Source organism: Bos mutus, chromosome 2, assembly GCF_027580195.1.
Source record: "Bos mutus isolate GX-2022 chromosome 2, NWIPB_WYAK_1.1, whole genome shotgun sequence".
In the NCBI taxonomy this organism is placed as follows: Eukaryota; Metazoa; Chordata; class Mammalia; order Artiodactyla; family Bovidae; genus Bos; species Bos mutus.
The window spans coordinates 17,535,868-17,744,436 of NC_091618.1; the positions used below are offsets into that span (position 1 = coordinate 17,535,868).

Below are 208,569 nucleotides of genomic sequence, written 5' to 3' on the forward strand. Positions count from 1 at the left end.
CACACCCAGCACCACACCCACGAGAGCAGTCGGGTGGGGGGTGGGGTCTGAAGCACCCCAAGTCCTCTGTGGAGAAAGCAGTTTCTTTGATCCAGGAAATAATGTCAGACCCACTCAAGTTTGGGAAAGGACAGGTTGCAGGTTGGTCCTATGATAAGCCATAATGGAAAACTATAGAGAATGTGTATATACAACTGCATCACTTTGCTGTAAAGTAGAAATTAACACAACATGGTACCTCACCTATACCTTCAATTAGAAAAGAAGAAGGAGGAGGAGGTTGAACTCCTCGTACAGACCCTGCTGGAGTGATTGAAGGAAATAAAGAGATGCCTGGGGCATGTTCTGTGGCTGTGAGGAGCACTGAAGCGGGAGCCTTTCTGCTATCACAGGAGGAGCCCAGTTATCAGATCTGGAAGCCCACAGAGCAGGAGAGGCCGTTGTTGAGGAGCGACCACGGGGCACAGGATCTGCCAGGGCAACAGGCTTCGCAAGCTTCACCAGGAGCAGCTTCCGTTCAGACTTGAGTAGTGGGGGTGGTCTCCACACTGGGAGAGCCCAGTGGGGACCCGAGGCCTGTCCCTGAGACGAGACAGTGGGATCTGGGATTTGAACCTGCAGGGCAGGAGGAAGCAGCAGCCACTGTGGCCCCTGGGGCCAGAGGATCAAGACCCCTTGCTCCTCCATGAGAGCTGAAGTGAAGAGGGGTGGGTGCCTGGGACCCATGGCTACACTCAGGCTGGCTCCAGGGTCCCCTTCCAGGGCAGCCCCTCAGTCAGCAGGGCTTGCCCGGACCCCCTGCTCCTCCCCACTCCTGGGAGACTCTGGTTGGGGAGGGTGGAAGGGGTGAGTCTGCTCCTTGCTGGGTCTCCCTGGGCTTGTCCTGCCTGCAGAGGCTGGGGCTCTGTCAGCCCCTCCAAGGTCAAGTGCACTGGGTCAGGGGCTGGGGGAGTGGGGTGGGGTGGGGTGTGAGTGCTTGGAGCTGTGTGATGCTGTGTGGATGAGCCCGATTCTGAGGTTCAGTTCAGGGATTTCTTTTTCTGCCACATGCTAAGCCACAGTGCTAAGCCCGATCCAGCTTTTACCATGAAGAAAGCCGATATTTTGATCGCCATCTAGCTCACCTTTTTGCCTGAGAGTCAATTTCGAACACAAGTGGGGAAGGTTTATACTCAGAATTTGGGGTTCTTCTCTATGACTTTCCTGGGATTTTCCCCTCTCTTCCCAGAAAACCTGGTTGCCCTGGGCTTCTTCCCTGGCTCTGCTGACCAGAGACAAGGCGGGCTTCCCACCAGAGTTTCAGCCGCCTCATGCAAAACTGGGGCAGCTCTCAGACCCAAGTAATAATAAACAGGAAACAGTCGTCCTGGCTGCTTCCGGCGAGTTTCAACGTCTCTCCTTCATCAACCTGCTTCTGTACACTTTCTAGAAGCCCTGGCAGCTGTTCTTTGCCTACTCTCCTCACGGGAACGTCCTCCCACCCAGTTTCCATGAGAGAGATGAATTTTGTTCTCTCTTCCAGACAACAGGGTGGGTGCTGATGCCCTGGGGTCCACACTGAGAGGTTCGGGCTGAGGGGTCATGCCCAAGTGACCCAGACCCCAAAAGCACCAGGTCCTCCTGCAGTTTCTGGGGACACAGCCACTCTCCACCCAGGTAAGACCACAGCCAGGCTCCTCTGCAGCCAGCACCCCACATCTGCATGCAGGTTAATGGAACAGACAGAGGTGACAGGCTTAATGGCCATCCTTGCCCTTGGCTGTCCAAGGGAGTGGAGTGGATGCTCTAAGCCTTAATCTCCAAAGCACAGGCGGTGGAATCACAGTCAACCTGCTCTGTTTGATTCCAGGAATGTGCCCCTCACTCCCAGTCTCTGCAGCCTCTCTGACTGGCCTGGACCACCCCATTCTTCTCCTTAGACATCAGACTCCACTAATGGTCCCTGAGTTGAATTCCAAGGGTCAACTGTGTTATCCTTGTTTGTCCAGCCCACTCCACCCCTTTGTAGACAGACCTGGATTCCTTTGGGTCAGGACTTCCCCTCTTTGTATGTAGGCATAGAAGGAATGTTAATTGAGACACTGGCCATTGAGCAAGCTGGGCCAGCCAGACTCCCTTTGGGGAGTTGAGCTCTCAGGTGAGGTTTATTAAGGAGCTCAAATACAGTTGGATAACATTTGTTCAGTGGCAGCTCCTTAACAAGACGGAGGAGATGTTTACTGTGTGTGCATGCGTGCTCCATCTTGTCCGACTCTTTGTGACCCCATGGACTGTAGCCACCAGCCTCCTCTGTCCATAGGATTTTTCAGGCAAGAACACTGGAGTGGGTTTCCATTTCCTCCTCCAGGGGATCTTCCCAACCCAGGGACATCCTGTTAAGTGCCAGACCACTTAACCCCTAAAAACTTGCCTATATGACATGTCTTCAAATCTTAAAAGGTTTATGTCTCATTACTGGGAGTGCGTGTGACTCAACTAGGGTTTTAGAACACTCAACACTTCTTGCTCATCAGGTCCAATTAACATACTGTCATTGTGATAGTTAATGATATGTGTCAACTTTACAGGACCATGAGATGTGCAGATTACCCCTAGACGTCTTTGAAGGTGTTTCTGGATGACATCAGTATTTGAATATGTGGGCTCAGTAAAGTAGATGGCCCTCCTCAAGGTAAGCAGGCAGCATCCAATCTGTTAAGGGCCTAAATAAAAAAAAAGTGAAGGAGGGACATTTATTCTCTTCTTGCCTGCCTAGTTGGGCTGGGACAGGTGTATCCAATGCTATTGGATTGGAAGTTATGCCTTTGGCTCCCCTGGTTCTTGGGCCTTCAGTCTTGGACTGGACTTACCACTGTTACTGGGTCTCTGGCTTGCCAATGGCATCTCATGGGACTTCTCAGCCTCATATTCACATTAACCAATTTCCATTTCATATATATAAACAAACATGTATATGTGTATATGTGTGGTCAATCGTATCCTACTCTTTGTGGCCCCAGGGACTGTAGCCTTCCAGGCTCTTCTGTCCATGGAATTTTCCAGGCAAGAATGCTGGAATGGGTTGCCACTTCATACTCCAGGAGATCTGCCCAACCCAGGCATTGAACCTGCTCTCTTGTGCTTCCTGCATTGGCAGCTGAATTTTTACCACTAGTACCACCTGGGAAGCATATATATATATATATATATATATACACATATACATATATCTTTCAGTGTCATATATTTTTGCCTTTTCATACTGTTCATGGGGTTCTCAAGGCAAGAATACTGAAGTGGTTTGCCATTTCCTTCTTCAGTGGACCACATTTTGTCAGAATTCTCCACCATGACCCATCTGTCTTGGGTGGCCCTACACAGCATGGCTCATAGTTCCAATGAGTTAGACAAGGCTGTGGTTCATGTGATCAGTTTGGTCAGTTTCCTGTCACTGTGGTTTTCATTCTGTCGGCCCTCTGATGAATAAGGATAAGAAGCTTATGGAAGCTTTCTGATGGGAGAGACTGAATATGGATGTGAGAGTTGGACCATAAAAAAAGCTGAGTGCAGAAGAATTGATGCTTTTGAACTGCGGTGTTGGAGAAGACTCTTGAGAGTCCCTTGGACAGCAAAGAGATCAAACCAATTAATTCTAAAGGAAATCAGCCCTGAATATTCATTGGAAGGACTGGTGCTGAAGCTCCAATATTTTGGCTACCTGATGCGAAGAACTGACTCATTTGAAAAGACCCTGATGCTGGGAAAGATTGAGGGCAGGAGGAGAAGGGGATGACAGAGGATGACATGGTTGGATGGCATAACTGACTCAATGGACTTGAGTTTGAGTAAACTCCGGAAGTTGGTGATGGACAGGGAGGCCTGGCATGCAGCAGTCCATGGGGTTGCAAAGAGTCGGACACGACTGAGTGACTGAACTAAACTGATATCGTCATTAGGCAAACATTTATATATGGACTTCCCTGGTGGCTCAGATGGTAAAGAATCTGCCTGCAATGAGGGAGACCTGGGTTTGATCCTGGGGTCAGGAAGATTCTGTGGAGAAGGAAATGGTTTACCCACTCCAATATTCTTGCCTGATGAATCCCAAAGACAGAGGAACCTGGCAGGCTACAGTCCATGGGGTGGGGTGGCAAAGAGTTGGACATGACTGAGCATCAGTTCAGTTCAGTCGCTCAGTTGTGTCCGACTCTTTGTGACCCCATGAACCACAGCATGCCAGGCCTCCCTGTCCATCACCAACTCCTGGAGTTTACTCAAGCTCATGTCCATCGAGTCGGTGATGCCATCTAGCCATCTCCTCTTCTGTCATCCCTTTCTCGTCCAGCCTTCAATCTTTCCCAACATCAGGGTCTTTTCAAATGAGTCAGCTCTTCGCATCAGGTGGCCAAAGTATTGAAGTTTCAGCTTCAACATCAGTCCTTCCAATGAACACCCAGGACTAATCTCCTTTAGGATGGACTGGTTGGATCTCCTTGCAGTCCAAGGGACTCTCAAGAATCTTCTCCAACACCACAGTTCAAAAGCATCAATTTTTCTGAGCTCAGCTTTATAGTCCAACTCACATCCATACATGACCACTGGAAAAACCATAGCCTTGACTAGACAGACCTTTGTTGACAAAGTCATGTCTCTGCTCTTCAATATGCTACCTAGGTTGGTCATAACTTTCCTTCCAAGGAGTAAGCGTGTTTTAATTTCATGGATGCAGTCACCATCTGCAGTGATTTTGGAACCCAGAAAAATAAAGTCAGCCACTGTTTCCACTGTTCCCACATCTATTTGCCATGAAGTGATGGGACAGGCTGCTATGATCTTCGTTTTCTGAATGTTGAGCTTTAAGCCAACTTTTTCACTCTCCTCTTTCACTTTCATCAAGAGACTCTTCAGTTCTTCACTTTCTGCCATAAGGGTGGTGTCATCTGCATATCTGAGGTTATTGATATTTCTCCCGCAATCTTGATTCCAGCTTGTGCCTCCTCCAGCCCAGCATTTCTCATGAAGTACTCTGCTGCTGCTGCTGCTGCTAAGTCACTTCAGTCGTGTCCAACTCTGTGCGACCCCATAGACGACAGCTCACCAGGCTCCCCTGTCCCTGGGATTCTCCAGAAGAGAACGATGGAGTGGGTTGCCATTTCCTTCTCCAATGTATGAGAGTGAAAAGTGAAAGGGAAGTCACTCAGTCATGTCCAACTCTTAGCGACCCCATGGACTGCAGCCCACCAGGCTCCTCCATCCATGGGATTCCCCAGGCAAGAGTACTGGAGTAGGGTGCCACTGCCTTCTGCGCATGATGTACTCTGCATATAAGTTAAATAAGCAGGGTGACAATATACAGCCTTGACGCACTCCTTTTCCTATATATACAAGCATCAATATAGTGGACCAATGTAACATACTGCAGAGTGTCCAGATGGACTTTGCCCCTTCAGCATATACTGTGCCAGAGAGCAAGAGAATTCACATAGCCCTGGGGCCAGACTGTAAACACGTACTATTGTCCAGTCCCTGTGAATGTGAAGTGCCTCTTATCCTACTTCCCACTGGATATTTTTAAAGTACATTTTGCATACTGATAAGTGCATGACACGTACCATAGGCCATGCTGATCTGCTCTAAGATAGCATACCTATTAAAAGCACAACGGTGTAACTGGGGCTGCTCTTGGTTAGTTTCTAGTGGTCATTTAGCAGCTTTTGCAGAAGCCAGATGTTCAAAGAGGTAAAGAGGACTGGAGCCCTGCATCCTTAAATCTTCACCTGTGGCACTCATCCTCGTGATCCCCTCATTCCCCAGGAATACAGTTTTCTTTCTGCTTATTTTCACCAAGGGAAACTTCAATTTCAAGGCCTTCTGACTGGCCTCTCCTAAGACAGTCATTGCCATTTCAGAGGTTAAAGAACCAGCTCAGCTAACTGCTATGTATGTTCTCATCATCCTCACACCGAGGAACTGGGGTGATGATGGCTGGGTGGCTCTGTGGATTGAGTGGACTCTGTTAGACGGACATTACCTTACTGCTATACTCTAACAAGAACTGTGACGGTGCTTTGGGCTCCAGGAACTAGCATCAACTCAAATGCTGTAACAACTGTTAAAAGATCTGTGCATTTTCCTTTGTCTGCCATATGGATACTTGCATAAATGGCCTTAGGGCATTTTGGTGAAGAACTCAGGGAATGACCACATTTGCAGTTTGTTATGAGACCTGCCCTCCTTTCCATGGACAGGTCCTAGATTTGGCTCAGGTCTGGAAACTGGGCAAGGGATCTTTATTTTTGATTGGGGCAGCTGATCTCAGCAATCTGTTCATCCATTTTTAAACTCTTTGCAATATGCTATTGGCTGCCCACCTGTCTATAGGCTTAAGGTGTACAGCATTAATGATTTGATCTATATAATCACAAAGTGATTATCACAATAAGTTTAGCATCCAAGTCCTATTAACTATCTTCATAGACATCTATGAGCCAGGGCCCTCACTGTCATTCTAACCACACTACACGTTACAATTAGAGTTTCATCTTGCTCTGACACTTGCCATCTTGCTGCCGCCTGGCATCTATCATTCTGGAATCCTATCCCTTCCATTGCTACTTGGGAATCCAGTTCTGTAAGACATTCCTCCATTATGGCAACCTACAGAGGACCAGAGGACAGCCTACGCTGAGCATCGCAAGGATGCTGGCGCCCTCAGCTGTGTGCTCCTCCTCCCCTTGTTGGGTTAGTGTCTGTGAGGCCTCTTGAGAAGCATAGGCACCTGGTGGAGGGGTTTTCATGTTGTAGGAAGTAGAGCTGTGCCACCCGCCTAGGCTTTTGGATCTTCTTTTCCTGGTAGGTCTGGTATCCCTGCCTCCACTACACCCAGTGTGTACCGTGGTTTACACAAAGTCTTGTTTTAATTAAAGATTTTTTATTAGATATTTTTCTTCCAGCTTTATTGAGATATAATTGACATACAACACTGTATAAGTTTAAGTGTACAGCATAATAATTTGACTTATATATATATATATATAATGAAATGATGGCTGTGATAAGTTTAGTGAACATCCATTATTTCATAGAAGTACAACATGAAAGGAACAGAAATGCATTCCTCCCTTATGCTAACCTACGGAGGAGAGCCCCAAACAGCAGTGCAAGGATGCTGGTGCCCCTCAGCTGTGTGCTCCTTATTACCTTGTTAAATTAGTGCTTTATATATATCAGATCAGATCAGATCAGATCAGTCGCTCAGTCGTGTCCGACTCTTTGCGACCCCATGAATCGCAGCACGCCAGGCCTCCCTGTCCAGCACCAACTCCCGGAGTTCACTCAGACTCACATCCATCGAGTCAGTGATGCCATCCAGCCATCTCATCCTCTGTCGTCCCCTTCTCCTCCTGCCCCCAATCCCTCCCAGCATCAGAGTCTTTTCCAATGAGTCAACTCTTTGCATGAGGTGGCCAAAGTACTGGAGTTTCAGCTTTAGCATCATTCCTTCCAAAGAAATCCCATATACACATAAATATATATACATATATATACACACACATAATGATTTGACTATATACATAGTAAAGTGATTGCCACAATAAGTTTAATGACCATGTCCTAGTAACTATCTTCATAAACATCTATGGGCCAGGGCTCCAGCTGTTATTCGAACCATGTATGTGTGTGTGTGTGTGTGTGTGTGTGTATATATATATATATATATATATATATATGCCCCTGGTGGTCCTTAAAGGCATACATATATGTCTGTGTGTATATGTGTGTATATATATATACACATACGTGTGTGACACACATATACATATACTTACTTATATGTATGCCTTTAAGAGCTGCTAGGAACATACTTGAATAATCCCTTTTGGCCCTTGCCAGGGTAATTAAACTTCTCGGCACAGAGGAGTGCTTCTGTATTAACAATTTTTCCTTTTCTTGTTTCGTATTCCCCTTCTTCGCCCAGGATTCACCCCTAGACTCCTGGTACCTGCTGTACATGTTGGCCAGTCCTGCAACTCCACTGGGATAAATCCTTGCTGCAGCTGGCAAGAGGACCCAGGACTTTCCCAGTGGGGTCCTGCTGAGAGGACTCTGCAGAGTCTTCATTCAAGCAAGATTAGGGTTGGGGAAGGGTGGGATCTGTCTTCCAACCAGTGGGAAGGGACTCTTCTGCAGGGCCCATGCATTCAGGGAGACCTGAGGTTCAAAGTTCTCACTTGCATCTACCTGGGAAGCCCAACTCTGATTCAAGGGTCACTTCTTTTTCACTAGGGCTCTGCCTTTGGCGCAGGAGCCCATCTTAAGTTTAGGCTTCAATCTTCCCCCATGTTCTCCCATTCTTAAAATTAGAGTCTGTGTCAGGACTTCCTTACTGTCTGCCTTCCAGCTGTAGGTATGAGGGTCTGTTTGCTTCAGGTGGTGATTAAGAGATTTTGTCCTTTTTGTTATAGGGGACTGGAATACAAAAGTAGGAAGTCAAGAAACACCTGGAGTAACAGGCAATTTGGCCTTGGAGTACAAAATGAAGCAGGGTAAAGGCTAATAGAGTTTTGCCAAGATAATACACTGGTCATAGCAAACACAACACAAGAGAAGACTTTACACATGGACACCACCAGATGGCCAATACCAAAATCAGATTGATTATATTCTTTACAGCCAAAGATGGAGAAACTCTATACAGACAGCAAAAACAAGACTGGGAGCTGACTGTGGCTCAGATCATGAACTCCTTATTGCCAAATTCAGACTTAAATTGAAGAAAGTAGGGAAAACCATTCAGGTATGACCTAAATCAAATCCCCTATGATTATACAGTGGAAGTGACAAACAGATTCAAGGTATTAGATCTGATAGAGAGCCTGAAGAACTATAGACAGAGGCTCATGACATTGTACAGGAGGCAGTGATCAAGACCATCCCCAAAAAAATGAAATGCAAAAAAGGCAAAATGGTTGTCTGAGGAGCCCTTACAAATAGCTGTGAAAAGAAGAGAAGATAAAGGCAAAGGAGAAAAGGAAAAATATACCCATTTGAATGCAGAGTTTCAAAGAATAGCAAGGAGAGATAAGAAAGCCGTCCTCAGTGATCAATGCAAAGAAATAGAGGAAAACAACAGAATGGGAAAGACAAGAGATCTCTTCAAGAAAATTACAGATACCAAGGGAACATTTCATTCAAAGATGGGCACAATAAACGACAGAAATGGTATGGACCTAACAGAAGTAGAAAATATTAAGAAAAGGTGGCAAGAATACACAGAACTATGCAAAAAAGATCTTAGTGACCCAGATAACCACGATGGTGTGATCACTCACCTAGAGCCAGACATCCTGGAATGTGAAGTCAAGTGGGCCTTAAGAAGCATCACTACAAAGCTAGTGGGGGTGATGGAATTTCAGTTGAGGTATTTCAAATCCTAAAAGATGATGCTGTGAAAGTGCTGCACTCAATATGTCAGCAAATTTGGAAAACTCAGCAGTGGCAACAGGAATGGAAAAGGTCAGTTTTTATTCTAATCCCAAAGAAAGGTAATGCCAAAGGATGTTCAAACTACTGCACAATTGCACTCATCTCACACACTAGTAAACTCAAAATTCTCCAAGCCAGCCTTCAACAGTACATGAACTGTGAACTTCCAGATGTTAAAGCTGGATTTAGAAAAGGCAGAAGAACAAGAGATCAAATTGCCAACATCAGCTGGAACATCGAAAAAGCAAGAAAGTTCCAGAAAAACATCTATTTCTGCTTTATTGACTATGTCAAAACCTTTGACTGTGTGGATCACAACAAACTGTGGAAAATTCTTAAAGAGATGGGAATATTAGACCACCTGGCCTGCCTCCTGAGAAATCTGTATGCAGGTCAAGAAGCAACGGTTAGAACTGGACATGGAACAACAGACTGGTTCCAAATCGGGAAAGGAGCATGTCAAGGCTATATATTTTCACCCTGCTTATTTAAATTATATGCAAAGTACATCATGCAAAATGCCAGGCTGGAGGAAGCACAAGCTGCAATCAAGATTGTGGGAGAAATACCAATAACCTCAGACATGCAGATGATACCAGCCTTATGGCAGAAAGCTAAAAACTAAAGAGTCTCTTGATGAAAGTGAAAGAGGAAAGTGAAAAGCCTGGCTTAAAACTCAACATTCAGAAAACTAAGATCATGGCCTCTGGTCCCATCACTTCATGGCAAATAGATTGGGAAATAATGGAAACAGTGGCTGACTTTATTTTTCTGGGCTCCAAAATCACTGCAGATGGTGACTGCAGCCATGAAATTAAAAGACACTTGCTCCTTGGAAGAAAAGTCATGACCAACCTAGACAGGATATTAAAAAGCAGAGACATTACTTTGCCAACAAAGGTCCATCTAGTCAAAACTGTGGTTTTTCCAGTATGTATGGATGTGAGAGTTGGAGTATAAAGAAAGCTGAGTGCTGAAGAATTGATGCTTTGAACTGTGGTGTTGGAGAAGACTCTTAGGAATCCTTTGGACTGCAAGGAGATCCAACCAGTTCATCCTAAAGGAAATCAGTCCTGAATATTCATTGGAAGGACTGATGTTGAGGCTGAAACTCCAATACTTTGGCCACCTGATGCGAAGAACTGACTCATTTGAGAAGATCGAGATGCTGGGAAAGATTGAAGGTGGGAGGAGAAGGGGATGATAGAGGATGAGATGGTTGGATGGCATCACTGACTCAATGGACATGAGTTTGAGTAAACTCTGGGAGCTGGTGATGGACAGGGAAGCCTGACATGCTGCAGTCCATGGGGTGGCAAAGAGTTGGACACTACTGAGCAACTGAACTGAACTGAAGAGATTTAAGCCTGCCATTTACTCTTTTCAATATATTAGGGGCACTCAATGATAGCCACCAAAATCTAGTTTTTTAGTCACCATTTATTCTTTTGTAAATGCCAAAGAATTTCACCCACTGTATACCTTCTTGCCTTTATCTCATCCAGTTTCCTACAAGTGAATGTTTAGCAACTGCACAATTAGAGCACGACCATCAATACACTACCTAACAGGCTGTGATCCAGCTTCAGAGCCCATTCTTAGCCTGCTTGCTAGGACCATGATCTTAAGTTGAGTTCCCTAGAAACAGACTCTGCAATAAAGTCTCTTACGTAAGTAATTTATTTTGTATTTCTTTGCTAGAAAGGAATGAGGGAAGCAGGACAGTATTGGGTCAAAAGCTAAGGATGGATATTCAGACAGGCTCCAGCCTGATCCCATGGGATGCACAGAGCATCAAGGTTGGGTCGACTGGAGGCCAGCCCCCAGGCCAAGGACGTGTCGCCTCCAGGTGAAGTTGGCTCCACTTGGCTGAAGGCAGCGCTCTGGGGAGGGGTGGCATCAGCAGCCAACCCTTCATGCAGCTGGGGAATGAGACATTTGGCCAAAAGAGGAATTTCCAGGACACCAACAACATCCATTATTCCATTATTCATTTGTTTCCTGAAGAGCAAACACTTCCTTGAAATTCTTCTCAAATTCTGCCTCCAGTCTAAGCCCCATTTGGCCAAAATCACTGAACTGGAAAAAAATAATAAAATGATAAAAAAAATAATGATCTTTATTATCAATATCACTGGATACCCTGCAACTGAGGACGATCAAGGCTCTTTTATCTTTGACATCCTGAGTTATGTGAACCAGGTTATGCTAAAAAACTCATGCAGCCCAGAGTAACTTATGCTTTCTTAAGAGCGTGATTATTTCATATTAACAGGACAGGAGTGGAAAATTATGACCACACTTGGGAGCTCTTACTTATTTGGCTGGGTTATTGATTTCAGTGAGAATCAGAAAAGTAATCTGTGTTCTTTGTAATAGTGCAAATAGTACAGGGTGGCTGTGTTAGTTCAGTGAACTTCCTTTCCTGTTGCCATGGAGCCACTAACCCTGTGTGCTGAGTACTGAAACCCATGCGCCCAGAGCCTGTGCTCCACAACAACAGAAGCTACCACAATGAGAAGCCCCCATGCTGCAACTAGAGAGTAGCCCCTCACCTGCCTCAACTAGAGAAAGCGCTTACATAGCAACGAAGACCCAGTGCAGCCGAAAACAAATAAAATAAAATAAAATTTTAAGAAAGGAAGAGAAAATGAAATGGAAGCAGAGAGAGCCACTTGCCTTGAAAGATGCCCTGTGGTTCTGAAAGATGAGACGCATGTCCCACACAAACCCTTCCACGTGGGAGTAGCCCTGCTCATTCAGCCTCTTCTTGATCTTGTCCAGCCACATGGGCTCCTTGAGGTTTTTAGAAGCCTCTTTAATCTAGGGAAAAACAAAAGTCACTGGGAGCATTACTGGCAGAGTTCAACGTGTGCCTCTTGTGGATTCCCATCAAATCTGGTAGAAACACAAGGTAACGATAACAGGAGCTCACTCTCTTGCTCCTGTGGGAGTCCGGCCTCGACTATCACAGGTGCCGGTTTCCAGCTGGGGGGACATCATGGCACCTGCGATCACTGTTGGTCGTGATTACTTATGACCGGTGTGCATCTCTGTGTGCTCAGTTGTGTCTGAGTCTCTGTGGCCCCCTAGACTGGAGTCCACCAGGCTCCTCTGTCCTTGGGATTTTCCAGGCAAGAATACTGGATTGGATTGCCCTTTCCTACTCCAGGGGATCTCCTCGAACCCACATCTCCTCTGTGTCCTGCATTGGCAGGTGGGTTCTTTACCACTAGCACAACCTGGGGAGCCCTTGTTGTGGTTACTTACATAATAATAATAGGGAATCCTCGCAAAAAAGGTGCTCTCTGAATGGCAATAGACCTTCAAGAGGAGGAACTCACATTTCTGCAAAAGAAGGAAGCTGTCAACAAAAAGCAGCTTGGAGACATTGAGCCCCATACACATCCCCAGGCCAAACATGACTCATACCAGTCTCTGGAAGTTTCCCCAGATGGGGATGGCTCTTGGACACAGACGTGCAATGGCTGCAAACAAGTCCTGGTGTGACTTGAGTGTGACTGAGTCATGGCTCACCCTGTGGTTGCCTTCCCCCTACCCTGTGCTTGACTTTTCACACTTGGGAAGGCTTGGGTTCCCGTCTGACTTACCAGCTGCTCCTCTGACTGCATCAGCCTCGCCAGGACCTCAGATTCCCCGAGACCCTGCTGGTTTCCTGAAGACTCCTTCATCCTGCAGAAGGTGCAACTCCACGGGTCCCTGCGGGGCCGGGAATAAGTGAGCGAGGACAAGGTCGCCAGAAACACCTGCCACTCCCATGTCTGCCACCGTCCTCCTTTCAGGAACATTGGTGGACACAGCTCTGGGAGGAAGGGGGAGGAAGGAAGACCTCCAGAGTCTCCAAGACTACCATATGGGGTCTGAGTCAATGACCCCCACTACAGTGTGTGGAGCTGGTGTCAGAGTGAGTGGGGGGCTCTCCTTTCTGTGCCCACTTCTGGGAGCACAAGGAATCCTGTCCGCCTGGCCTGCATGTCAAAACTGGGCCTTACCCCTGGGGTCCTCCGGCTTCCCTCAGCCCATTAATAATGTGACAAAATGAGGGAACCAGCCCATGCTTCCTTTGTTTTCTGAATAAGCACAGAACAGCCAACTCATTGGAAAAGACCCTGATGCTGGGAAAGACTAAAGGCAGGAGGAGAAGGGGGCGACAGATGATGAGATGGTTGGATGGCATCACCGACTCAATGGACATGAGTTTGAACAAACTCTGGGAGATGGTGAGGGACAGGGAAGCCTGGGTCGCAAAGAGTCGGATACGACTGAGTGGCTGAACCTCAGCAACACTAAACAAGTGTGTTTCCACCCCTGTGGCCAGGAGTCAGGTTGGAAAACTTCTAGCAAAGGACAGGAGCTTGGTGGACAAAGGACCTGGCTACAAGCCTCAGTGTCCTAGAGGAGACCGAGTGGCAAAAAGCATCCACCTGCCACTGCCTGCATCTTGAAGCGGCTCTCTGCATCCTACCGCTGGACCCTGTACCCATGGGCCCACTCTTTCCCCATCCAGACATAGTAAGAACTAGGCAGGGAGAGTGGGCGTGGCCAGAGGGAAGGGCCCCAATCAGAAGGGAGGGGCAGCATCTCACGCACTTCTCAGTTTCCACCGGCGGGATGTGACAGTCCTCATGAAAAGACCTCGAACAAGTGTCACAGCAGAACAGCTTTCCTCCATCCCGGCAGGTCTCACACACATCTGAGTTTCTCAGCTAGAAGGTAAAGCAACATCTATATCCCCAGTGAGACCCCAGAAGGCCAGCACTCTGGGAGTCAAGAGCCCACTGCCTTTGTATGAACCTGAATGGATGCATGTGGTTCTCCCTGAGACATTAAAGAACAGCATGGTGTGGGCATTTCAGAAGAAGAAAGTGTGCTCTGCAATGAAATTGATGAGGAAGAGCCTATATGTCAGACCAAAAAAGTCTTCCCTGTAAAACCAGAGAATCTAACACTGAAAGACTAGCAGCAAAACAAGGTAATTTTATGGGAATTTATTACCTTGCAGATGAGAGATAAAATAAAGTCCAGAAATAAAGTGCTACATGTGTTTGCCTATACCACAATAATTAAATTGACTTCTGGGAGGGTGATATATTGAGAACTTAATACGGTGGATTAAACTTCTTAGTTTAATTATTACAAGATTATTTTAACAATTATTTTGAGTCTTGTTCTGGGCTTTTGCATGAAGCTACTTGTGTAGGGTGAATTGGGATTCTGGCCATTTCTTTTGTTTTAGAAATGGCCATACATGAGGAAGTGCTAGCCCCAAGGACCATCTTGCCTAAAGCTCCCATTCAGTGTTCTGGGGCATCCTCAAAGACATCCCCAACTGGGGACTGAAACTGCCCTGGCATGGAGCCACGGGACCATGTTTCTTCCCTTCAGTGTAAACACTCACAGATTTCCATCATCATTCCCCAGAAAGTAATGACCCCTCTCCCCAGAGGAACAAGGAATAACAGATATAACCAATGTCTAAGAACCTCGTGCATGCTCAGTTGCTCAGTCATATCCAACTCTTTGTGACCCCATGGACTGTCCACAGAGTTTGCAGGAAAGAAGATTGGACTAGATTGCCATTTTCTTTTCCAGGGGATCTTCCCGACCCAGGAATCGGACATGCATCTACTGCGGGATTCTTTACTACTTTACTACAGATGGATTCTTTACTACTGAGTCACCAGAGAAGTCCCTAAGAACCTCACATTTGTGTATTTTTTAGTAGATTTATCTACCTCTTTGTTTCTAGTCCAGTTCCACATTAGAACCTTCAGGGCAGTGTATATAAAATATTAATGTCCTGGTCCCAATACCAGAAGTCTGAATCAGTTTGTCCAGGTGGGGCAGAGCTATTGGTATTCTTCTTTAATTCATAGAATGGGTAATTTTGTGTATCCGAATCATCTGGGGACTTTTAAACAATCCTGATGTCCAAGTCTTAGCCTAGACTGATAAACAGAATTTCCTGTAAGTTGGAATCCCAACAATACTATTTTCCAAAGGTCTCCAGTTCAGTTCAGTCACTCAGTCATGTCCAACTCTTTGCGACCCCATGAATTGCAGCACGCCAGGCCTCCCTGTCCATCACCAACTCCCGGAGTTCACTCAGACTCATGTCCATTGAGTCAGCGATGCCATCCAGCCATCTCATCCTCTGTCGTCCCCTTCTCCTCCTGCCCCCAATCCCTCCCAGCATCAGAGTCTTTTCCAATGAGTCAACTCTTCACATGAGGTGGCCAAAGTGCTGGAGTTTCAGCTTTAGCATCATTCCCTCCAAAGTAATCCCAGGGCTGATCTCCTTCAGAATGGACTGGTTGGATCTCCTTGCAGTCCAAGGGACTCTCAAGAGTCTTCTCCAACACCACAGTTCAAAAGCATCAATTCTTCGGTCTTAGTTGCAGCCCAAGTTGAGTATTAGTCAGAGGAAAGTCTGTTATTAAGGTATGGGGTTTAGGTCAATGCTGAACTGTCCTGTAACATCAGTCCCAGAGACATCACTTTGCTGAAAAAGGTCCGTCTTATAAAAACTATGGTTTTTCCAGTTGACATGTATGGATGTGAGAGTTGGACTGTAAAGAAGGCTGAGCACTGAAGAACTGATGCTTTTGAACTCTGGTGTTGGAGAATACTCTTGAGAGTCCCTTGGACTGCAAGGAGATCAAACCAGTCAATCCTAAAGGAAATCAACCTTGAATATTCGTCAGAAGGACTGATGCTGAAGCTGAAGCTCCAATACTTTGACCACCTGATGTGAAGAAGTGACTCACTGGAAAAGACCCCGATGCTGGGAAAGATTGAGGGCAGGAGGAGAAGGGGACCACAGATGAGATGATTTGATGGCATCACCAACTCAATGGACATGAGTTTAAGCAAGCTCTGGAAGTTGGTGATGGACAGGGAAGCCTGGTACGCTGCAGTCCATGGTGTCGCAAAGAGCTGGACACAACTGAGTGACTGAATAGCAACACTCAGTCCCAGGAAAACTGAGTAGCAGCAGTGAGGGTACTCTTGCCGAAACAATTGCTTCCTCTTCCCTGTGGACTCTTGGCCATGGGCTGTGAGACCTGACCCTCTGTACCAATGTCCATCCCAAACAAGCCACACAAACACTGGACTCCAGCACTGTTTAGATGACTGAAGAATCCTTCAGTTGGCCAAGGGTCAGAAAGAGTGTGAATAAGATCTAAATCTTGTTGGGGGCATTATTTTGGAGGTAAAGTATATGTAAAGCTATTTGACTATCCCTCCTCTATTGGATGCCATGCATCAGCATTACTGCATACTTTCCCACCTGAGTGCTGCCCCCTGGAGTTGTGCAAAGGTGACTCTGCTGCAAATGTCCATCTTGTTGCAGTGAAAGGAATCAAAAGGGCTTTCCATGTGGCTCAGTGATAAAGAATCCGCCTGCCAGTACAAGAGATGCAGGTTCCATCCCTGGGTTGGGAAGATCCCCTGGAGGAGGGCATGTCAACCCACTCCAGTATTCCTGCCTGGAGAATTCCATGGACAGAGGAACCTGGCAGTCCACAGTCTATAGCGTTGCACAGAGTTGGACATGACTGAGTGACTGAGCACACACGCACACACAAAGCAGCCAATCACATGGTACCAGTTTGAGTTAAAATGCCCTGTGATTTGCTAGATGGTGACCAGCTAAGCACCATGATGGTTCCCTCAAGACTGGATGCAGGGCTTCCATAAAGAACCCGCTAGCCCCAAGTGCATTTCTCTGAAGGATCCATGCTGCTGCTAAGTCGCTTCAGTCGTGTCCGACTTTGTGCAGCTCCATAGATGGAAGCCCACCAGGTTCCCCTGTCCCTGGGATTCTCCAGGCAAGAACACTGAAGTGGGTTGCCATTTCCTTCTCCAATGCATGAAAGAGAAAAGTGAAAGGGAAGTCGCTTAGTTGTGTCCGACTTGTAGCGACCCCATGGACTGCAGCTTACCAGGCTCCTCCATCCATGGGATTTTCCAGGCAGGATCCATGACAGTGTTTAAACCTTAACCTGCCAGCTTCACCTGGCCTGTTCCTTCTGGTTGATGCTTAAAACCATCATGCTCTTCCTGTACCTTGGAATAGAAGTTTGGGATTTTTCTTTCCTTCTCTATTGCCTTCTTTAAAATGCTGCTCTCCCTCTAATTTCCTCCTTACCCCCCATCTGCAGGGCAGCTGTGCCCATTACTACTTCAAGCCCAGGCTCTACAGACCCCAGTGGTCTCAAGCTCTGTCTCCTATTTGCACTTTCAAGGGGAAAAGAGGAAATGGGAAAGTTTCTACTGCACAAATGGAAAGGATGCTTTCAGGTTAAGACACCCAATGCCAGAATCATGTACCTCAGGTGGGCGATGTATTTGCTGTGCTGTGCCCTGCTCATCACACACGGCGACACACTCCACCTGAGTGTGAGCGTGCTTCAGGGAAATGCGGTGATGACTCAGAGAAGGTGCCGAGGGAAAGGCCTGCCTTAGTCTGGCTCACAGGTGGGAGTTAGTACTTACACAAAGGTTATCTAAGGTGTTGTCAGGAGACTTTGGTCCTCTTTTCTGCAGAAAAGAAAGATTAAATGACAATACTGAATGTGATGTATGCATCTGTCACTTATTTAAACACCAGTCACTGGAGGGATTCAAGCCATTGTTCACCCATTACTTTACACCTGTTTTTGTGGATACATGTATCTAAAGGAGATCAGTCCTGGGTGTTCATTGGAAGGACTGATGCTGAAGCTGAAACTCCAGTACTTTGGCCACCTCACATGAAGAATTGACTCATTGGAAAAGACCCTGATCCTGAGGGATTGGGGGCAAGAGGAGAAGGGGACGACAGAGGATGAGATGGCTGGATGGCATCACTGACTCAATGGACATGAGTTTGGGTAAACTCCGGGAGTTGGTGATGGACAGGGAGGCCTGGCATGCTACGATTCATGGGGTCGCAAAGAGTCAAACACGACTGAGGGACTGAACTGAACTGAACTGTATCTACCTGGAAAATAAAAAAGTACCAAAGGACAACTGTTCAGCCCAATGCAAGTTCTATTCCCTGGCTCTTAGATGCAAGGTGGAGCCATATGGGGACTTTAGCCCTGGTTCCCACAGATGGAGTTGGTGGAGCTCTGTTGGTTTTCTTACTTCAAGAGGCCCTTGGGCATTTTTCTCTGCATTATAAAATGCCATCCCACCAAAAGGAGCTGCAGTGAGAGTATCAGGCTGAAGATTCATCATCAACAACTCAGGTGACCACGGGGCCCAGAGTCCTGGAGTTCATGCAAACGTCTCAGAGGAGAATGCCACGGCCTGTCACAGGTCTCCTGGGGCACAGCCTCAATGATAAAATGTACCCAAACTTCCCAGGGCTATAGCTTTTCTTCCAGAAGGTCACCCGTCTCTCCCCTCCCTTCAAATCCCAAGAAGTCAGCTAGCTGACTCTTCAAAGGTAACTGACTACCACCCACTAGCTTTACATTGCTTTCCAATATTCAATAGAATGACCTGGCCTCCATCCCTCTTGGGCAGGGGTTCCCAACCTCTGGGATCTAATGCCTGATGCTCTGAGATAGAGCTGAGGTAATAATAATAGAAATAAAGTGCACAATAAATGTAATGCACTTAAATCCTCTGGAAACCATCCCTCCTCCCCAGTTCATGGAAAAATTGCCTTCCATGAAACCAGTAGCCTCGTACCAAAAAGGTTGGGGACCACTGCTCTAGGACACAGGCAGCCTCAGCTTTGGTCTCCAGCCCAGGGCAGAGTGGTCACGGACAAGTGTAATCCAGCGTCAATGACCTGAGAGGTGGCTATGTCACTGCCCATCTTTCTATTGCCCATTCTAAACTTACTGCTTCCCAAGTGGCTCAGTGGTAAAGAATATCCCTGCCAAGCAGGAGACATGGGTTCAATCCCTGGGTCAAGAAGATCCACTGGAGGAGGAAATGGCAACCCATTTCAGTCTTCTTGCCTAGGAAATCTCATGGACAGAAGAGCCTGGTGGGCCACAGTGCATGGGGTCACAAGAGTGGGACACAACTTAGCAACTAAACAACAATAATCCCATTAGTTATTCTTCCATGTTAGGCAATGAAGTTGAAACAATCCTTGAGGTCAAGGATATTGTTTTAATCTTCTAAAGGCCATTGGGCATTTAGTAAGCATTCAATAATTGCATGTTGGATAAGTGAATAAATGAGTATCATTTCACTTAAGAAATCCCGTGGAGGGGGAAATGGCAACCCACTCCAGTATTTGTGCCTAGAGAATCCCATGGATAGACGAGCCTGGTGAGCTACAGTCCACGGGGTTGCAAAAAGTCAGACACGACTGAGCAATTAATACTTTTTTTTCCACTTAGGAAGAGATTACTTGCTATCTCTTAAGCAAATTTTTTTTTTCTTAAGCAAATATTACCCAACATTAAAAAGATTGTTCTAGAGGAATGTTGTTGTACAGTTGCTAAATCATGTCCAACTCTTCATGATCCCATGGATTGTGGCACGCCAGGCACTTCTGTCCTCCACTATCTCCTGCAATTATTTTACAACACTGCAATTGTCATCAAAAGGTGTTAGTGACCTTTGTCAGGAGCCAGGAAGCCATCATGTAGTGCTGAGAGTGACACTGAAGATTCCCAAAGCCAAGGAAAAAAGAGGTTCTGAGAAACACAGAAGACCCATGGGAGTAGTAATGAGTCCTGAGGTTTGCCACTTGGGGAACATCTGCTGTTGCGCAGAGGGAGATGCAAAATGAAGAGGTAACTGCAGGTTGCTGCCAAAAAGTGCTGTACCCATGACTAAGGGTAGAATCTATTGTTAAGAAGATGCCAGCTTACTCGGGTAAACTGAGTAACTCTTGGCACTTGGGGAATGATACAGATGCTGGTCTTCAAGATACTCACTAAGTAGGGCAAATAATAGTTCCCTGTAGGAAATCCAGCAGGTGAAATGTCCCAAGGACTTAGAGTTTCAACTGTCCAGAACCTCAGATAACGTCAGGTCGTGGATCTCACATTCCCAGTGGAAGATGAAGTCCCATGGGCCAACTACGTGTGACCTGTCTTAGAAGTTCTGTGAATGTCTTGATTGGCCATTTCTTTTTTTCAATTATTTTGTCTGCACCATGCAGCATGTGGGATCTTAGTTTCCCAACCAGGGACTGAACTCATGCGCCCTGCACTGCAAGGGTGCACCTAATCACTGCACTGCCAGGGAAGTCCCTTGAATGGCCATTTCTATGTGTACATAAGAACAGAACTTCTCACCTCCATCTTGTTTTCAAGTTCTCATTCATAGCCAAACTTGGAAAAGCCATCTCCGTGTCCTGAATCTACACTGCACCTTACATATTTGTTGTCTCCATAGAGGAAGGAATCACTTTCACAGACAGAAGGGAGGTCTGCACAGCAAAAGAGTGGCATCAAAGTAACCAGTTTTCTTGGCCAGCCCTTCCTATACAATCCACTGATCTCCCAAGAGCTTCCCACCCTACAGCACCATCTTCATCAAGGGCAAATAATGGCCCCCTGAAAAAGAGTATGTCTGTGTGTAGACTATTAAGGGGTGGAAGGGGATACAAATGATCAGAAAAGAAATACGTTTCTTGTTGCCTATCTTACAAAATGGTATATGGACCAAGATAGACAATCTTAGACTGGGATTTTCTGAATGACTGTGAACATACTTTGATTCCATTAGATTTCATTAAAGTTAGGAAATAGTAATACTGATTTTAAAAATCTGGGTTTGATTTGAAGACGACCTTATCACCCTCTTACAATACACTTCTGCATGTTCCAGAATCATGCTTGCCTTTACAATTTTGACAACATCTGCATCTGTAGCTAAAGCACATCCATGAGGCCTATTTTGATGGCTCCTTATCACTTCTATTTCAAATGGTTTGCCATCAAGAAGACCTTGCCATCCAGAACAACATAATGTTCAAAGGAGCAACACTGAAGGCATATGCCAAAAGTTTTTTAAAGGTGGGAGCAGGGTGTTACACAGTTTAGAAACCACAAAATAACACACTGTGCATGCAAAATCGATTATGTGATGGGAATTTCTAGAAAATTATGTAATAATCACCTTTTTTCTCTTGCCATATTTCCTTGGAGGATTATGGAGAAATCTTCTCTGAAAGATAAAAAGATCCAAGTATATGGTTGGCCTATGAGTCTGGCACTCCCAGCCTCTTCCCAAATATTTCTACCTGGATGCCCCGCTGTCGGCCCAAAGCCATGGTATCTAAATGAGAAACCATCTCCCTCTCTTCACTTGTATTTCTCCTAAATTCAATCAGTGGCACTTTAAAAATCATCTTTAGAACATTCTTCCCTTCTTGTGCTTTTCCCCTTAAGTTTTAAGAGGTTTTCCTTTATAATCTCTTTGACACCTCTCTCCTGCTCTCCATTCCTACCAGTCACTCAAGCTTGAGTCCATATACCAAGGCTTGTCAATCAATATACACTTATCCCATGCCTACTGGGTGTCAGATATTCTCAACAATCTTGGACACACAAAGATGGACACAGAAAAAACAATGCGCGAAAGGATAAGAGTAAAACTATAAGAAGATCTTAGTAATGGGCTGAGAAAGCTCAGGGAAGAAGTGGTCAGGGCCAAGTGGGTCAGGGAATATTCAGGGAAGAAGAGCATTTGAGTTGAACACTGCGTGTTGGGTGTAGGTTTCTTGAGCTGAAAAGATGCTGGAGTCATTTCAGTGTCCCTTGGCCATATAAGACACTATTCTAAACATGTCATTTCATATCTCAGAAGACTTCATTGATTCTGCATTGTCTATGAGTTTAAACACTTTAGCCTGGCATTAAATTCATCTACAAACAATTGCAATTAAATTGATGGATTATGCCTTATTATATACAGTATGTCTATCTCAACCCACTAGGCATGGTTCTGGTTTTCACATCATTCCTTCTCAGGAATACCTTTTTCCTACCTGTTTGATTGTAAACTGTCTTCTTCTTCCAGTGCATAAAGTTGACTACATTCACCTGAGTCAGAACGATCCTTCCCTCCTCCAAACTCCTATTCCATCCTGACAAACGCAGTGGAATTTCCTGCCTCTTTCACAGCAATGATGTGCTATGTTGTACTGAGGTTAGGAATGTGGAACACTCTCCCCAGGTGAGAGGATAAACTCAGAGGCATCTGAGCTTTCGTGATAACTCAACAAATATTTTGTGAGCAAATAGTGACCTTATTCTTGGGGAACAACAAGGAAAGTCACATCTGTCCTGGCCCCCAGAATACCTCCATCAGCCATAGCAGGGGCCTCCCTCCACAGCGAACACTTATCTTCCAATTCTTTGATCTTCCGTGGCCGCCTCTGATTTCAAATTCCCTGGGGGTGAACCAGTCTCCGTTCTCACTCTGTATACACTTCACCCAGGATCCTGTAAGACCAGGGTAAATTCATCTCCAGCCTTCCTTGTTTTCAGAAGGCGGACTCCCACAACACTGGATCCTGGACACACCCAGTTTAGGCTCAAGATCTAAAACAGAAGAGTCTGGCCTCCCCTTTCAGGCTTCAGAATCCCCACATCTAGCCTCCAAATCCCCTCACAGGAGATTCACTGCCTTGTGGCAACATTTCTTTAACGGATGTGCAACAACAACAACAAAAATGATAATTACCATCAAAATCAAGCTTTTAAAAGTATTTCAAAATCACCTAAAAAGGAAAAGCAAGTGACTTTGAAGTGAGAGAGCATTTCAATTTGCCAGGGAGAGGACCTTGAGCCCATGGGAGCAGAAACTCCAGTTGAGACTAAGATCTCCGATGGGTACCTTGTGGCTCAGAATGGCACCATAGCAGCATCTGTGCCCTTTATCACACTTTCTACCCAGTTCAATGGCATTGTTGAGCAGAGATTTCCCATCCCTAAAATCATGGATAGCTGGTATTAAAAGTAACTGTGAAATGCTATACAATGGAAAATTTAGGTTATGTTATAAAAGATAATCATATGTTAGCATCATTAGTCATTACAGAAAAGCACAGCTAAACCATGAGATACCATTTCACATCCACTAAGACGGCTGTCTTAGAAAAAAGAGACAATAACAAGTATTGGCACGGAAACAGAGAGATTGGAACTCTCATACACTGCTGGTGGGAAGATAAAGTATTACAGCCACTGTAGAAAACATTTTGATGTTTCCTCAGTAGGGTTAAACATGGAATTATCACAGGAACCAGCAATTTCACTCCTAGGTATATACTGGAAAGAATTAAAGACTGTTCACACAAAAACTAAAACATGAATGTTCAAAATAGCATTATTCGTAATAGTAAAAGAGTGGAAACAATCCAAATTGATGAATGCTGCTGCTGCTAAGTCGCTTCAGTCGTGTCCGACTCTGTGCGACCCAGTAGACGGCAGCCCACCAGGCTCCTGCGTCCATGGGATTCTCCAGGCAAGAGTACTGGAGTGGGTTGCCATTGCCTTCTCCAATTGATGAATAGCTAAACAAAATATGGTATATCTATACCATGGAATATTATATTATGTGGCAATAAGAAAGAATGAAGTACTAATAATGCCATTACATGGATGAACCTTGAAATTGTCATCATAAGAGAGAGAGCCAGTCACAAAATGGCACATATTACCTGATTCCATTTTACGGGAAATACTGAGAATAGGCCAATTTATGGAGCAGAAAATAGATTAGCCAGTTCAGGGTTGGGTGGTGGGGTGAGTATGAGACTGGGCATTGATTACTAAGAGACATGGAGTTTCCTTTAGTGGGAAAGTATTCTAACAAAAATATTCTATAATTCGATTGTGGTGATAGTTACACCATCTTGTGACTATACAAACAAAATTCAACATTGAATTGTACACCCTGAGTGGTGAATTGTATCTCGGTTAAGTTGTTTACTAATACTTTATATCAATTATGTAAATTAATTCCTGACAGCTATACCATGAAGTAGGTTTTAACGATTTCTTTTTTATTTTTTTTTTCGATTTCTTTTTTAGATGAAGAATTTCAGGCTCAGAAAGGTCCCATTCTCTACTCAGATGAATCAGTTCCTCTTGGCACAGGAGAGGCTGGGACTCACGTTATCTGATTCTGAATTCTTTGCTGGTCCTCATTATATCAAGCACCTGCCCTGGTGATAGTCATCCCGAGGGAGAAAGGACATGAAGGTAGGGACTGAGAGCCTCGTCCCTTGTGGACATGTCCACGTGGGAATGAGCACCTAATGTGTGTGATTTCTTAAAGTATGAAAATATTAACCTAGGTATCCCTTCCTCCTTCTCAAGCGAAATGGTGGCCCCCATTCCTTCAACTATGTGTAATTCACATAGGTAATCCCATGACTTCTCAAGATTCCCTCAGATAGGCATTGCATAGTAGACCTTAAAACTCACCGTGTTTCAATTTCTTCTTGTGTAACTTTCCCTTCACCTTACCACAGGTCACAGGAATTATCTGAGAGTGAAAATCCACACGTTCATATGTGTACTTTCTTTTCCCTGAAAGAGAAGATTCCTTCATGGTCTCATTTTCAGTTGCACCTGTACCACTTCTCCCATGTTGAGTTTGTTCTTATAAAGGTATGAAGGGATGTAGAAAGCTTTATACCACAAATCTCCAGAGTCAAGGGCTTCCCTGGTAGCTCAGTTGGTAAAAAATCCACCTGCAATGCAGGAGACATGGGTTTGATCCCTGGGTCAGAAAGAGCCCCTGGAGAAGAAAACGGCTACTCACTCCAGTATTCTTGCCTGGGAAATCCCATGGATAGGGAAGCCTGGCAGGCCACAGTCCACGGGGTCTCAAGAGTCAGACATAACTTAGTGACTAAACCACTACCACTAGAGTCAAAGCCTTTCTTCCAAGTGACATTTTCGATACATGACTACAGAATATCCACCTCTAACTCATCCCTCAAGTTTCACACAAAACTGAATGTGTTAGTAAAAAAATCAGGCTTCAATAAAACTGTTAGCTCCCAATCCAGTCAGCCTCACTGATTCTCATACAACAATGAAGCATATAGCTGCCTCATGTTCTGAAGGGAGCCATGGGACGTCCCTGGCAGTTTAACTGTTAAGACTCTATGCATGGGACACAGGTCCCATTCCCAGTCCTGGAACCAATATCCCTCATGCCTCAAGGCCAAAAGGAAAAAAAAAAAAGTTCTTTCTTTCGTCATTGAAGGGAATCCTCCAACTATTTCACCACAGTTACGTAGCTGGAGCAAAATGAGAGCCTACTTGCATCTCTCTATGTCAGGTCTGGCTGAGTGAGCAGAGAGGGCAATGATGCGGGAACCTAGTGGAGGAGACGTCTGCCTTCTCTTTGTGTTCTCTGCTTTGTTTCACGCTTCTTTCTCATATCAGCACTCTCCTTAACTAAAAGAGGAGTTCAGGAAGCTCTAGAATAATCTGCAAGTTACATGGGGAGAGGGCTGCTGGAGACTGAGTCCACAGAAGTGGGGGTGAAAGGTCTTTGAATAAACTAGCTCAAGGAGGCTGTGTAACTGATCCTGACCCTGCAAGTCGATGTTTTAGAGCCATGGCGGGAGGAGGGGGAGCTGTCCATGGTCCAGTTTTGAGATAGTAGACTAGAAGACCTGGGATGGGCTGTGAAAGATGGCTGGCCTCATTCACCCTCTTAGTTTACAGATGAAGAAACTGAAGGGAAAGCAGTCAAGTGACAGGCCCAAGCCCACACAATCAGAAGAGGATGACAGACTTCTGACCACCACTCCAGGCTATCCATGGTGTGCAACCTCTGACTTTCTGTGTAGCAAGAGAAGGGCCGGTTAAATAATGTGTGGGTTGTGTATGTGCCCTTTATGTGCAAACAGACTATTTCCGGCTTAAAAGTGATCAGTTCAGTGGGGAGAACATCACTGTGATAGCCCTTGGACCCACGGGGTCTGGTTTAGATCTGTCACCAAGTTTCTTGTTTGTGAAATTATCTTTCTCATCCAGGCACATTTTGAACCAAATCGAAACTTTTCCTGTTAGTAAAGCTGCATAAAGCAATTAGGGAAATGGATTTATCAATAAAAACACAGTGCAAAACAGGAAATTAGCTGCCTAATTATTGAGACAATATTTCCTTTTTCTTCCTTACCTCTTGACTTAGCTCTTCTCTGTGGGATTCTGTCATTATGAGTAAAGCGGGGTCTGCCTCTCCTTTTCCCTGAGGAAATAGAAAAACAGAATCATACAGAATCAACACGCAGCTGCATTGCATCTATTAGTACTTTTCAGAATTTCCACTGAAATGTAATTTCCCAGAAGCCTATCTAATGCACAAAGAAAAATATATTCTTCCTAATCTTTAAGCTACCAAGAATTAGACGGCAAGTTTTAGACTTATATTTTACTTTTCATTGTCACACATTAGTAAAACAAACAAGAAATTGATATCAGCATTTTACTTATATCCCAAGCAACCATGTGTTAACTGTTTAATGCACAATTAAGGGAAATGAGTTCTAGGAAACCCTATGGCAGGCTTTGCAGGTGAGACACATGTTACACACATCACCTGGAATGAAGCTGTTTGTACATTTAGTGTACAAATAGTGTTAGTAATGTAACCAAGAGTTTTGTCCACCTGAGCTTAGACAAAGATATTGGAATCTAAGAAACTAAGAAAGAGAAGAATGCTAACCAAGAGTCCTCCAAAACCTTGATTTCACATAGTAACTAAGAATGGACTCAGTAAATATTGCAGCAGAGACTGTCCTGCCATTTACAAGTTAATTGGCTGTGGATATGTATCTCAAAGTTTGCTATCATTCACATGTGCTTTATTTTCTAAGGTAGGAAGATAAATTCATTTCCTTCTTTCTGAGTTCAGTGCCCACCATCCAATGACTGCCATCTGGTGGGAAGGGTAATTCAGACTCCAAGAAGAAATATTTTCCAGGCTACTCCTTCCTAAGTGCAATAAACTCTAAGCAGATTATGAGCATATATCAGACCAGCAAAGTAAAAAGACTCTTTCCTTCAATCAAACCCAAAGTGGATCCAATGGTTGGCAGAATAATTTTACTTTCTGGTCTTAAGACTAAGCAGTTACTGAAAAGATTTTCAATTCCTCAAGATCAAAATGGCCCTATGGGACAAATCTTGATGATTAGACTTTATCAGAAGGTCTACAACTTACAACAACCTTGCAAGTGGTCACCTGTTATTATTTAACAGGATAATATGAGCTCAAGGAAGAGGCCTACAGAGATTTATAAACTTGTGTAAGAAACTATTGGGTTGCCCGAAAAAGTTCGTCCAGGTTTTAAATGTACAGAAAACCTTGAATGAACTTTTTGGCCAATCCAATGAATAAAAGTAATAGCCATGGGCCAGGGAGAACCACTAAAAAGGTAGAAATGGGGTTCTTAAAGAGGTGGATTAATCTTTTGACTTCCTCTCACTTTCTCCCTCTGGAAGGTGGGTCCACCACACAGCAGAAGGCCATCCAGCCAGGTATGGCTCTCAAGGCTCTCCTCACCTCCTCGCTCACCCAAGGTGCCAAAGAAAGAAAGAAAGAAAGAAAGAAAGTGAAGTCGCTCAGTTGTGTCCAACTCTTTGTGACCTCATGGTCTGTAGCTTGCCAGTCTCCTTCATCTACAGGATTTTCCAGGCAAGAGTACTGGAGTGGGTTGCCATTTCCTCCTCCAGGGCATCTTCCTGATCCAGGATCGAACCTGGATCTCCCGCATTGCAGGTAGACTCTTTACTGTATGAGCCACCAGGGAAGCCCTTAAGATGCCAAAGTGGTAGAATACTCTAGAAAACCAGGATATTTCTGGCCCTCTTTCTCATTCCTCCCTCCTCTTCTAAAGGTCCATGCTCACAGCCCAGTGAGAAGAGATCCAGATATCTCATCCTTGCCTCTTCTGTATTCCAGCTCAGCTTGGCACTAAAGCTCTAATCACAACCTTAGACAGTCCAGCAACTGTAGAGCTCTTTCTTTCTCTCTGTCTGTCGCTCACTGGTTATGCCTTTCCTGGATAATGGGTGTGTTGTAGTCGTGTGTGTGTGTGTGTGTGTGTGTGTAAGTCGTTTCAGTCAAGTCTTATTCTTTGTGACCCTATGGACTGTAGCCCACCAGGCTCCTCTGTCCATGGGATTCTCCAGGCAAGAATACTGGAGTGGGTTGCCAAGCTCTCCTCCAGGGGATCTCCCCCAGCTAGGGATCGAACCCAAGTCTTAGGTCTCCTGCATTGGTAAGCGGATTTTTTACCACTCGCACCACCAGAGAAGCCATCAAATCTGTTAGCCTACTATCTGTAAGGAGAACAATAAAATACACTGCAGTCCATTCTAGTTTTTGGAGCTTCTAGTAAAAGGAAATTTTGAGCTTAAAACCCACTGCTTCATAATATAACACTACTGTATTTTACTTTCAAAACAGATTGGCTCATCAAGGCAGGATTTAACTATTTCTATGTCCCCAGGGTATAGTACCCATTTAATAACACTGAAGCTCTATAACAAGCCCTAATATATATTCTAGCAGTCAGGTTATAATCTAGGTCTATAGCCATACCACTCTGAACACATCTGATCTTACCTAATCTTGGAAGCTAAGCAAGGTCAGGCCTGGTTAGGACTTGGATGGGAGATTATAATCTAAAGTTATTATTATTTTTAATTGTTATGGTTAGTATTGGCTTCCTTGGTGGCTCAGTGGTAAAGAATCTGCTTGCAATGCCTGAGATGTGGGTTCAATGCCTGGGCTGGGAAGATCCCTGGAGAAGGAAATGGCAGCCCACTTCAATGTTGCTGCCTTGGAAATCCCATGGACAGAGGAGCCTGGAAGGCTATGTCCATGTGGTCGCCAAAGAGTTGGACACAATTTAGAGACTAAACGGCAACCAACCAAACGGCTGGTATTAACCCCTAGAAGTAAATGTGACGATTTTTAATCTAATACTGTTTTCTCCAAATCTTAGTAGTACTAAGACCCAAAAGTTGAGAACAAATTACTAAGTGCCGAAAAGTATGACCAAGTGCCCCAGTCTGTTCAGGGCTAAGGGGCACCCAAGATGTGGGACTTAAAGCGGCAGAACTCGGAAGGTCCTCAGCAAACCGGGTTGAGTTGGTCACCCTATTTCTGAGCAGGAAGATCCCCACATCCGAAGGCAATGGACTGAACCAGGTAGGTGACATCCAAAGTTTCAATGGAACAGGTTATGGAGGTACTAAATCTGCCTTCATATACAGACTATATTTCTTTCCCAAAACTTCAGGCTCATGGCCTGACCTCACCTCTTCCCTCACCACCAACTGATGAAAGCATCTCATGGAGAAAAGAGCTAGTGATTGTGGGCTTTTCTCCACAGTGTCAACTCACAGCTGTGCCTGCCGGGTAAGATGCTACCACATCTGATCTCTCCTCTCTCATCCACTTTCCTAATCCTGAATGACTCAGACTAGCAGTTCCTGAGCAGGAATAGAGCCAAGAGAGAGTGAGAAAAGACCGCAATTATGCCGCCTCTTCACCATAGGTATTTCAGACCAAGCTTACTCAGGAGGAAAGAGTGGAGGTGCTTTGAGTTGGAGAAAAAACTAGTCTTAATACAAGGCTAGAAAGGACCTTCAATAACTGGAAAAGACTTTTATTCCTGTTAAAAGGGAACACGAAAGCTCTATGACCTGCTCCCAAATATGAAAAACTTAACTAATAGAAGATTGATTTGAAAGGGCAATGAAAGAATGAACTTGCTTTCTACTTACAATTTATAAAGTCTAACCATTTTAATAAACCAAACATGTGAGATAAAGGAATTTTTGTGAAAACAGATAAAACTGAGAGGAAAAAAAATTTAGATCCTGGGCAGATAAGAGCTATGATATAAATGCAAACAATTTATAAAGCTGGCTTCAAATGGGCTTGCTTTCTAGATTTCATGGTGGTCAAATTGACTGGTAAGCTTGAGTAGGAAAAAAAATGTGCGGGGGAGGATCTGTGTTCCTCAAAAGCATAGCAAAATTTCTATTGATCCTTCAGGGCAAAATAGAAGTGTCACAGTCTTACTCCTGATCTTGGCAGGTTTCTGCAGACTCATTTTCACCTTCTTTCCACGTGCGGCCGGTTGGCCAGCAGCTTTGCTGTTGTCTAGGGCTAGGCAGGGGAAAATACAGAGTTAAACAAAAAACAGCTGACATGTGAGATGAAAAGCAAGTGAGAAATGTTACGAGAGAGAGTATAAGACAGTGGGGAAAATGCCAATTAGGAGCCAGAAACCCATGAAAATCCATTTAACTCTCTCTGTCTCTTCCTGCATAACATAGATCTGCTACTCTTATTCCGTCTCATCACAGAGTTGTTGTGAAGGTCAAGTGTTAAAGTTTTTCAAAAGTGTTCTATAAGTTGTATATTACAAGCTACCATACCTTATGGCTGTCTAATTGTAAAAATACATTAAAACGTATCAATCTACTATTGACCGTGTGTTGAAAACAAAAAGTTCAATTCAGAAGTATCCAAAAAGAAAAGCAACGGGTAATGGTTTTAATTCTGAACCCCCCTGAACTGTGCACTCAGACAAGAAAGAAAGTTATGGCAAGGGATCTCAAGCAGGTGTCCAGAGCATTTTTTATTTATGAGGGATGACTTTTAAATTGTGTACAAGATTTCACTACACTTAGGGGAAAATGTGGTTTAGAATTGATCTGTGGACACAAAGACCTAAGTGAAAATGTTGAAAGGATTAAATACAGATATTTAGTGTTTTGAAAATAAATCATTTTTAAAATGGATGCAACCACTTTTTTTTTTCTTTTTGAACAATATTATACACATTCACTAATAGGGCAGCCATGGAAATTGGCAAGAACATAGATATATAGATTGGTGACAAATAATAAATTTTCACTGGACTCTACATAGACCTACTGACTCAAATATTGGAAATCAGGGACTTCCCTGGCAGTCCAGTAGTTAAGACTTCAAGCTTATAATGCAGTGGGTGTGGGTTTGATCCCTGGTCAGGGGAGCAAGATCCCATATGACACAGGGTGTGGCCAAAAAAAGCCTTGGAAATCACATGGAAAATGAAGTCTAGTCCTCATTGTCTAGAGAAAGAGTGTTCCTTAAACTGCTACTAAGATAAATAAGATTTCATGGGTCTGATGAGAAGTAATACATATACATTACTGAAAACTCAGAAAATAAAAATGGCTTCAAATATCACCATCTGGAGAAAGCCACAGTTACCTTGTTCAAAGATATCCTGTTAGACCTTTATTTTTGCATATTTTGCTGTTTAAATGCACTTCTATTACAATAGTTGAACATGTTTAATATTTTGAATTTATACATATAACTTTAAAAAACATAAAACTAGAAACATCACCTATATTCCAACGACTACTGCATATGTTCTTCTGGATGTACTGACATTAATTTTTCCATGTATCTATATCTGTCTCTCCCTCTATATATAGATTGATAAATATGTATAAATAAGGATTTATAGAGGTATAAAAACACATAATGCTTATACATATATTTAACACACATACACTTGCACACACATACACATATAGTCTGCTTTGTTCATTTAGGCTTCTTTGGAACATCTCTCCAAATTAATAATAATTTCTTGACCTAGGAAAGAAGCCATATATTGAGGACAGCAGTGTCTGTACTATTTAGCTCTGCACTACTGCACACGTGAACTAGAAACTGTTTTGTTGAAGCCAACATATATGGCAGTCTCTTTGTTACAGTGCCCTGGCCTGTATCCTAACTGACACATTAGCTAGAAAACTATTATTGTCCTCAAGAGACTGAAGCCTGCAAGAATACGGGAAGCAGGGCCTTATAAACTAAACAGGTGTGACTACTTCACTTCACTGCTTACCTTTTCGATGTACGTTTCTCCTTGGTCTTCTTGTCCAGGAATGTCCTTTCTTTTTTTCTTAAAAAAATTATAAAGTTAATTACTTAGAGCTGTAAATATAATTTTCAAAAATTTATATATCAGTAATTTTCAAGTATTTTTTGAGACATTAGTTCACAAGACTGGGACAAACTTCTTAACTCCCAGTGTAGCAGTGTGAGGTTGATTCTGAGCTATATTTCACTCTGGGAGACTATAGGAGATGACCCTCTTTTGAAAATTTTTTTAAAAATTAGAAAATAAACTTCCACTGGTGCCTTAGACTGAATGATTATTGCTGTGGTTATATATCAGTTTATTCCCTTTTCAAGTATTTTCATGTAAATTCAAATGTGCACATGGATAATATACTGTGCCCAATTCAGGAGGCATTCTCAACTTTGATGTGGAGAGTTGCCATTAAATAATCTCTGTACTCTTGCAGTTGTAACAAAACCCTCTCACTTATATTTAATATAATGCCTGAGCGACTATAATGCCCAGGTGCCTGATCTGCCTGGTGGTCCAGTGGCTAAGACTCCACGCTCCCAATGCAGGGGACCCGGGTTTGATCCTTGGTCAGGAAACTAGATGCCACAACTAAAGACCCTACACGCTGCAATGAAGATCAGAGATCCTGAGAGCCACAACTAAGACCTAATGCAGCCAAATAAATAAATATTTTTTAAAAATACAGCACCTGAAATTACCAGAGGAAATTAAGGAACCACACGGGGTTTTGTGTTGGGTTTTGCTTTCCCGTGAGAGATGTGAAAATGTGTGAACGTGAGACCATTGGTCTTGGGTAAGTAGTTCAGTCCTGACTTACAAGGCAGGAAGGACCAAAAAGCCTTGCTCTTCAAATGGAAATGGTATATTCAGGAATGCTGGCGTTCAACCCCACTCCTGGGCATATACCCAGAAAAGACGAAAACTCTAATTCAAAAAGACACAGTGTTCATAGCAGCACTATTTACGATAGCCAAGACTTGAAAGCAACCTAAGTGTGCATCAAGAGATGAATGGATTAAGAAGTGATATATATACATATATAGTAACATACATAGATATAATGGAATATTACTTATCCGTAACAAAGAATGAAATAATGACACTTGGCAGCAACATGGATGGACTAGAGATTGTCATACTAAGTGTAGTAAGTCAGAGAAAGACAAATATCATATGCTATCACTTACATGTGGAATCTAAAAACCGGATACAAATGAACTTATTTATAAGACAGAAATATACTCATAGACATAAAAAACAAACTTATGGTTACTTATGGGATTAACAGATACTATTATATACAAAATAGATAAACAGCAAGGATTTACTGTATAGCACAGGGAACTATACTCAACATCTATAACGGAAAAGAATATTCTTGTATTATCTGAAATATATATAACTGAATCACTTTGCTGTATACCTGAAACTAACACAATACTGTAAATCAACTATAATCAAAGGAAAGAATGCAGGGACTTTGCCAGAAGCACCTCGGCTTTGTACTCTACTTCACAGCCTAAAGGAACTCTCAGCCTCGATGGGGTCTTCAGTTCCCCAAGACTCCCCGGAGGCTTGGTGCCCTGGCGTGTGGCTAAGCTGACAACCGAAGTGCACTGGGCTGCTGTCTCAGAGCCAGGCTGGCAGAACCAAAGTGGCTGTGGTCACTCCTCTGGCCGGAGGAAATCAGATGACTCGGTTCCTCCACGTAAGTACACTCTTGGTCTGCCATGTGGAGAACTACAGACTCTGGCAGAGTGGGAACACCAGTCTCCGGGCCAGTGATGGTGGAAATGAACTGTGGCGTGATTGACCTGCCCAGGCCCCTCAGGGAAATTCCCAGATGCCTGATCTCTACCAACAGAGGCTGACACCATGATTTTGATGCCAGCGTTATGGTTGACGGTCAGGCTCATGACTCCTGACCCATTTGTTTCACATGAGGGGAGCCACATTTAAGGGGTTATGCCTCTGCCTGCTCCTGGCCGATTCTGGCCACACCACACACCCTACAAACTCAAGGGTATCTTGAGCCCAGCTCCCTGGACCACTGCGCTCTGATAAAGATGCGCCCTCTATCAAAAAATCTCTTTACACTATATTGACTCTCTGGCCCACATCCCTCATCTCCTCCTGTCCACACACCTCTATAAGGCTCTTTGGTTACTGCTGTCTCAGAGCCAGCCTGGCAGAACCAAAGTGGCTGTGGTCACTCAGAGCCAGGCCCCTCAGGGAAATTCCCAGATGCCTGATCTCTACCAACAGAGGCTGACACCATGATTTTGATGCCAGCATTATGGCAGCTGTCCTCAGAAAGGGCTCAGCTCCTTCCTGGATAATGATCAGGACAAAGGCGCTGACGGATTAATGCGGTTAAACGTGTCAGTTCTGAAAACTCAGGATTCTGTTCCAACACTCTAGAGCACAATGCCTCATTCTTTCCCCAACCAGCCTGGAAGGCACAGCCTACATTGGTTGGATTAATCGGGATGGCTGATGGAGTGTTATCTCCTTGGGGAAATTCGCCAGAATCTGATGGGTAAGATGGGGCTTCCCCAGTGGCTCAGTGGTAAAGAATCTGTTTGCAATGCAGGAGTCACAGGAGTCGCAAGTTCGATCCCTGTGTTGGGAAGATCCCCTGGAGGAGGGCATGGCAACCCACTCTAGCACTCTTGCCTGGAGGACCCCATGGACAGAGAAGCCTGGTGGGCTACAGTCCATGGGGTTGCAAAGAGTCTGACACGACTGAAGCGACTCAGCATGCACAGATGCATGATGTGTGAGGTGAATTTGTTGTGGGGGTGGGGATTCTCTGTGGTATTTCCACACACCTCAGTCTTTCCAAGGATGTTTGAACAAACAGCTTTGCAAGCTAGAGATAATGTAGCCTTCCAGGTCAGAGGGCAGATTTGTTTCCTAACCGATACAAAACAGAGAACGTCCCCCTCCTTAGAAGTATTCCAAGATAGTAAACTTTGCTTCAATTCCAGCTAGTAAGATAATGTCTCCCTCTTGGATAAGTTCTGTGCAGTTTTGCTAGTAGCCCCTTTCTAAGGTTAGACAGCACCACTGATTCAATGGACATGAATCTGAGCAAACTCCAAGAGATAGTGGAGGACAGAGGAGCCTGGCATGCTACAGCCCATGGGGTCGCAAAGAGTCAGACACAGCTTAGCGACTGCACAACAACAAACCCTTCCAAGGCTGGGGGGTATTCTTCAGCTTGGGCACAGCTTGTGTGTGCCATACTACTAACCCCTCAGTGGCTTTAGGGAGATGAAAAAAATTGATGCACCTATTCTGTATCTTAGCAATTTCATTTATAGGAATTTATACGAGTGTTATAAAGACATAGAGCCAAAAAAAAAAAAAAAAAATAAAGACATAGAGCCACTGAAAGATTTCTACAACAGTGTTCATTGCAGCTTTTTCACATTAGCCAAAAACTGGAAACACTAGTGATCTCCATCAGAAGGAGAGAGTATATATACAAAATATGGTATAGTCATACAATGTAACTTACTTTGTCACAAACTGATACAAACTACTTATACATTCAACAATATGGATAAATCTCAAAAACACTCTGCTGAGTGGAATAGACTTCTACCAAAAGAGAATATGCTCCAAAATCACATATCATGTTGATGTATGGCCGCCGCCGCTAAGTCGCTTCAGTCGTGTCCGACTCTGTGCGACCCCACAGACGACAGCCCACCAGGCTCCCCCGTCCCTGGGATTCTCCAGGCAAGAACACTGGAGTGGGTTGCCATTTCCTTCTCCAATGCATGAAAGTGAAAAGTAAAAGTGAGTTGTGTCTGACTCTTAGTGACCCCATGGACTGCAGCCCACCAGGCTCCTCCATCCATGGGATTTTCCAGGCAAGAGTACTGGAGTGGGGTGCCATTGCCTTCTCCGTGATGTATGGCAGAAACCAGCAAAATATTATGAAGCAAATATCTTGCAACAAAAAATTTTCTTTAAAAAGAAGACAAAATAAGATGATGGGTCCTACTGCAAAATATTTCTGCCTTCATGCACACTAATATCTGAAATGCTACCACTGAATTTTAGCCTTTGTGAAAAATATCACACCACCCCTAAAGTCTTTTGTGGGGGGCGGAAACAAAATATCCTGGAAACAATAAAACATTGTAACAAAAAAATAAAGTTTTAAGGCAAGCCAAATTATCATCTTCAAAAAAAGAAGAAGAATGGTTGTCACTGATGAGTAAGGGGTAAGGATATCCCAGAAAGAGCTTAAGGGTTGTTTCCAGGGTGATGGCCATGTTCTGTATCCTGATAAGGATGTGGATAATATGGGAGAACTGAATCTATTAAAACTCATCAATGGTACACTTAGTATTTGTACATTTTATTATACACTTTATTTCAAAAGAAAAAAATTAAAGAACTACAAATAAATATGGAACTCTGGTTAATGATGTACATATTAAAGTATTTGGGGGAAAGAGTACTGACATCTGTATCTTTGAAATGTTTCAGATTTGAAGATGGCTTAGTGGATATAAGGAAATGGATAAATTGAAAGAAATGTGATAAAGCAAGAACAGTACAATGTCAATTGTGAATCTATATTAAAGTATTCTGGTGTATACTATAAAATTCTCCCAAGTTTTCTCTAAATTTAAATTTTCCATGACTCAGTGTTGGAGAAAGAACTTTTAGAGAGAAAGCACAGATTATTTACCAAGAAATGACAATCACAACAAGAGAAATTTTCATTAGTCACAAAACAGATTCTAGAAGACAATGTAGTAAACACTTTATTGTACTGATGAAAAATAAATGTCAACCTAGAATTGTTAACTTCATGAAAAAAATTCTATTAAAATAAAGACAAATTTGCACGTACAACACTTGAAAAATTTACCACTTATAGGGCTTCCCTGAAAGCTCAGTTGGTAAAGAATTCCCCTGCAATGCAGGAGTCCCTGATTCAATTCCTGGGTTGGAAAGTCCCCTGGAGAAGGGAAAGGCTACCCACTCCAGTATTCTGGCCTGGAGAATTCCATGGACTGCATAGTCCATGGGGTCACAAAGAGTCAGACACAACTGAGCAATTTTCACTTTCACAGACCATTCACTAAAAGAACTAAATGATTTATTTCAACTAGACAAAAAGCAAAATCAAAGAAAAGAAACAGTGGTGAGTACGTAAAATGACTTTTAAGTGTTTAAATAGATGTCAACTGCAAAAATCATAATAGTCTCCAAATTATAATTAAAAGAAAATTTAAAATAAAATGTTAAATAATAGCTAAATAGTAGAGATGGATGGTCTGTCTTCAGTGAATCCATGCTAAGATCCTTGTCATCTTTGGGGGATGGGATATGGTCAAAAAGATTACAGAAATTTCATCTCTAATCTCTAAACCAGCAGAGAAAAAAGATGGAATATAGAATTCTATCTCAATCCATTTGAGTGTAGGAAAGAGACACAAAAACACAGAAAAATAAAAATGAACAGTGATATACAAGTCGACGTATATCAGGAATCAGAACAACTGTAAACAAATAAAATTTAACTATTAAACGGTTAGGATTTAAAAAAAGATCAGAGAAGATTAGAAGAAGCTAAGTGTTGTTAAAAGAGGCATAAAACAAAGCTGCAAAAATGGGCTTAACATAAAAGAAGTAAAAAGCACCAAAAAGCATAAAACATTAAAGTTCACATTACACTATCAGCACCCAGAAAAAGAGATTTTAATATTAAAAGCATTAGTAGGGATAAAGAGAAACACTGTATAACAATAAATGGAAAAGATTCATTAAGTCATATAGTCATGAATACCATCAAAATATTTAAAGTAAAACAATAGACTAGTGAGGAGTCAAATACACAGAGTCATGTGGGAGCGTTTACCACACTTAAATACAAACCTGATGGAACAAATACAGCCTAATTTAGGAGATGCAAGAATTAAAAAACAAAGTTGTATTTAATAAAGACTATGTAAATGGGAAGAAACCAGACCCCAACAAATAGTTCAAATACAATTTTTAAGTGTCAGAGAACATTCACAAAGATTGACCATAAATTAGGATGCAAAGGAGCCTTCAACAAATTCTAAAGAATTGATGAGGTCAGTCTGTTAAAACTTACCCAGTCATACCTTAACAGTGATAAATACTATTATATGAAATTATAGGTCAATAAAGCTGTCTAGGAAAGTAAAAATTGGCAAGATCTATTTACAAAAGCTAAAACTTTGTTGAAGAACATACAAGATGACCTGAATAAGTGAAGAGCTCATGCTCCTTGTAAAAACCTCAACTCTACCCAAACTAATCTCCAAATTCAATATATTTTCAAAGTTCCAATGCAGTTGTGGAGGTGTGGGGAGGAAATCTTGACTGATTCTAAAGTTTATGCATAATGAGTGAGCCAGATTAATCAGACTTCTGAAATCCCCTTTTCTGTTGCTCCTCACTATATTTTTTACTTTTTTCTTTGAAAAAAAAATATATATATATATCAAGTAGGAATAGAAAATTTTACTTTAAAATATTATAATTAAACCAACTTGGTACCACATTAAAACTAAATAGACCAGCATCTCAGAGTAGAATCAGACACAGATCCATGAACACAGAAAAGATGCAAAAGGGCATTCAAATCATGAAGGAAATAGTGTTGGCATCCACTGGCACATGAAAAGATGTTCAACATCCCTGATCTTCAGAGAAATGCAAATCAAAACCATCTCGCACCTGTCAGAATGGCTCTCATCAGAAAGAACACAAATAGCAAGGTGAGCAAAAGCATGGAGAAAAGGGAAACTTCACACACTATTATAGGAATGTAAGTTGGTGCAGCCACTGTGGAAAAAACAGTGCTGGGGTTTTTCAGAAAACTAAGCATAGAATTACCATATGACACAGCAGTCCCACTCCTGAATGTATAACCAAAAAACACAAAAACACTAATTTGAAAAGATACATGTACCCTAATATTCATAGCAGCATTTTTATAATTGCCAAGAAATGGAAGCAGTGTAAGTGTCCTTCAAGAGACGAATGGTAAAAGAAGATGTGGTAGATAGATAGATAGATATAGACAGATACATATGGAATATTACTCAGCCATAAAAAAGAATGAAAATTTTTCCATTTGTGTCAACATGGATGGATTTGAAGGGAATTATGCTAGGTGAAATAAGTCAGATAGAGAAAGGCAAATACTGTATGATATAACTTCTATCTGGAACCTTAAAAATACAACAAACTAGCGAATATAACAAAAATGAAGCAGACTCACAGATAAAGAGAATAAACTAATGCTTACCAGTGAGGAGAAGTAAGAGGGGAGGGGCAAATTAGGTGCAGAGAATTAAGAGATATGAACTACTAGGTATACAATAAGCTATAAGAATATATTGTATATCATGGGGAATATAGCAAATATTTTATAATAACCATAAATGGAGTATAACCTTCAAAATTATATACCTATAACATATAATATTGTACATTAGCATATTTCAATTTTTAAAAAAGTTGGTGTTACTCCCTGTAATTACTATTTCACATTACACACAAAGAGGTGAGTCTTTTATGAATAATAAATTTAAACATTTAAAAGTATTAAGTACGTCAAATATTTTAGAAGCATATATAAGTATTTTTAAAATTTCAAGTTGGAAAACATCTTTATATATTGTAAACAAAACCTAGATGCCATAAAGGAAAATCCTGATAGATCTTACTATATAAAATTTCAAATTTCTCTAGGACAAAATATGTTATAAACAAACCTAAGAGAATAACATCAAATGAAATAAAATACTAACAGTATACATAGGCAAAGTTTAATGTATATATAAATATTCCTATGTTTGTTCAGTATGGTTTAAAAAAGATAGCAATACTGGTAAGGCATACACATTATCCATTTTTAGAAGAAGGAAAATAAATAACCAATAACAAATGAAAAATGCTCAACCACAATAAAAATGAGAGCAATGCAAATTAAAGCAGAATAAAAGAAAACTTTTTACAGTTACGTTGGCAAAATGTTAAATGTTTATAATCTCTTGTGCATGACATACTGATTTTAAAGTAAGGGAAATGTAACAGTATAAATAGATTTATGATATAATGTGTTAGTGTATGATGTAAATATCTCAAAACATGCACAGAAAAATCTGGAAAAATACATATCAATCAAAATTTATACGGATCATATATTTTAAAATTTTGAAAACAACAAGGTTTGAAAAACTATAAATTGCTATTTTAAAAAATGTAACTTAATGATATAAAGGTGAAACTCAGGATTTTTGTTTGTTTCTTTCTGTTTTGTCTTATGAAGAGTATTAGTTCTCTATTGTTACTATTATAAATTACCATACACTTCTTGGCTTAAAGCAACACAAATGTTTTATCTTGCAGTTTGGAAGATCAGGAATCTGACACAAGTCTCACTGAGCTAAAATCAAGGCATCTAGAGACTTTGTTTCTTTCTGGAAGCTGTAGGGGATATTTGATTTCTTTACCTTTTCAAGCTTCTGAAGGCTGCCCACATTTCTTGGCTCATTGCTCCCTGCCTTATTCTCCAAAGCCATTCACACTGTATCTCCTTTGACCATTATTCTATAGTCACATATCCCTCTCTCCATAGCAGAAAAGTTTTCTGATTTTAAGGACCCATGTGACTTGATTGGGGCCACCCAGATAATCTAGAAAAATCTCCCCATCTAAAAATCTTTAATTTAATCACACCACCAGTGTCTCTTCTGCCAGGTAAAGTAACAGATTACAGGCTCTAAGGACTAGAACAAGGACATCTCTGTTTCTGTTGGTATAAATGTCTTAAGAATCTTCTATATCTTCCATATATGTCATGAGAATCTCATCCATTAGACGAGCGTCTCCTCCACAAATCTTTCTTGTAGACTCACATATCCATTTTTCACTTCTGCTGCGATGGCTGAGGGTACCTATGGGTCACAAACTTAATCTCTTTGAAGAACAATTTGTGTGACTGAATACTTTGATGTTTCACTGCTTCTGGGACATTCGCAAAAAGTTAAATAGTGACACTCCTGGTTGTTGCTGCAGAGCATGTTTTCCTGACAGTGACTCTCCTAACTTTAGCATTTTTGCAATCTGAATAGGCTAAAAAAATTTTAAATCATCAAGTCCTGATTCCTTTTGTTTAGCAGCTCTTCCCTTGACTTACCTCTTTCCTTTCGCAGTTTACTCTAAGCAGCAACATGAAACCAGCTGCACCTTTTGTAATTAGGAATCTTAGCTATATATCCAAAAAATTCTGCTTTCCACATAACTGCAGGATTTAATTTTGCTGAGCTTTCTGCCACTAAATAGTAAGGATTCCCTTTCCTTTTATTTTCAAAAACACGTTCCTTATTTCCTTCATGACACCTTTAGCCTCCATATTGCTGCTGCTGCTGCTGCTGCTAAGTCACTTCAGTCGTGTCCGACTCTGTGCGACCCCATAGACGTTAGCCCACCAGGCTCCCCCATCCCTGGGATTCTCCAGGCAAGAACACTGGAGTGGGTTGCCATTTCCTTCTCCAACGCATGAAAGTGAAAAGTGAAAGTGAAGTCGCTCAGTCGTGCCCGACTCTTAGCGACCCAACAGCCTTTTCATAATGATTTACATATTCTCCAAAATGACATAGATTTTTCCTACCATGCTCTTCACTTCCAAGTCCTCACAAGCAGTCTTCAGCACCACATTTCTACTAACTGTTCAAAGCAATCTAGACATTTTTTATTGTTCTACTTAAAATTCTTATTACCCAAATTCCCTCTGCCCGTTGCCCAAATTCAAAGCCACTTCCACATTTTTAGGAATGAATTTTGGCTGCATCCCACTTCCAATAACCAAAATCCATATTACTCTTTTATTGGTACCATAGCAAATGACCACAAATTTAGTGGCTTAAAACAGTTCATTATCTTATAGTTATGTTGGTTAGAAGTCTGACAAGGGTCACTCTGGGTTAAAATCAAGGTTTCAGTAGGGCTTCATTCCTGTCTGGAGGCTGTAGAGGGAAATCTCTTTCCTTTCCTTTCTCACTTTCTGTTAACAGAAGCCATCAATATTCCTTATTCTTTCCTTCCATCTGCAAAGCTAGCAATATTGCATCTCTCTGTGACTGTCTTCCATAATCACTTCTTCCTCTCTTCACAGTCAGGAACAGTTCTTCATATTTTAAGGCCCTCTTGATGATACTGAGTGCACCCAGAAAATGCAGGATAATCTCCAATGTCAAGGTCCTGATCTTAACCGTATGTATAAAATCCCTTTTGCCACGTAAGATAACAGATTACAGGTTCCAGAGATTAGGATATAGACACCTTTATGGGGTTTTCATATTATTAACACATTATTATAAATAATAATAATAATGAAACTGGCATTAAAAACTCCTTTTTAGTATCAAAAGCAAATAAAATTGCATGCACTCTTACTTCTTCTCTTCTTGGGTTTTCTCACAGTAGAGTTGTTTCCAAGATCTACCGTATCTAGGAAAAAACACAAGATGTGGAAACAAAAATAAATAAACAAAAGTTACAAATCTTAAGATGATTCATACTGCAGAAGGCTTGAATTTATAAAGACGTTTGGGTTGTGATCTCTCTTTCTCGTAAAGGAATCAAACCTACTGAATCGAGACATGGGAGCCCCGGACCCTGGGTCTTCCATTATTTCTTAATGGGACTTTGAAAACCATTCTTCAATATCTATAAATTTCAGTTTACTCAGGGATATTTGTCTAGTCCTTAAGAATTTTGTTAGGATGAAATAAGACCTTATATGCAAAAGTGAATAGTATCACTATATAAACAAGTGACATGCTGGAGAACATTTATCAAACCTATGTGCTGGGTTAAGAATAGTTGATCTGAAGTCTTTCCTTCTGACAATTAAGTGGCAGGAGTAGCTATCTTTTGAGACCTTTCTAAGATTGTGACAAAATGACAGTGTTACCTATTGATGGACATACACTTGACTTTCTTGGGTGACAGGGATAGAAATCACTGGAAATCACAAAGCTTTGTTAGTAATACACTGATGGACTAAACAATAAACTGCCACTTTAAAGAGTGTATTTCTCTTTGCACCACCATGGACTGTAGCCTGCCAGGCAAGAAAACTAGAGTGGGTTGGCATTCCCTTCTCTGGGGGATCTTCCCAACATAGGGATCAAATCCATGTTGCCTGCATTGCTGGCAGATTCTTACCATTTGAGCCACCAGGGAAGCCCAATTAATATATCAACCATGTATAATCAACACGGGCCATCCCTTAAACACAATTTTATAATGATCTCTTGCTTCCCTGCTAGTCCCAAAAGGATCAGGTCAAGCAAATGCAGAGATCAGGATACTGGGATAGACTGGAAGCCAGCCATATTCCTTATTCCTTCCTTCCATCTGCCACCACCCTACCTAGGTCTGTGTTGCCAGTGGAGCCACCCCCATCTCACCACCCTCAGGTAGCCTTACCTAACATGTCATCAGCTTGCATACTTTCAGTTCTTCCTTCTGGATCTCTGGGCACATCTTTCGAGAAGCACATCACACAGGAGCACTTATTTCCAAACGTTGGTAGCTCTGTACCTGGGTCAAAATCAAGGCTTATGAAGATTTTTTATTTCCCCAATGATCCTCTTTTCTGAACCCCTTTTTGTTGATCCCCCTTTTCTACTTCTTCCTCTGATTTTCCATACATCTAACTCTTTCTTTAAGTCTCCCTGTTTCCCTTTCTTATCTCTTTATCTTTACCAGAACTTTGTTTCTGTTTTTTTTTTTTAATTCATAATTACTTTGGCTATCATAGGATAGTGGGCTAGAACCTAGCTCCTCTGAATCTTCTTCTGTATTCATCTGGAGAGTTTCTAGTCTGCCAGATACTGAAGGGAAACAAGAACATTACAGATCCTAAGACAGTGATTAGGATACAGTTCCTGGTGCTTTCATGCTGCACACTGATATTCTGAGCTAAGATAAACTGCTTTCTGGAAAAAAGTACATCTGCTCCAATAATCACACCTGTGGTCCAATAAAACCATGTTTTTTCCCATCTTTTGTACCTCATTCTGCTTTCTCTTTAGCTAACAAAGGTTTGTCTAGTTAAGGCTGTGGTTTTTCCTGTAGTCATGTATGGATGTGAGAGTTGGACTATAAAGAAAGCTGAGCACCAAAGAACTGATGCTTTTGAACTGTGGTGTTGGAGAAGACTCTTGAGAGTCCCTTGGACTGCAAGGAGATCCAACCAGTCAATCCTAAAGGAATTCAGTCCTGGGTTGAGAGGGTAACAGGCAGGAAGGCCAGGGGTCTCCAAACGGAGGAAATAGCCTGCAAGTGTCAGACATTTTTATCTCTCTTAATCGGCTGCTGCTGCTAAGTCGCTTCAGTCGTGTCTGACTCTGTGCGACCCCAGAGACGGCAGCCCACCAGGCTCCCCCGTCCCTGGGATTCTCCAGGCAAGAACACTGGAGTGGGTTGCCATTTCCTTCTCCAGTGCATGAAAGTGAAAAGTAAAAGTCAAGTCGCTCAGTAGTGTCCGACTCTTAGCAACCCCATGGACTGCAGCCTACCAGGCTCCTCCGTCCATGGGATTTTCCAGGCAAGAGTACTGGAGTGGGGTGCCATTGCCTTTTCCGTCTTAATCGGCAGGAGGAAACAAACTAGCAATATTTTTTTCTTCTCTATATAAATTTAAAAGGAGATTTCTCTTAAAATACTGTGTTGCCATAAGAACACCTGGTTTCACCTGAAGTTAACTATTCTCAAACCTAGAGATAACCAATGCCTTTTTCTTATAAAATATTTGTCTTAAGCTATGCTAATGTGCTATGCATTTACCCCAAACTCTGTCCTCAAGTCCGTTCGCCTCTTGGCTCAGAACGTACTTGACAAACCAGTATGTTATACTCAGATATTGTTCCCCTAATCTATGTAAATGAAACTATTTGTATGGTAGTCCGCCCTTCTTCAAGATTCAAGTTAATCATTTTATGGCCCAGGATAAACCATTTGGTGCCAAGATTATCCCAAAATGCATCTTATGGGTGAGCGGCCTGGTGCCATTCTGAATTTTAAGACATTCCTTTCTTTCATTAACAGACTGCTAGTGACTATATAACAATCCAGCTGAAGACTAGCAGGGGGGTACTCTTTCTGCCCTCTTCTGATGCCTATGTCAGAAGCTTTCTCTATCTCCTTTATACTTTAATAAAACTTTATTACACAAAAGCTCTGAGCGATCAAGCGTCGTCTCTGGCCCCGGATTGAATTCTTCTCCTCCGGGGGCCAAGAATCCCAGTGTCTTTGTGTGATTCAACAACAACCTTTCAGGGTGTTCATTGGAAGGACTGATGCTAAAGCTGAAACTCCAATACTTTGGCCACCTGACGCAAAGGGCTGACTCGTTTGAAAAGACCCTGATGCTGGGAAAGATTGAGGGCAGGAGGAGAAGGGGACGACAGAGGATGAGTTGGTTGGATGGCTCGAGTTTGAGTAAACTCCAGAAGTTGGTGATGGACAGGGAGGCCTGGTGTACTGCAGTCCACGGGGTCACAAAGAGTTGGACACGACTGAGCGACAGAACTGAACTGAATTGCTTTCTCTACTTTTCTTTTTCTACTTTAAGCTTTAAGAATAAGATATAAAGATCTTATTCTTCTGGGAAAAACTGTCTTGAAAATTGCAAACCATAATTACCAGAGCCAGTTTTAAATTTATCCCAATTGGCCAATGACTGTTTACATCACTAGCCACATTTAAATCCAGCCAATTAAGGGTGGCCTTACACTTATGAAAATCAGCCAATCAGCAACAGACACACTTCAGCAAGCCTGAGTGTGGCTAGATGCTAACCTAGTTATAAACACTCCTGTTTCTGAAAATCTGCTGTTCCTGAACTACATGCTTCCTAAAACTGTAAATAAAAACACAACATTGCAAATCTAATATACTGCAATAAAAATTAATTAAAAATAAATAAATAAAATTTAAATAAAAATAAATGAATAAAATAAATAAATAAAATTATTTTTTGAAAGACACTGAGTCCCATAAGCACAGTGCCTCCTCTTGCCATGTGCCTTGCCAGCTTTAGCTTTAGATATTGCATGATGACCTCTGCCTTCAAAAACAGAGCTCCCAGCAAGATCATCACGAAGACTTGTTTAGGGGTGTCTTTTGAGACCCTTGAACCAACAGGTACAAACCTACAGCTTTTTGTGCATGACTCAGATTGTCTTCCTGATCCACTTCCAAGTGAAGCTGTCCCAAGAACAACTTGAGCTCTGACTTGTTTCTTTGAGGTTTTACTGAATTTATTTTAGTATTTAAAGATATGTGTGAAATTAGATACAAAATCATTGGATCTTTTGGTTTGGCAGCACAGCTTTTAACAAATATTCTGTCAATGTACTTATTCTTCCACTTCTTCATTTACTCTCTTTTCTTCTGTCTATTTTTTTAAAAGTCTTATCTCATGTGTTTGTGTATTCCTGAATTTCCCATGCTTTTTAATTATTAGAAGATAGTGATCCAAAGCAAATACATAGAGACACAGACTTGATAAATCCCCAACCCATGCCAGCCCCAAAGACTAATTAATGGGTGGGGCTCCAGTAGACCATAGCCAATTTGTGCAAATATATTTGGTCACATTTGTCTTGAGTCTCTCACCAAAACCTTCATGAGGATATTTGACATTGTATTAATTTGTGAAAGAAAATCACTTTGTTTAGTACATAACTATTATCATGTATTTGATCATATGTCTTCTTTCTCATCTCTGTTTGGTTGATGAGTTCAATGCCTCATTTACGAGAAGGACACTATTCATACTTATGACTGGGTGTAGTGGCCTCTTTGTTTGTCATGGGTTTGTCTCTACCAAAGTCACAAGCTCCCACTGGCAGAATTTCCACTTCCTCTTTGTACTCTCAGTATGAGTCTAAACTCTTGCACTTAAACAGAAAATTTTTACAAAAGATATCTTTGGGTTTCAGTGGGGAATTTTTGGTATGTCAAAAGTAAATGACAAATTTAATAATATTTCCCTCAAAGAAACTCCTAAAAATGTAATAGGTAGGGCTTTATCCTGCAAATGAAACTATATTAAATGTATTAAGAAGTACTAACTTGCACTGGAGAAGGGAATGGTAAACCACTTCAGTATTCTTGCCTTGAGAACCCCATGAACAGTATGAAAAGGCAAAAAGATAGGACACTGAAAGATGAACTCCCCAGGTCATTAGGTGCCCAATATGATACTGGAGATCAGGAAAAATAACTTAAGAAACAATGAAGGGATGGAGCCAAAGCAAAAACGACACCTGGTTGTGGATGTGACTGGTGATAGAAGCAAGGCTTGATGCTGTAAAGAGCAATATTGCATAGGAACCTGGAACGCTAGGTCCATGATTCAAGGCAAATTGGAAGTGGTCAAACAGGAGATGGCAAGAGTGAATGTAGACATTCTTGGAATTAGTGAACTGAAATGGACTGGAATGGGTGAATTTAACTCAGATGATCATTATATCTACTACTGTGGGCAGGAATCCCTTAGAAGAAATGGAGTAGCCATCATGGTGAACAAAAGAGTTCGAAATGCAGTACTTGGATGCAATCTCAAAAACAACAGAATGATCTCTGTCCGTTTCCAAGGCAAACCATTCAATATCACAGTAATCCAAGTCTATGCCCCGACCAGTAATGCTGAAGAAGCTGAAGTTGAATGGTTCTATGAAGACCTACAAGACCTTTTAGAACTGACACTCAAAAAAGATGTCCTTTTCATTATAGGAGACTGGAATGCAAAAGAAAGTCAGGAAACACCTGGAGTAACAAGCAAGTTTAGCCTTGGAGTATAGAATGAAGCAGGGCAAAGGCTACTAGAGTTTTGCCAAGAGACTGCACTGGTCATAGCAAACACCCTGTTCCAACAACACAAGGGAAGACTCTACACATAGACATCACCAGATGGCCAACACACTCAGTTGTGTCCAACTCTTTGTGACCCCATGGACTGCAGCATGCCAGGCCTCCCTGTCCATCACCAACTCCTAGAGCTTGCTCAAATTCATGTCCATCGAGTTGGTGATGCCATCCAACCATCTCATTCTCTGTCATCCCCTTCTCCTCCCGCCTTCAGTCTTTCCCAGCTTCAGGGTCTTTTCCATGGGGCAGTTCTTTGTATCAGGTGGCCAAAGTATTGGAGTTTCAGCTTCAGCATCAGTCCTTCCAATTAATATTCAGGAATGATTTCCTTTAGGATGGACTGGTTGGCTCTTCTTGCAGTCCAAGGGACCCTCAAGAGTCTTCTCCAACACCACAGTTCAAAAGCATCAATTCTTTGGCGCTCAGCTTTCTTTATAGTCCAACTCTCGCATCCATACATGACCACTGGAAAATCCATAGCTAGACAGACCTTCGTTGGCAAAGCAATATCTCTGCTTTTTAATATGCTGTCTAGGCTGGTCATAGCTTTTCTTCCAAGAAGCAAGCATCTTTTAATTTCATGTCAGCAGTCACCACCTGCAGTGATTTTGGAGCCCCCAAAATAAAATTTCTCACTGTTTCCACTCTTTCCCCATCTATTTGCCATGAAGTGATGGGACTAGATGCCATGAGCTTAGTTTTCTGAATGCTGAGTTTTAAGCCAACTTTTTCACTCTCCTCTTTCACTTTCATCAAGAGGCTCTTTAGTTGTTCACTTTCTGCCATAAGGGCAGTGTCATTTGCCTAGCTGAGGTTATTGATATTTCTCCCAGCAATCTTGATTCCAGCTTGTGCTTCCTCCAGCCCAGCATTTCTCATGATGTACTCTGCATATAAGTTAAATAAGCAGGGTGACAATACACAGCCTTGATGTACTCCTTTTCCTATTTGGAATCAGTCTGTTGTTCCATGTCCAGTTCTAACTATTGCTTCTTGACCTGCATACAGATTTCTCAAGAGGCAGGTCAGGTGGTCTGGTGTTCCCACCTCTTTAAGAATTTTCCACAGTTTGTTGTGATCCACACAGTTAAAGGCTTTGACATAGTGAATAAAGCAGAAGTAGATGTTTTTTTGGAACTCTCTTGCTTTTTCAATGCTCCAATGGATATTGGCAATTTGTTCTGTGGTTCCTCTGCCTTTTCTAAATCCAGCTTGAACATCTGGAAGTTCACTTCCATACTAAATCCTGACTTAATATTATTTGATGATAAATATTATCTCTAAAATAAAAATAAAAATTGAGACAAAAGATAATAACGAAAAATAGATCCCAGGCTGGTTATGCAATGACTGCTTCAGATTTCCTTGTAGAGTTCATTCCCTTACAGAAAGCAAAATTATCTCAAGCAACTGAACTTAGAACCTTCTCTGTGGTTGTTGTTGTTAAGTTGATAAGTTGTGTCCAACTCTTTGCGACCCCATGGACTGTAGTCCACCAGGGTCCCCTGTCCATAGGATTTTCCAGGCAAGAATACTGGAGTGCATTTCCAGTTCCTCCTCTAGGGGATCTGCCCAAACCAGGGATTGAACCCATGTCTCCTGCATTCCGCATTGCAGGTGGATTCTTCATCGCTGATCCATTGGGGAAGCCTGGGGCTTTTTCTAGGATATGTCAGGTTGCTAAAACCGAAAGCTATTATGTTTTTGGAGTAGATCATAACATCTGAATACAATGGAAACAGATTTTAAATATCTTCAGGAACCCATAGAAAAATGGATATTAAGTGAATTCCCAAAGATTCCCAGAACATAGAGACAATTCCATAAGGTAGAACTGCTTCCACTCAAGATCATCAAAGTAAGGTTTTCCTGGATGTCTAGCTTGTCACACTGATTGTCACATTCTTCTTTGCATTTTTTATCCTTTATCCTTGCTATTTCAGCTTTTCAATTTACTCATTTAATGTTTGAAGCCTCTGACTTCCTCATAATGTTATCTTTACTGCTAATAATAACATTCCAAGACTGACACACTTATGATCACCACCCTAACTTTTAATTTAATTCTTCTACTGTATTTCTAGTAGAGCCAATTTTAAGAATTTTTGAATACACTGTCATCCCAAACCAACTTCTTAAAAAACATTATGACTTCAGTTGCAATTATGCTTCTAAAATAAATTTTAATCCAGAAAACAGCCTTAAGAAACATCAGTCTGGCAGCTATTGATTGCCATTTAGGGCAAGGATGCTACAAACCATTTATATCAAGACCATGACTTAGTCATGAGAATCAGCTTAAACCCAGTTGTACTTTGTCTTTGAGAGTTATCCATGGAGTAGGAAACCACTAAAACCCCCAAAGAACCTCAAACATTTGAAGTCATGAGTTATTCCCATAGTAAGATCAAAAGTTCAAACATTTAGACAAAGAAACCATTGATGGTGATATAAAACATGTCACACCAACTTAAGCAATAAATTAAGTCTCTATAGACAACAGATAAATGAAAGGTTATGTTCCTGTGCTGAAAGAGGTGAATGTAAATATTCTTCGGGGATACTAAATAGATATAATGTTCTAACAGTTTCACTAAAAATTAATCACATTTTTGTGCAGCTTCTTTGTTCTTTTTCCTGTGTGAGATTGTATCTACTACAAATGGATACATGGATACTTACTATCAAACAGCATGACCTCCTAATTGTGGAGTTGCTCAAGGTTTCTTGTCCCTTGCGTTTTCCCGAAGAGTCAAGGTAAATGAGAAGACGGTATTTGAGAATTAACTGAAACTTTCATTGTGGAGTATTCCTAGAGTACAATACCTCAGGAAACACCATCCTCCTGACACCCTGCAGCCCAGACCATCCTTATCTCCCTCACCTGGTCCATGCTTTGGTGGTGGGGGTTTCCGCAGGTGGCTCAGTGGTAAAGAATCTGCCTGCCAGTGCAGGGGATGAAAGAGACATGGGTTCAATCCCTAGGTGGGGAAGATCCCCTGGAGAAGGAAATGGCAACCCACTCCGGTATGCTTGCCTGGAGAATCCCAAGGACAAAGGAGCCTAGCAGGCTGCAGTCCATGGGGTCACAAAGGGTTGGACACAATGGAGCACAGCACGCACGAAGTCCTGGCATTTTCCCAAAGAATCAAGGTAAACATGAAGACTGTATTTCAGAATTAACTGAAACTTCCATTGTGGGGTATTCCCAGAGTAGCATCCATTAGGAAACACCATCCTCCTGACGTCTTGCAGCTCAGACCATCCTTACCTCCCTCACCTGGTCCACTTTTTGGTGGTGAGCTCAAGGATTCCTGAGTCTCTTCTTCATCACATATTTCTAAACAGGTGCCACTGCCTTCTGATAAATAGAATGAAATCTCTTAGAAACCCAGTGTATGACCAATGGAAACCATAGTAGGAAAGCCCTACCAGAAACAACCAGGAAGACTATGGTGGCTAAAGAATCTCCAAGGTGGGAATGTCCCAACCCATAACCCTCCTGCCTTTGAACTCAGCTGACCTGGAGGTTAACAAGGCTCCTGACACTATCACCAGAGGCTGAACATAATCTCACAACAAACCCATCTCACTCCCTTCTAATACAACTAATTTCCTCCGTCTTTTTGATTCTTTCCACGTGGCACCTTGTATTTCTTCTGTGTGCGCATGTGAAGAGGAGTAGAGTAGATCTTCCTCCCCGTAGACAGAAAAAGATTCAATTAGTTACATAGGAGTTGAAGTCATGAATACCTTCTCCATCCAGTGGTTGACTGGGCAGCTCCTCTTGTTCTTCTTTGTCAGTCATTTGGGAAGCTTCAGGATCACAGGACTCTGAAAAGAAATGAGGAATGGTATAGAGGAATTTATTTCCATGCAGGAATAGAGATACAGATGTACAGAATGGACATGTGGACACAGGGATAGGGAAGGGGGAGGTTGGACTAATTGGGAGATTAGGATTGACCCGAATATACTACCATGTGTAAAACAGATAGTGGGAAGGTGCTGTATAGCTCAGACAGCTCAGCTCTGTGATGACCTAGGCTGGTGGGATGGCGGGAGGCAGACATGGAAGGGATGTCAGAGAGGGGACATATGTATACATATAGCTAATTCAATTTATTGTACAACAGAGACTAACCCAACATTGTAAAGCAATTATACTCCACTTAAAAAAAAAAAAAGAAAGAAGGAAATGAGCTGAGTTAGGAGGTTCAGAGCACAGGTGAGCTGCCCTTTGGGAAAAAGGACATCTGCTCCAAGGACCACACCTGAGATCCAATGAAGCCTGTTCTGCCTCTCTTTCCACTTCATTCACCTCATTCTCCTGCCCTCTGCTTCTCAGTTTCCTATCTATAGACCTGCCTCTAAACATTTCTGCTTCTGCACTAGGAGAATAATTGTGTATAATTATGAAGATGTATCTTTGATTTTGTGTGCTCTCCCCGCCGCCAACATCTCCTATCTTTACATTTTTTCCGCAGTGATGATCTTGAACTCTCATTTTTTTGCTTATTCTCTCCAGCTCTATTCCTCTAGGTCTTTCAAATCCTATTGTTGTTTAGTCACTAAGTCATGTCCAAGTTTTGTGATCCCGTGGGCTATAGCCCACAGTCTCCTCTGTCCATGTGGTTTTCCAGGCAAGAGTACTGAAATGGGCTGCCATTTCCTTCTCCAAGAGATCTTTCCAACTCAGAGACTGAACCTACTTCTCCTGAATTGGCAGGTAAATTCTTTACCACTGAGCCACAGGGGAAGCCCCCAAACCCTGTAGCAGGATTCATTTCTTGCCTCACTCTCTCTCTCTTAATTTCTTCCACTCCCTACCGACAGTCTCTATTTGAGAAGTGGAAGGCTCTCTGGTTTGGGTTCTGTTCTATCGTGATTGAGATGTTGCAGGTCTGCCTTTGGACTCCCATCGTGTGATGACACTGACTTCCTACAAGCCTCACACAGCCACCACCTGTACTGAGATACTCAGGACACTGGTCTTCACCCTTCCTCCTACTTTGATCTCAAGGGAAAAACAAATATTCTTTTTTCTGTGCTTCTGTATTCTAATTGCTAAGGAGGGATAATAACGGTTTCCCTGGCTAAGAACTAAAATTCTGTGAGGAAATCTCAGTTGCCAAAGTACTTTGAAAAAGAATAAAGCACTAAAAGTGTAAGTCAGTCATATCTGACTCTTTGTGACCCCATGGACTATACAGTCCATGGAATTCTCCCAGCCAGAATACTGGAATGGGTAGCCATTCCCTTCTCCAGGGGATCCCAATCCAGGGATCAAACCCAGGTTCCACATTGCAGGCAGATTCTTTACCAGCTGAACCACAAGGGAAGGCCAAGAATACTAGAGTGAGCAGCTTGCCCCTTCTCCAGCAGATCTTCCCAACTCAGGAATTGAACCAGAGTCTCCTGCATTGCAGGTGGGTTCTTTACCAACTGAGTTATCAGAGAAGCCCAATAAAGCACTATATAATCCAATAATCTGATGAAGAATATGTGGCAAAAACTGTTTGTGGGCTTAGGGTCATTGGTCTCTCTTTCTGACAAGTAGATATCAAGGACCAAGTTTCTTTGAAACTCTATCCAAAGTTATAACAATATAATATTACTATTAAACACTAGATAAATACCTACCTTTTATTCTTTATAGGAAATAAGAGGTGCACAGGAGTTAAAATCACAATATTGAGTCTTTAGTGTAAACAAGCATAAAGATTGTGGAGGAAAAACAGACTATTTCTTTAGGACTGATCTACTATAACAGAGGACTAGATGGTTGGATGGCATCGCTGACTCAATGGACATGAGTTTGAGCAAGCTCCGGGAGATGGAGAAGGACAGGGAAGCCCGGCTTGCTGCAGTCCATGAGGTCACACAGAGCTGGAGACAGCTGAGTGACTAAACAACAACTACAACATGAGCAGGGAACCAGGGTCATGCTGTTCAGCTCTGAATTCAGACATCTGACACCTTGCAGCTCAGGGCTGACAATACCCCTTCCTTACCTGGCTCACATCTTGGTGGGGAGCTCGGGGCTTCCTGGGGATCTTCTTTCTTACAGATCACACAACAGGCATTGTTATCCTCTACAGAAAGGAATGAAATCCCTCAGAGGTCTCAGTATACAACCAGGGGAAATCATGGCAAAAAAAAAAAAAAAAAACCTCATGGTGACGACACAGGAGGCCCAGTTCTCCTGGGTGGGGCTGTCCCTGTCCCAGACCATCTTGATCTGCCCTTGGAGTTCCCCTGGCCTGCAGGGTAACTCCCTCCCATCATTACCACCGGAGGCTGAGAACCAGCCACCTTCTCCCGCACTCCCTGTACATCTAATTCTCTTTCTCCTTCTTCCTCTTCCCATTGACTCTGCATATTTTTCTGTCTGTGGCCTTGTTTCCTCTGCCAGTGTCTCTAGATACTTCTCTTTGTTTTGGTGTGTGCTGTCTCCTCTGCTCCTGTCTTTTTTTTTCTTCCTCTTTCAGCCTTGACACTGCTCTTTATTGCCTTTCCCCATCCCATTCTTCCCTCCATTTTTCACATGGACCACAGGGCCCAAAAGCTTCCCCTCATCAGCTTTAGTCTAAGAATCCTACATCACCTTTCTAAATCGCAAGCCTACTCATCATTCACAAAACTTATTTTCATGTTCCTAGGACTTCCAGAAGGAAGGTGAAAATGATTTCCTTGCCTCAGTGGCCATAACCTGCTGACAACTGGATTTTTATATGCACTTAAAGTCACCCAAGTTCAATCCCTGGTCGAGAAGATCCCCTGAAGAAGGAAATTTTCCAGTATTCTTGCCTGGAAAATTCCATAGACAGAGGAGCCTGGTGGGCTTGAGTCCATGGGGTTGCAAAGAGTTGGACATGACTGAGCACACACACACACACACACACACACACACACACACACACACACAGAGTCACCCAGGCACACCTACCTCTGGACCTCAGCCCACCTTTGGCACATCCTGGCCCCCTACCTTCTTCACCCAGGGGTGCTGTCCTCACCCAGCTCCACTCACCTGTATCCTTAGTCTCTCTCACAGTTTGGGGAAAAACAAAAGAGAAAATCAACACAATTTTTTGTGTACATAAGTGAATATGAAGAAGAGAATGGCAAGATGAGAGAAGAGGAGATTTTTTTCCCATTTATTGAGGCAGTTGGGAATTTCAGTCATAATTACCTCCCCCCTCTGCTGGTAGTAGGCTGAGCACCTCCTCGGCTTCTCCTTCAGGAGGCATTTGGGGAGCTTTGGGATCCCAGGTCACTGCAGAGAAACAAGGACACGATGGACGTGGAAGGCGATCAGAAACAGACCTCAGTGGGCTCGTGCCAACACCATGGGACACTGATATGTCTGCTCCAAGCTCTGCTCCTGGGAGCCACGGGCTGGCTGTTTTTTGCCATCTACTCGCACCCCTTCTCCTTTTCTCTCCCTCTCAGTGTCTTATCCACAGTTCCACCTCCACGCAGCTCTAGCTGTGCATCCATTTGATTGTCTGGGTTTCTCTCCTCATGTCTTGTTTTCATGTCTTGGGGTTTCCTGTTTCCTTGTTTTTCAGTGATAGTGTGTCTCTTTTCCTCTATTATCCATTCTAGTTTTCTTACGCTAGATCACTTACAGTCCAAGTGGTTGGTCCATTTCCATGCTCCCTGTTTCTCAGTGATTTCCATTCCCTCCCCACCAGCATTACTTTCTCCTTAACTAAAACCTTCTCCTGGACTCTGGTTCACTCCTTCAAGAACCTGCAGAACTCCTTGGGTTTCCTCTTCCTCTTCTGATCACACGACCCCACCCTGACTGCCAGCTGGCTTCGCACACCGCTGTCCTCGGGGACACACCCAGGATGCTGGTGCCCACCCTTCCTTTTCTACCTTGCCCTTGCAAAAATAACTGCCGTGCCTTTCTGTGCTTTATTTCTGCGGCCATAAAATAGAGGTTATGACAGTTTGCACACCTGTCTTTTGGTTTTGTGAAGCTAAGAGGGGGGCTTGCACAACCCAGTAATCTGATGCAGAAGGTAAGGAAATTTGCATACATGGTTTCCCAATCTCATTCTCTTTTTCATTCTCGCGCTTTTCATGCATCTCTTCTTCCTCTGTTTCTACCTCAGTCAGTGTGTTGCTGTTGGAATGTCTCGCTATTTCCTTTGTCCTGATTTGTTTCTTTTCCCATGTCTGTTCCTACCTACCTTTTCTCCTCCTTCCTTCCCTGATGCTGATCCTTACATCCTCATCCCATCTCTCAAACTGCTGTTTTCTAAAACGAAGGATCCAAAAAGGTATCTCTGAGATGGTATATAACTTCCATGTGAGGGATTCCGTGGTGGTCCAGTGGTTAAGAATCTACCTTCTAATGCAGAGGATGTGGATTTGATCCCTGGCCGAGGAACTAAGATCCTACAAGCCAAGGGGCCACTAAGCTCATGAGCTGCAACTACAGAGCCCAGGTGCTCTGGAGTCCAAAGGCCACAACTAGAAAGAAACCCAAACATTGCAATGAAGATCCCACGTGCCACAAATAAGATCCAATGCACTCAAAAATATATAAATAGATAAGTAAATATAATTGGCATGTGGTTTCACCAATTAGTGAGCAGATTAGACAGTGGAATGGACCAAGAAAACTGTTCCCAGCACAGGGCTAAGTGTGTGCAAAAGGCTCAGATGAGAAAAATTCATCAAAATTAAAATTACTGCAAAGTTTTACATGTACTTTAAAAGTCACTGCAGGAGAGGCACACATGAGGCTGGAGCCATGGAAAGGAAAATAAGGGAAGGATTTACTCCTTATGACAAGAAGAAGTACTGATTTAAGGTGTAGGCACGTGAGATAAGCCAACTTGCCTTTTCAAAGGGTCATCTAGGTGAGTTGGAGAGGATGGATGCAGGGAGAGGGTGATTAGGGGAAGGTATGAGACTAGACAGAGACTGTTGCTCTGGCTCTGGTTCCAGAGAGAAGAGAGATCTGATGAGCGCTTTTGTGTTGAGAGCGGCAAGCAATGGACGAGCAGGAGACATGTTCAAGGTGTAGTTGATTAAACTGGATGATTGATGGGTTGTGTGAATTGAAGGAGGGGGAAGAGACATTGACGATCCCTAGGTGTCTGCCTAAAGAATGGAACAATAGAGTTCCATACTGAAACAAAGAACACCAGGAAAGGAGGCAGATGCGGCATCAAGAAAGATTGTCCATACAACTAAGGAAGTGTCTGCTACTGAAGTTTCCCAAAACCACCCAAATGGGGCAGTCTCACAGATTCCTGTACAAATAAATCCAGACACTTAGATGAATGAGCTTAAAAGACAAGTCTGGGCCAGAGATAGGAATGTGGGGACCATTAAGTTATAGATGGAAGTAGACAAGAATGGCTGAGGAGAGGCCCCTTGCCTCAGAGGCTATTACAGGTGCCACTTTGATCATTGGGGTAATCTGAAATCAGTCCTGAATACTCATTGGAAGGACTGAAGCCGAAACTCCAATACTTTGGCCACCTGATGTGAAGAACTGACTCATGGGAAATGACCCTGATGCTGGGAAAGATTGAAGGCAGGAGGAGAAGGGGATGACACAGGATGAGATGGTTGGATGGCATCACCGACTCGACAGTCATGAGTTTGAGCAAGCTCTGGGAGTTGGTGATGGACAGGGAGGCCTGGCATGCTGCAGTCCATGGGGTCGCAAAGAGCTGGACATGACTGAGTGACTGAACTGAACTGAAGTGAAAACTCATTGTTAACACATTCAGCTCCTGGTTTTAGAAGTTGCCTCCATGCAGCAACCCTTCTTTCAGTTCCTACAACGTCCTCAACGGTCTTCTCCATCCCTTGTACATGGTGTTTCCTGTCTGCAGATGTTTCACTCGTTCTCCTTTATCTTTTCCTCTGTGTATAACTGTCATGCTTTCCTCCACTCTTTCTACTTCTTAGCACTTTCCCTTTTAGGGTCTTTCTCTTCATATCAGTTTCTCTACCTGTTAAACTTTGTACCTTGTTTGATTATTGAGTTTAACTCCTTTCTTCTGGGGAACTCATTTCCTTGCTTCTGTCTCTTCTCTCTAACTGTTAACTTTCTGTTTGCAATGTTTCCACCTAAAATTTAAATCTAAAAGTTAAAATTCCAGCCTTTCTGCTTACTTTGTCCATCTCACTTTGTTCTCACATCTTACTTTGTTCCTTCTCCATATTGTCAAAGTTCTCATCTTCTGCCACTGACAAATGAGCAGGAATCTTTCCTTCCCCTTGGCATGCTAATTTCAAATGTCTTTCACATGAATTTTCTGTATTACGATTATTCTCACTATGTCCATGTTCTTGGGACAATCTTAGCAAAAGCAGGTTGAAAATTATCTCCCTTCCCGGATAGCATATTGCAGCCTGGTTCTATTTAGATTTCGTATCCATTTATTTCTTAATTTTTATTGGAGTATAGCTGATTTAAAACATTGTATTAGTTTATGATACCCAGGAAAGTGAATCAGTTATACATATACATATATCCACTCTTTTTTAAGGTTCTTTTTTCCATATAGGTCATTATAAAGTATTGAGTAGAGTTCCCTGTGCCATACAATAGATTCTTGTTAGTCTATTTTATATCTGGTAGGTGGCTCTAGTGGTAAAGAATCTGTCTGCCATTCAGGAGGTATAAGAGACGAGGGTTAGATCCTTGGGTTGGGAACCCGCTCCTGTAGTCTTGCCTGGAAAATCCCACGGACAGAGGGGCCTAGCGGGCTACAGTCCATGGGGCCACAAAGAGTCGGAAACAAATGAGTGACCGAGCACACACACATATGTCGATCCCAATCTCCCAATTCCCTGTGTGAGGCTGAGCCTCACAGAGCCTCACAGAGCCACTACCTGCAGTGGGATACTCGGGACACAGATGAGTCTTTGTCCTTCCTTCTACTTTGATCTCAGGGAATAACAAGCATCATTTTTCTATGTTTCCATATCCTAATCTTTAAGGAGAAATAATAACTGTTTCCCTGGCTAAGTCCTAAAATTTTGTAAGGAAATCGTGTTTGCCAAAGTACTTAGAAAGGAATAAAGTGCTATATAATCCAATAGATTGATTAAAAAAATATGTGGCAATAACTGTCTTGTGAGATTTTGGGTCATTGATTTTTTCTTTCTGACGAGTGGATCTCAAGGACCATATTCCTTTGAAAGCCTATCCAATGTTATGAAAATATATTATTAATAGTATTATTGTTAAACACTAGATAAATATCTATCTTTATTCTTCATAGGAATAAAGGGTACTCAAGAGTTAAAACCACAATATCAAATCTTTAGTGTAAATAAACATAAAGATTGTGGAGGACAAAAGACTTTCTTTAGGACTGGCCTACTACAACATGAGGACTTCCCTGGTGGCTCAGATGGTAAAGAATCTGCCTCCAATGCAGAAGACCTGGTTCTATCCCCAGGTCAGGAACATCCCCTGGAGAAGGGAATGGCAACCCACTCCAGTGTTCTTGCCTGTGGAATTCCATGGATAGAGGAGCTTGATGGGCTACAGTCTATGGGTTTGCAAAGAGTTGGACAGGATGGAGCGACTAACATTCCACTCTAAGTGGGAACTCATCTGTTATAACCAGGGTCATGCTGTTCAGCTCTGAATTCAGACATCTGACACCCTGAAGTTCAGGGCTGACAATACCCCTTCCTTACCTGGTTCACATCTTGATGGGGAGCTCGGGGCTTCCTGGGGCTCTTCTTCCTCACAGATCACACAACAGGCATTGTTATCCTCTGCAGAAAGGAATGAAATCCCTCAGAGGTCTCAGTATACAACCAGGGGAAATCATGGCAAAAAACAAACAAACAAACTCATGGTGAAGACACAGAAAGCTCAGTTCTCTCCTGGGTGGGGCTGTCCCTGTCCCAGACCATCTTGATCTGCCCTTGGAGATCCCCCAATCTGCAGGGTAACTCCCTCCCATCATTACCACCGGAGGCTGAGAACCAGCCACCTTCTCCCGGCACTCCCTGCACATCTAATTCTCTTTCTCCTTCTTTCTCTTCCCATTGACTGCATATTTTTCTTTCTCTGCCCTTGTTTCCTCTGCCAGTGTCTATAGATGCTTCTCTTTGTTTTGGTGTGTGATGTTTCCTCTGCTTCTGTCTTTTTTTTTTTTTCAGCCTTGACACTGCTCTTTATCACCTTTCCCCACCCCATTCTTCCCTCCATCTTCTCATGGACCACAGGGCCAGAGAGCCTCCCCTTATCAGCTCTATCCTAAGAATACTACACCACCTTTCTACATCACAAGTCTATCCATCATTCACAAAACTTATTTTCGTGTTCCTAGGACTTCCGGAAGGAAGCTGGTGATCTCCTTGCCTCAATGGCCAAACTGGATTTTTTAAATTAATTAATTTATTTTGATTGGAGGATAATTACTTTACAATATCATGGTGGTTTTTGCCATATGTCAATGTGAATTGTATATGCAGCTGAAGTTACCCCGGCACTTCTACTTCCAGATCCCAGTTCACCTTTGACACATCCTGTCTCCCTACCTCCTTCACCCAGGGGCGCTCTCCCCACCCAGCTTAGTTCACCTTTATCCTTAGTCTCTCTCAGTTTGGGGGAAAAAAAGAGAAACTGACAGAGTTCCATGTGTACGTATGTGACTATGAAGAAGAGAATGGCAAGATGAGAAACATGGAGGATTTTTTTTCCCATTTATTGAAGCAGTCAGGAATTTAAATCATAATTACCTTCTCCCTCTGCTGGTAGTAGGCTGAGCACCTCCTTGGGTTCTCCTTCAGGAAGCACTTGGGGAGCTTTGGGATCACTGGTCACTGTGGAGAAACAAGAGCATGATGGACATGGAGGGTGATCAGAGACAGACCTCAGCGCACTCATGCGAACACGATGGGACAGTGACATGTCTGCTCCAAGCACTGGTCTGAGAGCCACCCTGTCTCCTGTTTCTTTGCCATCTGCTTGCGCCTCTTCCCCTTCGGTCTCCCTGTCAGGGTCCTACCCACAGTTCCGCGGCCATGCAGCTGTTTCCTAGCTGTGCATCCATTTGATTGTTTGGGCTTCTCTCCTCATCTCTTGTTTTCAGGTCTTGAGTTTTTTGTTTGTTTGTTTGCTTGTTTTTCAGTGATAGTATATCTCCTTTCCCCTGTTATCCTTTCTACTTCTCTTAAAGCTCAAATGATTGGGTCCATTTCTATACTCCCCATCTCTCTGTGGTTTCCTTTCCCTCCCCACCAATATAAATTTTTCCTTAGCTAAAATTTTCTCCTGGACCTGAGCTCACTTCTTTAAGAACCTGCAGAACTCCTTGGGCTTCCTCTTCCTCTTCTGACCATGTGACCCCACCCTGACTGCCAGCTGGCTTTGCACACCACTGTCCTCAGGGGCACACCCAGGATGCTGGTGGCCACTCTTCCTTTTCTACCTTGTTCTTGCAAAAATAACTGTCATGCCTTTCTGTGCTTTATTTCCCCAGCCATAAGATAGAGGTTAAGACAATTTGCATGCCTGTGTCTTACTGTTTCATGAAGGCGAGAGGAGGGCTTGCACAATCCAATAATCTAATGGAGACTCTAAGGGACCTTGCACATTTTGTCTCCCGATCTTGTTCTCTTTGTCATTCCCAGTCTTTCCGCACATCTCTGCTTCTTCTATTTCTACCTCAGCATCTTGCTGTTGGAACCTCTTGGTACTTCTCTTTGTCCTGATTTGTTTCTTTTCTCATGTCTGTTTCCACCTGCCTTTTCTCCCCCTTCCTTCCTCGCCCCATTTCTCAGACTGTTACTTTCTAGAACTAGGGATCAGAGAAGGTATCTTTGAGATGGTCTATAATTTCCATGTAATTTCACCAGTTAGTGAGCAGAATGGAGAGTGGAATCGACGAAGAAAACTGTTCCCAGAATAAGACTAAGTGTGTACAAAGGCTCAAACAAGAAATATTCATCAAAATTGAAAGTACTGCAAAGTTTTACATGAACTTTAGAATCATTGCCAGAGTGGCACGCATGAGGCTGGAGCCATGGAACAAAAAATAAGGGAAAGATTTAATCCTTATGATGACAGGAATTATTGATTTAAGGTAGGCAAGTGAAATAAGCCAACTTGCCTTTTCAAAGGGTCATCTAGGTGAGTTGAAGAGAATGGATGTGGTGGGAGGATGATTGGGGGAAGGTATGGACTTCCCTGGTGGCTCAGATGGTAAAGAATCTTCCTGCAATGCAGGAGACCTGGGACTGATCCTTGGGTAGAGAAAATTCCCTGGAGAAGGGAAAGGCTACACACTCCAGTATTCTGACCCGGAGAATTTCACGGACTCCATGAAATTCCATGGGGTCTCAAAAAGTCTGACACAACTGAGCAACTTTCACTTGCTCTTCTACATCTGTGACTTTATTTCTGCTGAGTAATTAAGTTCGTGTTTTTAGATTCCACATATAAGTGATGTTGTATGTTATTTGTCTTTCTCCGTCTGACTAACTTCACTCAGCATGACAATCTCTAGGTACACCCATGTTGCTGCAAATGTTTTTACTTTGCTCTTTTCTATGGCTAAGTAATATTCCATTGTATATAAGCACCACATCTTCTTTATCCATTCATCTGTCGATGGACATTTAGGTTACTTCCATGTCCTGGCTATTGAAAATAGTGCTGCTATGAACATTGGTGTGTATGTATGTTTTTGAATTATGTTTTTTTCTGGATATATGCCCAGGAATGGGATCATATAGCAACTTTATTTTTTTTTAATTTTAAAATTTTTTTTAAAGGAACCTCCATACTGTTCTCCATAGTGGCTATACCAATTTATTTTCAATTATTTATTTGGATTTGTTGGGTCTTAGTTGTGGCATGCAGGATCTTTGTTGCATTATGCGGGATATTTTTGTTGAGATGCACAGAACTGATTCTTTGGAAAAGCCCTGATGCTGGGAAAGATTAAAGGCAGAAGAGGAAGGGGATAACAGAGGATGAGATGGTTAGATGGCATCACTGACTCACTGGACATGAGTTTGAGCAAGCTCTGGGAGTTGGTGATGGACAGGGAAGCCTGGTGTGCTGCAGTCCATGGGGTCACAAAGAGATGGACATGACTGAGCGGCTGAACTGACTGACAGGTTCTCTAGTTGTGGCACAAAAGTTCCACAGCACTTGGGCTCAGTAGGTGTAGCACGTAGGCTTATTTGCTCCATGGCATGTGAGATCTTAAGTTCCTCAACCAGGGATCGAATCTGTGTCCCTTATATCACAAGACAGATTTTTAACCAGTGAACCACCAGGGTAGTCCCTCCAAGTGGCTATACCAACTTACATTCCCACCAACACTGTAGGAGGGTTCTCTTCTCTCCACACCCTCTCCAGCATTTATTGTTTGTAGGCTTTTTGATGATGACTATTCTAATCAGTGTGATGTGATACCTCATTGCAGTTTTGATTTGCATTTCTCTAATAATTAGTTATGTTGAGCACCTTTTCATGTTTTGTTTTGGGTTTTTTTTTGGCTATCTGTATGTTTCCTTTGGAGAAGTGTCTATATCTTCTGCCTATTTTATCACTGGGTTGTTTGTGCTTTTGATATTGAGTGCATCAACTGCTTGCATATTTTGAAGATAAATCCTTTGTCATTTGCTTCTTTTGCAAATATGTTCTCCCATTCTGAAGGCTGTCTTTTTGTTTTGTTTATGGTATCCTTTGCTACACAAATACTTTTACATTTACCAAGGGCCCATCTGTTAATTTTTAAAATTAATTTATTTATATTAATTGGAGGATAATTACTATACAATATTGTGATGTTTTTTTGCCATACATCAGCATAAATCAGCCACAGGTATATATGTAGTCCCCACATCCTAACCCCCCTCCCAGCTTCCTCTCCACCTTGTCCCTCTGGGTTGTCTCAGAGTACTGGCTTTGGGTGCCCTGCTTCATGCAACAAACTTACACCAGTCATCTATTTTACATATGGTAATGTACATGTTTACTTTTGTTTTTTATTTTCATTACTCTAGGAGATGGATCAAGAAAGATCTTGCTGGGATTTATGCCACAGAGTGTTCTGCCTATGTTTTCCTCTAAGAGTTTTACAGTATCTGGCCTTACATTTAGGTCTTTAATCCATCCCTGTTTATTCTTTCATTCACTTCCTCTTTGTCTCTGCTATTCTTAGTATTTCATTAATCCTATGCAATCCTGGAAAGCAAGTTTATAATGACTGCTCTCTTCTAAACTCCAATTTGGTAGTATTTAGATGTCATATGTGCATGCGGCATGCATGTGTGCTTAGTTGCTCAGTCACATCTGACTCTTTTCAACCCCTTGGACTGTAGCTTGCCAGACTCCTCTTTCTATGGAATTTTCCAGGCAAGAATATTTGAGCGGGTTGCCATTTCCTCAACCCAGGGATTGAACCCGTGGCTTCTGTGGCTCCTGCATTGGCAGGCGGGTTCTTTACCACTGAACCACCCATGAAGCCTTAGATTCCACATACTTTTAAATAAAATTAGACCTACTTAGGCAACTCCCAAAGAAGGCAATGGCACCCCACTCCAGTACTCTTGCCTGGAAAATCCCATGGACGGAGGAGCCTGGTAGGCTCAGTCCATGGGGTTGCTAGGAATTGGATACCACTGAGCGACTGATCTGATCTGATCTGAGTGACTTCACTTTCACTTTTCACTTTCATGCATTGGAGAAGGAAATGGCAACCCACTCCAGTGTTCTTGCCTGGAGAATGCCAGGGACGGGGGAGCCTGGTGGCTGCTGTCTATGGCATCGCACAGAGTCGGACACGACTGAAGTGACTTAGCAGCAGCAGTAGCAGCAGGCAACTCCACATGGTGCCCTCAATCTACATTTTTATTATTCTGTGCCCTTAAATTCTCTACCCAGAAGCCCTTCCATTAAGGTTGTTAGCCCCTCTTTCCCCCTTGCCTCCCTTACATGGAAGAAAACAATCAGAGGCTGAGTAAATGGGTGTATCTGTGTTTGGAGGGAGGAGGAACATGTTCCTTGCATACAGACATGTGAACAAATCAATGAGATCATTGGTCACTTAATTCAGTTCAGTTCAATCGCTCAGTCATGTCCAACTCTTTGCGACCCCATGAATCGCAGCACATCAGGCCTCCCTGTCCATCACCAACTCCCTGAGTTTACCCAAACTCATGTCCATTGAGTTGGTGATGCCATCCAACCATCTCATCCTCTGTCGTCCCCTTCTCCTGTCTTCAATCTTTCCCAGCATCAGGGTCTTTTCAAATGAGTCCGCCCTTCGCATCAGGTGGCCAAAGTATTGGAGTTTCAGCCTCAACATCAGTCTTTCCAATGAACACCCATGACTGATCTCCTTTAGGATGGACTGGTTGGATCTCCTTGTAGTCCAAGGGACTCTCAAGAGTCTTTTCCAACACCACAGTTCAAAAGCATCAATTCTTTGGCGCTCAGCTTTCTTTATAGTCCAACTCTCACATTCATACATGACTACTGGAAAAGCCATAGCCTTGACTAGACGGAGCTTTATTGACAAAGTAATGCTTTTTAATATGCTGTCTAGGTTGGTCATAACTTTCCTTCCAAGAAGTCTTTTAATTCATGGCTGCAATCACCATCTGCAGTGATTCTGGAGCCCAAAGAAAATAAAGTCAGCCACTACTTCCATTGTTTCCCAGCTCCCCGTTCACCTGGCTTCAGTTTGGGCATCTCTTCAGAATTGCCTTTGCTGGTCCTTTGGAGAGATTTGTGCTTAGAGGAAACTGAAGAGAAACACAGAAAAGACCAACCAGACAATGTGATGGGGGAACAGACCATGGATGATGCTGAATTCCGATGTCCAGTGCTCGGGTAAGCTTCTCCTTGGGAAAACAAAACTGTTGTTCCAAGGACTTCACTTAAGACCCACTGGAGCCTTGCTCTGCCTGTTTTCCTTCTCTTTAGCCCCCAGTCACCTTTCTTCTCATTTTTCTGTCCTCACACATGGTCGTTTCTGTGCCATGAAGGATCACACACCTCCTTTACCCTCTGGGCTTTTTCTTCTTTGCCCTTCAACATTCTTTAACAGTTTTCCTACTCGTGACAGTCTTTCTTTGTAGGTTTTAGCTGCCCTGACTCTCCGCCAGCCCTATACAGCAGTCACCACTGTGAGTCATTGAGGATGCTGGTTCCCTAGCTTGTTTAGCTTGTTTTGAACTCCTAAAGACCCTTACACACTTCACTGCTTCTATTTCTTTACCTATACAATAGGAACACGTAACAGTCCATCTGTTTACACCCATAACTTTGTGGAGATAAGAATGATGCCTTGTTTGTCAAGATCCTTTGAAAAATAATAGTCACATAATAAATAATATTATTGGTTGACAAAAATTGCACTTTAAACTTGGAAGCAATTGATCTGGAGGACATGTTTCTTTAGGGAGAGAGGTTTCCAAAGTTAGCATTATAAGCAAACATAATATATAAGCAAACAACATATAACAAAATAATAGCATTATAAACAAACAGAAAAATACTGAGGTTTTATTCTCTAGAGAAGATAAAAGGTGGGTAGGTATTAATGCAAGTTTTTACTATTCATAGCTATGAGAGACATCCCTTTTCTCCAGCATATTGCTGGCAGAATGCACTGGGAATATTTGTGCTATCTGTTATGTTACTTATGCTGTTATGGACTCATGGGATTCTAGGACACTCTAGATCTTTTGACTGTGAAGTACACTCAATAAACACCTGCTGTGAATTCAGCCACCTGACACCCTCGGCTGGCAGCTCCTCCCCATCCTTACCTGGCACACATCTTGGTGAGAAGCTCGAGGCTTCCTGGGGCCATTCTTCATCCCAGGCGTTGCTGTTCTCTGCAGAAAAGATTGCAATCCCATAAGCATTTCAATTTATGACCAAGGAAGAATCACAGCAAGAAACTGGAAAATCAAGAAAGGCTGAGAAACTGGAAAGCCCTGCTCCCCCAAACAACCTGCCATGCCATGCCATATTGCACTCAAGTCATGTCCAGCTCTTTTGCAACCCCATGGACTATAGCAAACCAGGCTCCTCTGTCCGTGAAATTTTCCAGGCAAGAGGACTGCAGTGGGTTGCCATTCCCTTCTCCAGGGGATCTTCCTGACCCAGGGATTGAACCCATGTCTCTTGTGCTTCCTGCATGGACAGGCAGATTATTTAACCACTCCAGCACCTAAGAAGAAAATAACCTGATCTGAAGGTTAACTTTGCTTCACCAGGTTTCACTAGGGGATGAGGAATTCACCCACTGTGGGACAATCTTCCTTTTTTTTATACTGCATTTTCTTTCTATTTCTTCCCTTTCCATTGATTCTGTGTGTTTTATCCATCTCTGCCCCTGTTTCTTCCTGCTGGTGTCTCTTGGACTGTCTGTTTCTCTTTTCTTGCAGCTTTTTCTCTTATTTTTCTGATGCTGCTCCTTCTCTGCTATTCTTTGTCTTTCAACTGTTTTTTCCTAACTTTCTCTAAAAAAATGTCCCTGAGATAGTATGTTTTAAGCAGGCTTTAGCCAGAGTGAGGCGGTTAAGTGGAAGATAGTGGAATGTGAAAACAGTTCATAATAAGGTAAAAAATATATGAAAAGGCTCAGATATGAAAGAGAGATTTAACAAGTAAAATTATCATGGGAGTAAGTCAGAGAAAGACAAATATCATATGATATGGCTTATATGAGATCTAAAAAAAAATAATACTAACGAACTTATTTACAAAACAGAAACAGACTCACAGACATAGAAAACAAACTTATGGTTACAAAGGGGCTATGGGGGAGGGATAAACTAAGAGTTTGGGATTAATATATACACTTTATTATATATCAAATAGTTAACAAGGACCTACTATATAGCACAGGGAACCAAAACCAAATATCTTGTAATAATGTAAAATTAAAGAACATGTAAAAAAATATATATATATATATATATATATATATATATATATATATATATATATGGGCTTCCCTAGTGGATCAGTGGTAAAGAATCTGCCTGCAGTGCAGGAGACACAGGAGACCCGGGTTTGATCTCTGGGTCAGGAGGATCCCCTAGAGGAGAAAATGGCAACCCACTCCAGTATTCTTGCCTGGAAAATCCCATGGACAGAGGAGCCTGGTGGGCTACAGTCCATGGGGTCACAGGAGTCGGACACAGCTGAGAGACTGAACACACACATAGATTATGTACATCTGAATCAGCAAAGTGATTGGCTGAAACTAACTCAACATTGTAAATCAACTATAAATCCATAAAAATTTTTAAATGAAAAAGATACAAATTAAAAAAATAAAATTACTGGGGTGGGGGGAGTTTATCCTATATTGAATTAACAATGTAGGAGGCAGGTGATGAGGCTGGGAAAATAGACGTGGGGCTCACCTTGGGTGACCGTGGATGCCACTCAGAGGAACATATGTTTAATCCTTAGTGTAGTAAGAAACTACACTATGTAGGAACACAATCTAATTTTCATTTTCAAATGTCCCATGTAGTTGAAGTAAAAATGACACATTTCATGGGAGTAAGGTTAGAAGAAAGTTATGAGTAGAGCCTGTTTTGAGAACCGTGACAGAGATCTGGATTCGCGACTTGAGGGTGTGACAGATTGGACAGGTGCGAGTTATTCTGGAAGAAAGATGACTATGCTGGATGAGTAATGGGCATGTATTTGAGAGTAAGAGGAGTCCTGGAGACACCTAGACACCCAATGTGAAAACCCATGAGACAATAGTGACCAGTCACTGAGACATGAATGATCAAGAGAAGTTAGATCTAGCTTGAGCAATGAAGAAGCTACATTCAGTCCTGAAGTGCCAAGTTCAAGGTTCTTGAAAGAACTCAAGTGCTGACGTCTAGCAGACAATGGTCTTTGAGTCCATGGATAAATACACTCTGAAGACAATCTAGGGTGGTGATTTGGTCTTAGGAATCATTGGAATGTTCAGGGAGAGGACTTTTTCAATCTGAGTATTTTACAAGTGCCACTTCGGTGATTAAGGACAGTTTGATCTGAAAATTCACAGCTGATGTTGCCAACCCTTGTGCCCTAAGTTGCTTACACCCAGTGCTCTTACCTCAAGCCTGCAATGTCCTGATCTCTTCCTCTCTTTATCCTCTTTTCACTCAACCTATTTTCCATCCATTCTCCAGCTATTTCTCTACACAGTTGCCTTTGTACTTCTCTCTGACTTTCCCCAATTTTTAGCATTGATATTTTCCTCTTGCTCTTTCTCTTTCCATACTTTTGGCTCTCAAATTTTATCTCAGATTCTTTGGAGATTTTTCAGTTTATCTCTCCTCTGCTGTGTCTTACACTTGCTCCCCTTCCATTTCTGTTCCTCCCACTTTACTTTGACCTCTGTCTCTCAGTGCTACTCAACTTCTGTCTTTCTGTGTGATTTCATCCTCCAAGTTCTGCCCTCTCATCATCTCCAAATCTCTCCTCTTGGACTCTGATTACAGTCCCAGGGACCTCCAACTGGCCAGCTCTCCCACGTGAACCTGACATGGCATGATGTTCCCCAGTTTCTCATAACTATTCTGTGAACCTAACTGAAAATTATCTCCTATCTCAGCCTGGAAGGGTAGGATTTTATGTTCCTTTTGGAAAACTGGATCCATTCTTTTAACTGGTCACATATTTACACTTTATATACTTTTTCCATTTTCTCTTTTTATATTCCCTATCCATGGATGCCCCACCTACTCAGGAGTTCAGTTTCCTTTTCTCATTGTTTCTGTTCCATCTATGAGCAGGTAAGCGCAGGTAGAAGTGGGATCTGGCAGAGGCTTAGGATAGGAGATAGAAGGTAGGCTTTGCTTCCATGAAGACAAGAAAACAAAGATTTGATACGGAATTGAAATTGACAAATTAAATGATAGTTACCTTTCCTATTATATGGCAGTAGTCTGGGCATACTTTCAAATCCTCTTACACTGTTCATTTGGAGAGGTGAGTGTTCCAAGGACACTAAAGAGAGCAACAAGGAAATGTGTCATTTTTACTTCAACTACGTGGGACATTTGAAAATGAAAATTAGATTGTGTTCCTACATAGTGTAGTTTCTTACTACACTAAGGATTAAACATATGCCACGTCAATATGATCACACAGTCCTTCTGTAACTGGCTTCTTTTTCTCAACATGTTTCTGAGATTCATCCTTGTGGTTACCTATATCAGTAGTTCATTCCTTATATCGCTGAATAATATTGCATTTAATAAATATATCACAGTTTATTCCCTCTCTTATTGATGAAAATTTGAATTGGTTTCAGATTTTAGCTATTAGGAATAAAGCTACAATAACATTGTTGTACAAATCTTTGTATTTAATTTGAAATTGACAAATTAAATGATAGTTACCTTGCCTATTATATGGCAGTAGTCTGGGCATACTTTCAAATCCTCTTACACTGTTCATTTGGAGAGGTGAGTGTTCCAAGGACACTAAAGAGAGCAACAAGGAAATGACAGAACTCAGGCAGTATCCAGAGAAGAGACTTGTCTGTAGGGATGCTCACGTCAATATGATCACACAGTCCTTCTGTAACTGGCTTCTTTTTCTCAACATGTTTCTGAGATTCATCCCTGTGGTTACCTATATCAGTAGTTCATTCCTTATATCGCTGAATAATATTGCATTTAATAAATATATCACAGTTTATTCCCTCTCTTATTGATGAAAATTTGAATTGGTTCCAGATTTTAGCTATTAGGAATAAAGCTACAATAACATTGTTGTACAAATCTTTGTATGAACATATGTTTTCATTCCTTATGAAAATATACTTAGGAGTGGAACTGTTGGGTGGTGAGTTATGTTTAACTTTATAAGAGACTGCTAAACAGTTTTTCAAGGTGGTTATATCACTTTATATTCAAACCAGCAACATACATAAAGGAGTTCTAGTTGCTCCACAGGTCCCTCCAGCATTTGGTGTGGTCAGTATTTTTAATTTTAGCGATTCTAATAACCAAATGGTAGCTTGTTGTGGCTTTTCCCCAACGACTAATGTTCACTTCACTTATGTCCTTATTGGCCATTTTATATCTTCTGAGTGAAATGTCTCTTCAAGACTTCTGTCACTTTTTTAAATTGGTGGTGTGTTTTTTTTATTATTCATTCATAGGAATTCTTTGTACATTCTCCATCATTCTATGTGATGAACCTTTTACTCTTTACTAATAACTGTTATGAATCCTTCCACCACCCATTCTCATTTCCACTATTCCCAGTAGTAGATGAATCTCTAAATATATTTTTTACATACTTTGTACTTTTTAATGTACATTTTATACTTTTAGCAATTGGTCATCATTCAAAAGAATAAGTATTATTAAATACATCAAAATGTTACATAAATGTATTAATACATGTCTAAAATATGTAATCTTTGAGGTATAAATACAAATTAAAGATACATATTCATGATATTCTGCAAAGCCATTCTGTGGTTTTTTCTTGCACTGGTCATTTCCAAGGGAAAAAAAAAAACCCAACATTTAACAACTAATTAAATTTACTGTTGACCATTTGGCTTAAGGATGGAGACAATTTTCCTGGGTTTCAAGGGAGTTTTCACTCACTAAATCTCTAGCTACCTTCACACCTCTGTTTCTTCTCCTGAAAAATGGGAGTAACAAAACCCTTATGACAGGATTGTTATGAGAATTAAGTGAGATGCTCCTGATAAAGAAATATTTGAATTACAGTAACTTAGAAAGAAACAATAATTTTCAATTAATGTCTTAGAATGAATAACTATTAGTAATAATATGAATGAAGTGATTAAAAAGTTAGAAACCGTGCATACTGGTTACAAAATTACATATTGCATATGTGAGCATTAAGCGAGTTGATCCACGTCAATTGTTGACCGTGTGTCTACTGGTTCATGGATGTTGTGTGTTGTAACTATTGTCAGAAATTTATTACTGCCCTTGGTTCTCTTCTTTCCTTTTTACTCCTTCCCTTTTCCTTATCTTCTTTGCTACAAAACACTATTTCCTCCACATTTTCTTCTGCATACAATTACTCCTTTTTCTCTTCCTCTCTTTTATTATGAGCGAATGTTACAATAGTTCCTTCTTTGACACATCAGTGGTTTCCTCTTTGGACTTCTCTATCTCTGTATGTTACACACTCGGTCGTGTCTGACTCTTTGCAACCCGTGGACTCTTGCCCACCAGTCTCCTCTGTCCGTGGGATTTTTCAGGCCAGAATAATGGAGTGGGTTGCCATTTCCTCCTCCGGGGATTTTGCTGACCCAGGGATCAAACCTAGGTGTCTTGCATTGGCAGGCGGATTCTTTACCATCTAAGCCACCAGAGAAGTCCAAATAATACCAAACCCTTATTCTTTCCCAGGTCCACTGAATTCCTAACTCATGGTTACTGCTATCAGTTCTTCCCCTTAATTCTGCCTCACGGTTACAGTGAGACCTCTCTCAGATTTACGTTCTGCCTTCTTGGTTGTCACAGCTGCCTGGTAATATTCTTGGATGCCAAATCTGGTTGCTTTACTTGAGCCCACACACACACTGCTGCTCTGGTTTCCTCATCTCCTGCTGCACCAAGAGCTCGGTCCCCTGACCTCTGATCTCCTTCTTTCTTAGCAGATGAGAAAACAAGCTTCTGTCAAGTCAGAATTACCTTGTTCATGGTTTAATTGTGAATTGAGCATCTCCTTTGTCTCTCCTTCATCAAGGATTTGGTAATAGAATTTGTCACGAATCGCTGAGAAGAGAAAGACAAGTAGAGATCTCAGATGGGGACCACGAGTTGCATCTCACAGTTATGCATCCAGGCACATCCTTGACTCCCACAGTTCAGGGAAAACCTTCCAGCCCTCAGGAAACCCTGGGCTTCAGTGGGTCTCTCAAGTCCTGTGAGACTTGATGTTGCCCCTGTAATCTTACAGCTGTTCCACACTGAACACACCTCTCAAGGTTTAAAAAAGAATAGATAGTGGAAAGTTGTAAACAGGGGTCAATCCCCTTTCCAAATGATCAGGAAACAATGAAAGCCAATTGAAAATAAATAATAAATGTGGAATGTGCTTTGTAAATTCTATGTGCAACTAAGACTAGGGAAGAAGCAGAAGGATTTCTTCAAGAGAAAGGTAATGTTTTTAAAGAAATAGACCTATGTTATAGAAGAAAAGCCCCAACGTCTTTAGAAGATGAAGATTTTAAAAAGAAGAGAAAAAGGAAGGAAGGAAAGAATGGAGGGAGGGAAGAAGGAAAGAAGGAAAAAAGATCTTGAGCCACGGAAGAAGATCTGGTTATAGAGACACAACACTGAAGAGAAACTCTTATTTCCCTGGGGTGGGATGGGTGGGGAGAGATCCAGGAAACAGGGAAAGACCCTGTCTGAAAGACACAGACAGGAAGCGACTATTTTATGAATGGCACAAACAGGAAGTAAACATTGCCATAGCTGTACCAGTGACCCAGGAGATGGTAACAAGCACGAGAAACCAGGCCAAGGCACCCTTACATCAAAACTGCATTTCAAGGTGACTTAGCACACATACTTGGAAAAGCAAGACTCACAAGATATGAGGAAAAAACACTCAAGAAATAGAGAAAGACACTCATAGAAGATGCTGCTAGAAGGATGGATGGCAGGAGCACACCTCATGGGGTAGGGGGTGGGGGGTCAATACCCACTGAGGGTTCAGGGCAGTAAGAGATGCTTTTTCCATCTCCAGGACACCTTGACTTCATGCCCGGGCCAGCTTTGGAAGAGGACATGGGGGGCAAATGCTGTGTGGGTTAGAGGTTTTAGAAATGTAAGGAGGCTCCAGAAGCAGGCATTTCAGTGATGGGAGTGGGGTGTTTCTCTGACCCCTCCTACCAGCATCTTGGCTCCGGGCTGCAGATCCTAAGCTCCTGTGGACAGCTGGGCCTGGACGGTACCAGCAACAACCTCCTCTGGGGGCAGGTGGGCAGCTGCATTAGACCAGGAGCTTGGCAATGGCAAGCCTGGTGGGTAGGACGTCTCAGCACAGGAAGCCCCAGAAATTAACACACGTGATGTGGGTGCTGGGGTCCAGGGAGAAGAATCTTTACAGTATTGGGAGAAGGTCAGAGCCCCTGAGATGTGGGCAGTAAAGGTAACCACCTTTCCCTTCCGACCCGTGGCCTGAGGACACCATGGTTACAAATATAGTATTAACTTGAAATTTGTGGCTTTTCTTTATTTCTTTTTTGGGCTTCGATATAGCACTGTGGAAATGAGATAGCTCTTATTTTACAAGACATAATTTTCACAAATAAACATCCCATTCTTTATACTGACTTCTTTTACTTTATCTCTGCTCAAAAATCTTATATTACTTCTTTATTTCTCAAATAATAAATTTCAAATTCCTTAGCACAGGATGTCCAACCTTCAAAAATCCCCTGCAACTCCCCTTTCCAGAAGGGGCTTCCAAAACCTCCCGCCCACGCTCCCTTTTGTAGCCACATGGTTCTGCAAGCCTACTGTCTCTTTTTCCTGATGTAGCTTTCCCATGCTGCCCCTCCCCAATGCATGGGTAGGTGCCGGCCTTCTCCTGCAAGTTCTCCACTCTGTTAGGGGAAGTAAGTTGGCATGCGACTGCCCCGAATGACACATTTTTTCCTACAAAGAAAATCGTTTTGTCTTTGAGCGTGTCTGCAAGTATTAGGGAAGGCTCCCTCCTTTCCAACAAAAGGGCATAATTCATGCCTCCCTCCAAAAAAGTAGAGACTCAAATCCTATGCTTCTCAGCTTCAAATATAGATCCTGGCTGAGCAATCATTTGCGGCATTACTGGGTTAAGGTGTCACCCCTATTACGAGTAAGCTCCATGGAGACCCAGATGATGTGTGTTTTCTTTCCCATTTTACCTGCCACTAGGTAGTCACTCAGTAAAATAACTTGCAAATATATGAAAAGTGAATGAGCGAATCAGTGAATGAAGCAGACTTGAGTCCCCAAAAGTTGTTGAAAGCTCTAATTACCGTTTTGGAAGTTATTGCAAATCTGAAGTAAATCAGGATAGGCCTTCAGGTTAACCTTGCTGAACAGGGCTTCCAGAACTGTCTTGTCAAATTTCTTCTCCAGCTCATCGAGAGCGTTATACGCCACTCTTTCCACAGGGACCAGATTTCTACAAGCTTCTTGAAAATCCTTAAAAAATATTGAATGGAGAATTATGTAGCTTTGAGTGTATGGGTTATGGGAGACTCAGATCAGAAATAAACAAATTTGTTCCCTGGTGAAGTGTTAGAATGTTACATATATTTGGACTGGTTCCCTGATAGTTCAGTTGGTAAAGAATCTGCCTGCAATGCAGGGGAGACCCCAGTTCAATTTCTAGATTGGGAAGATCCCCTGGAGAAGGAAATGGCAACCCACTCCAGTATTCTTGCCAGGAGAATCTCATGGACAGAGGAGCATGGCGGGCTACAGTCCATGGGGTCACAAGAGTCAGACACATCTTAGCAACTAAACCACCAGCACCACTGTCCACTCCAGTATTCTCGGGCTTCCCTTGTGGTTCAGCTGGTAAAGAATTCACCTACAACGCGGGAGACTTGGGTTCAATCTGTGGGCTGGGAAGATCCCCTGGAGAAGGGAACGGCTACCCACTCCGGTATCTGGCCTGGAGAATTCCATGGACTGTATAGTCCACAGGTTCGCAAAGAGTCGGACACCACTGAGTGACTTTCACTTTCGCTACATATATTTGGATGACATCTAAAATATCCTCCATTGTAAAAATAGACTCTTATTTTGTTAACCTGCCTCTCTGACACTGATGTCCATTTAAGAGAGCAATTCTGTAGAATAAAAATAACTTCAAAGTTGAAGGTGGTGTGGGGACTTTAAGAGCCTGGCCAGGACACTTCAGGAGTGGTCCTTAGTGGTATTGAGCAGCCATTTTGTTGACCAGACAATAAGCACTGCCCTCGCTTCCAGGAAACCTGGCAACCACTCTCCATTCCTATGAATACGGCCAAAGGGCGAAGAAAAATCACAAAGACAAAATGATGACTTGCCCCCAGATTCCCAGGAAGGCCCAGAGCGCATTCTGCATCCAGAAATGTCTAAAGAACAACAAACTGTCAGCAAGAGACAGCAGCAAGCACCGTGTTCCGAATTCATCCTAGCATGACACAACTTCCCTGTGAGTTCACTCACTTCAGATTCAAGTGTGTAAAAGCAGAGGGCTTTGTGATGAAATGTTGCCCAACTCACTTCTTCACTTTAATTTTGTTACTGTTATTACATTGTGTCAGTGGATCTAAGACACTCCCACCTGTGTCTCATTCCCATTTCCAGTGTTGCCACATTTCCATTGCCATGGCCCTCTCCCATTTACGACAGAAGAAGGAATATTGTCTGTGATGCTGCTTCTCCTATCCCCTCCTAACTGGCAGGATGGCGAAGGTCCCTGTTCAAAGGAGGCCCTTTAGCCTGTTCATTGCATTTTAAATTTGGCAGAAGATAGTGTGGGTCTGGTTATCAAGAGGGAATTCCCCTCACTTACCTGGTACATTGGCTCAGAGATGAAGCCCCGATCTCGCAGGCCCATGAGGAAAGGAAATGGCTTTAGTATGGCACCTGCGATCTCCACCTTCTTTTCTTTGAAGAGCATGAATATGAACTCATAGCAGAGCTGCTCCTCTGGGTGCTGCTCCTCCAGGTTCTGGTCCTCTGTGATCATTCTGAAAAACAAAGACATGATATGAAAGCTCAGTTCAGTTCAGTTCAGTCGCTCAGTCATGTCCAACTCTTTGCAACCCCATGAACCGCAGCACACCAGGCCTCCCTGTCTATCACCAACTCCCGGAGTCCACCCAAACCCATGTTCATCAAGTTGGTGATGCCATCCAACCATCTCATCCTCTGTCGTCCCCTTCTCCTCCTGCCCTCAGTCTTTCCCAGCATCAGGGTCTTTTCAAATGAGTCAGCTCTTTGCATCAGGTAGCCAAAGTATTGGAGTTTCAGCTTCCAATGAACACCCAGGACTGATCTCCTTTAGGATGGACTGGTTGGATCTCCTTGCAGTCCAAGGGACTCTCAAGAGTCTTCTCAACACCACAGTTCAAAAGCATCAACTCTTTGGTGCTCAGCTTTCTTCACAGTCCAACTCTCACATCCATACATGACCACTGGAAAAACCACAGCCTTGACTAGATGGACCTTTGTTGGCAAAGTAATGTCTCTGCTTTTTAATATGCTGTCTAGGTTGGTCATAACTTTCCTTAGATTTTATTTTCTTTTTTTTTATAGCTTCTGAATGCTTTTATATATGAAATGGTATATTATAATGACTATTCTTTTTTCTACATGAATATTCACTGCATATATTTTTAAACAATTTTTCAAGGTTACATTCTATTTACAGTTATGACAAAATACTATCTATAATTCCCCATGTTGTACAATACATCGTTGCAGCCTATGTTACACTCAGTAGTTTGTATCTCCCAGTCTTCCACTCTAAATTCCCTCTCCCCCATTTCTCCCCACTGGTAATCACTAGTTTGAGTTCTAAATCTATGAATCTGCTTCTTCTTTGTTATATTCAGTAGTTGGTTGTAGTTTTTAGATTCCATATGTAAGTGATATCATCCAGTATTTATCTTTCTCTGTCTGACTTACTTCACTTAGTATCCATATATGTTGTGGCAACTGGCAAAATTTCATTCATTATTTATTGCTGAGTAGTATTCCATATGGAAAAAGAAATGGCACCACACTCCAGTATTCTTGCCTGGAGAATCCCAAGGACAGAGGAGCCTGGTGGGCTACAGTCCATGGGGTCACAAAGATCGAGTGACTAAGCACAGCACAGCACACAGTATTCCATATACATATATATGAAAAGAAAGTTAATATATATATATGAAAAGAGAGCTAGTCACTCAGTCATTTCCGATTCTTTGCAACTCCCATAGACTGTAGCCCACCAGCCTTCTCTGTCCATGAGATTCTCCAGGCAAGAATACTGGAGTGGGTAGCCATTCCCTTCTCCACGGGATTCTTCCTGACCCAGGGATTGAACCCGAGTTTCCTGCATTTCAGGCAGATTCTTTACCATCTGAGGCTCCAGGGAAGCCATATATATATATAAAGACAATGGCAACTAATGCTGCTAGAAGAACTGGGGTGCGTATACCTTTCAAACTGGTGTTATTGCTTTTTTCAGATATATACCCAAGAGTGAAATTGCTGAGTCATATTGTATTTTTAGTTTTTTGAGGAAGTTCCATATTGTTTTCTACAACGGCTGCACCAATTTACATCAGCAATATAGGAAGGCTCCCTTTTCTCTACATCCCCACCAACATGTGTTATTTGCCTTTTTGATGATAGATACTCAGTGGAGAGTCCACATGGATAAAACTATGCTCTTGTGGAAGGGCCAGAATAGATGGAATCTACTTAGAGAATAATCGAGGGTGTAGTAGAAGAACACCCTGGGCTTAAGGAACACCGGAACCTTAAAGAGCTCACCCTGTGCTACTTACAACTACCGTAAAGAGACTTTCACCCAAACTGTCTTTGGAAAACATTGAAATTTAAAATGATAAAACTTTATAGGAATTTATAATGATATTGTGACGGTTAATTTTAAGTGTCAAACTGGAGGGATTGGGAGGAGAAGACTACTATTTTATGTTAAACTGGTGAAATTTGAGTAAGCAGTTTGCCCTACATAATGTGAGCTGGGCCTCATCCAATCAGTTGAAGGCCTGAATAAAACAAAAAGACCAACCTCCTTGACTAAGAAGGAATTCTCCAGCTGACTCCTTTCAGAGACTCTGCAGGGTCTCTGGGCTGCTGGCCCATAGCAGACTTCGGACTTGCTGGCCTCCATTATTGTGTGAGACAATTCCTTATTAATAGATCTCTCTCTCTTTCCACACACACACACATACACACAATACGGCCTATTGGTTCTGTTTCTCTGAAGAATTCTGACAAATACACATCATCAAAAAAAAAGTTACAAAGAAATAAAAAATAAACTGAGATAATACTACAGAATCTACCACTGAACTGAAAGTCTTCTTAGTTAATAACAAATAGAAGAAATCTCTGGAAGGTATAAGAGAAATAAACCACTCCCATCTGTAACTGCAGAGGCAGGAATGGCATTCCACATCATAACATTAGGTCGAAGACTTTTATCTGATAAAGTTTCAATTAAATGTTGAGAATATGTCGTTCTCTTTGGTCTAATCTAGAGGTGTGTATGAATATTCAAAACTAGGGCAGGGTTGTTCTGTATCTTAACCTGTCTGTGGAAGTGTTATATGCAAAAGAACTATAAGAGCTTCTGGATTTCAGACATAACCACATCTCTGAGAAGTAATTTTAGTACTCGAAAAGCTTTGTAATTCTGATTCTTGCTTGATAAATTGTTTCCCTTGCTGATAATTTCTTAATCCACTTCTTGGTGTTGCTAAAAGGTATATAGACTCATAGGATATTTTTTATCCCACTGTAAGAGGGTCATTGGAATTTCCCATTCTCCAAATACACATCATGATAGAAAAAAATCCATTTCTTCATTGAATTCCTTAAAAAATGAAAAAGACTTCTGGTTAAAGATAGTTGATTGAAAACAAGTGCTTTTCCTCCTCTCTCGCTAGAGAGTCCTATAAAACATTAGTAAAGGAATTAAAGTCATAATGACTAAGATAAAAGGATTAGATGGGATACTTAAACCAAAGTCTGAAAAAGTGGTCAGAACGTTCATCACTATTACTGGTGGTGGATGCTCCCAGGGGTCAGAGAGAGGCCTAGTGTGCCTTAGAGGCCCCTGGGGAGGTAGAGCAGGCAGGGAAGAAGACACAAGAATGAAAACAGAGGGGTTGTTTGAAAGGAGAAAATATAAATCAATGTGCTCCCTTACTCCTCCCTGACCCCGACACAGAACTTCTCCATCTAGGCAAGAGACTAGAGGTTCCTTCTTAAGGAAACTGCAAATGACTCAGGAAAAAAACTTCTTCGCCTTTGGCCATTTGGGATCCACCCAGAAAAGCCACAAGTTTTCAAGCCCATCTCATTAAACGGAGTCCCAAGCTAGCTTATCAGTGCCTTGCCCTTAAGAATGAACAATTACAGACCACAGCCGTTCATGGAAACCAACAGCATGAAAGGGCGGAACCAAGATGATCAGAGAGCAAAAATTACTCCAGCATAAACAGAAATGTTACAGGAAACAGAGTTTCTTTAAAAAACAAAACACACATACGAGACAATATTATGTCCAGGATGCCAAGAAGAAAAGGCCAGAAAATAAGATCATGGGCCTGGAAATTTTAAAAGAGTACTGAATTTTTTTTTTTTTTTTTTTAAAGTTTAACTCAAATGATCATAAAATAAAGACAACAGAATTTTTCCAGAACATAGCTGGAAAAAAATTGTAAAGGAGAAAGGGAAAGCAAATTTGAAACATCTGACTGTCTAAAATAGTTATGCTAGTGTGTAGATTCAGAATTAAAAGGAAATGAGTAAAACATATATGCCCTGTTCAGTCATTCGTGTGTGAAATGTGAAAGAAAAATAGCTGTACCAAGGCTCAGAAAACGCATCACTCGCACGCGCTCTGTGTTGGTCACACAGTCTTCAGTGTTCAATATTCTGTGTGTGTGTGCTTAGTTGCTCAGTCGTGTCCAGCTTTTTGTGACCCCATGGACAGTAGTAGCCTGCCAGTCTCCTCTGTCCATGGAATTCTAGGCAAGATACTGGAATGTGTTGTCACGCCCTCCTCCAGGGGATCTTCCCAACCCAGGGATCGAACCCAGGTCTCCTGCATTGCAGGCGGATTCTGTACCATCAGAGCCACCAGGGAAGCCCTCAAAGTTCTTTCCTTCTGGGCAAAGGTAGGGTTGCACCTTCTTGCCTTCTTGTGCTGATGGGTGTCACTTTGGAGAGGAATTCGGAGCCAGCACGTGAGTCATGCTCACCGTACCTCAGCTTGCTGTGATGGCTGTCATTTCAGATGGTGGCTCTCCACCAGTCGGAGACAGTCCAGGATGAGGAGTCCCTGAAGCAGCCAGGGACCCGTGAGATTTTTAGAACTGTCTGTTCCAAAGGAATGTGCTGTGGTGCTTAGTCGCTCAGTCGTGTCCCATGCTTTGCAACCCTTTGGACTGTAGCCCACCAGGCTCCTTGATCCATGGGATTTTTTTCAGGCAAGAATGCTAGAGTGGGTCAGCATTTCCTCTTCTACGGGATCTTCCCAACCCAGGGATCGAACCTGCATCTCCTATGGCTCTTGTGTTGCAGGCGGATTCTTTACCCGCTAAGCCACTGGGGAAGCTCATTACAATACAATAATCTACTCCAATCTTACTGACACATGGTCTGGGACAAATTATTTGCTGATGTTTATAATAAGAGAATCAGGAAATCAATACCAGCAAGTTCTGTTATACAAGAAGTGGAAGGCATTACTAAAAACAGCTAAAATACTAATGTCTAAAAACTGTAAATTTCATTTGAAAACAGAAAGTACATCTCAAAATTATTTTACAACAGTAATTCTCAAAGTGTGATCTGGGGACCCTGGGGATTTTGTGCAAAACCCTTTCAGGTGTCATCAAAGCCAAAACTATTTTCATATAAGATGTTATTTACCCTTTTTTCTCTCATCCTCTTACAAATGTATAGTAAATTTTTCCAGAGAATACATGGCCAGTGGTATCACAAGAGATTGAATGAAGAAGCAGATAGGAGAATCAAGCTGTTCTCTACAGAATCAGCTATTAGATTTGCAAAAATGTGAACATCGCTAATCTCAACAGTTTATTTTAGAAGACATAGTTATTTTTCATAAAATATGTCATTTATGTTAGCAAGTAATGAGTTCTCACCATCATTATTATTATTAAATGAGTGAGTAAATAAATATATTTAATTGTCCAAAGTTCTACTTTCTCATACAGTAAATATTAATAGGTATAATCTACATGAGCAAAAGCTAATTCTTTGGAATTCCTAATAATATTTCAGAATATAGAGGGTTCAAAAACAAAAAAAATTTCAGAAGACCTATTCTAGAAAGAGAGGATATATATTGCATATAGTAATAAATGCAGTAAACTTACACTAAACTTAGAGTAAACTTAATAAAAAACTTCAGAGTATATTAAAAATTTTAACAAACCAAATATGGGCAAGTTAAAAAACTGTGTTAAATTATTTATTTCAAAGACACTAAACTCAAATGGGCTGGCTTCACATTTGATGTGTTGAATTAGAGAAACATATACTTGAGAATTAATTAGAAATCATAAGGGTAACAAATAGAATGAAAATGAGACTATAAATCTTACAAAAGATAAAAGTAAAGAAAACATACAGTGTTTCTTAAATGGAGAAAATGGAGAAGCATTAGATATTAAAAGTTCCCTCAAAATTTATAAGCAAGAAGATATGCGTCATTTTATGTAGATGAAATTTTCATCTGTCAAAGATACAATTTAGCTGTGATACAACTACCAAAGATACAACAACAACAAAGTGACATTAAAAATGTTAAAAGTAAAAAAATGGGCAAGTGACTAATAGTAAAGAATTGCAAACAAGACAGAGAGCAAAATTCACAATATCTGTATTTTAATAACATTTAAGACTACCAATGGGCAAATCTTTCAAGGTTGTTAAAAATTTTTACTTTAAATTTTCAACTCCACAAGTGTATTTTAAAAGATATATGGGATATAAATTTTTAAAATTGCAAAATATATGTATTAATAACTTGGTCATAAACACAAGAGCATACCAAATATTGGGCCCTGAATTGATCTAAATAAATAATAATAAGGAGATATTAAATAGGTTGCATGTTCTGGCTATAAGATAATATTACAATAGAACCATAATTTTAATATAAAAGTTTTAAGGGAAAAAATCTAAATTGTAGTGGTTTTAAAAGTTCAATTTTTGGTTTCAGTTCTAACAATGCAAAGACCTAAGAAGTCATCACTGACATCCTTACAAAAAGAAAAAAGCTAAACAACCTGAATATCAATGCATTTCATGTACACACAGGAAAACTGAAGTGATAGGGCAAACTGTCACCCCCAAAACTGATTGATAGACAAATCCAGGGAATTACAGATGAAATCAGCTATCTGGAATAGAAGCCACTTAGAGTCATAGACCACAGAAACACTTAAATGGTAAGTTTAAATGGAGACTGAATGTGGATTTACATGAGAATGAGAAACTCCTGGGGACCCAGGGGAAGGGCAATTACCTCAAAATCCAGCTCCTTCTAGGCTTCTATATCATTGGATATAGATTACAGTCTAAAATTACAGTCTAAAAATTACAGTCTAGGAACACAGTTCCTCTACAAGATTGGAATTTAATCATAAGACTAAAGAATGTTTTCTCTGTACCTTACCTCTTCATCAAGAGGGCTCCAGTATAATAATAAGTGAGGATTATACCAGACCACCTGATCTGCCTCTTGAGAAATTTGTATGCAGGTCAGGAAGCAACAGTTAGAACTGGACATGGAACAACAGACTGGTTCCAAATAGGAAAAGGAGTTCATCAAGGCTGTATATTGTCACCCTGTTTATTTAACTTATATGCAGAGTACATCATGAGAAACACTGGACTGGAAGAAACACAAGCTGGAATCAAGATTGCCGGGAGAAATATCAGTAACCTCAGATATGCAGATGACACCACCCTCATGGCAGAAAGTGAAGAGGAACTCAAAAGCCTCTTGATGAAAGTGAAAGTAGAGAGTGAAAAAGTTGGCTTAAAGCTGAACATTCAGAAAACGAAGATCATGGCATCCGGTCCCACCACTTCATGGGAAATAGATGGGGAAACAGTGGAAACAGTGTCAGACTTTATTTTTCTGGGCTCCAAAATCACTGCAGATGGTGACTGCAGCCATGAAATTAAAAGATGCTTACTCCTTGGAAGGAAAGCTATGACCAACCTAGATAGCATATTAAAAAGCAGAGACATTACTTTGCCAACAAAGGTCCATCTAGTCAAGGCTATGGTTTTTCCTGTGGTCATGTATGGATGTGAGAGTTGGACTGTGAAGAAGGCTGAGCGCCAAAGAATTGATGCTTTTGAACTGTGGTGTTGGAGAAGACTCTTGAGAGTCCCTTGGACTGCAAGGAGATCAGCCATTCTGAAGGAGATCAGCTCTGGGATTTCTTTGGAAGGAATGATGCTAAAGCTGAAACTCTAGTACTTTGGCCACCTCATGCAAAGAGTTGACTCATTGGAAAAGACTCTGATGCTGGGAGGGATTGGGGGCAAGAGGAGAAGGGGACAACAGAGGATGAGATGGCTGGATGGCATCACTGACTCGATGGACGTGAGTCTGAGTGAACTCTGGGAGTTGGTGATGGACAGGGAGGGCTGGCGTGCTGCAATTCATGGGGTTGCAAAGAGTCGGACACGACTGAGCGACTGATCTGATCTGATAGCTGAAAGAGCTGAAAGGCTCTATTTAATAAATTCTTAGGGAAATACAAAGAAAATAGGAGAGACAAAATATGTTAATGTATAGCACCAAACAAGAAGCAATATAGCTTAATTCAGAGTAGATACGGTTAGTTGTAAATATATATTGCAAACTCTAGGGAAACCAATAAAATGTTCTAAAAGAAGTATATTTGACAGACTAAGAGACAAGAGAAAATAAAATCACAAAATGCTCTATAAAATGTTCAATTAAACAAACAGGCAGAAAAAGAAAGGGGAAAAAATGGAAGCAAATAAGCACAATGAATAAAAACCAGTTACAAACATGATAGATTTTAATCCAACCACAGGAATAATCACTTTAAATATGAATGGTCTAAATACACCGATTAAAAGACAGAGATTGACAGAGTGAAAAAGTGACACCCAACTATATATTGTCTTTGAGAAAGGAATCTTAAACATAAAACACAGATGGGTTAAAAGTGAAGGGATGAAGAAATGCCATGCCAGCATTAATCCCAGGAAAGTGGTATTAGCTATACTAATTTCAGAGAAAACCTCAAGTAAGGAAAATTTCAGAGACAAAGGAAAGTATTGTATAAAGAGCAAATTTCTCCAAGAAGAGTTAGTAATCCTTAATGTGTACGCAACTCATCTAAGTAGCATCAAAATACGAGACAAAATTTGATAGAACTACAAGAAGAAATAGACAAATCCACTTCTGTTGTTGGAGAGTTCAATTCCCCTCTTTTAGTAATTGATAGAACAAGGAGGCAGAAAGTAAGTAAAAATATAGTTGACCTGAACAGCACCACCAATCTGATTTACTTGACACTTAAAGACTATTTATTCTACAGTGACAAAATATACACACCACTCATGCTCACCTGAAATATTTACTAAAAGGCACCACATTCTGAGCTGTAAAACTTATCTTAACAAATTAAAAGGAAAATAAATCAGAAAAAATTATATTCTCAGACAGCAATAAAAGTAGAAATAACCTGTAGAAAATATAAAAGTAGAAATATACCTGTGTATTTTGAAAATTTCAGAATACTTAAAGACAAAACAGCCTCTTTCTAGAATTAAAGAAGTCTCCAGGGAAATTTAAAATTATTTAGAACAAAATTAAAATGAAAACACACTTTCACAAAAGTTACAGAATGCAGCACAAAGGTGCTTAGAGAAACATGTGTGGTGTTAAAATGCATATTAGAAGAAAGATCTAAATCAATAACACAAGCTTCCATCTGAAGAAACTAGAGAAAGAGGAGAAATTTAAGCCTACGTCAAGCAGAAGAAATCATAAAAATCAGGTAATAATTAATAACACTGAAACAGGAAAGCAGAAAAAAACCAATGAAACCAGAAGCTAATTTTTTTAAATTGATAAACTTCTATCTAGACTAATAAAGAAAATGATGGCAGAAATTACCAATATCAAAAACAAAACAGGGCTCATCACTATTAACCCTGTGAACATTGAAAGGATAATAAAGAAATAATACTACAGATTACGCTGTCCCTACAAATTTGATAAAATGGGCAAACCTTGAAACAAACTGCCGAAGCTCACACAAAGAGATAGCTCATCTGAACAGGTCTGTATCTATTAAAGGAACTGAATCAATAAATAATAGCCTTCCAAAAAAGAAAGCACCAGGCCCAGATGGTATCACTAGTGAATTCTACCAAACCACTTCAACTATAACCTCTTCCAGAAAATAGAAGCAGATGTACCCCCTCCTAGCTCATTCTGTGAGATCAGCATTACCCCACCTCAGAGCTTTTCTTTTCCTGCCTGGAAGCCAAAGGCTAGTTGGACTTCAAGCTCCACTGGCTCATTCTCCCATCTCTCAGGAGCAAGTGGGAGCAGGGATGCAGTCAGCCTCCAGGAGAAAGGGCGCTGGGCACTAAGGACCTGGCAGGCTGCACCACAGCAGGTAGAAATGCTGGGGCCCAGCTAGTGCCAGAAATAGCCCCCAGCTTGGCAGCCCAGGTTAGAGGAGTTATGATACACTTTTACATTGCTGAAATTGTTTACCACTAAAAATAGATTGATGGTTGACAATAAGTCTTCTCTTTTTCAAAGACAATTTCCCTCTTTCTCTAGCCCGATGTGTAAAACCTCCCAGAAGAGAAAAGACAGCTGCTCCCTCCCTGCCTGTTTGCATTCATTCGTGTTGAGCCCCATCTACTTTCAGTTCCTCCTAGCGAGTTCCTGAGTTGACTCTCAGACTCAGGGCTCTGACAAAACTGGGACCCCTCACTACCCAGAAACCGCGCAACATTTTTAACAACAGTTGGGCCATCAATTTGGATGTTAATTTTTCTAAAAAGATGCTTCCTGGACAGAATTGTCTTTGGAGGTAGGGATGGAGAAGGCACTGGGGGGAATGAGAGGGCTCAGAGGGCATGAGGACTCACCCAACCTTGCTGCAAGCCTCCGAGGGGCCAGGGAGTTCCAACAGGGCCCACCCAGCTTCATGGCAGTTACAGGGAAATAAGAAGGGGGCATCAGTCAAGGTGTCCTTCAGCTTTCCCCACGGCTAATCCACCGCCATTTGTGAAATCGCCTCCACTCATTAACTGATTGATTTGTCATCTCATTCTGTTTATGCCTGCAGGCTGAGACCGGGTAGGCAGAAACGACGAGCACGGGCGCCAGGACATGCTCTCTCCTTAGGAGAGGCGCAGGACACAGGAGGCCAGGACTAACCTGCAGTTAGAGGGGCTGCCTGCACTTGCCATCTTCTTCTTAGACCATGGAGCCAGCCCCAGATCACTCTTGCTTAGATTTTCATTGCCTCTGTCCTTTCCCGGAGCTGTGACGAGAAAGTCTGCCCATCTATCAGCCCCTTGGGTGCGGCACCTAAAGGATAAAAGCAAAGTGAAACAGCTGAACTGGGTGCCTTCAACACGCTGGTCTTTCCTCCTCCCAGTCTCAGCCCCCAGGGAGGAGGAACAGAGCACCCACAGAAGAGAGGGAACGCCTCGCTCCTGCAAAGAGGAGAGGGCAGGAAGACTCCTTGAACTCAAACAGATCAGACACGTTTTGAGGTGAAGTGGCACAGTGCTGACTAGGAGGAAGAAACCACGTTTGCTCCTGCCCCCTGCCAAGGTGGCTGTGAGAAGCAAAAAAAGGAAAGTCAGATATTTCAGATTTTCTCATACGCCATACGCCCATGGGCTGACCCGGCACAGTCGTGAGCCTGGATTGGATGAATCAGACCCAGTATTCAGATCCAATATTCAGACCCAGGACTGGAGAGAACCGAAATGCTGGAGAAAATATTCTTCAAAATTTCTGGAAAGCAGCCAGAGGCCAAAAAGATCTCTCCCAACTCCTGCAACCAGAAGGAAGAGCTAAGTTTGGGCAGAGAAGCCTGATGTGCAATTCTAAGTTTTCTTGAATCTATGGGCACTTTTCAAATGCAGCCAGGAGTGCTTAGGAAAAAAATTGAGCTTCAACTAGTCTCTGAAATCTCAAAGTGACAGGCTTTTCATTGGATGGGAGCAGGGTTTAGAACTAAGACTCCCTACATCTTAAAGGACAAAGTGATGATGCTAGCAACAAGTGTGTTACATTTATGTTTATACATCATTTTTTCATTTATAGCCAGCTCTCATTTTGTAAAGGATTTGGAGCAACTTTGGAAAAGTTTGATGGAGCTAGTGGTAAAGAACCCACCTGCCAATGCAGGAGACATAAGAGAAGCTGGTTCCATCCCTGGGTCTGGAAGCTAATTCCATCCCTGGGTCTGGAGGAGGGCATGGCAACCCACTCCAGTTATTCTTGCCTGGAGAATCTCACAGACAGAGGAGCCCAACAGGGTCTCAAAGAGTCAGGCAGGATTGAAGCGACTTAACAGGCACTCAGGAAAAGCACACTACATCAGCGTAAAGTTGAAAGATAAAGGAACAGGGGCAAAGCACAGATAAATAAGTAAAACCAGACGAATAGAAATCCAGGCAGGACAATGGGGCAAAGATAGAGGTGAATGGCAGTCAAGGTGTCTGTAGATTCCAGGGTCTTGGTGAGAGTCATGGGCCAAAGTAGGTGAGAACTGGGAACCTCCAAGTAGTGTTTCCGAAGTATGTCTCACTGAATCCCAGTGCTTCTGGCTCACTATAGGTATGCTCGAAAATCTGCATAAATATGTTTTCCAAGTATAGGGGGCAGAAGATTTCTACCTCTCTACCCTCGTCTGTTCTCTTTCCCCCAATCAGGTGCCAGGACGTGATGAGCCCAGTGGGCAGGGTCTGTGTGCCTACCAGGTGCTGACATACCTGGGACTGCCCACCTCTCTCTCTCCCTCACTTTGTTGGGAAAGAGGCTAGTAAACTCTGCCTCTGTCGGGCATCGTTGTCCTTGGTTTTTGAACTCCATTGGGCACAGTGGCCCCAATAAAGTCGGACACAGACTAGAGCAGCTGGCATAAATATGCCGTCTTTTTTGCTTATAAGCACAGGGTCTTTGGTGTTCCTCAGCTGATGGTAGTAAGATTAGGGCTTAGGGGGTATTTCTGCCAAATTTACAAGAAAATTTAACTTGGCAATATTCTGCATTAGCCAGATAATGATAGGAACTTTAGCTTCTGTTTTCCCACTGCCAGTTTTCCTCTGTGTTCACTAGGGAATCAGTGTCTCTAGGATAAGATCAGGGATGTCTGGTGCAAGCCCACTGATGACCATCAGATGGTCCCTGGCTCATAAGGGAGGGGTAGCGTTGTCTCCTTCTTCTTCCATATGACCTGGGGGATGAGGAGATTATGACCTGCCTTCTTGCTCTTTTCTCCCACCCAGACTTAGGTCAAGTAGGTGATAATCTTTGAAGGCAAGTTAATACTTTCTTTCTCCCTGAAAAAATGTCTCTCCGTTTTGTTAAGTGTGCTAAGATCTGACATTTGGAATAGGTGTGTGAATTGCAGAGTCCTGATCACAATCCAATGTTATTAGTTAATTTGCTATTAACTTACCGACGTCTATTCATCTTTGAACACTATTGGTTTATTTATTTATGTTTTTTTTTATTATTTATTTATGTCTAATTAGGTCAGATAACCCATCTCAGATTGATGACATTTCTGTGAAGATCTGTTGCCCACAATTCACTCTCTGCTACCAGCTTTTTGGGTGTCTCAGTGGTAAAGAATCTGACTGTCAAGCAGGAGACATGGGTTTGATCCCTGGATCAGGAGGATCCCCTGAAGTAAGAAATGGCAACCCACTCCAGTATTCTTGCCTGGGAAACCCCATGTACAGAGGAACCTGGTGGACTATAGTCTATGGGTTCAAAAAAGAGTCAGACATGACTTGGCAACTCAAAAGCAACAACCAACTTTTTAATTAGTTGGGATGTGGGGGTACAATTAACCAAAACTGACTCAGACTAACTCAGGCAGAAAATCAATTTCTTAGAAGTATATTGGGTAGCTCAAAGAATTTATAAGAAGGCTGGAGGACTGGAATAAGAAAATAGGCAGTCTAGGCAGTAAGATCCCCAGCCCAGGCCATGTATGTGGCCACTGATTTGACAAATATATTCTTTCCATTCTGATTAAAAAGGGGGATCAGAAACTTTTTATTCTCACAGGACAGATAAGATGATTCATTCACAGCTTTTCTTGAAGTTATATTAACTCACCTGTCCTTTGTTATAACACAGTCAAAACAGATCTGGATCACCTGGGCCTCTTAAAGAACATTACACAGATCGATTATCTTGGTGACATGGTGGTGATCAGATGGGATGAGGTGGGGCCACACACCTAAAGAGGAAAAAAATTGCTGGCCCTTCAACAACAAGGATGAATCTCAAAAGCACTGTGATTCAAAAGAAGCCAGACATACAAAGGTGCATACTGGGTGTTTCCATTTATGTAAAACTTTAATACAAGCAGAACAAATCTATAGTCAATAGAAAAAGTAGATCAGTGATTACCTGATGCTGGGGTCGGAGAGGAGGGAACTTTCTGGGGTGATAGAATTGGTCTGTATCTTAATTGTGGTTGTAACTCTATTTGTAAACACTCATCATATGCACACCAACAATGGATGTATTTTACACTTCAATAAAATTGAGCTCTTGCCCATGTAGGTTAACCTTGGTTTCAAGGATTCTTAGACCTTAGAACTGTGTTTCCCATTTGTTTTGTTTTCTTTTTTCTGAGGGATAGGACACCATATGTGTCCTGGTAGGGGAACCCATGGACTGAATACATTTGAGCATCAGTGATTTCAGTTCAGTTCAGTTCAGTTCAGTCGCTCAGTGGTGTCCGACTCTTTGCGACCCCATGAACCGCAGCACACCAGGCCTCCCTGTCCATCACCAACTCCTCAAGTTTACTCAAACTCATGTCCATTGAGTCAGTGATGCCATCCAACCATCTCATCCTCTGTCATCCCTTCTCCTCCCGCCTTCAATTTTTCCCTCAAGGTCTTTTCAAATGAGTCAGCTCTTTGCATCAGGTGGCCAAAGTATTGGGGTTTCAGCTTCAACATCAGTCCTTCCAATGAACACCCAGGACTGATTTCCTTTAGGATAGACTGGTTGAATCTCCTTGCAGTCCAAGGGACTCTCAAGAGTCTTCTCCAACACCATAGTTCAAAAGCATCAATTCTTTGGTGCTCAGCTTTCTTTATAGTCCAACTCTTACATCCATACATGACTATTGGAAAAATTATAGCCTTGACTAGATGGACTTTTGTTGGCAAAGTAATGTCTCTGCTTTTTAATATGCTGTCTAGGTTGGTCATAACTTTTCTCCCAAGGAGTAAGCAGTGATTTAAAGAAAGTTAAACAGATTCCCACATTAAAGGATTTCTCACAGACCCTACACAACATTGCATATTAGAAATCTTTAACGGGCTGTACAGAGGGGGCATTCCCTGCCTCCCTGGAGGCATCTCCTGGCCCCGACTCTGCCCTAGATCTGGGTTACACACGCTCCCAGCTCCCACCTGCCAGCCTGTTCAAAGACACTTTGGTGCCTGGAGGTCTGCCTGCCACCGCATGATTTCAGTTCATGTTCAGGCTGCCTTTGATTTCAATTTTCTTAGGTAGTAATTTTATCCTGACAAAGTACGGGCATTTCTGAGTCACCTCACCTCTGCTTTGTTTTTTTCCCTTAAATTTGATAATCTCTAGTAAATTTATTCAGTTGTGTCACGATCACCACAATTCAGTTTGGGTACATCTTCATTACTCCAAAAAGTATAGAAGGAAGAGGAGTCCTGGGGAAATATAGAGGTGGGTAGGGAGGCAAACAGACGGCAGATTCCCAGTTCCTGGGGACCCTGGGGCTGACCCCTGGGCCTCCTCCCCTCTGTACCCCCCTCCCAGGATGGTACCGATAAGCAGCAATCCTCGCAATCCCCCTCCCCAGCCCCGACACGCCCGGGAATCTCACCAGTTTCCGGAGGTAGAGGGAGGCTGCGGACACCGAGGCAGCTCCGCAGGATCAGCCCGAGTACTTTCACTTTCCTTTCCTGGAAGCCAGGCCCTCCTCGTGTGTAGCAAAGCAGAGACTTCCTGTTTTGCCGACTGGTATCTCTCTGCCCTTTTCTCAGTCTCCCAGGAGCCACCCCAGACCAGCCCCTGGATCTGGAAGGGGGCACGAACACGTAGCCATCTCAGCATCCAGGTGGGTTTTCGTCTAGTCTGCTTTATTCACTTTGGATGATTGGCTTTTACCGTTCATGTCCTGGCAGCAGCTGCAGCTGCTGCATAAAACTAAACAATTTCAACTGTGACTGTCTTTCTTTGTAAAATAGTATTTTCCAAAGAGTCAGAGAGGGGACTGTGGGGTTTAAGAGGAGACAGTTAAAAAGAAGACAAATGATGAGGGGAAGCAAACACAGCTCAATCCTTTATTCCCTAAATTCTAGTTTGTTTTTGTGGTTGGAACTCAAGTTTTGCTCTCCATTGTCCATGAAGGGTGATCCTGCACTCTGCCCCCAACGGGCAGCTCATTCATTATTCACAAGCGACTAGAAGTAGCTGGGAAGCAAGTGGGAAAGAGAAACTCAAGAGAGGATATTTCATTTCTGCTCTAGTGTATTGACTTTTCAATACTTTTTCTTGAAGCACATTCATGATTATTTTCTTGAAATAAATTCCCAGGAATGGAATTTAGGACTCAAGGGGGTATATATTTTAGGGTATTTGGTACTGGTTACTAAATTAATCTCCAGAATGTTGGGACCTGTTTGTATCTGGACCAGGAGTGTCTGTGATTATTGCTTTTATTTGTATCTTGACCAACTTGACAGGCAAAAGTTACCAAGTTGTCTTTGCTCACACGGCTCTGATTACTATAGAGTTACCATGTTTTTTACATATTTATTGTGCATTAGACTCAGTTGTCTGTATATGTCTTTTGTCTTGTTTTTCCCTTACTGGATGTTTGTCTTTGCTCATTCATTTTTAAGACCCTTTTACATAATATGCACCTGAATACTCATCTATGAGATGCCTGCCATATCTTGCACTAGTGAGAAATGGGACCTTGGTCAGATGAGTTCTGCTTGGCCACCAAATACTTTATGCTAGTTATTTAACCTCTCTGTGCCTCAAGTGCTTCCTTGGCAATCACAACAGATGAAGAGTGAGGAATATGATGGATGTTCTGTTCTGAATGATGTGGTATAGTTAGTCATTCAGGCCCCCTTCCTCGTCTCAGCAAGTGGTCGTTCTGGTGCTTTCTGGCTCTCTGCTGATCTTTGCAATATCCTTCCCCTACGCAGATGGTGAACAGTTAGTTAGTTCCTTTCCCACTGGTTCTCTATCTTCTAGGATTTCTTCACATTATCCTGATAGCATCTTCTCTTATTTTCTAGTACTGTTGTGATGATTGTTTTTTGCAACATATATTTTTTTTCTGTTAAACTTAACATATTTGGGAATGAGGAGAAAGCGACAGGGGAGCTCAATCTGCCGCTAGGATTAAATACCTAGAAAATCATTGAGCAGGCATGCTCAGTCGTGTCCAACTCTGCGACCCCATGGACTACAACCCACCAGGCTCCTCTATCCATGGAATTTTCCAGGCAAGAATACTGGAGTGGGTTGCCATTTCCTACTCCAGGGGATCTTCCCGACCCAGGGATTGAACTTGAATCTCCTGTGTCTCCATAATTACAGTTCAATTTTCTCTTCGATACAAAGTTGGAAAAAAAGATCTGTGTTCATTTTGTGTTTTTTTTTTTTAATCTCTAGGTGATTGAATTTTTTGTTACTGCTTCCCTTTTCTCAACAATTTGTCAAGAATATCAAAGCTGCATTTTCTTCCTATTGTAACTTATTGATATTTTGCATGGCCTATAAATGGTCAACTATTGTGATGTCCCACGGCCATGTCTGTTCTGAGATGTGAAATGGACACAGGAAGCACTCGGTACATAGTGGCTCTGTTTATTACCAGCTGCCCCTTCGGGATTCCTGCGTCACATTGTGGGTCACCTTGCCCTCTGTGTTGCTGAGCACTGTCACTGCTTCCTAAGCCCATGAGTCTTTTCAGCAGAGGTGGCTTTGTGGACCGCTAAAGGATGCCTTTGGGACCAGAATGCCTGTCTCCAGATGCCTGTGCAACACAGAGAGTGGCTCCCCTAACTCTGCAAAATCTTTATTCTCCTTTCTTCTTGTGCCCCTTTTGTAGGAGAGACACCATGACCAGGGCCTTGGAAAAGGCTCTTCTTCAGCATTTTATACAACAGAAGCTGGAGATCGCTTATGCCATCAACAAGCCATTTCCCTTCTTTGAAGGCCTCCGAGACAACTTCTTCATCACTGAGAGACTGTACAGGGTGAGTCACTTGGTGCTTTGCCATGGCAACCCACCCCGACCAAGAACGCCCGACCACCGAGGTCTCAAACCACAACACTCCAGAGCTTCTAGATTTGAAAGTTCCAGACTAAAATGGTCGTTACCAGGGAGAGAAGGTGTCCAAGGTAGGGGACTTCAAACTCAGTTCAGTTCAGTTGCTGAGTCGTGTCCGACTCTTTGCGACCCCATGAATTGCAGCACGCCAGGCCTTGTCCATCACCAACTCCCGGAGCCTTCTTCACAGTCCAACTCTCACATCCATACATGACCACTGGAAAAACCATAGCCTTGACTAGATGGACCTTTGTTGGCAAAGTAATGTCTCTGCTTTTGAATATGCTATCTAGGTTGGTCATAACTTTCCTTCCAAGGAGTAACCGTCTTTTAATTTCATGGCTGCAGTCACCATCTGCAGTGATTTTGGAGCCCCCAAAAATAAAGTCTGACACTGTTTCCACTGTTTCATCATCTATTTCCCATGAAGTGATGGGACCAGATGCCATTATCTTCGTTTTCTGAATGTTGAGTTTTAAGACAACTTTTTCACTCTACTCTTTCACCTTCATCAAGACGCTTTTGAGTTCCTCTTCACTTTCTGCCATAAGGGTGGTGTCATCTGCATATCTGAGGTTATTGATATTTCTCCCAGCAATCTTGATTCCAGCTTGTGCTTCTTCCAGTCCAGCGTTTCTTGTGATGTACTCTGCATATAAGTTAAATAAGCAGGGTGACAATATACAGCCTTGATGTACTCCTTTTCCTATTTGGAACCAGTCTGTTGTTCCATGTCCAGTTCTAACTGTTGTTTCCTGACCTGCATACAAATTTCTCAAGAGGCAGGTCAGGTGGTCTGGCATGCCCATCTCTTTCAGAATTTTCCACAGTTTATTTTGATCCACACAGTCAAAGGCTTTGGCATGGTCAATAAAGCAGAAATAGATGTTTTTCTGGAACTCTCTTGCTTTTTCCGTGATCCAGTGGAGGCTGGCAATTTGATCTCTGGTTCCTCTGCCTGTTCTAAAACCAGCTTGAACATCTGGAAGTTCATGGTTCATGTATTGCTGAAGCCTGGCTTGGAGAATTTTGAGCATTACTTTACTAGCGTGTGAGATGAGTGCAATTGTGTGGTATTTTGAGCATTCTTTGGCATTGCCTTTCTTTGGGATTGGAATAAAAACTGACCTTTTCCAGTCCTGCGGCCACTGCTGAGTTTTCCAAATTTGCTGGCATATTGAGTGCAGCACTTCCACAGCATCATCTTTCAGGATTTGAAATAGCTCAACTGGAATCCCATCACCTCCACTAGCTTTGTTCCTAGTGATGCTTTCTAAGGCCCACTTGATTTCACATTCCAGGATGTCTGGCTCTAGGTCAGTGATCACATCATCATGATTATCTGGGTCATGAAGATCTTTTCTGTACAGTTCTTCTGTGTATTCTTGCCAGCTCTTCTTAATATCTTCTGCTTCTGTTAGGTCCATACCATTTCTATCCTTTATCGAGCCCTTCCTTGCATGAAATGTTCCCTTGGTATCTCTAATTTTCTTGAAGAGATCTCTAGTCTTTCCCATTCTGTTGTTTTCCTCTATTTCTTTGCATTGATCGCTGAAGAAGGCTTTCTTATCTCTTCTTGCTATTCTTTGGAACTCTGCATTCAGACGCTTATATCTTTCCTTTTCTCCTTTGCTTTTTGCTTCTCTTCTTTTCACAGCTATTTGTAAGGCCTCCCCAGACAGCCATTTTGCTTTTTTGCATTTCTTTCCCATGGGGATGGTCTTAATCCCTGTCTCCTGTACAATGTCACATACCTTAGTCCATAGTTCATCAAGCACTCTATCTATCAGATCTAGTCCCTTAAATCTATTTCTCACTTCTGCTGTATAATCATAAGGGATTTGATTTAGGTCATACCTGAATGGTCTAGTGGTTTTCCCTACTTTCTTCAATTTAAGTCTGAATATGGCAATAAGGAGTTCATGATCTGAGCCACAGTCAGCTCCTGGTCTTGTTTTTGTTGACTGTATAGAGCTTCTCCATCTTTGGCTGCAAAGAATATAATCAATCTGATTTCAGTGTTGACCATCTGGTGATGTCCATGTGTAGAGTCTTCTCTTGTGTTGTTGGGAGAGGGTGTTTGTTATGACCAGTGCATTTTCTTGGCAAAACTCTATTAGTCTTTGCCCTGCTTCATTCCGTATTCCCAGGCCAAATTTGCCTGTTACTCCAGGTGTTTCTTGACTTCCTACTTTTGCATTCCAGTCCCCTATGATGAAAAGGACATCTTTTTTGGGTGTTAGTTCTAAAAGGTCTTGTAGGTCTTCATAAACCGTTCAGCTTGAGCTTCTTCAGCGTTACTGGTTGGGGCATAGACTTGGATTACTGTGATGTTGAATGGTTTGCCTTGGAAATGAACAGAAATCATTCTGTTGTTTTTGAGATTGCATCCAAGTACTGTATTTTGAACTCTTTTGTTGACCATGATGGCTACTCCATTTCTTCTGAGGGATTCCTGCCCACAGTAGTAGATATAATGGTCATCTGAATTAAATTCACCCATTCAATTCCATTTTAGTTCGCTGATTCCTAGAATGTCGATGTTCACTCTTGCCATCTCTTGTTTGTCCACTTCCAATTTGCCTTGATTCATGGACCTGACATTCCAGGTTCCTATGCAATATTGCTCTTTATAGCATCGAACCTTGCTTCTATCACCAGTCACATCCACAACTGGGTATTGTTTTTGTTTTGGCTCCATCCCTTCATTCTTTCTGGAGTTATTTCTCCACTGATCTCCAGTAGCATATTGGGCACCTCCTGACCTGGGGAGTTAGTTCCTCTTTCAGTATCCTATCATTTTGCCTTTTCATACTGTTCATGGGGTTCTCAAGGCAAGAATACTGAAGTGGTTTGCCATTCCCTTCTCCAGTGGACCACATTCTGTCAAACTAGATGGCTTAAAACAAAGAAATATGTTCTCTCACAGTTCTGAGGTCCAGAAGTCCAAAATCAAGGTGTTGTCAGAGTTGGTTCCTTCTCAAGACTCTGAGGGACAATCCATTCCCTGAATTCCTCTGTCCTCTCCTACTGCCGGCACTCCAAGGTGAATCTGGCTTATAGAAACTTCGCTTCACACGTTCTTTCCATTTCTACCCTGCCTTCTCTACTGTGCCTCTCCCTTTTTCTTCTCTTACAAGGACACTTTGTCACTGTGATTTAGGGCCCACCATAATCCAGGATGGTCTCATTTTAAGATTCTTAATTATACCTGCAAAACCCTTTATCCAAACACGGTCTCGTTCACAGGTTTCAAGCAGACATATCTTTGGATAGGAGGCATCATTCAATCCATAAAAGTTTCTCACTCAAAGTCCATTCTGATGTGAAGCAAGGCAGACAGTGGGAGATATGGTTATGTGGACAAAGTGAGATTCTTTTCATACAATTTGGTTGCTTAAAGCATTTCCTGAGCCCCTAGAGTCTGAGCCCCAGAAAAGTGCTAGCAGTGGTGGGACAATCTTCCCCCAGTCTTGGCCCAGTTGGATCCAACCCCTTTTCAGATCATGATCAGGGTGTCACTGATAGCTTACAATGAATGATGTTGGATTTGTCATCTCCAAAGAAGGAGATTTAGCTTCAGGACCAGGCACCAGGCTTGATCCCTCAAGAGCTTTTGTGTAGCAGAGTTTTATTAAAGTGAAAAAGAACAAAGAAAGCTTCTGACACAGACTTCTGAAGGGGGACGAAGAGTGCCCGGTCCACGACTCTTATCAAGGCCTTATATACTTTTACCAGACCCACTCCTACAACATGTATCTTAGATTAACAAAATTAGAACTAACAGTGGAAAGGTCTTACCAGACCCACTCCCACAACATACAGTCTTAAGATAACAAGATAAGTCAGAAGGTTCCTTTTAAGAAGGAGAAACATAAGAATGAAACTAGAACACTTTCTAACACCATACACAAAAATAAACTCAAAATGGATTAAAGATCTAAACATAAGACCAGAAACTATAAAACTCCTAGAGGAGAACATAGGCAAAACACTCTCTGACATACATCACAGCAGGATCCTCTATGACCCACCTCCCAGAATATCAGAAATAAAAGCAAAAATAAACAAATGGGACCTAATTAACCTTAAAAGCTTCTGCACATCAAAGGAAACTATCAGCAAGGTGAAAAGACAGCCTTCAGAGTGGGAGAAAATAATAGCAAATGAAGCAACTGACAAACAACTAATCTCAAAAATATACAAGCAACTCCTACAGCTCAACTCCAGAAAAATAAATGACCCAATCAAAAAATGGGCCAAAGAACTAAATAGACATTTCTCCAAAGAAGACATACAGATGGCTAACAAACACATGAAAAGATGCTCAACATCACTCATTATCAGAGAAATGCAAATCAAGGCCACTATGAGGTACCATTTCACACCAGTCAGAATGGCTGCTATCCAAAAGTCTACAAATAATAAATGTTGGAGAGGGTGTGGAGAAAAGGGAACCCTCTTACACTGTTGGTGGGAATGCAAACTAGTACAGCCACTATGGAGAACAGTGTGGAGATTCCTTAAAAAACTGGAAATAGAACTGCCTTATGATCCAGCAATCCCACTGCTGGGCATACACACTGAGGAAACCAGAAGGGAAAGAGACACGTGTACCCCAATGTTCATCGCAGCACTGTTTGTAATAGCCAGGACATGGAAGCAACCTAGATGTCCATCAGCGGATGAGTGGATAAGAAAGCTGTGGTACATATACACAATGGAGTATTACTCAGCCATTAAAAAGAATTCATTTGAATCAGTTCTAATGAGGTGGATGAAACTGGAGCCTATTATACAGAGTGAAGTAAGCCAGAAAGAAAAACACCAATACAGTATACTAACGCATATATATGGAATTTAGAAAGATGATAACAATAACCCTGTGTACGAGACAGCAAAAGAGACACTGATGTATAGAACAGTCTTATGGACTCTGTGGGAGAGGGAGAGGGTGGGAAGATTTGGGAGAAGGGCATTGAAACATGTAAAATATCATGTAAGAAACGAGTTGCCAGTCCAGGTTCGATGCACAATACTGGATGCTTGGGGCTAGTGCACTGGGACGACCCAGAGGGATGGTATGGGGAGGGAGGAGGGAGGAGGGTTCAGGATGGGGAGCACATGTATACCTGTGATGGATTCATTTTGATATTTGGCAAAACTAATACAATTATGTAAAGTTTAAAAATAAAATAAAATAAAAAAAAAGGAGAAACATGTCCTCGAGCAAGATACATTGTTGTTATATAATCCTTAGTAGAGAGTTCAAGATGAGTTTTGTTGTGTAATCATTAGCTCTGAACTTAAAGAAAATAACATCTTATGTGACTAAGACAAAGCAATGTAGAAAAAAGCATTTGTCCTTTTCTCCTCCTTGAGAGCCCCAGACCCCTTTCTCCTTTTCAAGGGCGGCGGACCCCTTCCTCCTTGAGGGCCTCGGACTCTTTATCAATCTACCTAAGAATTAACTCTCTCATCACTCCTCAGAGAGGCATCCTTGGCCCACTCATCTAATTAAGTCCCCCTCAGTATTCTTCCTCATAGCAAATTACACTTTCCTTCATAACACTGCTTTTGATAGGAATTGGGTATTTATTTAATTTGTGTTTATTATTTGATGCCTATCATTTCAACATAAAGCACCCCTCCCCCAACATGGTAGCACCATGTTGGTCTTATCTGTTGCTAGATACCCAAACCCAGCCATTGCTCACCAAACCAAGTCATTGCTCAACAAGTATTTTTCAGTCAATTCTCCTGCCATGTTTCTCCTCTTGGCCAACCTCCCAGGAGGATATCTCTGATTTCCCATTTAGGGCATTTCAAGTTCATGAGAGAAGGAAAGAGAGAGCAGAGGCTAACAAGAAATCCACAGAATTGCCACTTGTGACCAGTTCATAGGTCCACAGCTAAAGAGTCCTGGCCAGACTACTGGAGAATTAGACAGGAGTAGTCTTTGTCTCTGCTTTTCTTCCTTAACATTTGTCTCTTCCTTCAAATGTACCTAAAATAAGGTTCACGAGAGAGACTTATTTTCCAGAATACTAAACTCCTATGACTAACCACCCAAATATCAGTATGTGTGAAGCTCCGAATGTAAACATACAGAAATGTGATTTCTCTCTGTTAGGGAGTTTGGCTACACAGCTTGCATTAAATTCCTTAAGAGAGCAAAAATCGCTTTCTTACAGCTTAGAAAACCACAAATGTGTAATAAATCTCCATTCTGTTTTAAAATGATGTATAATAATCCTTATTCTGCTTTTTAAGGAATCTATGGAAGCCTGCGAAAATCTGGTCCCTTTATCCAGAGTTGTGTACAACATTCTTACCCAACTGGAGAAGACATTTAGTCTATCATTTCTGAAGATATTGTTCAGCCAAATTAACCTGAATGAATACCCCAACCTGATAACGACTCTCAATAGCTTCACAAGAGGTATGAGGCTTCTGTTTTTAAAATTGTATTTATTTATTATCATTTGGTTGTACTGGGTCTTCATTGCTTTGAGCAGGGTTTCTCTAGTTTCAGTGAGCAGGGCCTAGACCATGTTGCAGTGCTTGAGCTTCTCAATACAGTGGCTTTTCCTCTAGAGGATCACAGGATCTAGGGCACTCAGGCTTCAGCAGTTGTGATGCAGGGGCTCGAGAGCACAGGCTCAGCAGTCATGGTGCACGGGCTTGGCTGCTCTGTGGCATGTGGGATCTTCCCAGATCAGGGATCAAACCCATATCCCCTGCATTGGCAGGTGGGTTCTTGACCCAAGGACCACCGGGGAAGTCCAGGGCTTCATGAATACCTTTGTGGCTTTAGGAACATGATAGAAGTTGTCATGCTAAAAGTTCAAACTGGCTTTCTGCCTTCAGGAATATGCACTTTAACTCCCTACTTTCTCTTTGGGAAGAGATGGACCATTCTCTCTCATGAGTGTGGCAGGAAAACAGCCCCTGGCTCTGGTTCTCTAAGGTGAATTTCCAGATGACATAACCATTTTCAGTCTTACATGTTCTATGGGGTGGGAGAGGGGAGGGGAGGTGACTGTACAATTTAGCATACTGGACAGTCTCTAGGGAAGGGAACACATAAAGTGACGGAAGAGACCTAGCCTGACAGAAGGAGAGCCAGAGAGGAAGAAAGATGGATACGGATGGATAATAATAAGCATCTTTTTCTTTGTTGAAGTACAGTTGATTAACAATGTTATGTTAGTCTTAGGTATATAGCAGAGTGATTCAGTTATATATTTATATTCCTTTTCAGATTTTTTTTTCCAATATAGGTTTTACAAGATATTGAATATAGTTCTCCGTGCTGTACAGTAGGTCCTCGTTCCTGGGGTTTTTGTTTTTTTTTTCTGAGTGCTTACTGTGTGCCAGACATTATCCCAGGCACTTTGTATGATTATCTTATGTCATCTTTAAAACAATCCTTTGAAGTCATTCTTGTCCATGTGACATATAAGGAAATTAAGGCTCAGAATAACTTTCCCAAAGTTATTTGTCTGCTAAGTGCAGAGCCAGGAGTCCTACTTGGATCTCCTAATACTAGGGTCCAAGATTTTGATTACTATTTTTTTAATATAAGATTTATTTTTGATGTGGACCATTTTCAGAGACTTTATTGAATTTGTTACAATATTGCTTCTGCTTTATATTTTGTTTTTTTTTTTAGCCATGAGGCATGTGGGATGGATCTTAGCTCCCTGACCAGGGATGGAACACACACTCCCAGCATTAGAAAGTGGATGAAGTCTTAACCACCAAACTGCCAGGGAAGTCCCTTAATCACTATTCTAAACAATCTGCTAGAGGGCAGATTATAAAGCTAAATGAGGAAAGAAAATCAGCTAAAGAGGAAGGGAGAAGGAATTGTGGACACAGAGATAAAAAGAGAGAGTATGAGTAAGAAGCAGAAAATGAAGCTCCCTGAGAAAGAGAGGAACTGAATTAATAAAGTGGAATTAAATGAGCAATGACATTGCTGGGAAGAGAGAAGCAAGAGTCAGAGAAGCAGGCGGTTAAATCACTTATTTAGTCAAAGCATATGGTTCGTTTATCTGAGAACCACAAGGAAAGGATCAGCAAATCACACTGAATGGTAGCATTCTTACTACTGGAGTCACCATTGTTGACAGCTCTCTGACACTTTACCATCAAGAGGCTCCTTCTCAAAGGGAGAAATGATTCCTCGAGCTAAAAGGGCAGCAGAAGATAAGAGACCTCCCCCAGGCTGGCACAGCTGCACATGCGCCTGAGATCACAGCAGCGTCAGGGCAGTTCTGGGAGAAACAAGTTCTCAAAGGGATGCACACACAGAATATACTCTTAACCCATCCCCCAACCTCCAGCCTGACTGAGCTCTAGCATCTTTCTGGATCCAACTCTGCGATTTTGTTCTAGGATCCTCTCCAAAATCTGGCCTTACTTTCCTTTTTTTGTTCACTGATTGAGACAAAATGGAGAAGAATTATAAAAGAAACCCAGCCCTGGACATGCAGGGGAACAGCAGGCAGAAAGCCCAGGCCCTGGGGTTTTGGGATGGGAGAGTTCAGTGTGGCCAGATCACAGGGTGCAAGGCAAGGAGGCATGGAAACTGAGTCTGCAGAATTGAGCAGAAACTGGAATATAGGGGTCCTAGTACACTGTGCTGGTAAAGAATCCACCTGCAATGCGGGAGACCCTGGGTTGATCCCTGGGTCGGGAAGATCCCCTGGAGGAGGGCATAGCACCCACTCCAGTATTCTTGCCTGGAGAAACCCATGGACAGAGGAACCTGGTGGGCTACAGTTCATGGGGTTGCAAAGAGTTGGACACAAATAAAAACATACACTGTGCAGTGGAATTATTGTTGTTGTTGTTTAGTTGCTAAGTTGTGTCCAACTCTTTCGTGATCCCATGGACTGTGGTCCACCAAGCTCCTCTGTCCATGGGATTTTCCAGGCAAGAACATTGGAATGGGTTGCCATTTTCTTCTCCAGGGGTTCTTCCTGACCCAGAGATCAAACCCACATACATCTCCTGCATTGGCAGGTGGATTATTTTACCACTGAGCCACCAGGGAAGCATGAAGGAATTTATATTTTCTCTTATTTGCTCCAGAGATGTGTGAGATGTTTATTTCTTAAAACAAGGACAACATTTAAAATTATAGCATTAGACATAATTGTCTAAATTCTGAAGCCAAAACTAGAGAGAAACTAAAGGAAATTAAATCCCTAGATACAAAACCAATCTCAACTCCATGTGTGTAAACCACTCTGGTGTCACATCAGAGGTTAATAGCTGTATCGCACTAAATGGCCACATCAAAGAAAGAAAATCTACCGGGTCCGCAAATGCATGATGGATTCGTTCTACACATCTGTGAGAGAGTGAATACCTCCATGACTTTGTCCTACTGAATGTGAAGTATAAAGAAATCTCTTCCCAGTTTGGGATGGACATGTACACACTGCTGTATTTAAAATGGATAGCCAACAAGGACCTCCTGTATAGCACAGGGAACTCTGCTCCATGTCATGTTCCCCTGGAGGGGAGTGGGGTTTCGGGGAGAATGGATACAGGTATCTGTGTGGTTGAGTCCCTTCACTGTTCACCTGAAATTATCACAACATTGTTAATTAGCTATACCTCAATACAAAATATAAAGTTAAAAACAGAAAAGAAATCTCTTCCCCAAACAATTCCAATGTACTTATGTGTGGTCCTTCGCCAATCCCAGTTGTCACTTCCCATGGAGGCTGGAGCAGAATCACAACCACCCTTCTCGAAGCCCCAGCCAACCCAGCAGGAAGGAGCTCCCCGAGGACCCTGCTATTGCCGCGTCTCCCCTGCCGACAACCCCTACGGAGCCTCCCACCCTGTGGACCCAGTGTCAGCGAGCGAGCACCCGCCCAGCATAGCTCTGAGGTCCTGCGTGAGCTGCCCAGCTGCACCGGCCTCACCGTGACTCTCCGGGAAACCATCCAGAAAGGAAGGCTCAGTCCAGGTGAGACACAGACTCCAACACCAGCGCCTCCCCAGCCTAGGGTGCCGGTGGCCCTAGAACCCCAGGATCCCGTCTCTTTGTTGACCTGCTTCTTCCTGAGCTCTTACTACCACACACAACTCTTTCCAAGAAGGACTGTGGGCACTGCCAGGAGCCTGGGTAAGGCCTGGAGCCCAGAACACCAGCTTCTCACCCCTAAAACAGCCCAAGCCTTTGCTCTTTGGCTCTTGTACTCTGCTGGCTCCTGGCATTTTAACTGTTTGCTCCTCTCCCTGACATCCTGTCCCTGTAACCTACGATGGTTTTCTTCCGGCTTCCCTGGCAGCTCAGACCGTAAAGAATCTGCCTGCAATGCAAGAGACCCAGGTTCCATCTCTGGGTCAGGAAGATTCCCTGGAGAAGGAAATGGCAGTCTACTCCAGTATTCTTGCCTGGAGAATTCCATGGACAGAGGAGCCTGGTGGACTACAGTCCATGGGGTCGCGAATTGGACATGACTGAGTGACTAACACTCAAACACATAAATGATCAATGACAACACTCCAAATAAGTGATAAATATTCATATAGGATGCCCACACTCCCCTGTCCCTGTTTAGAGAAATGTTGCTTGGAGCTGACTTGCCCGGGTTCAAGGTGGCTGTGAAGGGAGAACACTTGCCTGTAAGTCAAGAGGGCTGTAGCAGGAACCCCAGGAAAAAGAACTGGTGTGACAAGGAAAAAGAAGCAGAGGTCAATGCACTTGACCTCTTGTCAGGGATGCTGTCACAGCCATTTGACACTGTGATGTCCAAGAGCCCTGCCCACCCAGCACTCAAAACACACTGCTCTGAATTGACAAGTAACTTGGGCAACAGACAGCCTCAATGCTTTACAGATTGCTCACCCTCTGACTACAGGGACATCTGTTTAAACCAGATTCATTTTCATATAGCTTGGATTCTACGAGGGATGTTATTGAAGTTATTAGGAAAGATGATCAAATGTTTAAGAGTTGCTGGGCCTGATTTCACTTCTACCGTTATGTCATTTATCTCCCCCAACCATCATGATAAAGCACTTTGATTATGTAAAATGTTAACTGTGGAATATTATTGGCCACTGTTAAAAATGATATCATGGATTCTGAGGTTTCCCATACTGGGAATAAAGGGTCCTATTTGGTCCAAAAGTTTTCTCCACTCATCTAAAACTACCATCAAATACGGTTAACATTGGGGCTTCCCAGGTGTCACAGTGGTAAAGAATCTGCCTGCCGATGCAGGAGCTGCAGGAGATGTGGGTTCATTCCCTGGGTCAGGAAGAACCCCTGGAGAAGGATAATGGCATCTCACTCCAGTATTCTCGCCTGGAGAATTCCATGGACAGAGGAGCCTAGTGTCTATAGTCCATGGGGTCGAAAAAGACACTACTGAGCATGCACGCATGCACACAAGGTTAACATAATCACGAAGCCAATGACAAGAGTCCATCCTCTAGATTTAAAACAAAATAAGTGCTATTTTTACATCAGTAAGAGACTAATTGAAAGGAAACGACTGGGGAATTGCCTGGCAGTACGGCGATTAAGACTCAGTGCTTTCATTGTCATGGGCCTCGATTTGATCCCTGGCTGGGGAACTGAGATCTCTCAAGCCATGCAGCAAGGCCAGTAGGTGAGGGAGGGGGAGAAAGAAGGAAAGGAAATGATTGTTCTCCCTCCCTGCCTACCCCGCCCTCGAGGAGTCTTGGTACTCAGCTGGCCCATCATTTTTACCTGCTAGAACAGATTGTTCTTGTTCCTCCCATCTCTGGTTCCTGCTGGTGGGTCTTGGGATCTGAAATTTCTTTTCTTTCCCTGCGCAGTGTCCAGTGACAATCTGACCCCTCAAATAAAAGATAAAGAAGACACTCAAGAGATGCCCTGCACTTCCTCAGATCCTGTGCCAGGTAATCTAGATTTGAACTACTCAGCCTTACCTTGGGGCTTCGCTGGTGGTTTAGACAGTAAAGAATCTGCCTGCGATGCAAGAGATCCAGGTTCCCGGGGGCAGGAAGATCCCCTGGAGAAGGGAATGGCAACCCACTCCAATATTCTTGTCTGGAGAATCCCATGGACAGAGGAACCTGGCGGGTCCATCGGGTCACAAAGAGTAGGATATGACTGAGCAACTCACACACACACACACACACACAGGTTCACCTTAACTTTTGTGTCTTCCATGAGGAAAAGCCATTTGGAACATCCAGGCCCAGGGCTCTTCTCTCCACTCTCCATCACCATCATGGTCCAGCTTTCCCACTGCTGCTCGCTCCCTGCCCTCAGGAGCTTGAACAGACAAGAAACCAGAGCTCCTGAAAGGAGACAGAGTCCCAGGGGCAGGGATGGATGCTGGAGTGAGGGAGATGGGTCTGGGAAAGGTGGACAGAGAAGGGACACCGAGGGTGAGGGACAGGAACCCCACTAGTACTTGCCGGACTGAAGCTGATTCCAGCCTCTGTACCCTGACACCGAATTACTAATATAGCTCAGAGACAGAGCTTTGGATGAAGTAGAAAAGAATAGCTATATTGCTTTGCCAGGCAAAAGGGACCAGGTTAATGTCCTCAAAACTGTGTGTCCCAGTTTGGACAGAGTAAGTGAGAAGTTTTATATTAGTGGTTCAGAGAGGGTGTGATCAGCCCATGGATGTTCTTCTGATTGGTCGGTGGTGAGGTAATTGGGAGACAGCATCATCAACTTCTTGTTTCTACCATTCTGGGGCCTCTGTGCTTATGGGCAGCAAACTGTTCATTTCTCCCTCCTGGTGAGGGTTTCAGTATCTGCAAAACAGCTCACGATATTGCCATGTATATCCCTTGAGGGGGAACACTGGACCTTGCGGGAAGGCTGTACTATTGTTCCTTCCTCCCTTATCTCCACACCCTACTCCCTACCCTAACTAGCATCTGTTTGAACCTCCTGGTTGGAACTTAGGGAAGGCCTTGGAGGTCAGATGAAGCCTATTTCCTGTATTCAAGAAATGGGGGACAGAGAAAAGCTTTTGTGCCCAGGAGCCCCTCAGGGTCCTGCACAGTATCAAGACCTGGATTCCAAACACCACTAAGGAGTCTGCAAACAGAGAACATTCCTCTGCCAGGTGATGTGTGAATCCCAGTGGAGAAGGACTATTTGGCTCAGCAACTCCCAGAGGCCACTTGAGTAGGTAAAACTCCAAACTGCTGCATCAAAATGCAAAGCAAAAGCAATTATTCTCCAATTAAAAAAAAAAAAAAAAATGGTATTCCTCAGTGGTCCAGTGGTTAAGACTCTTCCTTCCAATGCAGGCAGCACGAGTTCAGTCCCTGGTTGGGAATTAAGATCCCACAGGCATCGAGGGGTGGCCAATAAATATATAAAAAGATACCATCCTTCTGCCACTATGGCAAGTTTCAACTTTTGTGCCTTTTTTTCTCCCTTGCAATTTACTCTTTGAAATTAGGTCATTTACCCCTTATATTTACACAGATTGGGTTTTGCAAATTGCATTCCATGATGCTGTTTAACTTGTCCATCCAAACTGCTCAACTCTCTGAATTGCTTCTGGAAAAATAAACTTCCCCGAATCAGCTATTTTGGTTATCCTGAGCTATAGCTTGAACAGTAAAGGAAAACCAGACAAAAAAGAATGCAAAGCAAACAAAAATACTATGTGACTGAATCAGTGCCCCAGACGTGGACGGTCCTCCTTTCCAGCCCCCACCTTGACTGTGAGAACTTTCATTTTCAAATTGTATCCTTTTTTACATCATTTGGATTTTTAAGGTATTTAAATAATTTGAAGTGCAACAAATCATTTTTAAAGTCTGAGGACTGCTGGCTAGCTGCCTCCGTTAGCTAATCCTCTCTAGGCTGGAACTTGACACAGATCTCATAGCACTGTGGAAGCAAGATGGTGACTGCCATTTGTGAAATGAGCCCTTATCTGATATGGCTTCAGGTCCTTCTGTCTTTCTTAGGTCAGCAAAAACTAGCAGAATTTTGGGTATTCTTGCGGCTAACAAATGCTGGCAAGCACAAGCTGACTCCTGCTTTCTTCAATAGCAGATAGATGGACGTGTATAAGACACTTAGTTCTTCTTCATTATTTCTCAAGATGAATAATCACAGATACAGCAGTTTAAAAATATCCCATCACAGATATCTAAGCAATAGCATGTACCTTTCATATGGCAAAGGCTGGCTGCTGAGAGTCTTTGTTCTTCTTCTTCCACTGGGAAAGGGAAATCTCTCTAAAGAGCTCAGACTGAGTCCTCCTCTGTGGGACAGTTGTTTCAAGTTCACTGTGATAATCACACAGGGAGCAGTAACTACAAGTTGATCAAACCCAGGCCAAGCCAGGGAACCTGGTGAGTCCCCAGACCTGTGCTAGGGGTGCTCTCCACTCTCTGCTTCTCCCACCAGAATCCCTCGGCACTTTCTCATCAACCCGCTCTGAGTTCTAAAATGAATTATATTTTTTTGTCAGTGAAAAGAGATGATGTCCCTGAACCAAGCGACCCAAAGGAGCTCCAGGAGGCATCCAGGACACTCCCCAGCAAGAAAGGTAAGGATTGCCTTTCTCCTGCAGATCTCAGGAGGGTGGGTTTGGGGCTGCATCTTGTCATGAGCACCCACTAGGTGCCTGTAGATATCATGCCCAACAGAGTTTGTTTCCAGTTCACTACGTCTTCCTCTAAGGCCTTCATAAAAATTATAGGGAAATGAGAAGGCATTTGGGGCCATTGAAATACACACCCACTGGAATTGTTCCGAAAACATCAAGGTCTCCTACATACACAACTTCTTATAGGGTTAGTTACATTTCCCTCTTTCATGGAAAGTTGGTTCCCCAAGAGGACACTGCTTCCTCTTAAGACAAGACTGCATATTCTCTGCTACTCTCTTCTCATGTAGGAAGGTAGGTTGAATGCCACCCCTGGCTACCCACTGCCCCACCCAGCCCCTTGCTCCCCATCCTCTCCTTTGAGGCTTAGTCATCAAGAGAAGGGCTCACTCCCTTTTCATCACTGTCATACATTGACTTCCCCACCACTCCCTGGAGGACCTCAAGGCTGACTTAGAGTCTCTCTGTCACTTCCAGTCTTGCTATCCCCCTGGACACCTGCAAGGTCCATGTGAGTAACAGACCCATCCAAGACTCTGACTCTCAAATCCTTCAACTCCTTATTTCCAGTGACTTTTCCCCCAACCCGTTCTTGGCCTCCCGAACCCAAAAGTGACCCACGGGCCTTTTCATCATGTAAATCCGGCTCATCTTCCCAATAATTTGAGATTTCCTTGTTTTGACATTCAGTGCTTGAAATTTGTTCCTTCTATAGCCTATTGCTCAACTTCTGATCTCTCCTTCTCACCCCAGTCTATAAAAATGAATTCAAAAGTATCCCTCTTTGATTTCTTCCTTACAATTTCTTCCTCTGCAGCTTTCTTTCAATATCAGTTGGGTGAGCAGTCCACTGACCTTTCCCTTCTCCATTCAGTCCTCTGCCTTTCTTTTATTTGTTTATTTATGTATTTATTTTTATCTGCGCTGGGTTTTCCATGCCATGTTCCAGCTTTTCCATAGTTGTGGCGAGCAGGGTCTACTCTTCATTGCAGTGCATGGGCTTCTCATTGCAGTGGTTTCTCTTGTTGGGGAGCATGGGATCTAGGGCATGAGGGCTTCGGTAGCTGTCAATCCCAGGCTCTAGAGCATAGGCTCAGTTGTTGTGGTGCATAGGCTGAGCTGCTTCAAGTCATATGGGATCCTCCCTGACCAAGGACGGAACCCATGTCTCCTGCACTGGCAGGCAGATTCTTTACCACTGAGCCACCATGGAAGCCCTATCTGCCTTTCTTCATAACCCTTCTTACCAGTTTAGAGTGCCAGATCCATTGTTTCAGTAACCTACTGCTATCTTTACCTGCTTTGCTTCTTTTCTTTTCCTAGAACTTGGGGGAGACTATTAGCTGCTTCCAGTGCACTGTACCAGAAATCAGGCACAGTTGGAGAGAGGCACATGGCTGGGCAGCGTGTTCTCCCTGTGTCTTCATGACTCCAGCATAAATGACCCCCCACACTGCGTGACCACTCCACTTCCTGTGATCCTCTCAGTTCAGTTCAGTTCAGTTCAGTCGCTCAGTCGTGTCCAACTCTTTGCAATCCCATGAATCGCAGCACACCAGGCCTCCCTGTCCATCACCAGCTCCCAGAGTTCACTCAGACTCACGTCCATCGAGTCAGTGATGCCATCCAGCCATCTCATCCTCTGTTGTCCCCTTCTCCTCCTGCTCCCAATCCCTCCCAGCATCAGAGGGATTCATTTCCCAATGAGTCAACTCTTCGCATGAGGTGGCCAAAGTACTGGAGTTTCAGCTTTAGCATCAGTCCTTCCAAAGACATCCCAGGGCTGATCTCCTTCAGAATGGACTGGCTGGATCTCCTTGCAGTCCAAGGGACTCTCAAGAGTCTTCTCCAACACCACAGTTCAAAAGCATCAATTCTTTGGCGCTCAGCTTTCTTCACAGTCCAACTCTCACATCCATACATGACCACAGGAAAATCCATAGCCTTGACTAGACGGAGCTTTGTTGGCAAACTAATATCTCTGCTTTTGAATATGCTATCTAGGGGGGTCATAACTTTTCTTCCAAGGAGTAAGCGTCTTTTAATTTCATGGCTGCAGTCACCATCTGCAGTGATTTTGGAGTCCTCCAAAATAAAGTCTGACACTGTTTCCACTGTTTCCCCTTTAGTTCCCATGAAGTGATGGGACCAGATGCCATGATCTTCGTTTTCTGAATGTTAAGCTTTAAGCCAACTATTTCACTCTCCACTTTCAAGATCCTCTCAAATCTAAAAAAACCAGTTTTTTATTTTCAAACCTCTTATACCTCACTGCTTCCCTTTTGCACATCAGATGACCTTTCCTCCTGTTTCATACAAAAGCATCAGATGAGAATTCCCTCTTTTCCTGCTCCCACCCGGTAAACCCTGCATCTGCCCCCTCCTTTCCAGTTCCTTCATTCTCTCCAAAGCAACCCTTCCACCTCTCCTGACCATCTCTATGGTCCCTCTCTTTCTTGAGAATTCAGCATCTCCCCCTGGTGACTCCGATGGTCGAGAATCTGCTTGCAATGCAGGAGACCCAGGTTCTCTGGGTCAGGAAGATCCCCTGGAGAAGGGCACAGCAACCCACTCCAGTATTCTTGCCTGGAGAATCTCATGGATAGAGGAGCCTAGCGGGCTACATCCATGGGGTCACAAGAGTTGGACATGACTGAGCGACTTTCACTTTCTCACAAGGATATTCATTCAACCAATGCCCAATCCTATCACAGTTCATAAAAGGAATTTTCTCTTGATTCTCCTCTCACGTCATCCATTGCTCTCCCTTCTGTTTCACAATGAAACTTCTAGAAATGAGTTACCCAAATGTATTGTATCCATTTCTTTACATCTCTCTCTCCTCTGCTGCTTTAGAATTTCAGCATCACCAAAGATCACCAATGACCTCCTGGCCACTGTGATTTGAAGCTAAGCATTGTTGACATATGAGGTTGATAGATCAATGTTTGTAGCTATAAAAGATGATCTGTATCTTTTCAGGAAAGAAAAGAAAAAGATGTATCTGGGCCACCTCAAAGAAGAGACAGCAGAAAAATAGCCACCAAGGAAGTAAGATGAGAAAACAAGAAGGGGCTGGAGGCCAGAGACAGCTCATCCCTGTTGACCAAGGTGTGGGAGATGGGATTTTATTCTAAGTGCAGTAGGGAGCCACTGAAGAGACCTAGTCTGTGAAGTGACATCATCCAATTTTTTTAACTTTTTATTTTATATTGGATTATATAGTCAATTAACAATGTTGTGATAGTTTCAGGTGGACGGCAAAGGAACTCAGCATCCATTATCCCCCAAACTCCTCTTCCATTCAGGCTGCCACATAGCATTGAGGGGAGCTCCCTGGGCTGTACAGTAGGGCCTTGTTGGTTATCCATTTCAATATAGCAGTGTGTACATGACATGATTCAATTTTCACCAACAAAAAATTATGGTGTTATGTAAAGAATGAATTGGAAATAGAAAAGATATAGGGCACCCCTTTAAGGGGCAGATGCTGTGGGAGCTGACAGCAGCCTGGATTCAGATCTGGCAGACGTTGGAGAGAAGGTCTATTCAAGATCAGTTTGGAGGTAGAGTTGACAAGATTTGGTAAATTGGAAGCTGAGAATGAGAGAGAGAAATCAAGGCTTGTTCTTCAGTTTCTGGCTTAAACGGCTGGGTGAATGGTAGGTGATGCTGTTGCTGAGAAAGGATGCAAATATATTGAGGGAAATTTTTAGAATTCAATTTTTGACTTGTTCATTTCAAGATTGGTGCTAACTGTCTATGCGTGTGTGTGGTTTGTCAAGAACCACGGGATTACCCCCTCCTACAGAGTGATGTTCTTTAGAAATATGACTATTATAAAACCACAAAGCACCTGGGTCAGGGAGAAGAATTCTTTATTGATATTCACAACCAGTTCGACATTGTAGCATTTCTCATACGCAGACCCACAGGAACGAGGAGGGAGCTGATGGAATCTTCTGTGTGAATGCAGATTACATCCTGTAGACACAGGAGAAAGAAGGATGGATTTTCTGTTTGTATACAGGACATCCTCTTCTGCTCCTGAAAAGAGAAAAGCAATTTTTTTTTAACTGCTTTGAGATAAGATTGAAAAGATCCTGAGTCTTCACCCTAATTTGGGAGAATGTAAATGCCTCTTTCTAAGAGCCAAAGAAACCCCAGGTGTCTCCAGCTTTTACTAAAGAGTCTCCAAGTTCTGGGCTCCATCCCTTTTGACATGTGAACACCTAGGGATGGAGTGTTCCATGTCCCTGGTACTGTGGGACTTAACCTAGGAGCCTAGCCCTGGCCACAAACATTTGATCATGACCAGAATGAGAAGTTTTATCACCTCTTTGGATCAGGCAGTAATTAACTAGCTAGAGATTTAATTTCTATGGTATGTGAAAAGTGAAATAATTCTAGGGGAAGTGAAAGAAGACATCTCCTATTTTTATATATTCTTTTGTGTCTCAGGAAGCTAGAGCTTTTCACAGAAGCACTGAGAAATCAAGGAGACAATTTCCCCACAGTACACCAATTTGAAAATGCAAGTCACTCAGTCATATCTGACTCTTTGCAACCCCATGAACTGTAACCTGCCAGGCTCCTCTGTCCATGGGATTCTCCAGGCAAGAATACTAGAGTGGGTTGCCATTCCCTTCTCCAGGGGATCTTCCTGACCCAGGGATCAAACCCTGGTCTCCTGCCTTGCAGGTGGATGGATTCTTTACCATCTGAGCCACCAGAGAAGTCAATGTGGCACTCAGTAAAAAAATCTAGTCCAAAGATGTAAATACAAAATCCACTGGCAAAATAAAGGGAGAAGAGAGCCCCAGTGCTAACACTCCCACTCCCACTCCCCTTCATCCTCTGGGTCTCAGCCTCACCCTCCACTGCAGGGCCCCTGCCTCTCAATTCTTTGATACCTTTTTGCCCTTTCCCTACTAGAGGCATCCTGGGTCTCTCCTGTCTCCTGTATCACACACAGGCCCTAGGGAACCTGGAAAAGTGCTTTACAAGACCCCTCCTCTGCTGAAACAGACCATCTGACCATGTTTATTTGGATGTGGCACTTTCTGGCAGTCGGGGTCTGAAGCCAGGAAACAGGAAATCAGCCCCAGTGCTCTGGGATTCCCCCAGATTAATCTGATTGATTTCAACAAGTTGCACAGAGAGTAAGAATAGACAGTAAGTTTTCAGGGGAAAGGAAAGTACATACAAGAAAATATATATATACATAACTACAAAGAGATAGCAGGAGAAAAGTGAGGTGCAGAGCAGGGGTACCAAGGTCTCACAGTGGGGAGACTAGGGGTGTGAGAAGGCAATCACTATTCAGGGAAGGAGGAGGGCCACTGGGATTCCAACTAAAACTGTACCCAAATCACTGTTTGGCCAGGGGCAGCCTTACCTGGGCATGGGATCCAAAAGACACTCCAAGGACTGGATCAGGTGACTCATACAGAGGACGACTCAATCAGGAATACAAAGGTCATGACAAGGACACAAAAGAGAAGGACAGAATGTGCCCAGATGCCTAAATCAGAGGGTAAGGCTGGTGATGGAATTTGTCAGCTGGAAGCTCAGTGTGGAAGGCTCTCTCCTGCAACCCACAATAGACCAATAACTCATTACCATAAATAATATATTTTTATGGAAAATAGCACACTTTTCTTTTTTTAATATAAATTTATTTTAATTGGAGGTTAATTACTTTACAATATTGTATTGGTTTTGCCATACCTCAACATGAATCCGCCATGGGTGTACACATGTTCCCCATCCTGAACCCGCCTCCCTCCTCTCTCCTCGTACCATCCCTCTGGGTCGTCACTTTTCAAATAAAAATATTAGTTAGGTGAGTGGTATCATTTTACATTTTTGCAGCTCTCTTTAATGTCTACCTTAATCAAAGCTGGATTCTTCTAAAAATTTTTATTAACTATCTTTTCAATGTGCTTCTTCAATATTTTTGTACATATCTTTACTGTATTATATTGAGAGCTGAGAGAAGACTTTTAATAACACAGTCTATACCCTGTTAACAATTGCTTTCTGTTTTTAAAGCTTCTTTAAAATTTTTTTTCTTTCATTGAAATATGTTTGGTGTACAATATTATGTTAGTTTCAGGTACATTACATAAGGGTTTCATTTGCATACACTATAAAATGATCACAACCATAAGTCTAGTAACTTATTAACTATCCCCATTCAAAGTTATTACAATATTATTGACTTTATTTCTTATACCATATGTTACATCCCTTTGGCTTATTTATTTTATAACTGGGTGTTTGTACCTCTTAATCCCCCTTACCTTTGGTTGAATCATAGGAAGAAAATCCAGCGCCACACAAATCTGTAGCCAAAAGGGGGGAGTACGTTAACAGTCTTTTGAGATATCTATGGTTATTCACATTTGATACTACACCAAAACTCTACAAGTGATAGTTTCTTAAAGGTTTGCTGTAACCAGAGTCTGAAACCATATCAATGAGCTTTTCATACTCCGTTGTAGTAAGATGTTTCACACTATCTTGTGTTTCAAATGAATCTCCTACTCATGCCAGACTTTGTAATAGCATATACAACTGGAAAGTATTGGTTTACTAGATTTTACAGTGAGCTTACAACTCAATCACCTGAGTATTATTCTTGAGACAATCATGGTACTTCAAGACGCAACAAACTACTTTATATGTGCTCCCCAATTTTTCACATAGACTTTTTTCCTTTTGGCTGCATCGGGTCTTAGTTACGTCATGCAGGATCTCTCATTGCAGTGCACAGACTCTCTATTGTGGAGCACAGGCTTAGTCACTCCACAACATGTGGGATCTTAGTTCCCTAATCAGGGATCGAACCTGTGTCCCCTGCACTGCAAGGCAGAGTCTAAACCACTGGACCACCAGGGAAGTCCTCACATAGACTATTAAAAAGAAGTGTTCTCAAGGGTAGAAATTTAATACAATTAATAATTTTAACTGTTTCATCAAGAACATTCTTAAGTGAAACTGCTGTTTGTTTTTTTCATGTTGAGTAAGTGGTGGTGGAGAACGCAATAGGTAATTCTAAGATTTGGGGACTTTATTTATACTGAAGCACCAGAGTTTTTAACCTGCTTTATCTGTGCAAAAGCCAACATAGCAAAAAAAGGCAAAGAACATCTCATTATGAGAACAATTTTGACCTGGAAGGTCTCCTGAAAGAGTTTTCAGGACTCTCCAAGGGGTTCACAACCTCACTTTGAATCTCTGGTCCAGAGGCTCAAATGACGGCTCCCCAAAGGACATTCTGTTAGTAGTGGAACCATTACTGACCAGCTTTGCTATGGCCCTCCCCTGACTGGCAGACAGATCAGTGGTAGAATTATTCTCAGGAGGGTGTCTTGGAGGCTCAAGCAAGACTGGAACCTCCAGCCTTCAACTCCAAAGTGTTCAAGGTCCTTCCTGGTTCTCTGGGAGATTCCCCATTGACTTTCCAGAGGGGAAAGTGACATGAATGCTGTTTTTTTTCCCCAGAGATCAGTGATAATACTTCAGAAATGGATGAAGGGAAGAGACCCCAGGAGCCACCCAGCACACCACCAAGAATCACCCACGGCGAAGGTGAGGGATCGCAAGTCTCACAGTGTATAATCAGGAACCCAGACTTAGAGCTGTTTTACTGAGTCAGTGTTTCTCAGCCATTTGTTCATTATCGCTGCTCCAGAGAGCCCATCTAGATATTGTTTTCTAATCATGAACCCTACCCCCCAGGGTATTTTAATAACACAGGTATATTATACATCCATTTCTGTACTTGATAAATTTATTTATGCTTTATACATGAAAAGAGTTAAGTTTTTTCATCCCAAGAAACAATTAGGGGGCAACCCATCACTGTTAAGGCTCCCCTGGTGGCTGAGACAGTAAAGAATCCACCTGCAATGCAGGAAACCCAGTTTTGATCCCTGGCTAGGGAAGACCCCTTGAAAAAGAGAATGGCTACCCACTCCAGTATTCTTGCCTGGCCAATTCCATGGACAGAGGAGACTGACGGGCTACAGTCCATGGGGTCACAAAGAGGTGGACATGACTGAGCGACTCTTTCACTTTCTTTCTCTACCATGAAGAGTTCATGCTCTGAGTATATTCATGGTACTTTATTACACTGCCAAGCCATCCAGTTTTTCCCTAAAACCCCAATCACCATATTTCTCACATGACGTTTCTGGGAAGTGAACAGCTAGTCATAAACGCAAATGTAATACTATACCTGAGCATGAAGCCCTGACTTTGTTGTGTGCATGCGCAGGACTAGAGAATCTTGGTCCCTAGAGCCCTCTTGAGGGGCCTCCATTCTCCATTATAATAAAGTGAAAGTGAAGTAGCTCAGTCGTGTCTGACTCTTTGCAATCGCATGGACTGTAGCCTACCAGGCTCCTCTCTCCATGGGATTCTCCACGCAAGAATACTGGAGTGGGTTGCCACTTCCTTCTCCAGGGGATCTTCCCAACCCAAGGATCGAACCCTGGTCTCCCTCATTGCAGGCAGACGCTTTAACCTCTGAGCCAGCAGGGAAGCCCATTATATTAAGGGATAGAAATAATACTGTTAAAGCTTTACCAACTCAATATTGATGGAAATGAATACAAAGATTGCTTATTCAAAAGTTTCTTTCTTATTACTTTCAAGATTCCACGGATGATGACAGTAAACTGTCTTTGGAAAAATCTCCCGGGAAAAAGCGTAAGTGTAAAGAACTTATTTGGTCCCTGGTAGGGTAGATTTGATATTATTTTTAATGATTGTTATGTCCTTAGGATATCCAAGCCAGAAAAAGATGTGTGCTTTTTACAGCAGTAATTTAACTTTTTGCAACATTAAAAAAAAAAAAGTACTATAAAAGCAATACTCTGTGGCCATTAAGACTAACTTGCTGAATGTGACAGAAAACCACCACTTACCCTCCCCCTCCAAATAGTGGGTGAGATAAAAAGGCTTATTTCTCTCTCCTGTACAGAAGTAGGTGGTCGGGGCTGGCACCATACATGGCTCATTCTGGCTGTCGCTCTATCATCCTTACCATGCAGCATCCCCTTCACTGGGCTACAGCCCACAAGAAAGGAAAGAGGCAAGATCAAGGAGAGGCACACCTCCTCCACTATAGGACTCTATCTGCAGGTTAAATTTAGTAATTCTGCTACCATTTCCTTGCCAAGCAGCATGGATCTCAGCACCATCCATAGCAAACAGCTGTCCTGGAGACCCCTGTCCTGCAGAGAACTATGCCTGGCAGAGAAATACGCTGTGCAGGTTAAGCCAAGATCTGGTTCAGCTTTTACTGAAGAGTAGCCCATCCTGTCCAGCCCCATGTAAAGTTCCTCATAAAATCTGCCAAAAGTATGCAAAGTTATTAATCAGGAAGTGAAATATCTATTTAATCTGCTTCTACCACCTTATTTTTGTACCTTACAAAAAGGTCTGCATTCATGTACATATATGTGTGTACATTCTTTACATATATATATTTATATGCATATACATTATATATATGTATATATACACACACATGCTTATTCTGCATAGTCTATTCTATAAACACTTCTAAACATTTTTCTCATTGTATCAATGTTATCCATTATCTATTTTCCTTTTTCGGAAGGGAGGGGATATACAACTCATTACTGCATGAGTAACAATTTATTTCAATAATAACCTATTGGCGGTAAGTTAGGATACTTCCCATTTTTATATAAAAATAGAAATCATATTGCATGTGTTGGTATCTGTACACAATTGCCCAATAATTTCCTCTGAATTAATTTCTAAGTGTAAATTACTTTGTTAGAGTCTATGTATCTTAAATTTCATATTTGTTATACTGTTTTGCTGTTGTTCCCTTTAACAACACAAGTGCTCATTAACTGCATCCTCATCAACCCAGATATGATAGAAGTTTTTACAAGTTTGGGTATAATTCAAACCAAGCAATGAATTTTTTGGACTTTTGGGGGGGGGTCTAAAGATGCTTTTAAAAATTTTTTTTCATTTGTATTTCCTCTTTTAATTTATGCTTTAATTTAATTTATGTACTTTCAATTCATGCTTTTTGTCCATTTTCTTAGTATGCTATTCATTTTTTATTTTATCTATTAAGGACATTCATCCTCTAATGTTACATATATTCGAATTTCCCAGTTTTATTTTAATATCACATGGATACTTTTTGAAGTATGGGCATTTAAGTTTTTTAAATGGTTAAATCTGTTCATCTTTTACCTTTATGATTTTTGGCCTTGAGTTTGGCTAAGAAGATCATTTATATCTATGGCTTATAACAATCTCTCTATATATTTTCTTCTAGTCTTGAAAAAACTAGTTATTAGAAAAAATGGCATATTTTAATGTTAATAATTTGCCACATCTCTGTTATTCTTTATTCAATCCTTTTTCATTTCCAAGTAGTTTCTTCACATTGGCTCCTGGGTCTCTTTCCTCCCCAAAGTGATAGGAAGATAGAAAAAATTTTACTTAAAAATTTCAAACTTGTAGATCACTATCAGTTCAGTTCAGTTCAGTCACTCAGTCGTGTCCAACTCTTTGCGACCCCATGAATCACAGCACCAACTCCTGGAGCTTGCTCAAACTCATGTCCATTGAGTCGGTGATGCCATCCAACCATCTCATCCTTGTCATCCCCTTTTCCTCCTGCCTTCAATCTTTCCCAGTATCAGGGCCTTTTCTAATGAGTCAGCTCTTCGCATCAGGTGGCCAAAGTATTGCTGTTTCAGCTTCAGCATCAGTCCTTCTAATGAATATTCAGGACTGATCTCCTTTAGAATGGACTGGTTGGATCTCCTTGCAGTCCAAGGGACTCTCAAGAGTCTTCTCCAACACCACAGTTCAAAAGCATCAATTCTTTGGCGCTCAGCTTTCTTCACAGTCCAACTCTCACATCCATACATGACCACTGGGAAAACCATAGCTATAGATAGCCATAAAAGATGATTTTCTTTTCTGTTTCAGAAAAGAAGAGAAAAATACATAACTGGTCAAGTTCAAAAAAAAGACAGAAAAAATGTCTCTCAAAAGGTGAGCAAGAAAGATGAAGTTGTCATTCCCTTGGCGTTCATTAGGGTTCTTCTCTTCAGCCACATGGCCAACTCCACCCCAGTGCCTAGACCATCTCATCAAGGACTATGCCCCACAAAGGGAGAACCATGTTGCTTCCAACAGGCTTCTTTTATCTTAGCACTGGGAAGGAATGAGGCGGAGGTGGACAGGAGGCATCAGACAATTTTGAGATATGGGACTTCCCAGGTGACCCTAGTGATAAAGAACCCACCTGCCAATGCCAGAGACACAAGGGACATGGGTTCAATCTCTGGGTCGGAAAGATCCCCTGGAGGAGGGCATGGCAACCCACTCCAGTATTCTTACCTGGAGAACCCCCATGGACAGAGGAACCGGGGGGGCTGCAGTCTATAGGATAACACAGAGCCGGACACGACTGAGGTGACTTAGCACACAATGTCCAATGCAAGTTCAGAGCCAAGAAGAACAGACAAAGCAAAAACCTGAATGTGCAGGCAGGATCCAGATTCCCAGTCCCAAACTGGGGTTAGATTTGTGGTCATCGAGTGTTCAAAACCACCCGCAGAGATGCTTAGCATGCCATTGACTCCATGCATGACAAAGCATGTTATTTGCAGCACAAGAAACAAAACTATATGTAACTTTGTGTTTTTCTGGACCCTCTGCTTTATTCCTTTTCATGCTCATCACCTTTTATCCTTTTCCTCTGCACTTTCTCCCTCTTCCCCTGCCCCTCTCCTTTCTCCTTATTTCTTTAGTTCAAGATGTGCCGATTAGTGGGGATTGTCTTGGATTCCCAGCCCTTAGGAGGGAATGTGGCACCCTGGGAGGAAATCTCCTCTCAGCGCCCAAACTGAAATCATGACATGCATTTCACTGCTTTGGACATTTTCCCAATTTTTCTGCTTGTTGCCAATACCCCTCAGTCTTGGGGTCTGACCTGGGAAGGGACCAGAACCTCCTCCCTACCCTTCTCCTCCCCTTGACTCTTTTTCCCAGTCCCCAGCCCCGCTGCCTCCTTGTCACATGCTGAGTTCTCTCTACCAACAACTTCTGGGAACACTTGACATTCAGACCTCTGAGCTTTTCTTGTTGGTATATAAAAATAATTTTTGGAACATAGAAATCCCCTTTCACTCTTGAGTTTCTGAGATTTTGTGTGGTATCTCCAAAGTGGCCTCGACTGAGATCCTGGGCTAGATTCTGCCCTTTCCCGAAAATTGATTAACTTCATAATTAGGGAACCCTGACTAAGGAGAAGGAAATGGCAACCCACTCCAGTATTCTTGCCTGGAGAATCCCAGGGACAGGGGAGCCTGGTGGGCTGCCATCTATGGGGTCGCACAGAGTCAGACACAACTGAAGCGACTTAGCAGTAGCATACAATGTATAAGGATAAAAAATACATAATTTGAATATTTTCTAAACTATGCTGTTTGTTACACATTCATTCCACAGAGATGCATTGAGCTGAGGTGTGTTCTGGCCACATGCCTTAGCTTCTGAGGACTCAGCAACAAGCAAAACAGACAAGATCCCTGCCCTCATGGAGCTTATATTCTCACTGATACACGTGTAATGAAGAGTCAGAAAGAGGAATTGAAGGAGGAAAAGAAAAACAGGGTTTAGGGAGGAGAAGAAAGATACATCCAAGAAAAAGAGAGGAGTGATTATAGAGAAATAGTAAGAGGCAGGCAGGGGTAAAAAGGGAACTCAAAGTGAGGGGACTGGGAATGTGAGAGGGAGGTCGCTAACAGGAGGGCCACTGGGACCCCAGTGAAAACTCATCACAAATCTCTATTTGCTCCAGGAGCAGCCTCATCAGGGCTCAGAATCCAAGAGAAGCTCCAAGGGGTGAATCAGGTGACTCAAAAGAAGGATGACTCAACCAGAATATCAACAGTCATGACAAGAGCCCGAAAGGCACAGGCTGAAGCTGCCCGAATGCCTGCACAAAAGGATAAAGCTGGTGGTGGCACTGGTCACCTGAATGCTCAGCGTGGGAGGGTCTCTCATGGAGCCCGCACAGGTGATGTAGATCTAAAGTGATTACTAGAAGGAGGGAGAAGCATCCGTGAGGTGGCATGAAGACAGAGCAGGGTCTCAGGGTCTGGGGGTGGTTGCTGGGAGAAGTAATCGCGTCCCCAGGGTGCAGGTTGCCTCAGCTGTGTCCTGTGGACCCAGGTCACCTCTCCCAGGTTCTGCTGTTTACATCCATCAGCAGAGTCACCTGCTCCGTGGAGTCTGGGGGCTGCTCTCTGATTCGGGCCGACCCACTGACGGGGGTGGACACGTTCTCTGGCTTATTTCTTCATGGTTTGTCTCTGGAGGTGACATAGACTAACCCATGAGTCTGCGTATTTAAAATTATCTCGGGACTTCCCTGCTGGTCCAGTGGTTAAGAATCCACCTAACCGTGCAGGGAACATGAGTTCAATCCCTGGTCAGGCAACTAAGCTCGCATGCCACAGCCACCGAGCCTGTGTGCCACAAAGATCCGTGGGCCACAGCTAAGACCCCACACAGTCAAATGAACAAATAAATATTTTAAAAAGTAGAATTATCCCATACTGGGAAACTCCTGGTCATCCGGTGGTTAGGATTCTGTGCTCTCACTGCCGAGGGCCTGGCTTCCATCCCTGGTCGAGCAACTTAAATCCCATAAGTGGCGTGGTGCGGTGTGGCCAAAAAATTAAATTAAAAATAAAGTAAAATAAATAGTGCCCTACCCAATGATCAGACTGTTGCCAGTTTAGACTCCCATGAATATGGTGTGGACACACTTTCCCCTACGTCTTCACCAGCACTAGAAATAATAAGGACTTCCCTGGTGGCTCTGACAGTAAAGAATCTTCCTGCAACACAGGAGAACCAGGTTCAATCCCTGGGTCGGGAAGAGCCCCTGGAGAAAGGAATGGCTACCCACTCCAGTCTTCTTGCCTGGAAAATACCATAGACAGAAGAGCCTGGTGGGCTATAGTCCATGGGGTCGCAAAGAGTTGGACATATCATAGAAATAACAAGTTGGACACAGAAATAACAAGCCTTTTCCATTTGTTGAACACACAGGCCAAGAGTGATAGTCTGCCAGTGTTTTCCTCGAAACCTCTTTGCCCACTGCACAGGGTTAAACACGAGGTGGGAAGTCACAGTACTGCTCGCCAGCATCTCAGAAGGTCACACACTCCTGCCTTGTGTACTCAAGAAGGGCCACGTGACTTGGCCAAAGAAATGTGGACAGAAGTGAGAGGGCCACTGCAAGCCAAAGCTTGAAAAACTTTTTCTATAACGGGCCAGGGAGTGAGTCATTTAGGCTCGGCTGGCTGTACTGGTTTAGTGCTGCTACTTTAACCTTTTCCTGGGAGCAGGAAGCTGGCAGAGGCAAAAACATAACAAGTAGGCCTGGCTCCTCTCCAATAAAACATTCATCGCAGAAACAGACATTGGGCCGATTGGCTCCTGGGCCGTAGTTGGCTGAAGTCTATAATAAACCACTGAGTTCTGGGAGGACCATAAATGACTTCAGCATTCTCTAGCCTCCATTACTAACATCACTGTTTCTATCTGGGGCTTCCCAGATGGCGCTGGTGGTAAAGAATCCACCTGCCAATGCAGGAGACATGAGACACAGGTTCGATGCTTGGGCTGGGAAGATGCCCTGGAGGAGGAAATGGCAACCCACTCCAGTATTCTTGTCTGGAAAATCCCACGGACAGAGGAACTTGGCAGGCTACAGTCCATACGTTAGCACAGAGCTGGACACGACTGAAGACTTAGCACGCACTCTTTTTATTACTTTTAAAATTTTTATCAAACTGTAGTTGATTTACAGTGTTGTAGTACTTTCTGCTGCATAGCACAGTGAATCAGGTATACGTAATATATACATCCACTCCATTTTCGGTTATTTTCCATCTAGGCCATTAGAGAGTATTGAGCGGAGTTCCCTGTGCTGTGCAGTGCAGGTCTTTATTTGTTGTCTATTTTATGTATAGTATTATAGACAGCCCTGCATTGATTCCTGTTCTGGTCAAGCTCATCACAGGTCGACATCTTGAGGAGCACTGGCATACTGTGCTTACAGAAAAATGCTGGTGCGTAGTGTACAACTTGAGGGACTCACACGAAGGAAAAGCCCAGGTGTACCCAACCACCGGGTCAAGAAATAGAACATAATCTACACCCATATTCCAACCCCTAGCCACAGCCCCCAGGGCCTCTTCCAGCCTGGTTCTCTGAGCATCACCCAGTGCTTCCTGCTCCATCCTGCTCAGGGCCAGCTCCTGTATCTCCTCCCCCATCACACACTCCATCCCCATAGCCAACCCCTCCATCCTCCTTTCTTTGCTACACAGCTTCAGACTCACCTTGAACAAAGCCTCTTGAACCCAGCAGGTACAGTGTTTTTTTCTTGGTGGCACTTATCACAAGTATATATATATTTTTTTTTTTTGGATTTTTTTTTTTTGGTTCTCTCTTTTTTCGGCCATAACTTGAGGCAAGAACTTCCCCCACCAGGGATCGACCCCATGCCCCTTACAGTGGAAGCACAGAGTCTTAACCACTGGACCACCAGGGAAGTACTCAGATCTCTTTATAAAAAAAAAAAGAAAAAGTATAGTTAATTTACAATGTTCTGTTAATTTCTACTGTCCAGCAAACTGACTCAGTTATGCCTATACATGTATCCTTTTTCAAATTCTCTTCCCATTTAGGTTGTTAGATAATACTGAGTAGAGTTCCCTGTGCTATACAGAAGGTACTTGTTGGTTATCCATTTTAAATACAGCAGTGTGTACATGTCCATCCCAAACTCCCTAACTATCCCTCCCTGCACCGTTCCCCCCTGGTAACTGTAAGTTCTTCTCTAAGGCTGTGAGTTTGTTTTATCCCAAGTGTGATTAACTGTGTACATCCTATTCACTGCGGGAAAGTCAAATGAGGTCAGAAGGCTTTGCTCGTGGCTCCAGCTCTCCTCTGCGCCTTGCACTTTGTGCTTAAATAGCTGTCAGATCAATACATTATCCATGCTTCCTCATCAAGTATGAATACCTATATCAGGGCCTCCATTGACCCATATAAACTAGAAGAGAAACACACTTGACTTATTAATCTGGCAGAGCTGATTCTTGTAACCAGGCCCTTTACTGCCCCCTGCTGGAAAGAGGCAGGAAGTGTGCGAATGATCTATAGCTCTGATGTCACTAGGAGCTCCCCTCCCCACCTTAAAGGGGGACTCTGCTCAATGTGTATTCCACACGACCATACACAGAAGCCCTGCCAACGATATGTAAGTGTGTACATCACTTTACAATTGGCAACTGATTTGTTCTACTTTTTGCCATTTAATCCTCAAATAGGTTATTTTCCAGCCCATTTTGCAGATTCTCTTAGAACATAAAGGACTGCTGCTGCTGCTGCTGCTAAGTCACTTCAGTCGTGTCCGACTCTGTGTGACCCCATAGATGGCAGCCCACCAGGCTCCCCCGTTCTTGGGATTCTCCAGGCAAGAACACTGGAGTGGGTTGCTATTTCCTTCTCCAGTGCATGACAGTGAAAAGTGAAAGTGAAGTCGCTCAGTCGTATCTGACTCATAGCGACCCCATGGACTGCAGCCTACCAGGCTCCTCCATCCATGGGATTTTTCCAGGCAGGAGTACTGGAGTGGGGTGCCATTGCCTTCTCCACATAAAGGACTGGCATGAGCTAAAACCAACCTAGGTGTTTTAATCTCAAGTCCTTTGTTTACGCTGAGAAATAAATACTCCCCCTTCAGGTCTTTGCAGGAAACCAAGTAGGAGGCAAGAGTCTAGGCAAACACTGACAGCTGTCCGTCAGCATCAGTTTCTCCCACCTCCTTAGCATGTCCGCCCACCCGGCTTTGACTTCTGATTTAACACCTTGTCTTGGGGTGGCAAAGAGTCAGACGTGACTGAAGTGACAGGAGGCACACACACACCCTGTGTGGGACAGAAGAGCCTGGTGGGCTACCGTCCATAGGGTCACAAAGAGTCGGACACGACTGAACGACTGAGTACCCACACACACACTCTGCTTTAAACAATGTGGAATCTTGTCGCAGTGTTCCTGATGGCATGAAAAGAGCACACACATAGGGGCTGGCATGTCTGGATTCCAATGCCAGCCTCATCTCACAGTGCGGTGTCCGCCAGGCATTCTCTCTCCAAATCTGTGCCAAAGTCCCCAACTCTAAAATGAGGACCACGGCCACTGCCTTCCCTTTCCTAAGGTTGTTGTGCAAATAAACAAGAAAACATGTGTGTGCTGCTTTTACTAGGCCCCTAACCAGTGCTTCTCCAGCCACTCCATCGCCACACAGGCCCTTCCTCTACAGATACAGAGGTCCAGACTTTTCCCCAGGCCATGATGGGTTTTTCTGTTTTGATTTTAATTTATTATTATTACTTTTTACTGCACTTGGTCTTCATTGCTGTGAGCAGGCTACTTCCTAGTTGTGGTCTAAGGGCTTCTCACTGCGGTGGCTGCTCTTGTGGTGGAGCAGTCTCTAGGGTGCATGGACTTCAGCAGTTGCAGCTCATGGACTCAGTAGTTGCTGCTCGAGGGTTCTGGAGCATGGGCTCAGTGGTTGCAACAAACGGGCATAGTTGCTCTGTGGCGTGTGGAAGCTTCCCGGACCAAGGATTGAACCTGTGTCCCCTGCATTGGCAGGTGGATTCTCCACCACTGACCCACCAGGGAAGTCCCCAGGCATAGTGTTCGCCTTGTGCCTCTTCCCTAGGTTCTGTAAGAATCCCTGGAGGTGGTCTTCCCCATCACTAATGGGGGATTTTCCATTCCGCTTTTCTTTGTCTCGGTTAGGCTTTTCTTTTCATTTTCTCCACCAGGCTTTTCATCTCTATGAACTCCTTTTTTTTTTTTTTTTTTTGTGTTATTGCTGTTGCTGTTTCTTGTTGTTTGGTTGATTTGGGGTTGTTTTCTGTTTGTTTGTTTTCTGGCCACGCTGCTCAGCCTGCTGGATCTTAGTTCCCCGACCAGGGATCGAACTCGTACCACTTGCCCTGGAATCACGAAGTCTTAACCAGTGGACCACCAGGGAAGTCCCTCCCTTTGCTCTTTAATTGCTTACTTTTCCTAGCAGGTTCCTCGTCTTTGCTCACATTTACTAGCGGTGACCTAATAGACGTGGGAGAGCTGCACTCAAACCGCCCTCCACCCCTCCAGGCTTCCAACCTTAAACGTCTGTTTACTGAGATGAGAGGTGGGATGGAGCCAAATGAAAGATCATGGGAAGCAGATCAGAAAACTTTCTTCCTCCCTGAGGGTGGGGGTGGGGGGGTGGCTTTGGAAGCATTAGGGACACAAGGTCCCTCCTAATCAGGCAAAGGAGGGGGAGCTGCCCGTGCCCACCACTCTGCACACTGGGCTGGCTGCCCAGAGTTCCCAAAGCCACACACTGCAGCCACATCTGCCTGTGGGCATGTCTGGGATGTCTGTGTCCACTGGACCTGTACTTCATCGTTTGGTGACACAGATAACTATGGAAGGTCCCTGTTGCCATCCAAATCCCCTCGGGATTTTCACAGTGATTCAAAGTTACCCATGACTCCGCCTTGTCAGCAAGTTAAGAACCTGTGGTACAAATGCCCCACTCAGCTTTGATGACATCAGCACACCCTGTTGTAACCTTGCTAGTGAATTGCAGAGCCAGGATTACAAGCCCACCCAGTCTGGCTTCCAGTGCCACGCTCTCGTTCACTGGGTCATATTTAGTGGGCAGATGCTGGGGGCCAGTGGTGGAGCCAGCCACTCTGTGCAAGAGCACTGGCCAGCTGTTCTTCCCACCAAGGTCTTCCCACCCCTTCTTCTTACCTACCTTGCTACAACCCCTGCTCCACAAGGCTGAGCTTCCTCTGGGGTCTATAGAAGACAACTTTCGCCTCACTTCTCATTTCTCATCTGACTACCTAGCTCACATCTTTCTGAACTAACTCATGGTTTCCTTGCCGTTGATGCTTCTCTGTTTCGGTTTTTTTTCCCCAATGATGCGCTTGCTTTTTCACATGTCTTCCTTTAGATCTTTCTATAAGTGTTTGAGACCAGGGTGAGAGTTGGGCTATATATTCTCCTTGCCTCATTGCAGATGCAACCACGTCCAGTATGAATGCACATCAGCTCTGGGGAGCTCTTTCTCTCTGCCCCACCCCCACCCCAAGAAACAGCTCCCGCGTCTGTCTTTAATGAACTTGCCCACGGTGAGGTTGGCGGGGGATGGGGGAAGCAGGAATGAAGCTGAAACTCCAGTACTTTGGCCACTTCATGCGAAGAGTTGACTCATTGGAAAAGACTCTGATGCTGGGAGGGATTGGGGGCAGGAGGATGAGATGGATGGATGGCATCACTGACTCGATGGACGTGAGTCTCAGTGAAGTCCGGGAGTTGGTGATGGACAGGGAGGCCTGGCGTGCTGCGATTCATAGGGTCGCAGAGAGTCGGACACGACTGAGCGACTGAACTGAACTGATGTTGTGTTTGTGCTAAGGCTCTAAAGTCATGTCCAACTCTTTGCAACCCCTTGGACTGTAGTCCAAGAGGCTCCACTATCCGTGGAATTCTCCAAGCAAGAATACTGGAGTGGGTTGCCTTCTCCTCCTCCAGGGGATCTTCCTAATCCAGGGATCAAACCTGAGTCTCTTATGTCTCCTGCATTGGCAGGCGAGTTCTTTATCACCAGTGCCCCTGGGAAGCCCGATGTTTGTTACCCCTTCTACTTTTACAATTCTTTCTCCTGAATCAGAACCCCAGATCCCTACTCTAAGGCTCTGAGTTGCCTACTCTCCATAGGCAATGTGCAGACTAGTCTAGAACTCTTGGGGGTTTTCTTTTCCTCTTACAGGAAGAAACGGGAGAGCAATCAAATGAAAAGGGACAAGACTTAACATTCTCCTCTCAGTGCTAACTGCTTCACTTACCCCCATCTTTGTTTGAATCAAGCAAAAAAAAAAAATCATAGACAGAGAAATGTTCTCTAACTACATGAATGCAAAGGAATATTCTGGGCTGGCAACTCCCATCAGCACAGAGGGACAAGCAGGATGCTTATGGAATAAAGGAGCATTAGGTGATAGTGGATTAGTCTGTAAATTTAAACACATTCACACAATTGAAGCACAATATGTTTATTAAAGTATTTTATGTGGTATTGTGTTGGCGGGGGTTGTTTTGTTTATTAAGGACCCCTCGGTACACCCGTGTAGTCTGCCACTCAAAATGGAAGACTTCCTGTGAATTAACCAGAGAATGCTCCCCCAGAGTTCTTTATGTTATTATGGTCACTGCTCTTATTATTAGAATTCATGGAAAATTCAAGGGGGAGACAGAACGAAGACTGAAGAACACTAATGTGTTCTTTTCCTTTTTAATAATGTATTTATTCGGTTTTTGGTTGGGCTGGGTCTTCGTGGCTGCGAGTGGGCTTTCTCTAGTTGTGGTTGGGGGTGGTCTACTCTGTGTCGCGGAGCACAGGCTCTAGGCGCGCTGGTGCACGGGCTTCGGTGGTCGTGACACACTTGTTTTAGTTGCCTGGGACATGTGGCGTCTTCCCTGACCAGGGATCGAAACCACGTCCCCGGCATTGGCGGACAGATTCCTATCCCCTGAACCACCAGGGAACTCCAACCTGTTCTTTTCTACTTTCAGAAAAACCCAAAGATAAAACTATCGATTTTCACTCTCCTGAACTCCCCGTGACCTGTGGGGAGGCAAAAGGGATTTTATATAAGGAGAAAATGAAGCAAGGTGAGTTCCTTGACCTTCTGCCCTTTGGAACCCCACGATGAAGGAATCACTAGAAGGGAAGAGAATATCCGCATGTGTCATTGTTCAGGGCGTGGACCCTGCAAGCAAGGCTGCTTTAGAAAAAGCTGGGCTTGTGATGAAGGGATTTTTCCACCTTTTCAATGTCATTTTATATCTGGTGACCAGGCCACTGCCTTCCCACGTGGAAGTCATCCATGGACCTGTGACACACGTCCTTGCCAAGTGAAAGGCAAATCCTGTCCCAGTCCCTCACCACTCAGGTGGGTTTCAGGGCTTCCTTCAATCAGAGAGGAGGAGTCGGGTTTCCCTGCTCATTCTCCCACCTCACAGGGAGTCTCTGAACCCAGAATGGTAGAGCACCATGAATAGGGGGATGGAGGTTTAGGGTGAATTCACCCAGGATGGAGGTGGATGTAAGATGGACTGTCTTTACCTTCCAGGATCCTCAAAGAAGTGTATTCAGAATGAGAAGGGAGTTTGGTTCACACCAACAGAATTTGAAATTGAAGGAAAGCGGAAACATTCTAGGAACTGGAAGCATAGTGTGTTTTGTGGAGGAAAGAGCCTAGGAAAGCTGCTGCAGGTATTGTAATAACAAGAGACACATAGGTGGGGAGTTTAATTCCCTGAAGGATGAGCAGAATTACAATAACAGCAGTGTGAGGAAATTCCCATCAGGATTCCACAGCGGGACTGAGAAAGAGCTAACCGATCATAGAAAAACACTGTGGGTGAGGAAGTTAGGAACCCAGACTGGTGCTGATGAGGGGAAACTTTAAATACAAGATGGAGGGATTTAAGAGGCTTACCCTGCTGTTATGGGAGAGGGTGGGCTGCAAGGAAACTAGATGAAGAGAGAGACCCCTCTGAAAGCTTCCCTGTGCCCACCACCCAATAAACGCCTCCTCAAGACCACAGTCCACGTGGGCCCCTCGGTGAAGCATTTCCAGACCATCCTGCCCATGGCTAGTCCCTCCTCTCCATTTCCCCGGTACCCTGTTCCAGCCCATGGCAACAAACAAGGGCACTCGTCTCTGTGATCCCAGGTCCCAACACGAAACCGCTCCATAGCACTCAGAATGTGATCCCTGAAATGAAATCATAAGGATGTTATCCAGAGAAGAAATGGGAAGGAAAAGGAGTGCGTAGGCTAGCACAGAGAGAGAAGAAAAGGTCCAGAAGAAGACCAATGGGAGGAGGGAGCTAGTTATTCTTCCTGCTCTCTTGGGTTGGAGACCCAGTAGGCTGTCCATGTACAAATATTCATTCACAAGTGGGGACTTGGATATTTACAAAAGAAAAGCCTTCAGAACAGTCCCATTCATTGACCCGTCCTCTCTTGCAGAACGGAATTTTGTTCTGTCCTTCAAGAAAACATCTCAAGACAGAGGTAAATAGCAGGTGAATTCCTACCACATTCTCAGCCACCACGTTGCAGACTTACCATGTGCCAAGGCTGGCCCGGGCATCCTCGACCTTCCCAGGCCCGAGTCACCTTCCCATTTCAGCACTGCGGTTTCCTGACGACTGCTTTAGCGCACCGATGCTTGTACATGCCGCCTTATGTTCATAGTTAAGACAGGGAAGCAGGTAACTCTTTAAAATGAAGATTAGGTCACTAGCGTGTGTTCTACAAAAAAGATTTGTGTATTGGGATGATCAGCAACCAAATGTGTCAGAAATAGAGTGCTCTAGTTTGAAAAGTAAATATGGTATTGAAATAGACAAGAATAGACAAATAGTAAGAAATAAGAGTAAGAAGATCATCCTTGATTGAACTCCAAGGATTCCTAACTTCGACATGCTCCTTATTGGTAACAGCAGAATGGAATAATGTGTTTGAACTGAGCTTTGTCTCTGCAGGGCCTCCCGATGGCATTCATTCATTGGCTGTACCCACTGCTCCTCCTCAGGTGCCTTTACTTACATAGATAGGTCTTCTAGTCTCGAGTCCCATTCATGGGCTTCCCATAGATATGGGCTTCCAACAGATGCAATGATGCCTCTTCCATCTTGTCCAGGAGGTTAACCTGACCCTTGGCTGGATTCACTCAAAGTTGATAAGGCAATGAGGTCCCCCAAAGGTCCCCCAAAGTTGTTTATTATATAAATTATCTTTTCCATGCTGATTTGAAATACCTTGATATGTTTAGGGAGGTTCCTTGTAATAGCAAAAAAAATAAGACTATAGATATCCATCAACACTCTAAAATAAACTGATAATCGACAGAATGGTGGTTTTTAAAAATGCTTTGCCAGTGTATATTCATCCTATAGTCATCTAAGGGTTTAAGGTCAGGAAAGCTTCAGGAAGCTCAACCTGGTAATAACATGTACAGAAGGAGCGCAGTATTGTCTATGCGAATGTGTAGGGCTATGACTAAAAAATATCTGGAAGAGTTCTGGGACGGGATGACAAGGGACGTTTGCCTTCCACGTTATATATTTATATACAGGTGGAATTTTTATAATGATCATTTATTACTCTTGTAACCAGAAAGAAATAAAGATTTTTAAAATCCAGATCATTAATTAATGGCCCCAATATTATAATTCCCTCTTACTCATAATGCTCAGTTCAGTTCAGTTCAGTTGCCCAGTCGTGTCCAACTCTTTGCGACCCGATGAATCACAGCACTCCAGGCCTCCCTGTCCATCACCAACTCCCGGAGTTCACTCAGACCCATGTCCATCAAGTCAGTGATGCCATCCAGCCATCTCATCCTCTGTCGTCTCCTTCTCCTCCTGCCCCCAATCCCTCCCAGCATCAGAGTCTTTTCCAATGAGTCAGCTCTTCGCATGAGGTGGCCAAAGTACTGGAGTTTCAGCTTTAGCATCATTCCTTCCAAAGAAATCCCAGGGCCAATCTCCTTCAGAATGGACTGGTTGGATCTCCTTGCAGTCCAAGGGACTCTCAAGAGTCTTCTCCAACACCACAGTTCAAAAGCATCAATTCTTTGGCGCTCAGCTTTCTTCACAGTCCAACTCTCACATCCATACATGACCACAGGAAAAACCATAGCCTTGAGTAGACGGACCTTTGTTGGCAAAGTAACGTCTCTGCTTTACAATATGCTATCTAGGTTGTTCATAACGTTTCTTCCAAGGAGTAAGCGTCTTTTAATTTCATGGCTGCAGTCACCATCTGCAGTGATTTTGGAGCCCCAAAAAATAAAGTCTGACATTGTTTCCACTGTTTCCACATCTGTTTCCCAATGCTACATGTCAGCAAATGACAGCCAGGGACACACTTGACCTTTCAGTCCCCCGCCCCCCACCCCCACCTCATCAGGAGTCGCAGTGAGGTAAAGAAAACCAAGTTTAGTTCTGATCACAAACGGACCAATGCAGGCTCTTCCCCCAACACGCCACTGTCGCTCTGCAGTATACCAAGTCTCTGCTGGCACCTTGCTCAGTTTCTGTGTACCAGCAAGAGACCTGATCCTGATATTGGGTTGGCCAAAAAGTGCATTTGGATTTTTCCATAACATTGTATGGGAAACCCCAAATGGACTTTTTGGCCAACCTAATACTGCAAACGTTTGCTTTGTGGCTGGCCTGCAGGGTGCTGCTCCCAGGACCCCAAGGCAACCTGAGCAGCTGGTGCAGAGAATCAGGGGCTCCGAGCCCGTGAGAATCTCCACCACTGGAAGGGCCCAGTACGCAGACTACAGTTGCTATACAAACGGCATACAGGGTGAAACTGACAGCTTCTGCTTTTGCTTTTATTTTTTTTTCTTTAACTTTTTGAACAAACCCTACAACTTTTTGTTGAGGAGTCCCCATTCAGGTTAGATAGCAAGATGGTTAGATAGCATCACCAACTCAATGGACATGAGTTTGAGCAAACTTCCGGAGATAGTGGAAGACAGAGGAACCTGGCATGCTGCGGTCCATGGGGTTGCAAAGACATGGCTGGGTGACTGAACAGTAACAACAACCTGATTCAAGTGGGCTGATTTGCAACCAACAGTTTAAATAAGTATAAGTAAAATCTGTACATGAGGATGGTGTTACTTTCAGAACTCAAAAGGCTTTAAAATGTTGGGCAGTTGTTGTAGGATTGAGTTTTAAGAGGGTCAGTCATTGTTTCTTGACAGTGTCAGGGATAGAGCAGCCTTCAACTGACCAAACAATGCCTAGGAATTTGCTGAGCAGGTAGGGCCTTGTTCTACATGTGGGGTGATGGCCCTTCCCTTCTCCTGAGTTCCTTCCTGTAGTTGTATATTCTGAATATGTCAAATGAGAAGGGTTGCATCGATGTGGTGTCATTCCTGTGTTCCTGGGGGAAGTTGACTGCAGCTATAATCTTGTCTGCAGAGAGTGTGTATGATAGCAAAGCTGTCAAGGTACCCCAGGATAGCCAGGTAAAGTTTTGTTTGCCTGCAAAGATGAAGGCCAACCCCAGCAGAGAGGCTGTTGAGATAGGCACTGAACAGAACATAAGAGCCAAACCTGTGAATGTAAAACACTTGCCAGTTGCTAAATGGATGGGAGTTGGTGGTGGACAGGGAGGCCTGGCATGCTGCAATTCATGGGGTCACAGAGTCGGACACGACTGAGCAACTGAACTGAACTGAACTGAAATGGATGGCATCAGTAACGGCATTAATATTGGCTATATCATGGGGGTCCTTTGTGAGTAATTGCATCCCATTAAATTTAAACAAGGTACCTACTATGCTTTTGGGGGACTTGCCAAACATAAAACAGAGGACAAACAGGTATACCTCACCTTAATGCCTCACCATAACACCCGCTGCTCAAAACTATCCTGTAGTGGGCATGGATGCTTTGAGCTAACAAATGATGAAGTAAAATAAAATTAAATCCTTGACACAATAGGTTTTACATAATGAAGCCCATGGACCTTCCACTCTGTTAAAATAGTTAATAGAACTCGGTAGAAATTAAAGCAGGGCCTTCAAGAATAGAAATTTATCATGTTGTTGTGTTGTTATTTAGTCCCTAAGTTGTGTCCAACTCTTTTGCAACTCCATGGACTGTAGCCTGCCAGGTTCCTCTGTCCATGGGGTTTCCCAGGCAAGAATACTGGAGCGGGTTGCCATTTCCTTCTCCAGGGGACCTCCTCGACCCAGTGATCAAACCCGAGTCTCCTGCATTGGCAAGTGGATTCTTTACCCCTGAGCCACCAGGAAAACCCATATAAGATCTATTTAGTGCAAGAGTGATTATCTCTACTTTTCATCCATTTAAATGTCCAATCTGGCCTGTTCTTAAACTTGGAAAGAATGGATGGTGCCTCCTGGTGGATGATGGCAACCTCAGTGCCCAGAAGAGAACAACATAACTTCAAGCATAAGTCAGCGGGGACCTGAGCCAGTTAGCAATCCAAAGAGAGACCCCTAGGTTGGAATGGTCATCCAGACTCCTGCTTGCCAACCCAACTGTCTTGTGGTTGCCTGCAGGTAAGTGAGCTCAGCCCTGCACCAAAAACTGGGTTCAGATGTTGAAACCAATGATGCAACACATGTGCCAAGAGAGAATAAAATATTTATTGCTCATATACAGAGACTTTCTGGGGAGAGGCAAGGCAGGCACCCAAGCTGGCCTGAAAGTGGCTGGAGGGTATGCGTGCTACGTCACTTCAGTCATGTCCAGCTCTGTGAGACCATATGGATTGTAGCCTGCCGGGTTCCCTCTGTCTATGGGATTCTCCAGGCAAGAATACTGGAGTGGGTTGCCATGCCCTCCTCCAGGGGATCTTTCCAACCCAGGGATAGAACCTGAGTCTCTTATGTCTTCTGCAGGGGCAGGAAGGTTCTTTACCACTAGTGCCACCCTAAGAAAGGGTATAGCCCAAGGTTTATTATGGTTAGGGATGTGGCCATGGGCTTCCCTGATAGCTCAGTTGGTAAAGAATCTGCCTGCAATGCGGGATACCTGGGTTCAATCCCTGGGTTGGGAAGATCCCCTGGAGAAGGGAAAGGCTACCCATTCCAGTATTCTGGCTTGGAGAATTCCATGGACTGTATAGTCCATAGGGTCACAAAGAGTCGGACACGACTGAATGACTTTCACTTCACTTCACTTCATGTGGCCGAGGTGAGGGTCCCCTTGCTGGGGCGAGGTCTGTCCGACTTGAACTTCTCACTGTGGCCAAGAGAGGGAGCCCATGAGGTTTTCTTAGCACCTTGCCCAGATATGCCAAGAGGGGAAGAGGGAGGGGTGGATTAGAGAAACCACCAGTCATCAAATATAAAAACCAGAGTCAGATCCTTTATTAGAGTGTGACCATGGGTATGTGTGTCCTTTCTCTGTCATTTCCCTGCTGCATCATGTGTGCTGGAAACTTTCCCTCCAGAACACAGAGGTAGGGGGCAGGGGTATCAGGGCTCTGGGCCCAACCAGGTTCTCCATCAGGAGAAGCAGGTAGGTCTGCACTGGCATCTATACTCTGGACCAGCACAGGCCAGGTATCACTGAGGCAAGAATGGCTGTTGGGTGTCAACCCTAAAGACAGAGAGAGGCAGACTAACAGGTTCAGGAGGGGAAGGCCAGAAAGAGTCTTTGACCGTCAGGGTTATGGAGCACTCCTTAGGAGGCCTTGGGGCTTAGGAAGTGGAGAGGGCGCTCAGGAAGCCTCCCCAGCTAAGAGAGATGAGCACCATCCCAGATCAGGAAGACGTTTCCCTTTGGCTGAGTGGCTAGTTTTGCCAATGGACTAAACATTCCCGTCCCTGATGCCCTTGGTCAGGGCCCTCATATTTGTGTTAGGGACAGTGGTGGGTGGTGGCAGGGTCCTTTCCGTGGTTCTGATTCTCAGTTGCTTTGAGCCTTTGCTCCAGCTCCTGGTGGTCTATTTCCTGACCACCCACCATCTGTCTTTCGGGGAGAATACCACGGTGGGGCACAGGAAGAAGGACCTCTCTTCCAGACTCCTACCCTTTGTGCAGACAAAAGGTTCCCTTGTGCATGTGGAGGGCTTCTCTGGTGGCTCAGATGGTAAAGAATCCACCCACAGTGCAGGAGACTCAGGTTCGATCCCTGAGTTGGGAAGATCCCTTGGAAAAGAGAATGGCTATCCACTTCAGTATTCTTGCCTGGAGAATCCCACAGTCAGAGAAGCCTGGCGGGCTAGAGTCAGTGAGTCACAAAGTCAGACACGACTGAGCAATTAACTTGTGTGGAGCCCCACCCTGTCCGTGCTGTAGGGCTGGGAGCAGAATCAGGAGTCCCACCTGTGAATCTTTGTCGTTGCTCAGTTGCTAAGTCGTGTCGGCTGAGTCATGTCCAATTCTTTGCAACCCCATGGACTGCACTATGCAACGCTCCTCTGTCCTCCACTATCTCCCAGAGTTTGCTCAAATTCGAGTCCATTGAGTCCATAATGCTATCTAACCATCCCCTTAGGGTGCTCATATTTGTGTTACGGACAGTAGCGGGTGGTGGCAGGGTCCCCTCTTGGTTGTAACTGACTCTCAGTTGCTTTGAGTGGTGGTCTACCTGACCACCCACCATCCGTCTTGGGGAGAAAGGACCACAGTGGGGCACTTTGGCACCCCTTCTCCTCCTCCTCCTTTCTCTTCAGTCTTTCCCAGCACCACCTGAATCTTTATCCAACTGTAAGGATCATGCCTCTCACATAAGTTACTTGTAAAACTTACTAGGTTACATTTTACAGCCACAAGAAAGACCCCTATGGATCCTCAGCACACACCCCGGCCCCCAACCAAACAACCCATTGACACAGCAGCTCTGTGTCTTTGTGTATGTCCCTCCGTGTGTCAGTATAACCTCAGGGACTGTTCTCAGAGTTGCCCACGAGCTTACCTGGGCCTGCGCGCAGTGGCTGAGAGCGTCTCTGGGCCAGGCCTGGGAAGAGGGAGCAACCTGTCTCAGGTACCAATCCCCTTCTAGCAGGAAAACTCCAAGGAATGTGCGGTGTGCTGTAAAGGGGGCTCACTGCTCCGCTGTGACACTTGCCCGCGATTCTTTCACGAGGACTGTCACATCCCACCCGCGGAGGCTGAGAGGTTAGTGAGACGCAGCCCCGCCGGGTGCAGGCGCCCCGCCAGGGCTCCGCCTCTGATCGCTCATCTCTGGGTGGAAGAGCCGCGGGCCCGAGAGCATCTGGGCATCCTGGGCTCTGCCCGGGTGACCCCGCGTAGCCCCATCGGTCCGTAGCCTGTGTTCCCTGTGGTATCAGTGCCTCTGAGTCTGCGGCTGAGTCACGCTGACCCCCACACTACCTCTGCCCCTGGGAATTGTCCTTTCCCGGTTTCGTAACCTAGACTCCTGTCCAAAGGGCGGAAAAACACCATTTGTGCTCTGTAATTTCTCAGGAAAGGCAGGAAACATGGCCTGCTTCTCCGATTTCCCCCACAGTCTCAACAGGCTGATGGAGCCTCAGTCACCCAGGGGGTTAAGACCCTGTTTCTGATACTCCAGTCAGGTGCGCAATGCTCCTTGTGCTCCTGGGAGGGCAGAGGAGGAAAGGAGAACCCACCTGTCACCCTGACACCGCCCTCCACACTCGGACTGCTTTGTGGCTCTCTCAATGGGACCCCTTCCTGCACTCCACTCCCACCCACCTATCCCCCCACCCCCAACCCCCTCAGCCTTGGGAGTCTTGGAGACTCCGGGAGGTGGCCCCTTCCTTCCCTGGCTGCATCTATCAGGAAAAGGAAACCAGTGGCTGTTTCTGAGGACCTTGTCCTCGCTCATTTATGCCCGGCCCCACAGGAGCCCATGGAGTTGCACCTTCTGCAGGATGAAGGAGTCTTCAGGAAACCAGCAGGGTCTCCAGGAATCTGAGGTTTGGGCAAGGTCCATGCAGCCGGAGGAGCAGCTGGTGAGTGGGATGGGGACCCAAGCCTTCCCCTCAAACAGGCAGAGGGTCCAGGGAAGGGCACCCAAAGAAAGCCTTCAGTGTCTCACTTCCGAGGATGGAGCTTCAGTCCAAACGTGGAGCACAGACAGAATTCAGCATTCACCTCCCGACCACGGCACCTTGGCAGATGCAGTCAGAAAGCTGGTTGTGTCTGGCTGCTCCTATGTGTGGTTTCTGGGCAAAGGCTTGGCCTCACTTTTTCCAAACTGCATTTGCCTTTAAATCCCTCTTCGTATTTTACAGAAATGTGAATTTCTCCTCTTGAAAGCCTACTGTCATCCACAAAGCTCTTTCTTTGCGGAGATCCCATGTAATGTAAGTTCTGTTCGACATTTCTCATCCTCTGGGCATCTCTCTGCTGTTAAACTCATTTTAGAAATGTGGAGTGTGCATCCTGCAGGCATCTCTGTTTGTAGAGGGTGGAAGGTTTAGCTGCAGGCTCTGGAGTGGGGCTGCCTCTTCAAAGTCCACCCCATTGCATACCAGCTCTGGGACACAGTATCTTAGGTTCTCTTTCTCTTCAGTGGGAATGTCTTCCTTACAGAGAGCATAGGGTTGAGGGTGCAGACTCAGGAGACTTGAACTATGGGTTCAATGTAGCTCAACCAGTTTTTAGCTGTGAAATCTTGGATAGGTTACTTAACCTCTCCATTCTCTGGTTTCTCATCAATAACACTGGAGTAATTATAGTAACAATCTCTTACTGTTGTTGTGGAGATCATATATTAATGCATCAGCAGTGCTTAGAACAATGCCTGGCACATAGACATCAGATACCATTATCAGTGCGTACATGTGTGCTCAGTCACTTTGGTCATGCCCAACTCTTTGCAACCCTATGCACTGTAGCCCACTAGGCTACAGGCTCCTCTGTCTATGGGATTCTCCAAGTAAGAATACTGGAGTGGGTTGTCCTGCCCTCCTCCAGGGTATCTTCCCAACCCAGGGGTTGAACTCACATCTGCCTGCATCTCCTGCATTGGCAGGCTGATTCTTAACCCACTAAGCCACTTGGGTATTACCCTGCAAATAAAGGTTGGTGTTGGATCCATTCCAGTGGCAATGCCTGTGCTCACATCACCTCTTTGATGTCTTTGCCCCTAGATTCGAGATTATGGTGAGCCCTTTAGGGAAGCCATGTGGTTGGACCTGGTTAAAGAAAGGCTGACTGAGAAAGTGTACACAATGGCTTGGTTTTTACGGGACATGCGCCTAATATTTCACAACCATAAAACATTTTACAAGGTAAAGGGAATTTCCTGCCTCCCTTTCACATCCTTTCTACTTCCCTCTCATTTCTGGGACAGCAGAGCTTTGCAAGAATCGTGCCTAGTCTTGTCCTGGGGAGAGCTCAAAAAGCAAGGATTATAGAAGGAAACTGTCTCTCAATCTCAGAGGTGGAGAAAGAAACTGAAAGTCGCTCAGTCGTGTCTGACTCTTTGCGACCTCATGGACTATACAGTCCATGGAATTCTCCAGGCCAGGATACTGTCATCAGTAGCCATTCCCTTCTCCAGGGGATCTTCCCAACTCAGGGATCGAACCCAGGTCTCCCACATTGCAGGTGGATTCTTTACTACTGAGCCACCAGGGAAGCCCCAGAGGTGGAGAGGAGAATGTCAAAAAGAACAGCAAGCAGGGTCCTTGTAAATGATACCTGAAAAAAAAATTTCATCTTCAGTCCCAGAAGGACAGGCCACTCCCACTGAGAATGGTCAATTTCATCCTGCCTCTTTGTTCAAATGGGGGGGGCAGGGGGGTGGGGAGGCAGTTTATGCTTACATGGTCCTTCATGCCTCAGAAATACAGAAATTAATTAATCAAGATGAAATGAATTAAACTTTCAGGATGCTCATGCTCGGATTTTTTTACTCTAGAGTTTCCCAGTGGACTCAAATACCCAGATTTGCTCTCAGCTGGTGTTGGTTTCATCTTTCATTGGTAGGAAGAGCAACTGGTTGAACTGTATTGCAATCCAAGGCATTCTTTAGTTTATTGCATTTACTCTGATTTTTTACTCTCACTTGTCCAGATATTCTTGGGACATATATAAAGCGAATTCTCAGTTCCACCCAGCCTCCTTCCCTCCCTCCTTGCCGCCACTTGGCGTGTTCATGAGCCACAGGCTGTAAACTGGTGTCCAGCAATGGAGCTGGAGGGGGAAGAATCAACCCAGGGAGCCCTTCAATGCCTAGCACAGTCTTAGCCTTGGAGAATGGAAGGGGTCATCTTTCCTTCAGAGAGTGGGCTTTCAAGAAAAGTTTTATCTGGTTTGCCCCAAAGTCAGGCATTGCAGGGGTCAAAATCAGCTCTTTGGTCCAGACCACCTGTCAGGTCCAGGTTAACAACCAGGCAGAGCCTCGTGCATTTGAACATCTGAGTGGCGGCCTCTCCCTCCTGTTCTGCTCGCCTGGGGGAGTGCAGCTTTCCAGCAGGGAGAGGAGATCTCCTAAGAAAGCATAAGTGATCTATGATCCTAATTCTCTGTCCTTAGGCCCTGTGTGCTTGCTTTTTTTTTTCTCTCTCTCTCTTTCAGGCTTCCGACTTTGGTCAGGTAGGACTGGATTTAGAGGCAGAATTTGAAAAGGACCTCAAAGAAGTGCTTATTTGTCATGAAGTCAGTGACAACAGCTTCCAGGCTCATCCTTGATCCTGTTCTGGATGGACTAAAAGCATCCCAACTTCAGGATCCATATAATGGTACCCTGGCCATCCTTAGATTGCCAACGACTCTGGGATGCCATTGGCTGCCCTCGTCACTCAAATCCAACTTTACATATAATCATCATGTCCTCCACCTCCTTTTACTCTTTTTGTATTTCACTCCCCCCTCAAAAAAAAATTGAATTGTTTCTTAATACCATTAAATACCTCACCACCGTTCACATTCTCTTCATTGTCTCATAAATCCTTTTCCAATTGATGTGTTTAAATTGGGATCCTAACTACTTTCACACACTGAATTTAGCTAATCTGTCTCTTAAGGTTCTTTTCATCTGTAAATTCCCCACTTCCTTTCTTCCTTGCTGTCTACTTATTGGATAACCTGGTGTCTTTGCCCTATACAATTTTTCATGTTCTGGAATTTTCTTTTCCTTTCTTTTGGCCACACCGTGCAGCTTGTGGGACCTTCAGTTCAGTTCAGCTGCTCAGTCTCATCTGACTCTTTGCGACCCCATGAACTGTAGCACACCAGGCTTCCTTGTCCATCACCAACTCATCACAACTTGCTCAAACTCATGTCCATCCAGTCAGTAATGCCATCCAAGCATTTCATCCTGTGTTGTCCCCTTCTCCTCCTGCCTTCAAGCTTTCCCAGCTTCAGAGTCTTTTCTAATGAGTCAGTTCTTTGCATCAGGTGGCCACAGTTTTGGAGCCTTGGTTCTTTGTTTTCAATTTTGGCTACGCTGCCTGACTTGTGGGATCTTAGTTCCCTGACCAGACATTGAAGTGAGAGCACAGTCCTAACCACTAGACCGGAATTCCCATATTCTGAGTTTTTCTACATCCTCCTGTGAAAGTGAAAGCTTTGGTCGCTCAGTGGTATCTTACTCTTTGCAATTCTATGGACTATAGACCATCAGTCTCCTCTGTCCATGGAATTCTCCAGGCAAGCATACTGGAGTGGGTAGCCTTTCCCTTCTCCAGGGGATCTTCCCAACCCAGGGATTGAACCTGGGTCTCCTGCATTGTAGGCAGATTCTTTACCATCTGAGCCACCAGGGAAGCCCCCATGCTCTTAGTGGCATGTGTTTTTCTCTCTGGCATTTTTTTTTTTTTTTTAGACCTAGAGGTTAGATCTAGAGGCTTACTTGGATTCAGGTTTGGGGCAGGTTGTTTCGAGTTGATTGTTTAGTATAGAGACTTCCCGGGGTCTGTGTATTAATATGTAATATTAAGATCTTACCGGAGAAGGCAATGGCACCCCACTCCAGTATTCTTGCCTGGAAAATCCCATGGATGGAGGAGCCTGGAAGGCTGCAGTCCATGGGGTCGCTAAGGGTTGGACACGGTTGAGCGACTTCACTTTCACTTTTCACTTTCATGCGTTGGAGAAGGAAATGGCAACCCACTCCAGTATTCTTGCCTGGAGAATCCCAGGGACGGGGAAGCCTGGTGGGCTGCCGTCTATGGGGTCGCACAGAGTCGGACATGACTGAAGCGACTTAGCAATGGTAATTAAGATCTTACAGCAGGTTCAGGTGTTATCAACTTGACCCATCTGTTACACATCATCCTTTCCCCTAATGATTTTAACAGCCACTGATGCTTATTGCCTAAACCTATTTCAATAGGGTTTGCAAAATGATGATATTTAGATTCTGTTACTCCTTCTATGTGGGTTTGATCCCTGGGTCAGGAAGATCCCCAGGAGGAGGAAATGGCAACCCACTCCAGTATTCTTGCTGAAAAATCCAATGGACAATGGCAGGCTATACTCCAAAGGGTTGCAAAGAGCTGGGCATGACTGAGCACATGAGTACTCTATTCTTTCTACATTTATTAGTTAGAATTCTTCTGCAAAGAACTCGCTTCAATATTTGGCTGCCTTGAAGTACAGTTTGTATAGGAAATAAAGGATAAATTCTGGATTCTTTATTTAAAATGTTCAAGTTAGTTGTTTCCCTAATAGCCTCTAAAGATAGACATGGAGGTTTCTTTTTTTTTTTTTTCTATAAAGTATCTTGAGCTCATGGATTTAAATATTTAATGTGCTCCCAACCATTGCAGTTAATATCTTTATTGCTGCTCAGATTGCTTAGCAGTGAGTAAGAGTCTTCACGTTGGCTCCTGAGTCGTTTTGAAATGACCCCAGGACCTTTGATAGCATATTAGCTACCTACTGCTGTGTAACAAATGATCCCAAAGTTTAGTGGCTTCAAGGAGTAGTCATCTTATTGTTCACTTGTCTGTGAGCCAGAAATTTAGGAAGAGCTCCATGTGGATGCCTTATCTTTGTTCCACATGGTATTGACCAAGCCCTTTCATGCTTGTAGAGTATTACTTCTTCCACATACTGTCAGTCCAAGCAAATCACCAGACCAAATTCAAAAGGAGGGGAAATGGGCTGTACCTCTCAATAGGATGAGTGGCAAAGCCATGTTTCAAAGGGAATGTTATTTGGCAAGAAATGTTGCCACTGTCTTCAGAAACACCCTACCATAGTCTACCCTCTGACCACAGCAATTGACATCCTTCCCACATGCAAAGGACACTCACCCCCCACCCCATCCCAGTAAGTCTCACTCATTGTAGGACTGGAACAAAGTCCAGGACCTCATCATCCATATCAGGTTCAATTCAGATAAGTTCCTTAGGTGTGGTTCACTGGATGCAGGCCTAGGTACAACTTCTGTGGAACCAAAGACCTGTGAACTAAAGGACAAGTTAGTCTCCCCCACTTTCCAAATATAATAATGACACAGACTGTAGACACTTGCATTCAAACAGGGGGAAATGGATAGTATATAGCAACCACTGCTACTGCTAAGTCACTTCAGTCATGTCCGACTCTGTGTGACCCCAGAGACGGCAGCCCACCAGGCTCTCCCGGTCCATAGTAATTCAGAAATCCAATCAGGTGCATGTTGGCAGGACAGAGAACGTTCCTTGATAATCCCATGATTTATAAATATTATATGCCTCTAATTCCCATCCAACACCACAGGCTTCTCCCATGTCTTCCTACAGGCAATATTTGTGCCTGTCTTCTCCCATAGTATGTTTCCTCATTTTCTCAAATCTAAACTACAACAACATTTTCAGAATTTCTACACTCATAACACTATGAAAAAAAACTAAGTGGAATTCTAAATTAGTGTGGAATTTTTGTTCCTGTTGTGTATTTAATATACCATTGCACAGGGTGTTTTTTAGGATTTTGCATTTGTATTTATAAATGAGATAGGTCTGCACGTTTTTGTATATTGCCACAGTCAGATTTATTTATTTATTTTTTTGGGGGGGTTTGTCTTTTTTTATAGCTCAGATACCAAGGACAAATATGAGACAAATTTAGGAGCGAAAGTGACAGAACCAAAACTTAAATGAGTTTTTTCCCCTGACCAACTTGCTAAAGTTGGTTTTGGTTAAGAATTTCCCAGTGATCTTTATGCTGGCACCCACTTTTAAAAGCCTGTTTTTAGCCTTCTCATTCCCTTCCCCTATCTGCAATGCTCCCCTTTTCATTAAAGCAGCTTAGTTTATACGGTTGGCCTTGAATTATAAGAAAACCCTGAAACTTCCCTCGGATGTGATGTTCTCAGACCATCGTCGAGCAACTAACTTTATCCCCAAATAAGTAATCCACTCCTGCTCCTTACCAATTGGGCACAAGTTGCCACTGCAACTCAATGTTTTTTTTTTTTTTTTAAAACATATGAGTGTGCCTCTTGGTGAAATCTATGAACACAATCAAAGACAACTACACCTGTCAGTTATTAAACGTTTAAAATACATTTCTAAACAGAATGGGCCAACTCAGTCACAGTAACTGCTGATCTCCATAGAAGAGCAACCCACAAGGATACAGCACTGATTTTTTTCCCATCATCGGGGTGAAAAATATACAACTCGTTTCTGAACCAAAACCACAATTTCTGCAGTTAAAAATGTTTCACTGCTAATATGGCCGTGGTAGACATTATGTAGTTTTATTTCCTTAAAAAAAAAAATTTAAAAAATCTCCTAAGCCACTAAATCATCAATCTGGAATGTAGATTCTGAGCACAAAGCAGCTCAGTTCACCTAAAAAATAAAGAAAAAATTCCCACCACCTGTCTCAGTAGGGTCTGAAAGGAGAGAAGTCGTGTGGGGAACCCCTGCTTTGGTATGGAGAGTCACGGCCCCTCGACCCAGACCGAGACCTTGAATAGCCATAGCTGGTGCTTCTCTCTGGATAAACTCGGATGTAGGATGTTTCACCCTCATGAGAGCGGAATTTGGTTTCATCCAGTTTACGCAGGGCATATTCCATGTCTTCTTTTCTGAGATACTCAACCATCTCCATTCCATCTTTCTGCACATCTGCGTAACAGACGTCCCCAGCTTCTCGCATGTTATCCTTCAGGTCCTGCCAGCTGCCTGATGGAGGAAGTCCTGAAACAAGAACTCGGAAATCAGATCTTCTTGTAGGAGGCCCACTCCTCCCACCGCGGGGCCACCCACCCCGACCTCCGTAAGTCCTGGGGAACTCCACATGAAGCCGACACTGGCCATAATCATAACCGTTCCTTCCATAAATTGCATCCTCAGCATCTCGGGGGTCCTCGAAGCGCACGAAGGCGAAGGGCACGAGGCCGTGCCGATTCTTGAGCTCGATCTCGCTGATGTGGCCGTACTTGTAGAACAGGTCCTCCAGATCCTTCTCGCGCACGTCGTTCAGAAGGTTCCCCACGTAGATGCGCCCGTCGCCCTAGCCGCCGCGCTCGTCCGCCCAGCCGGACATCCGCACCGCCCGACGCCGCGGGCCCGCCGCAGCCCACGTCGCCGCCGCCGCCGCCGCCTCAGGCGGTAATCCCCCCACAGTGTCCCCGCGGGCTCGGAGGCGCTCAGCCGCACAGCATTGTGGGAACGAGAGCGGAAGCGGAGGGCGCCACAGTCAGGTTTAGAGTTACCCTGTTGTTGTTCAGTCACTGAGTCGTGCCCAACTCTTTTCAACCCCATAGACTGCAGCACACCAGGCTTCCCTGTCCTTCATTGTCTCCCAGAGTTTGCTCAAACTCATGTCCATTGAGCTGGTGATTGTATCCAACCATCTCATCCTCTGTCACCCCATTCTTCCCCTGCCCTCAATCTTTCCCAGCATCAGGGTCTTTTCCAATGAGTCATCTCTTCACATCAGGTGGCCAAAGTATTGGAGCTTCAGCTTCAGCATCAGTCCTTTCAACGAATATTCAGGCTTGATTTCCTTTAGAATTAACTAATTTGATCTCCTTTCTGTCCAAAGGACTTTTAAGAGTCTTCTCCAGCATCACAATTTGAAAGCTTCAATTCTTCAGCACTCAGCCTTCTTTACGGTCCAACTCTCACATCCATACATGACTACTGGAAAAACCATAGCTTTGACTCTATGAACCTTTGTCAGCAAAATGATGTCTCTGTATTTTAATACACTGTCTAGGTTTGCCATATTTTTTCTTCCAAGGAGCAAGTGTCTTTTAATTTCATAGCTGCAGTCACCATCTGCAGTGATTTTTGAGAACAATAGCAATGTTTTCTGTTCTTACTGTTTAAGTTTCCTATCTGGTCTTATCTTGCCACGGCATGTCCATACTTCTTTTTTGATACACCTTTCTGTTGGCTGAAGTATGTTTTTAAGTAATTTTAAAAGAAGAGCACGTGGCTGTTATGTTTTCTGTCTTGGCATATCTCAGAATGTCTTCTGTTGTTTTCATTAACTAACAACATATTGTGCTACAATACATATTTTATCACAATTTCTCACCTTCAATATTGATTTGGACTTTGTTCCACTGTCTTTGAGCATTTTGTTCTGCAACTCTACTGTCTGATTTCAGTCAGAATTATATTTCTAGTGTATGAACACGTATGATATTCCCCCTTTATCTCTGTAATTATATGTTTAGCTATTTTTGACAGGATGGGATTCAGTGTGATATTCTTATCATTGGTCTTGCCTGGCACACTGAGCCTTTTCAGTATACACATGTGGTTCTATTTTCAGCTCCATCACATCTTTCTGATCCATTAGTTCTGGGCTTACTGTCAAGAACATCTTTTATCCTTGCTTGGTCCTCCCTATTTATCATTAAAAAATAATTTCAAAAAACATTCTTCTTCTTAGGCGCTTAGTATGAGACTTAAATATACTAACTTAATTGCAATTCTATGGTCAATATTTTAAACTTAATGATCTTTTAGCACTTTCATTTTGCTAATTGCTATCTATTAACAAAGCCTCAAAGGATTAAAACTTTTCTTATCACAGTGGTTTTCTTCACTCAAGACAAAAATAGGAAGTCAGTGCAAATTACTAGATTGCTCTGATCTGCTCTGCCCAAATTCTCCAGAACTGTGAGAAATAAATAGCTGCAGTTTCAGCTCGGAGAAGGCAATGGCACCCCACTCCAGTGCTCTTGCCTGGAAAATCCCATGGACGGAGGAGCCTGGTAGGCTGCAGTCCATGGGGTCGCGAAGAGTCGGACACGACTGAAGCGACTTAGCAGCAACAGCAGCAGAAGTTTCAGCTACTCAGTCTGTGAGATTTTGTTAGGCAGCACAAGCTGACAAATAAAAATCAAGTAACACCATCATCAGAGTCCCCATCCCTGCTCCCATAGCAAGTTGAAAACTCTTCAACAGGATCTTGTAACTTCCCATTTAGGTACCTAGTGTCACAGACGAATAAACAGGAAATGCATAGAGATCCCTTGGTTCTGATTTCCCACTGTTTCCACAGTAGTGTGAACTGTGAAATGGACTGACTTCACCTGTCATCCAGAAGGGGGTGTAAGTAGTTTGGGCACCTAAAGAAAAGCATGTAATGAAACAGAGCTCCTTTTATAGTTGGAAAGGAAGATGACAAATACGGCCATAAGGACTTCTGGTGCCCTTCCTGGAGAGCATGATGGATTCTAGAGATAATGATGGCTTTGGATTTCCAACTCCTCTGAGGGGAGTACTAAAGGTTTCTCTTTGCAACACAGTCTCCATGCGTTATGGTAAAAGACCCTTCTCCCCACTGGTTTGCCAGTAGGCAGGATTGCTGTGCTGTAAATTACCTTGAATCCATTTGTGACCTTCTCTTTCATTCTGGCACTGATAAACTGAATCAGGTCTCTCTCACTCTGTTCTGTCATGGCTCTGGATTGCTCTATTATTGGGGAAAAAAAGAAAACCACTCAAGAGTCATTTCTTTCAGGTTGAAAGTTTCAGCCACTATCAGTTCAGTTGCTATGACAACCAAGACCCTTAGCCCTGGGACCATCCTTTAACTTCCTTTTGTTGCTGTTCTCTTTCCTACTTGCAAGACTGGGGTTTGATTTATTCTGCTAGGCTTAGTGGTCCATATCTTTCCCCAGTCCTTCTGAGCTGGAGACTCAGATCCATCCTCCTTTTGTTCTCTCACTGCCCAGGCCCACCAAGTTTTGGCCCCCATCTCCTTAAACGATAAAAACTCTTAGTGTGGGGCTTCTGTGGTGGTCCAGTGGTTAAGACTGTGCTTCTACTGCAGGGGCCACAGGTTCGATTTGTCGTGCACAGGCAAATACATAAAAATTCCTAATGAAATCAGTGTCAGTGACATCCCTGCAGACAGTGTGACTTGTGTCTCCCTGGAGACCTCTTCTAGTCCTGTACCCAGGCTGTTTCTCTCTTCCTGGTCCAACATGGTCCCATTCCCTACTGGCCGGAGCTGCTGAGAATCCAGGTCACCTCAGGACTGCCCCCTCCCAAGTTGTGACATAGGAGGTGACTGTTGTTGTTGCTGTCGTTCAGTCCCTCAATCATGTCCAGCTCTTTCTGACCCCATGGACTGCAGCACACCAGGCTTTCCTGCCCTTCACTGAGTGAAAAAGTGAAAAGTGAAGTCGCTCAGTCGTGTCCGACTCTTCGTGACCCCATGAACTGTAGCCTACCAGGTTCCTCAGTCCATGGAATTTTCCAGGCAAGAGTACTGGAGTGGGTTGCCATTTCCTTCTCCAGGGGATCTTCCAGACCCAGGGATCGAACCTGGGTCTCCCACATTGCACGCAGATGCTTTACCATCTAAGCCACCAGGGAAGCCTTCACTATCTCCCAGAATTTGCTTAAACTCATGTCCATTGATTTAATGATGCCATCCAACAGCCTCATCCTCTGTCACACCCTTCTCCTCTTGTCCTCAATCTTTCCCAGCCTCAGAGTCTTTTCCAATGAGTCTTTGTATCAGGTGGCCAAAGTATTGGAGCTTCAGCATTAATCCTTCTAATGAATATTCAGGGTTGATTTCCTTTAGGATTGACTGGTTTGATCTTGCTGTTCACAGGACTCTCAAGAGTCTTCTCCAGAACCACAGTTGGAAAGCATTAATTCTTTGGTGCTCAGCCTTCTTTATGGTCCACCTTTCACATCTGTATGTGACTACTGGAAAAACCATAGCTTTGACTATATGAACCTTTGTCAACAAAGTGATGTCTCTGTATTTTAATACACTGTCTAGGTTTGTCATAGCTTTTCTACCAAAGAGCAAGCATCTTTTAATTTCACAGCTGCAGGAGGTAATAAATGACTCTTAAATGATCCTCTGAAGCTGGGAAGAGCTACAGCTTCAAAAATCGAATAAAGAAAACTTTACAGAGTGACTGGAGGAATTATATATAAAAATATAGTGTCCCCTCTAGCTGATTCCAGAAATTCAACCTTGGAAAAGTCATTCTTAGGAGCTGGGCAGGCGTGGTTTCCTGGTCAAGAATACCTGCTCTTGAGAGAGCAGACTGGGCTGAGTGCCTTTCTTAGATGCTTTCCAAACTTCTGCTGAGCCAGACCTGGCTGAGCAAGCTCACATCTCACGTGTAGCTGTGGGGCCTGCTTCCGGCTGGCCTGGTCAGTCCTGCTGGGTGCCATGGCCCCTCTTCTTCACTCCCCCAAGCCGTGAGGACCCTGACTGTTTCTCTTTCCTCCTAAAGATGCTCCCACTCCATTCCCTAGAAACTTTCTGCCTGCAATTGAGCGTGAGGGCTACAGGAATCTCAGCTCTCCCTTCTGTTATCATCCCTGGGAAAAAAAAAATCAAAGCACACATACTATCACTTTAGCACCGTGGGGTGACACAAGATCATGAAATCCAGGAAGCCATGGTCTTACACACTTCTGCTCTGGTCTCAAGGGGCCATTGCATCTCAAAAACCATCCAGAAAAGGGAGTACCATTCAGTGAAGCCCTGCCAGCCTGGACTCCTCAGGCTGAGTGCCAACAGGCATGCCAACTGGATAAAGCCAAAGCTAGGACACGGTTGGCACTGGAGGTACTTCTCCCCATGAGCAGCCACTGGCACCTGATTATGTACAGAGAGGTTGGGCAGACCCTGCAGGAACTCCCTCTTCCATCGTCCGGATGTCACATGGAGGCCAGTTTTCCAAAAGACAGCACGAGGCCTCAAGCAGGAACTCAGCAATGAGGACAGTGACCCAGACCTGGACACAAGACCTGAGGAGCAGCAAAAAGGGGCGGCGGCATGTCCAGAGTCTCAGCTGATATCAGAACTCATCTGCCAGGCTGCCCTAGGCAGGATCTGTTTAATGTGGAGTGACAGTTTGACAGAATAAACTCTGTAGGGGATGAATGGAGGCAGAAACATCCTTCCTTCACAAGGGCAACATCAAGGTTTCTAGTTTCAGGCACAGCAATGGTTCTCCAGGCTCCATAGCCCCAGGCAGAGCATCTAGGCTCTGCGGTTGCAACATTCAGATCCAAGGCTGTAACTGTGCCTGGCGGTCAAGATGCGGAAGGAGGGGGTGAATCAGCTGACCCTGTGACTAGGTTCTGAACTGATTCATGGGCCCACAAAAGTGCCCTGGGGAGCATGGGAGCCTGGTCTCTCTGCCCACAAGCAGGTGGGTTCTGGCAGCCAGTGAAAGGGGCTTCAAGTTCACAGGCACATGTTAGTACTTGGTTGTTGTTTTGATCCTAAGTTGTGTCTGACTCTTGTGACCCAAAGGACTGTAGCCCGCCAGGCTCCTCTGTCCATGGAATTTTCCAGGCAAGAATACCGGAGTGGGTTGCCATTTCCTTCTCCTGGGGATCTTCCTGACCCAGGGATCGAACCTGAGTCTCCAGTATTGCAGCAGATTCTTTACCGCTGAGCCACCTGGGAAGCGCCACATTAGTACTTACTTGCAGGAAAAGCCAGAGGTGTTCCAGCACATCCTCACATCCTGGGGGTAGGAATATCTCAGCGTGAGAGGCCAACCCCTCAGAAGTACAACAGAGGACTGGTCTCAACACAGGGAAGTACGACACCTACAAGTGCTGATGCCAACCTAAATTTTCCCAGCCGGAGCCTAAGGGCAGGCCTGGCTATTTCTGCATCTAGACCATGACCCTGTTTATTTGGGCAGCTGTGCCTGATATCAACACCATCTCAATTTCTAGTTCCTCAAAGAAGTTTTCCCTGGACTCCTGTAGCCCTGGTTTTGAGCTCTTTGGAGAATCCGGGCAAAGCAGAACATGTAGAGGAGGTTTTCCTATTCTCTCAGAATAGACTCAGAACCCAGCAGGCACTCTGGACTTCTGCAGGCAATGGTACAGTGCTGCCCCACCACCAGAGGGCAGTGTGAACCCCTTCCAGAGGTGCTAGGCAGGAACATGGTGGCGGTGGTGGTTTAGTCTCTAGGTCGAGTCCGACTTTTGCGACCCCATGGACTGTATCCCGCCAGGCTCTTCTGTCCATGGAATTTTCCAGACAAGAATACCGGAGTGGGTTGCCATTTCCTTCTCCAGGGGATCTTCCTGACCCAGAAATCGAAGCCGGGTCTCCTGCATTGCAGGTGGATTTTTTTACCGACTGAGCTACGAGGGAAGAACCCTGTAGGAACTGGGAACTAGGAGAAGTAGCGAGGGTTTTTCAGGGTCAAAGGAACTCTCAAAGGCTCTGTAGTTGAGCATCCAGGAACAGGAGAGCCAACCAAGGGCGTCCACAGATTAAGTGAATTAATTACAGATGCAGATGCAGAGAATAGACTTGTGGGCACAGCAGGGGAAGGCAAGGGCGGGACAAACTGAGAGTAGCGTTGACATTATGCGCTGGTGCTGGTGCTGCGGTGCTCAGTGGTGTCCGACTCTGACCCCACGGACTGGAGCCCACCAGGCTCCTCTGTCCATGGGATGTCCCAGGCAAGAGTACAGGAGCGGGTTGCCGTTGCCTTCTCCAGGGGATCTTCCCAACCCAGGAATAGAACCCAAGTCCCCTGCATTGGCTAGTAGGATTCTTTACCACTGAGCCACCAGGGAAGCCCATATATACAGGGGAAGCTGCTGTATAGCACAGGGAACTCCGCTCAGGGCTCTGTGATGACCTGGAGGGGTAGGATGGGGGTGGGGTGGGAGGGAAGTCCAAGAGAGAGGGGATATATGTCTACTGGTTCAGTTGTACAGCAGAAACTAACACAACATAGTAAAACAATTATCTTCCAATTAAAAAAAAAAAAAGAACCCTTGACCCCTAAGTCACTTCCCATTTCCCTCTGCGACCCCAGCTCCTAGCCACCACTCAATCTATCTTCTGTCTTTATAGCTTGTAGCCGACTCTGGACAGTTCATATAAACAGAATCATATGTGGTTTTGAAAAATAAAGAATAACCAGCTGGACAGTCACGGTTAGGCACATGCTTGTGCCTCTGACATGTGAGTAAGAATTTCCTTACTGTGCTAGGAGGTCCCTTCTGTTCTTTACCACAAACTTCCAACCTCACAGCTAGCACAATGTAACAGCAGAGCTGTGATGAGAACGTGGGTGGAGAGAGGGCCGGGGGATCTTGTTTTCTCATTTGAACAAGTTGGAGTCTGGAGATAGGCCCGTTCCAAAGATGGCTGGCTGAATCCTCAGGCCTGGATTCTAGACTCTTCTATTTTCAAGAACGCCTCATGAGGTCTGCTCTTCCAGGAGGCTGAAGGGTGGGGATCTGCTGAAGAAACTGCACCAGTAAAGGAGTCTTCAGTCCCAGTAAAGTGAATTTGGCCAGACGCTGTTTAAAGAGGGTCCCCTTGAGACAGTCTGACCATTTCCCATGGAGAGGGTCCATGGACCATCACTTCAGAATCACCGGGGAGCTTGTGAAGATGCAGATTGCGAGGTCCCTGGCCCTGGAGGAGAATTTCTATGATCAAGGCCTAGGAAGTGGTGTTTCTAACACCATAAATTTTCTAAGGGATCCTCATCGCCCTAAATAAGACTGGTCTCTATCTTTCAACAGGGGAACAGATCTGACGAATGTATCGGTGGTGCAGGCAGTAGCTGGGCAGTCCGCAACGTAATATCCAGAGTTGTGTCAGCCCTCTGTGTGTGCTTTGGTTGATTTTGTGGTTATTTTAACTTTACTGTGATGCTGGGAAGGATTGAAGGCTAAAGGAGAAGAGGGCGACAGAGGATGAGACGGCTGGATTGCATCACCAACTCAATGGACATAAATTTGAGCAAATTTCGGGAGATGGTGAAGGACGGGGAGCCTGGCATGCTGCAGTCCAAGGGGTCACAAACAGTGGGACATGACTTAGAGACTGAACTTAACTTTAATGTAAGTATAATTGATTTTCAGAAACAGTGATAAAAATGAAGCCATTTGCAGGAGGAAAAAACTGAACCAGGAAGAGAAGGCAGCTGAGAGTAAGAGGGAAGAGATGGCTAGGCGAAAATGCAGGCCAGTGGGCCAGCCTGGAGAAGGCGAGGGGCAGAAACACATGAGAGATGGGCAAGAAGGGTCATTCCTGAGCAGCTGTCAACAGGACTTCAGAGAGACGGGTCTTTAAGATGTTTTGCTGTGGGTCAGTCGCAAAAGAGTTGAAATATTTACATTCGTTATGAAGTTTTCTTTGGATGTTGGTGTCATCCTTGAATGTGAAATTACCCTGAAGTGGCTGCCAGGTACCCACATTGTACTGGGGCTATAGGCAACACAATTCTGTGTTGTGAAAAACACAGAATTCAGAATATTGACAGGTCTGGGATAGAGATGCTTCGCTGCAGTGTCTGCACAGGGAAGCAAGAAGAAAAGGCAGGAGGGGCCCAGAGACAAGGCACAGGGGCCCCAGGAAGATGCTAAAAACACCCACCGTCTAGGGACCAGGTGAGGAGCGGAGACAGGAGATGAGGGGGGGCGCTGGGGTTGCCTCTGGTATAACCACCTCTTAGTGCTGCAAAGAATCAACTTCCCACTGGTTGGGCTTTTTTGGGGGGTGAAGTGGGGTGGGGGAGAAGGAACACTGTTCCAGGAAAGGTGAGGGGGGGATGATGTACTGGGGGGAATGGGTCTACCATAGGTTGCATTTTCTATCCTAAAACACCTACACCTATAATCAAGGCACACCTTTTACCCAGAAGAGTTCATTTCTTTTTGACCCCCATTCTTGATCCCCAGGTAAAGATTCCTAGTTCTATCAGCTGGCAGAGTACGTCTACTCAGCCTTCTTCTCTGCGTGTATGCACGTTTAGTCGCTCAGTTGTGTCTGACTGCAATCCCATGGACTGTAGCCCACCCAGCTCTTCTGTGCATGAGATTTCCCCGGAAAGAATACTGGAGTGAGCTGCCATTTCCTCCTCCAGGGGATCATTTCTTGAGAACTGCTATGCCTGGCTTAAGCTATGTTCTGCTGAAAGAACACGGCCTTCAGCATGGGGTATGTCAAGTTTTCCTTCGATGACACATAATAGAGGCTGCCCAGCCCCAAATTAATCATCCCTCCTGTTTTCTCAGGAGGAAAGAAGTGTCTTTCGATTCAACCACATATGCAAAGTGCCTGGCGCACACTGGCATCTCAATAAAGCCAAGTCATTGCATCGGGAGACAGCCAGAGCTCCTTGCCCTTGACCTGTGTGGCCAGGGTGTCGCCCACCACCACTGCCCCCCATTAGTGGCCTGTGGGGCTGAAGTCCCATCATGCTCCGTGCTTCCGCCCAGGCGGAGCACAAATGACCAGCTTCTATCATGGTAGCCAGGCTCCATGACTCCCACTGAGGTCAGACAGGGGGACCCCCAAAGAGAACAGGGACCCCCAGCCCCCACCCAGGGGACTGGGGACTGAGGGAAGCTGTAAGACTGGAATTCTTGAGGTTGGCTGCCTCTTGTGCTTTGTTTTCCTGGATGTAGTTTATATTGTGGAAAACCTTTTTTTTTTTAAAGGATAGGATGTTTTTCTCAGAGGCATTCATGGCCTGGCGTCATCCCTGCCTCCTTCCGACCCCATTCCTCCCCCAAGTCCCCAGGGTGGAAATTCCTGATCTGTTCGAGGTCCAGCTCCATGGACATTCCAGACCAGCATCTGGAAGACGGCCGACAGCCGCAGCCCCAAAGAGCTGGCCCCTGATCTTCTGGCTCTGCCTCTAAGTGAGAGCTGCCCACAGTCCCCACCCCTCCGGACTCCACCTCTGCCTGGGTCTGCAGAGGCCTCCCTAGTCTCCCCACTTCTACCCTGCCCAACCCCCACCCTAAAGCCTGTTTTCAGCTCAGCAGCCAGATTGGGCCATCTGCTCTTCCCTACTCCCTGCCCGCCACCACCACCCAGGGTGAAATCCCAGGGTCCTCAACGGGGTTGGGGGCCTCCTCTCGTCTGCTCCCATTGGTGGGTTTTCCTCTGGCCTCCTCACTGTGCCTGGAGTACCAGGTCACCCCTGCTCAAGGCCTTTCTGCCAGCCCGTCCCTGTGTCTGGAAGGTTCCTCCCCCTAGAAATGCTCAGGGTTCATTCTCCTGTCCTTGAGGTTTTCACTCAAATGTCACCACCTCTGGGGGAGGCCAATCCAGCAACCCTCATCTCTCTCCCACTCTCTTGTCTTGCCTGCTGGCTTGCTTTCCCTAGAGCCTCACTGAGCATGTTCTAACACTTCATGTGGTCTGTGTATTGTTTGCAGTGTCTGTCTCTCACCACTATTAAGTTCCTGGGGGACAAAATTCTCTATTTTGTTTGCCAGAATACCCCTCTAAAGCTCTTCGGCGCTTCATAAATATTTGTGGGCTGAATGCCCCATTAGTCTGGGCCAGCTGGCCTAGGGGGTCCACAGCATCTCTGAGCAAGCCTCTTGCTTCCCATGGTTCCACACCATTCGTTAGGAGGGGGTCTCACTCCCGGGCCCCCATGTGGTAAGCCAGGCTTCGGGGTTGGTTAACTGCCCCAAGACCCACTTCTGCCTATGCCTGTCTTGTCTGGGCCCAGTTCCCTCCCTGCCCAGAGCCTTGCTTCACTTGGATGGATGCATCTAACCCTCACCCTCGCCCACCTTGGGGTCCAGCTGGCCTCTGGGGGCTGTGGGAGCCTGCTACTTTACCTGTCCGTGCTGCTCACCTGAGCTCTGGCGAAGAGGTGCTCCCGCTCAGAGAAAAAAACAAACAAACAGAGGATGGCAGTCATTAATGAAGGAAAAACAGAATTTATTCAGAAACTATTGCGACAGGGGGTTTTCCTGATGGCTCAGTGGTAAAGAACCCGCCTGCCAAGCAGAAGCTGCAGGAATCAAGCTGAGGGTGTGATCCCTGGGTCAGAAAGATCCCCTGGAGAAGGAAATGGCAACCCACTCCAGTATTCTTGCCTGGGAAATCCCATGGACAGAGGAGCCTGGTGGGCTGCAGTCCGTGGGGGTCGTGAAAGAGTCGAACATGACTTAGTGACTAAACGACCACAGCATTGCAATAGGCAGGAAGACACCTCAGTATGGAACCGAGTTCAAATCCGAATCTAACAAGAACAAGAGGGGATCTATAGCCAAGGAGTAGGTGGGGGTTCTGTGGGAGGAAAATTAATAACAAGAAATATCGAGGGTCAGGGGGTAGAGGGTGGATTCTGGTTAAAGAGCACAGGATTCTTGCTGAAGGCAAGCAGATACCAAAATGGGGGGTGGGTGTGAAGAATTTGGCCAGCTGTTGAGGATGATCACACAGCAAGGGTAATTAGGTAACAAGGATGAGGGATTCTCTCCAAGCTAACTTAGCAGGATTCTTGCTGAAACTGGGCAATACAGGCCCAACAAGGAGGGATACTAAAGTCCAAGGTCAAAGAAGGCTTAGAGGATCCTGAGTAAGGTTTAGTCAAGGCGAAAGCCTCCATCCTTACCTTGGCAAGCAGAGTCCTTTGCTGGCACCACTGGCACCTACCTCACTTGATCTCGCTCCAGGGCTGGATCCACCCTTACCACCCTGCCCTGATGAACAGACCAGTCCAGTCAAGTCAGGGCAAGAAGGTCCCACGGGGGTGAAGAACTGGCTCCCACCCAGTCCTAGCTGCCCACCACCCACAGCCTCCAGATAACGCAGTGGGTGATGGGTGGGGCAATGCAGAACCCGGCTTCTGGGGAGCCAGAATGCCCCCCACAGCTTCCCAAAGATCACTGAATAGCTTCTCAGAGGTCCCACAGTCCAGTGGTTAGGACTCTGCACTTCCACTGCAGGGGACACAGGTTCGATGCCTGGTAGGGGAACTAAGACCCTGAATACCACGCAGCACAGCCAGAAAGAAGACAAGCAAAAAATCACTGAAATACTTGTCAGTCCCTCATGCTTGCAGCTGAAATCTCAGGAATCATCTCAAGTACCCCTGTGGTCACCTCCAGTTCTGACCTCGACTTGGAGACAGTTGCCTCAGGCTGTTTCGCCCAAGGATTTTGAGGAAGGAACAAGAGGCTTTAGACTCAGTAAGCTTAGCTGCTGCAACTCTCATTTTTACTCAGGAAAGAAATAGATAAAGAATTCACAACTCTTGGGACTTCCCTGGTGGTCCTGGTGGCTGAGAATCTACCTGCCAATGCCAGGGGCATGGGTTCGATCCCTGGTCTGGGAGGATGCCACACGCTGCAGGGAACTAAGCCCTTGTGCCACAACTACTGAGTCCTCTCTCCCTAGAGCCTGTGCTCTGCAACAAGAGAAGCCACCACAATGAGACTGCCCACTGCAATGGAGACCCAGTGCAACCAAAAATAACTAAATAATTTTAAAAATAAGAAGAATTCAAGACTCTGCACCTCATCTATTGATCTGTCTCTGCCCTTTGACTTATTCTGAAGACTGGGCTGGTCTATGAGCCCAGCTGTGTATTTTCACATTAGGAGTCAGGCTCTTTAATGGGTCTCTTCTGATACCAGCACCACTGAGCGAGCCAAGTCGGGGGCATGGCCTACAAAGAGGCAACTTCCTGTTTTAAGTGGCACATGTTGTGATCTGCCTGTTTCCAAAGGTTTTTGGTTTCTGTTTGGGGTGTGCTGGGTCTTCGTTGCGGTGTGGGCTTTTCTCTAGTTGCAGTGAGTGGGAGCCACTCTCTATTTGCAGTGCTCAGGTTTCTCATTTCGGTGGTTTCTCGTGTTGCTGAGCACAGGCTCTAGGGGCCACAGGCTTCAGTAGTTGTGGCTCCCTGGCTCTAGAACACCGATTCAGTAGTTGAGGCACACAGGCTTAGTTGCTCCGCGGCATGTGGAATCTTCCCAGATCAGGGATCGAACCCATCGCCCCTGAATTAGCAGGCAGAGTTTTGACCACTGAGCCACCAGAGAAGTCCGAGCCCCCATCGTTTTAGCTGATTCCTTTTCTGTCTACCACTCAGACCCCAATCCCGTCTGGGCCTCACCCTCGCGTCCTCTACCTTTGCATAGCATCCGTCTAGAATTGACCCACTCTGACCAATCCTGCCGTGAGTTTCTGACCTGTATCCCATCAGCCCAAAGATTGCTGTCCCTCTTCAATATGCCTTCTTCTTAAATGTTCCCAAGGAAGTGCCTACCCCACCCCAAAGAAGCAAGACGGAGGAGCCAGGGGATCTTTTCATAGCTTCCTTCTACTATAGAGCCTACCAAGCCAAGAATTCCACTGGCACGGGGAATGAGTGTGTGTGTAGAGGAGAGAAATGGTGTTCCATATGCCCCCACTCCTAAGATTCCGAGAGAAAAACATTTTTATAAGTGCCAAAAATATGGTCGGACTGCCCATGAAATCAGCTCTGATAGTTACACGACGTAAGTCATGGCTTAGTTTGTTCTGGATCTTCTTGTCCAGATCCTCACATGGAGGATGGGGCACAGATCTCACTGCAGCCTCTTTTATAAGGCTGGAGGATCCACTCACATGGCCAGCAGGTTGGTGCTGGTGCATTGGTTCCTGTCCACATGAACCTGGCCATGTGTGGGCCTCTCAAAAGGATGCCTATGTGTCCTCATGACTTAGTGGCTGGCCTTCACCAGAGTGAGCTATCTGAGAGAGAAAGAGAAAGCGCACCAGGTGAAGGTATCATTTTTATGAGCTAGTGCTATGGTCTAATTCATATCAGGTTCACATCATATCAGTTCAGTTCAGTCACTCAGCCATGTCCGACTTTTTGTGACCCCCATGGACTACAGCACGCCAGGCTTCCCTGTCCATCACCAACTCCCGGAGCCTACTCAAACTCATGTCCATCTTGTTGGTGATTCCATCCAAGCATTTGTCATCCCCTCTCCTCCCACCTTCAATTTTTCCCAGCATCAGGGTCCTTTCAAATGAGATGGTTCTTCGTATCAGGTGGCCAAAGGATTGGAGTTTCAGCTTCAGCATCAGTCCTTCCAATGAATATTCAGGACTGATTTCCTTTAGGATGGACTGGTTGGATCTCCTTGCAGTTGAAGGGACTCTCAAGAGTCTTCTGCAACACCACAATTCAAAATCATCAATTCTTCAGTGCTCAGCTTTCTTCATAGTCCAACTCTCACATCCATACATGACTACTGGAAAAACCAAAACTTTGACTAGACAGACCTTTGTTGGCAAAGTAATGTCTCTGCTTTTTAATATGCTGTCTAGGTTGGTCATAGCTTTTCTTCCAAGGAGCAAGCATCTTTTAATTTCATGGCTGCAATTACCATCTGCAGTGACTTTGGAGCCCAGAAAAATAAACTCTGTTTCTGTTTCCATTGTTTCTCCATCTATTTGCCATGAAATGATGGGACCAGATGCCATGATCTTAGTTTTCTGAAGGTTGAGTTTTAAGCCAACTTTTTCACTCTCTTCTTTCACTTTCATCAAGAGGCTCTTTAGTTCCTCTTCACTTTCTACCATAAGGGTGGTGTCATCTGTGTATCTAAGGTTATTTGATATTTCTCCCAGCAATTTTGATTCCAGCTTGTGCTTCATCCAGCCCAGCATTTCTCATGATGTACTCTGCATAGAAGTTAAATAAGTACAGTGACAATATACAGCCTTGACATGCTCCTTTCCCAATTTGGAACCAGTCTGTTGTTCTATGTCAGGTTCTAACTGTTGCTTCTTGACCTGCATACAGATTTCTCAGAAGACTGGTCAGGTGGTCTGCTATTCCTATCTCTTTAAGAATTTTCCACAGTTTGTTGTGATCCACACGGTCAAAGGCTTTGGTGTAGTCGTTAAAGCAGAAGTAGATGTTTTTCTGGAACTCTCTTGCTTTTTCAGTGATCCAGTGGATGCTGGCAATTTGATCTCTGATTCCTCTGCCTTTTCTAAATCCATCTTGAACATCTGGAAATTCATGGTTCACATACTGTCTCCAAGCCTGGCTTGGAGAATTTTGAGTATTTGCTAGCTTGTGAAATGAGTGCAATTGTTCAGTATCATATGATATCAAACCAGTCAAACCTAGAGGAAATCAACCCTGAATATTCATTGGAAGGATTGATGCTGAAGCTTAAGCTCCTATACTTTGGCCACCTGATGTGAAGAGCCAACTTACCAGAAAAGACCCTGCCGATGGGAAAGATTAAAGGCAAAAGGAGAAGGTGGCGACAGAGGATGAGATGGTTAGATAGAATCATTGACTTAATGGACATAAATCTGAGCAAACTCCAGGAGATAGTGAAGGACAGGGAAGCCTGGTGTGCTGCAGTCCATGGGGTTGCAAAGAGTCAGACACGACTCAGCAACTGAACAGCAATTCATATGCTGAAACACTAACTTCTGATGTGATGATATTAGTAGGGGAGAGTTTGGGAGGAGCTTAAGCCATGGAATTAGGGCCTTATAAAAGAGGGACCCATTCATACCCCATTCGAAGACTCAACCTTTACCCCTCCACCTTAGATGAAAACTTGGGTGAGATCTTGGCTGTCACTCTTTTGCCTATCATTCTTTTTTATTATATGTTTATTAAAAATATAACAAAATTTACTGTCATAACCATGTTTAAGCGTACAGTTCAGTAGTGTTAAGTATATTCATGTTGTTGTGAAAGATCTCCAGAACTTTTTCATCTGAAAAAAAAGTTCATCTGAAACTCTACCCATTAAATAGTTCCCATTTTCCCCTCCTCTCAGCCCCTGGGAATCACCATTCTACTTTCTGTTCCTGTCAATGTGACTACTTTGTGTATCTCCTATAAGTGGGATCAGACAACATTTGTCTCTTTGTGGTGAGGGTTTAGTAGCTAAGTCGTGTCTGACTCTTTATGACCCCATGGACTGTAGTCCGCCAGGCTCCTCTCTCCATGGGATTTTCCAGGCAAGAATACTGGAGTGGGTTGTCATTCCCTCCTCCAGAGGATCTTCCCAACCCAGGGATCTAACGTGGGTCTTCTGCGTTGCAGGCAGTTTCTTTACTGACTGAGCCACCAGGGAAGCCCACTTAGCTTAATATCCTCAAGGTTCATTCATACTGGAACATGTGACAGAATTTCCCTCCTTGTCAAAGCTGAACGATATTCCATTGTTTGGATATACCACATTTTGTTTACTTATCCATTTATGGGCTTTTGGTTTGCTTCTACTTCTTGGCTTATTGTGAAGAGCATTACCATAAACATGGATGTGGAAATATTTTTTTTAGACTCTACTTTCAATTCTTTTGGATTTATACCCAATAGTGGGATTTCTGGATCATGGAAGAGTCCTATTTTTAATTTTTTGGAACTCATTTTCTGTAGTGGCTGTACAGTTCCCATTTGGGAAATGGGAACATCCCACCAAGGGTGCACAAGGGTTCCAATGTTTCCATATCTTTGCCAATACTTATTTTCTGCTATTTTTATAGTAGTCATCCAAATGAGAATGAGGTATTATTTTGTTGCTATTTTGATATCCATTTTGGCTAGTCATTCTTAAGTAATTCTTACATCCTTTGGTCATTTTCAGCTACAAGGAACAATCTCATTTTGTAAGTGTGATAGGCAGAGTAACATCCTTTACCCCAGCAAAGATACCCTAACCACTGGAACCCATGGATGTTTTGCTACCTTACAAGGACGAATGAAGGTTGCAGATGAAATTAAGGTTTCTACAGCCACCCCCTCAAACCCCCAGATTGCCTATGACTTTTCCTGACCTAGAAGAGATGGGAGCTGGGAGGACATGTATGAGACAGCAAAGATTATCCTTGTCTAAAGCAGATATAGTATGACCTTTGCATCTTCTGGGTGGGATAGATTTCCAGTGACAATTCTTTCTCTTCTGTAGTACTATGTGGGGTCCTCAAAGTTATCCCCTCTGAGCCCTTGGACAATCCTTGTCTCTGGCTGACTGCTTCTCACCCCATCTTCATCTTCTGCAGCCAGTGGTAACGTTCATTCTCTTACTGATGAAAGTCCCTCCCCTTAGGCATGAAGCGTTTTAGAACAAGCCTTTCCAACAGTTCCAAGGCCAGATGCTTCCCACAGTCCTCTTGGTTCACTGGAATGTTCTGGCATGCTTTCCCCACTCCCCCTAGGGACAGATGTGCCATTTTCTCTCCACTGCAGAGATAATGTCTTCACTTGGCCACCAGGAAGGCAATTCTAGCCACAGTCTTTGACCTTTCTAGAAATAAAAAATGCTTAAAATACATTAATGTGGCTGATCTTACCTTCTTGAACTTCTTCTAAACAACGGGCTGGATTCATTCTACATTTTCTTATGATGGATATTATAAACTACTTTTCTGTTCTTACTTTTTAAAATGTTGCCCAAGTTCATTTTTAGAATAAGTGTTTATAGAGCATATCTACATATAAGTCAATGTGTTTATGCAGCATATCTATAGTTAAGCCAGAAATGGTTTCATGCAGTGATAATATGGTAACAGTTGCAATAAATGAAATGTTTCCAAGAACTCGGGAATTTTGAGATAATTCACATTTTTGTTTCAGTAATTTGTTTTTTTTAGAGCTCTTTGAACATTTCCCCTAAACTCCTATCCTCCCTGACTTTAAATTCAATATAATGGCACCACATCTATAGGGGAAAGGAGAGTTCACAGGAACTCTCAAATAATTGCAAGTAACGTCAGCCTCTCCCCTTTCCTCTGTATCTTGCCCAAGCTTAAGTTTCTCAAAGTATTTTCACATTATGGGAAGGATGATTACTGATGTCATTCATGACATAAACTATCATTCTTAATATCAGTTTAAACAACTTTCAAATGCAAGTCCAGGAAATTAAAACCAAAATTATCTTACAAATGAGAAATTCTCAATAATTTCCCCTTCGTTGATCATCTTTTGAGGAAAGCTCAGAAGTGGATCAGCTGTTGACTCTTGGAAGACAGGGAAGATATCGAAAAATAGGGAGGAGGAAGACGTGTGCTTGTGGGCTAAGTTGCATTAGTTGTGTCTGACTCCATGTGACCCTATGGACTGTAGCTTTCCAGGCTCCTCTGTCCATTGGATTCTCCAGGCAAGAATACTGGAGTGGGTTGCCATACCCTCCTCCCGGGTCCATCTCCTGCATTTGCAGGTGGGTTCTTAACCACTATCACCACCTGGGAAGCCCAGAGAAGACTTAATTTTCACTAAATACCATTTTGAGCCTTTTGAATCTTTTACTATACCTTCCCAATTCAAAATATTTAATTTTAAAAAGCAATGATTTCCATTTGAAAGTATAAAACAACCATTGTAATGATCAGTGGTACAAGTAGAAGTTACCTTTTGATATTAGAAAACAGAGTTTTAAAAGTTCTGAGGTTAAATTAAATTGTGAGTATTACATTTAAGTCTTACAATTAAGCCTGGACAATTTTTTAGTTTTTCTTCCTCTTTCTGCTCTCAGATTGCTTAATATTTCAACAAAAACGAAGAAACAACTTGGTTTTTGTGGGGAGAGAGTTTGTACAAAGGCATGTCTTACTGACTGACAAGTCTAGCTTATCATTTGTCGAGATCTGCCCTCTGTCAGGCTCTGTACTGGATGCCGAGAGACAAGGTAAGAGACTCACGCCCGCCCTGGAGAGAGAACTGCGCGAACAGAAGAGAAGGTGGTGCTTTGAAGTCTCAGAGCTATTCTCAGAGGAAGAAGGAAAACTTAGAATGAATACCCAGAGAGGACATAAGAAGAACTGGAAGCCAAGATGGAGTCCAGACACATGATTCAGAAACTGCTAGGACCTGAAACCAAGGGCGGCTTAAGGATGTAGAGTGTGGTCAAAGCAATCAGTAAAAAGGAGCTTTTTCCCACAAGCCAGCTGTCCACACCCAAAGCAAAGTGGAGAACCAAGGCCCCAATTCCCCAAGCAACAGGTCCAGTTCTCAACAGTGATGAAATGATCACCCTGAGTCAAGTCACGTGTATGGAAATTTAAAGGGATGGTCCAACCTCCTAAGCTCCTGTAAGACCTTTATAAGCCTCAGTTTTTCTTATTTGTAAATCAGGTATAATAATCTCTACATTATAAAATTGTTGGGAGGACTTGACATCGTGTATATAAAAGAGCTTACATAATAATATCAAGAGCATAAGAATTGCTCAATACATGGCATCTGTTGTCCTTGCTGTTGTTTTGTTACCTGAAAATATAAATATCATAATGGTGGATCCCATGATTTAGATCATTCAATCCTCATTTGTACACCTTTCAGGGTGCCTTTCTGCACTGCCAATTCTGTGAAACTAGGAACTACATTTCCCAGACTCCTTTGTTCTTAGAGTCTGGGTGCCAGTTAAGTTCTACCAGTTAGAGGCAATCACATGAGATTTGGAAGATGGAAGAGGTGGAGGCCATCTTCCTGTTGCTGTTTCTCCCCCAAACAAAGTCTCACAGTCACGAGGAACATGAGGAGACAGGCCGAGGTGGGGCAGGCGGTGGAAGAAGCGCCTGCCTGACCTCCAGGTTACAGCTCATTGGTTTGCTCTTGACATCCACAAATGCTGTCCCCTGATGTCCACTCCCAAGCCCCTTCAATGACTTGTATGCATCCAATTCCTGTATTAAATCTTTATGGGGCAATATACTTATGGTAACAATTTCTGTTTCTAGGACTGAATCCTGACTGATTCAGAAATGGGTGTTTTATCTAAAGAAATATCATATGGAGACTTCTGTGAAAGAAGTTATTTCATACTATGGCCCCAAACTTACTTAGACTTAAATTATGAGTTCCCATGTTTAAACCAGTTCAGTGATCTCTTTATTGATGCCATTCTCTTTGACATAATACAATTAAAGTTTTCTGGGATCCAGAACAGATAACTCTGTATCTACGTATCATTTTAAAAGGTAGAGTATATTTTTATGATGATCATAATCTATCCGTTGTCTTTATATTCTGTTTGGTCAAGAGAAAAATGGTCCCTGAAATAATTTTGTTATCCAATATCTACTCTTACTTATTTTCTTAGTATTAAGAAACCCAACTTTTAACAAAACACTGCTACACTGCTACTCTCCCTTAAAGCTAGGTCATAGTCAAATGACTAAAATTTAGCCAGTTAGATGTAAGAAAAAGTGTTTTGTAACTTCTGAAAAGTGTCTTTGGAAGGAAGGTACAGAGACTTCTTTGCCCCTTCCTCCTTCCTGTTGGCTGGAGTGTGAATGTGATGACTGGAGCACTAACAGCCATCCTGGGTCATGAGGTAGTACACTAATCATGGCAGAGTAGAAGGGGGTCATCTCTGTGGCCTACAGAGTTACCACATAGGCCTGGATTGTGTAGCTCCAGATTTCTTTTACATAAGAAAAAAATCAACCTCAACTTTTTAAAGTCACTCACTTTGTTGCTGACTTGTTATCACATGTAGCCAAACCTGCCCCTACTTAATATAAGTAGAACAGCCAAACTTCTCTCCCTATCAACCATGGTCTGTTTCTTAGTTTCTAAAAACAAGTGCATTCACAAAAAAACTGCTCAACTCCTGAAACACAACGAGGCATGCTACTCAAAATGCTAATCTGGGTGTAGAACTAAAGACATAAAATGATTTCTCTGAGTCCAATTCAGTGGACACAGTAGTCAAAATTTGTAAGTCAGATGGATAACTTTGATTTACTCATATTACTCTCAAAATCAAATCAAGGCATCAATTTTAGGTTGAGAGAACAGCAAATGCTCAACCCTAGCTCGTGGTCCATTAGGACTAGCGTTACTGATTCAAAACGGCTGAATTTTTATTTAAACTGACACTCTGCTGGTCACACCACAGTGACCACACCACAGTTGACAGCACATCCAGCGGTATAATCTGCTTTGCAACTCTCTATTCCAGAGCCCATAGATCAGGGGGTTAAAACACTGGGCAAAGGCAAAGACTCCAAAAAGCACCAGATTTAAAGCAAAGAAAAACACTCCACACATCTTTCCCAAACCAATGAATAACAGAGTTGGTATTACATGCAAGCCCAGCTGCACTAAATGAATAAGGACTGTTTTCCTTGCTTTGATATTTGACCTGTTAAAATGACCAGCCCGTTTCCCTTCTTTGTATATCAGGGAGTAACTTACAAGAATGATGGACAGAAGAAGGAAAAGGAAAACCATGCCAATGGCTCTGGCAGGAATGCCATTCAAGACCACTGGGCAAAGGGGTTCAGATTTTAAAAGAGCAATCTGAGTAGGGCCAGTGCCCTCTATGAGGAAGAGGCAAGCATTCTTCAGTATAATAATGAGCCAAGTCCCAGCCAGAATCTTATACTTGATGGAATCTATAAAGGACACAGAGGTCAGGGGCCAGCAGATCACCAGGTACGTGTGGGCAGCCATCAAGGCCAGAGTGAAGAGGATCCCTTCTCCAACACTCAGCTGTGCCCCAAACACCACCCAGCACACCAGGACGGGGCTGTTGGCCAGGAAGGCTCTCATCCCTTGGAAAACCACCCCCAGGCCACAGTAGGAGGAGATGCACAGCAGGTGGTGACAGAGGAGGATGTATCGAACCTCTTTCCTCAGTTTTGAATTCTGTAATACGATGGTGATAATGATGACCGTGATGAGCGTGGCGAAGGAGAAAGCCACCACGTACACGGAGGCCTTTACAGTTGCTTCCAGCCTCAGCCAATCTGACATGTTGCAGTGCTCAGAAGACACGTTCATGGTCTTCAGGGCAACCTGGCTCCTGCAGGAGAAAAGAATAAGAAAGAATGAATCTGTGTTAAAGTTTCTCACATGGTTTTCTGACTCTCTGACCTTGCATACAGTCCCAAGGAACAGGCTGCCCGTTTTTCACTATAGGCGATAACAACTTTCAAGAGTATTGACATGGACCAAAGAAAGGAGAGAAGTCATCTGCTGTCTCACTTCCTCCAGACCTCCCTCTCCTCCATCAAAGTTGATTGGACCAGGAGTGAGGGAGTATCTGTCTCAGGGAAAGTTGTTCTGCAGACCCTGCTGAGTCTATCAGAGTCTGTCTCTTAAAAATCCAACCCAAGAATTCTCAGAGAATGTAGTCCGAGTGTGATGTCATGTAATTGACCTGTCACTCATGTTGGAGTGTAGACAAGAGGAAGAGAGAGACAGAGAGAGGTTGGAGAGGAGCAAAGTGGAACCACAAAAGCCCTTGCAAGACAGAAAGCAACCTGGGTTTCTGAGTCCACTAAGATGCCTTGCATTTTCTGCCTTGGGTTCTAAAAATATCACACCCCCCTGGATTATTTGATCTATCTTAAATAGGTTTCTGTTCCTTTACTTTGGCTCCTAGAGAGTAAAATATATAAAATGGACCCTGACAAGGCACAGTAAATGCTAGAGGTTTCCTAAAGGGCAAGTCACAACAGAGATAATGGCGAGTCACAGCTAGGCGAGTTCCTGAGAACTGCCAATGCTGAAGCGCCTCATGAAATCCCTTACTGAAGGCATAAGTTTTTTCGTACATACTGTGTTGTCATCGTTTGTGGAAAATTTGCCCTGTTCTGATGGATTTTTGTGCCATTGTCACACTGTTGAACTCCAGGCTTTTATTCTCTGGATTCTGCAGTTCTTCAGAGAGGACTAGAAATTGTAATGGTCATTGTCAGGCTTTATTTTAGCTGTAGATTTTTCCATCAAAATCTTACCCTAGAACCTGTCAATTATAAACTGGAAAATGCACACCTGCCTGCATTAAATGCCTCCTCCTTAATCCCTCGCTCCCAGAGTATACAGAGCACCACCAGAGAAATGGATAGCCTCCATAGTGACTGTGTGAAGACCCCGGAGAGGGAACACTCTACCCCTAGCCTGGCAGAATCACATGAACTGAGCTCTAAGCCTAGATTTGCTGCCAGTGAGGAATATGACTTTGGATGCTGAACTCACGTTACTTCTCTGGTCCTGGGTTCCTTAAATCACAGCCAGGCAGCATCACCAAGCTCTGCATCCTTTCTCTCTACAGACACAGAGTCAACCTCACGCACATCCTCAAGGGCCCTGGAGTATCTGGGCTTGTACCTTATTCTTGAGAACAAGACTGCCCCACCTCTACCCCTAGAACGTTCTCATCTTATTCCCCATCTCATTAACCTGAATAGAAACCCTGGCTCTCTAGGACAGGCCTGCCTTGCCTTGCCAGGCCCCCTCCCAAGACCTTAGACCCAACCTCTGATCCCTTTAGGGAGAGTGAAGGCTTGCTGAGAGGACTACGGACAGACTAAAGCCAGGACTAGATTTGAAGGGCCTTGATACCATTCTAAGAGTTCAGATTCATTTTGTAGGCAATAAGGAGGCTTGCGTGATTAAAATTAAGAGCAGCACTTTCTCCAAGTTGGAAGCTAATAAGATATGGCCACTTCTGCTTACAGAGAGGTATTTGATAGGAACTCTAAAGAGCCTCTTGATGAAAGTGAAAGAGGAGAGTGAAAAAGTTGGCTTAAAGCTCAACATTCAGAAAACGAAGATCATGGCATCTGGTCCCATCACTTCATGGAAAATAGATGGGGAAACAGTGGAAACAGTGGCTGACTTTATTTTGGGGGGCTCCAAAATCACTGCAGATGGTAACTTCAGCCATGAAATTAAAAGACGCTTACTCCTTGGAAAGAAAGTTATGACCAACCTAGACAGCATATTAAAAAGCAGAGACATTACTTTACCAACAAAGGTCCGTGTAGTCAAGGCTATGGTTTTTCCAGTAGTCATGTATGGATGTGAGAGTTGAACTATAAAGAAGGCTGAGCACAGAAGAATTGATGCTTTGGAACTGTGGTGTTGGAGAAGACTCTTGAGAGTCCCTTGGACTGCAAGGAGATCCAACCAGTCCATCCTAAAGGAGATCGGTCCTTGGGGGTTCATTGGAGGGACTGATGTTGAAGCTGAAACTCAAATACTTTGGCCACCTGATGCAAAGAAATGACTTATTTGAAAAGACCCTAATGCTAGGAAAGATTGAGGGCAGGAGAAGAAGGGGACGACAGAGGATGAGATGGCTGGATGGCATCACTGATTCAATAGACATGAGTTTGGGTAAACCCCAGGAATTGATGGACAGGGAGGCCTGGCGTGCTGCAGTTCATGGGGTCGCAAAGAGTCGGACCTGACTGAGTGACTGAAATGAACTGAACTGAACTGCTGAGCAGGGGGCTTCCCTGGTGGTTCAGACAGCAAAGAATCAGTCTGCAATGAATGAGACCTGGGTTCTATCCCTGGGTTAGGAAGATCCCCTGGAGAAGGAAATAGCAACCCACTCCAGTTCCTGCCTGGAGAATTCCCACGAACTTGGTAATCTACAGTCCATGGAGTTGCAAAGAGTTGGACATGACTGAGCAACTAACTCTCACTAACGCTCACTCACTCTGCAGAGCAGGCAGCTTGCAAGGCAGAAATGTGCTCAATGAAGACAGTACAACCATAGCAAAGAGCTTCAAATACTCTTTTAAACACATAAAATCTCCAGGAAAGCTGCAACTCTGCAAAATCAGCTAGGGCAATAATATTAGCTTTAATTTATTTATTAGACTTCAAGAAGATCAGCAATTTATTCAGGATCATGCAGCCAGAAAGAATCTCCCAGTCTCCAGATTCATATTTCCTTCTCGGAGGTATATTTGCATATCAAGAACCCACAGCTACCAAACCCATATAATCAGCCCTTATCTCTACATACAACCTCCACTTAATGACAGTTCTTAAAGTCTTTTCCTTCTGTAGTTTTAAAATGGGAATAACTGTTTCCTTCTAGCCCAAAATGCTACTTTGGCTTCAGTTTTGAAATAAGAGAGTTCAGCAAAGAATTATGTTATGTCCACAACGGTCCTGAAAAAAAAATCAGAATCAGCTGTCACGCCTCCCTACCCAAATCCTGTAGGAAACAGATGTGTGCGAGGGCTGGAGTGGGTCCATACAGGCCCAGAGAAGCACCTGGGTCTTGTCCTAAAAGCCCTGCTTAGGACCAACCCCTGAGGGCAACATGCCACCCTCAGCAAGAGACTGAATCCGCAAATGGATATAGCCAGATCATATATAAAAACACAGCTCTCACCTACCACCTGCAGCACCCTGCCCAACCCAGATCCTGCACCTGGGAATTTCTGAAGGAGGAAAAGTCTCCGCTCTCTGAGAGGGAGACAGGCTTTCCTTCCTGGGTGCCCACTGTCAGTCGGGCAGCGTCTGTCAAGACTAGGGCCAGTGTCAGACTTATTGCTGGGAGATAGGCCACAAGAAGAAGGCCTCATTTAGCTGAAAACAAACTTCAGAAATGATCTCAGCAGCTAATGGCTGCTGACAGGCCAATGAGAAAAAGTGAATGCTTCCAGAATGGCCCCCAAAACCTTCCCAAATGATGAGACCTCCTTTCCCACAATAAACCTACAACCTTCTCTTTAAACATGTCTTCCCCTTTGCTCTAATTGCAGTCTTACTTCTTTGGTGCTTTAAAAACCACTTCAGTCTGTGAAGCTTGTGTGATCGCCTCTGTTTTTCTTCTCCAAGTGGGCAGGAAGGAAGGGAGGGAGCCTGTATTTACTGAACACCAGGCACTTGACATCAAGAATAAGCACTTAGTACTAGCTGTGAGTGTTCACCATCTGGTAATGGCTCCCAGAGGTGACATGGGGAACTGCGTGAAATCACAAAGCCATGAAGGTATATCTTGTGACTTCTAAAGACAGGAAAATCACATATTTTTCTAGTGAGTGCTTTCCCACGCAGTTAACTTTTGTTAACCTGCCCCCCCCCAACTTTTTTTTTTTTATAAAAAAGGAAATCCTCTAGCTTCCTTCCCCAATTTTTTTCTGATTAAAACTTTGATCTACAGACATTCTTTTAAGCACTGCTAAGACTCCTTAATCTAGCGACCTTGTTTTAATAGAAACATGACTTTTCCTTAATGCTCAAAAACACTTCCTAAAAAATGACATGCACCACACACCTACTGACAATTAATCTTTGACAAAGGAGGCAAGAGAAAAGACAGTTTTGGGGGCAAGTGACTTTGGGAAAGCTGAACAGCTGCATGTAAATCAATGAAAGTAGAAAACTCCTTCACACCATACATAAGGTGGCTTGCAGACTTAAATATAAGTAATGACACCATAAAACCTCTAGAAGAGTCATAGCGATACTTTCTTAGGCTGCTCAAAAGAAATAAAAGCAAAAATAAATGAGGGAATTTCATGGGGGTCCAATGCTTAGGATTCCAAACTTCCACAGCAGAGGGCATGAGATGATCCCTGGTAAGGGAACTAAGATCCTACAAACTGCACTTCACAAGCCTACCCTCCAAATTTTTTAAAAAATAATAAACTAATGACACAATCAGACTTCTATGCATTTGCCAGCAGAGAAAACCATAAATAAAATAAAAAGACAACCTATGAACTGGGAGAAAATATTTGCAAACCATGTGACAGATAAGGGCTTAATTTCCAAAATATACTAACAGATCATACAGCTCAGTATAAAATAAACAAACAAGCCAATCAAAAATGAGCAGAAGAACTAAACAGACATTTTTTTTCAAAGACGCACAGATGGTCAACAGGTATGTGAAAAGATGCTCAGTATCACTAATTATTAAAGAAATGCAAATCAAAACCATAATTATTTGCCTCACACAGGTCAGAACAGCCATCATCCAAAAGTCTACACATAACAAATGCTGGAAAGGATGTGAAGAAAAGGGCTGCAAACTGGTGCAGGCACTATGGAGAACAGTATGGTGCTGGTTTAGTCGCTAAGTCGTGTCTGACTCTTGCGATCCCCTGGACTGTAGCCTGCCAGGCTCCTCTGTCCATGGGATTCTCCAGGCAAGAATACTGGAGTGGATTGCCATTTCCTTCTCCAGGGACTCTTCCCGACCCAGTAATCAAACCTGGGTCTCCTGAGTTGCAGGCGGATTCTTTACCAACTGAGCTACGAGGGAAGCCTGGAGAACACTATGCTGTTTCTGCTGCTGCTGCTAAGTCGATTCAGTCATGTCTGACTCTGTGCAACCCTATAGATGACAGCCCACCAGGGTCCTCTGTCCCTGGGATTCTCCAGGCAAGAATACCAGAGTGGGTTGCCATTTCCTTCTCCAATGCATGCATGCATGCATGCTAAGTCACTTCAGTCGTGTCCGACTCTGTGTGACCCCATGGACAGCAGCCCATCAGGCTCCTCTGTCCACGGGTCTCTAGGCAAGAGTACTGGAGTGGGTTGCCATTTCCTTCTCCAGGGAGAACACTATGGAGGTCCCTTAAAAATCCAGAGTTGCCATATGATCCAGAAATCCCACTCCTGAACATATATCAGGAAAATACTTACTATAAATCAAGATAATATTAATCCATGCATCCAGTGTTCACTGAAGCACTATTTACAATAGCCTAGACATGGATGCAACCTAATGTCCAGTGACAGATGAATGGATAAAGAAGATGTGGTATATATCTACAAGGGAATATTACTCATCCATAAAAAAATAATGAAATACTGCCATTTACGGCAACATGGGTGGACCTAGAGATTATCATATTAAGTGAAGTGAGGCAGAGAAAAACAAATATCATGTGATACTCCTTCTACATAGACTCTAAAAAGAAATGATACGAACAAACTTATTTATAAAACATAAACAGATTCACAGACACAGGAAACAAACTTGTGGTTACCCAAGGGGAGAGCAAAGGAAGGAGATAAATTAGGAGTTTGGGATTAACAGATACACACTGCTATATATAAAATAGATAAGGCACAAGGACCTAGTGTATAGCACAGGGAACTATATTCAACCTCTTATAATAGACTATAATGGGAAAAAAACTTGAAAAGCTATACACACACAAACACATACACATAGACATACATGAATCACTTTGCTGGGCACCTGGAACTAACGCATCATTGTAAATCTACTGTACTTTAATAATAATAAAAAAAGTTTGCACTCACGTCTTTATTGAATACCTTGAGATTTTTGAAACACCAGGCAGCCCATTCACAAGGGCAGGTTGAAACAAATCTCCAGACCTGGAATATAGATAAATATTCAAGAAGTATTGGAAAGAAGGTTGCCATAAAAATGGTGATGAAGCTCTTTCATTTTATAACTTAGACATTGATAGATGTGTGTGATCCAACTTATTACAGTAATGATGATATCTGTTTGAAAAAAGAGGACACAAATTAATGACAGATCTCATTGTACTATGTATATCTATGTACTAGGAAAACAGAAATAAAGCATGGGGGTCATTCCAGAATTTCAGAAAAAGATTATGCAATGCTAAATATAATGGTAGCATATGAAAATAGCATTTTTATAAATCATAGTAATGAATGTAATTATTGTATATTCATTACTTAAGTAATGAATGTATATGAAATTAAGGTACACTGGTTAAAATAAAACAGGCATTCAATTCTACTTGGATGGAGCTCTCTGCATTGACATGGGACTAGCCAAGGAACAAAACTGGTAAAGATGAACAGTTACTCAATCAGATCAGATCAGATCAGTTGCTCAGTTGTGTCCAACTCTTTGCGACCCCATGGATCACAGCACGCCAGGCCTCCCTGTCCATCACCAACTCCCGGAGTTCACTCAGACTCACTTCCATCGAGTCAGTGATGCCATCCAGCCATCTCATCCTCTGTTGTCTCCTTCTCCTCCTGCCCTCAATCCCTCCCAGCATCAAAGTCTTTTCCAATGAGTCAACTCTTCACATGAAGTGGCCAAAGTACTGGAGTTTCAGCTTCAGCATCATTCCTTCCAAAGAAATCCCAGGGCTGATCTCCTTCAGAATGGACTGGTTGGATCTCCTTGCAGTCCAAGGGACTCTCAAGAGTCTTCTCCAACACCATAGTTCAAAAGCATCAATTCTTCAGCACTCAGCCTTCTTCACAGTCCAACTCTCACATCCATACATGACCACAGGAAAAACCATAGCCTTGACTAGACGGACCTTTGTTGGCAAAGTAATGTCTCTGCTTTTGAATATGCTATCTAGGTTGGTCATAACTTTCCTTCCAAGGAGTAAGCGTCTTTTAATTTCATGGCTGCAGTCACAATCTGCAGTGATTTTGGAGCCCAGAAAAATAAAGTCTGACACTGTTTCCACTGTTTCCCCATCTATTTCCCATGAAGTGATGGGACCGGATGCCATGATCTTCGTTTTCTGAATGTTGAGTTTTAAGCCAACTTTTTCACTCTCCACTTTCACTTTCATCAAGAGGCTTTTGAGTTCCTCTTCACTTTCTGCCATAAGGGTGGTGTCATCTGCATATCTGAGGTTATTGATATTTCTCCCGGCAATCTTGATTCCAGCTTGTGTTTCTTCCAGCCCAGCGTTTCTCATGATGTACTCTGCATAGAAGTTAAATAAGCAGGGTGACAATATACAGCCTTGACATACTCCTTTTGCTATTTGGAACCAGTCTGTTGTTTCATGTCCTGTTCTAACTGTTGCTTCCTGACCTGCATACAACTTTCTCAAGAGGCAGATCAGGTGGTCTGGCATGCCCATCTCTTTCAGAATTTTCCACAGTTTGTTGTGATCCACATAGTCAAAGGCTTTGGCATAGTCAATAAAGCAGAAATAGATGTTTTTCTGGAACTCTCTTGCTTTTTCCATGATCCAGTGGATGTTGGCAATTTGATCTCTGGTTCCTCTGCCTTTTCTAAAACCAGCTTGAAGAACTGGAAGTTCACGGTTCACATATTGCTGAAGCCTGGCTTGGAGAATTTTGAGAATTACTTTACTAGCGTGTGAGATGAGTGCAATTGTGTGGTAGTTTGAACATTCTTTGGCATTGCCTTTCTTTGGGATTGGAATGAAAACTGACCTTTTCCAGTCCTGTGGCCACTGCTGAGTTTTCCAAATTTGCTGGCATATTGAGTGCAGCACTTTCACAGCATCATCTTTCAGGATTTGGAATAGCTCAACTGGAATTCCATCACTCCACTAGCTTTGTTCGTAGTGATGCTTTCTAAGGCCCACTTGACTTCACATTCCAGGATGTCTGGCTCTAGGTCAGTGATCACACCATCGTGATTATCTGGCCCTTACAAATAGCTGTGAAAAGAAGAGAAGCGAAAAGCAAAGGAGAAAAGGAAAGATATAAACATCTGAATGCAGAGTTCCAAAGAATAGCAAGAAGAGATAAGAAAGCCTTCTTCAGCGATCAATGCAAAGAAATAGAGGAAAACAACAGAATGGGAGAGACTAGGGATCTCTTCGAGAAAATCAGATACCAAAGGAACATTTCATGCAAAGATGAGCTCGATAAAGGACAGAAATGGTATGGACCTAACAGAAGCAGAAGATATTAAGAAGAGATGGCAAGAATACACAGAAGAACTGTACAAAAAAAAAAAAAAAAAAGTTACTCAATTGGTTGGTGAATTCCAGTTGCCTATGTGCATAGATCAAGAGCTGCAGATATTCAGAAACCAACACAGGCCACGGCTCTGGGATTAGGGGGTTTACACAATCCTGAATCTTCTGGCAGGTAGTAAATAATTGGCCTTTCTCCTTTCCTGCCTGTTTCTCTGGATGCCAAAGGTCAATACGATGTCTATAAACCACAAAAAGCAAGCAGCAATCTAAATACTGCTGAGAAAATGATTCTCAATACTACTTCTCAGCATCTGAAAGGATTTTTGTCCTTGGTCTATCAGTTTCTATTAATAACAAGAGTTCACCTTGTGGCATTTACTTTTGAAATATGCTAAAGCTATCTTTTTAATTTTTTAAACTAATTTATTTACTTTAATTGGAGGCTAATTACTTTACAATATTGTGGTGATTTTATTGTTACATTGTTGCAATTATTAAGCTAGTTGCAAGTTAACTTACCTGTATATGACTTTAACATTATTAAAGCTTATAAAATAACATACAACAGCCACAATGGTGAATTTTGTGTTTGCTAGCAGGCAGTCCTCCACTCCATAGTCCATGGTTTCCTTTCCTTGCACAGTTACGATAATTGCCCCATCCTAAGCAATAAACACACTCCTTGTGTCTCAGACGACCACGCCTGGCTTTAGCAGTGAGCTGGATGTTTTATCAGTACAATCTTGGCAAAGTTGCAATCAGCAGCTTTCATGAAATGCTTTGGTTTTGTCTCTCTGATTTGGCCTTGGGGATGATCGTAAACTTTCTGTCAGATTGAATTTCATTACCCCAAATTAAAGTACAACTGAATTTTAACTAGTCTTACTAAGCTTTTTTTGTATGGTGTGATGGGTTTTATGGAAAAATAACTCCTTAGGCTTTGAAATCTACATATAATAAACAGTGCTGTGTTAAAATAGTTCTTATTTTAAAAAAAAATTATTTAAGGCATGTGAGATCTTACTTCCCTGATCAGGGACTGAACCCGTGCCCCCTGCAGTGGAAGCTTGGAGCCTTAACTACTGGACCAGGAGGGAAGTCCCAGTATTCTTATCTTTATCAGATATCTTTGCACCATTCATATTATACATGTCACTCAAAATCAACTCTCTAGACCTGAAAAATGTATTAACTATAAGATTTTAAACAAATCTAATAATTGAAAGTGAAAATTCATGGAATGTCTTAACTGTTTCCCTGTTCTGAGAACTTGGAATCATTTATGAGAAAGGTGGCCAAAACATGGACAAGTTTCAAATATTTTACTTTGAAGAATATATATGAAACCACAAACCTTTAAAATAAAGACAGGTGAGTTCCTTTCTCTTTTTCCCAAAAGGAGGTTCTAGAGAAGGTATTCTTTCTTCTCTTGCATGAAAAATCAGGGTGGGAGATGTTGAGATGAATCCCCGGCAGTACAGACATGAGGCTAGCAGGGAAAACCTCCTAGAAAAAGTAAGGGCATCAAACCTTTAACAACCCTATTTGAGGAAAACAGAAACTTGTAAAGAATCCTTCAATCTGTGCATGCATGCCAAGTCGCTTCAGTCATGTCCAACTCTTTGCAAGTCTATGGATCGTAGCCTGCCAGGCTCCTCTGTCCATGGAATTCTCCAGGCAACGATATTGGAGTGTGTTGCCATGCCATGCTCTCCTTCAGGGGATCTTCCCAACCCAGGGATCAAACCCATGTCTCCTGCATCTCCTGCATTGACAGGTGGGTCTTTATCACTAGCGCCACCTGGGAAGCCCAAAGAAGGCCTCTAGGAAACTACAACTGCTCAAAAAAAAAAAAAAACAGGCTGGCACTGTGGACAGGAGGTGAGGGCAAACCTGATAAAGACAAACTTAGAGATGATACAGAGGAAGAATCAGTCAGCAAAGTGCCTGGTTTAGGAAACACATGAAGGGCACAGTTAGCTAGATCTAGATACTGGCCAGCTTTAACTAAGAGGGTTTCCAAACCTTCAGGATGCAGACATGGAGAAGCTACCTTCTCAAGGAACAAGGAGCAGTCATCACAGGGATTCTCCATGTGCAACACACCTGGATGAATACAAGTGCAGGATGCAAGGCCTTCTGGCAGGTGAGATGAAAGTGTAAGTCGCTCAGTTGTGTCCGACTCTTTGCAACCCCATAGATTCTATATGGGATTCTCCAGGCCAGAATACTGGAGTGGGAAGCCATTCCCTTCTCCAGGGGATCTTCCCAACCCAGGGATCAAATCCAGGTCTCCCACATTGCAGGTGGATTCTTTACCAGCTGAGCTACCAGGGAAGCCCTGGCAGGTGAGGCGGGGCGGCGGGGGTGGGGATACCTTAAATAAGAATACAGTGGCTGAGATGAATACATACAACTGGTTCTTCCCAATAAATGCACAGCTGTGTCACTCTGGTCTAGTCAGACTTGCACCAGCACTCAAAGAACCTTCCAAGATAACTCTAAATTTCCAACCTTCCCTTTCCCCACCTCCTCAACCACTTAAACTATCCATATCCATGGGCTCCAGGAACCTATCCATTGGGTCCTTGTGCACGTGTGCTGCTGTAGCAAACTCTGCCAGAGCATCAGGCTCCATCACCATTTCCTGGTTATTGCCAGTTTTACCCTACTTGAGTATTTACCTTGTTTCAGACTGTCCGCCTGCCCCACTCACAAATGTGTGTCTGCCACTCTGTTTAGGTCTTGACTTTCTAGATTCCTGGTCTCAGAACAATGAATATTATTTCTGGATGAAGACTGATGCCCACATGTGACCACTTGCTTTTTTTAGAGTTACCGGTGATGCCATATAAATCCCCACCTGGTCCCCAGGGAAATGTGACCTGGTCAGAAGGCAAATGTACCTACCGGAGGAAGTGCAGTCTCCAGATCAGAGGATCATAGGTGATAATAGAGATGAGCCAAAATGACTTACAGATAGATGAGAAAAGAAGAGAAGCTAAAGGCAAAGGAGAAAAGCAAAGATATACCCATTTGAATGCAGAGTTCCAAAGAATAGCAAGGAGATATAAGAAAGCCTTCCTCAGGGATCAATGCAAAGAAATAGAGGAAACCAATAGAATGGGAAAGACTAGAGATTTCTTCAAGAAAATTAGAGATACCAAGGGAAAATTTCATGCAAAGATGGGCTCAATAAAGGACAGAAATGGTAGGGACCTAACAGAAGTAGAAGATATTAAGAAGAGGTGGCAAGAATACACAGAACAACTTTACAAAAAAGATCTTCATGACCCAGATAATAACGATGGTGTGATCACTCACCTAGAACGAGACATTCTGGAATGCTAAGTCAAGTGGACCTTAGGAAGCATCACTACGAACAAAGCTAGTGGAGGTGATGGAATTCCAGTTGAGCTATTTCAAATCCTAAAAGATGATGCTGTGAAAGTGCTGTACTCAATATGCCAGCAAATTTGGAAAACTCAGCAGTGGCCACAGGACTGGAAAAGGTCAGTTTTCATTCCAATCCCAAAGAAAGGCAATGCCAAAGAATGCTCAAACTACCACACAATTGCACTCATCTCACATGCTAGCAAAGTAATGCTCAAAATTCTCCAAGCCAGGCTTCAACAGTATGTGAACTGTGAACTTCCATATGTTCAAGCTGGATTTAGAAAAGGCAGAGGAACCAGAGATCAAATAGCCAACACCCATTGGATCATCAAAAAAGCGAGAGGGTTCCGGAAAAACATCTACTTCTGCTTTATTGACTATGCCAAAGCCTTTGACTGTGTGGATCACAACAAACTGAAAACTCTAAGAGACAGAGATGGCTTGCTGATAAGATTAAAGTGTCCCTTTGCATAACATTAGGAGGTGACTAATTTGATCCTGGCAACGTAAACCATGGAAACCATTCAGCGTATTTGTGGGTTCAGCAGAGGATATTGTAATAACAGCTGAAAACAGATAACGTAAACCATGGAAACCCTTCAGTGTATTACAGTATCCTCAGCAGAGCTGTAATAACAGCTGAAAATAAAAGGATTCCTGGGGCTTCCCTGGTGATCTAGTAGCAAAGACTCTGGGCTCCCAGTGCAGGGTGACCAGGTTTGATTCCCAGTTGAGGAACTAGATTCCATACACCACAACTAAGAGTTGCATGCTACAGCTAAGACCTGGAATAACCAAATGAATAAAAATAAATATTTTTGAAAAAGAAGAAGAAGAAGGATATTTGTTCCCTGGGAAGCAGAAAAAAGCAAAGGCCAACACCAAAGAAGCAAAGGGGCCTTGATTACTGTAATATCCTGATCCACTCAACAAGTACCTCCCACAAGCTGAGATATTCACAAGGCTGCCACAGTATTATCACTGTATTCAATGAATGTCTACCATGTGCCAGAGTACTATGTAAAATGTTTATACTTAGCTACCTGGAAAAATAAGACAAAATTGCAGGGCAATTAGGCTTTTGAGCCACAACTTCTGAGACTGTACTCTAGGGCCTGTGAGCCTCAACTACTGAAGCCCATGTGCCTAGAGCCTATGCTCTGCAAAAAAAGAAGCCACTGCAATGAGAAGCCTGTGTACCACAAGGAAAAGTAGCCCCCGCTCAGCGCAACTAGAGAAAGCCCGAGTGCAGCCATAAAGACCCATTGCAACTAAAAACAGTAAATAAGTAAATAAAATTAATTTTAAAATAAAACAACATCCCACTTAAGAAAAAAGAAAAATAAGACAGAATCCCTATGTTTGTGAAGCTCACAGTCTTTTAAGGAAAACAGATATGTAAGCAAATAGTTTTAATACTATGAGTTAAGAGGTTTAATTCAAAGTGTCATGGAAATCCAGAGGAGGGAGTCTAATCTTCCCAGAAGCATCAGGGAAAATTCTCATAGGCAGCGCCCCTAGAAATTAATGAGGATTCATCCATTCAACTAGCTGGACTTCCATTCATTCATCATGGATGTGTGGAGCACTTCTGATCTTTCTACTGAACAAGACAAGGTTCCTCCCTGAGTGGTACTTATTTAATCCATTCCTGTGGGAGGGAGTGGATGACATTACCAGGAGAAACACAGAATGTTCCCTTCAGACCCCCCAATATCCACCCTCTGGCCTCATTTCCTCTCCCACATATATTTTCTGACTGAGACCAGAGTGCCTTGACCTCTCAAACGGGAGCATTTTAATCCTTTTGGTAAGTACAGCTCTCACCATGACACAGAATTGCCAGTTCGTTTCTTCCCATCTCAGTGAGAATAATTCTGGAAGTGCAGGATCAGATAAAATCAAGTTTCTGAAAATGCAGAGCTGAGAATCAATTTCAAGCAGAAATAGAAGTGAGTCATGGGACACCCAGGCTGCCATGAGCTTTCCTTACCTTCTTTCACCAGTGGAAGTCTCTTCTGCCAGTGGAACAAGTTCTCTTTTCTAGGATAAAGTACATGGAAGAGCAGCAGGAGTTTCTTCATGAATTGTAGGAAGAACTCCCGATACCCAGCATCTAACAGAAGTGAAGCCAGACATGTACTCCACTTTGATTTCTCCCTACACCCTGAGTCTTCAGACCTGGGGCCCCTTCTGTGGTGCCTACAGCCAGTATCGCACTGTGATTCAGGGTGCCGAGAATGCTGGGGACTCTCTAGGGTGGCCACTTCCTGAAGGAACACTCAGCACCCTCTGTCCAAGAAGGAAGTGGGGGAACAGGGCCAGCTCCTCCCCTTCTGTGCACAGAGGCTCCTCTGCAAAGAGACACACGTGCTCTGCACCCCATATGGTATTGGGACCCCCCCTTCATAGTGCCTAAAGGTGACAAGTGAAAATGTCTCTAGAGAAAGCTAAAATATTTCTCACCCTAACATTAGGGAAAAATTCTAACCACTGGAACCAGTGGTTTCAAACCAGACTAACCTTCAAAGATCTCAGATTACGCCTTTCGAAATGACCACAATTTCATAACAGAGGCAAGAGAAAGACAGTTAGAAACTTCTGCAAAGCACAGTTGGTACCACTGTGAAAACTCATAGTTCCTGTTTGCCAACACGTCTGCTTTAAATCTCTCAAGCAATTAATTGCATTGCAAGTGTTATGTGTCAACTTTTCCTTATGTTTAGAGTTTTCATTTTTAAAATTTATTCAAATCATGCATGCATGCAGTCAAAACTGAAAAATGCAGACAGACCTAAAAAGCAAGATTTTTAATTCCTTATATTCCTGCCACTTGAAGATAACCTCTGTTGGCACTTCAGTGTATAGATATTTTTCTGTGTTTAAGTGGATCTTGGTGTAAGCCTCTCAACACACATTCCATGCCGCACCATTGTGGAACATTCACACAGTTTTGTTGGGATTTGCCCACTCTCAGCCCCCACGTAGATCCTAATTTGACTAAACGAAAGTACGATCACCTCATGCTCTTACCACAGTGTTTTAAGGACCAGCATCTAACCCAGACCTAAGTCATCAATACAAAGCTCTTCCCTGACCACAAGGAAAGTCACGCGATCAAGATGATCCAATTAGAGGGAAGCCTAGGACTCTTGCTAAAGGGTGGGGCAGAGGTAGGGGAGACACTCACTCACTCCTCTGGGTTTGGACTCAGAGACCTGGGAGCTATTGGCAGCTCTCTTGCCTCCACCAGACAAACCAGCTCTCAGGGGAAGTAGATGCTTCAGAGGTTAAAAAAGAGAGAGAAAAAGAAATTAGGTTTTCAAAGAGCTTTCAGAGCTGCTAAGTTAAGATAACACCCAAATCTGTCTTACTTCTGGAGTCACTAGGTAGATGAACCAATAAATTTGCTTGTTGAAATCAGTTTAAATTGAATTTTCTGTGACTTGTAACTGAGTGTATCCATCTCGATATTTTTATAAAAGCGAGGCCATATTGAACATACTGCTTATAACTTCCTATTTAAAAATATGTCATAATCATCATTCATTTTCAAGATAAATATGCTCTTACAAAATTATTAATTGCTTCAGAGTAAACTGTTGTATGGGCAAATATTAAATTAAATATCTAATCCCTTATTGTGAGGTATTTATGTCATTTCTAGGTTTTTCCATGTTATATAAACAATTCTGTGTTGAGTCTCCTAAATATTAGAAAACACAGTTATTTCCCCAGGACACGTTTCTAATGTAGGATTTCTGAATCTGTCCTTTTTGACAGATTTTTGATTCATATTGCCAGATGGCTCTCCCAAAAGGTTATTTTATTTATATTTCAACCAACAGAGCATGAGAATGCCAAAAAAGCTCCCTCGCTTCTCCCAGCCCAGAACACTCAACATACATAAAGTTTCAACACAAAGACTCTGTGTGATAAATAGTAATCCATTGCTGTTTTAATTTGCATTTTTAAAAACCATATACAGAGCTTGGAGGATTTTTCCCTTATATTTATTTGCTTACAGTATTTCTCCTTTTCTGAGTTGTCACTGATATCCTTTGCCCATTTCAACTAGAGCATTTCTTTATTTCTTCCATATGTGTAGGAGCTATTAATATACTGAGATTACTAAGCATTGACCTATTATATATGTTGCAAATAGTTTTCACGGCACACCACGTGCCTTTTCACTCGCATATGGTATTTTTGATGGTTCTGAAGTTTTGAATTTTCGATTATCAATCCTTCCCTTTGCTGTTTCTGCCCTTTCTGTGTCATTCTTTAATCAGAGAACTTGCAGTCCTCCAGCCTCAGCCTCTGCTCATAAAAATGATCTGGCATGATCACGCTGATGCTCAGGGTGCCCGAGATTCTGTCCCGTTGGGAGGCAGTCGGGAAGCTGTCTGCATCCCTCCATCCCTGACTGCTTCTTCCTGCCTCCCTCGAAGACGTGGTTTGTGATTAAAGTACGGCCGACAGCGTGAGAGCTGATGAGATGCGTGCAGCTTCAAGGTTGTTCTCTTTAGAAAGGGAAATGTGTTCTCCTTAGATTTTTGCTTCTTGCTTAGGTTGGAGTGAATTACTGACAGTAATCCTACAAATGAGTACAATACCTAGGAAGTTCAGAACTACAAGCCAGGAGGCTCCAGGGTCCCCGACACTGGGGAATGTCTGTATCTCCTAGACTATTAACACTTAAAACTGGACTGTTTTGTAAATGAGAAATGAACTTTTGTTAGGTGTGAGCCACTGTATTGGGTCTTTATTAGTCAAACCCATATTCTAAATTAAATGGTAATGCGTGACCCCATTTTACACACATACATACACAGACTCAATGCACATGAATTTGAGTTAACTCCGGGAGATGGTGAAGGACAAGGAAGCCTGCAATGCTGCAGTACATGGGGTCACAGACTCGACACAACTGAGCAACTCAACAACAATACACAATCACTCACACCAGCATAAGAGAAGATAAAGAAAATGACATATCAAACTGTTAACAGTAGTTCAGGGAATGAGACTGTTGGAATTTGCCGGTGGGGGGGGACTATGAATTTTTAATCCAGGTTGTTTTGACTCAATAACTTACATTACCCAAGGTGGTTAAACACTTTCTTTTAACAGCTCCTTTTCATGTAAAGTCACAGCCCTAGACAGAATGGGTGGAAGAAAAGTGTAACTGAGGAAAGGGTACAAGAATATGACAGGTGGAATAGTCTAATTCTAACAGAATTGGTAGAGTCTGGAACTATATCTCTAATAATGAATGGAGAAGGCAATGGCACCCCACTCCAGTACTCTTGCCTGGAAAATCCCATGGATGGAGGAGCCTGGTAGGCTGCGGTCCATGGGGTTGTTAAGAGTCGGACACGACTGAGCGACTTCACTTTCACTTTTCACTTTCATGCGTTGGAGAAGGAAATGGCAACCCACTCCAGTATTCTTGCCTGGAGAATCCCAGGGACGGGGGAGCCTGGTGGGCTGCCGTCTATGGGGTTGCACAGAGTTGGACATGACTGAAGCGACTTAGCAGTAGCAGCAGTGTATTTTATAACTACTATGGACCAATATTCAATGATATCATCATATTTCTTTTTAGATTTCCATTTTTATCTTTTTTAAAGGTTACCAGGACTTTCTACTGGATTGTAAGATATAACATATAATATGTATCTCAGCAGGGCTTCTCTGGTGACTCAGATGGTAAAGAATCTGCCTTCAGTGTAGGAGATCTGGGTTCAATCCCTGAGGTGGGAAGATCCCCTGAAGGAGGAAATGGCAACCCACTCCAGTATTTTTGCCTGGGAAATCCCATGGACAGAGGAGCCTGGCAACTTACAGTCCATGCGGTCACAAGCAGTCAGACATGACTGTGTGACTAACACTTTCACTTTCACACATGTATCTCAATGCATAATGTTCTCCTTGTAAAAGGAAAAACATTCCAAATCCTTTCAATATACATGTGACAAAAGTTCTTGTATTTTAAAAAAATTCCTTGTAAATTTTATTCATTCACCTGCACCTATAAATATTTAAATAAGCTATGTTTTTAAAATACGTATATTTGTCAATCTCTCACCCAAAGAACAGGGAAGCCTGGCGTGTTGCAATTCATGGGGTCGAAAAGAGTCTGACACGACTGAGCGACTGAACGGAACTGAACTGAACTGAACACCCATAGAAAAAAATCCAGAAGGATACACAGCAAATTGATAATAATGGTTATTCTCCAGTAAGGGTATCAGGTTACCTTTGGGAGAAGGGAGAGCTAGAGGAAACCGACTTTTTTTTACTGAAGAGTAGTTGATTTACAATATTGTCTTAGTTTCTGGTATACAGCAAAGTGATTCAGTTTTGTATATATATTCTTTTTCAGATTCTTTCCTATTATAGGCTATTACAAGATATTGAATAAAGTTCCCTGTGCTACATTGTAGGATCATTGTTATCTATTTTACATATAGTAGTGCATTTCTGTCAACTCCAAACTTCTAATATATCCCTCCTCTTGCCCCTTCAGTAGCCATACATTTGTTTCCTGTGTCTATCAGCCTGTTTTGAAAATAAGTTCATTTGTATCATCGTATAATTTTTTTTAGGTTCTACACATAGTAACCTCATATGATATTTGTCTCTGTCTGACTTACTTATGATAATCTCTAAGTTCATCCATGTTGCTGCAAATAGCATCATTTCACCCTTTTTACAGATGAGTAATATTCCATTGTGTACATACACCATATCTTCTTTACCCATTTATCTGTCTGTGGACACTTATGGCGCTTCCATGTCTTGGCTATTGTAAATGGGGCTGCTATGAACATTGGGATGCATGTATCTTTTAGAATTAAAGTATTCATTTTTTCTAGATTTATACCCAGGGGTGGAATTTCTGGATTCTATAGTAGTTCTATTTTTAGGTTTTTTTAAGGAATTTCCATACTGTTTTCCACAGGGGTTGCACAAATGTACATTTCCACCAACATCTGACTTTTTGTTGGTTTATATTGCTTATATTGTTTGTACTTTTATAATGAGGCTGAATTCATATTTTGAGTGCATAATGGAAAACAGTACAAAGTTTTAAACAAAGATTAAGAAAAATAAACCAACAAATTCTTTAAATGAAGAATTTATAGCTTATACATTTTCCAGGACTGTGTTTTAGCAGTTTGATAAGATATTAGATGATTTCCACTGTATATAACAGAAAACTCCAATGCAAATAGACTTGACTGTCCTCAAGATCTTTTTCTCACCTAACAAGGAAGCATCCTTATTGGCTCCAAGGTTGGTTGGAGCCTGGCTCAGCGTGGTTGTCAGGATCCAGGGTCTTTCTGTCTTTGCTTCGTCATCCTCTTCATGTTGGCAGTTTGGCCTCATTCTGGTTCCCCTCATAAGATGACCGCAGCGATTCCTGGCATCATATCTAGACATCACAACATCCGGAGAAAGAAAGGGGCCTCTCTTCCTGTGTCTTCTTAGGACAGAGATACTGTTCCCAGAACTCTCAGACCCAATTTCCCTCCAGCCTCACGGCCAGAATGGAGTCACAAACCTTTTCCTGAACCCATCTTTGCAAGAAGAGGGGAATTACCCTTTGACTGATCATCAATCATGAGAGATAAACATACCAGAACTGAAACTAGCAATGAGCCTTCCAAAGACATCTGTTCATTCCTGCAAGTCACGTGGCGTGGCCAAGCGAAAATAAAAACGAACTATCTGTTCATGGGTATGTTCATAGATCAGAAAAGTTAATATTGTTAACTTTTCCCCAAATTTATCTATGTGGTCAATGCAATTCTGAACAAAACTTAGCAGGCTTTTTAAAAACAGAAATTCTAAAATTCTTTTTATTTTTACTTTAAATTTTTAAAAATTCTTTTTAAAAACAGGAAGTTGATTCTAAAATTTATGTGGAAAATCCAAGGACCTAGAGTACACAAAACAACTTTGGAAAAGCAAAACAAAGTTGAAGAAATAACACTACTGAATTTTTTTTAACATCATGTTATTTATACTGACTTCAGTTAGGTTGTTAGGATTTTTGTTCTAAGATTTTTTAGATGTGGATCATTTTTAGTCTTTATTGCTTGTTTTATGTTTTGGATTTTTGGTCTCAAGGCCTGTGGAGTCTTAGTTCCCCGAACCAGGGATTGAAACTACATCCCCTGCATTCGAAGGCAAAGTCCTAACCACTGGGCCACCAGGGAAGTCCCAACACTGTTGAATTTTAAGACTTACTATAGGAGCTACAATAATTAAGATAATGTGAGATGAGTGTGCCAGTAGACCTAGACATCAGTGGAACAGAGTAGAGTCCAGAAAAAGACTCATACATATGTGGCCATTGATTATTGACACAGATGTCAACATAAATCAAAAGTAAATGGAAAGTATCTTCAATAGTGCTGCAGTATTTATTTATTCATTTATAAAAATAATGAACTTTGACTTGTACCCAGAATCATAAACAAAATTCAACTTAAATGGATCATAAACCTGAATATAAAACCAACAACATTACAACTTACAGGGGGAAAAAAAGGAGAAAAACCCTTGCCACCTTAGGTCAGGCAATTATTGCTTATATAGAACATGAGATGCTCAAACCATAAAATAAAAATTGCATAATTTTTTCCAGTATCTAAAACTTCTGCTCTCTGAACTCTTACAACTTAACAATAAAAAGACAAGTGTTTTTTTTTTTTTTTTTTTAAGGGCACAGTACACCACCCTGATGGCAGAAAGCAAAGAGGAACTGAAGAGCCTCTTGATGAAAGTAAAAGAGGAGAGTGAAAAGCTGGCTTAAAACTCAAGATTCAAAATACTAAGATCATGGCATCGGGCCATCTCTTCATGACAAGTAGATGGGAAACAAGTTCTAACTGTTCCTTCTTGACCTGCATACAGATTTCTTGGGAGGCAGGTAAGGTGGTCTAATATTCCCAACTCTTGAATAATTTTCCAGAGTTTGCTGTGATCCACACAGTCAAAGGCTTTGGCGTAGTCAATAAAACAGAAGTAGATGTTTTCCTGGAACTATCTTGCTTTTTCCATGATCCAAAAGATGTTGGCAATTTGATCTCTGGTTCCTCTGCCTTTTGTAAATCCAGTTTGAACATCTGGAAGTTCAAAGTTCACATACTGTTGGAGCCTCGCTTGGAGAATTTTCAGCATTACTTTGCTAGTGTGTCAGATGAGTGCAATTGTGCAGTAGTTGAACATTCTTTGACGTTGCCTTCCTTTGAGATTGGAATGAAAACTGACCTTTCCAGTCCTGTGGCCACTACTGAGTTTTCCAAATTTGCTGGCATATTGAGTGCAGCACTTTCATAGCATCATCTTTTAGGATTTGAAATAGCTCAACAGGAATTCCATCACCTCCACTAGCTTTGTTCGTAGTGATGCTTCCTAAGACTCACTTGACTTCGCATTCCATGTTGTCTGGCTCTAGGTGAGTAATCACACCACTGTGGTTATCTGGGTCATTAAGATCTTTTTTGTATAGTTCTTCTGTGTATTCTTGCCACCTGTTCTTAATATCTTCTGCTTCTGTTTCATTCACTTCAGAATGAAATCCATAATCAAAGAAAACTAACCAAACTGATCACATGAATCACAGCCTTGTCTAACTCAATGAAACTATGAGCCATGCCATGTAGGCCACCCAAGATGGACATGTCATGGTGGAGTGTTCTGATAAAACATGGTCCACTGGAGAAGGGAATGGCAAACCACTTCAGTATTCTTACCTTAAGAACCCCATGAACAATATGAAAAGGCAAAAATATACGACGCTGAAACATGAACTCCTTAAGTCGGTAGGTGCCCAATATGATACTGGAGAAGAGTGGAGAAATGACTCCAGAAAAAATGAAGAGATGGAGCCAAAACAAAACAATGCCCAGTTGTGGATGTGACTAGTGATAGAAGTAAAGTTTGATGCTGTAAAGAACAATATTGCATAGGAACCTGGCATTTTAGGCCCATGAATCAAGGTAAATTGGAAGTGGTCAAACAGGAGATGGCAAGAGTGAACATCAACATTTTAGGAATCAGTGAAGTAAAATAGACCAGAAAGGGAGAATTAATTCAGATGACCATTGTATCTACTACTGTGGGCAAGAATCCCTTAGAAGAAATAGAGTAGCCATCGTAGTCAACAAAAGAATCCATAATGCAGTACTTGGGTGCAATCTCAAAAATGACAGAATGATCTCTGTTTGTTTCCAAGGCAAACCATTCAATATCACAGTAATCCAAGTCTATGCCCAACCACTAATGCCAAAGAAGTTGAAGTTGAATAGTTCTGTGATGATCTACAAGACCTTCTAGAACTAACACACAAAAAAGATGTTCTTTTCATCATAGGGGACTGGAATGCAAAAGTAGGAAGTCAAGCCTGTTATTTATACCTGAAATGACAGGCAAATTTGGCCTTGGAGTGCAAAATGAAGCACGGCAAAGGCTACAGAATTTTGCCAAGAGAATGCACTGGTCATAGCAAGCACCCTCTTCCAACAACACAAGAGATGACTCTACACATGGACAGCACCAGATGGTTAATATTGAAACCAGATTGATTATATTCTTTGTGGCCGAAGATGGAGAAGCTCTATACCGTCAGCAAAAACAAGACTGGGAGCTGACTGTGGCTCAGATCATGATCTCCTTATTGTCAAATTCAGACTGAAATTGAAGAAAGTAGGGAAAACCACTAGAACATTCAGGTATGACCTAAATCAAATCCCTTGCAATTATACAGTGGAAGTGACAAATAGATTCAAGGGATTAGATTTGATAGAGTACCTGAAGAACTTTAGATGGAGGTTTGTGACATTGTACAGGAGGTGGTGATCAAGACCATCTCTAAGAAAAAGAAATGCAAAAAGGCAAAATGGTTGTCTGAGGAGTCCTTACAAATAGCTGTGAAAAGAAGAGAAGCAAAAGGCAAAGGAGAAAAGCAAATATATACCCATCTGAATGCAGAGTTTCAAAGAATAGCAAGGAGAGATAAAGCCTTCCTCAACGATCAGTGCAAAGAAATAGAAGAAAACAATAGAATGGGAAAGACTTGAGATCTCTTCAAGGAAATTAGAGATACCAAGGGAACATTTCATGCAAAGATGGGCACCATAAAGGACAGAATTACCATATGATCCAGCAATTTCATTCCAAGGTATATACCCAGAAAGCATATGTCCCCCCACATAAACTTGTGCACCAATGTTCATAGCAACTTTATGTATAATAGCCAAAAAGGGAAACAACCCAAGTGTCCATCAACTGATAAACAAATGAAGTAGGTTATAACTCTACAGTGAAATGCTATTCAGCTTGTAAAAGGAATGATGCATGCTACAACATGTGTGAATCTTGAACACATTATGCAAAGTAATAGAAGCCAGAAAACAAAGGCCACATATTGTGATTCCATTTATATAAAATATCCCAAATAAGCAAATCTAAAGAGATAAAGTAGATTAGCAGTTGCCAGGATCCAGGTGGAGGAGGGGACAAGGAGTTACCGCCAGTGGGTCTGAGGTTTCTTTTTGGATTAAAATGTCCTGTAGATAGTGATGGTGGTTGTAAGATTTTGTGTATATACTAAAAACAACTGAATTGTATACTTTAAAACAGAATTTTAGCTCCATTTTTAAAAAAGAAACAGATTAAAGAGAAAAAAAAAAAAAACTTCTAAGAACAGCTGAGTCCCTTTGCTGTCCACCTAAAACTATCCAAGCGATGTTGTTAGTTGGCTAAGCTCTGATACAAAATTAAAAGTTTTAGAGAAAAACAAAACCAAAAAACTTCGGCTCTTTGAAAGACATTAAGAAAATGGTAGGACAGAGACTGAGAGAAAATATTTTCAAAGCATGCATCTGATAAAAGAAAGGTAACCAGAATATAAAAGATCTATCACAATTCAGAATTTAATAAGAAAACAATTCCATTTTTAAAATTCATTTGAATACTTTACAGAAAAGAGGAAAGGCCAATGAGGATATGAGAAGATGCTCAACACCAGTAGTCATGAAGAAAACGTAAGTTAAACTACAGTGAGACCTATTACACACCTGTTAGAATATCTAAAATTACAGAGGGGAGACTGACAGTACCAAGCACTATCAAATACGTGAAGCCACTGAAACTCTCATCCTCTGCTGGTGACCATGTGATATAGTACAATCAGCTTGTGAAACAGCTTGGTAGTTTCTTTAAAAGTTTATACAGTTACGGACTTCCCTGGTGGTGCAGTGGATAAGAACCTGCCTGCCAACGCAGGGGACACGGGTTCGATCACTGGTCTGGGAAGATTCCGCATGCCATGGGGCAAATAAGCCCATGCACCAGAGCCACTGAGCCAATGCTCTAGAGCCTACCAGCCACAGCTGTGGAGCTCAGGAGCCACAGTTACTGAAGCCTGTGTGCCTAGAGCCTGTGCTCTGCAACAAGAGAGGCCACCGCAACAAGAAACCTGAGTACCACAATGAAGAGTAGCCCCTGCTCGCCACTAGAGAAAGTCCTTCCAAAGCAAGGAAGACCAAGTACAGCCATAAATAAATTAATTATTTTTTTTTTTACAAAATTCATACAGCTACCATATGATCCAGCCATTTTACTCTAGATGGTAATCCAAGAAAAATGAAAACACGTGTTTACACAAAAAACTATACACAAATATTCATAGCCGAATTTGCCTAATAGCTAAAAGTGGAAATAATACAAATGTCCGTTGATTGGTGAATGGATGAACAAATCTTGGTACAGAGTATAAGTCAGCATAAGAAGAAATAGTTAAGCTATATACATACCTACGCACACAATGTGAGTAAATCTCAGAAGCATTATGTCAAGTGAAAGAAACAAGACACAAAAAGCTACCAAATGCTTAATTCCATTTTTATGATATTCTGCAAAACAATACCATATGGAGATACTCCAAGACTGTAGAGACAGAAATCAGATTAGCAGTAGCCAAGAATTAGAAAAGAAAAAGGGGTAAAGAAAAAGATGCCTACAAAGGGGCAGAAGGAAAGTTTTTTATTCGGATAAAACTGTACTATTGTTTCATTGTTCTGGTGATTATACAACTGTCAACATTTGTTAAAATTCAGAGAACTGTATGTTTTAAAGGGTGACTTTTTTACTGAATGTAAATTATACTTCAATAAATCCATTTTTTAAAAAAACTAACCATATTATCTTAATCTACCTCCTCTCTCTAAAAAAAAACTAATGCAACTTATTATTATTTTTAATGTGAGGAGATTACCATAAAGAAAGAATGCCAGGTAGCTTTATTTCCTCAAAAACTTACAGTCTTCATTTTCTTTTTTTGTTAATTTTATTGGAAATCAACCCTGAGTATTCATTGGAAGAATTGTTGCTATAGCTGCAGTTCCAATACTTTGGCTACCTGATGCAAAGAATCAACTCATTGGAAAAGATCCTGATGCTGGTAAAGACTGAGGGCAGGAGGAGAAGGGGCCAACAAAGGATGAGATAGGTTAGATAGCATCACCAACTCAATGGACGTGAATTTGAGCAAACTCTGGGAGACAGTGGAAGACAGAATAGCCTTGCAATCTGCAGTCCATGCGGTCCAAAGAGTCAAATATGACTTAGTGACTAAACAACAGTTGGAGTATAGTTGTTTAGTCATGTGTATACAGCCATACGTATACATATATTTCTTCTTTTCTTGGATTTCCTTCCCATTTAGGTCACCACAGAGCACTGAGTAGAGTTCCCTGTGCTATACAGTAAATTCTCATTAGTTATCTATTTTATACGTATTAGTGTATATATATGTCAATCCCAATCTCCCAATTCATCCCCCCTTGGTGTCCACACATTTATTCTCTTCATCTGTGTCTCTATTTTGGCTTTGCAAATAGGCTCATCTGTACCCTTTTTTTTAGATTTCACATATACAGATTAATATATCTGTTTTTTCTCTTTCTGACTTAAATCATTGTGTCTCTAGATCCATCCACATCTCTGCAAATGAACAAGATGAAAAGACAACCCTCAAAATGAGAGAAAATATTTCCAAATGAAGCAACAGACAAGGGCTTAATTTTCAAAACATACAAACGACACCTGCAGCTCAATATAAAAAAAAAACAACTACCCAATCAAAAAATGAGTGGAAGATCTAAATAGACATTTCTCGAAAGAAGACGTACAGATGGCCAAGAGGCACATGAAAAGATGTTCAGCATCACTAATTATTAGAGAAATGCAAATCAAAACTACAGTGAGGTATCGTCTCACACCAGTGTGTTCATCATAAAAAAATCTACAAAAAATAAATCCTGGAGAGGGTGTGGAGAAAAGGAAACCCTTTTCAGTTTCTGTGTGTTAGTCACTCAGTCGTGTCTGACTGTTTGCATGGGCTGGAGCCCACCAGGCTCCTCTGTCCATGCAATTCTCCAGGCAAGAATACTGGAGTAGGTTGCCATTTCCTGCTCCAGATCTTCAGTTTCTAAGACACAGTTAAGCACCTATGAACATTCACACAACACCAACATTGTAGACATTTTTAGCAACAGACTACTTACTTTTTTTGAGAAAGAAATTAGCTTTGCTAGGACTGTCTCTCTCTCTTCCTCCAACCTGGACACACTTGTTTTAAGGCTGGCAGCCTGGCTGCTAGTTGAGAGGATGTTTTGTTTCAAGCATTTTCACTTCCTCTCAGAGGAGGTTACTGTGGGCAGTAATGGATAAAGTCAGGAGAGATGAGATTGGATCCAAGCTGTTCCTATGAGAGGTGTGGCAAGCAGAATCCATGCTCTGCCCACACTCTCTTCGATTCCTTTTTTATTTTCCCTAGTTATATGCCTTCCCTCCCAGCACCCAGCTTCTGTTTCTTTGTTGGAAGACTACCCTCAGGTTGCCCAAGTTCACCTGCCTACTGCACTTGGTAAACCAGATGCCCCCCGGGAAGAATTCACTCCTCCTGGGAGCAGTCCTGTATTGGCACTGGCAGATACAGGAACTCCTTTGTGCCTGATGAAGACAGCTCCAAGGTATATTTAATACAACTGCTTCTTACACTTTCGGGCTTGGATGAATTGGTTGGAGATTGAATCAAATGCAGATTCTAATGTAGGAAGTCTTGGGTCTTCAATTCTAATAAGCTCCCAGGTGATGCCGGGGCTACCATTCATTCATGGATCCCACGCAGCATTGGGTCTTTTCAGAGCTCCCTACAGGATTTAGCCAAAGACGACAGGTGTCTACACTTGATCTATTTGAGCACGACAAAATACCCCAGGGACAAAATGTGGATAAGAGGGATAAGATGAGGTTCCATAGGCAGAATATAGGAGGACTCATCTCCAGAGACTTCCAAAGCACCCCAGGATTTAGGAATTCAGTGGGATTCTTTAGACAAAAGTATATTTCTGGGTTGAAAAGCATAAGCAATTTCTGCCCCTTCCACTACTCAAAGACAAAGATCTGCTAGCTGCCTCTGAGCTGTGGCGGAGGGGCAAAGGGTGAGGGCAGTTGGAGGCTGCAGACACACGTGAGACTGTGAAGGGTGCAGCTGTGTCTGACAGCAGGGAGCCAGGTGCACTTTGGACCATTTCAAAAATTTAAAAAAGGATTCTGGTGGCAACTAGCAACAGATAATTGTTAGCAGGAAGACTGGTGTGTCTTTAGGCTTTGTCAGGAGTTTACTTTGTTAGACCACGTCACAGAGCACACAGGCTGGCTATTCATCAATCTAGTCCTTATGACAGCTCCAGGAAGCAATTACCTGATAAAGCGTCTAGGCTATGAGGCTAGAAAAGCCCTCTCTCTTCTGTGCTCCCATGACACTCTTTAAAGATCCTGCTATTGCACTTATTTCTCCCCTTCATTTTCATTCCACAAATATTCCATGAGTGCCGGTATGTGCCTTCCCAGGTGGCACAGTGGCGAAGAATCCACCTGCGATGAAGATGCAAGAGACAAGGGTTCGATTCCTGGGTCAGGAAGATGCCCTGGAGTAGAAAATAGCTACCCACTCCAGTTTTCTTGTCTGGAAAATTCCATGGACAGAGGAGCCTAGTGGGCTATAGTTCATGGGATTGCAAAGAGTCGGACATGACTGAATACGCACGCACGCAGGCACCCACGCCAGTATGTGCCCCGTGATATTTGAGGCATTGGGGATTCAAAGATAGTCAACACAGAAAAGTTTTCACAAACTTTATAGGATAAGAGGAAAAGATAAGTAATAAATGCACCAACAAATACACAAGAAACATATTAATTAACTGCTATGTAGGGAATTTAAAAAGAGTGGAGTCATAGCAAAGGACTCGGTTGCTATTTTAGAAAGAATAGTGAGAGAGAATGTCTAAGTCCATTTGAGCTGCTAAAACAAAATAACACAGTTTATAAACAGCAGAATGTGTATTTCTCACAGCTCTGGAAGCTGGGATGTCCAAGATCCAGGTTCTGGCAGATTCAGTGTGTGGGGAGAACTGGCTTCCTGGTTCACAGATGGCCATCTTCTTTCTGTGTCCTCACATGGCAGGAGATGCCTCTTCCAGCTTCTGGTGACTGCTGGCACTCCTTGGCTTGTGGCTGCATCACTACAGCCTCTGCTTCTGCCATCCCATTGCCTTCTCTTCTCCATGTGTCAAAGCTCCCTTTGCCTCCCTCTTATAAGGACACTTGTGATTGCATTTAGCTCCTACCCTGATGGTAGCTCAGATGGTAAAGAATCTGCCAGCAACACAGGAGAGCAGGGTTCAGTCCTTGGGTTGAGAAGATCCCCTGGAGAAGGGAATGGCTACCCATTCCAGTATTCTTGCCTGGAGAATTCCATGGGCCAAAGAGTCTGGCAGGCTACAATCTATGGAGTCGTGAAGAGTTGGACAGGACTGAGCCACTAACACACACACACACACACAGTCCTACCCTGATAATTCATGATAATCTCTCAGTCTCAAGGTTGTTAACTTAATAACACCTGTGAAGACCCTTTCCCAAAAAAAGCAACATGTGAAAGACCTGATGTCTTTGGGGGACACTATTCAACTTACTACAGGGCCCCAGAGCTGAACTGGGGAGACCATTGGCAGCCATCATCCATATCCAGACAAGAAATGTCTATGTCTTGGACCTGGATGATGGTGGTGAAGAGAGAGCAGTGGACAGATTCAGGGTAAGTTTTTGAGCTCCAGCTGTTAATAGAACTGATGGGAGCAGGTATGGGAGGAGTTAAGGAAAGCAAAGAATCCCCTGGGGCCAGACCCCCTGGTACCAAGCTAATCTCTACAAACTGGGTTGTCACCTCCTTGAGGTTCCAGCACCTTTCATTATCTCATCACTTTTGGTACCCAGCCTGGGGCTTGTCCCATATGGCATCGCAGGTGGATTCTTTATGGTCTGAGCCACTAGGGAAGCCCCATTAGATCTACAAGGTTGTTTAACTACATTGGAATACGGGGTTCAAAGCATCAGTGAGCATCTTTGCCAGAGTGTAGGAATGTGCAGAAATGTCAGAAAAGCTCTGTTTGGGTTGTTCATCTTTGAATACCAGTGACTCAGTCTCTCAACAGAAACTTGTTCTCAAATTAGAGCTCCCAAATCTGCCTTCCTTCTGACTTGTATGGCTACAGTAAGGAATCCAGAGAAATCTCTGAAAAGATATTTTATAAACAAGCAAAAGCAATTTGTGTATTTTTTAAAAGCAATCTTCAGTACTGTTACCATGTTCAAATTTATCGCTCTTACTGCTTAAGACCAACATCTAATAGGCTATGAAAATCATTGATAAGCACATCATTTCCTGATGACTTTCTCTGTAGTATAAATGTGACTATGGGCCTCATTGACTTTTATACCCTGAACAAAGGAGTCTAAGACCAGAATAAAAAAAAAAATCTTTAGAGCCAGGAAAAATAGTGCTCAGTCATATTATGTGCAAGTACAAATGTCAAACATGTTTCACGCACTTTATCCTAACAGCAATGAATCAATTTATTGATAAAGAACCACAAGCTGCTCTATTAAATTTGAATTTGGGTAAAGAATGAGTAATCGTTTCATATAAGTTTGTCCCACGCAATACCTGAGGCATACTTACAGTTATTCACTCTTTATGTGAAAAACTAATTTAACTAGGAATCCCGTGTTTTATTTGCTAAATCTGGCATCTTTGCACCTGGGAGAAGGGTCCTGGGATGAGCAGTGCCCTCAGCCCACCTCCCCATGCCTCACCGTGAGCCCTACAAATGAAGCTGGTAGGAAGCCCTCCTTGGAAGTCAACCCTCTCGTTTCCCCAGACTGTTTTCCTCACTTCATCCTGTTTCTCTGCGTGCTGGCTGGGTCCTCCGACATTCCTTACCTGCCCTCAATTCAGAGATCTCAGTCCTGAAACTCATTTAATTACCCACCTACTCTGGTTGGCCAGTCCTCTCAGGTCAGGGCCTCCCAGGGCCTCCCCGGGCAGACTCGGTGCACTCTTCCATGAGACTCTTGTCGGTGTTCACCTCCTAACCATTCACAGTGGGGTCTGAGGCCCAGCAGCACTGGAATGGTCCCGGGACTCATGAGAAACGCAGAAGCACCAGCCCACCGCGGCTTCCCAGGTCGTGCTAGGGGTAAAGAACCTGCCTGCCAATGCAAGCGACCCAAGAGGCCTGGGTTTGATCCCTGGGTTGGGAAGATCCCCCGGAGGAGGGCACGGGCAACCCACTCCAGTGTTCTTGCCTGGAGAATTCCATGGACAAAGGAGCCTACAGTTCGATGGGGTGGCAAAGAGTTGGACTGACTGAAGCAACTAAGCAGGCACTCACACACCACTCCCATCCAGACCCCGTGAATCGGACTCTGCAGTTTGCCATGATCCCAGGTGATTCGCAGGCACCTGAAAGTTTCAGAGGTCACAGAGATTTTGGTGAGAATGAGCCTGATTCCCCGCTGTGAGCTCAGAAAGACAGAAGAAACTTCTCGCTCTCAGGCTGGGGAAAAAGAGCTGTACTTCCTCCCACTTCTCTAGACATAACCTGAAATGGCTGCTTGGCTGCCCAATCATTCCAGAGGTGGCACGAGACCCTCTCAGCAAGAGAGTGGAGAGAGGAGGAAGAGAAGGGCTCCTCTGACAAACTGCTTATTTTAGCTGAATTCCACCCCTAGTCAGAGGCCCTGCAGGCTAAACAGTCAGGTTTATGCTCAGTTCAGTTCAGTTCAGTCGCTCAGTCGTGTCCAACTCTTTGAGACCCCATGGACTGCAGCACACCATGCCTCCCTGTCCATCACCAACTCCCAGAGTTTACTCAAACTCATGTCCATTGAGTCGGTGATGCCATCCAACCATCTCATCCTCCTTCATCCCCTTCTCTTCCCACCTTCAATCTTTCCCAGCACCAGGGTCTTTTCAAATGAGTCAGTTTTTCACATCAGGTGGCCAAAGTATTGGAGTTTCACCTTCAACATCAGTCCTTCAAATGAATATTCAGGACTCTCAACTACATGGCAAATAAATGGGGAAAAAATGGAAACAATGACAGACTTTATTTTCTTGGTCTCCAAAATTATTGCGGACAGAGGCCGCAGCCACGAAATTAAAAGACACTTTATCCTTGGAAGAAAAGCTATGACAAACCTAGACAGTGTATTCAGAAACAGAGACATCACTTTTCTGACAAAGGTCCGTATAGTTAAAGCTATGGTTTTTCCAGTAGTCATGTATGGATGTGAGAGTTGGACCATAAAGAAGACTGAGCGCTGAAGAACTGATATTTTCAAATTATGGTGCTGGAAAAGAGAGAGTCCCTTAGACAGCAAGGAGATCAAACCAGTCAATCCTAAAAGAACTGAACCCTGAATACCCATTGGAAGGACCGATGCTGAAACTGAAGCTCCAATGCTTTGGTCACCTGTTGTGAAGAGCTGACTCACTGGAAAAGACTCCAATGTTGACAAGACTGAAGGCAAAAGGAGACAGGGGCAGCAGAGGATGAGATGGTTAGCATCACCAATTCAATGAACATGAGTTTGAGCAAACTCCAGGAGACGGTGAAGGACAGGGAAGCCTGGCATGCTATAGTCCAAGGGACTGCAAAAAGTCGGACATGACTGAGCAAATGAAGCGCAACAGCAGCATGAAGGCAGAGGATTTATATCTTTGCCCCTTGGGTCTTTCTATCATTATCTATTTATCTGTCTTTAAAACACTCAGGACATAGTTCAGCAGAAAGTAGCACCTCACCTGAGGGTCAGTGCAGCAAAAGGTACAGAAGCTGAGATGGGCAAAATCCTTAGCAAAGTGCAGTTTGCAGGTGATGGCAAATGATTCCTTGCCCCATCCAAGACCTACAACATAGGTCCTCTTCAGGGATGGAGCTCAGGAAGCTGTGTTTTCACAAACACCTGCAGTAATTTTAATGCAAATAAAGTTAGGTGCCTTGGTAGTGTAAGAAAACGTCTCCAACTCCAGGAATGGAAAAATGAGATCTTGGGCATGACAGGTCCCTAGCTACATCTTCCACCTACTGCCCAGATTTTCTGAAAGACAGGCACTGGCCGGGATTGGCCAGGACTAGCACACAGCTGCGATGGAATGTGCACCAGTGGGTAAAAACCAAATAGAGGCGGGCTCGGTGACATCACAGCATCAGTGATAACTCACAGTGGGTTCCCCACAGCGAGGGGAGTAGAAACTATTCAGTTTACAAATTATATAAACAGGGTGGAAGAGTGAGGAGGCATGTTCAAGAGGGAGGGGATACATGTATATATATGGCTGATTCACTTTGTTGTGTGGCAGAAATGCAACATTGTAAAGGAATTATACTCCAAAATAAATAAATAATACATACTAAAAAAAGAAAAATAGAAAAAATTTAAAAATAAACTATACACACATATTTGCCTAATATCTTTGTTAAAGACCACAAGTTTTATTTCTTTCTGATAAGCTCTACTTTTGATGTATGCTTAGTTGCTCAGTCATGTCTGACTCTTGTGACCCCATAGACTGTAGCCTGCCAGGCTCCTCTGTTCATGGGATTCTCCAGACAAGAATACTGGAGTGGGTTGCCATTTCTTTCTCCTCCCTTTGATATAGACTCGAATTATATCAAGTTACAAAATGGCTCAGTCATACACAAATGATAAATAAGACAGTTAACAGTAAATAATACACTTTTTCTCCTACAAGCTCTTTCCTTCTTCTCCTATACCTAGCGCTCAAACTGCTGGTACTGGTTAGGAATATTTTAAAGTGTTGATTCCAATGTTCATATAATAAGTTTTCTTCCCAAAGCAACTATTCAAAAACTCTCAGAAACAGTAGGATAATTGTTGGCCAGGGAAAAGTGAGAGAGAGGAGGAAAGACAGATGTGGGTCTCGTAACCCGTCATCAGGGGCCCTGCAGAGCAAGAGGCCATGGCCGAACTCCCCAGATTCCCAGGGTCAGATGGCCTTCCTGAAGCAGACAGACAATTTCCTCCAGAAGGTAGTGGGGAAAGAGGTGGAAAATGAATCCTCTCACCCTGCTGGAAATTTTCCAAAAGACCTTCCTGAAAATGATCAAATGGCCTCTCTTGTGTTCTAACCCCGCTCTAAAATCAAGAAGGCAAAGCTGTTAAGCATCATGCAATAGAGAAAATGATTGTGCAAAGCCATAAATTTAGGGTTTTGTTGTTGTTCTTTTAATGGATAAATGATGCATGTTTGCATGCTAAGTTTTGCTTCAGTGCTATCGGACTCATTGTGACCTTATGGACTGTAGCCTAGATAGCATATTAAAATGCAGAGACATTACTTTATGGACCAAGGTCCATATAGTCAAAGCTATGGTTTCTCCAGTAGTCATGTATGGATGTGAGAGTTGAACCATAAAGAAAACTGAGCGCCAAAGAATTGATGCTTTTGAACTGTAGTGTTGGAGAAGACTCTTGAGAGTCCCTTGGACTGCAAGGAGATCCAACCAGTCCATCCTAGAGGAAACCAGTCCTGAAAATTCACTGGAAGAACTGATGCTGAAGCTGCAATACTTTGGCCATCTGAAGAGAAGAACTGACTCGTTGGAAAAGGCCCTGATGCTGGGAAAGATTGAAGGCAGGAGGAGAAGGGGATGACAGAGGATGAGATGGTTGGATGGCATCACCTACTCAATGGACATGGGTTTGGGTGGACTCTGGGAGTTGGTGATGGACAGGGAATTCTGTCGTGCTGCAGTCCATGGGGTCACAAAGAGTTGGACACGACTGAACAACTGAACGGAACTGGACTGTAGCCCACTGGACTCCTCTATGGGATTCTCTATACAAGAATACTGAAGTGAGTTGCCATTCCCTTCTCCAGGGGATCTTTCCAACCCAGGGATAGAACCCACGTCTCTTAGGTCTCCTTCTCCTGTATTGGAAGAAGGGTTCTTTACCACTAGCGCCACCTGTGCAAAACCATATATTGACTATCAAAGCACAGAGAAACCAAATGACACAGCCGCCGAAGTCCAAACTGAAACCAGTCTAGGGTTTGCCAGGTAGTTCATGGGACCATTGCTGTTCAGAGGCCGGAAAGCAACTGAGAGGGGGCAGGGCTAAGGACAGTGGAGAAAATCTCCTTTTTTCTTTTAAATTTATTTATTTTTAATTGAGGAAAATTGCTTTACAGAATTTTTTGGGTTTCTGCCAAATGTCAGCATCTTAAAACTCCTCTCCTAGCTGGGTCATCTTTTGGAGGTGGTTCTGAAAAAGCAGGGGATAGAATTTAGGACAATACCCCTGGCAGATGACATTTTTTCAGAGATGATTACAGCAAAATCTTCCACTCTTCCTGCTCCTCCACAATGTGACATTGCCACCCCTGCCCTTGAGAGGTGGGTGACCCTGCCCCGGAATCAGGGTGGGCTGTGACTGCTTCAACTGCTAGAGAACCTCCTGAGCGTTCTGGAGCACTCATCCTCGGAGCTGGAGCTGCCATATACATCATCCAGTTAAGGCGAGGCTGCCATGCTGGAGTGGCCACGTAGCATCCCATGCTCTTGAAACTTTCGACCTATATAAAAACCCTACCTTGTGTCTCATCCCATCAGTTCTCTGCTCTCCTAAGAAACTGAGGAATCATCTGTGTTTAACTGCTCCCAGTCAGAAGAGTGCGCTCTCCCAGTGAAATCTATGAGTAAGAACTGCCGTGAATGGCTCTCTAAAGGTAAGTTTACAAGGGTCTATGTGTGTTCTCTGCGTGCTCAGTCTCTCAGTCATGTCTGACACTTTGTGACACCATGGACTGTAGCCCACCAGGCTCCTCTGTCCAGGGAATTTTCCAGACAAGCATACTGGGGCAGGTTGCCATTTCCTATTCCAGGGGATCTTCCTGACCCAGCCATTGAACCTGTGTCTCTGGCCTCTCCTGCACCAGCAGGCAGATTCTTTACCTAGAATCAGTGAGAATAATAGAGCCCTCAGGGAGTTACAATATATCTCATTGTTTATTCCTCTATTCATCTTCCCCAAATGCTTTTGAGCTTGGGAATATGCAAGATATCTGTAATGTGTATCATATAAGAATGATCAAGAAAACGTTTCATAGCCTTCAAGTTCCTCTCCCTATCATACCATCTTCCATTTATCACTTCTCTGCCTTTATCTCTATCTGGTTAAGTCATCTATTTGTTTACTTATCTACTCGTGAACATGAGTTTAGGCAAACTCAGGGAGATAGTGAAGGACAGGTAAGCCTGGTGTGCAGCAGTCCATGTGATCGCAAAGAGACGGACATGACTGAGCAATTGAACAACAGGCCAAGGAAGGAAAAAGCACATGGAAACAGAGGCATAAACTCAGGAAAATCCACTTTGCCTGGATCACCTATGTCAGAGATATAGAGGAGATGACATCAGAAAATGAGCTGGGCTCAGATGGAGATCTTTAAGCAGTTGGTTAGGGAAACTAGTATGCCTGTTGTTCAAGGCAACTGTAACCTGCAGAAACCAGGGAGTGCGCTCCTGCCTTTTTTGTGTGATTTTTTTTTTTTTGTCTAGAAATACTTACTCAGCAGGAGAACATGGGATGCAGTGGTGGGATGAAGTGCAGGGACTCTGAAGCCAAACTGCCCTGATTCAAATCTCAGCTGTGTGGACCTGGCAAGTTCCTTAACCTGTCTGTGCACCTGCTTACTCACCTGTATTTGGGGGAATAAGAGCGTCTCCCTCGCAGAGGAGTTATGAGGATTGCGTAACACAGCGCATAGCCCTGTGAGCGCTCTTCTGAGCGAGCACACACCAGGGGCCCGCCAGCTGAGTGGCATCACCTACCGGCCACACCCCCGTGTGACCTACTTTATTCCTGACAGGGCCAGCCCTCCGGTTCCACTGCTGTAACCAGCTTCTTCAAACTCAATTAACTTAGCATGTGTCCATCTGGACTTCCTTCCCATATCCCTTTGTTGGAAAGCTGCCTAGAAGCTCTGTGTTCAAGGGCTGAAGGCTGTGCTTTACTGGTTATGATTGGGAAGAAAGTCAACTTCTTCACCAAGTACCCCCAAAACATCATTATTTGCAAATTATTCTTCCTGGGCCCATTCAATTACAACAAAAGGGAGATTCATCCTGTCTCAAGTTGGAAATATGATCCAGACCTCTGGCATCTGGGGAGCAGGGCAGGTGAAAGATGCTGGGGAAAGGTGGAGGGATCCCACTTTTCAGGGAGCAGACTGTACTGCACCCCCTTCTCCAGCTCTCTGCCTGAAATTGAAATTCAGTTTCTCCAGAAGACAGCCCCACTGCAGGTTGGGAGATGGGCATTGCTTGGCTAACCGTCTGAAACGATTAGTCTGGAGTGTGGATTGACCATCTGGAAGTTTTTTAAAACTCACCTCGGGATTTTTAACAGTCAGCCAATGCTTCAGAACATTACCTTAAAGTAAACATACCAAATGTCAGTTATTTGACTACCATCTTGCTAAACTGCTATCTACTTACAAATCTCTTTGAAGCTGGCTTTTAACTTACGTTTTATATTAAAAGGAAGTGTCGTATCATTAGTGTAAATAGAAGACATGCCTACTCTTTGCCAAACCTACCTAAACACATAAAAGAACAAAGAGAACTCTCTCCTTGTTCCCCTTAGCCTCCTTTGTTTTACTTTTCTGAAAGATTTGTTTTGACGTGTACCATTTTTAAAGTCTTTATAGAATGTGTTGGGAGAAGGCAGTGGCACCCCACTCCAGTACTGTTGCCTGGAAAATCCCATGGATGGAGAAGCCTGGTAGGCTGCAGTCCATGGGGTCGCTAAGAGTCAGACATGACTGAGCAACTTCACTTTCACTTTCCACTTTCATGCATTGGAGAAGGAAATGGCAACCCACTCCAGTGTTCTTGCCTGGAGAATCCCATGGACGGAGAAGCCTGGTAGGCTGCAGTCCATGGGGTCGCACAGAGTTGGACACGACTGAAGCGACTTAGCAGCAGCAGCATAGAATGTGTTACAATATCGTTTCTGATTTATGTTTTGGTTTTTTGACCCCAAAGCATGTGGGATCTTAGCTCCCCAATTAGGGATCGAACCTGAACCCTCTGCATTGGGAGGCGAAGTCTTAACCACTGGATCACCAGGGAAGTCCTTGTTTTACTCTACAGCACTTAACACACCTGGTTCAAATGGTAAAGAATCTGCCTGCAGTGCAGGAGCCTCAGGAGATACGGGTTTGATCCCTAGGTCTGGAAGATCCCCTGGAGAAGAGAATGGCTACCCACTCCAGTATTCTTTCATGGAGAATTCCATGGACAGAGGAGCCTGGCAGGCTATAGTCCATGGGGTCTCAAAGAGTTGGACACAACTGAGCAGCTGACACTAACACACATCACCTGAAATATTGCACATTTTATTCTCCCCTAGAATACAGGCTCCATGAGTGCAGAGGCTCAGGCCATCTTTGCCCAGGGTAGCATTCTACATCATGGAAACTAACGTGGCACATGATAAGCTCTTAATAACTAATACCTATTGTTAAATAAGTGAATAATTAACACAAAGGTAGGAAGGTACTTGTGCTCAGTTGTGTCCAACTATTTGCAACCCTTTAGACTATATAGCCTCCAGGCTCCTCTGTCCATGGGATTTTTCAGGCAATACTACTGAAGTGGGCTGCCATTTCCTTCTCCAGGAGATCTTCCCACCCCAGGGATGGAACTCACATCTCCTGTGGCTCCTGCATTGCAGGCAGATTCTTTACTCACTGAGCCATCAGGGAAGCTGAATAAATGTGAAAGTGAAAGTCGTTCAGTTGTGTCCAACTCTTTGTGACCCCAAGAACTATACATTCCATGGAATTCTCCAGGCCAGAATACTGGAGTGGGTAGCCTTTCCCTTCTCCAGGGGATCTTCCCAACCCAGGGATTGAACCCAGGTCTCCCACATTGCAGGCAGATTCTTTACCAGCTGAACCACAAGGGAAGCCCTGAATAAATAAAGGAAGCCATAAATAAATAAATTAAAACAAACAAGCTGGTTAAATTTCAGCTAATAGGGCTACTGTGAGATGACTATTAAGCCTGAAGCCTGTTCTTGCCCTTAACCAGAGAGAAGTGTTAAAGCCTTTCAACTCCTGAGACTTTCTTCTTCTCTATTCAAAGGACTAAAAAGGAATTGGACATGCATGTGTTTATTAATGACTTGTCAGCATCTAGAAACAATGTCCAGTACCTCATAGGAGCTCAATAATATTTTGCAATGCATGAGAGAGACTCAGTGTTAGCCATTGCTAGGCATTGCACAGTTGAAAATCACCAGTGTTCCCATCTCCCTCTCTGGAAGATATTGTCTCAAGTCATTCTGACAGCCAGTCCTGATGCCCAAGAAGCACCTCCTCCTGATGTTGCAATGCAACCTCAAGGAACAACGTCACCCTCACTCCTCTTAGGTATACCAAAATTGAAGTGGGCCAGACCATGTTTCTCATCCTTCCCATTGACACACTTCTCTCCATGGAGGTTTAAAGCCACATGAAGCACATTTGATTATCAGTAGGTTTCTGGTTTGTTTTTTAACCCCATGTATCCTAAAGACCCCACTGTGGTTCAAGTAGGTGAGATCTCAGGCTAGTTACACATTTGTGCACAATGCTCACTTCCACTACACTGAAGCCCAGTCAACCATGCTTTGTGTAGGAGCAGCTAAGTAGCCAAAGGAATCCCCATCATTAGTCTATTCACCCCGAGGTAAAAGTCACTGAGGGCTGGGTTCAAGATTGAAACATCCATTCATGACAAAAGTTTTGAAAGACAACTCCCATGTCTGGCCACCTTGGTCCCTGTGGAGTTATTCACACCATCAATTGGGAACCAGCACATGACTTAGAGGTCAACATCTTTATTTAAACATCCTCCCCCATCTTCCACCTGATTATCTCATCCCACAAAGAATCTGCCTGCAAAGCAACTCCATGGACAGAGGAACCTGGCTGTCTACAGTCCACAGAGTCACAAAGAGCTGGACGTGGTTGAGTGACTAACGCACTTTCATCTCATCCCACAAGGGGAGAGGGGACCACAGTAAAGTACTTAGAGAACATTTCTCTAAGTACTTAAGGGGGACACTCTTTCCTGCAAACCTTCACTCTTCAGCTGAGCAGCCCTCTCAGTGCCCAGCAGCAAACTGCTCCACCGGGGTCAACATGTCTGATTCACTCTATCTTGCTCCAGGGGTCACAGGTGGGCTCAGCTTCCACAATCTGAATGCACAAGGAGCCTCACAAAAGAGTCATGAGAGCGGTGGAGGGCACAGGAGGAACCCAGAGGAACTAAGAGATACTACTTGTCTGAGCAAAGGAAACTCCTTGTAACTTTCTGATATATTTCCCAGGTCTGCAGAAGATCTGAAACCAAAGGCTGGGAAACAGGAAAAGCAAAAGCAGTGCAACATTGTTAACAAAGGTCATATGAACACTCTTTGATACTATATGGAATTCAGCATTGAAAAATTCAGTTAGAAAGGAACAGAGAACACTCCTGTCCCGCTACCTGCCAGGCATTGTTCTAAGGACTTTACATACTTTCTAAGTTCTTCTTTGCTCCTAAATACTTCAGGGAGCATTTCCTAAAAATAAGGACACTCTTCTTACATAACTACAGTAAAGTTTTCAAAATAAAAAATTTAGTGAAGTTATAATACAGTTACCTAATCTCTGTCCCTGAGTCGGACTTGGGCCGCTGTCCCCCTCTGACTGGTAAAAGCAATCTAAGCATCGTGTGCTGTGCTAGGTTGTCATGTCTCTCTTGTCTCCTTTACCCTGGACCGTTCCAGAATCTTCATTCATCTTTCATGAGGCTGACCTTGAAGAGTACAGGCCGGTTGTTTTTCAGAATGTCCCTTAATTCAGGTTTATCTGATGCATCCTCACAATTAGATGGAGGTTATGTATCCTTTTTGTCAAGAGTCTCACAGAAAAGACATTGTGTGCTTAGTGTATCATGCTCTGGGGGAACGGCGGGAGGGGCACATTGATTGACTTCATACAGTTTAAGTCATTTACACCCCACCGGAGTCCAAAGGGTAAACCTTCTCCTCCTCTTCTTCCTCCTCCTTCTTCTTCTTCTACCTCCTCCTCCTCAATCCCCTTCCCTGCT

General features: G+C 43.4%; 3 protein-coding genes and 1 pseudogene across 21 annotated transcripts; 1 reads left to right on the forward strand and 3 right to left on the reverse strand.

Annotated features, from left to right (window-relative positions):
- Positions 1-11,129: 11,129 nt before the first annotated feature.
- LOC102269683 (nuclear body protein SP140) lies at positions 11,130-92,357 on the reverse strand. Of its 13 annotated transcripts, XM_070385406.1 has the most exons (29): positions 92,230-92,352; positions 90,465-90,588; positions 87,537-87,689; positions 76,878-77,055; positions 75,346-75,514; positions 73,010-73,093; positions 70,721-70,804; positions 70,242-70,325; positions 67,124-67,192; positions 61,073-61,156; positions 60,020-60,100; positions 55,527-55,610; positions 54,346-54,426; positions 52,085-52,165; positions 51,603-51,692; positions 43,880-43,993; positions 42,842-42,895; positions 32,348-32,404; positions 30,517-30,603; positions 26,599-26,667; positions 24,885-24,989; positions 22,753-22,895; positions 21,568-21,615; positions 17,986-18,030; positions 14,077-14,192; positions 13,077-13,185; positions 12,736-12,813; positions 12,145-12,288; positions 11,130-11,544 (listed from the first exon to the last, which is right to left on the reverse strand). In XM_070385406.1, the coding sequence occupies exons 3-29, from the start codon at positions 87,566-87,568 to the stop codon at positions 11,452-11,454; spliced, it is 2,463 nt and encodes an 820-aa protein (XP_070241507.1). In that variant the 5' UTR covers positions 87,569-87,689; positions 90,465-90,588; positions 92,230-92,352; the 3' UTR covers positions 11,130-11,451. The 13 variants fall into 13 exon arrangements, with proteins under 13 accessions (XP_070241507.1, XP_070241513.1, XP_070241501.1 ...); XM_070385412.1 differs by lacking the exon at positions 90,465-90,588 and having other exon boundaries at positions 51,612-51,692; positions 92,230-92,357; XM_070385400.1 differs by lacking the exon at positions 90,465-90,588 and having other exon boundaries at positions 92,230-92,357.
- SP110 (SP110 nuclear body protein) lies at positions 92,332-141,918 on the forward strand. 5 transcript variants are annotated; one of them, XM_070385525.1, is made up of 20 exons: positions 92,332-92,463; positions 94,477-94,624; positions 100,972-101,140; positions 104,423-104,689; positions 106,534-106,617; positions 109,176-109,253; positions 112,296-112,424; positions 114,700-114,849; positions 116,823-116,909; positions 117,978-118,031; positions 120,312-120,377; positions 122,191-122,409; positions 130,059-130,157; positions 130,619-130,761; positions 131,524-131,568; positions 138,060-138,175; positions 138,885-138,993; positions 139,276-139,347; positions 140,137-140,277; positions 141,569-141,918. In XM_070385525.1, the coding sequence occupies exons 2-20, from the start codon at positions 94,487-94,489 to the stop codon at positions 141,680-141,682; spliced, it is 2,280 nt and encodes a 759-aa protein (XP_070241626.1). In that variant the 5' UTR covers positions 92,332-92,463; positions 94,477-94,486; the 3' UTR covers positions 141,683-141,918. The 5 variants fall into 5 exon arrangements, with proteins under 5 accessions (XP_070241626.1, XP_070241606.1, XP_070241622.1 ...); XM_070385505.1 differs by having other exon boundaries at positions 138,063-138,175; positions 141,569-141,917; XM_070385521.1 differs by lacking the exon at positions 114,700-114,849.
- A 3,777-nt stretch (positions 141,919-145,695) lies between these two features.
- LOC102273660 (serine/arginine-rich splicing factor 9 pseudogene) lies at positions 145,696-146,494 on the reverse strand (annotated as a pseudogene).
- A 10,739-nt stretch (positions 146,495-157,233) lies between these two features.
- GPR148 (G protein-coupled receptor 148) lies at positions 157,234-182,248 on the reverse strand. 3 transcript variants are annotated; one of them, XM_070385531.1, is made up of 5 exons: positions 181,962-182,248; positions 177,927-178,078; positions 176,079-176,593; positions 174,186-174,263; positions 157,234-167,958 (listed from the first exon to the last, which is right to left on the reverse strand). In XM_070385531.1, the coding sequence occupies exon 5, from the start codon at positions 167,934-167,936 to the stop codon at positions 167,019-167,021; it is 918 nt and encodes a 305-aa protein (XP_070241632.1). In that variant the 5' UTR covers positions 167,937-167,958; positions 174,186-174,263; positions 176,079-176,593; positions 177,927-178,078; positions 181,962-182,248; the 3' UTR covers positions 157,234-167,018. The 3 variants fall into 3 exon arrangements, with proteins under 3 accessions (XP_070241632.1, XP_070241633.1, XP_070241631.1); XM_070385532.1 differs by lacking the exon at positions 176,079-176,593 and having other exon boundaries at positions 174,201-174,263; XM_070385530.1 differs by lacking the exon at positions 176,079-176,593 and having other exon boundaries at positions 181,962-182,247.
- Positions 182,249-208,569: the final 26,321 nt, after the last annotated feature.

Coding starts and splice junctions, on each gene's coding strand:
- GPR148 (XM_070385532.1), bottom strand. CDS start 167,936: ATGAACGTGTCTTCTGAGCACTGCAACATGTCAGATTGGCTGAGGCTG.
- SP110 (XM_070385525.1), top strand. CDS start 94,487: ATGACCAGGGCCTTGGAAAAGGCTCTTCTTCAGCATTTTATACAACAG. Junction 112,425..114,699: donor GCTCATCCCTGTTGACCAAG/GTGTGGGAGATG, acceptor CTGTTTGGCCAG/GGGCAGCCTTACCTGGGCAT. Junction 131,569..138,059: donor GAAAACATCTCAAGACAGAG/GTAAATAGCAGG, acceptor ATCCCCTTCTAG/CAGGAAAACTCCAAGGAATG.
- LOC102269683 (XM_070385400.1), bottom strand. CDS start 87,568: ATGGCAAGTGCAGGCAGCCCCTCTAACTGCAG. Junction 70,326..70,720: donor ACTGCCATATAATAGGCAAG/GTAACTATCATT, acceptor TGCTCTCTTTAG/TGTCCTTGGAACACTCACCT. Junction 60,101..61,072: donor ACTACCAGCAGAGGGAGAAG/GTAATTATGATT, acceptor TCCTTTCTGCAG/AGGATAACAATGCCTGTTGT.